This window comes from Notamacropus eugenii, chromosome 1, assembly GCF_028372415.1.
Source record: "Notamacropus eugenii isolate mMacEug1 chromosome 1, mMacEug1.pri_v2, whole genome shotgun sequence".
Taxonomy (NCBI): Eukaryota; Metazoa; Chordata; class Mammalia; order Diprotodontia; family Macropodidae; genus Notamacropus; species Notamacropus eugenii.
In genome coordinates, this window is record NC_092872.1 from 213,057,191 (window position 1) to 213,345,548 (window position 288,358).

General features: G+C 39.1%; 3 protein-coding genes across 4 annotated transcripts; all 3 read right to left on the reverse strand.

Moving 5' to 3' along the window:
* Nucleotides 1-7,657: 7,657 nt before the first annotated feature.
* OPALIN (oligodendrocytic myelin paranodal and inner loop protein) lies at nucleotides 7,658-36,043 on the reverse strand. Its single transcript, XM_072621430.1, has 7 exons — nucleotides 35,926-36,043; nucleotides 29,380-29,522; nucleotides 20,687-20,722; nucleotides 18,177-18,212; nucleotides 10,996-11,112; nucleotides 9,818-9,877; nucleotides 7,658-7,837 (listed from the first exon to the last, which is right to left on the reverse strand). The coding sequence occupies exons 1-7, from the start codon at nucleotides 36,041-36,043 to the stop codon at nucleotides 7,658-7,660; spliced, it is 690 nt and encodes a 229-aa protein (XP_072477531.1).
* A 4,381-nt stretch (nucleotides 36,044-40,424) lies between these two features.
* TLL2 (tolloid like 2) lies at nucleotides 40,425-190,743 on the reverse strand. Its single transcript, XM_072626432.1, is given in 22 exon segments — nucleotides 40,425-40,738; nucleotides 45,841-46,091; nucleotides 47,278-47,491; nucleotides 49,363-49,490; nucleotides 54,490-54,615; nucleotides 56,220-56,400; nucleotides 58,656-58,816; nucleotides 60,827-60,952; nucleotides 70,535-70,730; nucleotides 71,543-71,688; nucleotides 73,418-73,534; nucleotides 84,809-84,911; nucleotides 90,677-90,792; nucleotides 94,407-94,531; nucleotides 109,697-109,802; nucleotides 111,175-111,353; nucleotides 112,436-112,553; nucleotides 115,707-115,877; nucleotides 120,064-120,141; nucleotides 154,594-154,704; nucleotides 190,259-190,307; nucleotides 190,309-190,743. Coding segments are annotated over 22 exon segments (3,108 nt in total). The 5' UTR covers nucleotides 190,480-190,743; the 3' UTR covers nucleotides 40,425-40,603.
* Nucleotides 190,744-200,722: 9,979 nt separating this feature from the next.
* On the reverse strand, nucleotides 200,723-274,847 carry TM9SF3 (transmembrane 9 superfamily member 3). 2 transcript variants are annotated; one of them, XM_072626447.1, is made up of 15 exons: nucleotides 274,474-274,847; nucleotides 258,898-259,093; nucleotides 253,207-253,329; nucleotides 245,456-245,616; nucleotides 244,267-244,344; nucleotides 236,475-236,606; nucleotides 234,943-235,109; nucleotides 229,164-229,258; nucleotides 223,268-223,398; nucleotides 208,680-208,819; nucleotides 207,178-207,246; nucleotides 206,568-206,714; nucleotides 204,667-204,750; nucleotides 204,450-204,526; nucleotides 200,723-202,097 (listed from the first exon to the last, which is right to left on the reverse strand). In XM_072626447.1, exons 1-15 carry the CDS (start codon nucleotides 274,570-274,572, stop codon nucleotides 202,030-202,032), a joined length of 1,767 nt encoding a protein of 588 aa, XP_072482548.1. In that variant the 5' UTR covers nucleotides 274,573-274,847; the 3' UTR covers nucleotides 200,723-202,029. The 2 variants fall into 2 exon arrangements, with proteins under 2 accessions (XP_072482548.1, XP_072482539.1); XM_072626438.1 differs by having other exon boundaries at nucleotides 253,207-253,326; nucleotides 274,474-274,709.
* Between the last annotated feature and the right edge of the window lie 13,511 nt (nucleotides 274,848-288,358).

Below are 288,358 nucleotides of genomic sequence, written 5' to 3' on the forward strand. Positions count from 1 at the left end.
CCCTTCCCACCTTTCCTAACTCTGCAAAAAAAAAAAAAAATAGTAAATACTGATTCAGCCCCACTAGAAAAGGAAAAGATAAGAGCCAGGAAAGGAAGTGGAGGTGGGGTAGGGGTGGTGGTGGTTATGTGAGCAGCTGCGCTGTGTTGGAAGCAAAAAGGATTGAAATCCAGTTAGAGATACTTGCCCCACCCCTAAGTTACTTAGGAAAGAGACTGAGAACAATAATATATAAGTTACTCAACATAGGGGGATGAGAAAGCTTTGCATCCAGTCTTAAGGATGTGTTTACCATCAAAGGGGAAGAAATAAGGAAGCAAAAGTAGTATATAAGGAAAAAATGCTAAAACAAGAAAGATTTTTAAGAGAAATAAAATTCAACAAAAAAAAAACCTAACACTCAAGCAAATAAATCAACAGATAAAATTTGAAAGCTAGGAAAATGGATGAGTACTACATCCTCAAAAAGAGTATAAAGTGATTTTAATAAGGAAAGAGAACGGATGGATGATGAAATATAGAATGCTATGGAATCCCACAAGAGCTTACCACAACATCAATAAATTGCAGAATGGTTCAAGATAGAAATGAAATATGCTTGATAAAAAATTGGAATGGAACAATGATCTCAGAAAAAATAATAGAATAGAAAAAAATTGAATCCATAGTGCCAAGTTTCTCCAATAACAACAAAAAAAATCAGAAGAAAAATATTCACAACACAAAGAGACTCAACTGGAGGAAAATTTGGCAGATGAGAAGCAAAAAGGCAACAACATAAAAAGACGATAAGACAGCTGTATGAGCCCCAAATGTCAATCTTGAAAATACAATGTGCAGACAATTTAAATGTTACAAGAATTCTGGAAGAACATGCTAAATTTCAAAACCTGAGTATTATAATATAATAAGTAAAACAAGCAAATTGCCCACAACTTTTGGAAACAGAAAAAAAAGCAATAACCAAAAAGATCCACACATCACTTCTAGAAAAAACACATCCTATGCTTTAAATTCTAAGATAGATGGTAGTTAAATTAACAACTCCAATGGCAAATAACAAGTTTTGCAAGCAGATGGAAAGAAGAAAGACTTTCAAATATAAAAGACAGCAATTTCAAGTAAGTCAAGAGTATTTTGGATTCCCTAGAAACTGTAAAAGAAAATGTATATATTTTAAAACAACATATTCTGAAAAGCAAAGAAACTCAAAATGCCATCCAAAATGACATGCTCTGCAAACCTGAGCTGAAAAGTTTTTAACGAAAAAAAATCGAAGTGCAACAAAAATGGACAATCAGTTTGAGAAACACAGGAGGAGGAAGCAACTCAGTCTAATCTAGGCATACCTCAGAGAAGTGGTGGGTTTGGTTCTACACAATCACAATAAAGCAAATACCATAATAAAGTGAGTCACACAGTGTATATAAAAATATACAGTGTACATAAAATTTGTGCTACAATCTATTAAATTTGCAGTAATATTACATTTAAAAAACAATTTAAAATACCTTATTGCTAAAAGAGAATGCTAAGCATCATCTGAGCCTTGAGTATATTATAATCTTTTGGTTGGTGGAGGGTCTTGCCTCCGTGCTGTTGACTGCTGACTGATCATGGGGGTGGTTGCTGAAGGTTGGAGTGGTTGTGGCAATTTCTTAAAACAAGAGAACCATAAAGTTTGCTGCACTCACTGACTTTTCATTTGAACACTTAAGAAGCCATTGTTGAATCATCAATTGGCCTAATTTCAATATTGCTGTATCTTAGGGATAGGGAGGCCAGAGGAGAAGGAGAGAGAGTGGGAATGGTTAGTAGGTAGAACACAAACAAAACATTTATTGATTAAGTTTGCTGTCTTCATATACAGCCCCCAAAGAATTAAAACAGTAACATCAAAGATCACTGATTACAGATCACTCTAACAGTTACAATGATCAAGAAAAAGTTCCAAATATTGTCAGAATTACCAAAATGTGACATAGAGACATGATTGATGTTAGCACATGCTGTTGGGGAAATGGTGCTTGGTAGAGGTGCCGCAAACATTCAATTTGTTAAAATAAACAAATAAAAACACTAACACAACATCTACAAAGCACTAATGAGTTATGCCTGTTGAGCCCAGGTAATTCAGTGAAAAGGAAAGGACTAATTGAGATTCTTCTCCCATCTTGCCAGCAACAGATATGGGAGATGTGAGGCTGAAGACCTCCATCAGGACTAGATGCAAACAAGAGGTTCCATCTCTAACTAGTAGGAAAGAGACATATAGTTAAGCCAGTTCTGCATCTCTTTTAGGGCCTCTGTGCCATGATCCAGCTGGCCTGTTCTTTGTTGGAATCACAGTGTGGATGGAGAATGACAGCAGAGACCATACTATGAGGCTTGCTGAAATTTACCTATGGTAGTCTGAGGTAGACTTTCCTTCCTTGGAATGCATGACCGATCCAATGACTGAGAAGCTCATGAAGCATGTGGATTTTCCCAGGTATCTTGTGGGGTCCATGGTCAGACCCTATTACTGCCAGGGAGTCAGGACCCACCAAACATCTAGGAGAGGACTCATCTGACATATTCATCTTCATACCATGTATCTATCTGACCAGTACTTAGTAGAGTACCAGCTCATAGCAGATGCTTAATAATGTTTATTTGTTGACTGACTGATCCTCCATGGATGAGCTTGATCATTGATCCCTGTGAAAAATTGTCCAGTGGGAGTATCTTTGAGAGACACGGTAATAGGTTTGTGCCACAAGTCAGAGAAAACACAAAGATAAGAATTAGATCCATTGTTTATATCTTCTAAAAGAAAGGAAAGCCTCTGAAAACTTTCCCTAATTTTTCTTTTGTTTGAATAGGAAACTTCCTCATTCTTATAAGTAGAGGAACATTTACCAGAAAGTCTGGTTTTCTTTAAGTCTTTGTCATGTCCACAGTGAAGTTACTGAGCCTAGCCAAGTCTTGCAGATATTCAACAAATATTTGTTCAATGAATAAATAAAGATAAGAATTTCCCTGAGGAGAGTATTAACTCAGAAATCACATTAATAGGCAGTTTCCAGAATTTCATCCTCATGGTTTTGGTATGCCACTAATTAGAATACCTTAAGTTGAACTGATCCTTGGATTATAGAAATGTGTTTCCTTGTTTAATTCTTTGACTAGTCCACGGTATTGTTTCAGTAGTAATAATCACACTCCTCCTTTCTTAATGCCCCCCCCCCCCACAAAGGTCAATGGCTAGAGAGAATGTGGAGACACAAAAGGAGTTGGGGGAACAGTAATGGAAAATAGAGCTGGAGAAATAGCAACTTCCTGCAAATCTGAGACCTCAGAGGAAAGATCAAAACCCTTAGGACTGGTGCTTTCTCAGTCTTTACTCCACTATGCAATGACACCTTTATCTCAACCACACTCCCCTTCAGCAATGGCCAATGGCAGAGTCTTTGTCATGGCACAGGAATGGCTGCTCTATTTTACCCAGAAAAGAAGTCCATACAATTGCTCCCTGTATCCAGAAACAATCAATGCAAGTGCATCCAATCAGATGACAGAAGATTGAATTGGCGAATGTCACCAGTTGAATTGGAAACAAACTTAAAACAGTGTGTAAATGGAATTATAATCAGCTGCCCTAAATTAGCCCATCGTGGGCTCTAATAGAATTATAGACACCCACCTGTAAAGGGTGTCTCATTCCTCTGCCAAGATGTGTTACTTACGTTTGCTTATTAAAGTGGTCAGATATGTGGACTTATCTGCTGTAGTATTTTAGATGGTATTGGCATGGTATGTAACAGAAATTTAAACTTCATATATGTATCTATGTGTACATATGTATATATACACATGTATATCTACATAGATATACATGTGTAGGCATATATGTATATCTATGTGTATGGATGTATTGATATGATATTTATATTTTTGATATAAGAACTACAAGCAGCAAAAACTACAATACCTCATGAAGGAAAACTTGCTTGCTTCTCAGATAAGAAAGGTTAAAACATTTATTTTTATCACAATAAAATAAATTATGACAATTATAATTATAAGAAATAAAATTATTATCAAAATATTGGATGTTACCAATAACATAGCTACTAATCTGTAGTATACAAGTCAATGCTTTTTGCTTACTATGCACGTTAACAGTTATTCCTCACAACCACCCTGTGAACTAGGTTTGTATTGCTACCCCAAAAGGAAACAGAGGCACAGCTTAATTAATAAATTGGTTCAAAGTCATACAATGAATCACTGGCAGAACTGGGATATGAGCCCAAAGTTCCTGATTTCTCATGGAGCTAAGGCTACCTTATGGATGGGAACTTTCAGGTCATTTTCAGTCTTTCTTCTTAGCCTGATAATGGAAAACGTTTTTTTAAAGAGTCCAGTAATAAACAAACATTGCCTTTGATTTCAGCCTTAATTTTCCAGTCTGACATAATTTGCAGTTATAGCCATCCTCTGAGACTTGTTTTTGAATTTCAGTCTCAAGGGACTATTTTCCCATTTTTATCTAATTAGAGATATCTTAAAACTTGTTGCCTTTTTTTTCTCCTCCTAACCATTTTTTATTACCTTTTGTTATTTCTTTTTCATAGCCCATCCTGCCTCGGTCTGGGAACTGTAACCAAATCAATAGGCTTCTGGAAAGAGTTTATCAGTTGACTTTCCTATGACTGCTCACCATCCCTTTGCTATTCCCAGACCAAAACACCCTTCTCTGGTAACTATCCCCTATACATATGATTTCTACCTATTGGTCTGATCAGCCACAGTTGGACAGACTGTACCCTGACTCCAACATGGTGAGATATCATTATGGTCTTCTTCAAGAATGAAGGACAATAACCAACCAACCTATTTTCCCCCATTACAAAGTAATGGGGGAAATCTTTGAGGATAGGAATTCTCTCACTTTTGTATTTATATCCTCAGGCTTGTCATAGCGCTTGGCACACAGCAAGTATTTCATAAATGGTTTTCATTATCATTCATTCAACAGACACTTTCCAAAGCATTCTGGTTACACTGGAGAGGCAGCATGTTATACAGACATAGGGCGGCAAAAGAGTATTAAATGTGGGGGTCAAAAAAGCAGTTTCATTTTTCCAAAGTGTGTGAGTAGCAAGTCACTTCAACCATCCGTGTTTATTTTCTCCTGTAGAAAATGAGAATGAGATAAAGAGACTGGAGAAAACACCTCCTTCCCTTCTTGGCAGATGTCAGACTTGGTCTTGTGGTGGTTAGTTTTGCTGAACTTTGGTTTGTAAGGGATGGCTCTCTGGGAAGGGGAGGGGAAGGATACACTGATGATGTAAAAAGGAAATATAAGAATATTTTGATTTGGGGATAATATATGGCATATGATTTCCAAATTTGCAAATCACCTTAAGAATGGCTATTACTACATCGAATAAGAGATACTTCTAGGATTTGAGCTTTCCTAGTCACTTGCACCCACCATTACCAGAAATACATTCACAGCTCTGTTGTCTCACTTTGTTCTCCTACTGAATCCTACACCCCACTGCAAGGACTGCCTGAATGAAGCCTCCTTAAGACTGTTGAATTCACTTTCTTGGAAAGTCCCAGTTATGTAGGAAGGAATTTGTAATTCCTCCATCCATCGCCTTTCCTCCAGCTGCCTCCTTAACTCCCCTCAGTTCTAGGACCATGTAGCCAACTACATTACAGGCAGATAAACCCACTCATAGGCTCTGCTTGTCTCACTCCTGCTTCTGACACTTGGTTCATGTACCCCTAATTTCAATTCTTCCTGCCTTTTCTGCTGAACTGATGAAGAAGAGATGATAGTTAGCCTCTGACTTCCACCCTCACGCTATAGATCTTTGGGACAGTTTATTTGATTATTTTAATGGCATTTCTGAAAGCATTGGTTTAGGTAACGAATAGGGACAGGATAGGGACGTGAACAGAACTGATAATTTCACTGATAGGAAATTCTAGATGAGGGTACATCCTCTCTCATGCAGGTCAGTGCCTTCTCTGCAACTTATGGACTTTGAGAGTATCCTAGAGCAGAGAGGTTAAGTGACTTGTCCAAGGTCACATAGCACTTATGGGAGAGGTGAGATCTGAATCTAGGTCTTTCTGCTTCCAAGACCAGCACACTATCCCCTATAGCACATTGCCTATATACACACACAATATATATAGACCACAAAGTTAAGAACATTTCTGAGTATTTACAAAATGATCAGAATGATTAGTAATATAACAAAGTCCTATTTAAAGCACTTTTCCCTTGTCTAGAAAAATCCAGTTTTAAAAAAATGAATACTACACTCTGCTCTAAAGGTCATCAAAGGAGGGGTTGGGAAGGTCTATAAATTAACAAGTGCTGTTTGCTAAAAGAGCCACAAAGCTCTTAAACCTGGATTGGACATTTGCAGAAGCATCCTTCTATTTCTTCATCTAATGAGCATTTATTAAGCAGGGCATTGTACTAGGAGCTAGGGGTACAAAGACAAAAAACACCAACCAGTCTCTGCCTTCAAACAGTTTCCCCTCAGCATTCTAATTGTAGAAAACAATACGTACACAGATACATACAAACACAAAATACGTACAAAGCAAATTCAGGATAACCTGTGGAGAGAGGGCTCTAGCAACTGGGATAATTAGGCAAGCCTGATGTATAATGAGCTGAGCTTGAGTTTGAGCTGAGCCTTGAAGGAACTTTAGGATTCCAAGAGACAGACGGGAAGAGGGGGAATATCCCAAGCATGAGAGACAGTCTGTGCAGATACAGAGGTCAGAGGTAGCTATTAAGAGAGGCAGTTGGCCTATAAGGAAAAAAGAGACAATTAAAATTCACTTAGAGTTCAATGAAGTGTCACCAGTACCTTGAAACACATTCAGAAATAAATTTGTAGAACTCCAGGTTGTGGACAGTGGATGTTGCACATATACCCTCAGGTTCATGTTAGTAAGAAGCCCAATTGATGTTTTCTGCAGTATCTGATGTTAAGCCTTTAGCCTCTATGAGACAGGGGAAAGCTAGGCAGAAGCTGTTTTCAGTAGCATCTTGTGGGCTGACCTGAGATCAGCGTAACCGTTTACAGTGTTTACTCTCTATCTAATATTGTCTTGGCTCTCCAGAAGGTAGTGATGACTTTGCCTCATCCAGTACTTCTCCGGTCTCACGTGACTCCTCAGGAACATTGTCATTTCTTTAAACGCAAGTCCAAGCCAAATCTGCTGGCTTCTTTGTGAATAAGAATAATAATCTGAACCATGATTAAAGGGAGGTAAAGTGGGGAAGGTCAGATGTGGGGACATGAAACATTGCTCAAGGTCACCCAGAAAAACCAAGGGAAGTGATAGAGATGGAATTCAAGTGTTTAAGGTCCTAGAGTCATTATTCTTCTAAGCAATGGTCTTAGATGAGTGGCACCTTGTTACTAAGTGCTTCATTATTCAGGCAGAACCTAAGTATTACTGAATAAATCAACTCAAATGCTAATGAAATTTTTTTTCAGATCAATGAAGACAGTTTGTGTTGTCTAGGTATCATCTGGGCATTCTATTTGACTTCCAGTATAAACCCAAGTATCTCTTTTTTCTGGTCTAATTTTTTTTTTTAGTAAGTTTGAAATTAGTGGATGAGGATATTTCATTTCCTGTCCCGTTTGGGTAAAAGCCACCTTGGCAAATTCTGCTTTTTTTTCATTTCAGTTCTAGGAACGTAAGCATCATATGATATCTCTTCTATCCCTGTTATGGTCTTCACATACACGTGAGTCTCTTCCATCTCTATTGTTTCCTTCACATCCATGTCAGGACTGCTGAGATTCTGGGAAAAAAACAAATAAATAAAAGGGCTAATGAAGCTTGAGCAGCCTCATGATTTCTGTCATTAAAATCATTTATAGGTTTGTGTTCTCTCATATCTCTTGGCCTCCCAATACTAAATAATAATTAGGTTCCTCCAAAAAACCAATAATTGGTTACTTTATATTCATCACGTATCTCAGATTAGAATTTCCCAAACAGTAGATCAAGATGTCCCCAGGAATGCTTAGGGGAATTTTGAGGGTTAGATTCTTTAGTGCACCAGTTCAAGGCAATTGCTTGTTTTTCCTTCTTAGTTCCCAGGGTGTCATACTGGATTAGGCAACAGCCCAGTCTCTGGTAGAGTAGAGATGTCATACTTCTAAAGGAAGACATTAATGTCTTTCACGGCACAAAAAGAGTAAATAGTAAATGCACAAAGAAGAATTCTATTTGTAGCTTTATTTGTTATGAAGATCAGTTTGTTTCAAACTTGGTTCTAAATTTTAGTACAAGAGTTTAATTTAAACAAATGATTGTAGTTGATAACAGATCAATCAATAAGCCCCTAATAATGATAACTCAGTAAGCTAAGGTTAAGAGATCTGTTACAGTTCACAATAAAATCTATCCTTGCATCTACCCTTTTAACAAACCTTTCCAGTGTGGTTCTTAATAGTGTTGATCTCTCTGCAAAGACTTCACCAGTTCATGTGTGATAGTCCTTAGTGGAGATATCATCTCAAGAACCTGAACCTTATTCCTGAGAAGAGTACCACTATCTTTCTGGTCATTGAAATTCACAACTCCTTCAATTCCTCACTCTCACTCCACATATCTATTCACTTGACAAATCTAATTAATCCTACCTTCATGGCATCTCTCATCTATATCCGCCTTTCTCTATTCACAGTCACTAACCTAGTTCAGGTCTCCATCAGTTCTCACCTGCTTCCTAACTGGTATTCCTGCTTCAAATCTCTTCCCACTTTAATCTATCCTACACACAGCAGCCAAAGTGATTTTCCTAAACCCTAAATCTGAATTTATCAGGCCCCCTACTCAATAAACTTTAGTGCCTTAATCATAAACTCTACTGACTCCAGGGTTGAATATTGTTTCATTTTTATCTTGTCCTTTCCATTTCTATTTTGGTGTGATTTTTATAATGCCCATAATTAGTCGTATAGTATACATATATATATATAATTTATGAATAAGTAAATAAACATATACTAAGGTTACGTGCTTGAAAATTTTTACTGATAAAAGTACATGTTCAAAAATGTTTGGACACTATTGGTTGAGTATTGAAGTATTTTGGTCTCAACAGAAAAATGTTCAGATCATATCAAGGAAGGTGTATCAGAGGACAGATGCTGGGAACAACTAAATGAACATCCATCAAGAATCACAGAATCTTAACAATGGAAGACTCACAGGTCATCTAAGTCAACTTGCACCTGGATACTATTTTCTAATAAGATCCATGACTATGACCATCCAATCTCTGAAGACCTCCAGGTATAGGGAACTCATTACCTCATAAGGAAGCCCATTCATTTTGGGGTGACTAATTATTGGGAAGCTTTTCCTTACATTGAGCCAAAATCTTTATTACTAATAACTTTCACCCATTACATCTAGCTCTACCCTTTGAGTCTAAACAAAATAAGCTTAATTCCACTTCTCCATTATAGCCCTCCAAAAGTCTGAAGACATCTTTCGTGTCCCAGATAAAGTCTCTTCTCCAGACTGACCTCTAATAGTAAGAATTACTACCTCTATCTGATATTCTGACTCTCTCTCTCTTTCTCCCTCTCTCTCTCTCTTCCTCCCTCTCTCCCTCTCTCTCTCTCTCTCTCCCCATATCCCTCTGGTTTTCATTTTATATCCCTCTCCTTTTTAACCCAATCTACTTTTTTACCCTCTCCTTCTGATGACAGGATTCACAGTCCACAGATTATATGAGATATTAAGAAGTACATCTCAGAATCCTTACCTCCAATGATATTTCAGAACTGTCATAGATGTCTGGAAAATCATTTGGTCTTTGGTTCTCCTAAATTGGTAACAAAAATGTGGAATGGAAAGATATAAGCTTGGATCATGCTATAATCCCATGAGAAATGAACATAGGTGCATTAAAAAATAGAATATGGAATGGATTTTAGAGTCCATGTGACACTTTAAATAATAACAGGACAATCTTTGTGATTAACTCTACCTGACAGAATCTTTGAATGAGGGATCTGGACCCTGAAATAGTCTGATGATATTTATGTCAAAGGGAGACTCTACCTTCTTTATTATGGAAGGAAAAAAAGCATAAGTGACTATATTATTGGACGTAACTGATTGTAGACATCTTTATGCTTTATAGCCACCTCTCTTTGCCTAGATTTATCATTCACTCTCTTTCCCTGCATGTTGTCCTTTGTTTTCACAGTTACCCCATACTAAACCAGAGAGGTGGACTGCTTAGAGCTTGGTCAGACAGGGAAGACAACAAGGTCATCCACTGAATCCCCGCCATCATCAGTCATCTTGTCCTGCCACTGGAGTTTGATGACTCAGGAGAGAGAGAGTGAGGCTGACAACTTTGCCTCATTTAAATTAAATTCACAAGAACATTAGGACATCACCTGTGATGTCATTGGTCCTCTTTGAAAATAAACAACAAAAACCGCAATAACCCATCCTGGCCTCCCTGCCTCAAATCTCTCCCCACTTTAATGTATTGATCACACAGCAGACAAAGTGATTTTCCTAAAACCCAAGTCTGATGGAAAGGGAACTTGGTTTTATCATTATGTTTATTATTCAATAGACATCAAGAATTACAACCAGAAAATTTCTCTATAATTTGAGAATATTTTTACTTTAAACAAATGTCCTCTAAAGAACAAATATTCTCATTAGCCTGACAATGAAACTGAGGCAAAAGGTGAGAATGTTTTTGTCCAGCATCTACTAACAGAAATGAAATTTAAGAATTATAATGCCACAAACTGGCATTTACAGTGAAAGTTCCTTGAGGGCAGGCATTGCTTTGGTTTTATCTTTGTATCCCCAACACCTCGAATGAAGCCCAACTTAAGCACTTAAATAGTAAGTTCTTAATAAATGGTCATAGAATGAATGCCTTGGAGTCCCTGTTCAAAGGAAAGGGATAATCACCTGGGTGTGCCCATCCTTTCTTCTTTTCCGAGCACAGACCACAATTAAAGCTACAAGCAGGACCATGGCCACCAAGGTTGGGATGCCTGCTGCCAGCCTCAGAATTGTGATACAATCCTAATAGAGAGAGACAGGAAGCATAGGATCAAATGTATCAATTCTTTTGTGATGGCTCGCCATTCAATCCCACAAATGGTTGACAAAGATGTCATATGCAGCCCCAGATATGTCCAAGTCATAGTCTTTTTTCATACTGGAGGCTCAACCTCGACTGTAAGTTGCTTAAAAGCAAGGATGGTATTTTTCCCTATGGTTTTGCTTTGTTTTGTAAATAGCAAAGAAAATATGCCCAACACATGCTTAATAAGTGCCTGTTGTCTTCTCTGAATGTACAAATGATGTAATGGTGAAGAAGAATAGTTATATGGTACTTTAAGGTTAATAAAGCAGGATACATATGTTATCCCCTTTGATCACTACAGCAATGCAGTGAGATAAATACTCTTGATATTATCATCCCGGTTTTACAGATGAAGGAGCCCCTCTCAGCTCCCTATTGGACTCCTGATTCTGAGGCTGGGAACAGCTAGAATCATACCACTAACAAGTGTCTGAAATGGGCAGTTATTCCTGACTCCAATTCCAGCATTCTTTCCACTGCACTCTGCTAATGTACAACGTATATCATCCAACAGGGGGGGACAGAGGGTGCTTTTGAGTGTAAGGAGCCTCCCTGAAGCATCCATTGAAGAGGAGGGATGGGCTCTGTAGCAGTCGGAGTCACCAAGCTCTAATAGGCGCTCACATTAAGAGAGTACTTAAAGGTTTACTTGCACGGTCATCACAAGCCCGAGACAGGCACTACAGATAATATTCTCTGCACTATACAGATGAGGAAACTGAGGCTCAGAGAGGTCCATGGCTACATGGGAAACACATGTCAGAGGTAGGATTTCAACTCAGGTCTACTCATCATGAAATGCTGCCTTCCAGAAATTGAATCTGGCTCTCTTGTTTCTCTGATGAGACAGACAGAGAAGGTTTCGGTGAACGGTTCACAACATCTGCTTCACCCATACATTTTCTCTTGTCCCAAACAAGCTTGACTCAGCAGAGGCAACTCATATCAGTAAATCCTAGTGGCTGCTCTTAGGGTCCCTAGGTTTTGTTGTTTTTTAGTTATTTCAGTCATATCCAATTCTTTGTGACTCTACTTGTGGGTTTACTTGGGGTTTTTTTGGCAAAGATCCTGGAGTGGTTTGCCATTTCCTTCTCCAGCTCATTTTACAGGTAAGGAAACTGAGGCAAACAGGATGAAGTGACTTATTCAGGGTCACACAGTAAGTGTGTGAGGTCAAATTTGAACTCAAGACTTCCTGATTACAGGCTCTGTGCTCCATTCACTGCACCACTTAGCTGCCCCAGGGTCCCTATGTTTAGACTTCTAAAATGACCCAGGGGAAACTTGCCTTCCTAACATTGAAAACTCAGACTAATGTAAATACAGAGAAAGTGATCATCCACAAGAATGCAATTGTTTGAGTGACGTAAATGAAAAACAAAACAAAACACCAGCAAGGCAAGTAAGCACTCTAATCTTAATTACCAATCCTGCCTCCAAAGAAAAAGTGATGAAATTCACCTCCCTCTCTTCTTTGGAGACTATCTGCATAGAAGACTGCATGTCCTGCGAGATGGGGTCAATGTATTGGTTGGTTTTGAATAACTTCTTTCCCTGAAAGTATGTTCCCTGTGGGGGACAGGATGAGATGGAGATAGGGGGAGTGTCAGAGAAGCATAGCTGAGAATAAATGTGATGGAAAAACAAAATGGTTCGTAAACCTAGAGACAGAAGAGATGCTGGACGTCATCTAGTCCAACTACCTCATTTCACAGATAAGGATACTGAGGCAAAAAAAAGTTTTAGTGACTTGCTCGAGATCACACAGGTAGAAAGTGTCAGAGGCAGGATTCTAACTTAAGAATTTTGGCTCAAGAGCTAATGCTCTCCTCACTGTAGCACACTGCCCCCCTCCTATTTTTTAAAATCTATTATCTCATATTTTAAAAAGAAATCCAAGTGGTTGGTTAGATTGGAAGAATTTGTAAAAGTTTCTTGCCTCTTTGGGCTATACTAGGATTTCTACTCTAGGAACCAGCCTTTGGTTCTTTTTGCTGCCAGTAAGAAGAAATGAGAGACAGGGGATCAGAACAGGACAGGGCAGAGGCAGGAAACAGATGTAACCTGGTCAGCACTTACACAAAATGAGCTTTCCTGGATGACTATTTCATAAGTCAGAACACTTTCCAAAGCCTTTAAGCAATCTTTCCCCTACCCAATTAGCCCATATCTAAGGTGTTCTTTGAGTCTAGTGAGTGAACCCAGTGCAAGTTCCTCCCTCCCTCCCTCTCTCTTTCTCTCTCCCCCTCCATCCCTCCCTCCCTCTCCTTTTCCCTTCTCCCTCTCCCTTTCTTTCTCCTTTTCCCTCTCCCTCTCTTCACATGGACCCATCCAACTTGAGGACCATAGCCCTTTCCAAATGTGTAACAGCTTGGTAACATCCCACATGTGAGAGGGTGGGGTTGTTTCTGTGGTAAGGTACAGGAAGTTTATGCCTATCCATCCTTTTTTGTGTCCTCTCATAAGTACACAAGGAATCCACCCAATATGCTGGAGTTCATCCTTGTTTTCTTTTTATATCATGGGGATACCAGAAGAGCCCACAGGCTGTTGACTGGCCATTCTTTACTCTCACCACATGACCAGTCGATCTTCTTTTTTAAGGAGCTATTTCTTAGATGATAGTCATCAAGTGGGACAATAAGAGCCTCACCTTGTGGGGAGCAGTTTACTGTCTGTGTAACCTTGAACAAGTCACCTACTTGGGCTTTAGTTTCTTCATCTGTTACATGAGGGGGCTAGATTAGATGGCTTCTGAGGTCCCTTCTAGCCTTACCCTGGTATCCTGGATTCCCACAAATTCATGCTACAAACTCACAGTCTTTACTGTATCTCAGGTGGGATTTTCCCTGAGCTCTGGTAGGCAAGTTTCCTCTGGCAGCTTGTATGCTATCTCTAGACTCCAGATACCCCCAAAAGAGGGGAGAATATCCCCTATTCCTACATCACAGGAAGACTGATCCCTACCCAAAGTCTCTACATAACCAGCTCACTACCATTTGGTCACTCACTGTCACCTCTAACGCACAGCTGCCTAGTCTGTTATCCTTGTATGTCACTCTGATGTGGGACCATAAATCAGTCTCTTGGTGTTAAGTGTCCATCTAAGGCAACAATAACTTTTCCTTTACTACTGCTAAGTCATTTACCCTTCTCTCTTCTCCACTTGTGGGTTGCTACAACCAAGGTCACTCATGCTTTTTTATATACACTCCCTGACAAACTGAACAGTTTGTCTCTAGATTTCTGGACTATCTGTTAGTATCTGTTCTTGGCTATTCCTAGCATTTTTCTCAGAGCTCCAAGTACTGACAAACCAAGCTCCTTGATCATTTTCACAGTATCACCTGAGAGCTACAGTTAGTCAACAAGCATTGATTGAGTGCCTTCTATTTACTGTGCACTGAGAATCCACAGATGCGTTATCACCCCATTTTTAAGATTCTTTCACTCATCAGAGAAAGTAGCCGCCTTGGAATAATCCTAGGTTGTGAAATTTTACCCTCAAATTCGTTGAGGATCTTTGGTTTCATTTGTCGAGGAACTCCCTCCCCCAGCTGCTGTAATTTAATAAAGTCGTTGGAATCTACCCATGTTTATACAATGGTTCTTGTTGTTGTCCCTCATTTGTACTCAAAGAAGGCCAATGACATCATGATGTTGGGGTCAAGGTACAGTGAGTTCGACTGTGTGAGGATTACACAACTATTAAGTGTCAGAGTCTGGATCTGAACCCAGTTTTTCCTGATCCCAAGTCCATTGACTTGACTATTCTCTATGCCACGAAAGTCTCTTACAGGCAATAAACACTTAAGAATAGTCAGGTAATAAGTATTTATTAAGCTTTTTCTATGTGTTAAGTGCTATGCTAAATAGTAGGAATACAGATATAAGTAGAAAAAAAAGATAGTCCCTTTTCTCAGGAAAAGAAGCTCCCATTCTACTGCAGAAATATAACCTACACAAGGAAGCTAAAGCAGAGGACATGGTGGGATGAAGGTACTCAGTCATCAGGAGAAGAATGAAGACACGGCTGGCCAGGTGCCTTCCTTGCATGAAGGTCCCGGGAGGAGCCATCTAATCAGGGCAAGAAGCTGCAGGAGCTCAGAGTCCTTCCAAGGTGGGAAGTCCAGGGCAGTTTGACCTTCCAGGATGTAGAGGCTTCTTCAGCATAAAAGGTTTCTGGGGCATAAATTCTTAAAAATAATTTCGCCACTTGACATTGAAGAAACAATTGAGAGATAGTGTATAAAGTATGTTGTAGACTTTAAAGGTGACAGAAATGTAAGTCATTATCATTATTTTATTCTCATTGCTGTTTGAAGTATTTTATCCACTTATCTCTGGAATCTTCACAGCTCCAGAAAGAAGATAGTATTGAACATTTCCCATTTATTTTATAGAAAGATAAGTCAGTCAAAGTCATCTGGATGGCACAGTGGAAAGAGTTCTAGGCTCAGAGGCAGAAAGACGAGTTGAAATCTAGCCTCAGAAACTTCCTAGCTATATGACCTTGGCAAGTCCCTGCATCTGTTTGCCTATGGACTGGTGGTTCACTGAAGATGAAAATGGCAAACCAGTATCTTTGCCAAAAGAACCCTATGGACAGAGGTCCACAGGGTCACAAAGAGTCAGACACAACAGAACAACATCAAAAAAGCCAATCAATAATTAATAAACGTGCATGTACTAAGCACTGGGAATACACATAAAAAGACACTGTCTCCACCCATGACTTAAAATATGGGGAGAAGACAATATACAAAAGTCAGCTGAAAAGGGAGGCAGGCTACCAGAGTTGGGGGATGGATGGTTATAGAGTCAAAACCAAGCTGATTGCAGGTCAAAACCAACTGTAGTAAGCTGATAGTAAATAAAAAGAGGCAGAAGAGTTTAAAGAACTCATTCATAGTCACAGAAAGTTGGCTCAGAGTTTCTGAGTCAAGATGGAATATGCTTTAATGAGTACTGAATCTGGCATTAGAGGACCTGGTTCAAAGGCATTTGCTGAGGTGGCACAGTAAGTAGTAGCTACAAAACATTCCACTTATAAACCTGGGGGGCATTCTTCTACAAATATGCACAATATTTGCGGGAACGATGACCTCAAAAAGCAGATAATAGTAGTGAGGGACTACTATTACAATCTGCTAAAATTGGTTGCATGTTGCCTTACCCATACATATAAACTAGGATGCAACAAGACCTAGAAGTCCTTTTTCTCTTTGAGGAATCCTCATCCAGTTTCACCCGGACTAACATTTCTGTTGGTTAGATTGCTTGGTTGGATTTTTAGGGTTCATTCCTCTGCAAAACTCAACTCTCAATTTCCAGAGCCAGCTCTCTTCCAGCACTCATAGCCACCAGTTCTTTTCTCTGCTGCCAAGGACCCAATTTCTCAAAACTGCTCTCCCCTTTGAGTGACTTCCTTTCTACATCCAAATCTTTCTGTAGTGCTTCTCTAATTCCTCAATAGTACTTTCAACTCTCTGTAGCTGATTAACTCTCAATCTGTTATAGTTCCTATTATATTATAAACTATGTTACGGCAGGATGTATAGTATAACAGGAGAGTAGCCACTGATCTTAATCCTTATATCATGTACAGAGTTCAGCTAATGCAATTCAACACGTGAAAGAGGCTAGACAGTCTCCTTTCAAAAGAGCTGAGATAACATGAAGGAAATGCCTTGAAGAGACATTTTGTAATTAATTATCATTTGCTAATAACATTTTTTTGATGGTCTGGGGAGCATTCAAAAAGCTAATTTATTTTTGTCTTTGTATGCCCAGCAACTTGTAGACTGCCATATTCATATCAAGTGTTTAATAAATATTTGTTGGATTGAATTAAAAAGGCAGCTTTGGAGAACAAATCCAGTAGTTTATTGGAGTCAGCTCATTGTAGCTTTTAAAACCAGATTGTGAAATTTTCAGTGTGAGCATTTATTCCTTGGAAATCAGCATAGCTAAAAGTCAGGGCTTGATTTGTTGTTTTGGTTTGTTGTTTCTAGACCTAAGAAAGTGATGGAGAAAATGTTAATAATACAGATTAAAATTAACAGTCTGTCAAGAACACTTTTTTCCTTCAGAGAGCTGAATGTTAAACATTTACCATCACACCCCTAGACAAACGAGAGTAGTAACCTCAGAATTATTAAGGTTTTAGTACAAAGTGGAAAAGAAAAGACTGTGGCCACTTTATTTCAAGAAAATGATGTACAATTCCTTTCCTCTTCAATCTCCACACCTGGCCATGTAGATTTTCTCTATCATGCCATAGTACCTTGGTCATCCTGGAAGTTCACTCCTCTCCTGACTTTCTCATACAGGAAGTACCCTGAGCCCCTGCTGTCCTTTCCCCTAATTCGTTAGTTTCTCCAGAACCTCCATTAAAAGGAAAGCCTTCAGGCCAGCTGTTTCTTCATTTCTCTCTGGGCTCCACTTCTGACTCTCTGGAGTTTATCAATCATGCCTCCTTGAGGTGACCTTCTTCTCCCCCTTTCCATTTCCTTTAAGGTGTTGTCTTCTCTCATTAGAACGTAAGTTCCTTGAGGACAAGTCATGGTCCTTTTCGAAAACGAAGGACGAACACAAGCAAGTAATATTCCCAGCACTTATCACAATGTCTCGCACATAGTAAACACTTAATAAATGCTCATTGATGTAAGAAAAAAATTCCAAAAGGAATTAAAGATAAGTGATATTGTGCAAATAGAAAGAAATCTTGGAACTCTATTAAGGAGAAACTTAATATTTTGCTTTTAGATTTATATCTCTACCACTTAGCATAGTGCCCAGCACATCAAGTACATATATACTTTTTCATCTATTCATTCATTCTTTCATTCAAAAAATTGTAAATATGACGTGCTCTTCTTACATTGTTCTACTTGTGAGCAGAGTTAGTAGGAAGATGTTTTACGTAAGACAAAGACAAAGTTATATGTAATTTGGTTTTGTTTTTCCTGACAATTTTTCAATCCAATGTTGTACTTACTTCTGTGATTCCACCAGTAGCATCAGGAAAGGAAGTCTGTAGAGCAAGAAAAAAATAACATGCATCTTCAGAAAATAGAATCTGTAATAATGGATGTTATGGTTGTAAAACAGTTTGTCTGAAAATAGAATTTCTGGTTTCTGACCCTTTGCAAAATTAACTGATTTTTATAGCCATTCTTTTAAACTGAGAGTTCCCAGAAAAAAATGAAATTTGATCCTATGGATCACTATTTCTGAAATCAAATCTTAATTACCTACTTTATGCATTTATAGCATGTAAGAGACAATAAGACGGCACAGTGGGTATGGAGTTGGGGGAACCTGGTTTCAAATCCAGCCTCAGATACTTACTAGCTGTGTGACCTGTGTCACTGAGCCTCTCTGCCTCAGTTTCCTCATCTGCAAATGTTAATAGCAACACCTACCTCACAGGGTTGTTGTGAGGATTAAATGAGATAATATTTGTAAAGCACTTAACACAGTTCCTGGAACGTAGTAGTTGCTTAATAAATGCTTGTTTCCTTCCTTCATTCCAATTCATCTATAGAGATGGGGTAGCTTAGTGCTGGCTTAGGGTCATGAAGGCCTGGATTAAATTGCTGATCCTGGCAATAGTTGTGTCATATCCTGGACAAATGTCTTAAAATACTATGTATTTCAAGTGACTTCCTAAGACTTATCTATTGAGTTATAGGTGAGCTGTGATCTGCATTGGCAAAGAGAGTTCCCATACTGGGTCTTTCAAGTATTTGAATTATCCACAACAAATGTTTGATTCTGTCACCCAGGATATTTTGAGTTATGGAAAGTTTGCTTATGGAAAGAAAATTAATTTAATGAGAAACCATAGGATTTAGAGCTAGGACTGCTTCATGTTACAAATGAAAAAACTGAGGTTTACTCAAGGTTACAAAGGCAGGAAGTAGCAGAGCCAGAATACAAGTATAAGACCAAGGGTACTCTGGGGAAAGAGGGTTAAAGGAAAGAAGGAAAGGTGAGGAAAACTCCAATATTTCCACAATATTTTGGGAGATAAGAGAGGAGACATTCAGTGGTGTGTAAATTCTTTGAACTACACATCCTAAAAGGCTGTGTCCAAACACCACAGTATGGTCATGTTACTTGCCATGTATTCTGATTCAGCAGGCATGCTTTTAGAATGTCCAATTTAAAAAGACAGAAGTCTCCTCAGAAGCAATGAGAGGTGAGCTAGTAAAAAGGGGGAGGTACTGGTATAGTCAAAGAGAAGGGCAGAGAGACATGTGACATTGCAGCCACTTTCTCTGCCCTAGCATTCTGTCTAGACCTTGATGATGGGAGTAAAATTTCATTTTAAAGTTTCATAGTGCATCTGACTGCCATCCCAGGTAGCTAGTACTCTCTAGGGACTGCTGCTTTGAAATGGAAAAGAAAATGTATAAATAGAGCCCTTTAACACATCCTTGTCTTATAAACTTCTATGAGTGAACTGATGTGTCCTTCTGCTGTTTTGGGATCAACATGATCTTTGGAGACATTTGGGGAGTAGCGGCCATTTAATAATGAGTGCCAAGAATTTTTAATACCTATATTATTTTATCAAGTACATTTGCTTTGATTTCATGAATCATCAGGTTTGGTTTGCTCCAAAGTCTTCAGATGGGGGCTCAGAGTTATGAATTTTGGTAGGTGAACACCCAAACTCTACTATATTTCATGAAAAATCAAGGTTCATATGGGATGTCTAGAGCTCATTATGGGATTGCCATTCTTTTCTGTCTCTCTTTGCCATCATTTAAAATGCTTCCTGGCTATTGCTCCCTTGCTTCTTACCATTGCCACAAAACTCCCATCCCTTTTTTTTTTTTATCAGGATGCACTATAAGGATGTCTACCTAATCATAGTGTGTTCTGAGTCATATTGCCATACTACGAAAATCATTTTCTTTCTCTCCCTCTTCTTTACCTATCATTTCCTTTTCTCTTACATTTCCATTCTTGTCTTTCTTCATTCTCTCCTTCTCTCCCCTATCTCTTCTTTATTTTTCCCTTCAATTTACCTTAAATTTAACTGCTTTCTGTTAATATGGCAAGTGTGATTTCTTCCCTGTTTTTTCAGTATGGTAGAGGGTCTCTTATACATAGCACAGGAGAAAGCCTCGACATACCTTAATTCTTCCTTGTGATGTTGATTTAATTCATCTTTCTGAATCACTGGTATAATTGTCCCCAAAAAGAGAAGCAGTGAGACCCATAGAAGTAGAATTGGACCAATCAACATACTGTAATCTTGTTAAGTTGAGGATAGCTTGTGTCAGAACCAGTCAAGATGGAGAGTGAGCAAAGTGTTGAAACAGTTTGCCACCGGAAACCAGGAACCTAAATATATTTGAAAAAAACTGGGAATTCCTCCTCTGTTTAGTCTGTTCTTGCTTAATCTGAAGTCTCTGTGCTATTCTACAGAGGCTTGACTCAAAAACTATACTAACATTTGCTGACCTATCTAGTGCAAAGGATATGAATACTTACTGTGTTAGGTGGCAACGTGAGGTTTTGGATCAAACTCTGGAAGGGAAAAGGACATATTAAAATTCTTTGTCATACATAGTCTGTCTGGTTTCTCTTCCTCATGCATTTTTAACTCAGACAGATCATTTCCTATTTAATCCCCACCTGCAGGTTCAGTTCTGTCCTAACCTTAGCCCGAGGGATTCCTAGAAGTGGTGTGACTCAGGATCTATCTTGATGACCTCTCCCCTCTTCCAGTATAGGGAGTCCAATATTCCCACCTTGTATCCTATTCTTCAAGCATATAATTGCCCTATTTCCCCAGGTTCCAGTACCTGATGCCAATTGCTTAACTGATTCAACCTGAATTACCTGTTTTGCAGTTGACAGAATGATGGGCTAAGTTCATATCTGGCCTCAGACATTTACTAGCTTTGTGACTTTGGGCAAGTCATTTAACCTGTATTTCTCAGTTTCCTCAATGTTAAAATGGGGTTAATAATAGAAGTTGCTTTGCAGGATCATTGTGAGGATCAAACAAGATAATTACTGTAAAAATTACTTAGCACAGTGCCTGGCACAAAGTAGGCACTATATATGTATGGATTCCCTCCTTCTCTCCTCTTTCTCCAGCCTGGATTAAAATTGCAGTGACAGACAGGGTATCTAAGACTGGCTGGTAGTCTCACTGAGCGCACTCCACCTAGAGTACTGTGTTCAGTTCTGGGTACTACATTTGAAAGAAAGGCATCACATAAATTGGAGAAGGCGAGCTAGGTGGTGTAGTAGATAGAGTACCAGGCATGAAGTCAGGAACACTTATCTTCTTGAATTAAAATATGACCTCAGACACTTAGTAACTGTGTGACCCTAGGCAAGTCACTTAACCCTGTTTATCCCAGCTTCCTCATCTGTTAAATGAGCTGGAAAAGGAAATGGCAAACCACTCCAGTATCTCTGCCAAAAAAACCCCAAATGTGGTCATGAAGAGTCAGACATGACTGAATAAAATTGGAGAGCATCCAGAAGAGGGTGACCAGGATGATGAAGGTCCTCAAGGTCATGCTATAGAGCATGTATCCAGGTATAGTCTTGAGTCTTGATGTGAGATTTCCCATACCAAGAATTCCTAACCAGGAGTCTGCAAGTCCCCATTATATGGGAAACTTATATGGGAAAAATTTTTTTATTTTCAGTCTGTTAATTAGCATGGATTAAGCACCTATCATGTACCAGGCACTGTCCTTGGTTACCTTTTTAAGTCCGAGTATTTTATTTTATGCATTTAAAAATATTATTCTGGGAGGGAGTCTGTAGGTTTCAATGGATTGGCAAAGTGGTCCATGATCCAAAAAAAAAAAAATAATAAGACTAAGAAACTCTGCCCTATACAGAGATATAAAAGGCTTCATTGAATCCAAATGACTACTTCATTCTATTCTGTCATTGATGATATTTCTTTGATAAGCTATACACTTAAGGATGACTGATATCTAGCCACATACTTAAGCTATGAACTTGCTGTTATGAAGGGATAACAGACACAAAAATGGGGAGACTAAAAACTAACAAAACCAGAGAGGACCCAGATGGACACATACTGACTGAGTCTCTGGAAGAAGCCTGTCTCCTAGTGGACTCTCCAAGGAATCACATAGTTCCAGAAAAAGAGGGAAATGTCATCCCAAAGATGGCAGTGCATAGAAGTGTCAGTGTCAGGGAATTCCTGTACCAACAAAGAAAAAGTTGTGGAGCAAGGGAAAAGGTTTTGTATAAGTGGAGGAATTCTGGAACAAAGTGATGTGTGAGTGTGTGTGTGTGTGTGTGTGTGTGTGTGTGTGTTTGTGTATGAGACAAACAGACAAAGAGACAGAGAGAGATTCTTGGAGCAAGTGGAATAGTTTTTTGGCTCTAATTAGGAGCTAGAGTCAAGGACCATCAAGGGGCAGATCCTTAATGCAGAAGAGAAACTCAGATCTTCCCTTTCCTCAGTACTGTGAGTTATGTAGAATTTACTGACTCAAAGGAAGGGAGGAGTCAACTCTCTTCCAGTCTTGACCTCTTGTAGGGAAGTGTCAACACTGTGCTGCTCATTATAGCCAAAGATCTCATTAGCTTTTTTTTTTTTTTTTTTTTAGAGCTAGAAAGTACTTTTAAAAATTAATTAATTTTTAGTTTTCAGCATTTGCTTTTGTAAGATTTTGAGTTCTAAATTGTCCCCCATCCCTCCACTCCTTCCTCCCCCAACTCCCTCCTCCCCAAGACAGGCATATAATTTGATAAGGCTATACATGTATGGTCATATTAAACATATTTCCACATTAGTCATGTTGTGAAATAAGAGTCAGAACAAAAAGGAAAAACCATGAGAAAGAAAGGGCAAAAAAGGAAAGAGAAAATGGTATCCTTCAATCTGCAGTCAGACCTCATACTTCTGTCCCAGAATATGGATAGCCTTTTTCTTCATGAGTCTTTTGGAACTATCTTAGATCATCGTATTGCTCAGGAGAGCTAAGTTCATCAAATCAAGTTGATGTTACTTCTTCTGGTTCTGCTTACTTCACTCAGCATCAGTTCATGGAAGTCTTTCTAGATTTTTTCTGAAGTCTGCCTGCTCATTGTTTCTTATGGAACAATAGTATTCCATTACATTCATATACCACAACTTGTTCAGCCATTGCTCAATTGATGGACATCCCCTCAAATTCCAATTCCTGGCCATCACAAAAAGAGCTGCTATAAATATTTTTATACATGTGGGTCCTTTCCCCTTTTTTTGTTGTCTCTTTGGGATACAAATCCAATAGTGGTATTGCTAGATCAATGGGCATGTACAATTTTATAGCCCTTCGGGCACAGTTCCAAAATGTTCTCCAGAATGGTTGGATCAGCTCACAACTCCACCAACAACACATTAGTGTTCCAACTTTCCCACATCTTCTCCAATATCTATCATATTCCCATTTTTTCATGTTAGCCAATCTAAGATGTGATGTGGTATCTCAGAGTTGTTTTGATTTGCATCTCTCTAATCAATAGGGATTTAGAGCATTTTTTCATATAACTCTAGATATCTTTAATTTCTTCCTCTGAAAACTGCCTGTTCAGATCCTTTGACCATTTATCAATTGGGAAATGACTTGTATTCTTATATATTTGACTCAGTTCTCTATATATTTTAGAAATGAGACCTTTATCAGAGATGCTGGCTGTAAAAATTATTTCTCAGCTCTCTGCTTCCCTTCTAATCTTGGCTTCATTGACTTGTTTGTACAAAACCTTTTTAATTTGATGTGATCAAAATTATCCATTTTGCATTTCATATTGTTCTCTATCTCTTGTTTAGACACAAATTCTTCCATTCTCCATAGACCTGACAGGCAAACTATTCCTTGCTTTCCCAATTTGCTTATAGTATCAACCTTTATCTCATTAGCTTTTTAGCCTGTGATATCACACCATTGACTTGTAGAGAGCTTGGAGTCTACTAACACACAGACAGAGAATAGAAAATTGGCCCATTCTACTATTGACTTCTTACCAACAGATATAACTTTGGTGATGTTGAGGCTGTGATCTCATAGAAGGTTTTATTTTTTTTGTTTATTTGTTTGATTTAGGGTTTCCCCCTCTAATTTAAGGGACTACAGTCAACTGGTTCATTGCTTTGTTTAATATGAAGAGAGAAACCCAAGATATCTAGACTCTACAGTTTCAAGTAATGTTTGAAACGTTTCAATGGACTCTGATTTCTTTACCAATTTTGGATAGTCAAACATATTTGAAACCCAACTAGAGTATCCATTCATGTATCTAATCCTACTTTAATTGTGATTTTATTTCCAGGCCATAAAGCAAATATAATGTATGGTGTAGAGTTAAGAGTATTGAACAAAAAAAAGTATTGAACCAGGAATCATGAAATCTAGGTTCTAGTCTAGGTTCTCCTACTATCTGTCTGTGTGATTTGGGGGCAATTCATCGAACCTTACTGAACCTCTGTGCACCATCTTCAAAATGAAGGGGTTGAACTAGGTCATCATAAGACCTTTTTCCCTACTAAAGTTCTGTGTACTGTGCCTGTGATGTAAATCTTATCAGAATTATTGCTAAGAGAAAGACACCTGTATTATATCTAAAAGGGATGCCTAGGAACTGTTAGGGTTTGGGATAAATTTTGACCATACAATTTTGTCTAGAGATGTACCCTATGGATTGGTCATCAAACTATGACTTAGACAGAGACGGCAGAACTTTAACAGCAAGTAATAGAAAAAAGGGATCATAGCAGCCCCTGGTCATCTGGAAGGCTGTTTAGTATGTCCCTTCATGGGGAAATAGCATCATAGGTATGCTTTTTCTATGAGAAAGGTATGGACACAGATTCTCAAATAGCCCATTCCTATATAGTCAACTACCCCATTCCCTCTTCTTACCTCTCTCTTTTTTGTTCTTGTTTTCTTTCTCCACAATTTCTGTAATAGAGTATTTCTTGTTTTGGGTACTAGATTTGCTTCTATCAATATCATGAACCAATAAGAAAATTTATTTCTTCTGGTTAGCAAAGGCACCTCTTATTACACCTCTGTGGTCTTTGCCCCTTAGCCTCCTCTGGAATCATACTCCGGTATTTTTGCACTCATTTCCAGATTCATAGCTGAAGATGGCTAAAGGCGGCAAATACCTAATCACTGCCTATTTAAGGTGTTGCTAGGTTCCATCCAGTCTTAAATGTTACCATATTAGTCATACACTAATATGTATGTATACATACATATATGTATATATAAATGTGTGTATATGTATATACACACATATACATACACATACACACATATGATTTGGACTCTAAAAGTAATTGAGTTAATCCTGATGATTGGTTGAAGGAATTGGGGATGTTTAATCAAGATGAGAGAATACTTGGGAAGTAGATCTCTATTTCCTGGAAATCTCTAGCCATGCCACTGCCCATGATTTACTTCCATCTAGCATACAAGTACTTTCCAGTTCTTTATTATGTGTTGTCTTTACTCACTAGAATTTAAGTTTTTTGCAGAAGGGTTTCAGAAAAAATCTGAAAAGACACATAAATTAATGAAAAAGTGAAGAGAGCAGAACCAGGAAAACACTGTACATAGTAACGTCAATATTGTATGATGTTTAACTATGAATGACTTACCTATTCTCAGCAATATAATAATCCAAGACAATTCTAAAGGATTCATGTTAAAAAATGCTATCCACCTACAGAAAAAGAATTAATGGAGTTTGAATGTAGATCAAAACATTTTTTACTTTATTTTTCTTGGAAGAGTTTTTTGTCTGTGTTTTTTTCCCCACAACATGACTAATATGGAAATATGTTTTGCATGATGCACATGTACAGATGCTATAAAATTGCTTGCCTTCTTAATGAAAGGGTAGAGGAAGGAGGGAAGGAGAGAACTTGCAAATCAAAGTTATAAAAAACGAATGTTCAAAATTGTTTTTACATGTGAATGGAAAAAAATTTTTTTTAAAGAATTTCAGCTCTTTGAGGACAGAGATCGTCTAATTAGCTTTTAGCTGTAACCCCAATGATTATTGTGTGTTTGTCCTTTGTTGTCGAAGAAGACTATACCATCAGAGAAATGGTGACATGACTTGCACTTGACTTTGTTTTGAGTGAAGGAAGGCTGTGCAGCTCACCAGCCTCACTTCTCCTCCAGAGCCATCTCAATCCAGTGACCAGATATTCTTCAGAATGACTGGAGGTGACCCAGGATGCACAGGGAGAACTTGGGCCCTTTAGGCCAAGGTCTTTGCAGGCCCTCACTTAGGGTGAGGCAAGGCCCATTCATTGAATAGGACTATTTAAGAAGTTGCCGGAGCATGGCCCCTTTAATGAGGTCAAGAAAAAGGAAAGACTTCAGGCTGGGTGGAAACCAGCAACAGTTACTATGGATAATGACTCTCAAGCTAGGAGGGTCCAGAGGAGCCCTCAGGCAGGGCCCAATGGAGTCCCAATTTCAGAGTGCAGTAGGTTTAAGGTTTTGGAAGAGAACAGGGGACAGGGGACAGGAGAAAGGAGAGGAGAGGAGACGAGAAGAGAGGAGAGGATTAGCGTACTGTCTGGCCCAGTTAACTTCTCTGTCTCTATCTCTCTCTCTTTCTCTCTGTCTCTGTCTCTGTCTATCTCTGTCTGTCTGTCTGTCTGTCTGTCTCTTTCTCTGTGTTTCTGTCTCTCTCTAATACCACATGGGGAAATGATTAGACTCATTCTCTATGACTCCAAAGGGAGGAACCAGCAAAAAGGTAAACAAATTGGCATGGGGTACATTTATACCCAATTTCAGGAAAGATTTCCTAAGAATTAGAACTATTCAGAGCTCTTCAAAAGGGCTTCCTCATTGAGTTATTGGGTTTCTCTTCAAGAAAGAGTTGATGACCCCTTATTATATAATTATAGTAGAGATTATTTTTAGAATATGGGCTGGTTTAGATGATCTCTCAGGTCTCTTCCAGATCTAAGCTTCTAAGATTCTTAACATCAGTCCTGGTATGGACACATCATGATTTTAATAAAATCTGAAATGTGCTAAATGTCTCTTTCTTTAGGATACTCAAAGCAAGTGTATCAGTCTTCCAACCCTAGAAAGAACAAGGCTAGAGCCCATTGTCTATGGAATCAGTGAACTTAGATTGGATATTGTTTTCCTCTTGAAGAGAGTATTGTACTATATTTTTTCAAGTCATTAATATCTTTCTTCTATTGGCCCAAATCTCTGTCATTTTCATGGTAATAAACAGCACATGCAATGTCTTGCTCCAGGTCACTCCCTATCTCCCAGATGTTACTCAGAAAGAAGCTTTGTCTCTATCACACTGACATCAGCCCAGAGCTCACTGGCGAGACATTGTTCAGGAGCAGCTGTATCAGCCCTTGTATTGAGCATCAGCCTTTCAGACAACACCTGGAGTCTTGTTTTTTATTTATATCATAATTATTTGGCTCTCTTAAGCTAAAGGACTCTGATCCAAGTTGGCTCAAAAGAAAACTGATGAAGAGTCAGATATAACGATAAAGGAGAAATTGGCAAGGTGTAAATAAATACAGGCCCATCTGAACCACCCTGATCAGTAGATGTGTCCTCTTGTGGGGGAAATGAGTAAACCATGAATAAGCCCAGAAGCAAATTCTCCAGCTATTAAGCAAATAGATATTGGTTGATGGAAAGACAAGGTCAAAGGATTTTGAGTTAAAAGGGTATTAGTTATGTGGTCCAACCCCTTTGATTTCTGGATGAAGAAACTGAAGCCCAAAGAAGGGAAAGGGACCTTTAGAGGGTTATATAGATTGTACGCAGCAGAAATGAAATTAATTCATACCCCACATCCTCTGATTCCAAACCCAGTATTTTCTACTATTGACATCCCCTACTAAAGGGAAAGGAACTGGTAGGAAGAGCCCTGTTCTCCAGTCCCTATCTCCCCACATCAGCCTATCTCCCATTCGCCTCTTCCTCTGGGTTCAAGCCAATTTAGTCTAAAATCTACTGTCTTGTTCTTGGCAGGCCATATAGGGAGGCCCCAGCTCAGATAACCTTGGCATAGTGTCAAGGTCCTTTCTTGATGCCCACGTGCCCTGACATAATGCCAGCTAAGTACCTTCAGTTAAATAGTATTAGGAAAACACTAAAAATTCAATTGGTTTTAAAAGAAGCAATTAGAATGGTCAAGCTTAAATCCTGAAGAAGAGATAGGAGAATGCACCTTTCTTCTTGGAAGGGAATATGAAACTGTCACACTTAATCAAGATGTTAATTTTTTTGCTGGACTGTTTCTTGTTTCCATTTAATGTAAGTGATGGTTTTCTGGGTTGCCAGGGAGGGGTGGTGGTGGAAGGATCTATTGAGAAATTAAGGTGATATCAAAATAAAATGTGCCAAAACAAACTGATAACAAATTTAAATGAATTTTAAGCACTGTATGGAAAACAATTCATGCTTGGTTAGTACTTAAAGCTTAACATCTTGACCTCTTTATTTACAAAAGTGCGAAAAGCTTCTTTCAGATGAGAAACTTTGTTTCTAAACATATCCTTTCAACACATTGGAAGACTCATTAAAAACCTTTCCATTTTCTTCCTTTAAGAGAAACAAAGTTGTCGGTAGGATTAAAAAAAAAAAACACCAAAACTTTGCACTTACCATTTCTGTTGTTTCCATCTGGGATTTCATAAGCGTATTGAGCTCCCAGTGTGGAAACTTCCTCCACCAATGCAGATCAGCCACTCATTTGGAAATTAGCGTCTTGAATAGTTTCCTGAGAAACAGAGTTTAAATCACTTGCCAAAGATCACACCGCTAGTATGCATGAGTCCTCTCAGCACGACCAGAATTCACCAAATGAATCCAGACCAATCACAGGTGCCCTCCTACTGACTCTTCGTGCCAATCTGCAGGACAGTTCTACCTTCTGAGCCATCTGTGAAGGGAGGGAGCAAAAGAAAGTTGAGCTCAGTCTCTGCTTCCAGGGCACCAGACATAGATGGTCAGAAGACAATTGTCTTAGCTGCTGCTGCCTGGTCAGAGTCTAGGAAGGTGTCTGAGATCCTTCAGAAAAGGAAAACTGTTCTTTACCACCCTTTATTTGCACCATGTTGGGCACTTGCCTACTCCTCTGGCACTCGTATACGTTCCCCTTAATTTTCATTCTCCCTTTCTCTTCCTCACCTCTGCAGCCAAAGTCAAGTCAATCCATGCTTGGATGAAACTGCATCCAGCAGCAGCAGCCTCCTTAGAAAATAGTGGGTCATAGACTGAAAAGCGTGGTGGTACCATCTCCAGCTGACAGGCTTCCAAATTCAACAGCTTTCCTGGCAGCGAGAAAATGGACCCACTGCCAACATCAATACAGCGAGTAGATGTGTTCAGGGCAGTTGGTTAGAGAGTGCTTATTCCACTTTCTTATTTCCTTCAACTATCAGATTTAGGGCCACTAGGCTTTCTGGACATATTATAAAGTGAGAGGCAATTTGATAAATTAGATAGAACCCAGGACCTGGAGACAGAAAGATGAGAATTCAAGTCTTGCTTCAAATACTTACTGTGTGACTCTGAGCAAGTTACTTAGCCACTAAGTTACTTAGCCTTAGTTTTCTTATCTGTAAATTGGAGATAACAATAGCTTTTACCTCATAGGGTTTGTTATTAGGATCAAATGAAATTATACACATGCACACCTATATGTATGTATGTATGTATATAGATACACACACATATACTATAATTTTGTGGATGCTTTTTTAGTCTCTCTAGATTTAGACATTTTAAAGTTTTCTTCCCCACAGGGGAAAGTAAAAGACACAGTGGATAGAGAGATATAGTTGGAGCCAGAAGGATGTCTCAGGTTCAAGTTTTAGCTCTGATGTCTGCTAGCTGTGTGACCATTGGCAAATAATTTAAACTTCTTATTGCCCAAGAAACTATCCAAGACTCTAAGTCCCAAATGAGTTGCTGGTCTGTATTGGTAGAGGAAGTTTCCACAATGGGAGTTCTGCATATTGATGAAAACTCAGCTCCAGATTCTATCCAAACCCCTCCTCAAAGAAATTTATTTTGAAAGTCTCATAATGCAATGTATTCTAACAAAATTGAGATCTTTCATCCTGAGCTCCCTCACCTTCCATATCCTACGCTTTATACTGTTCCATATCTTCACTATCCCCTCCTTCTTTATGTTAGTCTCTGAGAGCTTCCTCTTGTCAAGAACCCTTTATTCTCTCAATCACATCGCTTCCCATATCCACGTGGAGCTCATCCCATATATAATTCTCTCCCTTTCACCTTTTGCTTCTCTCCATCTCCTAACTCCTCCCCCTGCCTATAAATATGCCCAGGTATCCTGCATCCTTTTAAAAATAAATCCATTTATGTTACCCTGCCATTCCCTCAAGCTACTGTCTTATATTTCTCCTCCCTTTTCCTGCTAAGTCCTAGAAAGTATTGCCTGTATTCACTGCATCTATTTCTTCACCAATTATTCATTTGTCAATCCTTTGCAATGACTTGGAACCCCACTGCTCTCATAAAGGTGCTCTTTCAGAGGACACGAGGGATCCCTTAATTGCTAAATTCTATGGTCTTTTCTCTGTTGGCATCTTCCTTGACCTTCCTCCAGTTTTTAACATTATCAACCAACCTCAATTCCAGGGTAACTTTTCCCTTAGTTTCCGTGACATTGCTCCTCTACCTAAGCACAGCGAGTTGGTGCAATGGTCTGGAGCAGGGAGACTTCAGTTCAAGTCTGCCCTCAAACACTTTAACTTGCTGTGCGACCTTGGGCAAGTCACTTAACCCCTGTTTGCACCTACCTCCCAGGATTATTGGGAGGATCAAATGTGATAATATAAATATAATGTAATAAATATAATATAATATAATATAATATAATATAATATAATAGCACTTAGCAGTGTCTGGCACATAGTAGCACTTAATGAATGCTTGCTCCCTTCCCTTTCCCCTTCCTCCCCTCTTTGTCAGTTTCCATTCCTAAATCATAATCCATTCTCCAACTCCTTTTTGTAGGAATCCTTCAGAGCCCTGCCCTGGGCCCTCTCCTCTTCTTTCTGCACTCTCTCCCTTGGTGATTTCATCAGTTCCCATGAATTCAATTATCATCTCTACATATATGACTCCCAAATCTATTTAGCCCACCTCCATCTCTTGGAATTCCAATCCTTCATTACCAACTGCCTCAAAGACATCTCTGCATGATATCTGACTGCCAGCCAAGACTTGGTACATCCGTAACTGAACTGATCATTCTTCCCTTTAACCATATCCCTTCAAACTCTCCTATTTCCATGGAGAGCACAATCATACACACACACATATTCATATATCTATACATACATACACACATATATACATATATAAGCCTTTGCGTATATATACTTATATGTGTGTATTTACAAACACACATTCTTTAATATATGTGTGTATATACATACATATATATACACACATATTTACACACACACACACACACACACACACACACACACACACACACTCATCTAGCCAACAGCCTCATTCAGTTCAATGACTCATCGCTTCTGGCCCAGATTATTGTGATGGCCTCCAAGTTGGTCGCCCTCTTTTCAGACTGTCCTTTCCCTAATTGATCCCCCATCCACAAAAGCTGCTAAAATAATCTTCCAAAATAGAGTTCTTACCATATCATTTCCTTGCTCAAAAATCTTCAGTGGTCCCCTCTTGTGTCTAGGTCAGCATAAGAAACCAGTTCCTCAGCTCTGTATTTAATCCTCTCTGTGAGATCTGGTTCCAACCTATTTCTCCAGTCATATTTCTTTTTCTCTCCCTTATGCGCTTTACAAGGCAGCTAGAGGGTGCAGTGGATAGAACATTGTACTTGGAATCAAGAAGACTCATTTTCATGAGTTCAAATCAGCACCAAGACACATTTGAGCTGTGTGACCCTGGGCAAGGCACTTACCTATATTTGTCTCAGTTCCTCCTCTGTAAAATGGGAACATGTTGGAGAAGGAAATAGCAAACCACTCCAGTATCTTTGCCAAGAAAACCCTGAATGTGGTCATGGAGAGTTGGATGTGACTAAAATAACTGAACAACATGTACTCTACATCCTAGCAAGAGTAGACTGTTCTCTGTTCCCTCAACTCAAACTTCCAACTCTCACCTCTCCACACTAGCCCAAACTATCCCCCAGGCTTGAAGTGTACTTCCTCTCTATTCCCATTTCTGAAAATCTTCCTTCAAGGCTCACTTCAGTCATTACTTTCTCCTCAAAACCTTCCTTGATTTCCCCCAGTGATTAATGTTTTCTACCTTTCCAGATTGCTACTGTATTCACTTAACTTTTTTCTATTTTTGATCCGTTGTTCTGACCTCATTGTTGTATGCCTGTGAAACCTGGACAGTCTACCAGTGCCATACCAGGAAACTGAATTGTTTTCATTTGAATTGTCTTAGGAAGATTCTGAAGATCACCTAGCAGGATAAGGTTCCAGACACTGAGATCCTTACTCCAACTAAACTGCCAAGCATTCAAGGTCTACTTCAGAAAGCACAACTCTGATGGGCTGATCATGTTGTTTGAATGCAAAACATATGCTTGCCAAAAAGACTGTTTTATGGAGAACCCACACAGGGCAAGTGTTCACATGGTGGTCAGAAGAAACGATACAAGGACACTCTCAAGGTCTCGCTTAAGAACTTTGGAATTGATTGTGTGACATGGGAGACACTGGCACAGGACCACTCAGCATGGTGTGCCCACATCAGAGAAGGTGCAGTGCTCTATCAGCAAAGCAGAATTGAAACCAAAAGAAATGTGGGATCCGCAAATTTAGAGTATCCACCCCAAATATTCATACAGACTATTTGTGCACAACCTCTGGTAGAGCATTCCAAGCTCATGTTGGTCTGATCAGCCACAGTGGGACACACAGAAACTTGACTCTAGCACAGTGGTGTCATTTTGGTCTTCTTCAAGGACAACAACAAACCAATTTTTGATCCAGACCTATGATTGTATCATTGCAGGAAATGCAACTGCTCTGCCATTTATAGTCCAAGAGAGTTGTTTGAGACACTGAAGGATTTAAGTGACTTATTCAGGGTCACACAGTATGTGGCCAGAGATGAGATAAGAACTCAGGTTATCCTAATTAATGGCTCTCTATTCATTGCTCTATGGGACCTTTATTTACTTAGCTATGTGTATTTTATGTTTCCTTAGTAGAATATAAGCTTGTGGATGGCAAGGATGGTTTCATTTCATCATTTGGTTATCACTGTGCAGACATTGGTTGGGCCTTGAGACAAATGGATGTTAACGCAAGACAACCTCCAGAATGTTTGTTGATATTTGCATCCTATTAAAGTGGAAGAGTTGGCCAGGGAACAGGAAACATAATCAAACACCAAGGCTCAAGTTTCTTGTGTTTCCAAGTATTATCTGTTATATAGATTGACTCTATTCCTTTGCTGATGGAAATCTTGTTAATGGATTTAACTTATTTGGTCATGTGTGATATTAACGAAGTTCTTGGGACATCCACATTTTCTGGGTAGGATCAATGAGTACAGGATGGAATTCAACTCAATCAGCATTTATTAAGCCACTTCATTTTAAGCCAGCTATCATGCTAAGCACTGGGAACCCAAAGACAAAAATGACTTGCCCTCAAGGAATTTATATTCTACTAGGGGATACGTGTGTGCAGGTAAATACAACATACATACAAAGTAAACAGAAAACAATTGAAAGGAATTGATAACTGGGGGAACCTGGAAAAAGTCTTTTATAGGAGATGACATTTGAGTTAAATCTTAAAGGGAGCTGAGGTGAGAAGAGGGAAAGTGAAGAAGGAAAATACCCAAAGCATAGAGAATATAATGTACAAAGGCATGGAGGTAGGAGATGGGTTATCACATACAAGGAAAAGCAAATAGTTGGCAACTTTGGCATGGAATGAAGAGTGTGAGGGATGTTATATGTAACTAGCCTGAAAAAATGGGCTTGGAGACACATTGTGAAGAAGTCATTGATGTTTTCCCCTGTGCTCCCTTTGGCTAGGCTGGGCTACAGTCTAAAGTCATATTGTAATGATAATGTGGTCCATGCCACAATTTAGACTTGTTAATAATTATGACCACCCTCCTTCTCACTCATTTCTGTGAAGATGATGGGAGAATCCCCAAAGTGCTCAAAGGGTATCTCCAAAAACTTTTCTGATAAGTTTCTCCCTAACTCCTTTGCCCTGGCTGTCCCTCATGCCTAGAATGGTCTTTCTCCTCCACTCTGGCCCTCTGACTTCCTTCAAGACACAATTCAAATGCTCCCCTCTGCAAGGACTTTTCCTCTTTCCTTTCACTTCTCCTCCAACCTGTCCTGAATTCCCAGCATTTCTGAGATTGAATTCCATCTACACTTACACATACATAGCTATTTCATCCTAGCACAGTGCTCAGCACATAGTAGGTACTCCAAAAAACACTTGTTGACTTGACTGGTTGACTTATTTATCTGTGGTGTCCCTTACCTGGATGTGAGCTCCTTGAGTATAGGGACCTTGTTTTTGTCTTTCTTTGTCTCTCCAGCATGTAGTACAGAGCTCGGCACCAAAAGCACTCAAATGCTCATTGACTGACTGGCCAATTAGTCTATCTTCACTCACCTTAGCCAATTCCATATTGAGGGCACTCAACACTTACCATGTGACATCCCACACTTTCAGATGTGGGGTGAATATTATGTTATATCATCATATTCCTTTTTAATATCAAATAACAAGAGAGTCAACATAAGACCACAACTAAGGATAGAATGATAGGACTGGAGTCAAGAGGACCTGAGTTCAAATTTGGCTTCAGATACTCTCTAGCTACGTGACCCTTGGCAAATCACTTAACCTCTGTATGCCTCAGCACCTACCTCTCAGGGCTGTGATGTGGATTAAGTGAGAAAATATTTGGAAAGTGCTTAGTGCAGTGCCTGAAACAGAGCAGCTATTTAATAAACACTTTTTAAAAAAAGGAAATCAAAATCACCATCATTTCTTGTATCCACAAGAACTTGTAACAGCTGAAATCCATTTTGGGTGCCCTGGGCTGGGGATGAACCACTTTATAAAACTGAAATCTTTTAGATTATAGCAAAACATAATCCAAGATTTAGGGTGATGAAACAGAGTGGCATCTAAAATGAAACTTCACAGTCAAACATAAAACCGATTTTGTCAGAAACATGGGAAGTGGAGACTAAATATTGATTGACCCCTATGCAATTTAGAAGAGTGTCCTGTGGGCACAGAAGAAATGGTGGAGCTGCCTGAGAGGCATGGGGAGTCTATACCAACAATATCAAATGACAGGGAGTCAGCTAAATTGGGATTCTGAATACAAACAGTACAAGTTTAGCTATCTGTGTTAAAGGGCTCAATCTTGAAATATTACACCTTTGTGAAAACATGGCACTTCCAGTATCTCACTGCCCACAAAAATAGGTTGAATGGGCAGGCCATTAAACTGTAGCAATGTGATTGGTTGTTGTCCTTCATCTTCGAAGAGGACCAAAATGACATCACCATGATAAAGTGAAATTTCAGTGTGTCCGACTGTGGCTGATCAGACCAATACAAGCTCGGAATGCTCTACTACAGGTTGGGCATAGATAGTCCGTGTGAATATTTGAGGTGGATATCCCAAATTTGTGCATCCTGCATTTACTTTGTAGCAATGTAGAAACTTTCAGGATGACCTGAAAGCTGAGGTCTCTGTCCTTGGTAGCTACGATGACTTCATCAATGTCTGGAAATATGATGACAACGGTAAGAACAGCCACCATCTCCTCCAAAATCGTGTTCTGAGATCTTACAGCTTGACCAGGTCAAAAAGGGATACAATTTTTGCAAGCTGCCTCTTGTCTTCTTGAACATCTATTTCTATGCAAATCTGGAGCAATTCAGTTCCCAAGAAAAGTGACCACCACCCACCTATAGAAGTCCCCCTCTCTTAATAATCTCTACCATCCCCAGGGTTTGTAGGGTTTGAAGTGAACCGTGACCAAAGAGATGCCAATCTGAAGGGAACTCATGTGTCACTCTTGTTCTTTCCCTTCTTTTCTTAGTTTATTTCTCCCAAACTCCCATTCAAACAGGAATGTTCCTCCTCCTCACCTCCACCCATGTAAGCAGTCTCTAGAATCCTTCAAGCTTGAGCTCAGATAATATCTACCAGAAGCCTCTCTTGATCATGCCACCCACTCTAAGTTTTGCTTTCCCCACCAAAAAATTATTACTTTGTATTTTTTGCACTCAGGTATTCTGTTCATGCAAGCTCATTGAGAGCAGGAGCTTTTTGTCCATATTTTCCCAGAGCCTAGCACAACACCTTGCACTTATTAAAAGCTTGTTCAACTGAATTCCTGACACACAATGAATCCACATTCTTTGATGACTCAGTTCCCCCTAGACAGATTTTTTTTAATTTCTCTGCACCTTCCTATGTTGTATCTTCAAAATGGACTCATTGTATTCTTAACATTCACATAAAACAAAAAACCCCACATTTTTCTATGAGTATATGCAAACTTTTAAACTTTGTCTTTTAAGAAAAAGAAACCCTTTAGGTATTTTGGGATTATCATAGAATTTCATTGAATTACAGAATTTCAGTCTATGATGGAAGAGACCTAAAATTTGAAGTACCCTCGTCAATTGCGTACAGTCTGAACAACGAAAGACCTAATTACTTTAGCATTCTAAAATATAGCCAGCTTTCTCAATAAACCTCACTGAAAACTTTCACAATGAATAAGAACATACCATTTATGACCATGAATAGGTGCCCCTCCAGAAGCAAGATTCGTAAGAGAAGCAAGAGACTTTTAGTCCCTTAGCAACTTCAGCACAGAGAAGTCTTGTGATTGGTAAATTATGGCCATATTCCCATTGTCCCTTTGATTGTAGAAATTCCACTTATTCAGTTGTTTTCTTTGCCTAGCCCTGCACTGGGACATGGCCTATTTGCTTCTGTTAGATTAGATAGTGACACCATGTCTACTTTGGGTTCTCCAAAAGCCAGTAAGATCACAAGGCACTCCAAGCCTTAGGACCTGGCTGGTATAAATGAAGAAAATATATGAGGGACACTGACACAACAGCAAGGCCAACTGATGAAGAGTCAGCAGGACATAAGGGTAATAAAGGCAATGCCAAGACCACAAGTCCAGGTATACTTTTGAACTGATCCAGAGATCTGATTTTATGAAAGCCCTACCTGATAAGACTAATCTGGGTTAGTCTCAGGGCAGTCCCTGTATTGTTCAGAAGATAGCTTGAAAGTCAATACCCATGTATCCCCTAGAAGGGGATACATGCCTGAGCTGTAAGAATTAGAGGTGGCCAAAGTGGGATGGGTTGTCTTGAAGGTGATAGGTTCTTCCTTGTTAGAGATCTTCAAGCAGGGGCTGAATAAATACTCATCAGGTATGTGGGGATTCTTTCTGGATATGGGTTGGAACACATGATCCATAAAGCCCCTCCAACTCCTAAATTCTGTGATTTTGTGAGTCTACATGAGAATTTTCAATGCATATTAGAATGGCAAGGGAGGAACCATGGGTAGAAGAAAGTTTCTACTCAGGAGTGATCAAGGAGATCCCAGATAGAAACTACACTGAGCAAGGACTGTCTTAAGAGCAAAATATGCTGGGAACCAAAGACCTAAATCCTCTGTCTGTCTTCAGGTGGAGCTGGAATCTGGTGGTTCTCTGGTGTCTCCTTGCTTCAAACACTAGGCCAGGAACTCAGTGACAGGACAATAACCCCATATCTGTGAACTGAAGTTATGCTCATTGCTCTTTTCAAAATATGACCTTTATGTGAGATATCTTGAGTTTCAAGTGCAACATGAGGAATTTTAATACAATTTTTTATTGTGGAAAGAGGGATGATTGTGAAATCAGAAGACTTGGGTTTGAATTCTGGCTCTACCACTTACTAGCTGGAAACTGATATGTCTCAAGTTCCTAGGCACAAACATACCCGGATGATTTCTCTGTGTCCTGCCTTTAGTTTCAGTTTTGCCCAGTGTGACTGAAGGTTGGTATGGCAGAACTCCCTTGGAAGAACAATGCTGGAATAGAAACCCAGAGTCAAAATGTACGATATATGATGATATAAAATGAAATGTATGATGAAAATTGAATTTGGACCTGTTGGCTTAGTCTCCTAGTCCAAAAGTCTAAGGTGGGTAGATTCCTCTATACAGGGTACCCCAAAAGTCTTCATGTAATTTTAATCTATTAAGAGTTTATTGAATGGAGACTTTCAGGAAATTCTATATACTATGACCTAATATTGCATAATATTCCTGGATTACAACCCAAATTGAACTTATTTAAAGCAAACACAAGGTGCAACCAACCAAATATTCCATTAGAGCATTTTGCATGGCCTACAATAAAACTATGGTCAACAAGTATCACGTTTTCATATTACATTTATTAAGGCTTGACTACTGATCCTTTACACACATACGTACATACATATATATTATTACTTAGCATTTTCCTGTTTAAAGCAAGAAAATATTTTCATGCATTCCCTTTACCTTTGTATAACCTTTTTTTAAACTCCCAACCATCATTTTGCTTGGATGACTTCTTATGGTGGGATTTTCCAATTTTTAAAATATTACTTTAACTTTCTTCACATATTATAGTTTAAATGACTTTCATTTAGTCCCCAAAGGCATGGGAGTTGTCTTTAATATTACTGAGAACAATCTACGTCTGAAACATATGTGCCATAGTCAACTTCTTACCTAATGGTACTTAAGGTTATGTAAACATCATTATAAATTATTTAATCATAAATACTTCATTAAAGCTAACACACCACAGCTCTTAGCTCATAATGCCCACATTTGGCTTAACAAAATGCCATTCAGAACTAACCTCTCCCTAAAACTATATCTTGATGCTGTACAATTGTTCAAGATTCAGCTTTTGTATTTCTCTTAAAAAAATGCCAAGCCTTCTTAATTCTGATTGCCAGTTGGTAGTCTGATCTTGAGGAACTTGGTTGAGGCCATTTTCTTAATTAGATCTGCCAGTGGAACTTGCAGACAATTAATTTGGACCACCACGTGGTGATCCTCTCTTAGCTTATGATTTTTTTCTGAGCTCTAGGTGAACAGAACTGGTCTCTTGAAGAGCATTTGTCCTTCATGCCATCTGCCAATGAAATGGACACTGGCTACTTTGGAGATGTTAGCCCCCTAAGGCATGATACGCACTCTTGCCATGGCAGTCCAATGGTTCCTTTATGCTACCAAGAGGACACCATGCTGACTATTTGGCTCAATGATCTGTTCATACAAAGAAGGGCCATCAAGAAGCAGCAAAGAGAGGTGAATGATTCCCTCCCTCCCATCCACCCTAGTTGACATAGGCAGAGGAGCATTCAGAACAGCTCCATCTCAGTTCTCTTGGATCCATGATCTCCCTACTTACACACTCAGAAATGCAAGGGACTTTCTGGTTTGGGCATCCAAGAAACATTCTAGCCTATGGCACACCACAGGTTTCTGGGAGGCAATATGGTATAGTGGAAAGACTGGGAATTAGGAGACCTGAGTTGGAGACCAAGTCTAACTAGCCATGTGACCTTGAGCAACTCACTTTACTTTTCTGGGCCTCAGTATTCTCCTCTGTAAAATGAAAATGTAGGACTAGGAGACCTCTAGGGTCCTGTCCAGCTCTAAGATCCTATATTCCTGTGGTCCAATATAGTCTGACAACAAGCCAAAAAGCAGTTCTTTTAGACTCCCCAGAAGCAGAATAGTGATGTGCTGTTGGGAATTAAATTAATGCACAGTGTACCTAAATCATCAACTATCAAGTTTGTCTCTTATTGCACAATCTAGATACAGCTGACTAGGGGGAAAGGCCCAACATGGTCACCTTGTCTCCCACCTGATCTGACTCTTTCTGAAATGGAGGGACAGTCTTGGGTGCCAACCCACATTCCTACCTACCCACCCACCCACCCATTCAAGGAGGGAGGAAGGCAGTGTATCCACTGGTGTCACTAGAATGTCCAGCTACTCCTTTCAACTGAAACCTTGATATTGCTGAAAAACAATGAAATAACTAACCCTTTTGGGCCAACGACTGAAAACATCTCAGAAAGAAGTGAAAGAACACACTTGGTCCTTGAAAATGTCAGCAAAGAGAGTATCATGTTCATTCTGTTTAAAGAAAGGCTGGAGTTTGAGTTTTGGTTAAGGAAAATACTGTGCACTGTTTGGGGTCAGGTTAACAGAGTACTGCTGTTGGGGGAAATAAAACTCAGTTGAGTGTTGGTATCAGAGATGGTGATGTATTCAAGGAGCACTGAAGCTACTTTCTCATGTGTAGAGCATCTTGAAATTTGGTGCTTGTATACTGGGCGTGAAAGCCTTTCTTGTTGATGGTATCGTCTGTGTGAAAGCGGATCATCAGTGAATCACCTGCAGAGTAGATTTCTTCTAAAGGCTGAGGAAAGAAGGAATGATAACAAGCATTTAAATAAGTTGAAGGATACCACCAGGCATTTATAGAATGGTGTCAAAGTACTTCATACACATTCTTGCAAATGATCACAACAACCTATGAGGAAGGGACTATCTCTATTATCAGCTCCATTTTACAGATGAGGAAGCTGAGAAGAGAGAGTAAGTGACTTGACCATGGCTAAGCACCTACTTTGTGTCAGAGGCAGGATTTGAATCCAGTTTCCACTTAATTTTAAGTCTAAGGCCCCATAGATAAATAGACAGACAGATGGGCAGGTAGACACATAAATATATATATATATGTATATATACATATATATATACACACACACACACACACACACATGCATGCATACATACATGGATAGATGAATGGATGGATACATTGATGGATGGATGGTTGGATGGATGGATGGATACATAGATACGTATATAGACAGAGAAATATACATACATAAATAGAGATAGATAGATGACTGAACATTAATTAAAGCTTATTATGTGCCAGACACCGTGTTAAGTGCTTGGAGTACAAATACCAACAAGCTAAACAATCCTTACCTACAAGGAGCTTATATTCTAATGGAGACAAGATAGCACATAAAAGGGGAGGGGGAAGAGACTGGGAAGTAACTTAAGGACCTGGAATTCAGCAAGATTTGGCAAAAGCTCACCTATCAGAGTTCAGAGACTCGGGGAAGAGTCTAAGTGGAAGAAGGTGGAGGTGATATGATTAAGGCTTTCAACAAGGCTTCCATTATCACCATTTTGCTAAAACTCTTTTCTCAATGGTTGTAATCACTAAATCCAATGACTTTATTTTTTTATGTAGTCTTTATTTCTCTGGGTATCTCTGCAGTATCTGACACTTTGAGATTTGCAAAGACTAGAATTATGGCAATGGGGAAAGTAAGGAGGGAAAGAGATGTGAATGAGAGTATGGAGGCAGAATGCATAGGACTTATCATAGTACAGAGATGAAGGGCAGAGAGGGTGAAGTGATGAAGGCACATATGTGCACCAGGTGAGACAATCTGTCAAAGTTTCAGAGAATGGAACAGATGGAGAAGAGATGAGGTAAGAAGACCTGTCAGGAGGTTGTTGCCTTGGTCCAGATGAGATTCCACAGGAAGAAAAGTCCAAAGGATTGAGAGGCAGGGTGGTATAGTGTTGAGTGCTAAACAAGGAGTCCAAAGGATCCAAGTTCAAATCTTGTCTCTGACACTACAGTATTAACCTCTTTATATTTCAGCTCTCTGTTTTTAAAAGGAAGGGGTTGGACCAGATGACCTCTAAGGTCCCTTCTCACTCAAAAGCTCTGATCCTATGACTGAGGGGAGGACATTCCTTGTATCTTCCCAAAGACACATATATACTTGTGTGTGTGTAGAAGGGCATGGCCAAAGCTGCTCTTGTTCAGAATGTTTCAATGAAACATGTGAGGAGCAAGCCTTGGAGTGAATGCCACATAGCAGGTTCCAACTCTGAAGGAAGAGGAACAAAGTGTAGCTTTAATTGTGAAGATGTCTGAAAACTTAACAACAAAAAATGAAAGAATTATGAGAAAACACCTCCCTTCTCTGAGGAAGGAGAGCCAATAAGGGAGTCAAAACTGCATATAATGTCAGATTTTTTTCAACATATTGATCAACTTTATTTTTTATTCTTCCTTTTTTGCTGCTTTATTTTTAAAAATTCTTTATTATAATGGATAGCTCTCTGGAAGGAGGAGAGTAGAGACACAAGAGGAAATCTAGGTGATGTAAAAACAAAAGACATTGATAAAAATCTATTTTAAACAGCTGAAAGAGTATGAATTGAGCCTGTTGCCTTCTGTACTTCTCTCTGGAGTTATAACTAGGGTGAGGCACCTGGTTTTCTCTTTTGTTTTGTTTCTTTTTTTGGACCAGATCTGTGGTTCCACTAATGTAGGGACCTCTCATTGAGAAAATTTCCTCTACCAATGCAGATCTGTACCTATTCCTTATTTCACAGTCTCAGAAGGGGTTCTTAATCTGGAGTCTCTGAACTTGTGTGTGTGTGTGGTTTTTTTTTTTTTGAGGGGGGAAAGCAAGGCAATTGGGGTTAAGTAACTTGCCCAAGATCACGCAGCTAGTAAGTGTCAAGTGTCTGAGGCCAGATTTGAACTTGGGTCCTCCTAACTCCAGGACCTACTGACTGTGCCACTTAACCGTGTGTGTGTGTGTGTGTGTGTGTGTGTGTGTGTGTGTGTGTGTGTGTGTGTGTGTGTTTTGTGGTTTGATGATCGTATTTCAATATAGTTAGCTTCCTTTAAAATCCTATGTATTTTATTTAATATAATTTTAAAACATTCTGAGAAAAGGCTTCCATGGGCTTCACCAGATTGTCCACAACAGAAAAAGGGCTATGAGAAGGAGGTTAAGAGATTTGCTCATAGCTAGCCTGTGGCAGAAGTGGGGCTCGAACCCAGTCTTCTTGACTCTAAGGCCACGTCTCTATCCACTATTCTTTTTTTTTTTTTTTGAGATCCAGCTCATTTTATTTTTGGTACTTTGAAATGTTCTACAATGTGGTAACTACCCCCTTTCAGTTTTGCATCGTTAGTAAACTAGATAAGCATAATATTCATACTATAATCCAAATCATCAATAACATAGGTAATAAATAGCACAAGATGTCTCAGTTATGATTTGAAGCCTTCTGCCCACTATTGCCAGTCAAGTAGCAAGCACCTATTTAGTGAGAAAAATTAGCTAAAATTGTAAGATAATTAAAACTAACTACCAAGTGGTGACTTCTTCACTACATTCCTCTCCCCTCAAACTGGCCCTGGCCTGTTCTTTCCCTGCAATCATCTCTCAGAGACCATCCCATAGAATGATTCTCTTCCAATTCCCCTCTACGTACGCCTGGGTCTTATGTCTCAATCTCTCTAAAGTCTCTCTTCGAGATTTTGCTTCTCTGATCCCCACTATGACTTTTTCCTTAAAAAGCTGATTTGTGTTTACCTTTTGTGCTTGCCCCTTGATTTAGGCATCAGAATTACTAACTATGACTCCACCTAGCTCTTTTTCTATGTAACTGGTCCAATTAGTTATATATGTAAATAATATTTTGCCAAGAAGGTGCTCTGAGTTGTATAAACTCATTCACCAGATTTGGATTTGTGGCTGATGCTAGAAGCAAGATCACCACTTAGTGGCAACTGGTATAAACTGCAAAGACTCATTCTCTGGAATTTTGGGTCCTAAAGGACCATAGGAACATAAATCTAGAACCAGAAAGGTTCTTAACATGACTCTTTCATTTTACAAATAAAGAAACAGAAGCCAAGAATGGTGTGGTGATTGACTCAGGGTCATTCAAAGAACTAGTGGGAAAGCTGGGCTTTGTCCCAAGTCTTCTGAGGCCAAATCCAATATTATTCCATTACACTGGATCTCTCTACTTTGTAAAAACCATATGACATAACATAATAGAGCCTGGATGTTCCCCTTGGCAAATGTCTAAAAGAAGCATGGACTGAGTTTCTATTATACAAGCAATTAACCCAACCCTGGGACACCATTTTCCCTACTGTGTGACCAAGAGCTCAAACTCTGCTATCTTAAATAACCTCTTGCTCTGACAAAGGTTTCAGTCTTACACCCCAACTATACAGAATCATAGAGTATTAGAGTTGGAAGAGACCTCAGCAGGTATCCAGTCTTACTGATATCCCCCAAAAGGATCCATAGAAGTGATTATCCAGCCTGTGCTGGAAGAATTCCCTACTGGAGGTAATCCATTCTACTCTGGGGCAGCTTTAGTTGTTAGGAAGCATAAATTTTCCTCCTTGAAATTTCTGGAGGTTCTCCTACTTCTGCCCTCTTGGTTCAACAGTTGCAAATTGCTGTCCAGCATTGCTGAACCAATTCACAGAGCCAACAGTATCATTGTAAGTCTGTTTTCCTGCAGTACTTCCAACAATTGTCATTTCTTTTTTTTCCTTTTTTTCACATCTTTGCTAACATTATTGAGCATGTGGTAGGACTTCAGACTTGTTTTCACTGGCATTTTTCAAATTATTGCTGATTTAGAGCATTTTCTTTTCATATTCTTAGGTCAAACACAAGGCTAACTCATCTTCTGCATGATAGTTCTTCAAACACTTTGAGATACTCACCATATTTCCCATCCTTGTCCCTCCCCCTTCCCCAGTTTGCTCTTTTTCATGATAAATCCTTTCTCAAAAGATTCAGTCTTCTTATGTCACAGACTCAAAGCCCTTCCCTGTTCTCACCGCTCTCTTCTGCACACTCTCTAGCTTATCAGTGTCACTCCTAAACTATGCTGCTCAGAAGTCTAACCAGAACTATTTTCTTTCACCCCAGGAATTCAAGCTTCAGACACACTAATCCCCCATCTCAGCAGTACAATAGAAAGTGCTATCACCCACATCCTGGCCTGAAGAACCCAGGAATCACCGATCTCTTACTTCCTGCTTCTCTCTTGAATAGAACTGCCTGCATTAATCATTTGTTTACACTCTTCTAATAATTTTTTTTTTTACTTATGTCTGAACAAAATCTGTTTATAATAAGGGATGTGGCCAAAGGCAGAGGTAAATAAATTTGGTCTTAGAGGCAACAAAATAGAATCGAATCCTAACCCTAACTCTAAATGCACTCATTTAACTTTAAAAAAAAAGTAAATAAAGCAACAAAAAACCGCCCTCATGTTCTCCCTAAGGATAGAGCCTACACCGATGACCATCACAATAATAATTTTCTATACTTCATGTAGTGTAGAAGGAGAAAAATTTTAATTAAAAAAAATTTTATTAAGACCACTGCACATGGTCAACATACAGTCTTAATACTCAAAACTGAACACTATTTAAATTCCTGAACTAGTTTCCATTTTAAGGCTCTAGTTTCAAGTGAATTTTGCTCCTGATAGTCTACTTCTATTTGCCAAAATTAAAAGAATTTCATTGCTATCAATCTGTACCAAATCCACCTGCCTCCTCAAATGTTAACCCAAGCTTTTCTCCAATGCTGTTACCCTGCCATTGGCCATGAGATGCTCTGGCTCAGGACTTTCACGTCTGGGACTTACCCCAGAGCCGCAGAACCTGCCCAGTCGTGGGGCTGTGCTGTCATAGCCGTCAAAGGCTTCCATGTAGTCATAGCCACAATCTGCCTCTTCTTCGACTTCAAATGTCTGGAATATTAATTCCACACCATAACCATCCTCTGCTGCAATCACCCAGTCACAATGAGACTGCCCAGAATAATTATTGTCACCAAACTGGGCATGGGAATAGAGGTCTTTGGTCTGGACATCTGCCTTCAGCCGGCCACCGCATTCTGAAGTAAAGATACAACCCATTATGGTTCAGTTGCAAAATTGAACATCTTACTCTTTTCCCTGTTTAGCCTTAACCCTTCTCCTGAGTTATGGCTAACGGTAAAGGTAAGTCAGTGAAGGAATAGGATCTGTCTCAAAGAGATCAAAAAAAGAGGAGCAGGACCCAAGTATACAAAAATATTCACAGAAGCTCTATTTGTGAGAGCAAAGTCACAGAACCCAAAACCATACTCATCAATTGGGGGATGGCTAAAGAAATTATGGCACATAAATTAAATGGAATATTAGCTTGCTCTTAAAAATTAAGAAAGGGAAAATTATGTGAAATATGGGTAAAGTTGTACAAATAGATGCAGACTGAAGTGAGCGGAACCAGGAGAGCAATTTATATAAAAACAACATTATAAAGACAAACAATCTGGAAAGATTTGGGGACTATGATCAATGCAATAAGCAACCACGACTCTGGAGGACTGATGATTGAAGCATGCCACTCACCACCCAACAGAGAGGTGACGCACTCCAGGTGCAAACTGAGATGTACATTTTGTGATGTGGCCAACGTGGAAATTAGTTTTGCTTGACTATAAATATTTTTACAAGGATTTTAAAAATATTTTTAGTGGGTTAAGAGGGTTGGGAGGGAGAGAAAATTGATTTTTGCTCATTGAAAAAGATTTAATTAAATTCTAAAAATAAATAAAGGCATGGGATCATAGACTAAAGTTGGAAGGAATCTTGGGAGGCATCAGGTTTAGCCCCTTTGCTTAACAGATGAGCAATCTGAGGCACAGAGATGTTAATTGATTTACCCAATTTCTGATGCAACATTCAAACTCCAATGCCCTATCCACTGTGTAAACTTCTCATTTTACAGCTGAGGAAACTAGACCCAGAGAGATTATGGTACTTGCCAAGGGTCACATAGTTATTAAGTGTCTGAATTTGGATTTAAACCTAGGGCTTCCTGATTCCAAGACAAGAAGATAAGTGTTCAAATGATTACTTTCTAGGATTTGTGGATGGACTACTCAGGGGAAGGTGAGACTCTGAGGCTGGCATTGAGCTGAGAAGGTAGTTGGAGAAGAAGAAGAAGGCTGAGAGATGATGGAATTGGGATGCTTTGATGCCCATCAAAAGTTTAATGTTGACTGTCCCACAAAGATGGCTGATAACCCGGTGTACCTGTACTGTGTCTTGCTTGGAAACCTTTCCTCTGCACTGAAGCATCAGAGTAGAACCTGAGAAACATCTGGTTTGTAGAAGCCACCACAGGATCCGGCTTCCTGCTGCCACAGAAGCGGCCAAGGATCGGGGACTTGCTGGTGGGTCCATCGTAGAGCTCCAGGTGATCATAAGCACATTCTTGGTGCTGTTCCATTTCAAATTCATTAAAAGTCTATGAGACAGAAAAGAAGAAGCCAGGGAAAGATCAGGTCACCTCCAGAAGCATGAGTCCAGAGGTCCAGCACTTGTTCATTTACTTTGGTAGTGTCTCAAGAATGGAAGGGAGCAGCAAAGGTCTCCCAGTCCTGGGCTCTTGGATTAGCATCGTGGGAAAAAGCCCAGCTTATGTTGTGTAAGTAGCCATTCAATTTAGACAGAGTTGTAAAGAAAGAAAGTGGAATCAATAGCCATTTATTAAACAGTTGCAGTACATCAGGTACCATGCTAGGCACTCGAGACATAAAGATAAAAATGAACAATCCCTGCTTCCAAGGAGATTGTATCACAATACAATACTACTGTGGTCTTTCAAGGGATAGTCCCCCAAAGCCCACATCCCAGAGAGATGGATTATGCCACAGAAAAAGAAAATCCCTGCTGCTCTAGACTACCTGACAAACTTAACAGGGTAGATGAGTCACTGTTTTCTCCTACTGCCTTCCCCAAGAAATATAAAAAATTCAGGTCACATAACAGACACAGACACTAGGCAAATTGCCAGAGGTTGTCCTCTAAGGTATCTTGACTAACTGTATCTGTGGGATTCACAGGAGATGGGCCATGATGAGAATAGGAAATGATAAAAGATAGGGAGTAGATAAGATTGCAGAGGGATAGGGAGGGAACTGGGAATTAGAGGTAGAAACAATGGAGTAGGGGAGCAAAGGAGTAGCCATTGACAGAGGAAAACAGATGATGATAGAGGAAGCATCCAGACCAAGGAGCAGTAGGGGACTGGTCAGTGTGGCTAGGAGAAACAACAAGGCTAGAGGATGAAGAAAGGAGCAGGTCAGGGTGGGCATTCAAGGAATGTCAAACAAAGAAACACAGGGAAGAGCCTCCAAAAAACTGTAACAATCTGTAAAATGGAGAGGATATCTGTTCTGTTACCTCCCAGGGGAATCAAATAAGATAATGAAAAGATTAAATAAGATGATGAAAATGAAAATGTTTTGAAAACTATAAAATGCTACACAGACTGGAGACAGTCTTACTACTATGCTGAGCAAGGAACTTTTAGTCTTACAGAATTATATAGCCCTTTCCATATCCCTCTTTATCTGTCTTACAAGGATAATTAATCACTGACATAAGTGTTATAGTTGTAAAGATTATCCCCCTCTATTCAATATCATTTCTTGTCCCTGTTGTTCTTTTTCCTTGAATCTCCTCCGTTTAGAGGTAGCCATGAGGTACAATGGACAGAACACTGGGTTTAGGATTAGGAAGACCTGAGTTCAGATCCAGCTTCAAACACTTACCAGCTCTGTGACCCTGGGCAAGTCACTTAACCCCTGCTTGCCTCAGTTCTCTGAACTATAAAATAGAGATAATAACACTTCCCACCTCACAGGATTGTTGAGAGGATCAAATTAGATAATATTTGTAAACTGCTTAGCACAGCACCTAGCACATGGTAAGTGCTATATAAATGTTCACTATTATTAAAATAAAACTCTCAGAGTTACCCCCATACTCTTCTCTGACATTCTGCTAATCCTGAGGATCAAAAGAGGTGGGTTTTTTTTATATTTAGAAGTACAAAACAGATGAGTTGGCAATACGATAATTATTTTACCTGCATGATTCAAGAAAATGCACAGATGTATCAATGACAAAAGAGTAGCAAAGCCAGTATTTGGTTCCAGAACTACCTTCAGTGCTAGCTTTCATACTTTTGATCACCACACTTTTTTTTTTGGTATGTTGCTTAGGGAATGTTACTTGTAGGACTTAGACCATAGGCTTGACATAAAAATTTCATTTCAAACAAAATAGTAGATTTCTTTGGTTAGTATTTTCCAATCAACAGAAGCAACTCACAATTTTTACCCGATGACCAGGAGTGGAGGAAATATTCCAGGTACAGTCCTTTCTACTGGGATATTTATCAGGCCAATTTGGACTCGCCATTGTTCCTTCTGCACTGTTGATCCAGTGCTCACAGCCAGCTAGAAAAAAAGAGATATACTCAGTTCAAGGAAAGCACCAACTGATAAAAAGATGATTTCCTGTAAGGTTTATCCTCTTTTAATTTCTTCCTCCTGGGATTTCTTATAGTACTTTTTGTTTGCCTCTCCTATGTACTTAACATACTTTGTTTTACGTTGTATTTATTTGTGAAGTAGTATCTGAAAGAGGAGTAAATTTGTATTAATGAGATCAAAATTTTATTTTCGTTCTGAACCTGTTATTTCATTGAGTAGGGGGGCTGGAAGTTGAATGAGGAAATTCTTTCTGCCAGTGCAGATTCACAATTATTCTATAAGTTATAATGGAATGTCTTGAGGGACACTGAGAGTTTCAGTCACTTGTACAGGATTGCATAGCTTGTATGAGTCAGTAGTGGGACACAACTCCAGGTTTTCCTGACTCTCAGACTGGCTTTCTACTTACTATAAAATACTAACTCTTATCTTCCAAATAATTGATAATAAATGTTTGTTGAATTGAAGTGCTCTATTAGATTATTCTTCTTAAGAATGAAAGGCAGTAAGAGGACTAAACAACATGTAAGAATTTTCCAGAGTTTTTTTATATCCATGAAGGGATAAACTTTTGAAAGTTCAGTGTGCACTTCAAAAAAAAAAAGTATTTGCTCTTTCATTCACTTATTTCTCTCCATATATAAATTAATTCTATGTTATCAAACTCTCTATAACTATTATTTGTTTTATATAATTTTGCTAGATCTATCATATTTTAATAACATTGTAGTCTCCTATTATTTTTGTATTCTTCCTCTTGTAGTGTTATTAATTTTTATTTAACTACCAAAACCTTGGGTTTGTCCAAGTTAAATATACTTATATACATTGTATTTAAAGTTTATCTCAGCATTATGATACATTTAACCTTTCTTTTGATGCTTTCTGATTTAAATTCAACTTTTTCTGATATCAATACTAGCAGTCCTACTTTTTTTGAACATGCAATTTCATGAGCTCTTTTACAGAAATCTTTTGATTTTAAGCTGTACATTTTTGTATTAAATATGCTTCTTATAAAGAATATATTGATAGATTTTGTTTTGAATTCAAGTTGTAATTCTTTTCCTTTTATTGGGTGAATTCAAGCCCTTTATTTTTAATCACTGTATTAAATTCTTCATAGAATGTAAGAGTATAATCTCTCTAAAACAAAAAAGTTATACTTTTTTGTTTGTGTCCCTGACTTTTATATAATAGGCGCTTAATAAATGTTTGTCAAATTGAATTGATCTTCCAATATTTTTTACAGTTTTGTTTCCAATATTATCTAGGTTGTAAATCTATCTCATTTTCCCATAATTATTTCTACTTTTAAATTAGCTAATTAATAATTTTGAACTAATTCATATTTCATTTTTAAGCTCTTAATTATGTGTGATTCCCTGAGACCTGACTGACTTTTAGTTAAAGTTAGGGGTTGTCCTTTGAGACTCATCCACTCTTCTCCTTTTTTCTTTTTCTTTTTTTGTTTTCTTTCCCACTTTAAATGTCTTCTAGTTTATAACTTTAAGGATATTCTAAATTTTATTTATCATTAATTACAATACACATTTAATCTCAAATTCTTACTTGTTCCTATTTAATTCACAAAAGGTTACATAGCTTTATATTCTTAAATGGAGATAATGATAAGTTTATATTATCCTATTAGTATCTTTGATAACTTCTTGACTTGATAATATGAAGCTTCCTTCAACTTCTTTAAGTTTTTTCATTTTATTCTTTTCTCAATAATTCTTTGAGGTATATTTAATATTTAAATTTTCTGCTTCAAATAAAATATTCAGATTTATGGGATTAGTAATTCTTTGTTCCATCCAATCCAATCTTTTTATGTATGTTTCCTTTTTAAAAAACAGTAAATATATTTTTTCTTGTGTAATTGCTTAAAAATATGAGGACATAGAATGGCATATGGATAGGAAGGAAGGAGAGAATTTGGAACCCTAATTTTTTGTCACTTATAAGTTCTTTTTCTTTCTTTCTTGGTCTTCTAAAGACTTGTCATTCTGAAATAATTATTTCAATTAGAGGCTTAGGTTTTGGATTTTTCTATGCTGAGGTCTTATGAACTTTTTCCACTCATGGATTAATCTCTCTTCTTGTGCATTATTCTGAAATTTTCCCCTGATTATTTTTTCCAACATGAAGTATTTTTTCTTTTACTCTCTGGGATTCCAATTAATCTGATGTTTGAGTTCCTCTATCTTTTTTTAAGTCTATAATTTTATTCTATATTGTCATCAATCGATTTTTAAAAATTCTATGATATCATGGGCTTAGTCTTTTATTGTTGTTTTCAGAAGGCAACATGGCATAGTTGAAAGAGCATTAACTTGAATCAAGAGATACTTGAGATCTAATACAGCCTCTGACATTTACTGGCTATGTGAATATAAGTAAGGGATAAGAGATTTAATTTCTCTATACCTCAGTTACCTCACTTGTAAAGTGGGGATAATAATATCTCTAGTCCTTACCTCACAGGATTGTTATAAGGATCTAACGAGACAATGTATGTAAAGCACTTTGAAAACTTTAAAGAATTATACAAATGCCAGTCATTATTACTCATTAATATTTATTCAATTACTCTCCCTCTGACCTTCATTTCTTCCACTGAAGGTTTCATTCTTTGTTTTGCCTTTTTGTAGATTGCTCCTTTTAGTCTTCCTTTATCATTTTTTTAAGCATTAGAACCTTTCCTTAAATCCTTTAATGTATTTATTATCCAATTTTAAAAAATCTTTTGATATATCTTCCATCACAGATATTGCAGACCCCTCTAATGTTGCTCTTTAGATCTTTTATAGTGCAGAATTTCCTTATGGTGGGGAACTTTTCTTTGACTTGCTCTTTTTCTTCCAGATGAGGTCTGCCTCCTTTATTGTTTCTATGGATTTTTTTTCTTTTTAAAGAATATCTCAAGAAGAACGTGATCTTTTTTTTTAAAAGGAGACTTCAAGACTTTCTTCCCCTCATGCAATGAATATGGCAATGCCAGGAAGACCATCTTGTCTATATTCTCATGCCTGATTCTAATGGGGTAAGGGAGTGAAGCTGTAGCAGATAATATCTATTAAGTGCTTTGAATGCCAGGTAAATATCAGTTACTGGTATTATCATCATTATTATCATTATTAGTTACCATAGTACAATTTATAAAAGCCAGTAATAACTAAGCAATTTTAAGTGTTAAGCCTTGAGTTTAAGCAAAGAATATGACTTAGACATATTTATGGTGCACACGCTATGTCCTTACCAACCATGTATGGGAATGAAGAATCTGTATGTTTGATCCAGTGCTTCATCTCTCTACATTAGGATTGGACTCCAACTCTAAATCTCAAAGCAGGCATTCCAACCTTGGTGGCCAAGACCCTGCTCATAGCTTTAGTAGTAGTCTGCATTTGGAAAAGAAGATGTGATGGGCATACTCATTTGACTATCCCCTTCCTTGGATTTGTCTCTGTTAATGGGAACGTAAATGCAGTCATTGGCAATGACTATAGTAATGGATGGAACAGTTATAATGTGTCTTACCCCTTTTCTGTTTCCTCTTTCTGGGTCTTCCATTGTCCCTAATCCTGGAAGAGGACTTTCTCGTAAAGATTTAATTGCTCCTTCTTGTTCTCCCCTCTCTAGATCTGTTCCATGGAGAACCTTCAGAATCTACAGTAGCTATGGCAGTTCTCAATACCTCTGTGAATCTCTATATGGCATTTAGCTTAGGTGGATAATGATCTTCATTATAAATTCCATGGCACAAGGTATTCAAACCTTCACTCTAGGTGTTTTGGCCCAGGTCCAAATGCAATATGAACATGATCCAATCCATCTAGACAAGAAGCTTAACTTGGGCCAACAGTGATTTTTTTCGAATATAGGACAGCTAATGAATGGATGTAATAACAAAGCAGATTTAAATTCAGTGTAAGAAGTTTCTATCAATGGAGCTGTCCAACAGTGAAATGGTTTCCCTTAAGTAGGCAACCCCCCTGGGAATGCTTGAAGGGCTATTAGTCAGAGATATTGAATAAGAGATTCTTGTATTGTTTAGAAGTTGAACTAGATGACCTCTTAGATCACTCTCAACTCTAAACTCTATGAACTTGAACTCGGGGAAGGAGGCTGAAGGAAGGTTCCTATGCTAATTGTACAGATAAGGAGATGAAATCAACAAACATTTATTGAATTATTACTTTTTACAAGGCACTGACTGAAAGTGCTCCCAAATTTTTCACTTATACTGTTAACAATCACTAAATTTTTAAAGATAGAAATTCAGAGTGTAGGATGTCCCAGTGAGTAGGGTACAAAGCTATAAATAATGCCCTAATATCATGACTTCTTACCTAATAAAATAACTTTCTTAAAAATGGTAAAAAAAAAAAAAACAAACAAAAAAACAAAACTTTAGGCACTCTGATCAATTAAATTACTAACCATGATTTCAGAGGCTCAGTGATAAATAATGTTATCCATCCCTTGTCAGAGAGATGACAGACTCACAATTCAGAATGCAATACATTTTTAGATATGGTAAATTGGATTTTTTTTTTTTTTGCTTAACCATGCATATTTGTTATAAAGGTTTTATTTTTGTTTTTCTTTTTGTGGTAGAGGATACTAGGGGCAGCTAGGTGGCAAGAGCACTGGGCTTGGAATCGGGAACACTTATCTTCATGAGTTCAAATCCAGCCTCAGATACTTAGTAGCTGTGTAACCCTGGGTAAGTCACTTAACCCTATTTGCTCCAGTTTCCTCATTTGTAAAAATGAGTTGGAGAAAGAAATAGCAAACCACACCAGTATTTTTTACAAGAAAATCCCAAATGGAGTTGAATGTGACTGAAATGACTCAAAAACAAAAGGGAGCTAGAAGGAGAAAATAAATGCTTGTTAAATTGAAAAAAAAATCAACAAAAATAAAAAAATATAGAAATGGTAAGAGACCTCACCTTCTTTACAGTCATGGCCATTCTCATGTAGCACAAACCCATTTTTACACCGGCAAATATAGCTTCCAAATGTGTTGATGCATTCATGTTGACATCCACCATTGTCCTTAGAGCATTCATCCTTGTCTGGAAAGGAACATGTGCATTTCCAAGAGATGAATGAGGCTGAACCATGTAGGAACCATTCCAAACGTTTCAAAACTCTGTTCAAAACTGATCTCCTCCAGAAAGTCTACCCCTGTTACTCCCAACAGGCTCTATTCATCACCTTAATTCCTTCCTGTGCTCAGTGTCTACTGAACATGCATTTGCATCATGTTCATTTGTACTTGTTTGTGTAAGGTTTTAAGAATTTCTTTTTAAAATAGACTTTTTATTGTTATCTTTTGGTTTTTTACATAGCCCGAATTTCCCCCTATATCCTTCCCCTTCTCTTTCCAAAAATACCAAATATTTTTTAAAAAAATGAAAAGAGGAACAGAAGAATAATCACAAAACTAATCAATACATAAAAAAGAAAAAGATGCACGCAGTCTTCTACACCTACACTTACGGGCTTCCATCTTCCCCACACTCATTCAAAAAATTTTTTAAACTTTTTAATAGGTTACTTAATCTGATGGTAATGAGTAGCTATGGGATTGTATCCTCCACCTCTCCTGACCTAAGATTGTTCATTGACTGGCCATCTGCCTACCAGATGCAACTCAACCCTGCCCTTCAGAAACTAGAAAGTCCATTGAAGTGCCAATACTTTCTCTCCTTCTACCCAGCTGTGCTTTTTCAGTGTAGTCAATATGTCATAAACCATTGTATAATTAAGTTTTAGAGTCTCTTATTTCATGCATGTAACTGAGAATACTTAATAAATGGGCAAGGTGGCCAAGAAGAAAACACAGAATGCCCCCAAACTCAATGCACCCAAGCCACCTCTGCCACCTCCACTTCTGTCTCTCTCCCCCCCCCCCCCCCGCAACCCCCCCACCGGAGTTCATCTTCCCTCAATGCTTCAGCTATGGCGTTTATGATTGTGACTCTCTAATTTATATCCTGAGGTCTAATTCTTTCAGAACCTTAATTCCAAATGTGCCTCCAAATTCCCTTGCATTAAAATCTTACCTCCTTCCTCATTCCCACTGCTTCCACTCTGGTTAAGGTTCTCATCACCTCATTCCTGGGTTGCTCTAACAATCTTCCAGTTAGACCAGATTCTCTCACCTCCTATCTCCCCATCACCACCTAAGTTTTCCTAAAACACTACTTTCACCACACTATTGCCCTACTCAGGAACCTATCATAGCTTACAATTATCTGTTACATAAACCTAGCTCCTTCTACCCCATGAAACTACAAATTTATGATTATATGAGTCTATAAAACATGTTTTCGCTATTAAAATGCCAACTTCTTGAGAATAGGGACTGTTTTCATTTCTTCTTTGTATCTCCAGCTTTTAGCATTGTGCTAGGCACAAAATTAGAACTTAACAATTGCTTCTAGATTGATAGGTTTCTTGAGTTTGGTATTCTAGCCTCTCATTTCCCACCTCATTTCCCACTACTTAACATAGGAGTATAACTCTCTTACTGTCCTACCAGTATAACATCCCACCCTCACGTCTTTGTTCATAAAGTTTCCCTACCTGAAATTCCTCCCCCAAGCCCTTCTTCTGATTTAAAACTTCCTGTATTCTTAGGAGTTGAATCTCCCTCTCTGAAACATCCACATACCTGAAAAGAAGTGGGCTTTGAAGCCACGTTTAGAAACAGTGTTGTCTGATTTGAACTCCACTCTCATGTTGTTGCCTTGGGAGGTAATCACTTCTGGTTTTTCAGAGCCACAAAACTTTCCATGAAGTTTGGAATCAGAGGACAACCCACTTCGGATCTCCACATAATCATATTTACAAACCTACAAGAGAGGAGAGTGACACTTCTGGCTGCTCTCACCTACTCACCACTGCTACTCCTCTTCTCAAACCTAATACCTAAAGACATAGAACTTCGTCATTGTAGATGTTCCCTCAACCAACACAGACTGCAGCCCTTCCACACCCTAGTAGACCTTTATCATGAGTTGCCACAGCAAATACAAGCAAACAAAAAACTCCATATTATTTCCTAGGGCCCAAATTCTGGAAATGAGCCTCTCTGAAATTAGCTAGGTAGATTCTTGAATTGCAAATTGGATAGGACCTGCAAGAACCCTGGCATTGTCTTTGACAATCCAGGAGGCCCTCTACCTCATAATGAAAGCTCAGGCATATCTTCAGGCAAGGTTTCCTGAAGTCAAATTACAGTCATACTCTGCCTAAAAGACCCAAACCCAGCTGCTTGATTGGGCTCTAACAGCCTCAGGCATCACAGTAATGAGTGGTGTGTGTTCTGATAAGAATTCTCTCACTAACTAAAATGCAAGTGATGGTGAAAGTCTGATCTGTTTGCCAGAAGAGTTTGTCATCATTTTATGGGGCAGGCTCATATATTTGTCCCTTCAATCCAATTCAATGCAACAGATATTAAGTGCCAAAGAATGGTAAAAATTGTGCATGGATCAGTTGATTAAGTACTGCTGCCAATCATATAATAACATACAACTACAGGAAGACTACAGTAAATTACACACAGAGTGCCAGATCACTGAACAAAAAAATCAGTGAGTCCAGAACTCAATTTCACCAACATTATATAGGTTTTGGTTACATACGCAGGATGGGTACAATGGAATTTCAAAAAACAAATAAAGAACGATAATGACTCACAGACTAAAGAACAGAAGGCAGATGGGGAAGATCTTTATCAGGTAAAACCAGAAACTAGACAGGACCTGGAGTTGATACTTCAAGCTTGATTTTGCAGACTCTAGATAACTATGTGACAGGCTTATTCTAAGTAAATGGTAGTAAGAAGTGAAGCCAGAAATCCTTCTATCACATTACTATGCACAAGATACTGTGAAGGGGTCACATGTCTGATTAGAGGTGTGCTTCAGTAGTAAATCAGCTTTCTTGATTAGATGACTTGTCACTGCCAGGGGACCAGAAAATTCAGAACTACAAAAGTTAATGATCCATTATTACGGCTTCTTCATCTGACACATAGAGATGGGCAGAAGCAGGACCATAAGATTTAGAGGCAAAAGAAACTTTAGAAATTGAATGTAATGCAGGGGAAAGAACACTGGATTCAGGAATCAGAGGACCTGGGTTTAAATCTCAATTCTGCCAATTGACATCTGTGCGACTTTGAGCAAGCTTAACCTTGCTGGGTCTCAATTCTTTCATTTGTACATTAAGAGGGTGAGTGATAGGCTAGATATGCCTAAGTTTCCCTCAAGTTCTAAATCTCTGGTCTTTTGAGCAGCAGAGCAGAAATTTGAACATGTCTGACATGATATTCAGGCTTGTAGAGAGTCCTAAAGTCATCTTGAAACACAGAAGTCTGGTCAATGCCTACTCAATATGCTTAGATCTCTGGCTACAGGACAGGTATCTAACCCCACCTTTTATTCTAGCCTGCGTCCTAAGAGGTTGAACCCTATGGGTTCTTCTTATTTGTGTCCTTCTTGTTTGATAGCAATTCAACTAGGGGGAAAAAGCAAGAGGGGTTGATTTGGAGGACCAGAGGAGACCTGAGCTTGAATCTCAAGTCTGTTAGTCTTTCTGTGACTATGGGCAAATCACTTAACTTCTCTGGATAGGATTAGATGAGCCCTGGGGTCCCTTCTGATTCAAAATCTATGATCATAAGAGGCTATTTCAGCTAAGGTAAACCTCATTCTCTCCATTCCTTCTCCCATCTGGGGAGATCCCCTCTTCTTTCACAGAACACCTACCCCAGGCAATGCTGGACCCCAATGTATTTGCTCTCTCCTTTGGGCAACCTATTGTCTCCTATATTCTTCAGCTGATCACTAGTTTTCCTGCACTAGTGGTTAGTGGGTCACTAGAAATCAGTCATGAAAATTCAAGGCAGGAGAGGATGCAGATGACAAGAGTCACACAGAGAGAATACAATGAAATCCAGATCTCAGTGTCAGAAAAACTCAACAGGGTCTCTCTGCTGGATCCCAGGGAAGAATCACTCCCCGCCTATGGTTATCTTAGGGACTTCTTTGGCTTTGGGTCTTCTCTGGATAATTCAATAACCCAAAGTGAAGGAACTTACATCATTGCCTTCTAGCTCAAACACTTCAAACTGGAGGGAGATCCTGTACTGGGTTGGAGCCACCACTTGCCACACACAGTTTTTGTTTGTGGGATATTCCTTAGGCCATCCAGGGCTGGTAATGGTCCCATTAAGCTTGGTCATGAAGCCACCGCAGGCCACTGCAGAGGTGAAAAGCAAATACATATGTCAACAAGTCTTAAGTTCGAAGTGACCACAGTGTCCTGGCACTTCTCATGTTCTTCAGGGAAAAGAAATGTTGAGTCATCTGAGCCAGGTTCATCTAAGCCCTCTGCTGACTCCTGTTTGGATGGTTACATTAAAAAACATATTTTTACCATTTTTGAAATTCCTGAAGAGAGCCCATTTTAGTGTCATTCAAACTAGACCAGGTAGATTTTTGTTATGGGCACTTCAAATTACCCTAGCTTACTATTTTGAATATGGATATTCTCTTTTCCTAGTAGATAAACATTGGAATTCTTGTAGTCTACAGTGTGTGGAGATAGGGAATAGAAAATAAGAAGGGAATTCAGTGTTGGAAAAAGGCATCAAGTTACAGAGGCAGCATCAGAATGATGGTTATTTAGGAACCTTGGGTTACAGATTTGAGCTGGGAAGGACCTTAGGAGTTATCCAGTCCAATCCCTTCATTTTACAGAAGAGAAAACTGAGGCATGAAGAGGAAAAATAATTTGTCCATGTTGATAAATTAATTAGCTAGAATGTGGACTCACTGGACCTCTGAATATTGGGGTCCAGCAAAGACAGAAGGGTTGGTTCCTTGAGTTATTGGTGCTCAGAGGAGCTTAAGAAGTAGTGAAAGGTCTAGGGGTTGAGGGCAAAGTCCCCTGGGTCAGCTATAAGAGGAGAAACTCTTGACATGGAAGCTTTACGCCCAAAACATAAACATGATTCTTCAGCATAGCCTTTTAAAATTTAAAGTTGAACTTGGTCTTCCCTTGGTTTCCTCTTCTCCTAGACTAAACGCTACCAATTATCATAACTAAGCTTCAAACTCTATGATTTCCAGATCCCCAATCATTCAGTTACTATCCAATTCTAATTTTAAAAAGTCCTCATTCTCAAATATATAGAGAACAGAGTCAAATTTATAAAAATAAGAACCATTCCTCAGTTGATAAATGGTCAGTGGATATGAACAGGCAGTTTTCTGAAGAAGAAATCAAAGCTATCTATCATCAAATGAAAAAAATGCTCTAAATTACTATTGATTAGAGAAATGCAAATTTAAACAACTCTGAAGTATCATCACAAACCTATCAGACTGGCTAAAATGACAGAAAAGGAAAATGACAAATATTGGAGGGGATATGGAAAAGTAGGGATATTAATGCCCCATTGGTAGAACAGGGAAATGGTCCAACCATTCTGAAGAACAATTTGGAACTATGCCCAAAGGGCTATAAAACCATGTAAATCCTTTGATCCAGCAGTACTACTACAACTAGGTCTGTATCCCAAGGAAATCAAATAAAAAGAAAAAGGACCTACATATACAAAAGTATTTATAGCACTTATTTTTATGGTGGCAAAGAATTAGAAATTGAAGGGATGCTTATCAGTTGGGGGATGGCTGAACAAGTTTCAGGATATAATTGTAATTGAATACTATTGCGCTGTGAAATAATGAGGGGAATGGTTTCAAGAAAATCTGGGAAGACCTATCTGACCTGAAGCATGGTAAAGTGAGCAGAACCTGGAGATCACTGTACATGGTAATAGCAATTAAAAATTTAACTTTTCTGATCAATACAATGACCCAAAGTTCCAAAGGACTCATGATGAAAAATGCTATCCACCTCTTTAGAGACATCTGATGAGCTCTGAGTACAAATTGAGGGATAATTTTTTCGCTTCATTTTTCTTGCTTTTCCTGTCTTTTGCAACATGACTAATATGGGAATGTTTTACATGGCATCACATGTATGCCTGACATATTGCTCACCTTCTCAATGGGTGCAGGAAGGGGTGGGGAAGGGACAGAATTTGGAATTCAAAAACAAAATTTTGATGTTAAAAATAATTTTTTTAAAAACCCTCCCATCAAAGAATGAACACTTCTACTAAACATCTTATCCATCTCCATCTTCTCATCACTCGTTCTTCACCCTCAACATCTTCCTATTACAGTTTTGCCAACCGCTGACCTTCACAAGTCTTCTTATCAGCCGTCAGTTCATAGCCAGGATCACAAGCACATTTGTAGCTGCCCAGTGTGTTCACACAGCGCTGTTCACACCCATTCCTGTCTGGCCAGGAACATTCATCAACTTCTGTTAGGGGAACAAGGTAATTTATCATTATGTATCCACCAGCTGAATTGACCTTGCTCCCTATATTTGCCTACACCCAGTGCAGCACAGGACCAATGGAGGCATCACCAAAATTAATTTCACTAATAAGAAAAGCTCAAGGGAAACCCTGAGAACTATGTACCAGTCTCACTTTGGCAACCAAATCCATAGGACTTATCCATTAATAGACATAGATAGATATAGATATCTTGGGCAGACAGTCCAAATGGATGAGTTGGGTCTAACAGGAGGAGAAAAGCAGGCTGCATTTTCTTTGGGAAATTCTTCTAATGATCCCAAATTTCTCCCTTTATTATCAATGTTCTTCTGTCTCTGACTTATTACCTAAGTCCCCTTTAACCATTCATTTAAAAGGACAGCAACTATCATGCAATCAGTGCTTAATAAATGCTTGTTGACTTAACTTCCCTGGGTCATAAGAGGCAGTTGGGTGGCACAGTGGATAGAGCTGGTCCTGGAGTCAGAAAGAACTGAGTTCAAATCTGGTCTCAAATAATTACTAGCTGTGTGAGCTTGGACAAGTCACTTAACCTGTGCTTGCCTCACCTCAGTTCCTCAACTGTAAAATGAAGATGATAATAATACCTACCTCTCAAGTTTGTTGTTAGCATCAAATGAGACAATATTTGTAAAGTGCTTAGCATAGTTACTGGCACACAGAAAGTTTTACACAAAAGTTAACTAATATTATCATTAGGTTTCTGAGGCCCCTTTAGCTCAAAATCTACAACCCTAATATACTATAATCTATGTTGATATCTTATGGCTTTGAGTCACAGTCTCCTAAAAGTTGAAATTGAGCAACTTCAATACATTATATATGAGAAAGGGGTTAGGGAAGTGACATAAAGAACGACATCAGAGAGCTCTATAACTAGAAAAACACGTGGGCCAATCACATAAAGATAAATGATGGACAGTCCTTGTGTCCCATTGGGATCCAAAAACAAACCAACAAACCAAGAGAAGTAGAGGAAGACCTCCAGCTCATCATCCTTTTTGGTGGATTGATGGGAACACATGAAGACAGAGAGCTCAGGCAGATGGGTTGTAAGCCTCATCACTGGAAGGGGTCCTGATTGGAAGGGGTGCTGATCAGATTACAGATCCATCAAAATATTGTTGAAGGAAACATGACCTGTGTATGTATGTGTGTGTGTGTGGGGGGGGGAGTGAGTTGTTAAACATTTATCAGGACACCACTATCTAGTCTCCATCATCTCTCTATATTTTATCTAATTTTTCAATAAAAAATTTCCATAAAAGTCATACTCCAATGCTTTTTCATAATATGGCAATGATGTCAGTTGCTAGATCAGTGGACTGTGAACCCTGACAGGTACAACCAAGCTGAGAAGACATCAAGTATTTGCCTCATTGACAGACTGCACCTGCTGCCCCAGGATCAGACAAACTAAGTACAGATGGGCTCCTTATTGGTAGGCTGGCCACTTTGTAATAAATTTATTGGTCAGGGCAATTGAAGAAAAAAATTAAGTGGCTCTCATACCAGTGGGATTTCCTTTTGCTGAAGCAGAGGGGTAGAAAAGGTACTGAAAAAAAATCACAGTATTTATACCTTTTGTAAGCACAAATTAAACTATCTGCATTCTAAATGTGAGATTCTTATTTAACCAAATGCAACTGCCATTCTATTCTGCTTAGACACCCAGGATGGCAACTTAGGTGTCATCTTCAACTGTACCGCATATTTAATACTTCGGCAAATCTGGTCATTCTCTCTTCACGTCTTCCTCTCTCCTTCTCTACACACACACACACACACACACACACACACACACACACACACACACACACACACACACATACACACACACACACACACACACACACTGTTTTTCTCCCTCACAAAACCACCCCCCTATTTCAAGCCCCCATCACCCCCCACCCTGACTACTGCAAAAGTCTTCTGAATGGTCTCCTGGCCCCAAGTCTCTTTCTCTCCACTCTATCCCCCACTCAGCTGATAAAATAAATTTTTTTTCAAAAGCGTAAATACAGTCATGTCACCCTCTTCCCATCACTTCAATAAACTTCAATGGTTCTCTATTAAAGCACAGGCTTTGGCACATAGTACGCACTTAAGAAATGATGATTGCATCCAATTGCCTATCACTAAGTTGAAATACTTAGTGATAGACATTGAAACTGAATGAAATTCATATTAGCATTCTTGCTTTTAATGAAGCTAGAGAATATGAGGAAGCTGTATCTAAATGGAAAGAAGGCTCCTGGGTTTTCCTCAGAAAAGCAAATTAAGGAGTTGAAAGAGTTGGTTTCATTGTGTACCCAACGGCAACAAGAAGCATTTCATGGAGGGCACTCAGTCATCTTGTCTTGCTGGGTTCATGGTGTGTCTAAGCAAAAACACCACCAGGAAGATAATTGCAGCTTATGTGCCAACATCTGTTGCAGAAAATGAGGCAAAATAAATAAATACATTTTAGAACAACACAGGGAAATTCTATAAAGAATCAACAGAGAGAAAATCTTTGAAGGATTCTACATGGTCATCCCAACTAAGTCAAAATATGCCTCAACATTCAGCATCCTCAGTGCAACAGCAGAGGGAAGGAATGATTAAAAATATGCTAGAAAATATGATTAGGTAATTTATATAATTACTACTGTGATATAAAGAAAAACCACTTTTAAAGACTTCAGGACTCTGACTAGTCATGACTCCAGAAGAGTCCCCTACTTCTTAGCAGAGAGGTAATGAACTAGAGGTACAAATAAGATATACATTTTCAGGTTTGGTCAATACATTAATTTGCTTTGCTTGACTAACTACATTAATTGTTAAAGGGGATAGGATTTTATTGGAGGTGGGTAGAAATTAATGAGTAGTAACAGGAATACAAAAATGAAAAGAGCATCAAAAAATTTTTAATACTCAGAAGAAATAACAAAGCTCAGAAGAGGTTATAAACCAATGGAAATTTTGCTACTACCCTGTTATATTAAATATGTATATATATGTATTAAAACTAATAGGTTCATACCTGATACTGTTACTATCCTCTGTGTGTTGAAATGTTTGTTGACTGTTAAATTCATAACAAAAAAAATTTTGAAAAGAAAATACGGTCTAGGATTAAGAAATGAAAAAGGAAAGGGACTCACATGCTAGTCAGAAACCACATGCCTCTATATCCTAAACGCTTTGTTCAAAAAGCAAGCACTGAACACGATCACAAAGAGAAAAAAATGAAATTGACTATATTTTAAGAGGAAGTGAGTGGCTACTAGTGTATGAGTCATTACTGATCAGCGACCATTCTTACATTCAGTCATTTACCAATTCTTACTTCCTTTTTACTCCTACTGCAACCATCCTCATTCAGGCCCTCATTGATTCTTACCTGGTTACAGCATAGTAGCTTTCTAACTAGTTTTCCTCATTCCAATCTCTCCTATTCTATTTACTTCTACATACTATTTCCAGATAACTTTTCCATATACACAGATCTGACTGTGTCCTTCTCAAAAATCTTGAATTTTTCCAGATCACCTCCCAATAAAGTCAAAATTATTTATACTGATACCCAAGGCCCTGCAAAATTTGACTTCCAACAAATTCTTCAGTTACATATCACACTATTATCCTTCATGAATACCATCCTGCATTCAAACTGGACTAGTTGCTGTTTGACAATGTCCCTGGGCATTATTTCTGTTGCATTCATTTATTCACACCTAGGATAGAATTCTTCCCAATCTACCCATCCTTGGAGGCCTAATTCTAATGTCGCTTCCTTCATAAAGCCTCTCCCAAACATTACTCATCACTTTTCTCTCATTTCACTTTGTTTATGTTTCTCTTAATGTATTTTTCATATTCTAACTTACAGTACATATATACCCTCATCCATAGATATCATTGCTCTACCAGGAGGTCCCATGAAGGTAGAGGAAATTTTCTTACAGTCTGAACCAGGATATCTGGAACCAGTTTTATAGAGAAAGCAGTTCAACCTGGGATGAGAGGAGAGCAAACAAGAGGTTTGTCTCAAATTTTTAAATCTGAGCTATCCCCAGCTTGTTGGGACATGTGACTCTACCGATGATATCTTCCAGCTGTAGGTAGTTAGAGGCAACCTGGAAAGACCTGAGTACCTAAGTCTCCTCATTTGTACAGTGGGAAGAATAACACCTACCCTCCCATCTTAGGATCATAGGTCATTGAACGAAACTCTAGAGCCAGAAGGGACCTTAGACACCATCTAGCTGAACTCCCTTATTTTGTGGAAACAAGGCAGTTAGTGACTTGTCCTAGGTACACAGGTAGCAAACATCAGAGGTAGGACCTCACAGTATGATAACTTTATAAACTGTGAAGTACTCTATTAAATGGCCATGGTCACTCCTTGAGCCCTGAAATTCCATGACGCTAAAGCTTAGTTGTTCTACAGCCATACTATTCTGAACATAACAGACCTTATCTGATCTTGGAAGCTAAGCAGGGTCAGGCCTGGTTATTACTTGGATGGGAGACTGCCTGGGAATACTGGGTACTGTACACTTTAAAAATTTTAGGCATCTAGATGGATCAGTGGATCAAGGTCTGAGCCTGAAGTCAAGAAGACCTGAGTTCAAATTCAGCATCAGACACTAGCTGTGTGTTTAGGCAAGTCACTTAACCTCTGTTTGCTTTAATTCACAAGGAAATGGCCAACTGCTCCAGTATCTTTGCCAAGAAAACTCCATGAATAATATTGTCCACAGGGTCATGAGGAGTGGGACATAACTGAACTGGAAAACAATAACAGCAAAGTCTAATTGTGCTCCAAAGATACAATCCTGCATTAGATGAGGTGGAGGATGGAGATACTGAAATGTTTAAAAATTGTTTTAACATGTAATTGGGGAGAATAAATAGGCATGTATATGTATATATACACACATACATGTCTGTGTATATATATACACATATGTGTATATGTGTTTATAGACATATATGTGTGGGTAGATATACATATAATATACATATATGCATATACATATACACACACATACACACATATATGAAACCACCTAGGGAAGCAGTGGGTCTCCCTCTCATTGAAGCTATGAGGGTCAGATACAAGTTGGACTAGGTGATGCCTGGTCTCATCTATCTTAGAAATTCAGTGATTTTGAGTAAGTTGGGGAAGGAAGCCAAGACTAGGGGCCCAATTCTTAATGAAAGAAATTCCTCTCTCCTTTTTATTCCCATGGTGTTGGCAGCAAAAGCAGGAAAACAAGTCCCAGCTGGTGTATAATGGAAGAAGAAACTTCCTAGTTACTTGCGCAATCCCACAACACCAGTGATAAGACAGGGAAGAAGGATGTGTTGGGTGCAGGTGAGGGATGGGCCAGCTCCTCAGAGAAAGACAAGGGAGAATCCTTAGTTTAAAGTGTAATATTAATTCACAGGATGTAAGTGATGGGGGATGGAACCTAGTGCTTTATCTATCAGTTTCCAATAGGAGCCATCAGTATGGAAATTTGGGACCATTCCCAAATCCCCCAAATCCCAATTAACCACATGGGTTGCATAGGAAAGCTGGGGATGTTTGGGGCAAGTTTCCAGCCTTTTGAAGCAGCTTGGCGAGAACTAGGCATTTTTGCAAAGTATTGTCTGCTATCACATCAGTTGCAGAACGTGAAGTTGGACAGACCTCTCTCAGTTTTAGGAGAGCAGTTGCTATTTTCTTATGTTAGCTGGTGAGGACTGCCAACGAGCAAATGTTACTACCATTTCCCAAATCGGTAAGAAATTAGAGGAGTTCTACTTGCTGGTAAGCACCCTGGCACCATCAGACAGCGCACTGAGACAACACCTGCCATCTGGCAGCAGCAAACAGACTCAAATGCCAGTTGGCACTTCATACTGGCATTCTTAGCCAGTTGGCTTGAAACACCGAGTCTCCATCCAACTGGCATAAAAGCAAGAGTGGCTTTTGTTTTGTTTTGTTTCAGCTTGGTCCTCCTCCTTTGCAGGGCGTTTGTAGTTACCCTCCCCATCCTTTTTACTTAAGGAAACCTGACACATGTTCTTGGCACCCACTGTCCAGAGAAGGGCCTGAGAACAGCCTGGAGACAACCCTGTTTAAAAAGATCCTGTCTGATAAAACCAAGGAAGTTGGCTTCCCCCAATCTATGAGCAACGGTGCTGCTAACTTCTGAACAGCGTAAGCAGACCCTATGCTGGATAGACTAGAAACTTTGAAGGCCAAACATGAAATGAGGAATTTGGTAATAATTGGGTAAAACATAGGAAAAAGTTAATTTAATACCTATTTAATGGGATGTTTGGTCATAATTATGCTGTGTTGTAATGAGGCATAAGAAGAAGAGAAGGTCTAAAGACCAACTTCCCCTCCTTCACTGAATGCCCAGGGTGAGCCTGGCTGCGAGCTCAGAACCTCAGTTCTCAAGAGGCTTAGACCTCCCAGATGGCTTTATTAGGCCTGTGTCCAACGTTCTCCTAGAAACCTGGTTTAGCGGACCAGAGACCTAGGGATAAGGTTGTCTTATAAATTACAGTACTGTCCCCAGAAGAAATTAATGGAGAGGGAGTGATGGCGAGGGAACAGAGAGCAGAAGGGATTTGGGGCTAACAGTTTGGAGCACAGAGCTTTTGTGAACTCTTTATGAAGAACCCTAGATGAGACCTACAGATCTGACTAGGTTTCTCTGTTTTGGTGACAGGGTGAGCCAGGCTCAAGTTTTCCAACATTCCTTGGCTGACAGGCCTATCCACCCCATGGTGGAACTGGGAATTAGGGAAGGCTAGACACTGGGATCCCAAGGCATGTTCAGCATAAGGGAGCATAATATCCTCCTCTCTTTCGTTCTTTATTGATTGCCAAAGTTCAGAATAGGTTAGGCTTTGGCTTTCTCACAGGAAGCTAGCTGGTGTAGAAAGAAGAAACCAAACGTGGGGCCCCCTTCTTGGCAAGTCCACTTCCTTTCTTCTCCTTTGTAGAGCTTCTCTTCCATGTATCTGTTGTAGGCTAGATCCAAGGGGCATATTTTGCTTCAAAGTATCCCCCCAATTCTGCCTGAAATTCTACTCGTTAGATATTTATATGAGCTAATAAGCCAATACCTCTGGGGTGTCAGGGGAGTGGAGAGCAGGGAAGGGGAGGATCACTCATTGATACCTCACTGTGAATTACTCAGATGTCTTTCCTGACATTTATCACTTAGCAGATGTTCTAAGGTCATAATAGCCTTGATTCATAGATGAGAACATGGTGATTTTGGAGCATAGGATGTTTCAGGGATGAACTACCATGGTGAGTAACTTTGGGCAGACCATGGGGAGTAGCTTTGGGCAGACCACAGGTTTTAAGGTGAGGTAGAGGGAACCCTATGAAGCAGGAGAAGGGGAGAGGAGGAAAAAAATAGTGGACAAGAGCTTCAAAAACTAACTTGACTTTGAAAATTAACCAGGACTTCCCAGCTCCCCTCTGCCCCATCCCCATTCCAGAGGTCAAAAGAACCTATCATTTCATTCTTCCCAAGTGCCTATTTTTTAATTCCAGATAGTCCTGAGATCATCCCTATTATCACAGAGCAAGCTCATTGAAATTGGCTTGCCATGATCCCCACTCCTCAAAAATATATCTATACCTATTGGGGGGAAAGGAGGTGGAATCAGGGACTTGGCATTACCTTGGTTTCACTTCCAGATCAGACTAGGGCCTCCTAAGTGCTGGGAGATCCCAACCAACCATGTTCTCTCTGACCTGAGAGAGAATACTACATGGATTGGGTAGCCAATCACTTTTGCAAAGGTGGTCAGGGCCTCTTTTTTCTGTCATATCCATTGGCTGGTATTCAAAATACACTGGAAATGATTTCAACTTAGCATCATAAATCAAGAACTGGAAAGTCATCTATCCCAAGTCCTGTATTTTACAGATCGAGAAACTGAGTTCTAGAGAAGTGGAATAATTTTCCCAAGCTCATATTTTCCCAAAGTGGCAAAGCTGATTTGAACTTAAGATGCTACCTCTTCCACTGTATCATGATTCCTCCTTCTGGACTTTTACTTAGGAATTTTTAATTTAAGTTTCATATTCAATTATTTAAAGTTGGATGGCTCTGGTCTCTTTTTCACCAAATGCTTTCTTTACTCAAAAAATGCTGGACATTCTCTCTCTCTCTCTCTCTCCCTCCCTCTCTCTCCATCTTTCTAGTTTTCTTTCAGTCTATCTTTGTATCTATCTATCTGCCTATCTACCTGTCCATCTATATCTCTGCCTTGGTCATTGAATGGGAGTATTGGAATTTAGGAGCAAGGGGAAACCAGAGACCTTCCTAGACTTAAGAAGTTAACAGGATAGGACTGAAGAAAAGGAATTGAGGGGCTTACAAAGTCCCCCACATACATTAGCTCATTTGATTTGCACAACAACCCGTAGGAACTGCATGTGGTACCTTCACATATCCACATAGCTGTTCCAGTGTAGGAGGCATTCCTGGAGTTGGTTAGAACACACCATATATTTAAGGGAGATGGACCAAGGCCAAAGGCAGAACTACTTGACCATTCTAGCCTTGGATTTAATGGCCTGCCCAGAATGCCAGCCCATGCCATGTTCTCTCCCTGTCAGTGTGCTGTTCTACTTTCCTGGGGCCCTGGAAATGAGTCATAAATGTAGAACTAGAAGGTACCTCAAAGGACCTCAATTCCAACCCCCTCATTTTACAGATGAAGAAACAGAATCCCCAAAAGATTTATATCACTTACCCAAGGTCACACAGGTACTAGGTTGTCACCTAGTAGAACCAAGACTTGAACCCAAGTTCTAGGCTTCTGGATTTTCTGCCATTTTGATAAGATCTTCAAGGCTTTCACAGCCTCCCCAAACAGTCCTTGCAGAGGCACAAACCCATAGGAGCAGAAATTGTGCTCAGCTCCCTAAGACAATTTTGGGGTGACCCACAGCGTTTCTCTGACCCAGAGCCTTAATCTCCTCACAGATCCATCCTCTAAATTTGACTGGAAGAACATCTACCATTGCCAAGATTCTCCCACTCCTTAGCATACATTGGTACCTCAGAGTTAGTGCTACAGATGCATGTCTCAATACTGGTTATGGTAAAAGAGAGAGGTCTGAGTAGGGATCTATCAAGGCCTAATTCCATTCCATCGTGGTTAGTTTGGTCACTGAAGACTTATTGTCTTAGGATGAGATGCAAAACCAGCCATGGATGTTGTTGAGTAGCATAATAATGTATTTTAGGTGTCAAGACTAAGTCCTAATTGTTGATCTGCCATAACTTCCAGGACTTGTTTCTCTTTGGAAAGCCCTATGTAAAAACAAGGGTCCTGGTAGGCATCACTCCTTCCCTTAAAAACCAAAGAATATTAGAATTGGAAGATGTCTCAGGGACCATCTACAGTGATGTCTTTCATTTAGCTGCTTTCAGTGTAAAAGTTCACCAAGTTCTTTGGGATCCTTAAGGAAAACAGGTCAATAAATCCTGTTGTTACTAAAAGTGATAGAGAATAATTCATACCCTTAAAAAAATTGGCAGCAAACCCTGCTTTATTGATAGAGCCATCTGATACAAACTTCATCCACATCTTATTGGAGCTGGATTTGATATCATCTGGTTTCTCATAGCCACAGAAGTGACCAATCAGGGTACTCTCTTCTGTGGCACCGTCCCGAATTTCCAGATAATCATAGGCACAGCTGTCATGTCGTTCAATCTGAAAGAAGAGACATAAGAGAAAGTAGCAGGCGACCAACTGCCACCTTAACCTCCTTGAGCTGGGGATAGAGCTGTAACTAGGGTAGGATGATCAGAGTTCCACCCAGCATACTGAAGGCACTAAGGGCATGCTGAAAGCTCTACTTCCCTGACCAGGCTTGGCTTTCCTGCCCTCTTCCCATCCTGGGTGTCATCGCAGCTGTGGTCTCTCAAGGTCTGGAGTGCCCATTTAAAAAACTGACCTGAGTGTCCCCTGCCCCAGACATACTTTATGCAGTTTCAGGTATAATGACAAATTATGGCTCTTCTTAAGAATTAGGATCTTATTGGGGGTGGGGGGAACACAACTTTCTCTGTTTTTGATTAAATCAAAGAAGGATTATGAAATCCTAGGTCTACAATGTAGCCAACCATTCTGCCATATCCAGAGGCTGCAGTTTCCCCAACTTGGAGACATTAGGTTAAAAAAAGTGATAAATAGAGAAAGAAAGATCCCCAACTTTCATCAGTTCAAGAGCTTCTCATACCAGTCATATCTATTCTAACTGTACAATAACATTCAAAAAACAGATTTCTGACGATGAAAATTTCTGACAAAAAAGACATTTCTGACAATGAAAATACAAAGTATACACATGTATGTATGCAGAGATAGACACACATACATACACTCTCTCTATACACACATACACACATACACACACATCACATCTAATAGATGTATGTCTTCTGCATATATTAAATTCTTTGTAAATGTCTGTTAAATGTACTTCATCTTTTTTTTGTCAAAAAGCTTCCAGAATGACTCACCTCAAATGCCTGGAAAGTCAGTCCCACATGAAACCCTTCAGAAACAGTGATCTTCCAAACACATTCCTTAGAAGGTCTGTAGTCATCTGGATAATTGGGAGACTGGATTTGGCCAGCATCTTTGTGAATTTCTCCCCCACATATAGCTTCAGAAACAAAGACAGCAATGGGTAAAGAACATGCCTTTCCAACAGGATCTGTGAGGGGGTGGGGGTGGGGGCTTTGGGCAATGCTCATCATGCTGTTACCCATAAAGAGGTGTTTAACACACCTGGGCTGGCCCTAAAGACCCTGCGGCTGGCTCTGACAGTATCTCACAATAGCCAGTTGTCACCACAAGGTGGAGCATCTTGCAAACATATCATAGATTCACCATTACTATCAAGGAAAATGATCATCCATGGTGTGACTTCATCCACAATAATTTATTCTTTTAAATAAAAACTAAAACTAAGGATCACCAAGATTAATAGAATTTTAGGGATAGAAAATATAAATTCTAGTTTCTGCTCTTTCACAAACATAACTTCAGACAGGTCACATCATTTCTGGCCTCAGGTCCTCATCTGTCAAATGTAGAAATTGAACTAGATGATAATAGCTAATATTTACATGGCCCTTTAAGGTTTGCAAAGTGCTTTACAAATATTATCTCATTTTATCCTCATAACAAGCCTGGGGAGGGAGTAGGTGCTATTATTATCCCCATCTTACAGATGAGGAAACTGAGGCACAGAGAAGGTCACCCAACTAATAAAGTATCTGAGTCAAGATTTGAATTCAGGAAGATGAGTCCTTGACTCCAGGTCCAGAGCTCTGTGTACTGTGAAGCCACCGAGAAAACTTTTTTTAACCAAAGAATAAATGCGGAGGTAAGGGGGGCGGGGGTGCGGAGAATCAATGAGAGGAGGTTGAAGGAATTGAAGATGTTGAGTCTGAAAAAGAGAATCCTTGATGGTAGGAGAAGGACACAAAAAGTTCTGAAGGCCTGTCATGTGGAAGATAAATGAGTCTTTTTCTACTTGGCACCAGGAGGGCAGACCTAGGAGAAATGTGTAAAAGTTGAAGAGAAGACGATTCAGGCTGTAAGAAAATACATCCCTAACAATACAAGCTTACCCAGAAGGAAAATGGGCCATTTTGGTTTCCACGTCACAAAAGTGTTGGTGCAGTTTTAAGGTTAGAATTGCACCAAGACTTTTGGGACATACTGTATAATGAGTTTGTCCTCATTAGAGATCTTTTTTAAAAAAAATTTAAATGTTGCTTTTATTATGAACTTAATACTCAGGAAAAAAACCACAAGATAGAAAAGATAGAAAGATAAAAAGAACACAGATAGAAAGAACACAGAAGATGAGATAAGTGAAGTTCGCTAGAAGTTGTCAAATGGAGGCTGAATGATTACTTGTTAGATACGTTGGTTCAGGTAGGGACTGTGTTCTCTTCCATCTCTGAGATTCTATGATACTGTGAGGTTCCTGGGCCACAATCACAGAGTTAGAGGCAAGGTCACTTTATTTGTTCCCTGTCCCTAACTGTATGTATGTAGGGTTTAAATGATTTTCTCCAAAATGAGTGGAATTGGGGCTCAGAGAGTTGATTTATGGGGGAATAATGGTCTGTCCTATAGAGATAAGACTGGCCTGTGTTGCTTAGAGGACACAGGAGATGAATTTAGGAGGGGTCTCAGGAGGCAGTGTTTATGCCACCAGCACCCTGAGCCCCACCTCCACACTCTCAAAGGCTCCCAACTGTAGCTACCCACACTTGGAAACTGGGAGGAAGTCAACATGGTTGAAGCGTGGGATCATTGGCTGATATGTAAAAGAAGGGAAGTCACCCAACAATCCCATGGTCTGAGTTACCACAGACCTTCATAAACAGCAAAGAAACCCTTGCCCAGGATGTTGCTGCTGCTTCGAAACTCGACCCAAAGGCGACTGTCTGTGGAGATGAGAGGTTCTGGTACTTTGTCACCACAGAATCTACCTAAAAGGCAAAAAGCAAACAATTAGGACACCTCATAGTACGGTGGAAAGAACGCTGGACTTGGAACCAGAGCATCTGAGCCACTCATAACTATATGACCTTAGACAAGTCACTTCCAATCTTGGGGTCTCAGGTTCCTTGTCTATAAAATGAGTGTTAGACCATGTGACCTTTAAACTCTAACTCTAAATCTCTAACATTAAGATCAGCATAGGTAGGTCCAGCCATGTCATCTCCTACTCAATAAACTCCAGTGGATCCCTATTACCTTCAGGATCATGTCCTTTGTTTGACATTTAAGACTCTTCATCACCCGGCCCCTTCCTACCTTTCTGTACTCTTATTTTACACCCCTCCACATGACCCAGCCATCTTGGTCTACTCATTGTTCCTCACCTGTGACAACCCATCTCCCAATGATGGAATCCTGTTCCTCCTCATCTCTTCCTCTTAAGATCCCTGGCTTACTTTCAGACTCAATCCAAAGCATACCTTCTGAAGGAGGTCTTTTATGGTCCACACAGCTACAAAAGGCTTACTTTCTGAGGTTACCTTCCATTTACTCTATATGTATCTTGTATCTATCTATTCATTTGTATGTTATGTGAGTCATTAGAATGTAAGCCCCTTAAAGACAGGATTCTTTTTGCCTTTCTTTGTATCCCAAGCACTCATCACAGGCCCTGGTAATTAGTAAGCCCTTATGATGTTTGTTGATTGACTGACTGATTGATTAACTAAGACCTATAACAAAACCAATGAGCTTGCTAACATTGTGCCTTACTTTTTTGCAATGTAGCTAATATGGAAATATTTTGCATGACTTCATATGTATATAATGACTGTCACTGCTTACCTTCTTAACGGGTGGGGGAAGGGGTGAAACGAGGGAAAGAATTTGGAATTCAAAATTTTAAAATGAATATTGAATAAGTAACTAAAATTTAGAAAAATATACCTGCATTGGAAGCCTAGTCCTGAGTCTGAGACTGTGTGAGAAGAGCTTCTAAGCAGCAAACCTCTGATTTCATCGGTGTATGACACTTCCCATTGAGAAAATCTCCTCTGCTAATAGAAATCAACAACTGTTCCACAATCTATAGTGTTAGAGGGATGTTTGTGGCACGAAGAGGTGGTTTGCCCAAGGTCACAGAGCCAACTAGAATTGTGATGATTCCAGTTCATCTTGATACCAAGGCAAGGGATCTCTCTACTACACCACGACCTGTCTCTCCCTTTGCATATCATGGACAACTGATAAATGCCTATTTCACTGAAATTCTGTGTTAGGTTATAGTACCCAAGGATAAAGGACAAAGATGGGACTAACCTACAAAGAAGACACATACATAGGATTCAGGTCACAAATATCAGAACCACAAACATAATTTTTAAAATACAAGTTGGATATTGCATGTACAGTGATAAATCACATATTGTCCTTTATGTATTAGTGGGACCTTAGTGATAATTTGCCTACTCTGTGAATCGTTTTCCTCTAGTAGGGATGGCTCTGCACTCTCTAGTAGGGACGTCTACACTCTCTCATGAGATGAACCGAAGTGAATGAGTATACCAATGGAACAGAAATTGTGACAAATAGAAAGTTAAATTCTGGAATGCATCAAATGGGTTGAATCCCATAAAATTCCTTGGGGACAGAGGACTGTTTTGTCTTTGTAGGCCCAGTATAAAACAGAATAACAGCATGGTAAGTTCTGAATCAATGCATAAATGTTGTCTCAATTTTTTTTGAAATATAAGTTTTTAAACATCTATGAAGCTCATGTAAAGTTTTTTCTTTATTTTTGCCTTCTTTATACTATTCATAGATTTACAGAATCTCAGAGCTGAAAGGGACCTCAGAGACTACTTCATCTAAGCTATATAATGACACAAGAATCTTCTCCACAGTATACCCAATAAACTGTCATCTAGGCAGACTGTTCTCCTTCTGTATAGCTTTAATTATTTAAGGATTTGTTCTTTCAGCTCCCCAAATATGACTCTTTAAAATTCGAATTCATTGTTCTTAATTTTACTTTCTAGGTCTAAGACCAAGCAGAACAAATCTGATCCTCCTTAAACATGACAATCTTTCAAATACTTTAAGACAGAACTGGCCCCTGAGTCATCTCTTCCCTAGGCAAAACAGCCCCAGTTTTGCAAATGGAATGAACTTGGAATGAACTCAAAGTCCAATACCATCCCATTTGCCCTACTCTGGGCATCTTCCAGTTTATCAATGGCATCCAGCATTTAATACCAGACTCAGATATGGTCTGACCAGGACATAGAGATGGTATGCTTCCCAAATCCTGAACCTGCAGCCTTGCTTTAATGGTACCCCAAATTGAAGGAGCTATATGTTTGACTACCATGTCAAGCCACTGATTCATATACAGCTTACAATCCACTAAAAATCCACCTTTTCCAGACAAACTGCTGTCTTGCTACCCCCTCCCCTAATCTGTACTTAACCACATCTCCACCCCACCCCCACCCAGTACCTCCTAAGGTCTCCCACTGCATCCAAGATCATCTCCAGGCCTCCTGATGTGTATCTGACTACTGGACTCAGATGACTCCACAGGAGAAAGTGAGGCTGGTGACTTTGCATAGCCCTCCCTCACTTAAATCCAATTCACACCAACAAGTCATGGCATCATCTTCCTGATCTCATGGTCCTCTTTGAGAATGAAAAGCAAAGAACCTCTGTGAGTAAAAATACGAGCTGGTCCACTGGGGACCCATTTGGGCAATACAGCTCCTTCCTTCCCATAGCATGGTGTCTTGTTCATAATAAGCATTTAATAAATGTTGAATTGAAATGTCTGCTGAATTCAATTCAATTTTACAAACATTTAGGTAATTAGTAGTAAGTGATCACATTTATTTGATGCATAAAAGTTTATAAATCACATTTCACACAACAACCCCATGAGATAAGTAGTGTCTTACTATCCTATATAACAAAACATTCCACCTTCCTACCCTATATAACAAACATTCCACCTCCCTATCATCTCCATGCCTTTCCACAGGCTGTTCCCTCATGCTTGAAATAAACTCCATCCTGAGCTCTACTTCTTAGACTTCCTAGTTTCCTTCCAAGCTCACCTCAAATGCCGTTACTACACGTAGGAAGCCTTCCTCACTCCCCAGCTGCAAGTAACTCAACTCTACCTTCACGTTATCCTGTGTTTATTTTGTGCATCTTTATATGTTATGTAGATAGATAGATAGATAGACAGACAGACAGACAGATAGATGATAGATAGATAGCTAGACAGACAGACAGATAGATGATAGATAGATAGATAGATAGATTGACAGACTGATAAACAGATAGATAGACAGACAGACAGACAGACAGATAGATGATAGATAGATAGACAGACAGATAGATAGATGATAGATAGATAGATAGGCAGACAGACAGATAAACAGATAGATAGATAGATGATAGATAGATAGATAGATAGATAGATAGATAGATAGATAGATCCATTAGAATGTTTGCTCCTTCCGGCAGGTACTCTCATTTTTATGCCTCTATCCCTAACACTTAGCACAGCGCCGTCTTCATAATAAGTACTTCATAAGTTCTTGTTGGTTGATTGATCCTCTTTTTATAGATGAAGAAACTTCTTGGAGAAATAAAACGACTTGACTGATCACAAAGCTAAGCGTTGGAGCTGTGACATTATAAAAAATAATATTTATGTAGTGCTGTACCTACATTAATTTATTTAATCCTTACACCTACCCTGTGATTACTCGCAGGGAGATGATTTTCATATAGACCTAAGTTATAAAGGACCTGCAACCGCTGTCATTGCAGGCAATGTTTTGACACATGGATGAAATTTCAGCTCTTTAAAGAATAGACATGGGGCAACTAGATGGTGCAGTGGATAGAGCACTGACCCTAGAGTTGGAAGGATTTGAGTTCAAATCTGGTCTCAGACATTTGACACTTCATAGTTGTGTGACCCTGAGTAAGTCATCTAGCCTCTCTGTGCCTCAATTTCCTCATCTATTAATGTGTATGATAATAACAACTACCTCCTAGGTTGGTGAAAATAAAATGAGATAATATTTGTATTATAACATTCTTTGCAAACTTTAAAGAGCTATATAAATTCTATCACCATCATCAGCATCATTATTGCTTTTCTTAACCAAACCCTTTTCTTATTTACTTAGGAAAGAAAGTCACTCCCGTAGCACATCAGTTTGGGCTTTTACTATTATCATCTGTTCAGTTTGATTCAAAATGAATCTTCTTGGTGGTTGCTCCAGTCAAATGTTCTGGAAAACAATTTGGATTGATACAAGAAGAGTCACCAACTTTTTCATGCGCACCCTTTTAACCCAGAAATCTTACTACTGGGCTCATATTCCAGGAAAGTCAGAAATGAAAAGAAAGTTCCAGTCTATGCCAAAGTATTCACAGTAACCCTTTTAGAGGTAGCAAAGAACTAGAGCCTGAGTGGGTATCTATTATTAAGGTATGGCAGAACTGGCAGATGAATACGGAGGATGATCACTGTGTAGTAAGGAACAAGATGGAGAATTCCAAAGAACGTGGGAAGGTCTGTATAAGGAAGAACCCAAAGGATGCTAACACACAGCCATATAAATGAAACGTTTACTACAAGGAGGCCAAATCCTAAGGAACTAAAAAAAATCCAATAATAGATACTTAACAGAGAGGCCAGAGACTAACAAAGCAGACACATTCACTGTGTTAGTCATTTTTCTAGGTACAGGGAGGGTTCTGTTTTAGATTGAGGGTGGAGAGGACGGTACGTCCAGAAATGACTACAATGTAAAACAAAAACAAAAAACAGGCGACAGTGTGATGTGCAGGATAGAAGGCTGAACTCAGAGCCAGTCAGAGCTGGGTTCAAGTGGGGCCCCTGACACATACTGGCTGAGGTCAGGTGCTTTACATCTTAGTAAAGACTCCAGCCAACTCTCTAAACATCTAAGTCCTTGGGCAGTTGCCCATCTACCTTTGGTAGAGAGAATTTCTTTTCTGAGAGTTCATTATATCAGTGAAATCACATGTACAGTTAAAAAATTTTAAAGCAAATTTTTAAAATGTAATAAATCATAAATAGTTCTCTGAGTGAGCTTTCCCTCCCCTCCGAGCTATTCATTGTCTAGGTGTCAGATGGATTTCCTATTGTCCTATCTCAAGGGAGCCTTCTATTTGAGGGGGTTGGTGTCTGGGCCAGGAGGGCCAGGCAGTAGAAGTCAGTAATAGACAAAGGTCAGGCTGAAGCTTCAGCCAGTGATGAGCAGAATTCTGCAGCCAAGGGTGGGGAACAGATTACCAGAAGCCAGGAGGGGCAGCTCAGGCAGGACCCAAAGCCACAGCTGATCTGTTTTTGTTTTGTTTTGAAGGGGAAGAACGTGGGGATCAAACTGTGAGAGGAGGCCTCAGCGATCAGAGTCCCAAGTCAAAGTCCGGGTCAACAGGACAGGCACAAATAAAGGAAAGGATCCAGAGTGCCAAAGCAGGAGCCTCGGGGACTGGAGGACATGGAGGCATCAGCTACCTCCTGAAAGCTCCAGGTACCACTTTGGTCATGCCTTTTAAGGTCTTTAAAGAGACCCATGAGAGCTGGGCTCAGACACAAAGGGCTTGTATCCTCAACTGGAGGAAAATGCCCCTCCTATGAGTAAGCCTGAAGCCCATCCAGCAAACAGGTCTTGATGTCCAACTATGGCAGCCTCCTCTCCCTGGAGTTTGTGTGAGAACTACAGCCTTTGTGATAACAAGCCCACATTCAGGCCAGCTGTGTTCACTTTCAAGTCCTCCTCAGAGATTTGGAGATGGAAGGAACCTTAGCTAGAGGTCATCCAGTCTAAAGCCCTCATTTATAGATGAAGGAATGGAGGACTGAAGAAGGGAGGCGACTTGTTAAAGATCACGCTGTTCATAAACAACCCAGTCTAGACTGAATCCAGATCCTCTGACTCCAAATCCACTTTAATGGTCCGTCATTCCATGGATAGGGTGTGTCCAGGGAAGTACTGGATTTGCAGTCAGAAGACAAGGGTTCAAATCTCTGCCAGTGGAAAGAACACTAAATCTGGATTCTAAGGACCTGGGATCAACTCCTACCTCTGATACTTATTACTCATGTGGCCTTGGGTAAGTTACAACCGCCTCAGTTTCCTTGCCTATAAAATGAGGAAATTGGATTAAATGGCCTCTGGAGACCTTTTCCACTCTAGATTTAGGATCCTATGATTTCCTTGCTGAGTAACTTTGGACAAATCACTTTTCGTCTTGGGCTCTCTGCTTCTTCATTTGTAAAATCAGAATCCCCTAGCAGCAAAGAAATCGCAGACACAGTACCTGCCCTGTGGTAGCTTATAAAATGCATAGGGACACAAGACAAATAGAAGTATCCACAGCCTAGTGTTAACTGGCCCTGGAAAACATACCATTAGGTAAAACAATATTACAAGAGACAGTTAGTAGACCTCTATGCCAAAAAGATCAAAGAAAAAGGATAAGGATCGATATGCACAAAAATGTTTATAGCAGCTCTTCTGTAGTGACAAAGAAATAGAAACTAAAAGAATGTCCATTAATGGAGACTGGCTGAACAAATGATGATATATGAATATGATGGAATACCATTGTACTGTAAGATGAAGGGAATGGGTTCAGAGAAACCTGAGAAGACTTGAATGAACTGATGCAAAGTGAAGGGAGAAGAGCCAAGAGAACGATTTATGCACGAACAACAAGAATATACAGGCAAACAAATTTGAAAGACTTAAGAACTCTGATTAATACAATGATGAACCACAATCTCAAAGGACCAAAGATGACACATGCTACCCATCCTCCTGACAGAAAGGTGAGGGACTCAAGATGCAGAATGAGACATTGGGGGGGGGCGGGGATTTCTTTTGTCCAAACATGTCCAAACATATTTGTTACAAGGATTTTGTTTTCCTTTTTTCTAATGGGGGAAATGGAGTTGGGAGGGAGAGAAAATAGAAGCTTATTAGTTGAAAACTTAACAATTTTTAAAAGAAAACAATTCATGCTGGGCTGACATAGCTCTTTCATATAGTTTCCCATTTTGCAGACTGGGAAATGGAGGTGCACAAGAAAGGGTGAAATACCATGTTCAAAATCAAGAAGCAAGACAGACAGGGGCACAGTCAGGAATAGATAAATTCCTCTTCTGCTCAGTTCACTCAGTTGGGATTTTCCTCATTTGTGAGGCTGTCCCCAAACCAAGGATGTGACTCACACTTTGGCTTAGGTCTGGTGTCCTTCAGTGAAAACATTGAAAGTTCTTCTAGCTACCTCTGAGTCTCCTTTTCCAAAGCAGGGTAGTAATATGGGAAGGAATTTAACCAGGGTAAGGGGTCTCACATGATCAAATTGAGCATTCCTGGACCTCTGGTCCCTGGATTCCAAGGAAGAACCCATGGAGGACACAAAGAGGGAATGCATTTGAGAAAGTAACAAGCGGATTCTGTGGTGTGTAATAAAGGGTTCATTCATAAAAAGTTATGCCCCATTGATGGCTGGATTTTCACACACTTCCCTGGGAAAATATGCAAAGCACAGTTTTTTGCAAGAGGCATACTTTTCCCAATCCGCCCTAATCCTCTCTCCCTCTGGCAAAACAGCATCAGCCTGACTCCTCCTAGAAGATTTCATGGTCCTGACCTACCCCCAACGTCCATCTCCCCTCCCCTTGCTCACCCAGTGCACTTGTTCCAAATACAAAGGTTCATGAACAACAGTATTTGGAAGCCTCAGAGTAAGCCAGATCTTAAGCAAATTAGAAATTCTACAAGTGAAACCTGATGGCCAAAGGCTTGGGGCCAGGCCTCACTCATCCACACACTCACACGCACCCTGCCACGAGCAGCTGGTAAAAGCAAGGGCCAAAATGAATCAAGAGAAGACCAGACCTATTTGTCCATGCAGTTTGGCTAGGGAAGTCAGGATCTGCAGGGAGAGGGAATCTGTATTTCTTTCAAGGGGTGGAGAAAACCACAGAAACAGCATAGCATCCAGGAATAAGAAAAGGATAGCACCACTGTACTCTGCCCTGCTCAGATACATCTAGAGAATTACGTTCAATCAGTGGGTGCCATATTTTAAGAAGGACATTGATTAGCTGGAGATAGGAGTCCATAGGAGGGCAACCAGTATGGTGAAGAGGCCCAAGCTTATGCCACATATCTGTTGAAGGAATTGGGAATGTTTAGCCTAAAGTAGAGAAAGCTTGGGATGGGAGGAGATGGGAAGAGACTTGGAAGTGGTAGGTGTTTTCAAGTTTTTGAAGATTTGTCACGTGGAGGAGGAAATGGTCTAGTCCTGTTCGTCAAGAAGACAGAGTACAAATGACCAAGGGGCAAATTTAGGCTTGATGCAAGGAAGGACTCCCTAACAACTATAGCTATTCCAAAGCAGAATGAACCCCCTCTAGGGTTATGGGCTTCCTTTTGTTTGATTTCAAGCACAGGCTAGATGACCAGTTGTTAGAGATGATACAGTTCAAATCCCCCCTTCTGTAACATGTCTCTCCCAGTCCTCCTCTCTTAGGGTCTTATTTCTGGGATTACATTCCATTTATATACATTCATCAGCTCCCAAGGACAAGGACTGAGTTTTTGCCTTTCTCTGAATTCTCCGTGCTCAGCACAGTGCCTAGCACAAAGAAAACACTTAATAAATGCTTGCTGACTGCTTGACTGTAGGCGGTACAAATTTTATTTCCATTTTACGAAATAAGAAATTAAGACCCAGGGATGATCATAAATTTATGGTGGGAAAGGACATCATCTGTCTAATTCAATAAATACCTTCCTCTGCAAATGAGCAGCCTGAGTCAGAGAGAGGTAAACCAAGTGCCAAAGTCTTGATTCGAACCCAGGCCCTCTGAGGCCAGATCCAGCAGCACCATGGTGGGTTAAGGGGCTTGCCCCAAGGATTATGATTGCCCAAATCTGTTCTCACTACATTCCCTACTCTTCTTGCATGTCATCCCATCAGAAACACGATTTTGAATTTGTTTTTGCTGTTTGGAGTTGAGGTCTAGGAATTGGGACTTGAGGTTTTTGGCCCAAGCATCTGTTTCCACACCTACTAAAATATACCTAATCAAATGAGATTAGAACCATAAGGCAACATGGAAAAGGAAAAGTTAACTAACCTCCCAGTGTCTGGGTGGAGTTGAGAATGTAGACCATTGTGGGATAAATCAATTTAATTCCTCTTTATTAATTGAGAGTAAAAGAATGTAAGTGCTTTAATTGTGTAGCAAGCACCTCTTGGGAGCATGGGCCAGGCTGTTATTAAGTTTCTTCCCTCCAAGGGAAAAGTCTTACAGACCACAGACTTGTGTGGAGGAGTTTTTTCTGCCAGTGATTAGGAGGTTGGGGGAAGGGGATGGGGATGTTGTTCTCACCCTCTCTTGATGAAAACAGTCAGGAAGGAAGCTTAGAACACTTGATGAAAGAAGAATAGAGAAGAGAGATCAGGGACCAGGGATCTGCATAGGGAGTTCATGACTAGGGGCCACACAGAGAGAAAAGCTGTGAGCAAGAGACAGGCAATCTTAGAAAGCGTCAGACCCGGGGACATGCCCAAGTACACTACAGCCAACTACAGAAGGACACTCAAAAGTCCTGAGTCCTAAGAAGCTCTTTGTTTAGGCTACTTTGGTGGTGATCAAGAATGAGGGTACTCTAGGGAATCTGTTCTGAGACAAGAAATTTTATTATTTGCTTGGGAACTCTGTCCCAATTAAACATTTCATCATTCCAATGTGGAGTTCCAGCCCGGTCTTTTAGTACAATAGCAAACTGGATAATCTAGACTCGAATTTGACTTTAGAAGTTTCCAGTTTCAAACCTGAATAAGGACTGGAGTTATGGGATAATTATAAGCATCCAAGTACTCCTACATTGAAATCAAGGTTGTACAGAAATCCAGAATAGGGCCATGTAAATGTTAAACATATATAGACAAACTGGGAGAATATTAAGAGCTAAGGAGAATCCAAAAATAAGCATTCAAAAAAATCGTTGCTATCGTCATCATCGTCATCATAGCATTCTATAGTGCTGAAAGGTTGGAAGCACTTTAGTTCATTACGTCATTTAATTATCAGGAGACACTGATACTACAAGCCTTTCACCATTTTTCGTTAAGATTACCCAATGAAATTCAAGACTGTCCTCTAGGGAATCCTTTATGTAGACTACCCTATTTTCCATGTCTCATCCTACCTTCCCAACTCATAATCCTTTCCAAGTCAGAGTCACCACCACCATGTTATCTGTCACTGTTGTCATAACCCAAGAACAAGACTATTAAGTCAGGTGTTTCTTAAACTCCAAGAAATATTTGATTACAGGTGAACTGAAAAGCCACATTCATATGTGTCAAGGAAAACTTCAGGGTAGGGGCCAACACAAGCCATACTGATGCTAGGCCTCCGGTTGCGTGTGTGAGGCTAACCACAGATCTTGGCTTCTCTTGCTCTGCCCCCATCCCACTGCTACAACCCATACTTGGCTGTGATGCTGGAGCTCACTTTTGTGGCTGAAACCTCAGGAACAGAGGCCTCTCCCTTATAACTCTTCTGACACTAGTTAAATAACATTTCTTAGGTCATCTGCAAAAGAGATGTCTTCTGGGGCCCAGTTTCTACTGAATTGATTTTCAAAAAAAACAAACAATCTTTAATTATCCACAGCTTCTCACCCAGATGTCTGGGTGTTCTTCCCATCTATTGAATCATCTAATTGATGATGATAATGCTGAAGATAATTAGCATTTACTTAGCTCTCTGAGGTTTGCAAAGTACTTTATATTATCTCATTTAATCCTCACAACCACGTGGGAGGTAAGTGGTATTACTATCTCCATTTTACAGATAAGGAAACTGAGGCAGACAGAAACTAAGTGACTTGCCCAGGGCCACACAGCTAATAAGTGTATGAGATTTGATTTAAACTGAGGTCTTCCTGTCTCCAGGCCCTGGTGCTGCATGCATTAGGACACCACTTGGACTCCCTCAATTCTTCTATTCAAAGCCATTTGACATCTCCTGAAGGAGTTAGAGAGTCATGAAAAACTGAGAATCAGAGAAATAAGTCCGGAAGTTGGCAACAGAGATTGAATTTGAATTCAGGTCTCCTGAGTCAAGGTCCAAGGACCTTTCCTCTTTCCCATGTTGTTCTGTCAATTCACATTAAACAACATTAACTCACCCAAGAGGGGGGCCTTTCTCCAGTAACCATCTCGGACTTCTACATAATCATACCAGCACAGGCGGCTTTTAAACAGGTCCATAGAGGTGAAATTCAGGATAATCTGTAAAGAAGTAGCGCAGAGTTAGGAGCAGGGGCCATACTAGCAAAAACAAACCCAGCAGAGAGTTTCTTAAACATTTCTCCCAAGTCGCAGCATAATCCCTTCATGAAAACATGACAACAAGTGGCCTCATCACCTTCATTTGGGTGCAGCAGTGTGCTCTATAAACATATTATTGCTTATATTAGTAAAATACAAGTAATGATCATAACTGTAATAATGAAAGTCAGGGTGGCATAGTGAATAAAAACTTATTTTTGTTCAGTTATTTCAGCCATGTTGGACTCTTCATGCCTCCATTTCGGTGTTTTGGGTTTTTTTTTTAAGTACTAAAGTAGTTTGCCATTTCCTTCTCTAGGTCACTTTTACAGATGAGGAACTAAGGCAAACAAGTGACTTGCCCACAGTCACATAGCTAGTAAGTGTCTGAGGCCAAATTTGAACTTAAGAAGATTCCAGGCTCAATATTCTTATCCACGGTGCCACTTAGCCAGAGAGCTAGTGTCAGAGTCAGAAAAACCCAGATTTAAAGCTCACCTAAGACACATTATAATGGTGTGATCTTGAGCAGCTTATAACCTCTCTGTGCTCTAGGTGATTCTCTTAATACTATAAATATCTGAACATTTGCTGATTTGTTTCAGTAGAAGGACTTTTCTTACTGGAAATTCCCTACAACCTACAAAATCAAAGATCCAAACCACTCCTCCACAAAGATCATTATAATGAATGTCAGGAAAGCCAGGGAAAAAATAGGAAGGAATTGGTTGCCAGTACATTTTATAATGAGGAACTTGAGCTTCATAAGTCAGTTGGGTGTTGACTGAAAGAAGAAGACATTAAAAGATTGGCAGAAAAAGAGGAGAATAGTCATTTGGCAAGAGATGAGGCATCAATGAAATGCAATTATAAGGGGAAACTGAGATCATTCCAACTGATGGAGGAAGATGGAGCACTTGCATGCATTACTTCTATCCATTTTTTGTTGGCTACTTCCATCTTTTTTTTTTTCAGGACAAGTATGTCTAACATCTTTTCTCTAGTATTCTCATGTCCAAAAAGCTCCCAAGTTGCTCTATAGGATTCTACTTAACACCCTCAAATGATCCTTATTGCATCCTCCTACCCTCCAGGCAGGTCAGGACAGAAAACCAGGTTGGAATTCTCGTTGTCTGCCTCTTTGATTGTTCTTATTCCCAGGTCATAGGAAACTGCTGTAGGAAGGCTACAAACCATAACTATTTGGCTTGACGTAAGTGGTATCCAGCTTCAATCCTGCAATCTCTGGGAACACCTTGATTCATCTCTTACTGACTCTCTAGTAGATCCCACAGGAGTTATTTTAGATGCTGTCCTTTCTCTCTGCCTGTAATGCCAGCCCTTGCCTTCAGTTTGAAGAGATGGCCTTTACTCCTCTCAGTATAAAACCCACTTGTCTTAACCTAAGCCTGAATTTGCCTCCCCTTTCTTCCCCTAGCCTTCCCTCCCCTCTTCTCTCTGCCTTTCCTTCTTGTCTGTTCTTTTGGACTGAAAGGAAACTTCTCCTCCTGACCATCATGATGACCATCACGACCATGCTGTCTATACTTTCAGCACCTTTCTCAATTCCCCCAACAGAACCTTGAACTCTACCCTTCAGACCATGGGCTCTGGTAGGCAAGCTTTTGCTGATATGCTGTTTCCAGACTATTTCCACACCACATTGCTATGGGCACCCCCAACCCTGACTCAGCTTTGGATCTCTCCTTTCTGCTTGGCCTTCCTCTGTTAGTTTCTAGCACAGTTCTTGGCACATAGTTGGCACTGTGTTGTGAACACAAGACTAATACAGATAAAAACAATGACCACAAATTGACACTGTTTATTTGGATAATGAATATGTTGCCAAGAAAGACTGTAGTAGCTGGCATTCCCTGGAGATTTTTAATTGATTTTGATAATTGTTTACTAAGCCATGTAACAAGGCACTGGGAATACAAAGACAAAAACAAAACAGAGGAGAAAGGAGGGGAAGGAATGGGAGGGAAGAGGAAGGGGAGGGGGGAGAGGAAGTATGGAGAAGAGAGCAGAGGAGAAAGGAAGGTAATTCCCAATGTGGCAAGTCCCTCCACCAAAGAAGATTTCAATAAGTCTGTGACTTACTAGCTAAGTCCTAGGGAGCAACTTGAGGCACCTAAAGGTTAAATGACTTGCCTAGGATCATGAACATTAAGAAACTTGCCAGGATCATATATTGAGTGTCAAAGGAGCAAATTAAATCTATTTTCTTGACTCCAAGTGCAACAATATTCATCCCCCCAACTGCATACACACAGAGATATATGTAGGTACATACGTATGTTTATATGTGTGTGTATACCACATATATACATACGTGTGTATTGTGGGGGCACATGTCTTGCCTGTGAGTGGCTGTAGGTATGGACTGAACCATATAACTTTGGTCTAATCACATTTGTCTACTAACGGAGGATAGGGAAAGCTTAGATAATTGAAATTCCCCAGTGTCTCATTTAAGCCAGTTATTTCACTCTCCTCTCCCAGACTTCACCAGAGTTAATAGCAAGTAGCAGAACTGACTGATTTGAGCATTGCTTCTTTTCCTTCCATTTCTTTACCTCACTAATGAGCTGTGAAAAGAAGACAAGATGCATAGGTCTCAATCAATCTCAACCTGTTACAATTAGTTCTTGAATAATTAACAGTGGTCTGTATTTTTAGAGGCTAAGGAAAAAAGTCCATCAACAAATATTTGCTGAGCACCTGTTATGTGAAGAAAGGGGGCATAGTGTCATAGAGAGAGGATAGCTTTGGAGTCAGAAGGATTTGGGTTCAAGTCTTGCCTCAGACACATGTCCCAGGGCAAATCACTTAACCTCTCAGACACCCCAGGCAATTCTCTAAATGTTAGTTACTAAGGAGATCCTAATCTGTACGAATAAAGGAAGCTTCCATACTAGGAGGTTCACATACTGATGAAATCACAGGTCTGGGGATAGAGGTTATGTATTTTACAAATTTAAATCTAAATCCTTGGCATAAATAGGACATAGGAAAAAAAACTCTCAATTCAGCAATTTGAGGATTCCCTAGATCCTGACCTGCTCTTCCTCCATCCTACCTTTCTCTCCTACCAGCACCTCCCACATCCATTGGGAAGAAAAGGAGATGAATATCAAAATCACCCATTTTAGCAGCAAATGAAGACTCAGTTCAACTGCCCCGTTCTGTGATCTTTTCTGGTCTTTCCAGCTGCTAAGGTTGTTAATATTATTCAGTCTTTTCAGTCACATCTGACTCTTCATGACCCTGTTTGAAGTTTTCCTGGAAAAGATACTGGAATGGTTTGCCATTTCCTTCTCCAACTCATTTTGCAGATGAGGAAACTGAGGCAAATAGGGTTAAGTGATTTGCCCAACGTCACACAGCCAGGAAGTGTCTGAGGCTATATTTGAACTCAGGAAGATGAATCTTCCTGACTTCAGACCCAGCCCTTTATCCACCTCTTCATCTCACTACCCCACTCCCTAAGGTTACCTTCTATCTACTCTGGATGTGTCTTGGATGCATCCAATTATCCATGTGTTGTGTTCCCTATTGGAATGAAAACCCTTGAGGGAAAAAGCTGTTTTGCTTCTGTATCTTCAATGCTTAACAGAGTTACTGGCACATAATTAGGACTTAATAAATGTTTGTTGATTGACTGGTCAGCTAACTCCTCTCTCAGTTCCATCCCCATAATGAGACTTTTCCAAGCGCTTATGGCAAAGCTGATGTACGATGATCATAAACTTAGAGCTGGAAGGAGACTTAGAGGTCATCTAGTCCAATGTATTATTAAACATCTGCTCAGGATGTTTCTTTTGTACACTAATGGTTATTCATTCTGATCTGCTAAAGAGCATCTGTAATAATTAGAGGAACTACCAGCATTGAGAGTTGGTCAAGGTCTGGAGTTCTAAATGTTGCAGACAGAAATAACAATGATAGCTAACATTTATGTGACACTTCACAATTTGAAAAAAAGTGTATACATACATACATATATATATACACACATACATACACACAAAGATATACATTTTTACGTATATGTTTTATATATATATAGTGCGTGTATTTAAATTTTCATTTGATCCTTATAACATCTCTGGGAGGTAGATATTATTATTATTTCCATTTTAATAGCAAATTGTGAAAAGAAATACCGTGAAACAAGTCAGGAAAAGTACATAGTACCTAGGCTGTGGAAGGAGGCCTCTTATTTTAACTGAGGTACAGTAGGGAGTCACTGACATTTTTAGATCTATGCTTTAAGAGAGAAGACAGCCTGGATAAGGTGGAGACTTGAAACAGGAAGACCATCCAGGAGCCCACTGCAATAGTCTAGGTAAGAAGGGATAAGAGCCCAAATGAGAGGAGAGAAGGTGTGAATGGGAAGGAGACAGAACGTAAAAGATGTGGAAAGAAATAGAAGTAACAAGATTTGGTAACTGAATGAATATGGTTCATGCGGAGGAGAAGAGTCTGATACCAAGGTTGTCATATGGGAAAACTTGAGGGATGATCACTCTTCCAACAGAAATAGGAAGTTTAGAGAAGGGATAAGTTTGGAGGTACACATGATGAGTTCCATTTTGGACATGCTGAGTTGGAGATGTCAACGAGAATTAAAATGGAGATGTACACAAAGCAGTTGGTGATATGAGACTATGGTTGAAGAAAGAGAGAGATTAGGGCAGAGTTAATAAATTTTAGAGTTGTCTCCAAAGAGATAATTGGATGTATGGGGGTTTATTACCAAGGGAGAGAGTATAGATAGAGTAAAGGGCCCAGGACAGAGTGTGGAAGGACCATGAGTGCTCTACATGGCAAGATTACCTTTCCAATGCCCAGTCTATAAGGCTCAAGGGCTAGATTTGTCTGTAGGAAAGGTATACTGGTTTGAATAGGATGAAAGATAGACTCCTTCTGGTAGTGGTGTTTATATAAGCTTGTGTGTCTCAGTACACTGACATATATATTTGTCTGGTTATCAAGTTTCCAGTGGTTATTTCTATAATGCTGTGGCATGGTTTTATCCCTATGATTGTGCAAACAGCACACGCTGACTTGTCACCATCTGTTGGCAGCTCAAAATACCACAAGGAGAAGAAACAGGAAAACAAGCCCTTTTCAATGACCAAATTCCAACCAGGTTTATTTGCTGACCAACTGTGGCCATCTCTCAGCTTTCCTTTCAGTCCTATGATTCTATGATAATTGCTTCTAACTAAGATGGACTTCAATACTAGCTCATACCTTACCCACAGAACCAACTATATCGCTGGATGCTCCAAATATACGTAAATGTGAAGGCGTGCAGCAAACACCATAGATTCTTTTGAGGAAGGTATTTTCTTATCTACTAGATTATAAGCTCCTTGGGGGAAGGAGCTTGTCTTTCATGTGTTTCCATCTCTGTGCCTAGCACAACACATTTCACACAGAAGGTGACAGCAGGGAGCAGGGAGCTTGAAGACCTGGGTTACTTTGGGCAAGGCATGAAAACAAAGATGGTGGAGGGGATGGCTTCTGAGGTCCCTTCTAGCACTCACCCTGTAAGCTGAAGAAATGTTTAATCCTTTTTTTAAAGAAATCAATTGAAAATGAAGATAGTTCTATTTAACATGTACTCAGATCATCAAGATTATGGTTCAAAGGACCCTCAAGCCTAGGCCTACTTCAAATGACAATGTTATTTCCCAAGAGAATTCCACTCCTACCTTTTCCCCGGGAGTGACAGATATCCTCCAGACACAATGGGAATAGGAAGGATAACCATTTGGGAAACCAGGTGCAGAGAAGTTCCCTGTTGTGTCCTGCAGTGTCTCTCCACAGGCTGTTGAGTCAAAACAGTAAAAACATCTGTGATTTCCAGAACATGAATTTACCCAAGCAACTTAACACAGCTCTCCCTCACAAACTGACGTTATAAACAAATAAAGACTTATAAATAAATCTCAGAAAACTTCAAAATCCCTATCAGAATACACATATACATATAATATATATACATCTACACATATACCATATATATATTATAATAGCTAAAATTTATACGCATTTACAATGTACCAGGCATTGCACTAAGTGCTTCCCACATATCATCAAACTTGATTCACACAACCCTGGGAGGTCAATGCTATTATTAACTCCATTTTACAGTAGAGGAATCCGAGGCAAATGGAGTTAAGTGACTTGCTTAAAGTCACACAGCTAGTAAGTGTTTGAAGCTGAATTTGAACTCAGGTCTTTCTGACTTCAGGGACAGTGCTCTACCCATTGTGCCAATAGCTGTTCATATATGTATATGTGTGTATATATGTATATGTGAGTGTGTATATATATATGCACAAACACATATACATATGTATGTCTATATATGTGTATGCGTATAGTGTATGTGTATTTATATATACTGTATGTAAATAAAATAATACAAGTTATGTAGTTGGGAGCAGCTAAAGGATACAGTGGATAAGAGTCAGAAATTCCTGAGTTCAAATTTAGCCTCAGAAATTTAATTGTGTATCTAACTCTGTGACCCTGGGTAAGTCACTTAACCTCTATTTGCCTCTTTTTCTCACCTTCTTCCCAGCGTTATTATGAAGATCAAATGAGATAATATTTTAAAGCACTTAGCACAGTCCCTAGCATACAGTAAATGCCATGTAAAGGTTATCATCATCATCATCATCACTTTATATGTCTAAACATACGTATGTATATAGCTCCATGCTATTTAATGTGAACAACGAATCTTCTAAAGTCACATGTATTTGAATATACACTGTTGAAATTGTTCAGTTTTCAGTTGTGTCTGATTTTTTGTGACCCCATTTGGAGTTTTCTTGGCAAAAATACTGGATTAATTTGCCATTTCCTTTTCCAGCTACTTTCCAGATGATGAAACTGAGGTAAACAGGGTGAAATGACTTGCCCAGGGTCACACAGCTATTAAGTATCTAAGGCCAGATCTGAACTCAGGAAGATGAGTTTTCCTGACTCAAAGCCCAGCACTCTAAGCACTGTGACACCACCTAGCTACACCCTATTATTGAAATTAGATACATATAAATTAGGTCAAAAAGCAATAATTTAAATTAGGTATAATGTATATAAACTGGGTAGAATTCATAACTATTTGAAATCAGGTAAAATATAGTAACTGGTTCCAGTTCACTGGAAATATGCAGGGCAAATTAGAATGATGCAACCACTTTGGGGGAGTTCATTATTTCCACTAATTGGGACCTTGCATGATATATGTATATTAATGTATAATTTGTATTTGTTACATTATATTAGTGTTATGTGATTCTTCTAAAAAGTTCAAGGTACTTTATTTTATTAATAATTATAGTTAGCCTTTTTATGGCATTTTAAGATTTGCAAAGTGCCTTCTACATGTTATCTCATTTGACCTGTTATCACACAACCCTATGAGCTAGGTGCTATTAATTGATCTAATAGTTAGGAAAGGGGTTTCATCCAATATTCTGCTCTCTCTGATCAAGAGAAACAGGGAGAACACTGACAGCTGATTTGCCCAGATACAAAAAAATACAAGCATTTCGATTTTACAAATGAGGAAAATGAGTCCCAGTGATAAATGACTTGCCCCAGGTCCCACAGAGTAAGTGGCAGAGGAAAGATTGGAACCCCAGTTCCTCTGTCTCTAAATCCAGAGCCCTTTCCATTCTATGTACAACACAACTGGTTCTATGAAAACAAAATGTTGAGTGAAACTTATTACCACGGGCAGTTGGTTCCAGAGCCATCCTGTCCAAATTGCAGCCAGGGCTGAATGTCATCATCCTCATAATGTGGTTTCCCCACATGATGGCAAGTAGGATTTTGTCATGTTAATGATGTAACTGTGAAATGACCCTGGCCAGGGCAATGTGACCCTGCCCAGGGCATCTCACGTTTTATCTTTTCAACCCAGGCTCTGTCTCCACCAAATCCTGAATTAGCCAACAAGTAGAACAGATAGGTTTTGACCATGATTCTTTTCTTTCCTCCTGCCTTCCAACATTTAGCAAAGATGCTACTGGGCTAAAAAAAAAATGACCAGAAAACAAGCAGTGGTAATAAGCCTGCCCAGAAACAGTAAAACCAAATAATCTCCCAATCCGACATGCCATCCTTGGATACTTACGGGCTATAAACACTAATACGAATGGCTTTTCCCATTGTTCCTCTGTGTTTTTATTTTTTTAAGAAATGACCTGAATACAGGTACCTGGGACCTCTAAGTAGGATGTTCCCTGGAACTTGGGAAACATACGTATTTGATGGTACAAAGCCAATGAGTGACACGGCTGAATGTTCACAACTTTCTGAATCTTTACGACAGCAGGCATTGTCATTTTCCTCTCCCCTCCCCCCATTAAAGCGACACCAAACTCTAAGAAACTCAAGAACTTTCCCCTTCTAGCCTTCAACTCAAATTAAACATGGATAAATCTCCTTGCTCACAATTACTGCGTGTAAGTTGTTCATATTTTTTGAGCACCAAGAAAGCAAAACAGACCACTCCTAGTGATCAGACTAGGGAAATCCTAGAAGAATGGGCCGTCAATATCGTTTTACCACTTGACTGCCAGGCACAGGCAGAATTCCTCGGGTCAGCAAACACCAGTGAAGGTGAAATGGAAGTTGTTTTACTGCAATTACCAGTAATATGCAAGAACATATAAATTACCGTGGGGCTGCATGGCATTTGCTAGCAATCGCGATAAGGTTACCCTTTAAATATAGCAAGGTTACATGAGATTTATGTCCTGCATTTCAACCCTAACACATTCCTAGATGACTAACAGTTGGGCTCCATGTATTGCCAAGCATTTTTCAGAATGGGACAAGTCCCAGATTGCTCTGGGCCTCTCATCCCTGCCCTTGTTCTCCCATCAGCACAGAGCCTCCTCCCACTTACAAATACCTCTTGCCTCAATCTACTCTCACTACTTAGAAAGCCAAGGTTTTCCCCAAAATCTCAAGTGCCTTCATCCAGTTGGGATAAGGGTAATGAGACATAATCATCTTTATTCCTGTCCTCAAAAAACCTAGGGTACAAATTCAGCTGTAGTCTTTCAAAGGATATAACATAGACAACGAACTAGCAAGTCTAGCAGAGCCAAAATATCATCTATTACTACTATTATGTGGACCATGGGTAGCATCTCACCTAGCATCACCTCCGTGGAAACACCTGCTAAGTGTCTTTTGAAATGATAGCATGAATTCAAAAGCAAACAAAGGAAAGACTCTTGAAAACCTCAAACCACCAGAAAGCAACTGAGTTTGCTATAGAGCCCTGGACTTGTAGCATCCTGGTATTCTCCCTAAGATTACCAAGTTCTTTCACCAAAGGAAAATGCTCCCTAATAGATAATGCTGATACAGAGCTGAGTAGAATGAATGGGAGCCACTGGAAAAGACTGTGATTACCTGGGCACTTGTACAGCTTCCTGGCTTGGGCTATGTCTCCCTGGCTGAGCCGAACTCGCTGGCCAATGGTCGGTCGGACACCATTGTCATCTCGGCGGGGGAGAATCGTGTCTAAGAAAACTCCCCTATGGGGGGAAATAAAATTTTTTTTTTAAAGTGAGCCCATGAGGCCATCTGAGCTCAAAGTTCCAGTTCCCTCTTCCCTTCCCTGTAATCCCATCAACATTCCTCCTACCCACCCTTGAGGTTCCCCAGGGAACTCCTCCCCTCACCCCATGACTAAAGAAGTTTCATTCACCCATGTGCTTATGTTTTAACATTCCAGTTTATCAGCTGCCAGCTCACTTTCCAGTGGGAAAACAGCTCTGCCAAGTTTGTCAAATCTTCTGCAGGCCTGATGGTCTAAGTGCCTCTATATTGATGTAAACTGAGTATTTCAGTGACTCATTAAAGGCTTAAGAGTGGGCGTTTTATAGACTTCGTGCCACTACTGCACCAAATAACTCAAAGGAATCAGAAATAGCATGTGGAGTGTCCCAGAGTGTGCTGCGGTGTGGGTACACAGCAGATGTTGCATAAACACTTGTCCATGGACTGATTGATACAGAGGACACATATTGGGACAGGTGTGGGAAGGCTCCATCACATGAGAACAAGGAAAATGTGTAATGTTCCTGCTATGCAGAAAGTTATCAACAAATTAATCTAAGGGGATCTCTAGGCCCCTGAATGTGAAGGATTTACAGTGAAGTTGCTCCAGCCTTGCTCTCTATAAGCTCAGGAGGATAAACAGCCTCACTAGTGATGGGTGTTCATACCCATCTCCCTCCACCTTCACATCCTTCTCCAAAAACAGTTTTCCATTATATAAGAAATCTCAGAGTTTATACCCATTGCTTTGTCATTAGAAAAATTAGCACCAAAGGAAGATCACAGAAGATCCTTCTTTGCCATGAGGCAAAGCAGATTTACAAGATCACAAGTAGGGTAGCCTTAGACCGTGAAGGGAATGTAAAGGTCATCTAGCAAAACTCTCTCATTTACAGATGAGGGAACTGAGGCCCAGGAAGGATAAATGGGTAAAGATAAGGTCCAAGATCACAAAGGCAATAAGTTTAAGAGGTAGAGTTTGAAGCTAGGTCCTCTGCTTCCAGACTTTGTGTTATTTTCAAGGTACCACTAGAAGCCTACAGCATAAGCAAAGCCATAAGAAAGGGAAAAGCTTCAAGCAATTCCTAGGAACATAAATGTTTGGAGAATGTCCCATTTTGTATACAGGGGATTTTCCTTGTTATTTCCCTTGATATTATATTTAATTAAATACCTTTTGCTCTGAATTAACGTATGACTGGGCTTTTTCTTGAATAATGAGGAGCATCAGTGGGGGCTCAAAGCTGTGAATTTAAATTCACCTAATTGTATCATAATCCTGGTTGCAGCTGATGAGGGAGATCAAACCATGATGGTGGTGATGATGATGATAGAAATGTATGTACCACTTTAAAGTTTGCAAAGCACTTGGTATAATAATACTTACACTTCCAGAGTTATTGTTAGCAAAGTTCAATGTAAATCTTAAAATGCTACATGTGTCTCTTGTTATTCCTTTTAAAAGTATATTTGTTTTAAAAGAAGAAAGGGAGAGGGGAAAAGTACAAGCAGACATATATCAACAGCAATCTACTTTTTCCCACTTTATTTTTTAAATTTTCAGTTCCAAATTCTCTGCTTTCCTCTGCTCCCTCCCTCATTCCCCATCCATTGAGAAGGCAAGAAATGTGATACCCATTATACATATGAAGTCATGCAAAACAAATTTCCACATTAGTCAAATAACAATCTACTTTTTGAAAGAAAGAAAGGACCATATAAATGTCAACTACCAATCAACAGTAGTGTTGGGAGAAAATAATCATACCATCTTAGAGCTATGATTTGTATATATTTGGACAGGAAAGTGATGATCATAATATCCTCATGAGTAAGACAAAGAGAGGGTGAATACCTGGATCTTAAAAATCAAAGACATCCCTTTTGTCCTGATTCTTCTTTCACAACCTGACTAATGTGGAAATATGTTTAATATGACTGCACATATATAACTTATATCAGATTACTTGACATCTTGGGAAAAGGGGAGGGAGAAAAAAATTTGGAACACAAAAATCTTCTAAAAGTGAATCTTGAAAACTATTTTACATGTAATTGGAAAAAATAAAATACTATTAAGTAGGGCAGGGGATCTACTACACACGAATTAGATTAGGGAAGAGAGGTTAGACAAAAGTTCATATGAAAAAGTCTTGGGGATCTTAGTGGACCATGACCTCAAAGTAAGTCATCTATGTGAAGTCCTGGCCAAAGGAAGTCCATCTAAACTCAAGCCTGCATTAAAAGAACAGAATATCTCTGATGAGGGAGATAATAGCCCAACTATTCTCTTTCTAGTCAGACCACATCTGAGTACTGTGTTCAGTTCCAGATGTTGTGACTTAGTAAAAAACATGGGCTAAATTGAGTATATCCAGAGAAGGGTGAGCAGGATGGCGAGGGGCTCAAGAAATATGGCATCCAGGGAACAGTTAAATGAATCTGGGGGTGTTTAGCCTGAAGAAAAAAAAAGCCTATCCTGTGGAAGAAGTACAGGACTTATTTGTGTGGTCCCAGACACCAATACTAAGACCAATGACTTTTGACAAAATTTCTTATGATATTCCTGAGGGCATGAATAAGAGATGATCGCTAGACAACAGTACATTAAGTTATATAGTTAGATCCAGAATTGACTGAATGACCAGGCTCAAAGAGTTGCCATTAATGGATATATGGTCCACTTGAGGGCGTTATCAGGATAGCTAGGTGGTGCAATGGATACAGAATACCCGAGTTCAAATCTGGACTCAGATACTAGCTGTGTGATCCTGGACAAGTCTCTTGAGCTGTGACTCAATTTCCACACCTGTAAAATGGAGAAAATAATAGCACCCATCTCTCAGGGTTGTTGTGAAGATATAATGAGATAATATTTACAAAGTTCTTTGCAAACCTTAAAGTACTATACAAATGCTTATGATAAAAATAAATGCTTATTATATAAAAACACTAAATATAAATGCTACATTATTATGATAGCTATTAGTACTCTAAGTATCTTTCCTTAATCCTATACTGTTTAACATTTCTGACTTGAACGAAGATAGCACGCTTATCAGATATGGAAGTGACATGAATTTGAGAGGAGAAATATAGCCAATAAAGCTAATATAGAGTTAGGATCCTCCCAAATTCCATCAGCCTAGAGCAATGAAGCAAATCTCTTAAGATTAAATTCAATAGCAATCAATGTAAAGTTCAAATAATTGATTTCACAATGAAAAGGATGGGGGAGGCACAGCTAAATGTAATTTGTGTGAAAATGCACACTCCTCCTAAATCTTTTCTTTACCATTGAGATCTTCAATCTCTCTAGTCCCTACCCCTGCATTGACTTCACTCTTCTCTCTCTCCAGTCTCAATCTAATTGCTCCATTTCAACCCTATACTGTCTCTTGTTCTTGAATCTCTTGCCCCTTTGGCCTCTCCCAGGCTATTCGTCTGTCATCAATGGATTATTCTCACCACCCAATTTCTCTTCTACTACTCACCAGCCAATGAATATTGCTGCAGGAAGTCTCAGTTGTGCTCACTGGATAGATTGATTATAAATCCATGCTATCCAACTTCAACTGGTCTCTCACTATAGCAAGGCAGTCATTTTATTTAGGTATTTTTATTTCACTTAATTCCCTATCTCACTCTCCACAGAGGCTATCCCAAACCACTCAAGCCTCCCATATTTGCCCAGCTCAACACCTTTTCAGTTGACCACCTTGCCTCTTTATTAAGAAAATTGAGGTTATTTTATGTGAGCATCTTCTCCCACTCTTTTTATCTCAAGATCCTCTGACATTCTCCCCATTTCTTACCTCCTTTCCCCAGTCTGTGATTAAAAAAATAAAAGGCCTTCCACCAAGGTCAATTTCTCCACTAGTGGACTTGATCTTATTCCTTACCATATTATCTAGTAGAATACATCCTCAATCATTTCCCACTCCCCTTCATATCTTCACCTCTTCCAATCTACTGGTTCTTTGCCAACTGCCTTCAGATATACTTTCCTTAAAAAGTCTTTACCATACCCTCAAGCTATTGTCCCATATCTCTCTTACTTTTATCAGTAAAATTACTTGAGGGAAAAAATCTAAATTCATTGTCCCCACTAATTCTCCTCTTATTTACTTATCAACCCTTAGCAATCTGCCTTATGACCTTCTTACTCAATTGAAACTGCTCTTTCCAAAGTTACCAAAGACCTCTTAATCACCTAATCTAATGATCTTTTCTCAGTTCTCATTTTTCCTGATCAGCTACACTTCACGTTACCAACAACACTCTCCTCCTGGATATACTCTCCTCTGAGGTTTTTTTGATACCTTTCTCCTGGTTCTCCTCCTACCTATAAGACCATTCCTTCTCAGTCTCCGTTGCTGCATTATTATCCATATTACTCCTCTTATCTGTGGGTGTTCCTTAAAATTCTGTCCTAAGCTCTCTTCTCTTCTTCCTCTATATTCATTCTTGGGGTAACCTCATCAGTTCTCATAGGTTTAACTAGGACTCCCAGACATACTTCTATCCCTAGTTTCATCTGAGTTTTAGACCTTTATTACCAATTGCCTAATGAACACTTCAGATCTAATAGCTCAGAAACATCTCAAACTCAACATGGCCAAAATTTAACTCATTATCTTTTCCCCAAAATTCTCTTCTCTTCCAAACTTTACTATTTTTGTTAAAGTCACCATCATCTCTCCAGTCTCCCAGGCCTATAATCTCAGCTACATTACACTCCAGTCCTCACTCACCCTCACCCAACATTTCTACCTTTACAACATCTTTCATCTCACATCTTACCCCTTCTCTCTACTCACACAAGTAGTGTTGAGCTCCTCATCACCCCTTACCTAGATAATTGCAAAAGCCTCCTACTAAATCTGCTGCCTCGAGTGTCTCATCACTCCAGTTCACCACTGATGCCAAAAGCAATTTTTCTTTAGTACATATTTGACCTCCCTATCTCCTGCATGCTATGATCCAGTCAAACAGACTGTTCCTCACACACATGAAACTTGATCTTTCATCTCCATGCCTTCACACACACCAGGAATGCAATCTCTATTTGACACCATATCGGAGTTCCTGTCTTCCTTTCAAATATATCTTAAGTACCATATTCTACATGAAGCCTTTCCTGAGCTTCCCATCCCCCAAATGCTGGTGGCCTCTCTCCCAAACTCCCTTTTATATAACTACTTTATACATGTGTTTGTATTTGTTCAATTTACATTTGTGCTATATAGGTTTAGAAATGTCCTTATCCCCCCAGTGGAATGTAAGCTCTTTGTTGGTAGGAATTCTTTCATCCCTGGCACCTGGCACACACTATGAATAAAGGCTGATTGACTGATTGATAACCTATAGACACAGAGAGTTATCTGGAGTTCTAAGAAAGTACATGACTTGCCAGGGTCATGTCTTAGCCAGTATGTGTGACGATCAGAACTGGAGCATAATGATCGGAATGAACACAGTCCTGTTAGAAGGCACTGAAGAGTACATTCATCAGATCACAATGAACTTATTGTGTTCAGTCTCGGAGGTCATTTTGGAAGATACGCTGACAGTCTGGAAGATAATCAGATGAGGATAACCAAGATGGTGAGGGGACTGGAGACCATTCCATGTAAGGACTGACTGAGTGATTGAAGAAACTGGGAATGCGTACCATGAAGAAGAGAAAACTTGGAAGTCTAGGATGGAGAGAGGAGGAAATAGGATGCCTGCCATTTTCCATCCTTGGAAGGGTCACCATGTGGAAGCAGTGTTAGATTTGTTATGTTTGGTCCAAGGAGGCAGAACAAAGAATAATGGGTGGAAGCTATAGAGAAGGAAATTTGGGCTCAATGTAGGGAGAAACTTTCAATGATAACTGCCCTGGAGTACACAGTAGTTTGGGTCACCTTGAAGGTCTAACTCTCACTGGAGGTTTTCAAATGGAGAAGAAATGATCATTGCTTACAACGTTATAGAAAATATTCTTGGTCAATTAGAAGTGAGGTTAGAAGGTTTCTGAGGTTCCTTCCTACTACTCAATGGCTCCCTATTACCTTCAGGTTCAAATACAAAATTCTCTATTTGTCTTTCACAACCTAGCCCCTTTCCTGTCTTACTGGTCTTCTTACATTTTGTTGTTTGTTGGTGTTCAGTTGTTTTTAGCCATGTCTGACTCCCAACTGGAGTTTTCTTGGCAAAGATACCAGAGTGGTTTGCCATTTTCTTATTGTTAGAAGTGAACCCATCTAACAAGCCCCCAAGAGTGACAAACATGCTCACCTTAAACAAAGAACAAAACCTGTTGTGAAATCAGGAAATTTTTTATTTATTAATAATTTTATTAATTTTTATTAACTTTATATATAACTATAACTTTATTAATCTTTATGTTCATTCCCCCTGAATGGACAGGTAACCTCCCCAGTAAGGTTACAGGAAGACATGTGCAGAAAGATGGGGCTTCTTATTCTGTTTTTCTAACTTTGGATCTCCCGCGATACCATCCCCTGGCCATGTGACTACATGTTCTCCTCTCTGATAGGCCCTTCCTCACACAGCTCCTTGAATCTGCGCATTAGTTGCTGACCTCCAACCTGTCCATGCTAGGTCACAACCCTTATCACCTAAGAATGTTGGAAACAGAACTTTTTTGCCTCTCACACTTATCTAGCTCATTTTACAGATGAAGAAACTGAGACAAATAGTTAAGTGACTTGCCCAAGGTCACACAGCTTGCAAACATCTGAGGCCAAATTTGAACTCAGGAAGATAAGTCTTCCTGACTTCAGGCCTAACACTATCCACTGCTCCACCTAGCTTCCCCCTCTCAAACTTCATTCCCTTTTATATATTCTATAATCCAGCAAAAATGAACTTTTTGCTATTCCTTATCATAATGCAGCATCTCCAACTTCAAATCTTTTCACTGGTTGTCCACCATGCCTGGAGCACTCTATCTCCTCACTTCAACCTGCTGGCTTCCCTGGCCTCTTTCAAGACTCAGCTCAGGTTCTAACTTTTGCAGCAGGCTTTTCCTGGTCCCCCAGTGCCTCCTCTTTTCACTCTCTGTCTCTTGTATGTACTTTTTTTTAATGAGAGCTCCCTGAGATCAGGGACTTTTACTGCTTTTTCACTGTACTCCAATTCCTGTGTGTCTGACACATAGGAAGCTGTTAGTAAATTGACTAAGAAATTAAAGGGAGATTTGGATTCAGTACAATTTGTTATTTTTTTCTTTTGATTGCTGCCCCACAGTGAATTGAACTGCTTTCTATCATACAGGTCCACACTTGAAAGTGGATCAGTTGCACAGTTTCATCTCCTATAAATGAACTCATGCTTCAGGTCGGGGCCGGGCGAGAGGACCTCAGAGGCCATTTCAAAATCAAAGACTCTACGTCTCTATCACATCTCTATAAGATATAGCTCCTAGGGAAAGAATGGCCAGAGGAATGGCACTCATTCTTCACACAAAAGCATCCCAACAATGTCTTCTAGAAGCTAACTACACAGAATCCTTAGAGTCTCTACTGAGCAGCAACCTAAGAGAGACCAGAAAACAAATAAGTCCTGTTTTATTGCGGCAGCTGGTGGTTCAGTGGCTAGAGTGCTAGGCCTGGAATCAGGAAGACCTGCCTGCCCTCAAATCTGACTGTAGCCTCTGCCTGTGTGACGCTGGTCAAGTCACTTAAACTCTGATTGCCTGACAAAATGAATCCACTGGATAGGGAAATGGCAAACTACTCCAGTATCTTTGCCAAGAAAACCCCAAATGGGGTTAGACATGACACTACCACCACCAGAACAACCACCACCATAACGGCAACAACCTGTTTTATTGTTAAGTAGGCTAAAATACTGTGGTTGAGTGATTGGCCCTAAATTCTACTGGGACAGACCTGGGGAAAGTGGCATAAATTTAGAAAGTCCAGACCTGAATTGGGCAAAACCGAAAGCTCAATATTGAAAGAACCCACAGCTGTGTCAGCTTGACATTCCCTTCACTAACAAAGACTGCACTTCCTCTATGCCTTAAGTAGACAGTCTTCATAAGCTGCTGTGACTGAAAAAATTCAGCATCCAGTGGCTACATCTGGTGATGAGTCTCTCCAAACCTATCTAGGCTGGTCTTCACAAAACAGACTAAAGACCGAATCAGCTAAGAAAATAAACATCAAGTGCTATTCATACCTTAGAGGGACATATAAATACTGGCTATTATTATTCCTCAGGTCCATACATAAAACCTCTCCAGCTCCCAGGACCAGGGAGAGCTTGCATTTCACAGATATAACCTTTGCTACATCAAGGTTGGTTAACTTCATGCCACATTGGAGGATTTCATTAAAGGGCAAAGTCAAAAACTCATTAAAATGAGGGCCATCGTTGGAAAATTTTCAAGTTCCTTAGACCCCATCAAACCTTTCCTTAAATGCCAACTTCCTACCTGCACTACTCTTCTTCCCTCAAAAAATAATCTGGAGTCTCCTTTCCTCAAATTTCTACTGTTGTTGGCTTATCTTGAAACAGTTGTTACATCCTATTTTATGCAGTAATTTTTTTTCCTATTGGATGGTAAACATCATAAGAACAAAAAGTATCATCCTCACCCTTGTATCCCTCCCCACCACTAGTGGGTCCCTGGTACATAGTAGGTACTCAATAAATATTGGCACGTGTCTACTTCTGGGCCTTTGTTCATCTCATGCCTACTGCCTGGAATGCTTGCCCCACCCCCTTTAACTCAATTCAATTGAACAAACATGTCTTCAGTGCCTAAAATATGCAAGGTACTGTGACAGATACTGGAGATAAAAACCACCACCACCACTACCTCTCCATCCAGGAAATCTGGATGGGATATCTAGGTGGTGCAGTGGATAGAGCACTGGCCTTGAAATGAGGAGGATCTGAGTTCAAATGTGACCCCAGACACTTACTAGTGTTGGTCTAGAGTTGATCCTGGGCAAGTCACTTAATCATAATTGCCACCCCCCCAAAAAAAACCAGACCCAGTCCAAGAAGGTAGTATAGTGGGGAAGGATGCCAGGCTTGGAGCCATAAACCAAAGGTACCTCATTATAAACTTTGGAGCCTCTGTTTCCTCATCTACGAAATAGTTGGACTGGATAATGTCTAAAGTCCCTTCTAGGTCTAAAATCCTACAATGATAATAATACTTCATATATGTATGATTTCTTTTGATCTTCACAACAACCCTACGAGGTAGGTGCTACTATTATCCCCATTTTACTGATGAGAAAACTAAGACTGAGGGTGTTTAAGTGGCTTGCCCAGAGTCACTTGAGTAGGTAAGTGTCTGAGACAGGATTTGAACCCAGGTTTTCATGATTTTACTCTACCAGCTAGCTGCCCAGATCCTATAATTCCAAGTCCCATCTCCTCCATGGAGTTTTCTCTGGCTTCTCCAGTTAAATGATTACTCTTCCTCTTATCTCCTATAGCAATCAATAAATCAAGAAATATTTAAGTAGCTGTTCTGTTCTAGGCACTGTGCTAACCCCTAGTGACACAAAGACAAACATGAAACAGTCTCTATTCTGATGGAGCTTAAATGAATTGTCTTTGCTACTATTACTACTACTACTACTACATAACACTTACATAGCACTAGGTTTGCAAAGTGCTTTCCATAAGTCGTCTCATTTGATTCTCATAACAACCCTGCGAAGTCGGTGCTATTATTGTCCTCATTTTTATAGATGAGGAAACCCAGGCACAAAGGCTGACCTGCTCAGCTTCATACAAGTGTGTGCGGCAGGATTCAAGCTGCACTCTTCCAGACCCAAAGTACAACACTGTCCACCGGGCCACGGACCTGCCTCCTGCCACTCCTTCAGCGTTTATATTCATTGTCTGATGTCCTCACTTATCTCTTTGAGTGACTATATCTGTGCCATCTCCTCCCTTAAATCTCCATAAGCCCTGTGGGGACAAGCGACCAGATCTTCAGCTTTTTTGTATATTTCCCTCAATGCATAACATAGTGCTTAAGTTTCAACAGATATTTATTTGTTCATTGACTGAAGACAATTTCTGACTTCAAGTCCCAGTTAAAATCTCACCCCTTACAGGAAGCCTTTTCTGGTCTTTCTCAATTCTAGCACCTTCTCTCTGTTGATTATTGTACATAGCTTAGAACAGGGACTGCCCTTTGTCTTTCTTTGAATTCTTAGCCCTTAGCACAGGGCTTGACACAGAATAGATGCTTAATACATGTTCATTAACTGACTGACAATTTGAGGTGTTGATAGGTAAGAACAGCATAGATCACCTCAGCCCACATATGGCTAATATGGGGGGAAATCCCTTCCATCAATTTCTGAGCAATCTGAACAGCTCTGGGTCCTAAAAAATTCATAATTCAAAGTATCCTCATAGGAAATCAATGTAATAATTCACCTCTCTTTGTGTGTCTGACAGTCCTTTCCATTTCCATTTTGCTAAACTTAGACAAAGTTCAGCAGATGCCTGGAGGAATAAACATGTAGGATTGTAGTTCTCTAAAACAAAGTGACCTCTGTGAGAGAACCCTAATGCTAACCATCTCCTCAAGATCTGTCCAGTTAAGGCCCCAAAGATACCACCAATACTATAAAACCAGTGAAGATAGAAGAGGGGCAGAAAATTTCCAAGGAACTGGAGGGAGAAAGGCTAAGGTGACTGGTCAGTATTAAAGGGGAGGAGGGGAGAATACTCTTCTCTGCCCCCACCCACCCACTCACCAAGAATAACATGTCTCCTTTCCAATTGGAAGAAATCCTGTTCTTAAGGGGTTACAAGAGGCTGTATTCTCAGGCTGTCATCAAATGAGGTATATCGCTAGGCTAATAACATGGGAAAAAGTCAGAAAAATTTTTGCTGAATATAAAGGAAGAGCCTTCACTGGTGCAAACACCCTGATTATGAAATGTACTAGGAGTACCACTAAACAAGGTCATTTAAAACCCATCTAGCAAAGCCGCTGAAGGTGCTAAAAATCATACTGAAATATCTATTCAATATTCCAAGGCTACATGGTTTCATCACAGAGGGTACTCCACTCACTGATGCAGAGCACTACAGCTCAATGCTTTAACAGATGGCCTTTATAAGCTGCAGGGACCAAAAAAAATTCATCACCTGGTGTCAGTACTCTAACGAAGAGTCTCTCTGAGTGGAGTGAGGCTGGTTTTCGGATGGCAGACACACTGTCCATTCTTGGATCTCTGTTGGAAAACTTTTTCATTCAGCAGAACCTGACTAAGCTTACGCTATTTCCTTGGCTAGGATAGTCCTTATGGGAGCCCAGGGTCACTTCTTTTATATAATTAGCCAGTCAATGGACAAGTATTTATGAAGCCCCAGCTATGTGCCAGACACTGCTCTGAGCATTGAAGATACAAAGAATGAGATAATACCTACCAGCAAGAAGTTTATAAAAGACATATGTAAGTATTAATGAGGTCCATAAACAGGACTTTAGTCAACATTTGTATAGTCTCACCAAGTTTGTGCAATTCTGTGAAGGATATAGTGAAAGAATTATCCCCATTTTACCAATGAATCATGTTAAAGAGATGCCCATCTTATGAATGAGGAAACTAAAACTCAGTGAGGTTTGAGGATCATAGGATCCTAGATTTAGAGCTATTGGAGTCTCAGAGTCCAATCCCCTCATCTTACAGAGGAGGAAACTGAGTCCCAAAGAGTGTCTTATTTAAGATCAGGCATATACTGTGTCAACACCTTAGCAAACGACCTCTATCAGGTGCTGGGGTCAAGAAAAAATCATCATCCCAACTTGGGTCTTTTGAACCCAAACCCATTGTTCTTTCCGCTCTACCACACTGACTCTCAACCTCCCACAGTTAATGAGAAACTAAGATAAGAGCTCTGGCCTTGTAATTGTAAGTCTTGTGCTTTTTCACTATACATCACTATTTCTCTTAATATACATCAAGTCCAACCCTCACACCTTACTATCTTTATGAGCCTAAGTGAATCACTGGGTTTCTGTTTCCTCATCAGTAAAATAAGGGGGCTGGATGAGCTGGCCTCAGAGGTCTCTTTCAGCTCTGTTCATCTGTTAGATCCATTTTCTGAAAGCCTTCAGAACCCTGAAGCCAGGAGAGAGCTCTGAGATGAAGCTGGTTGCTTTGCTTTAGCCTTGATCTGAGGCACCAGAAGGTGCTTCAGTTCCAAAGATCTATTCAACATTTGCTCGTCGCAGAATACACCCACACTGTATCCCAGGGCCTCAATACTAAGTGAAATCTACTGCATGCTTGAATTCCATGCTTCCCATGCCTCCTCCAGTAACAGGCATTTCACAGGGGGTCAGCTCAGCAATGCACTCTAATGTCCAAGCAGCAGTTCTGTACGTTAAGAGTAATGGATTCCAAGACAGGATACCTGGGCTTATACCCCAGCTCTGCTACTTAGCCCCTGCTTGACCTTGAGCCAGTCAATTCATGTCTTTGTATCTCAGTTTCCTGAAATGTAAAAGTGGGGTGTGTGTGTGTATGAACTAAACGATCTCTGAGTTTTCTTTCCAGGCCTTACTCCTATGGTTCTACCTTTGTAGTGAAAACATTTCGTGCTGACACCAAGTCTCAGCTTGTTGATTCAGAACTCTAAATTGGGATCAGATGTGATGAAGCCAGATCCAATAGGAAGCTTGCCTTCTGTAACATTTCCAAAATCCAGGGGTCATCTCAGTCCCTGACACTAAACATATCCTGTTTAGGATATGACCCACCTACAGCTCAGAGGCAGCAAAACCCAGGATCCTACAAAGTGGCCTTGAGATCAAGCATGTTAGACCCTTGTACTATCCCTCAAGTTTGAGTCTCTGCATGGAACTTAAAACTCTCACTGTCTCTATTTCACAGAAAGCCGACTCACAGCACTGGACAGCTAGAAGGAACTTTAGAAAACATTTGATGCAACGTTTTATTTTGCAAAAGAGTAAGTTGAGGCCCAAAGAGCTCACACCTCCAGGGCTACTACCTTTATGAATCCTTCCTTTAAAAACATTAAAAACAGTTTTGTTGATGTTTTGTTTTTACATTACAAACATTCACAGAGCAAATATAAATTTGCTCCCACTCCATGAGAGGTCTTTTGAGATAGAGTAAAAGAATTAAGCAAAACTCATAATACAGTGATCTCACCCAAACGTACAAGTAGCATTCTACATCTGTGGCACCCATCCATCCATATATACCTATTTTAATTTTTTTTTAATTAACAGAAATCTATTTCCTCTCCCACTTCCCATCCATTGGGACAAAAAAAGATTTTAAAAAATTCCTTATAACAAATACACACAATTAATGTATGTATATAAATATGTGTCTACATACACACACATATATATTTATAAAAGTAGTCAGGTGGCACAGTGGATAGAGCTCTGGGTCTGGACTCAGAGTTCAAATCTAACCTCAGCTACTTCCCAACTGTGTGACCCTGGGCAAGTTACTTATCCCTGTTTACCTCAATTTCTCATCTGTAAAATGAGCTGGAGGAGGAAATAGCAAATCACTCCAGTATTTTTGCCAAGAAAACCTCAAATGGGTTACAAAGAGTCAGACATGACTAAAATGCCTGAACAACAACATGTATGTATGTCTGCACCCTAGATCTATGGCTTCTCCATCAGAAAGGGGTAACATTGTATTATCTGTTCTCTGGGATCATGGAAAGTCATTGTATCAATCACGGCTGTTAAAACTTTCAAAGCTGTTGGGCTTTACAATATTGTTCTCATACAAATTCTTCCCCAGGCTCATTTTATTCATTGGCTTTAAAAAGTCTTCAAAATTGTCCATTTTTTATAATATTAATGTGAGAGTATGGAACCTTCCCTAGTGCCTCTAGTTGCACTGAAAATGGTCACTTCCTCCTCAAATTTTTTTTTTTAAATAGCACCTTATCTAGACCTCTCTGAAGCACTAATGACGGTCTACCTTGAATTCTTGTCATTCTAGACCTTGCTACATTCCGCTCCCCACCCCCCCACACCACCATATTAGCCATTTTGCTCAACAGGATCAATCAACAGGCATTTTTAAAGAACCTACTATGTGCTAGGCATGATGCTAGGATGCAGTTACAAAGAAACAATCCCTACTGGCAAGGAGCTACATTCTAATGGGAGATGAGGGATATAAGGCAATTTTTCAAGCATTTTTCCTTCTATATAAATTCCAAGGAAAGGTAGGAATTGAAAAGAGGGTCCAAGAGAATTGCTTCCTTCTTTGTACTAGGGCATAAGAAGCTCTTATACATCTAAGAGCAAGGAAGGCCTTGTAGCTCAAAGTGACTAGAAGTCAGGGAGATGTGGGTTCTAGTTCCAGTTCCGTTACTGTGTCACCTTGGATCTTGTCATGTTATTTCTCTGGGCTTCAGTCTTATCATCTGTAAAATGCGGACACTGAACTAGCTCAGTAGCGTACTAAGGCAAGAAAAAGTGCTGCTGGTTTGGAGTCAGGGGATATGGGTTGAGTTCCTGGCTTGGGCAATTCTTACCAATGTTATATAGAGCAAATCATTTCACCTCTCTCTGGGCTGCTATCTCTTTATTCATAAAATGGGAAGGCTGGCCTAGGTGACCTCTAAGGTCCTTTCTAGCTTTAAATCTTTGATCTCGTGGCCTTGAAGGTCCCTTCCAGCTGGCTCTGAAATCCTTTGAACTCTGAGACAAACCTAATTTCTCCAGGAGGGCTGTTAACTGCTGCCCTGGTTAAAATCAAGGACACTCCTCCAAAAGGCTTTCTCCTCCACCTTCACCACCCCCCAACAGCCCCCCCACCCCCACCCCACTCACTCACTGGAAATTTTAAACAGAAGCTCTTGATCATTTCTATTTTCCGGTTTGCTAGTTGTGACATTAAGCGATAATGGAACAGAGGCTTTCACAATGGGGTTAAATCTTATTAGCAGACTCCTGATTAGATTATATTTCACTGCAAGCCGGAGGGTGCTGAGCATCAAGGACAGGGGCACCAGTACACTCTCTGATACCCACGGAGACTCACTCCCTTCCCCCACTTGGGAAATCACTAAGGATCCTAACCCAGCCTGCCAGAGGCACAATAAAGAACTGAACAGTCAGAACCTTTGCTTCCAACCTTGAGAACGTGTTCCGGGCATAGTGCATAATGCTGTCAAAGTCGTATGTCTCTCCCAGTGAATTCACCTCTCCAGCTTCCATTTTTAGGAAATTATACTCCTGACCTGAGACAGAATACACACCATTAGAGTCCGTGGAAAAGTAAAGATGTCATTAAGAAGGGGCAGAGAAGGGATAAAACTGGGCAGAAAAGAATCATCTTCCTGGTTCACATTAAACCCACATCATATACCTGAGTTGTGTGTGTGTGTGTGTGTGTGTGTGTGTGTGTTCACATAAGTCTGAGATTTTAAACTGGAAAGAAGAACACCGATTCTTCCATCTTTCTCCTCTCTAAACTCTCAAGATCACTCCAAATTCTTCAACTGAAAAATGATGAGACTGATTGGGTTTAATCAGCTTGGCCTAAATAGCATATAAAGAAAAAGGCATCAATCATACAAATGGAAGAGAAAGAGAAAAATCCATGAAAAGATAAACCTATCTGCTGGAAAGTTGCAAATATATTGAATAGAAGCTTTTTTCATAGAAACTCTTATCATTATATATTATAATTGACACACATGTAATATATCATCATATATACTGTCATATTCAATATATATTATTTATATTCCTTTGGCTATCACATATTCAAAGAAACATTTCCCACAAGAAAAAACGTAAGCTGAATTGATATATCTCTCCACGACTTAGATGTACAAATTTCTCTGTCTTGGCCATTCAGATAAAGCCCTCTTGGAAATATTTAACCTATTGCCTCTTTATAGACAGTACAATTGCCTACATAGTTTTAGCTAAGAGGCAGCCCAGTGTAGCCAACCTCGGCATCAGGATAGCTTGGATTCAAGTCCAGCCTATAACACATATTGGCTGTGTGACTCTGGACAAGCAGTTTCATTTCTCATTGCCCAGAAGAAATCTAAAACCATAGCTCACGGAACAGTTGCTGATCTGCATGGTCTGAATGAATTTCTTCACCTAGAGATCTCTACACGATGAAATCACAAGTCTGGACTCAGAAAAAAGAGTGATTTAGCTACATATAGGATTTTTAAAAATATGCTGTCAAAACCAGAAATATGGTCATTATTCAGGGGGATGGGGAGAAACCAGATCTATTGGATGAGGTTCAAACTTTGAAATATACTAGTAACGAGACATGAATCCATCATCTTGACAGCTGGGAATCTGGGGGAGTATTTTTTTTTTTAGGCAAATCCATTGTCCCTTAAAACAGAGAAAGTCATCTTCTCCTTAGTTATAACAACAAAATTGGGGCATAATTTCTCCTGGAAAGGGTTGCTGAGTGAGAGTGGCCTCAAAGTCAACGATGTCTCACCACCACTATAACGAGTGATCTCCAGAATTAAGGTGAGTTCTTCCTTGGCTTTATGAAGCTCCTCACTTCATTTTCTTGATTAACATTGGTACTTCCCAACTATCAGATGGGGCTTGAAAGCAAGGTTTCCTTACCTTGCTGGATATTTTCTCTGATGATAGTGACATGCTGGTCTCGGTCAGGCCGAGTGTGTTCATGCCAGAACCCAACCACGTGGCCAAGTTCATGAGCCACGATACCAAACTTATCACAATTCTTCCCAATGGATATGGCCTGGGGACCTCCACCTCGGCGCCCAACATAGGAACAGCAACTAAAACAATCAGGAAAAAAAATCCAGGTCAGAGAGAAAGGGAGAAGGGTGCAAGACTCAATAAGGGCACTGAGAGATATTGAGAACAGAGAAGGAATAGGTAAAGGTGAATTCCTTCTGGAATAAAGAATCCCCACCCTCATCCCACTGTTTTTCCTAATGGGGTATACAGCCCCTTCATCTAGCTTCAATGACCAAAGACAACACTAGACACATCAGAATTCATCAAATATTTGACAAAAACAATAAAGGAATGTCATTTTCTAGCTAAAGGGAATTATATATATATGTATATATACACACACATAATATATTACATATATAATAGAAACATGGTATTTATATATGATATTTTACATATAAACACACATATATGTATACATTATATATGTGTGTTTATATATGTAACATATATGTATATATAACATTTCCCTTTATTTATAAGCTTTTCTTTCAACTTGAGAATCTTCTAGTGGTACATGTGGCATTCCTGGGGTTGAATCGACTCCAAACCCAAGGGCTAGAAATGGTGTTTGGCAGTTAAAACACCTGCTTGAAGGGATGCTGAATTGTTGTTAGTTGGGTTTTTGGGGGTGGGGAAAAGAGGGGTAGATGTTAGGGCAGTGAACCATTTATTTAAGGACACATGAGACAACTACACATTTAAGCTGGCAATAAGCATTCTAGGGCTTCAGCTGTCCATAGTCTCTCTATGTTGTTCAAACCTGTATGTCTTTCTTCACTGTTTACTTGAGAACTATCATACCCAAATACTCCTTCCTCACAGTTCCCCAAATACACACAAATCCCAAATGCCTAGAGAGCAGGCAGAGACAGAGTTTGAATCTGTGACTTAGAATGTTCACATTATGGGAAGAAACTCTTCTTCGCAGTGGCCAGGCCACATCTAGAATTCTGTGTTTAACTCTGAGAGGTGCATTTTACGAGAGACATTGACAACCTGGAGTGTGTCTAGAAAAGAAGGATGGTAAACTTTCATAAACTGGTTGGCTCTCATTTAAAGTGGTTTGATTCATCTGTAGTCAAAATGAAGCTAGATTTTTTTGATTTCTATTACTTACCCACATGTTCTGTAACTGAACACAATGAAACTTTCCTCATCTGTTCTCTCTATAAAGGTTACACAGGTGTGTTTCTCCCAATGCCTCATGGCCTGCTTAAAAATGGCCCGCTGGCTCCCTAAAACAATAATGAGAAAACCAGTACTCATTCACTTGTTACCATGTTCATATGCCTGCCTCTGGTTCATCCTGTTTTATTCCACAACCACACAAATGTAATCTCGCCTAAAATGATCCTTGAGCCCATTTCCCCAGGAGCCACCACATGGCATTGTTACTCCATAAAAGACAACATTCTTTGCTCAGACTTAAGCATGAATCCATTAGGCTGTGAGTTCCTTGAGGGCAGAGGCTGTCTTTTGCCTTTTTTCATATCCCCAGCACTCAGCACTCATGCCTAGCACATGATAGGCACTTAATAAATGGTTATTGATTGACTGACTTTCCTGAATGTACAAACCTATAAGTAAAGGTTTTATGGATTAAACATAGCCATACGTTTACCCAAACAGACAGAATTTCAGAGCTGAAAGATACTTTACTTAAACCAAAGAGGGTAAATAATTTGCCAGAGGTTAACGTTAATGAAAATGATGAGGGGAAGAGGGTTTTGAAAGAGATCTATGCTTTCTCAACTTCCAATGATAATGAAAATGCTCTTTCTAACAGATGATTTCAAATTTTACTCCAACAGGCAGAACTGTACCTGAAGATTCTGGCATCTGAGACAAATTCATTTGAGAGGAGGGTGCAGAAACAGAGTCTGGAGACCCCACCCCCCAAAGTCAGTATGAACTTCCTGGATCCTGAATCCTGGGCAACCTAAGGGGTACAAGTCTCCAGGGCTACATGCTGGTGGATCAGCTGCCCAGTGCAACAGATGAGGAAAGGGCCCCAGGAGAGGGCAGGGAACTGAATCTTTCCCTCTTAGTGGTAATTTACTCTGGGAGAAGGAAGCAAGTCTCCTGCCCAATACTGGTACCATGGGAGTGAGACAGATTTGTCCTCACTTTACTGGTGCCCTTGGGCACAATTCAGTGTTAGAAGACTACAGGGTTAACTTGGTTCTCCTCCCCTACATTATACAAAAGCATAAGGTCAATTTTATGGGGTGGGGGGGTACCTTAAGGAAAATCCTAAGAGTCCTCAGAGCTCTGGATACTCAACTTGCATTAAAAAATATAAGACATTTCTGGTTCCTTTACTTTTCTGAGGACTCCAGAATTGAAAAGTCATGAAACGTCCCAAGAAAACATCCTCTCTAATCCCAGCTTCTCAGGCTCTTCATTTATTCATTTAGGCTTCTTTCAGCAAATAGGGAAAAAATATTTGGGACAAGAACCTCGCAAAGAGTAGTGATTGCTCCTCTGTTAAAGAGGCAACTGACATCATTAATGTGAAGACTAGAGAATGAACCAAAGTATTTGAAGGAGCAGAAAAGGAAAGTAGAGGGTGACAGGAGTTGATCATTCAGAAAAGACAGCATGGAGGGGTGGGAAAAGTGCTAGGCTTGGGGACCAGAAAAATGTGAATGCAGACCCTGTCTCTGATACCTGCTAGCAAGTGATTAAAAGTAAGTGCTTCCATGTTTCTGAGCCTTAGTTTTCTCCTTTGAAAAATGGGGGTATTGATACATATAGTAACTAACTCACAGCATTACCATTATATCAAATCGTATGTTATATCTTATAACATTTTATTATATGTTACACATATAAAATATAAACATATGTTCATAAATATATATTTATAAAGATATAAATATATAAATTTAAGGATTTGTCATTATGATACGTATTATATCTTTACATCATATATCATGATATTATCATATCCAATAGTATGACATATGTAAACCAAAGATAGCTAACCAAATGTAAGTGCTAGTTTTTTTAAGTTTTATTATTCAATGATGGAAAATTAGATCTTCAGTTTCTTGGTACAAAAATTAATTTATAGAACAAGCCTTAGTTCTGCCTCATTTATTTGTTTTCTTTCCATTTGGGGAAGGATGTTAACCTAGATGAGAGACATGAAGAAGTCCCTAAAATACAAAATGCTCCCAAACACCATATGTGTGAATAGGTTAATAGCCATGATGACGCGGCACTTCCTGGGACAGGAAAGCACTCCAGATGCTGAAAAGACACAGTTAAAACACAAAACTGGTGCCTTTCAACAAAACTCTTTTTTAGATCACTCTCAGGAGGGTTCCAAATAACCCCCAAAGGTCCCTTGCAGCTCAAAGTTTGAATGAAAGTGGTGATAACATGGTTTAGTGGGAAAAGTAATTTAGTGGAGAGCGTGATAGCTCTGAAATCAAGAGAGCAGAGTTGCAGCCTAGGCTTTGCCATTTATTAGCTATGAGGCTACAGAGGATTCCTGTATGCTCCCTGAGCCACAGCTTTCTCATGTATAAAATGGGTCTAGTAATACTTGCAATATTGAATAGGGTCACTGTGACAAAACCAGTCTGTGCACCTTGAGTCACAGTGACCTTATTCAGTTTTGTAAACCTTGAAGTTCTGTATACAGGTGAGTGGTGATGATGAGGATGGGGGTAGGGATGACATTGAATAATCTAATTTCCAAAAATGTCCCAGTGGTGTGCCATTTTATTAGTAGTACAGGCTGAAGCAGTGAGCAGATTCACTGAAGTCATTTGAGAGAGGGGAGACTCTCTCGGGGAGACTCTCTCTAGGGGAGGCTAGAATTCTTTCCAATGGACCAGTCTTTTCTGGGTCATGGCAGTCTGGTGAAGCCTATGGACTCCTTCTCAAAATACATTTGTTTAAGTAACAATAATAGTTAGCATTTAAAGTGCTTTAAGGTTTGCAAAGAGCAAACATGATCTTTATAACAACTTTATGAGATAGCTGCTATGATTAGCCCTACTTTTGATATGAAGAAGGTGAGGCAGAGGGAGGTGAAGGGACTTGGCTGGGGACACACAGCCGAGAAATGTTTGGGGTAAGATTCAAACTCAAGTGTTCCTAATACCAAGTCCAATATTCTGTCCACTGAAAAGGCTAAATTGCAGTTAGAGGTGAGTGAAAATAAGGATGTAATTTTTTCTTCCCCATCCAAGTTTACAGATTCCCCAACATCTATACACAGATCCCTTGGAAGTTGTGGTACCTTGTCCTACACCATGGATGTCAGAAGACCCGTCAGCCTACTAAGAGCAAATTCAGCTTCTTATTATCTGAGTCAGTCTAAGCTACAACCCAGTCCTGACCCTGAGTTGACATTTCTTCTAGCAACAACTGACCTGTGAAATTTCCTCCAATAACATAGGGTATCACACCTCCAGGCCAGATTCTCTCAGCCCTCGAGGTTGTAGCTCTTCGGACTCGGGATGAAAACTCCACAGGTCCACTGGAAGAAGCATTTGGGTCCTTTGTCTTTAATCTCCATGGAAGCGTGGAGTTCTGCCTGCCACCTGCAAGACAGTCTCATCATTTCACAGCCTCAATGTTACTTCTGCCACTCATGAAGATGCTTAGAATGACTAGGTAACCCTATCTCTAGGAGAACCAGCAACCACCTTGGTGACTCACCTAATGAATGTTCATTGTAGACAATCACCTGAACTCTTGGGCCTTCTCATCAACAAGCTAAAATCAAAACTTCTAAGAAAATAATGTGATTGGCTGATTCTCCTATCTCCCAAAACACCAAGGATGATTGTACTTTCCGAAATACTTAGCCTATGATAAAAAAACCAGAAATGTCTCCTAACACTCATCTAAATTTGAACATTAAAATAGTTCTAATCAGTTCAAAGATAAGACTTTGTGATGATATTAGAAAAAGTGAAGTTTTTTATGTTTAGAACTGGGTTATTCAATAATCATTTCTGGTTTAGTAAATTTAGACCATGATGCTGCGGTTGGTGGCAGGTCTGGGGTTCAAGCGAGGAAGACCTGAGTGTTGGTTAATGTCTCATATTACATGCAACAATTTCCCACCTCCTTCTGTGTCCCTTTCTTCAGCAGAAAATGGGTGAAAAAATCCCTCTACATGCCAAATAAGACCTACACTGCTTCCTCTGTTTCTCAGATGATAGTACTAAATAGAAATGTAACAGGGAGTCACAGGGGCAATTTTTATACCACCTAGCCAGCATGGGAAAATCTAAAGTCTAACTGGGGAAAGACAAGGGGTATAATTTGCAGTGATGGTTAGTGAACAAGAGCTTACTACTCGACCCAGTGAAAAATTTAATTTCCTGAGGACTTAGCACAGGAAGCATTTGCAGATTAAAAATATGTCTAAACAGATGTTCTGCTTAGGCTGGGAAAAGATCGTAATGCAAATGTCATTATTGGATTTTCCTGGATTATTGTTATCTCAAAAATCAGAATCCAACGTAATTTTATTCATTATCTCAGAATGCTTTGCATTTGGATTGGCAGTAAAGGGATTCATGCAAAAAGAAACCAGTCCAGTCTACCAGCTACATCTCAAGCCCAAACATTTCCAAATGGACATGCCTCCTGAGCTAGATCCCCATAAACTCTGCCACACGACAGCTGCCATCGTAAGTCAACATTTCATTCCCAGTCTCAGTCCCAGGAGGGCCCTAAATGGTGCTGTGGCCTGGCCTTAGCTTTTCCCAGGTGAGGTCCTGAGTCTTCTATCCAGGGAAAGTCTTTTCCTCGCTGGCTGGAAATAAATACACCAGCAATCCAGCCATCTGGATAAACCATTACAAACTTGGGAGGAAAATCTCACAAATGCTTTGGCCTAATTCCCATCTCCACAGCCTGCACAGAATAGCTCTGCTATGAAAGGTGAGCTTCAGGGGAATGGAATAGAGAAGACTCTTCTTCAAAGGTGTGTGAGCAGCCAAAAATTAGTCAAAGACTCAAACGTTAGATCACCAGTGGTCCCCAAATGTTAGCTTTTTCAGAGGGGCTGAGAGACAACTGAGGCTTTGCTCCCTTTCTAACAGGCTCTACCTTTTCAATATGGGTTCACTTCTGTTATGTGGCTAAGCAATGGGAGTTCTTGGGGGACAAAATGTCCTTTAAAACTGCAGAATGCATTCTTCTTAATATGGTTATGGAAATCAGATGCTATCAAAATAGTCACAGCTTCATTTGGGAGGCTGTTTGCACACTCCATTTCGTTAATCCAATTATAAACTCAAAAATGCATGCTGAGCCCCGAACTCCAAACACAAGAGGGATCCCTCGAACTGCCAGGTGTCTCTAAGAGGATGAGGATGCTTTTTACGGCTCCCACAGAAAGCTGGGACCAGAAAAGCACCATGGTCAGGGCTGACAGGCGCTGAATAATAGAAGGAAATAAGCCCACAGCTGAGGAGGGGCAAGATGAATCTGGGAGGCTCAGATCCTTTCTCCTACTTGTGAGGTCTCCCCTTATGGGGGTGGTTGAAGGGGGTCCTTGTTGTTGTGGGAGGTTGTGATTAAAGGGGAATGTCTGAGGAACACACAACTTGTCTTCCCCTTAATTCAAATAAAACAGACTCACTCCAGCCCATTGACCCAGAGAGCAGAGGGATGAAGATGCTACCCTAGCCCATCCTGCTTTCTCTTTCACCTCTGGGTCCTCTCTCCTAATTTGCAGCAAGTACATTGGATACTTGGGAGCTCTGAATGTCCAAGGCAGATGAAACTGTCTCTGTGTTTGTTGTTTTCTCCCATTAAAATGTGAGTTTCTAGAGAGTAGAGACCATCTTACTTTTCTGTTTATATCTTCAGTGCTTTGCACACAGAAAACACTTAATAAATACTTATTCCTTCATTCATTCCTATATCACGGATGGGGACATATTTCCCTGGCTTTTTTCCCTATGCTTTTCAACCAAACCAATGTCCCTTGATGCATGCTAGTATACAGAAAGAAAGATCTTCAAGTGAGAGAACTGTCATCTCTTGCTCTCAAGGGTCTAAGTCCTGTTGTTCTGGGCTAATCTTGATTTGGGTAATCAGTTATAACTACACTAAATCCAGGGGTTTTAAGAGGCTGCAGTAGCGTTAGGTTCTTCCAGTTGCCATTAGTGGTTTGGTTCTGCAGCTGTCTGAACAGCTGTCATCTCTCTGTGCAAAGGTGGACAACTTGCTCTCAGCACCAGGTTACACAATTCCTTAGCATACCAGTATCATATATACATAGATTAGTTCATAAGTGATTGGACAGTATGTGAATGTGGAACAGGAAAGAAAAGTCATTTATAGATAGTCTTGCTTTTCCTGCATTCCAGGAAATGACATAAGAAAACCGAATGGTTAATAATTAAAACAACAATGTTAACAATAATGTTCCTTTTGCCTCTATGCTTAAATGACCAACTACCACTAGGAGCTAGATGGGTGGTCACCAGGTGAGAAGGCAAAATGTTGAATACATTTACATAAAACCAGAAGAAACTGACTAATTATTTTGATGAAGGTGGAGAAAACTGAAAAAAAGGGGGAAGATATATATGTCTCTAAGAAATGTGGAAGGTGCCTCCACTATTAAAAATTGGTTATGTTGTTGAGACATTACTTGGAAAGTTTATATAAGGACTTGGGAGAGAAGGCTGCTAACACTTTAAAAGGAATCAAGATCTACTCCTATTCCTTCTTCCAAGGAGAATAGATGTTCCTTAAGGGGAGGGGCTATTTGTTGTGATGGTGGTGGTGGCAGTCTTTGTATCCCCAGCTACTAGCAGAGTGCCTTACACAAAGTAGTCATTTAATAATAAATGTTGTTGAATTGAACTGAATTGAATCAGATGCCTCTCAGGTTTGGGGAATTAGTATTTCTTTTTCATTATTATTCTCTTTTTGATAGAAAGAATTTCATGTGAGAATTATGTGACTTTGCCCCCTGAGGCTAAATTTGTCTTTCCAGTAGAAAAGTTAAGCAGGCTTCATCATGTTATTCAGGAGAGATATGGATGGGTAAGAGAAGGGAAATGGCTTCTGAAAAGAGAAAGCCTTCTCTAAAAGTCATTTAAGATGCTAGTGGCAATTAATTTCCTTTTCACCAGCAATACTAGGGAAGGTGAAAGAGCTTATATTATTTTATATAAGGCTTTAGGCACTGACAGATAGAACATGGATTTCTTTTCATACTGAGAAAGTCTATCCCCATAGATGAGAGGCTATTAACTTGTGGTCCATGGACCACAGAATGATTCCAAAAAGGTAGCCTCTGAGCTGTGCTTTGAAGGAAACTTGGGATTCTTTCAGGGAGAGGTGAGAAGGGAATACATCCCAGAGAGACACTTGTAACAAAGATGGAGACGTGAAAAAGAAGCTTTATCCTACTTTTATGAACATCCTCTTAAACCAAAACCCAGCAATGCCCATGTGTAGTCACTGTCCACCTCCTATGCCTTCAGTGGCACCTCTCTAGGCCAGGTACTACATGGTTCAATATGAAGCAGAGCCTGTCCATTTCTTTGAGTGGTTCAGATTAACAGCCAACCTATTCCTAATCCATCAATGAACAGATTCTTTGTATCTTGCTGGCTTGCCTGGCCTAGCCACACTCCAACTAACAGAATTCTGTATTTCTAGGATTCTGCAGTTCTAAAACAGAATACATTTTTCAGTTGATAAGATATTAAATAAAAGATACCCAAATGTCTGGGTGGGGTACCACATTACCCTTTTTAAGTTTCTTGGTACTATGACTGGAGGCTGTGGCATTCGGCTCAATTTCATGAAACTGTTCTCCAAGGCCACCTGAAAAGAAAGCAGGAAAAGAAAGAAAAAGGAATATGTATAGCCACCAAACTTCTTTACAATGACATAAAACTATTATGAAACAAAGATTACTAATTGGGGATGATCGGAAACCTATAAAGATATGTCCACAATCTTTGGAATTTAGATGCCAGGAACTATGACTAATCTTTCCATTCAACCCTATCTTTTCAGGTATGGGTTGGCCCAGATACCTATTTTTTCACTGATGTTCCTTCTAAGATTCCCTGACTTTGTTCAGGGGAATTGAATATTTGAAGGATTGAAAGAGAGAAATTAATCAATTTCTGTAAGTGACAAAAGTGAAGAGTGATTATTATTTGGAGCTGATAAGGAAAGACCCACATTGGGAGGAAAGAAAGCACTAATCAGAGACACTACAACAGCTGGCTCTTGGATAAGCAGGAAAGTCTGATGCTGGGAATAAGGATTCAGGTACTAAATTAGGAAGCCAAGAGATAGGAAGTATTAGTAAATTGATAGTTTGACTTATTCAGATTGATATGCCTAAAGATTCTGACTTTTTATTGCAACTGCCTATATACCTAGTCCCTTCCATTACATACCATTGTGGTCACTGGCATGATCCACCAAGTCTCCTCCTGACATACCTGCCTTTGGGGAGCCTTGGGTTCATTTCATCATATACATTTAAAAGGGAAGAAATGAAAACTCAGACAAGCTAAGAGATTTATCCAGTGACTCAGATGGGTGCGTAGATTACTTGCCCTCTAGTAAATTCACAGATAAACCAAAACCGGAACGGAAAACTAACAGAAGGAATGATAGTATCTGAATCCAAAAACATCTTGAGAGGCTAAAGCACTGGACAAACTGGAATAAAAGGAAAGCTTTTGGTAATAAATGTACAGTCTTTGACTTAGGTATAAAAAATACATGTCAAAAGTATGAAATTGAGGAAGTATGGCTATACAACTATTTTCTGAAAAAAATCTGGGGGTTTTAAGTTTAATGGGGGCCAAAAGTTAATATGTCAACAATCTGAGGCCAAAAATCTGGGGTTTTTAAGTTTCATGGGGGTTAAAAAGTTTAATATAAGTCAACAATCTGAGGCCAAAAAAGCAAATGCAATCTTAAGTTTCATTAAAGGTAGTATAGTATCTAAAACTAAGTATTGATTCTAGGACCACATTCAATTCTGGGTGCCACATATTAGCATAATCTGTAGGTTAGAACTAAACCTTTGAGTTGACATGGACCAGGTTAAGTCTTGAACATGTCACAAATGACTATCTTTTTGGCTCATGCTCCCATAAAAGATTTTTTCCTGGGATATCACACTCTAGATTATGCCTAGATCTCAATAGAAAAGGTTAAAAAAGGTTTTTGGCTCTCAAGCAAACACTCAGACTAACAATACATTAAATAAAGGACACATTTTTTTAACATGCCCCTCCCCCCCCCAAAAAAACAAAGCTATAAAAACTCACACCTGAGCCCATGAATTGCCACAACTCTCTTTCCCTCCCTGGTAGACCCCCACCTTCCCCTGGAACCTATCTTATCCTTTAAATTTATACCCCAACCCTCAAAATACACCTGGAAAACACTGAAGGTTGCTAGAGATTCAAGCACCTCATCTTTCCAATAAGCCCAAGAACCTACATAGCCCTCTGGAATTATAGTACCATCCTGTTTGGGGCCTGTGTATTCTACAGAGCTCACCATACCAGTGCAGGACAAAGCTATGGGTTTGATCCTCCATTTTGTGACCTTGGTCCTTGAAACTCCTTATCTGGTTTAACTGGTTTGGTCCAGATAGAGCTGTAACTAGCAATTTGTGCACTCAGGGTACAAATATGCCCTCAAATCAGCTTTTAAAAAGAATAATTCAGTTTAGCAGCAGGACAGAAAAGATTACAGGGAAAGAAAAGATTACCTGGGGTACTGAGGTATGCTATAAGACAGCTTCTAACTTTAATTATTCTTGCTAAGTGCTAAGCGCTAAGCTCAATTGTTTCTAAGTGCTGAAGGACTGAAAGTATTGTCAGCAAACTCTAAATGTCAGCACTCTGGGACAAAGCTTGATTCACCCTACCCTAGGAACTATGCTTGAAGAAGACTTGGTCCAGAAACTCAGCATTGTTCAGCGATTTTTCTTCCAGTCCAGGAATTCTTGTGCTCATAAAGAAATCTGTCCTTCCCTCCATCCAACATTGTCATTCCACTGCTTCTCACATTCTTGCAAGATAGTCCAGACACTCCTAGCTACTTTGCTGTTGTAACCTTGAGGGTCATGTGGTTCCCCAGTGGGGTCTTAAATATAGGAAGGTTTCCTGTTCAGGGACCTCAGTTCGTGTGATTGTATATAAAGTTTCTGCTGTCTTTCTGATCTGTTCTCAATCTTCTTGTTAGAGGGCTAGTCCAAGAGTACAGCCTAAATGTGCTCAAATTAGGTAGAAATCAATTCCTTAAAATGATGCCAGTGGTTGAGTGAGTACCCAGGGTAAGGAAAATTCAAACCCCATCAAGGAAAGAGTGTTTGTCTCTTACATAAGGAGATGACATCATTGAACAGAGACTTTGTCCTATAGTCTTGTTAACTTGCTTATCACTGAGTTAACCTTAACCAGGATCCCCTCAGACACACCCTCAGTATTAGGAAGGGCACAGATAAGTTAGAAAGCACATTAAGAAAAGTGATTAGCAGAATGAAAGGGTTCAGCATCATGCAAGATGATGACCCCTTGAGGGTGTCATAACTGTCTTCAAGTATGTGACGGGCTGTTACAGGGAAAAGGGATGAGGCTGACTCTGCTTGGCCCCAAGGGTCGGACCTAGGAACAGACAGAACTTATGGAGAGGAAATTTAGATCTGAACTAAGGAAAAATTTCCAAATAATCAGCGCTATTCATAAGGGAAGTGGTAGGTTCCCTCTCAATGAGGATTTTGAGTCACGTCGATAATGTTGTCGAGGAGAGTCTTTCTTCAGATATGGGCTGATCTAGGTGGACTCTGAACTCCCTTTCAATCTGGACGAAAACCAAATATAGTAAAATGTAAAAACAGAAGCAAAATAAAACCAAAACACCAGGAAGCAAACTTTAGATCTAAATAATGTCTAGATTCTGACTGAACCAAAAAGATTCAAGGGTAGATTTTAGACTTTTTTTTTTTTTTAAATGAAGACAATCTGTTCATCTGCTGAGTTAAGAGATTTTCACCGGCTTCTCCATGGTCCCTCAGAAAGTCAGTGGCAGAAATAGGAACTAACTCCAAGTCTAGCATTCTTTCTGCTACATTACATATCATTATTTATTCTTAATCCACTGTTCAATCTCTCCATCTATCCTGTCACTTATCCCATCAAGTGACAGCAGGTCACCCACCAAGTCCCACGCCTTCCAGTCTTTCTTTGTTAACTACAAATCCCCATGTCTTTCTGGGATTTTCTTCAATTCAATAGTGTTTTGTTGTGGGAGATATATGTGATCTTTGGTCTGACATCAGAAAGGAGTCTTGGAGATGGTGTAGTCTAAGAGTTCTTAACCTGGGCTGCATGAACTTATTTTTGTTCTTAAATATTTTGATAATTATTTCAACATGATAGATTTCCTTTGTAATCTATGTATTTTCCTTTATGCATTTAAAAACATTATTCTGAGATGGGAGTAAATAGGTTTTAGCAGACCACCAGAAGGGCTATGATATAAAAAAATGGATTCTAGTCAGATGAGGCACAGAGAGGTTCAGTGACTTGCCTGAGGTAATACAAGTAATGAATAGCAGAGTCTGGACCTGAACCCACATCTTCTGACTCCAAAACCAGTGACTGCTGTTTCTTCTAACCTACAGACCTCATCCGTAGTCCCAAAGTCTATCAGACACTTTGTGTTGTAGGATTTGTGCTTGAATATGATGAAATACTTTGCCTCCTTTCTCAGAGGAGAAGTTGTTACTTCTGTGGGGAACCTGATCCTGCTTACTTGGCCAGCAAAAGAAATCTGAGAGTGATCACTAAGCACAGGTCACAGTGATTGCTTAAATCCTTTCCCAGACTTTAGAGAAAGAAAGATCAAGTTCTCTAAAAGCTCTGGGAACTTACAACTAAAAGGCTATCCATGTTTATTGAGGATCTATTATGCATGAGGTACTGAACTAGGCCCTTGGGAGACAAAAAAACAGCAGGCATCGTTTCTATCCTCCAGAACAGACGACAATGTTTAAACACACAAAAACTTTGTTCAAATAACCAACAGTGAAAAGTGATCAACATTCAGGAGCCGGCTTGCCAGAGATGCTTAATATATGTTAACAAACTAATATCCTCCGAAACATTGGCCCAAATACCCTGGATGTAAAAAGCAAACTGAAGTAAAAAGTAAATAAAACGTGCTGTTCCAAACCTCCCTTCTGAATAAGCCCACACTCTCTTTCTCTATGATGACAAATATGGCAGAGATTCTATGAAAGCTAGTAAACTGAAAACGTTCCATTAGGAACAGGTGAGTGAGGCAGCATCAAATCCTGAGGGAAGTGGGTTGTTGTGTTTGCTTCTATTTTGCCCGGTGCCAAAGCCACTCATGTCCTTCCTGCAGCTGCTGTGCTCCTCTCTGCCAGGTTTCCGCACTCCAGCCAGGGACCCTCTGCCAGATGTCCTTGCTTCATGGATGTGCTCCTGCCCATTTTCCCAATCCACAGCAGTCTCAGAGCTGCATTCTTTCAGCCCAGGTTAAATAGTACAAAAGGAATTGACAGGGGCACTCTATATTTAGCTGAGATATTTAAGTCAGTTTTGCACCGAATTTGGGTGTTGGTCAGACCAGTCCATCCTCTGGGGATGTCATAGGACAGTGTGTGGGGGAAAGGAAAGTAGACCAGAAGTTAGCCATATGGTACAAGTCAAAGGACTGGTGTTCAAATGCTGCTTCTGACTTGTGGGACTTTCCTGGGCCTGTTTCCTCATCTGTAAAATGAGAGGGTTGGTTTAGATGGCTTCTGAGGTCCTTTCTAGCATGGCCTGGCCAAGATATGGAGGCTCCAAGAAATTCCCAGTGGCTTGGCTGTGGAATAGTGCTCCATTTTCTCCCTCCCCTTGGTGTCTTCTTCGTATGTGACCTTGCTGCTAAATCTGGCTGAAGGGCAGGTTAAAAGCTCCTGCAGAATGCCTGGTCCCCTGGATACCAATCCAAGAGCAGATCAGAGCAGTCACTGATGCTTCCTGCAGATTTAGCCTCTCCTTGTAGACCTGAGCTTGATCTGTTATGGAGAATAATTGCTCAGAGGTGGACATCTGTGTGACGGACTGAAGGAATGTCCCAGAAAATCACAGTATGAAATCTGTTAGAAAGACATAAATTCTCTAAGGGAAATGATAAGTGCACCAAAGCTAGTCACTAGGGGTGAGATCAGACCTTGAAAGGGGGGCTCAGCATGGAGCCAAGACAAGCTTGGATCTGGCTAGATCCCCTGTGTATTTAGTGGGGGAGAGGGAAAGTGGTGCAGGTCTGAGCAATGGTGCCTCCTTCTAGTGTGGGGAAGTGAATGCTCCAGGGCATACAGTCATGCCGCCAGGGTAAAAAGGGGGACAACAAAGGCGGGGGTGATGGAGAAAGGTAAAATGAGCAAACAGCAATCAACATTCAAAGTTGATCAATTCAATTTAACCAACATTCTTTAAAGTTCCACTACTTGTATGTCTAAGGCACCTGGGATAAAATGATGAAAAACAATATGAAGATTTTATAATCTGGTAAGGGAAAAGAGATCCACACACACACTCATACACACACACAAACACACCATAGTGCAGAGCAGAATGTGTTAAGGACAAGAGAAATATCTAAAAGAATCTTTCGAGTGATTTGAGGAGGAAGGGATCTCTACTAGTTGGGAGAATGAAGGAAGACTTGCTGGAGGATTTAGCATAAGTCTGTCATCAGAAGAAAAGAGGTATTCCAACTGGTGACACAGAAAACAAGATCTGAAGATGCACAAGTGAATAGTACTTGAATGCTGAGTGCAAGAATTATATTGTATATATTTTGTATATCTGTTGCCGTTGTTCAGTTATTTTCAGTTGTGTCTGACTCTTCATGACCCCAATTTGGAATTTTCTTGGCAAAAATACAGTAGTGGCTTGCCATTTCCTTCTCCAACTCAGTTTTTACAGATGAGAAAACTGAGGCAACCAGGGTTAAGTGACTTGTCCAGGGTCACATATCTAATAAATGTCTGAGGCCATATTTGAATTCACAAAGATGAGTCTTCCTGACTCCAGTACTGGTACTCTATCTGTTGCACCATCTGGCTGCCCCCATTTATATATACTTAGATTCAAGAGAAATATTGTATATACATGTAGTCTTCCTGGCTACACTGTAAACTCCTTGATGATGAACTCTATTTAACTTTCTTCTTTGATTATCCAGCACTTAGCTCGGTACCTGGCACGTAATAAGTGTTTAATAATTATTTGCTGGTTGATTAATCTGGTAGTGCACAAAGATCACTGGAAAGTCCGCATTTTCTGTAATAATCTGACTCCTCCTGAGGTCACTAAGAATCAATTGTGGTGAAAGACCATAAGCAAGCAAGCATTCATCAAGTATTTATTTATTTATTACTATGAGCCAGGTACTGTCCTTCATGTTGAAAAATAAAACAGTCTCTCCTCTCAAGGAACTCATAATCTAGAATCATGGAAATTAAGCTGAAATACTTGGCAAATGTTCAGAAAAGATGCTTCACAAATCAGTCAATGCAAAGTGCTCTTCTATGTCAGGTAAAAGAAAACGAAAATGGCTTTCACCGATTTCACTGATACAATAATTCCCTAAGAATTGCTTTGATCGGAAATTCATCAACTAGGAGGTACCCTTCTGAGTGTGCTTCTTTCTACAAATCATCTTCACCATCATCATCATCACCATCATTGCCATCATCATGCAAAGAAGCAATGGAGATGATGCAACATATCACTGAAGATTATAAATATTTGCCACCTATTGAATATCTAGCAAGATATGACCTAGTGGCTAAAACTTTATATCAGAAGCTCATTGACTTTCATGGATAGACAGGTGTCAAATCCCTATACCACAAATAGAGACCTCAAAATATTCTGGAGAAATCAACCAGTAAATTGCATTGGGACCAAATCAATTTTCACAGATGAAACTGGGGATGATAGTTCTAGAACTGAAGAGACCTTAGCAATGACTAAGTCTAAACTCTTCATGTTATAGATGAGGGAGCTGCAGGTCCAAAGGAGTTATATAATTTGAATAGGGTCACATGTCTGAGATGGGATTGCTGTCCATTATTGCCTAGATATGACATTGATCTATAAAACTTAAAAACACTGTTTTGTTTTGTTTTTTAATATATGCTACCAAATACTCTTAATCACCAAGGCAGATGGACCAAAAGTCTTTCAGAATATATAGACCTGGCAAAGGAGACAGAAATCCTATTCAAGAAGAGGAGGCACATATCATACCCCTTGTCTCATCTGCTACTGGAGATGTATGGAGGATGCTTTCAATGAGGATACAGAGAATGAGCTTATATCTAATACTTTTATTCAACTACAAAAAGCAGTTATTTCTACACTTATGTGATGGTCTGTAAACTAAAAAGCAGGACAGTGAATTTTCTCAATCTGAATTCCATAAAAAAGGTGAAAAAGTAATAATAACACATGTTTACAGCCCTTTAAAGCTTACCAAGGACTGACTGACTCTCTCTCTCCCCATATAACATATACTCCTTTGACTCTCACAATAACTCTATGAATTGAGTCATTTTTCAATCATGTCTGACTCTTCATGAACCCACTTGGGGTTTTCTTGGCAAAGATATTGGAGTGGTTTGCCATTTCATTCTCCAGCTCATTTTACAAATGAGGAAATTGAGGCAAACAAGTTTAAGTGGTTTGCCCAGGGTCACCCGGCTAGCAAGTGTCTGAGGTCAGATTTGAACTCATGAAGAGTCTTGCTGACTCTAGATCTGGCACTCTATCCACTGAGACACCTAGCTGCCCAATAACCTTATGAGATAGGTGTAACTACTCCATTTAACAGATGAGGAAACTGAGGTCCATAGAGGTTTTGACTTGCCCACAGTCATACAAATGATAATTGTCTAAGTTTGGATTTGAATACAGGTTTCCCTGCCTCCTGGTCCAGTGCTTTGTCCTCCATACCATACTACCAGTCACATGTGGTCCACACAATATGTTCCTAACTATCAGAACTTTGGTTCCCTTGGTGTTGCCTTTATAACCAGCTATTATCTTATTGCCTGAATGAGATATTTTCAGAGAGAGAATTTAGGGTAATACTTAAGGCCCACACGTATAGAATGTCTTTTGCTTAATGACATAATTTCTCCACATCACCATGTGAATTAGATAGTACAACTGTTTCTATTTCCATTTTATAGATAAGAAAACTGGGGCACAGAAGTCAAGTGATTCGCCCATAGTCCTATAACTTGAAAGTATTAGGACTACACCACTCTTCCTTTCACCATAATATACTTTAGTATTGAGAGGCACTACAGAATAGTGTAGTAGTGTCAAACTCAAATAGAAAAAGATCCTTGCCCACTGCATATTGACTTAGAAAACCACATGTCAACATTATTTATGTTGGATTGCATTTTTTACTTATTTTGTTAAATCCTTCCTAACTATATTTTAATCTGCTTCAGAATACACTTGAGTTCCTCAAGCCACGAGTTTGACATCTCTGGTAAAGTGGATAGAGCCTAGACCTGGTGTCAGAACAATGTGAGTTTGAATCCTGCTTTATACATTTACTGTCTGTGTGACCCTGGGCAAGTTACTTAACCTCTCTGAAGTTCAGCTGCCTCATCTATAAAGAGATGATAACAACAGTACCTACTTCACACAGTTGTTGTAAGGATCAGTTTAGATCATGGACAGAAAGCTCTCTGCAAACCTTAAAGCCCCATATAAATATCAGCCATTATTGGCATTATTTGGTCTGTGTAACCTTAGCTCTGGCCTTAGTGTGAGATGCAGATTACAGACATAATAAACATATACATAGTCAGGGAAAGGATACATTCAAGATTTCCCCTAGGTGTATTTACAAGATTTAAAATGTTTGAAAAGAACTCATTATGTCCATTCTTATTTCTATATGATGGATAGTTAATTATCTCTCCAGTAAGAAAGACCATGCAAAGATCTTGTATATTTCATTAGTCACAGGGGTTTATTCAAACATCTCTTTTGCATAAGAAACCAAGGCTTACAGCTGGTCTCTGGGAAAGAATGCATTTTAAGCCCTGAGAAGAATGCTCTCCTGGCTGCTGAGGCTCTTACTGAAACACAGCAGAGGTCACCAGCCCGTGATGCATGAGGGCCCGGCTGCAAGGTTTCCATCCAGCATTTGCAATTCAATCCCACATTTTCCTTTATGGGACAATTCACTAAATTCTGAGTTGTTCTTTTTTCTAATTCACCATATAATTCACCTCCCAAGTTCAATTAAGAAGCAATCTGTTAGCAACTTTAGGAGCAAGCAGCCTTTCTTTGGGAAAATCCAATTTTCTTCCACTCACAACAAAAAGTAGATTCAGCCTATGTGCCATAGAATGCACAAATATATACACACAGCCATACAAAACTAGTCAGATATTAAGATTACAAAAATTAAAAGCACCCAGACTAGAACATACAACTTTATGCAAAGTTCTAGAGGATGCTGGCTGTCTCTCTCATTTTTCTATATGGTAATGAGCAAACTAGGTGGGGAATGTGTATCACAACAATTAATAATAATCAATAAAAAAAAGTAATTTATTTCAATTATTTCTATGGCTTCTAATAATTACTGCTTAGCATTACTGAGTCCTTGGTATTTATAATCATAAATTATTACTAGATTATAGTTTAATTCTTTAACACACTGCATTTGCTCCATCAGTACCACTATCAAAATCTTCACTGGAATTTTCTAGCATTTCAGAATTTATTGGAACACCTGATCTTATACAGAGTTACATCTGGACTAATAATCGTTTTATTGGTATGCCTTATTTGACTTAAAAACTGCCTTATAAGGAAGACACATCCTTCCTACATTTGCTTTGGTAACTACACTTCCCAGAAGCCTGGGCAGAGCTCAGCAACCTCCCAGTGCCCCCAGTTTGAAAAGATCACAGGAATCTTTCAGTGGGATAAGACATCTGATGAAAGTTGAGAGAAGGAGGAAAAATGGCAGATGGCCATAGCCCTGATATTCTATTTATTCAGTAGCTATTCCAGGAAACAACACTCTCTATAATGCTATCTGGTTCCTATGGCTGAGGGGAAACAATACCATCCTCTCTATAATCTGTACTAAAACTGCAATTATGCTCTGCTTGGAGTACCACAGCATACTATGTTGAAAAGTCCACTACTGATGCTGGTTGATATCTACTAACCTAACATCTTCCTGTGAATGACTTGGTACATGCTACTATAATTGTGTTGCAGAGACAACCTAGTCAAGTTATACAGGAGCTAATTCCTTGGGATATGTGTGGGAAAGGAGATTGGGGAAATGAGTGGTATGAATACTTGCTGCTTGATTTAAATCCCTTGTTTACCTTACATCTTCTTTGAAGCAAATGTCCCCTTTGCATTGCAATGATGTTACATGATTTAGTCAGGCATGGTTGGGGAAATTCAATAGAAATGGGGGCTCATCAGCAATGATTTGAAACAGAGTATTACTCCTTAAGTGTCATGGTCCTGGGAATAGTAGTCAACAGAAGGCTATGTTAGGGGGCCTCACTGCTACTTTATTTTGAGCAAATGGAAAATAATCTCCTTCATGTAATATTACAAAACTATAAAATTGTGATTTGTGTAGCAATGTCAAGTTAAAAATGATTAGAGAATATGAGGAATCTTCTGTAAAACCTACTTTTAAAAGAGTTCTGTTCAAATTGACTCTAAAACATCAATTAGGAAAAAAGACAGAACTCCTTTAAGAAGCAAATGTGGGGATGATCTGGATGCCACTAAAGGAGTTAGTATGTAATCTTAAGCAATTCAATATGAAATAACTTTTCTACCAATAAATCTCAATGGCCATGAGGGAAAGTTGAACAAAAAGATGGTTACCAAAGAAAGCTTTTTCCTAATTGGAAAGGATCATCTGGGGTTTTATAAAGACCCAGGGAAGCTACATATAGTCTTATATTTCTTTTTTGCTTTTCCCTTTTGGCCATGGAACAAAAAAAAGTAGAAATTCACATGAAAGAGAGGGCTGGTATCACTTGAAGAGGAAATACATAGCTAGAAAAAAATTCAGAGACTTAAGAAGTCAATGAGGGAAGATGCTGACATAGGTCTGATAATGTCCACAATTCTTCCTTACCTCCAACAACATACTTTCTGTTCCAGTCATGTTAGCCTACACACTATTGCCACAGGGTAGTTCACATGCTCCATCTAGCCTGTAGTCCTCCTAGCAGTCATGTTTTGGGTGTCGTTCCTATCTCAACAATGAGTATAAAAAGTTTATTTTTTTAAAAAAGTTTAGCAAAAAGTTTTTTGCTCAAAACAGAAGTTGCTTGTTTCAAGATTCTATTAATAATGACTCTACTTTCTTGTTTGTTTACCTGGTTTTAGCTCACTCTCCTTGCCTTGACATCTGTAACCTGAGTACTCTTTCTACCCTTGACTTCAGACCGGTCTCCTGACTCCCATCTCCATCTTGACTACTGATTTCTGGTCATTCCCTGAGTTCACTTCATTCCTCTGTCTGACCCCCACTTTCCATTCCTAGCTATTTCTTGACTCTGCCAGTCCTGAATTCCTACCACATTTCCATCTTCTACCACCTCCCATGGTCCTGCCATGACAGATAAGATACCAGGAGGTAAACAATGTTTGACATCAAAACTGTTTTGAAGATTAAATTTTTAGAAACACCCACATAAAACAAATAATAGGAAGCTATGGGGAAGATTTTTTTAATCACTTGAAAAACTGTTAAAATGAAAGAAAGTTAAAGGTTCTATTTCAGTTTAACAAACTTAGTAAACCCCTACTATATGCAAGCACTGAGCCATACACAGATGGAAACAAAGCAGTTCTCTGTCCTCAAAGAACTTCCATTCCATGAGGAAAATCAACATTTGGTTGGATAGCAATTGATAAGCTTGGTGTAAAGAAAGGCACAGGGACAAAGTCAAGATGGTGGAGTAGAAAGATGGACCTGAAAAAGCTCTCGCCCATAGCCCATAAAATATCTGACAAAAATGACTCTAAACAACAGCAGCAGAAGTCACAAAATGACAGAGTGAAAGAGATTTCTAGCCCAAGGCAGCCTGGAAGACTGACAGGAAAGGTTTATCACTCCAGGTGTGGAGTGGAGCACAGCCCAGAGTGGGCTGTCCGGTGCAGCAGGGACAGGACCCAGAACAGGCTTCAGGGAGCCACTGGCAGCAGCAGTTCCCAGACTGTTCAGCCCACAAACCTCAAAGACAGCTTCAGAGGTCAGTGAGAAAGCTCTTTCACCCAGGGTAGGATGGAGGGAAATATAGTTAGTCTTAAACAACATGACTATTATGGAAGTCTTTTGCAAAACTACACATATATAGCCTATATTGAATTGCTTACCTTCTCAGCGGGGATGGGTAGGGAGTGAGGAAGGAAGAGAAGTTGGAAATCAAAGTCTTAGGAATGAATGTTGAGAATTGTTTTTGCATACAACTGGGAAATAATAAGTACAGGTAATGGGGTATAGAAATCTATCTTACCCTACAAGAAAAGAGAGAAGATGGAGATAAGGGAAGGGAGGAGTGTGACAGAAGGGAGGGCAGATTGAGGGAAGGGGTAATCAGAATGCATGGTGTTTTGGGGTAGGGGAGGGGAGAGATGCTGAGAAAATTTGGAACTCAAAATTTTGTGGAAATGAACGTTGAAAACTAAAAATAAATAAATAAACATTAAAAAAAAGAAAGGCACCATGCTGTACTTAAGCATTCTATTTCTTTAAGCCTTACTGTAAACTGTGAATCCTTGTTTACTAAATAGTTTCGATAATTAATGCCTGCTCATAGTTTCATAGTTATTTTTAAATAAAAATATAAATGACTAAATTGCCTACACTATTCCTGTTCTCACTCAATTACTCATGCATGGGAAATGCTAAACCAGTTAGCCCACAAAACCACTATGATGCCCAGGCACAGTTATTTACTTGGTGGCAGCTATCCAAATTACTTATCAAAGCATTTAGGAAGAAATTATCTGCTTCTGTAAGGCTTTTCTTGTGAGCCAAAACCCATTAAGTGATGAAAAATGTCACAGTACCGGTTGGAAAAAACAATTACCATTTCTAAATATCAGGGCAGTCCATCAAACAAAGGATCACATTTCTAGAGGATGTCTAAGGTGGCCACTAGTCTGGTATTCATTCACAAGTCTCAGGGATCTAGGTTTCTCTCCAAATATCTGGCTTGATTGGGGCAAAGCCCAGGAATGTGATGATAGCAGTCTTATCTACAACAACAACAGTATTTGTTGGCTTGGTTTTTTGAAAGTTGTCCTCAGTCGCTCTAAATTTCTTATTCTTATTCTTATACCAACAACTGAATTGTCTGGGTAGAAGCAAGAGAGAACAGGTAATACCCCTCCCATGTCAAAACCTGAGCTAAAAGTCTCTGCCAGAACTCTACTCCTAGTTTCAGAGAAGCACAGAGTTCAAAGAAGGAAGATGCAGAGAAGGGAGAAAGCCACTAGGCATGTCTTCACTTACCCAGGGAGAAGTGTGAAGCTCCCATAGGAAAGAAAATCTACCCAGAAGATGTTACATCCCTATAGACATCAACAGCAAGTTGCTACTGAGCCAGAGAATCCAGCTTTTGAACTAAGGAATGAGATGTTAAAAGACGTCAACTCTTTTTAAAAGGAAGTAGATTGTTGGGAGGCATAGTCAAGTAGATAATTCAATCCAATAAGGATTTGTTGAGTACCTCTTACGTGAAAGGCAGTGCTACTGGTGATTCAAAAACAAAATGAAAAATAGTCCCTGCCCTCAGAGAGTTTATGTTCCACTGATGAGAGGGAATACAGCAGATACTCCATGTAAAGAGGTAAGCTTATACATGCAAATATAAGGAAGAGTGAGAGGATACTAACAGCCAAAAGGATCAAGAAAGTGTTTCTCTAGGATCAGATTGCTTCCAGAGTTTAAAATGGCATTATTTGTTTCACTTATCTTTGGAGTCATCCATGGTGCTGACCTCTGACCAGGGCTTTCAGCCTGACTCTCCTACCTCTGCTTATATCAAGCGTATCCATAGCCTGGGACGATCACATGGTTGTGGGTTTATGGTGACAGTGACCAACAGCCTGAATTGTCATAGGGAAAATCTAGCACCTAATAGGAGCAGATAGTCCAGCATGATTGTAAGAGTAAAAGGAATGGGGAAAGTTTAACAGCATGATGCCAACATCAAGATATTATAATAACCCATACTTAGCAGAGCATAGGAAGACACATATGAAGTAATGCAAGATGAAGTAAGCAGGACTAGGTAAATACAAAAGTAACAACAACAATGGAAACGGAAAGGATAACAAAAGCAAAATTCTGAAATTGAAAGTTGTAGAGTTAATTATAGTGACCAAGCTTGACCCCAGAGAAGAGATGAGAAACTGTACCTTCCTCCATTCTTTGCAGAGGTGGAGGACTATGTGTTTATAACATTGAATTTATGGTTGGACTTAATTGATGAATGGCTTTGTTTTGGCAAAAAAAAAAAATCATTTTTTATTCTTTATACAAGGGGTGGTTTGGTAGCTAGGTCAGAGAGATATAGTTGAAAACAAAGGTGAAAAAAATAACAATGGTTTTTAATTTTAAAAATTCAGATTTCTAGAGTAGTTTAAGGTTTACAAGCTTTTTCCTCATGCCAGCTCTATGAAATAAGCTTCATAATGCCAGCCTCTGTCCACAAGGACTTTTTGGTTTTCCGAGTAATGTCTTTTGAGCAGGTTAAAGATAGAAGTGCTCACCCACAGTCTACGTTCCTCAATTCCTACTTTTCAATCACCCTCTGGGTGGCTTTAAAATTAAGGTCACTTCCAAATGGAAAAATCCATTAATCCATGCAAATAAAGGTAGCTGAGGCAAGGTAGGGTAGGATAAGCAATGCTAGATCTCCAAAGGAGAACAACCTGCAAGTCCTTCCTCTAGCATTTTCTCTCTCTTTAATCATAGACAAATTACTTAACCTGTCTGGACCTGGTTCCTCATCCATAACATGAAGTTGACTGATTAGGGACATTGTTAGGATCAAATGCAAACCTTAGGATGCTATGCAAATATTAGCTATTGTTATTATTACTCACTTGGCTATGTCCCTGTGTGGACAAAGTTGGTGAAGTCATTCACTTCCCTACCCATCAAACTCCAGTGAAACTTCCCAAATAATTCTTGACAAACAATAGAATTTCTTTTATCAATAGTCTAACCTAAAACAGTGGAAAAGGGCATTGAACCTAAGGGAACTGTCTTATGGTCTCCCCTGAATAGAATGTGCTTTTGGTGGAGGGGGAAAGAATGAAAAGGAGAGAAATTGTGCATGCGTGTGCAGATGCATGCTGGGGCCAAAGGGAGCCTTAGGTAGCCAAGCAAATGGAGAACACCATAACCTTTCTTGGTTCAGAAAGTTGAGGTCAACACTGATTATTACCTGATTTTTAACTAGTTGTGAATGCAACTGAAAAGAGGGATGGTGCCCAGGATATGGAAAAATTCTCAAACTTGAAACTACACTGAAAGCAAAAATATGTGTGACAGACAGGTCCTCATTCTCTCCTCCCCATTGCCCTCAGTCAGACTGCCTAAGTGACCAGTCTGCCTCAGGGGCTCTAGTTCCCTCATTAAGTACAATTAGATCCCAAGCACAAGGAGTTCCCATCTTCTTTCCCCTCATTGCCACTTAGTTCTACTAGACATCATGGAGTCATCCTGGAGGTGTTGCTTTACCCATCTATATCTCAATTTCCCCTTCAGCTAAAAGTAGAAGATAATTCTGTCCAATCACCATGGCATCAAAATGTCATTTGTTAATCTAGACTTTCCCTTCTGCTATCACCCCTCTAATCATCTCTGTATTTATATTGCATGTACATCATTTATTTACATGTTGCCCCCACCCTAATTAAAACAAAACCTCCTTGAGAGCAGGGATTGGTTTTGTTTTTCTGTGTATCCCTATTTAGCTTCTTCTTAGTGAACTAAGTGCCTCATAAAATGCTTGTTAATTGATTGTTTCAAGCATCCTTTTAGACTGTGCAGTGGAAAGGATATCAATTTGGAAAGGATATAGAATCAAATCCTGGCTTCTCTATCACTTACTTACTGGGTGACCTTGAGTGTCCCTTTACTTCCTTTGGCCTCAGGTACCCCATCTGTAAAACGGGGGGGTGGGGAGTTGGACAAACAAACTCCAAGGCTCCTTCCAGCTCTCAGTCTACGGTGGCCCAGTGAATAACAACAACATACTGTTCTTCATTTAGAAAGATGATGCTATGGGGTTCTTGTCACTAATTTAATATCAACAGTTTACACTGTTATGGATGTGGATAGATTCCAGTGTCTTCCCTCTGTTAATTATTTCCTATTTCTCCTGTATATAACTTGCTTTGCATATATTTGCTTGCATGTTGTCTTCCCCCGCCCCATTAGATTATAAACTCCTTGATGTTAGGAACTGGCTTTTTCTTCTTTTTTGTATCCTCAGTACTTAGCATGGTACCCAGCACTACATAGATGCTTAATAAATAGTGAATTGAAGTTGAATTATTGAATTGAAATAAAGATAGACACATACATATCCACACATATATGGTACTTCATAGTTTTGTTTTGTTTTAATAACACTCACTTATCTATTATCTCATTTGATCTTCATTAAAACTCTAAGACAGGCAGTAGAAGATTATCTGTATTTTGTAGAGGGGAAACCTAACCCTTAGAGAAGTTAAGTGACTAACTTGGAGATTACATAACCAGGAAGTAACGAAGCCTGAATATAGAGCAGTGTTCTTTCTAATATACCTTGCCATGTCTGGGTTTGATGTCTTGAATTATGGTAATGAATTTACCCTGAACTCACTCTTAGCCAGCTCCCCTTGTGACCGGTAGCTTACATCTTTGCCAGATGTCTTGGCTAAGTCTTTGGCCATGGCTCAGAACAAAGCTAACTGGCCCACACAGGAACTGGACCTATAACCTTGGCCTCATTAGCACTGCACTTCAACCAAGGAAGCTAAACATGAAGGGTTGGGAAGCATTCAGCAAACATAAGGCTAAACATGACAGAAACAGCAGTGCCTCTCTCCCACTCCATGCTGGGTTCTGTGAAAGATAAAGGAAGCAGAGACCAAGAAACCAGAACCAATCAGGAAATACAAAGAAAGAAAGAGAAATGAGGGAAAAAAGCCTCTTCTTAGTAAACCCAAAGAGACCAACGCAGTCTTCAGCAGGAACAGGGAGCTCATCTGAACAGAACAGTTCTCTGTTTGAGTTATCAAAAGAGGGAGGTGTGAAAAGGACACACTCAAGAGCTGGTTCCACTTCAGCACCTTGTAAACACCTGGGCTTGCAGATTCCAAAAGAACTGGGAATCATTGGTGGGTCTTCCTCCTGACCTGAGAACTATATAAAAAGAAATCAAGATGCCAAAAAGACTGAACTATATAAATTCCCCAATTGGATTGCAATTTGGCCTTGGGGCCAAATTTAGGACCATGGGTCATAGTGGGTAGTGGGTAGGCTTTGAACCCACCCTTTCTGTCTCCAAGGTCACTACTATATCTACTAAATAATGCTCCCTCTAGTGTCTTATACTGAGTGGTTAGACAATCAACCAGCATTTTATTAAGCATCCACCGTGGGCCAGGTACTATACTAAGTGCTGAAGATACAAAAAAAAAAAAAAAAAAAGTCCTTGCTCTCAAGGAACTTACACATATCACAATGCCATGGCACATAGTAAGAGCTTGATAAATGTTTCCTTCCTTCCTTTCTCTCTTCCTTCTCTCTTACCTTCCTTTCTTCCTCCTTTTCTTCCTACTTGTCTTCCTTTCTCCCTCCCTTTCTTCTTTCCATTTTCCTACTTTCCCTCATTCCTTCCTTCCTGCTTTCCTTTCTTCCTTCCTTTCTCTCTCTCTCTTTCTTCCCACTCCCAATCCCAATGCCCAGTGGAAAGAGCACTGGATTTGGAATCAGAAGATCTGGGTTTGAATTTGACTTCACCACTTATCTCCCGTATCTTTGGGTAAATCCCTTAACCTCTCTGGGTCTCAATTTCTTCAATACAATGATGTAGTTACAAAAGTTCCACAATATCTTTTACTAAGATTTCACATGTATTTCAACTGGACTTGCCCAGCAGTCTTCTATAAGTGGGACGGATAGTATACTTGGACAATGAACTGGGCCCAAAGTTGAAAAGAAGGAAATGTAAAAAATTGCTCCAAAGCATTAATAGCAAGAGAAATTAACATCGAAACAACCCTGAGGTTTAACATGACACCCTGCATATTGGCAAAGATGATAAAAAATGAATATAGTCAATGTTGGAGGGGGTGTGAGAAGACAGGTACACTAGTATATTATTGGAAGAGCTATGAATCACTGTGACCCTATTGGAAAGCAATTCAGAATTATGCATATAATTGACTAAAATGTCAAATAAGTGTAAAAAGCAAAAATAAGTGACTAAAATTTCTATACTCCAGTTTCTGAGTCAACTGTCACTAAACATTTATTAGGTGCATACTTTGTGCCAAGCATTGTGCTAAGTGTTAGGGATGAAAAAAAAAAAGGAAAAGAAAGTCCCTGTCTTCAAGAAATTTACATTCTAAAGAGGGAAGGCAATGCACAAAGTAAAGCTGAAATGGAAAGGAGGGAAAATGAGCAAAGATCAGAGGAATACAAGGAGTGGGAAATGAAGCATCCAATTTTAGCTAAGAATACAGTGTTCTGCTTTCTTAAAATGCTTTTCCCAAAGGTACTTCAAAGGCTACCCAGTCAATCCTCCCATTCAAGAAGGTAATAATAGATATAATGCTTTTACCACTGTGAATGAATAAAATGGATGAGCCATCAGTCCCTGCTCATATCAGAGTTTCTCTAGAACAGAACTCAGTGGAGAAGTCTCAAGAGTACAGGATCTTGCTCTGGTTCTAACTACAGTGTTAAATGGTGTGTACTTAGGCAAGTCAATTAGTTTCTCTGGGACTCAATTTCTTCACTTATAAAATAAATAGGTTGGCCTAGATGATCTGAAGCAGCATGGTACAGTAGAAAAAGAACAGGATCCAAAGTCAGAGGACTTGAGTTCAGATCCTTCTTTGGATGTTTATGACTCATGTGACTTAACCTGCCTGTTTCTCATTTTTCTCATTTAGAAAAAGAAGGGTATAGAAGGCCTCTGTCTATAATCCTGCAGTGTCTAGCATTCTATGCTACCAGCTCTGGCATTCGATCATCTATAAACTGCTTAAACAATACACAAAAGTTAAGAGCCAACATGAACACAGAATTACATAAGTTTTTTAAAATAGTTAACAGATATGAAAACTGAAAGTGCTGCTGTTCAGTCTTTTCAATTGTGTCCAATTCTCTGCGACTCCATTTGGAGGTTTCCTTGGCAGAGATACTGGAGTGGTTTGCCATTTCCTTCTCCAGCTCATTTTATAGATGAGGAAACTGAGGCAAATGAGGTTAAGTGACTTGCCCAGGGTCACACATCTATATTGAGATCTGGACTTCAAAGAGCCTTCTGGTCAAAGTGCAGCCTTTATTATTATCATTAACACTTAGTACTATACTCAAATGGATCTGTGGATCCATCAATATAAGTATTCTCTCCCAGTACAGATGGCATTTCTCAGAGGCTGTCCACTTGGTGATGAATTCTCTGGCCATGGCAACCCGGGATACAAAGAAAACACAAAATGGCCCTTGGTCCTGGGCAGTCTCTTTCTGTTTCTGCAGTGACAAGAGCAAGGTAGCAGAAAAAGGGAAAGAGGGTGCTAAGAGGGATTATCATCCCTATTACTGTTATTATAAGTAATTGTAATAATTGAAGTAATTATAGTGGTAAAGCACATTTACATAACACTTTAGGGTTTACAGAATACTTTGCTCATGACAGTCTATTTCACCGATGAAGTTGAGGCTCAAAAAGTTTAAGTAATTTGCCCATAAAGCAACATGAACAGCAAGTGCCAAATCCAGAATCAGAGGATCATAGATCTGAGTTGAAAGGGACATGAAGGCCACTTAGTTCAAGAAAAATGTAAGTTCCTTGCAGGTATTTGTATCCGTAGCATCTAGAGCAGTATCTTCTACACAACAGGTGCTTGATGATAAATGTTTATTAAGTGAACTGAATTGAATCTTCTCTTACAGATGAGTAAACTGAGGCCCAGAGAATTTGAGAGACTTGACCATGGTCACAGAGCAGAATTATAGCCTTGAAGTCTAAATCTAGCCTTGTTTTCATGCAGTAAGATTGTACTGGAAGCAGGACAGGCACTGGGTTCATGCATGGCTCCATTTGAGTGCAAGTGAGACAAGAATCAACTTCCCAGCCTCTCTTCCTGTAGGCCCTGCAGCTGCTTCTGTGTTATTCAGACTGAGCCCCATTCTTAGATTTCCAGAGCAATCGATAGGCACTGAGAGGGAAAAGGAGTTGAAGATGAACCTGAGATTCAATGCATGAGAGACTTGTTGAGAAGGCTGAGGGAGCTGAAGGAGGGAAATGAGGTAGGTAAACTTGAAAACATCAACATAGATGGAACATGGCCTAGATAGAGCCCAGGAACTGGGTGACAAGAAAGAGGTGAGGGCAGAAAGGAGAGCTTGGGTGTCAGGGACATCAAGACTGAATTCCAGGCTGTGAAATCCAAGATTTCATGGGGAAGGGGTAGCAGGATTGTAAGGGGTCCTGGGGGATACCCAGTCTCTGAAAGAGAAAAAAGGAAAACTTTGAAAGCATCCCTGGAGATATAAGCAGTAATTCCCAGGAAACAATCTCCGTCTGCTTTGGAAACACACCAAATGACTGCAGATGACATCAGGGAATCTATAAAAAGCTCTGAGTGCAAATAGACTATTGGCAGCACCACCAACAAGGACCTACTCTTCTGGCACCTACAGCAAGGTGAGTCAGCTCTGAAGAGCTTTGCTTCCAGCTACCTCCCAGGTGCCCCTGCCATCCAGAGACCCAAGGTCACACAGAGCGTGTGGTAGAGCTACAATTAAGCCCAGCATCTCTGATCTCAGAGTGTGTGTGGGCACCCAAAATGCAAGAAGCTTACCATCTAGTTGGGGAGACACATCAAATCCACAAAACAGCTCACTTTCATGGAACACTGTATTGTCAGTAAGGTATTTTCTTCCCAACATCCCTGAGCTGAGCAGGACAATTATTATTGTCCTCGTCATTCTCCTGATGAAGAGAACAAAAGCTCAGAGAAAGTGACTGCTGGGTTCAAGGTCACACAGCTAGCAAGTGGTGCTACCACGACTTGAACTCAGGCCTCCTGATACCAAATCTGGTGCTCATTCCACCACAACCTGAAGAAGCAGGTACAAAATAGGACAGCAGATAAATAGGGTACTAATTGTGCTACCCAATCAATGAGCAGGAAGTAGAGTAAATCAGGTAAGAGGCTCAGCCTCTCCCACCAGTAGAATAAAAAGGCTCCACTTTTTCTTGCTCCCATAAATCTTCTGGCCTCTTTTGACTCTAGAATCAAATACAAACTCCTGTTTGACACTGAAAACCCTCCACAGTCTGGCTGCAGATCCTCTTGCCTAGCTTACTGTCCATGACTCCCCTTTCCACTATCTACATTCTTGTTGTGCTCTAGAATTGACATTTCATCCCCTGAGGCTCTGCCTCTTGGGGTCCAGCTTCTTGCTCTTCCTTGTATATGACATTGCATCTCCCATCTCCTTGCCTTTGCAGTGGTTGATCCCTACTCCTGGAACGCTCTCCCTCCTCACCTCAGATGCTTTTCAGCATTCCTAGTGCTACCATGGGGCATCTTTCCTGATCCTCCCTCTCCCAGATGCTAATACCATTCCCTACCCCAAGATTATCTGGGACTTACCCTTTGTATTCTTTTGGATTTTACATAGTGTGTGCACCTGTTGTCCTCTCCCTCTTCCTTCCCCTTTCCTTTCCCCAATAGAATGGAAATTCTTCAAGGTAGAGACCCTTTCAGGTTTTCTCTGCTTCTGAACCACCTAGCAAAGAATATGGCACATAATGGGTCCTAACTAACTCCTTGTTGAATCAAGGAATGAACGAGGGAGTCTGGGGGACATTCATTCTATAAGAGGTAATATGGGAAAACATACTTCTTAGGAACAGTGGCAGTAAGCTAAGGATGCTGCTTCTGCTCTGAGACTAGAGTCATCAGAAAGGGCAAAACCTAGGTCAGGAATCATTCATTCAACCAAAATATATTAACCTAAATGAAATGAGCCAGGGAGATCAGCCCATCAGAACCTCTTTCTGTCATGTCTGGGACTCAGTGGTTTGACCCAGCTGGACATCAAGGTCCTTATGATGGGTACCAACATGAGGAGTTCTCATTCATAAACAAGTCTGAGCCACAGTGGCTGATTATCTAGCACTTATCAAAGTCTCAGCTGAAATGACCCTTCAGAGGACTTGGCAGAGTTGTAGGTCAATTTCCAGAGGCCCAGATGTAAGCAAGATGGTATAGGCGACAGAAAAAGATGTCTAGGAAAGAAATAATGCTTTCAAAAATCCCTATTTCTTGGCAAAAGGGACAACAACTCAACAGACCTGGCAGACATCTATAGCCTGGGTCTCAGACACTCAGAGGCCTGAAAGCACAGAAAGAATCACTAATGGGGTAGCAAAGGCTGAAAGAGGGAAATAAACTCAGAAAGCCTCATTCATATGCCTAGAACAAGTGATAGACGAGCTGAACCCACAGCATAGATCCTTTGGGTAGAAAGCCAGCAGGGTGCAGATGGGTTAGCAAGGACTTCAAAGCCTTTCTATGGTAATCAGCAGAGTTGGCACTAAATCCCACACCTTTTTGACCTTAATCCAGTCTCTACCAAGACCCTCTCTTCTGACTGCTGAGTCCCTGACCCTGAACTGTCTACTATAAGGAGCCCACTTCCCTTTCAGCTCCATTTCTCACTCTTTAGATTTCTCCACCTCCTCACCAGGAACCTTGTCTCTCCAGGCAGGTATCCTTCTCCCCTCCAGTCCCCTTCATTATTACCCCCCACCTTTCCAGCTCCCCTTTATATGGCATAGTGGACAAAGCACTGAACCTAGAGTTAGAAAGATCTAAATTCAAATCTGCTCTCAGACACTTATTAGCTGTATGGTGCTGCATCACTTAACCTCTGTCTGCCTCAGTTTCCTCAACTGTAAAATGGGAATCATTGTTCTCAGGATTGTTATGGGAATCTAATGAGGTAATATTTGTAAAGTGCTTAGCACAGCGCCTGGCATACAGTAGGCACTTAATAATTTGTTGTCTTTCCCCACTTTTCTCCTCCCTACACTAGAATAGAAGCTTCTTCATAGCAGGGACTGACTTACCTGCTTGTATTTGTATCTATCAGTGCTTAGTATGAAGCCTGACACATAGTAAGTGCATAATAAATGCTCTATCTATCTACGATCTATCTTTCCACTATATTTTGCATTTCAATGAAATATTGAGCTTATAAACAGACTTATAGACAGACAAATGGCAGAAGTCTGAGCATCTATGAATTTGGAGAGCAGTTTCTCAAAAAATGATGGATGTGAACTCCCGGCACAGCAGGGAGCATCCACCCCAGGCAGGACTGATAAATAATTAAAACCATTTCCCCTTATTATGGGAATGAAGAAACTAGATCCATTACCCTGATGGAGATAGCAACTGAGTCGAGTTTCCTCTTGTAAACTCCAAACATTCCCCAAAGCTGGGAAAGTATAATCCTGGCTGCCACAGCTCTTGGTGGGAAGAAAATCTCCAAAGTATCAACTGCTCAGCTTCCTCCTCCACAGAGCCTCTGGCACTGTGGAGGAAGAGCATGGGGACAATGGAACGGGGCAGGGTCTGAAATTTTTTTGTCACTGCTCTGAAAGTCTCCTTGGTGCATACATGTGTTTGTGTGCTAGCTGGGCCTGTGTGTGTCCACGTGTGTACTAAGTACTTCCTTGCTACACAACTAATCCGATTAGGAGCCCTAAGAAACTTTGAAATGTTTGATTCAAGGGTTCCATTCATTAACTAGCTTTGGTGATGCCTGCACAGAAGTTGTATTCTTCTTCCTGCAAATCAAGCACAGAGAAAGACTTTTTCTTCCTAGAGAATGCTCTCCCCCGAGGTCTTCCTCTGTTTCTCTATCCCCTTACCCCCCCAGCCCATCCACAATGCTCATGCAGTAGAATGAGCACTGCCTTTGGAGATACAGGACACAGATTAGAACCTCAGCTCTGATACTGTAATACCTGGAGAATCTGGGGCAAGCTACTCTGCCTCTATGGGCCTGTTTTCTCATCCTGTAAGATGAGGGCGTAAGGGTGGAAGATTGGACTTGGGGGACTCAGAGGTGCTGTTCAACTCTAAATCTATGAACCCTTGAGACATGGAAGGAGTACTACTTCTGGAGAAGGAAAAAATATCCTCTCCTTTGCATCTTACCTCATCTAACAAGGTGTCCAGACTATGCTACTGAGAACTATAGTTTTTACCCATGGCCATCTCTGGATGGATGCAGCATCTCAAACCCCAAGGGTCCACCTGATTGTACCTGGGGAACAGTCTAGGCCATGGCATTCTATTCTGAACTGCATCACAGATGTGCTCAGAAGCCAGGACCCAAGGAACTCTGCTCCTTTCTCAACAAAGCAACCACCTGTACCACACACAGCTGAGGAGCACACCTTTTCCTCCTTACCTCTGCCTCTCAGGATTTGGATCATACTTCAAAGCTCAAAGCCTTCCTAGATCACCCAAATGTTAATCTCTTCCCAGTATTAACTTCTCGTTCTATGTATGACATTCCCTACCTCCATCTCAGTAAAATTCTTTGGGCCCCTGCACCTTCTCATGGCATGACTTTGCAATGGCTTCCCCAGCCCAGACCTGGGAATGTGGTCCCTCCTTAGCTCCACTTCTCAGAATCGCTGATTTCCTTCAAGATTCATTACATTAGGAGTTCTTACCCATTTTTGTGACTGCCCATTGGGAAGTCTGGGGAAGCCTATGGACCTCCTTCTCAGAATAACATTTTTAAATGCACAAAATGAAATGAAATATATAGGATTACAAAGGAAGCCAATTATATTGAAATAAAGTTATCAAAATATTTTTTAAAAAAATAACCAGTTCACACGTCCCAAGTTTAGAAGGGTAAATTACAATTCTAATTACTATATTACATGAAGTCTTTCCCAGTCCACCCAATTGTTACTACATTTCCTCCCCAAACTTTCATTTAATCTGAGTGTATACATATATATTCAGATACATGCATGTGTCTATATATGTGATGTACACGTCATCTCCCCTTTAGCTTCTTGAAGGCAGAGATCCTTTCAATTTTGACCCTATATCCCCAGGGCTTAGGAAAATGCCTTGCACATTAGAGATACTTAATAAATGTTGCAAGGAGTGGAGAATGGGGAATAGGAACTGGATCTGTGATTTTACTAGTCTAAGGAACTCCCAGCTGAAGAAAATCCCTCTCCCAAAGCAGGGCACCTTCTGTACAACTCAGAGTTTTAGAAAAATGCTAAATGAACCACCGAACCAACATATGTCAGAGGCAGACTTGAATCTAGGTCTCCCTGTTTTCAAGTTTAGCTCTCTATTATGCCATCATGAACTGAATAGTAGGATTTTAGTATCATAGAACTAGAGACTACTTAGAGGTCATCTAGTCTAATTTCCATATTTTAAAGACGAAAAATTGAGACCCAGACCATGGTCACCCAGAAAGGGAGGGAGCTAGGATGTGAAAATAGAGCCCTAGGTGCCAAATCCAGTAGGAGGGTTTTTTCCTACTCTCTCTGTCTCCTATTATAATGTATTATACATAGTAGATACCTAATAAATGTTTGTTAAATGAATTAGTGGCTGTCACTCAGTTGCTGAAGTGAAATCCCCAAGCTACAAAGATCACAAAGAAAAGCAGAATATGGAGAAGAGATAGGAACTTACTAGATACATGATATAGGACTGTAGATCTAAGATGGAAAGAACCTCAGAGGCATCTAGCCCAACACATTCATTTTACAGATGAGAAAACTGATGCCCAGCAGAGTTGTGACTTGACCAAGATCATACATATAGGAAGGTCTCGGTGGCAGGATTTGAACCCAGGTCTTCTGATCCCAGAGTTAGTGCTCTTTCCACTGTACCTTAATGCCTTGTATATAATGAGAAGAAAATGTAGCAACATAAGGTTTTGAACAGTTACAAATTTACAAGTTGTCTCATCTGATTCTCACAACAACCCTCCCTGAGAAGTAGGTACTGTAAGCATTCCTATACTCACTTTACAGATGAGGAAACTGAGGGTCATAGGAATTAAGTGACTTGCTCAAAGCTCGAAAGCTAGCAAGTGTCAAAGTTGGGATTTAGTAAGAAAGGTGGATTTTAGCGTTAAGTAAGGTAGATTTTAGTGTATGTAAACAGAATTTTTGTTATATTTGCTAGACTTCAGTTTCCCAGGATCCATAACCATAACAATCTCTTGTTCCCAGGTATTAGATATGAGTTCTTATGATTATGGATCAAAACATCTCCACCATGCTTGCACAACATTATATAATGATGAATAACGTAAACATTTGTGCTTAGACTGGAAACATCTGCTGCAACTGTGCAATGAGATACAGGGATGAGGCTATTGTGAGGTTATATGTCTTCTTTGTCTGTTGCCCTATAAAGCAGGTGGGCACTGATTAGTGAGGAGGGAACCCTTAGGGTTGAATGCACAAATGCTGTGTGTGCCTCAGCTGGCCCTGATTGAGGCTTGGAGGGAATCTTAGGGTTGAGTACACAAGCTGGAATGCTGTGCATGCCTTGACAGGCCCCCATCAAGGCTTGGGGGGACTCTGTGTTTGCCTCAATTGACCCCCATTGAGGCTTGAGATGATTTAGGGGATGCACAAGCTGTATCTGTCTCTACTGACTCCATTAAGACGAAGGGTAGTTGCCCCCACTTCTCACTGGCCCCTGTGAGAAGGGTGATTAGGGAATACTGTAGGAATTGTGTTTCCATTATCAGCAACCTTTGTAAGAAGATTAGACTAGAATAAAGTAAGATTATTAACCCCTTTGAAGCTGTCTTTCCTGTCTGATCAGATCAAGAGTGAACCTGTGCTAGCAGCCCCACTATGTGCTGTGTTTTTCTGTCTTACAGATTTGAACCCAGACCTTCCTGCTTTCAAGCCCAGCCTTCTATCCACAGTACCTGCGGAGAGTGAAGTAGCGACTCCATGGACCTGTGATGACATTGTTCCCACATCAGAAAACACATAAAGGCAAAACAACTCTTAAAAAGAACTTGTACCTTTGTTCAGGTGTTTCTCTCCCCCTAATACTTCTTGCTGTTCACCTTTCAAAGGCCAGCTCAGGTTCCAACTTCTCTGTGAATCCTTTCTTTACCCCGGGGCTCCCCCCTCCCTCACTGCTGTTGTGCTCAGAAATCATCTCTTCCTCCTCACAACTGTGATAGCACTTTGTTCTCATCTCACACAAAGACCTTGTATAATATTATATATTTATGGAAATGTCTTATCTCCTGTACTAGATGGCAAATTCCTTGAGGACAAAGTTTAAACCTCACTCATGGTCTAAACCTTCCTCTGATTTTCATGGTTCTCTACTGTCTACAAAATAGAGTGTGGTCTCCTTCACTTGGCATTGAACTCTGGGGAGTGCAATGGGACAGGTTCCTCCCCAGGTACCAAAGGCACTTAGCCTTTCTCTTCCTGGCTGAGCCTCCTCCAGTCCTGGATACCCCTAAGGGCTCCAGCTCAAGGTCCACCTCTCTAGGAAGACTTCCTAGACATTGTGGTCCACATTGGTCTCTTCTGTTTAACACATCAATAGCACACTCCATTCTTTTCTGCCATTATGCCTTTGCTGACACTGAAGTCTATGCCTAGAATGCCCTCTCCCTCATCTCTACCTATCAAAACTCTACCTGTCTATGAAATACCATCTCCATCCTCAACATTCCACCAACCAATGTTTTTATTTTTCATTCAAAGTCATTTTGATACCCTCAAGCAATCTCAGTAAGGAGTAGGCATATTTGGTTTACCCTGCTATAGACCTACAAATCTACAACCTCAGGGCAGCCCCAAAATATAAGAAAGCAAGAGTGAAAAGATAAAATACACTGGCAAATTAACTTAGGTTCATCTAAATAAACAGAGGTAAGTGAGATGCCCTATAGATTTGGGGTTCAGATGCCTGCTCTGAAAGGGAAACCTCTGGAGATATTCCCATGGCATAGAGTTCCTATCTCTTCCACATATTCTGCTTCAGGAACTGATTCTTGAGCCCTACGAATTTTCATTTTCACTTTGGGTCATATACCTCTGAATTCTACATTTTGTTCAAAGTTATTTGTACATTTGTCTTATCTCCCACTAGTTTATAAATTCCTGGAAGACCGGGTCTATTCGTTATTCATCTTTGCATTCCAGTCAATGAATGGTGAAAACAATATGATGTGAACATATGATACTTAAGTTTCCGATAAACAATAATCTGGAAACCCTCCATAATCAGTCTTTTAGATAAAACACCATGACCTACAAATAGTAAGTCATCATCTTTCAAAGAAAGCCATCAATCAAGAAGAAATGGCATTAATTACGATCATGGTTGTATAAAAATATATAAATGGAGAGAATACATAAAATTATCATCTAGATATATAATCATAAGATATCATCATAAAATAATAACAATTGTCACCCAATTCTAAATAAGATATAACCATGCCATGACTCCTTTTCACCATCAATACACATAATCAAACTGTTTGCAATGACACATTCCACATAAATGTCTTTGTTCCATTGTGGGCCACTAGTTTAGGTATCAGTTAATAATATCTCATTTCAACTGGGACAGTATGGGCTCATTGCCAGGATTCCACCCTCCCAAAGCCCCCACAGTTAATATATCACAATATATATTAAAGCCTTCTTGACTCAGATGTTGGAATACTAGCTTATATTTAGATTTTTCTTTTTTTTGACAACTCTATGTCAAAGGTAATGTGCCAATTTTCAAAAGTAACCTTTGACTGTGTTTGTCATCAGCTTTCAATTCAAAGTACCCAAGTCCAGCCAAACTGCCCAACTCTAAGCCAAGAGTTATGTGATAAACACAGATTTCAGTAAGGCAGTGTGATGGCCTTCACTAACCAGACTAGTGAGCATTATATCTAGAGGTCAGGGCATTGCTCAGATAGTGATGATGGCGACATAGTACATGAGGAACTATTTCAATCAGCACCCTGAACTGATTGTGTTTATCACCCAAGAGTCATGCACCATTTAAAGAAACAGTTGCACAGTGCAAGAATTGATATTCAGCAAAATGAATAGAAATATTCTGCCTCATTTGAAAAAAAAGTTAGAGGCCAAGTCAGGCAGTAGGGACTGACTGTGCTTTTCCTTGGTTGGGTACATTAATCCTAAGTCATCAAATTTAATTCAATTTCTTCTCCTCAAAGTGGTAATGAGTATCCATTTAGCCACCATGATTTCTTTTATTTACATGATTTCTACTCAGTTTTAGACAAAAAATTAAAAATAACACTCAGTAATGTAATGGACACTCAATAAATGTTCATTCAATTTGAACTAATTGATCATGCCCTCCCCACCTCTACACACACAATGTCTAACACAAGGCTTCATACACAGTAGATTTTCAATAATTGACACCTGAAAAAATGGATGTTATGAGCATGAGTACCTAAGGCCTTGCTTTTTCCAAGATTTTCCAAGATTTTCCAAGATTCACCTTCATACCTGGCTTGGGATCCAGAAGAATTCTAGCTTATGCAAATGTATGATTATTAGGGCAATGTGGACAGTAAAATCATTCATTGCAAATGAGATTTTACCCAAGTCCTCCAACATCTTCCCAACACTATTCCTCTCTGTATCTTTCACTCACCCTTCCTTCTTCCCTCCCTCTCTTTCTCTCTTTTCTATTGGGATTCTTTGTGCCTGTAACTTAAGTTTATTTCTGGCAGCTGCTCACATTCCTGAGAAACAATAGAAGCTACTTACCCCAACTGGATATAATCCATTTGGACACATTCTCTCTACCCCCATCTCAAAGGCGAAGAAAAAGAGGTAAATGGAAGATAAGGCAAACAGTGAAACCTCAGTGGTGGCCTCCAACCCATTTTCTACTAGGGGTGGCAACACATACAGAGAGCCAGGTCATCTTTCCCAAGAGGACGTAAGGACAGCCTTGCAATGTTTATTAATGTTTGTTTCTGTCAATGGCAAAAATGACTAATCATTGAGCCTCAAGAATTCAACCAGCCAGGATGTGAACCTATTCAGGGGCTATGAAAGGATAAGGAACAAGAATGTTCTTCCATCCTGGAAAAATCATATATAAATAAATGCCCCTTTTTAGTTTATCTACTCAGCCTTGGAACCCCATCTAGAGGTTGCAGTCACAAAAAATGAGTAGGTTGAGGAAGAGGAAAGTTGGCACTTGAGGGGATATCAATATGCCCGTTATGTTTTAGAAGGGATTCTAGATTGGATTAGAATGCCTCTGAGGTCTCTTCCAAATACTCAATGAATTTCAGTGGCTCCCTAAGTCTCCAGGATCAAATATAAAAGCCTTTAGTTTTTAAAGACCTTCATAACTTGGTCCATTCCTTACACTTTTTCAGTGGTCTTAGACTTTACCTCCTTTAAAATACTCCACAATTCCCTGATCTTCCTGGTGCTCCTCTCACATAATACTCCATCCCTTCGATCCGCAGTGTTGTCACTGGCCCCATGCTTAGAATGTTCTCCTTTCTCAACTCCAACTTCTAACTTTCTCCAACACTCAGTTCAAATCTCATCTTCTGCAAGAAGCTTTTTCTCGGCTTCCTTCCTTCCCCCAATGTCTGCTCTCTGAGATTTACTTCTCATTTACATTACATATATCTTTTATGTACAATATTGTTTGCATAACATCTCCCCCATGTGTTTGCCTTTCTTTATTTTCCAGTGCTCAGCACACTGCCTGGCACATAGCAATTACTCAAGAAATGCTTGCTGATTGACTAACTAATTGACAGTAATTCTATCTCTTCTTAGACCCTTGCTGAAGCCTTCTCTCCAGGCTAAAAAACTCTCAGTTCCTTCAACTAATTCTAGCATGATATGGCTTAAAGTTCCCTCACAACCCTGGATACTCTCCCCTGGACCTGCTCCAAATTATCAATCAATTTTCCTCCTAAGATTATAGTTCAAGACCTGATGGTCCAAATGGCCAATATTCCATCCAAAACTGGGTATTTTTCTTCTTCCTGTGAGCTGCCCCTGCCATTTCCACTGCTTCTGTCCACTCTTCTATTTCATTTTATACTCAACTACAAGGTAGTGTTCAATCTTTTATTAGCACCTCTGTATCACTTAATCTAAATTCTAAATGCCCTCAAGTGGCAGCTCTTAAATTCTTCTGGCATAAATCACCTCTCCTGCCATCTGTGTTCAATACACGGAAGCTTACTCTCAGATCTACTCTGCCATCTGGCTCCAAGCCTTGGCATCTGCTCTAGCTCTCTCTTCCTTTCTACTGATTCTGAACTGCATTGTAAAAGGGAACCTTATAAATTTTCAGAAGAAACTTCCTGGGGCTGAGAGTTGAGGGTCAGGACTTGAGAGACCATCCTTAACCAGCTTCCTAAAATACATTCATATTACAATGGAGTTTATCGGATAGCTTGCAAGGTTGAGATCCTGAAGGACCATAGTATTTATAGAAAGCAGAATGTGTCTCACTGCAGAAGTTTCTATTTATTGATAAGGAACCAAAGAGCCCTGGATGTTTAGCCATAGAAACAACAGGGCCAGGAAAAAGAATGGATCAAAACCAAAAAAAAAAAAAGAAAAATGTGTTCAAACGTAGAAACACTGAAAAGAACATTCGGGTGAGAAACTTAAAAATTGCTTAAAACTTGCTGCTTAAGTAAAGCAGTTGAAACACAAGGCTTTGGCTAACCAAGGTTTCAGAGATGGCAAGGATAACTGACTGTAAGGATAAGAATATTCAAGTTGTAAGGGAACTCAGAGGTTGGCTACTTTAAGAAGGATCTTCCAAGAAATGAATGGGCTTTCTTTGGTACTTATCTATGTTATCTAGGATCTGGGGACTGAGTGCTATGTTCTCTAAGGACTTCAGTGGAAGGTGGCCATAGCATGTTGCTGTCTATCCAGAGTAGTTCATACTGGGCCAGATTGATCCAGGGTACCAGTCCCTTGATCACTGCCCTCTTGGCTTCAGCCCCTGGCTTGGAGTCAGAGCCACACAGGTATAGGTATCAGATGCCCTTGACTGGATTCCAGTTCTGGTTTCCATTTTCTCGCCCCCAGTACACAGTTTCAGACTCAAGGCCTCCTGAGCTTACCACTGGCTCACTCACTTAGCTTCCATGACAGCCAGGGCAGGCTTTTCTGTGAGGACCCATCTCTAGTGCCTGCAGACTGTGTTTGCATGGACCTGGACTGGCAAAATGCACTTGCTACAGTTTTCTGTAGATTGTTTTTTATCGTTTCTCAGTACACAGACCCTATCTTTTTTCATCCTTGCTGGAGTGTTTGTAAAAGAAGAGCTTGGCTCTTTGGATTCTACTCACTCTGACTCCTTGAGGAACATTGTCCTCTCAATACCCTGCAACCAAATCTGACCCTAGGTAGAAAACATAGAAAGAGTCTAATCAATCTAAGAAGTTCCCTGGCTTAGAAGAGAAGTTTCTTCAGAAAAGGGACTGTCATTTCCATTTTTTGCATTGCTGATACCCAGTACAGGGCTGGGCACTTTTTTAAATAACCAAACCTGTGATTTTATTTGCACAGTGAACACCAGGTAAGGAAATTCCTTCTTTCAATGCAGATAAACTCCTGCCCCAAAATTTATAATCTCCCAGGACTGCTTGTGTCACTAAGAGACCTGATGGTAGATACTTAATAATTACTAAATGATTGGTTTATTGAATGATTAGCATTAAGTGAATCTTGCTGCTACTGGTCACATGTTGACCTTGATTCCCCAGTACCTCACCTGCTGAGCATCCTGACCTCCTGGCTTCATTTCTCAAGAGACAGGTTTTCTATCTTTGTGACCCAGTGCCTTTGAAATTGCATTTCCCCCTTGTGCTCTCTCAAGGTCTAGTTCCTGCTGATGTGGCACAGTTGTTGCAAAATATAGGTTTTAAGAGCTGACGCATTAATCATTGCAATGGTAAAATCAATGCCTCATTAACAGCTCCACAATGAATTGTGGTGGGTTGGAAAGAGCTTATCATATTAATAGAACCAGCAAGTTAAAATCTGGATTAATTCTATTGAAGAAAGTGGAAACACGGGGGCCATACAACGTGCAGTTTATGTCTGTGAGTCTGTGAAAGTTATGTATGGAAGTCACCAAGTGACCAAGTTGCCAAAAAGAGAGGATAATTGAATTTTTCACAAAATATCATCCCAGGATGAGAGCTGGTCCTGGCGTAAATCCTTGCTCCTCCTGGGACTGCAAACAGATGAATCTCTAAGATGGATTTTTTAAAAAGTCCACCAAAGGAAGGGAAAACAAAACTTTCCAATGGAAAGCACTGGCTCCCCAAGACTTAGCAAACACCAATAAGAAAAAACATAGGCTTAGCTCAGAAAAACACTTAAGAAAAATCCATTTTTATAGAACAGAATTCAACAAAATTCTACCACAATTACAGTGGAAGATATCGACCTCATTAAATAAAGTTTGTTCATGAGGTCACAAGGGTTTTGTCCCCTAACCTGCCCAGTTTCAGCCAGTTTGCTTATTCCAAGCTAATCCAACCACCACCTCCTTGACCACCATCTCCTTCAGATATTGATGGAGTCAGCTCAAGACTCTGAACCCAAGAGCCTTGGGAATAGGAATGCTACCAGCCCAATGCCAATAGCCATCGTCCTGAAAAGCAGCCTTTATGGAGATGAGGCCTCACATAGGGCAGATGCTTAATAAATGATTGTGAAACTGAATTTCTGCAGTTGGATGGGCACCATCAAATTCCCAGGCTCATTCATCTTTAGCCACCGAGGCTTCAGTTCCTCTCTATCCTGGTCTGATAAAACTGAGACTATGGTAGCAAGATGCTTTGGGGTCTTACCTGTGATGTGCCTGGTTCTCTCTAGCGAAGATCTGGATGAATTGATGGTTTTATCAACATGGAATAGCTTCAGGTCTTCTTCATCAAGTGCAATATCTCCCCAAAAGACAACTAGGAGGAAAACATATAAACCAATGAGCTTTACCCCCATCTCTGACAAAACACCAAAACAAACCAGAAAGAAAGCTTCCTCCTCCCAATAATAGGGTCATTAAAGGCACCCTTCCATCACAGATGGGACACTGGTCAGAAAGACGAGCTCACCTGGCCATTTCCTATCTTTCCAGTCTTCTTTTACTTCATTCCCATCCACATACTCAACCATTCAACTGCAGCTGACCCAGACTACTCCACTACACGTGACCTTTCACCTCCTGCCTTCTCACCTGTTTGCCTGGAATGATCTAGCTCCTCCCTTTTGCCTCTTCATTTCTCAGGGTTCCTTCAAGACCCAATTCAAATCTCATCTTCTAACGGAGACCTTTTCTGGTTCTCCAACTTCCTACAACTGCTCATTGCTTTTCATTTAACACTACGTTCATTGACTTTGTATATTTTTTTTATGTTCCCGTGTTGTCTTCCTCATTAGAATGTGAGGTGTGAGGCATATGAAGGGGCAGGGATTGGTTTTTGACTTTTTTTTTTTAATTCTCAGAGTTTAGCGCAGTATCTACTACAAAACTGGTGCTTAACAAATATTTATTGACTGAGGTACAGCTGTAACCCCCCAGGCCATTAAAGAGCTCACTCTAGACATGCGGATAGAGAACTTAATTTCAATTTCATTGGTTTTCTTTGAAATCCTACATATATTATTTTAAGCATTCAAAAACATTGTTTTGAAAAGGCATCCCACAGGCTTAACCAGACTGCCAAAGAGAACCAAGACAAAAAAACAAACAAACCAGTGTTAAGACTCCCTCTCCTAGCTAGAGTCGCTAGGGAAGCACTGACATTTTTTGTTTTGTTTTTAAAAACATGGTGAGATCAGTGCTTTAGGAATACCTATCTGACACCTGTATTTAGAGCAGAGTCATTCAGCTCAAATAGAAATGGAACTCTGTTCCTTACTAAGTTAAAAGATATGAACATTCAAAATGAACATCTATGTTGTATTCTATTTTTATTTATTTTATTCAGCATTTCCCAGTTAGTTTTTAATCTGGCTCTGGCTTCCCGCAGAGTAATCAGGGAGCTCCACACCTTTAGTGTAGATGATAAATTGGAAAGTGGAAAGGCTGAACAGAATTCAATTCCAAGACCATTGCAGTCATGTAGGCATGAAGGGATGAGAGCCTGAACTAAGGAAGGGAGAGAGGCAGGGGAAGACCAAACAAAGGTAAGAGATGGAGTTAAAATCAACAAGTCTTGGCATATGATTGGCTGGGACGGGGGAAGTAAAGGGTTGTGAACCTGGCTGACTGAAAGATGATGGTATCCTCAGTTGAAGAGAGGAAGTCAGCAAGTAAGGTGAGGTTGGAAAAAATAAAATAAGAGGAATTCTGTTTTAGTCAATTTAATCTGCCTGTAGGACAAACAAGTGAAGATGTCTAGCAGTCAGTTGGTGCTATGGGACTAAAACTCAGCAGAGATGAGGGCGGGATAAATAGATCTGAAAAGTCATCTGCAATAGGGGCTGATGAAACCACTGAGAGAGAAAATAGGAAGAGAAGGAAAAGGGTCCAGGACAGAGCTGAAGAAAATACCCCCATTAGCAGGCAGGATGGGGAAGAAGATTAAGAAGAAGTAGTCAGAGATGTAGGAGGAAACTCAGGGGAAGCAGGGTCCAAGGATCACCAAAAACCATTAGTAGAAACTCCCTACCCTTACCTCCTCCTCTGAGCACTGAACTGCATTTATTTCTTTGTGTACAGGGGATATTTCCCAGTAGATTATAAGGTCCTTGAGGGGAGGAACATTTTGTGCTTGTTCTAGTATCCCTTGCATAGTTGCTTAATTAATGTTTGCTGAAGTGACTTGAACAGAATATCATTTTGAACATTCAGCCTTCAATTCCTTACGTTAATATATTGCCTATCACAGAACCTTTCTTCCAGGATCCCAAATTCAATTCATCAAATATTTATTAAGTGCTAGGGATGAGGAAACAAAAAGACAAAGAAGTCTCTAAGCACAAAGAGTATACCTTCTACTGGGGGATGCTAGCAGACAGACAACTTGCACAATTTTGTTAATGAATGAACTGAGGGTACAAGAGTTAGATTTAGGAAACTCAAATGTGAGAAAGGAAGGAACCCCCTAGTGCAATCCCTTTCATTTTGTAAATGAGGAAACTGGGGGGCAGAGCTAAGGTGGAGTAGAAAGACACACATACTCAGGGTCTCCCCACACTGCCATAAAATACCTGTAGAGAGGGACTCTCAACAAATTCTGGAGCAGCAGAAGTGGGGAACAACAGAGCAGAGGAGATTTCCAGCCCAGGGTGACCTGAAAGGCCCACAGGAAACGTGTATTGCACAGGATGCTGAGCGGAGCCCAGCCCAGCCTGGGTCACACAAACAGCCCTTTGGGGCAGAATCTCCAGTAGAGGAATCCCCAGTCCCAGTAGCAGCGGTGCCAAAAGTCAGTGATGGGGTATTTTCAGCTGGCCAGGAAGGGAGAAGGGCCTTCCCATGGCTCTAATAGCAGGAAGCGGCCACAGAAGCTACGCAGCAGCCTGTACGGACCACTCCGTTGTTGGAGTGTAAAAACCCCTGAGGGCACTGAAGAGCTGAGTCTTACCTTAGCCCTGTGTGGAGGCCCTGGGGGAGCTGGTCTTTGTCTCACACTGAATGGTGGCCCTGCCCATCCAGCGCATCTGAAAATCAGCCCCCAGTGCTGACTTGGCAGAACTGGAGGCCAGGAGGCTGTGGAGAGGTAACTGCTAAGATTCTGGGCACAAAAATCCCTTTCTGTGTCCAGACCAGTACACGCTTGATCGTGCCTCCTTGGAGGAACTGAGATCTCACAAATTCCCAGAGTATATCCTATTCTTGGCAAAGGACCCAAAAGTCAAGTAAATGGTTGGGGAAAATGCCCAGAAAAGGGAAAAAAAATAAGACTATAGAAGGTTACTTTCTTGGTGAACAGATATCTTCTCCCATCCTTTCTGATGAGGAAGAACAATGCTTACCATCAGGGAAAGACATAAAAGTCAAGGCTTCTGTATCCCAAACATCCAAAATAAATATTCAGTGGGCTCAGGCCATGGAAGAGCTCAAAAAGGATTTTGAAAATCAAGTTAGAGAGGTGGAGGAAAAATTGGGAAGAGAAATGAGAAAGATGCAAGAAAAGCATGAAAAGCAGATCAATGCCTTACTAAAGGAGACCCCAAAAAATGCTGAAGAAGGTAACACCTTTAAAAATAGGCTAACTCAATTGGCAACAGAGGTTCAAAAAGCCAACGAGAAGAAAAATGCTTTCAAAAGCAGAATCAGCCAAATAGAAAAGGAGGTTCAAAAGCTCACTGAAGAAAATAGTTCTTTCAAAATTAGAATGGAACAGATGGAGGCTAATGACTTTATGAGAAACCAAGAAATCATAAAACAAAACCAAAAGAATGAAAAAATGGAAGATAATGTGAAATACCTCATTGGAAAAACAACTGACCTGGAAAATAGATCCAGGAGAGACAATTTAAAAATTATGGGACTACCTAAAAGCCTTGATCAAAAAAAGAGCTTGGACATCATCTTTCATGAAATTATCAAGGAAAACTGCCCTGATATTCTAGAACCACGGGGCAAAATAAATATCGAAAGAATCCACCGATCACCTCCTGAAAGAGATCCAAAAAGAGAAACTCCTAGGAACATTGTGGCCAAATTCCAGAGTTCCCTGGTTAAGGAGAAAATATTGCAAGCAAAAAAAAATATTGTAAATGAGGAAACTAAGGCCTCAAGAGATCATTTAATTATACTATTCACCAAAATTAGTAAGTGGCAGAGCTGGGATTGATCTAGACTTTCTAACTTCAAACCCAAACTCCTTACAGAACCACACTACAAGACATACCAAAACTTGTTGAAGTTTACATGTTTCTTATTAGGGAAAATATATTATAAACATTAGTTTAGGGGGCCTTGATTTGTCACCTTAGAGATCACAGATGCTAAGGTCATCCTGAGGTAAAGTCAAAACTAGGGTAGGGTAATACAAGCTTTACCCCAGGGAACCAAAATTTAGAAGGTTCTGGCAGCACTTATACTCCTTCAGCAAATAGAAATTAGTTAGTTTATTGCCAAAAATAAGTAATTAAAATAGGAATCAACTAGATGACTTGAATTCTAACATAACTGCCACTGGACAAGTCACTAAGACAGAAACTTCAGAATTACTTTCAACTACAAGGTCTCTTGCTAGACATTCCTGCTACTTCAAAGAGAGTTTTCTCTTTAAACTGTGATTTTGGGCCTCACACATAGCCAAAGTGAATCATCTTACATTTCCACCATTCACAACCCCAGAATGCTTCATTGGGAGAAATTTAGAAGAATAAATCACATAGAGGAATCTTGTTGGCTAGGCAGCCAACAAGCATTGGTTAGACACACAGCCAGGTCCTACACTAGGTACAGGAGACACAAATACAAGACAAGTGTCAGTTCTTGGTCTATGGTCCCTTGATTCTAAGAGGAATCCTCCTTGGAAAGAAAAAAAATCAACCAGACTCCAATGCTGGTGATTTTCATGAGCATATCATCTTTTGTTGTTGTTTTGTAACTTACTTCTCTAAGTCATTCCAACCTGTCTTAACCTCAGTTTCCTCATCTGTGAAAGAGCCCTGATTAATTATATGACTGCTGTGAGGATCTAATGGGATGAAAAATCTGGGAGTGTTTTGTAAACTGTAAAGGGCTATATAAATGTCATCTGTTATTTCTCTCCCACATCTGCCCACTGGAGAATGTCATTCAGTAATGGGAAGGCAGCAGAGGCTATTAACCCCTACAAAAATGACGTGCTAACCTCACCACATCCTAACATGTCATGAGTTGCCCAATCAGACCAGTCAAGATGCTCCTGCAGACTCTCCTGGAGCCTCTCCAAGCCCCTGCTCTACTTCAGAAGCCAGCTGAGCTTCTCGGTCCTCTGCTCAGTGCAATACTTACACACACCAGGCATCAGAATATAATCCACCGCAGGCCTCTCAGATAGCTTCTCCATCCGAGGCCATTGTCACTATCATAACTAAACAAGGACTATTAATTAGCTATGAATACTGCATAAGACCTTCCCAAAGTCACTCCCAGAATCACACGCATTATTCACTGGGAAAGGGTCAAATGCCAGAAAAATGGACCAGGGTCAGCTGGGCAGGCTGGCTGCCCTGCTGAGCTAAGAGGAGGCTTCGCTTCAAAATATGAGGATGGCATTTAATGCCCTGAGCAAATCCAGGTTAGATCTCACAAAATTCTCTTAGGATCAGAGGATTCTAGACTGAGTGCTGGAAAAGATCCCAGAAGTCATCTAGGCCAAACCTTTCATTTAATAGACAGAGAAACTGAGGCCTAGTGAGGTGAAGCAAGGTCAACATTGATAATCCCTAAATATTTTTTTAATGTTCATTCATTTTAAACTTAAACACAAAATGAGGGGGAGGAAGAACATTTCCATGTATACAGCAGCACATAGTAGTTTCAATATAAAACAATACATTTCCATTTTTCAAAAAAACTGTATAATAAACACTACATATTGTTTTCAAAGCTAACCAGCTTTTCTGTGCCTCCTTCTAAGTTTTCTTTTGTTCTCTGCTGTGCACTTATTTTTTTCTCCCCCCTTCCCCACCCTACCCTAGAGAAGGCTACAACCAAACACAAATATACACACATTACATATATACATACACATATACATATGCACACATATACATATATGTAAGACCACACCATATTAAGCACCTACTATGTTCCAGGGACTAAGTATACACAAGTAGTGACAGAGCAGGGATTCAATCCCAGGTTCTTTGACTTCAGAGGACACTTCTCTGCCTAACTGCTTCCCTCCAATCCATCAACAAATATGGTATTCACTGGTCTTTTCTAAAGGCACTGCAGAGGATGCTTAAAGATAGAACAGGGTTCCCGATCTTCTGTTGGTCCCATGATCTTCATGTGGTACCTTCCATGTGGCAGATACCACAGCTCTAGCTTGGGATGTTTGCGCCTAGAACACCTGAAAAAGTGTCTTCAGTCCAGTGGAGGGGAGATGGTAAGCATCACTCAGAGGCACCAGTCCTTCGTGAGTGTTGGCTTCTGGTCTATTGACTCCAGTAGAACAGCCGGAGTAAATGGGGTGGGAGAAGAAGGGAGGTCCCTCAGTTTTTCTCTAATATATTCTAGTCCCAGGTTTAGGGTCCTTAGGAAAGGTAGCCTAATATTCTCCTCCAGGGGGAGACAGAGACTCAACATAAGACTTCTGCTGAGGAGGTCACACCCAGGGAGAAGAAGCAAACCAGCTGGTATCTGTCTAATGTAACTAATCATTTCTGGATAACTAGTTGTTAAAGTCACTTGGCTCTTTACACTTAGCATTCAGAATGATGGATACTGAGAGGTGCTTTATGAAAAGGTGTTGGAAAAGGGCTTTAAAGCCAACCCTTTCCACCACTCCCAAATCTGCAAGGTATCATGATGAAATGTTAGAGCCAGAAGGGACCTTACGGACGCCCTTTCCTTCTCTCCACTCACACAATCAGGTCCTCATTCCCTCGTGCCTGAACTATTTACAGGAGACTGCTGGTGGGTCTCCCTGCCTCAAATCTCTCTCCACCAGAGTCTTTCCTTACTCAGCTAGCAAAATAAGTTTCCTAAAACAAGGTCTGACCATGTTATCCTCCTACTCAATAAATCCTAGCAGCTCCCTCTGACCTCCAGGATCCAATATAAAATCCTTTGTTTGCTTTCAAAGAGTTATTTACAGCCTTCCTTACCTTTCCAATCTCCTTACACTTTACTCCACCGCTACTCATGTGTATTTGTAAAAAATATTTTGTATACATCTTTATCTATCTTGTCATGTACATTTGTCTCCCCCAACAGAAAGTAAGCTCCTTAGGATCAGGGACTGATTTTCTTCTTTGTCTTTGTATTGTGAGCATCTAACACAGTACCTGACATATAGTAAGTGTTCAAGAAAGGCTTATTGACTACCTAGCACATATGAGACCCTTAATTAATCTTTATTGACTGTTGACTGAGATGACATTTGAACTGAATCTTAAAGGAAGCTAAGGATTCCCTAAGAGTTGGAGACAAATAAGGTGAGCATTCCAGACATGGGGAACAGTTTGTTCAAAGGTATCAAATTTCATATCTTAGGACAAGTAAGCCAGTTTGGCTGGGATTAAGAGTGCATGCGTGGGAGTAATTGGAAATCAGTCTAGAAAGTCGAGTTGGAGTTCAACTGTGAACTTTAGACGCCAACCAGAAGGAGCAGGTTGTTAAGTTGTTAAAAAACAAAAAAACCCAACTAGCTGGAAATGCATTATGGCCCTTGGGAATGCCAAGTAAATGAGCTTATATTTCATATGCCAAGAGAACTAGGTGTCAATATATGTTTTTGAGTGTGGATGTAACATCATGAAAACAGATAATATATCTGATAGTAGGAAAACAGGAAGAAGTAACAGGTAGAAGAACCAGCTGGAATAAAATTACAGCTATACTTCAAGACAAGGACTTGTGTGTGTGTGTGTTCATCCTTCGTTGTCAAAGAAGATCATGCCATCAGAAAAATAATGACATGACTTGCATTTGACTTTGTTTTGAGTGAGGGAGGGCTGTGCAGATCACCAGCCTCACTTCTCCAGAGCCATCTGAATCCAGTGACCAGATACTCATCAGGATGACTGGAGATGACCCAGGATGAAGCAACTGAGGTTAAGTGACTTGCCCAAGGTCACACAGCTAGTGAGTGTCAAGTATCTGAGGTGAAATTTGAGACCTAGACAAGGGTAGAATCACTAGGTATAGATAGATGAGGAGGGATGGGTCTTAGGACTCCACTAAAGAAGAGTCTAATGGATTTGATGACATGGTGGACATGAAGGTGCATCATTTTCCTTGGTCATGTTTTGCCCCTCCACCCTATCTTCTTCTGTCATACTTAATGACAACAGTTTATGTTGTATAAAAAGATAAAAGTGAAAAGCTGAGTCAAGCCTTGAAGAAGTCTGAAATGAGGAAAAGAAGCCAAGGAAGGAAGAGAAAAGGAATTGTCTGAGAAGTAAGAATCAGACTATAAGAGAACAGCATCACAAAAAAATCCTCCAAAAACTGAGAACCGGATTAGAAATCATTGAGTCCAACCCCCTCATTTGACAGATGACAAGATGGAAGATCACAGAGGCCGAAACTTGCTTTAAGGTCACAAAGGTATAGGGACTGAGCTGCAACCCCCAAAATGGGGGTTCTGATTTCTAGCCTCATAGTATCAGAGAGGCTAAGAAAAAAATGAATTTCAAGACAGTTATTAAATAGAACAGAGAAGGTGGTGAAGGTGAGGGCAGATAAGATCATACTAGATCTGGCCATGCAACAAATCTCAACTCTGGCAAAGTGATGCAACCTGAAGGCAAACATTGTCCTTTGCCTCCTCTTGTATGACCAGCACTTAGCACAGCGTGCTTGGCACGTATGGGGTACTTAATAAATGTTTGCTGACTTACTAATGAGTGCAAAGCAGCAGGAAGAGAGATAGCAGGATGGACAGTGTGTCCAAAGTGCACCCTGGACCATTTGCTGAGGATGGCAAATTTATATGGGGGAGGGGGAAGAAACACTGTAAGGGTGAGTCTCTATAGAGTCAATCCACCAAGTCATCCCATCCTCATACATAAATGTGAAGTCTACACTGACTTAGAGGACATGAACAGTATCTATGCCTTTTGCGCTGGTCCCAAAAAGGGAACCTTAGGTTCCCCAAATGTAGACAATAAGAAACTGGTTATGAGTAGTAATAACAGCCATAGTAATATGCCTTATCACACAGGTCAGACAATGGAAATTGGCAGCCTACTACTGCTTTTCCTGGACACATGTCCCCAATTTTTTGTTTGTTTTTAATACCTCCCCAGTCATAGAATTAAGGAACTATATTGCTTTTTGCCCTTTTGTATCCAGTAGTCTTTCACTTATAACATGAGAAGGGGGAGTAGCATGTGACACCAAATACATTTACATTCCAAGAAATGGGGCTATGGGTGCCAAGGAAGAAATGCCATAGATTCCATGATCATTTCTATGCTGATGATTGTTCCAGCCCTAACCTCTCTCCTAACACTAGCCTTGCATCTCCAAGAAATCTCTAACTGGATGTCACACAAACATCTTAAACTCACCATGTCCAAAACCGAAATCATTATCTCTCTCCTAAGGTTCTCCCTCTTTCTAGCTTTCTTATTACTGTTGATGGTACCACCATCTTCCCAGTCACTCAGGCTTGCGTCCTCCAGGTTATCCTTCACTCTCTCTCTCTTCCCTTTATCCAAGGTGCTGCAAAGTCCTGTCAATTCTACCTTCAAAACCTCTCTAATAAACACCTCCTTCTCCTCTCTGACGTTGCAGGCCCTCATCATCTCATGCTTGGACTACTGTAATAGCCTGCTGGTTGATCTTCCTGCTTCATGTTTCTTCCATACTCCAGCCTATCTTCCACTCAGCTGTCAAATCGATCTTTTTCTAAAGGTCTGATCATGTCAGACCCCACTCCCATTCAATCAAATCAATTGGCTCACTATGACCTCTAGAATCAAAATATGAAATCCTCTGGAATTCAAAGCCTTGCATAACCTGACCCCGTCCTATCTTTCCAATCTTCTTGTACCTCGTTCCCCTTACATACTCTATGATCCCTGATACTGACCTCCTTAGTATTTCTTGAACAAGATAACCTATTTACCAACTCCAAAGGTTAGATGTATACAAGGTGTTTTCTCTCATGCCTTGAGGGCATGGGATTATTTTCTTTTAGCCTTATATCCCTAGCATCTAGTAAAGTACTCCCAGTATTTAATTACTATTTATATATAGTACCTAATTAATTATTAATTAATATGAATTAATAAATATTAATTTAGTTAGTATTTCTACATAATATTTAACAAATAATTGCGGAATTGAATTAAAGAGTTAGCATGGTGTAGTAGGTAGATGGGCAACCAGACGGTGCAGTGGGCAAAGCACTGGGCTTGGAATCAGGAAATACTCAGCTCCATGAGTTCAAATCTGACACAAGCTGGGGGACCTCCTGAGCAAGTCACTTTACCTTGTTTGCCTCAGCTTCCTCATCTGGAAAAAATGAACTGGCAAAGGAAATGGCAAACCTCTCCAATATCTTTGCCAAGAAAACCCCAAATAAGGTCGGAAGAGTCAGACATAATTGAAATGATTAAACAATAACAACAGTGGGTAGAATTCTGAACTTAGAGTCAGAAACACCGGGTTCAAATCTTGCCTCAGAGATGAATTAGTTGTATAAATCTGAGCAAGTCCCTTAATTTCTGTGTGCCTGAGTTTCTTCCTATATGAAATAAGAGTACTGGACTTGATTGGCCTGCAAGGTCCCTTCCAACTCTAAATCTATCATCCTATGAATTGAACTGAGGATACTAAGATCAGAGCCTTGACTTAACCATACTAGATCAATTCTGCCACAGAATTCTCATGAAAAAATCAAATACATGAAACCTGTAATAGCATCCCAGGAAGCCTACGTAAAAGGAACAAAATCATGTACTACTCCCTCACAGCACTGTTACAAGGACCAAGTGAATCAATACTTGTCAAGCACAATTAAATGTCTACCTAATTATGGCTATTATTACTGTTAGTCAACATAGGCAGGGGCAGTCACAAAGAAGACAGATCAGACTGGTTCTCCTTGACCCTAAAAGATAGAAATAGGAGGAATAGGAGGAAATTGCAAAGAAGGAAAATTAAGCTTGAGATAAGGGAAATTGTCCTAATAACTGGAGCTATCAAAAGTGGAGTAGCCAGTCTTGAGAGGGTTTTCATCTCTGGGGTGGGGGAAGCCAAGGCCAGATGACCCCTGGTCAGCTAGGCTATAGAAGGGCTCCTTGTCCTGGTAGGAGCTGGACCAGATAGCCTCTGAGGGGGGCCTTCCAACTCTGAGGTCCTGGGATTCTGTATAAATGCAGTTCCACAGGGAGAGAGAAAGGTAGTCATTGAAGGGCTATTGGGAAAAGGATCTCTTGGGGCAGGAAGGGCCTCCTGCAGATACTGGAGACAATACAAGCCCACAAGTAACTAGACCGTCCCCAATTAAAGGAGAAAGCATGTTATCTTTGTGGGTACACAGGACATATTAAATGGCAGGTCGGAGGCTTGCCAGATCTAGTCAGCTCACCCTAACTAACCACACAGAAGCTCAAACAAGTCACTATGGTAACAGGAAAACATTCCTGCGGGCTTGTGGTTACTAAATGGGGTGGACATAAGCCACAGACATAAAGAAACTGAAAGGGTGAAAGATAAGATTCTTAGGAATCCTAAACACTGGGGGTTCAGTTTCCATGATTCACTAAGATCTGTTTGACCTTATGTCCTAAGTCTGGGGATCTAACCCTTTTAAGCTCTTGTCAATCTACCAGACTCTACAGAGAGCCACAGCTCATTTCTATGGCTCTTTAGGGTTTGCAAAATGTTTGGTGTCCCAAAAATCTTAGAACAGTCTGAAGTCATTCAAATTAATAAAACTTTTAATAGCCCTGAGACTTTTGAGACACCACGTATTTTCATCACCATGACCCTATGAGGTAGGTAGTACAAGTAACTATTACCTTCCTTTCCATTCTACAGATAAGGAAACTGAGGCTCTGGTGACTTAATGAACTTGCCCATGGTCACAAAGCCAGTATCTGAAATGAGATCTGATCGCAGGTCTCCTGACTCCAAGTCCAGAACTCTATCCACCAGGGCATGACAGAGACCCAGATAGAATGAGCATCCACAGTAATAGAGACCAAGCAATTAGAACAGAAACTGATGCTCCTCTGGTTACCTGAGGTCAGAGTAAAACAGAACAGAGAAATACAATGGAAAGAGTGATGGACATGGACAAGGGATCTTGCTTCAATCCCGGCTCTGGGACCTTGGACAAAGCCATTCATTTCTCTGGATCTCAGCTTCCTTTTTGGAAAACGGAACTGGACTAGATGACCTCTAATGACTTATTAGACTACGGTCTAAATCTATACTTCTAAGATGTGGGAGTGTCATACAGGGAGGAGAGAAACAACAATGGCCTGGAGAAGAGGTATCAGTCTTATGGCCCACAGGGCTCACAAACAGCCTACAATACTCCCAGGTGCAGCCCACACCAGATTCAATGTAATTGGGAAACATTTAACTAAAATAAATAACAATGTACCAAAACACAGATAATGTTAATATGTGGTTTTCTAAGTCAATATGCACCTGAAGAGATCCTTATACATGGTTTAGTGGGCCTCTACTTCTATTTGAGTGTGACATCCCTGGGTCCAGAGATTTCCTCTCGTGAAGAAGAAGAGGAAGAAGATCAGTTCCCCAGCAAGTCAAGTACTAATAGGACAAAGCCAAAAGAGGTAACAATTCCCTCTCATGATGAAGGAACATAGGGTCATCTATTTAGAGGTTGAAGTTGCCTTAAGAGGTCCATCTAGTCCAATTCTCTTATTTTATAGATGAGAAAACTGAAGTCCATAAAGGTTAAAAAATACAGGCTGTAAGTAAATACAAGAGTCAGAATGTGGCTAGAGTAGGGAGTCGACTGAACCAATCAACCAACCCACTGTCATTGAAGTACCTAATAACTAGATGACTTTGTCATGTGAGAATACATCTAATGAACCCCTCAGTCAAAGAGTACTGAAATAAGTGCTGGTAATAGGGGGAGGAGACAGATACTCTCTTCCTCCTCTTCTCTCCCCTACCCGCAGGCTATTATTTCTTAGAGATTTGGCTGGAGCTGATCTCTTCTGACCTGTCAATGAAATGCTGAATATGAACTGGTTTGCTATTTGAATGACTGAGTCTCTTCAATCAATCCCAACAAATGTCCTATGTAGCATCATTCCATTTTATCTAATCAGGGGAAGAAGCCTACAACCTGACTAGGTAGGTTGTCTCCTCTGTATCCACTTTATCAGGAATGCTACAGGGGGGATTCTCAATTCTAGCATAGGTTGGGTAAGTTTTGTCTTTGGCAGGGCCACAAATATCAAATTTTGTGCCTCAAGGGCCATCAATCATACTTGAGAAAGGGTACAAAGCATGTCCTCATTGGCATTTTTTCCTGTGGAGGAAGAAAGAAACCTCAGGACACTAGTGCAAGGCTACTGCTGAATGTCTGTCACTGGGAAAGTGTGTGACAGGGGAAACTGAAGGAGTTCACTCCAACCCATCATCCAGAACCTTCCTATTTTAATTTGTCACAAGATGCTGGATTTTGTTGTTTCTATGTTGTAGAATTGTTGTCAGCACCCTTTACCTTCTATATCACCCCTCTAAATTCAGCCACCTGGAGAAAAGCCCCGGTTGCTTCACCTTGGCTATGGCTCTATTGGGTTACTTATAACTGGGGGATTATGTGCAATATTTCTGAAGAGATCAATGTGGATATGCAGGAAGCTCACCAACCAACTTAGAGTTTAAAAAAGAAATATACAGAAGATGGAAACAAGACCAGGCAACAGAGTGTGACATATTCTATAAAAATTTTATCAGGAATGCTAAAGTCCAGGATATGCTAAGGTTTGTGAGAAAAACTAACCACCGTGAAAAATATTTTTTAAAATTTTGCTTTAGTTTATAGGGGATAGGGATGAACATTTAGCTGTGATTTCATTTGTAAAATACAATTTTCTTGTATGAGAATCCCCCTCAATTAATACAGGTTAGAAGCTTTTCTGTAACTTAAGAATCTTCAAGAGTGACACGGAGCATTGAGAGGTTAGGTGACTTGCCCAGGGTCACACAGTCAGTGTATGTCAAAGGCTGGACTTGAACTCAATCAATCAGTCAATATTTATTAAACACCTACTATGTACCGGGCCCTGTGCTAAGTGCTGGGGATACAAAAAGAGGCAAAAGACAGTCCCTGTCCTCAAAGAGTTTATAATCTAATGAGGAAGTCAAGAGGCAAACAAATATGTATAAACAAGATACATACAAGATAAACAGAAAATAACAGAGGTAAGGCACTGAAATTAAGAGGGCTTGGGAAAGGCTTCCTATAGAAGATGAGATTTTAGTTGACACTTAGAGGAAGCTCTCTATCCATTATTCTATACTTTTTAAAGCTACGCACTTTAAAGCTAGAAGAAAAATAAGGATGAAAGAAGAGCTAGAACCTTTGCTTGCAGTAGATAAAACAATGATAACTGACTATAAAAAGAGCACAGAGCTGCTCCACTTGGTCAGCTTCTATCTTCTCTGCCAAGGAGAAGGATCTTGTGTTGAAAATGGTAGAACATACTCAAGCTAAGAAGATGATAGAGAGGATCTAAGTGACTTTTGATGAATTCTTACCAGGTGGTTCATATTTGCTACAACCTCAAGTACTGAAACAAGGTGATTGAAAAGCTGCGGTCAACGACATCTGAATGATCAAGGAACACCAGAGAGGTAGCATAAGACTAGAGATGGGCAAATACACCTACTTTGAGAGAGACAGACAGAGAAAGAGAAATGAGAACAGAGATTACAAACTATAGGCCAATGAGCTTAACTGTAATTCCTTGGAAAAAACTACAAGATATTATTAATTAGGAGATAATTGGCAAGGAAGCTATGATGACAAAAATCCAGCATGGCTTCCCCAAGAACGAGTCATGCCAACTTAACTTTATTTCCCTTTTGACAGGAACACTGAGTCATTAGATGAGGAGAATACTGCAGATACAATATATCTATATTTCAGCAAAGCTTTTGATAAAGTATCTCATTCTATTCTTATGGAGAAGATGGAGAGATATAGATAAGGCAATATAGTCATTTAATTAGATAGGTGGCAGAAGGTCTTCAGCAGGGAAACCCCAGGGATATGTACTTGATTCTGGGCTGCTTCACATTTTTTAACAATGTCTTTAGGGCAGACGATGGCATATTTATCAAATTTGCAGATAACTAAAAGCTGGAAGATTGATTAGCAATGGGGTCAAGATACAAAAAGATCTTAACAGGTTAGGTAGAGCATTAGTTAGAGCACCAAACTTTAGAGAGAACCTAATGAGATGAAAATCAACAGAAAGCTTGAGTACAAAAAAACCCCTCAACTTCCTAATATCAGGAAAACATGGAGACAAAACAGTTGTTCTGAAAAACATGTGGGGGTTTTAGTGGACTGCCAGCTCATCATGAGACAACAGTGTGATGCTGTAGCCAAAAAAGCTCATGTGATCTTGAGCTGCATTGAGATACATAGCTATCTTCCAGGAATAGGGAAGTGATCAATCCTTTATAACTTGCCCTGCTAAAACCTCATCTGGAGGATTGTATTCAATTTGGGGGGCATCACAGTTTAAGAAGGAAATTAATAGAGAGTTTCCAAAAGAGTACAATCAGGATGAAGAAAAGGTCTTGAGTCCATTGGCACATGAGATTAGTGGAAGGAGCTCTGTGTGTTTAACCTGGAGAAGAAAAGACTCATGATAATGACCTTCAAGTATCTGAAGAGATGTGTCACACAGAGGAGGGATTTTACTTTTTCTGTTTGGCCCCAAAGGGCAGATCTTAGGAGCAATGAATGGAAGTTCCAGAGGGTCCGATTTAGGCTCAATATCAGGTAAAACTTCCTAATAAGTTGAACCATGTAACAGTGGAATGGACTGTCTGGAGAGGTGCTTGGTTCCCCTCCTTGGAGTACTTTGTGCTATAACAGGGATTCCTTTATGGAGTGGTTTGGGCTGGAAGGCCCCTGGGGTCCCTTACAACCTTCAAATAATTTGATTCATGAGGAATTGGGCCTTAAAAAGGTTTTCAAAAGATAGAGATGGGAAGGAAGTATGTTTCAGGTATGGGGAAAAACCTGGAGAAATGAGAAAAGGTGGAAGAGGATGAGACAAGACTGGAAAATGGGCAGTCCAGTTTGGCTAGAACTTAAAGTGGTGGATTAGAATAAAGGAAGACTGGAAAAAGAAGCTGACATCACACACCATGAAGAGTCTTAAATGCTTTATCCCATAGGCAGTAAAAAGGTGTTTGACTGTAACTGCACATTAGAAAAGTTGTTCTTTCAGCTGTATAAAAGACACATCAGAAGTAGGAAAGACTGCAGTCAAGGAGACATCTCTGAGAGAAGGCTATTATATAATTATCTAGTGAAAGATTCACAAATTCATAGATTTAGATATGAAAGGGACTATAGAAACCATCTAATCACCTCATTCATTTTACAGAAGAAACTAAGACCCAGGCAGGTGAAATGACTTTCTTGACCACATAGTTGAATCCAATCCAACTACCATTTATTAACAGACTTATGAGAAAGGCACTAGAGGATACAAAGACAAAAAAAGTAAAATACTTGCTGCCTTTGAGAAGCTTACATTCTTCTAGGGGTAGGGAGTGGAATGGGGAAGTGGATAACAAATGCAAGATAAATAAATACAAAATCAGCACCAGGAATATACAGTAATCGCAGGAGGTAAAGAGAGACTAATAACCGAGGAAATCAGGAAAGGTATCTTAAAGGAGGTGGTTGTTGTTCTTCAATCACTTTTAGTCATGTCTGATTCTTCCTGACCCTATTTGGGGTCTTCCTGGCAAAGATACTAGAGTGGTTTGCTATTTCCTTAACCAGTTCATTTTACAAATGAGGAAATTGAGGCAAATAGGGTGAGGCTGACTTGCCTAGGTCAGTTATCTGAGGCCAGATTTGAATTAAAGGAAGATGAGTCTTACTCTGCTTACTGAGTCATCTAGCTGCTCCTTAAAGGAGGTGGTCATCGAAAGGATCCAGAGAGACCAAGATGGAGAGAAGGAACGTTCCAGACAAGAAAGATGAACTGGGCAAAGGCTGTGCATAGGGACAGGAGATAGAATATGTCCCATATGGAGAATACAAGTAGTCTGATTTGTTTGGAACATGGAACATATGAGAAAGAATATTTCTGATTTTATTTCCTACATTCGTTATAGTATTTTTTATTCTGGTATGAAGCCATGATGGGTAATATACACTGCAATCTACTGATGGTACCCACATTGCATCTCTCCATTGGCCTTTGGGTCTCCTGCAATTTTAACCCTTTGGAGTTCTTAACCTGAGGTCCATGAACCACCCTACCACCACCACCACCAAGAGGTCTATGAACTTAAATATGGAGGGAAATTATACCTTTATTACAATATGATGGGCTTCCTTTGTACTCTTATGTATTTTATGCATTTAAGAACATTATTCTGAGAAGTCCACCATATGCTTCACTAGAGTAACAAAGGTATACATGGCACAGAAGAGGACAAGAACCCCTGCAGTGGAGGTGGTGTGATTCACAACCAGACGGCACAACCAGAACAGGATGGTAAAAAGTCTTCCTCCAAAATGGTGCTGAGTCTGACTGCCCGCAGGTACAGAAAAGCAAATCAAACAATAAAATATCCTTACCTGTGCCAGTCTAGTTGAGAGATAGCTAGGGTGGCTACCTCCTGGTAGAGGACCATGCCAGCATGAACCCAGCCCATGACCCCATTTTAATGTTTACATAGATTGTTGCTGTTGTTGAGTTGTTCAGTCATGTCTTACTCTGTATGACCCCATGCACAAAGTCTATGTGGTCTTCTTGACAAGGATACTAGTCACTTCTTGCTGTAGTGTGTGTCCCTATTTTACAGATGAGGAACTGAGGCAAATAGTGACTTGCCCAGTATCACACAGCTAGTAAATGTCTGATGCTGGATTTGAATTCAGGTCTTCCCATTTTCAGGCTGGGTACTCTACCCACTGCACCACCTAGCTGTGACCTGCTACGTTACTGAGCATCGTTTCTATGTTTTTTCACAAAATCACTGGATTTCAGACTTGAAGGGGATCTCAGTGGCCAATTAATCCAATCCCCCCCAATAACTAGCATTTAAATCATGCTTTCAGGTGTGCAAAGTGCTTTACAAATATTATCTCATTTGATCCTCATAACAATCATTTGAGGTGGGTGCTATTATTATTTCCCATTTTACAGATGAGGAAATTGAGGCAGGCAGAGGTAAAGAGATTCACCTGGGGCACACAGCTATTAAGTGCCTAGGGCAGGATTTGAACTCAAGGCTTCCAACATTTAGCACTCCATCCATTGTGCCACCTGGCAGCCTCAGAAAATTCCTATTACAACCTCCCTGATGAGCAGTCATCCATTAGTTTGAATGCCTCCAGTGATGGGAAGGAAACCCACTATCTCCTGTGGCAGTCCCCTCCACTTTTGGACACTTCTAATCATGAAGCTGTTTTTTCCTCTGATATCAAGCCCAAATTCACTTTTTTTTTGTTTGTTTTTTGTAATCACTGCTCCTGATTCTTCCCCTTGGAACTAAACAGAGCAAGTCTAGTCTGTCTTGCACATAACAGTTCTTCAAATACATCGACATCTCTATCATGACCCACCGAGTCTTTTCTCAGCTAAACATCCCTTGGTTCCTTCAGCCAGTCCTTACATGACACAAACTCAAGGCCATTTCCTTTTTTATACCTATGTAAGTGCCAATAAATGGGCAGCTGTGACATTTATCTAATTTTTTATTTGTTTTTTACATTGTGATCATTTCCAGATATACTAACCCACTTTGTGAACTTTCTCTTGTAACAAAGAAAAACACTGAAGTAAAACCAACCCAGTGGCCATGTTCTACAACATATGCCACATTCTGCATCCATGGTTCCCTACTCACTAAGAGAAAGGCGTATTCCTTAAAGCCATCTCCTTTGTCACCAAAGTATTTAGTCACATAGGTACACTCATGGGAACCTAATTCCTGTAATGTGCTTGTAATGCCTGACATTTATACAATGCTCTCCACCATTTAGTCAATCAACAAGTATTTGTTGAGAGCCTTCTATGGGAGATCAACAAGGAAGTAGGGTGGTAACCTTGGAGTTACAAGCACCCATTTGTAAATATTCCATTTATATCAAGGTTTATTTGAACTTCACTTTGCCCTCCCATTCAGGATGCTCCATACTCCCCCCGCACCTCCAAACCCCCAACCACAAAGCTGGGTGTTCTGGGGTGATGGAGCCACCTGGTGGTCAGCATTGGGAATAGATTAACTAAATAGCATTTCCTCACCACCTTTCTACCCATTACAAAGTACCGTTCCATTTGAGTATTAAAGATATAGCAAAGATATCTGTAGTCTCCATGGAAGTCTTTGGAACTAGCTATTACACCTATAATATATTCAGCGTATTGAGATCTCAAATATACACATGGTTGTTTTTTTTTTGTAATTCCTTCTCCTAAAATCTAAGAAACATGTTGGGGCAGCTAGATGGCACAGTGGATGGAGCACCAGTGCAGGAGTCACGAGAACATTAGACACTCACTAGCTGTGTAACCTTGGGCAAGTCACTTAACCTCAATTGCCTCAACCTGGGTCATCTCCAGTCATCCTGATGAATATCTGGTCCCTGGATTCAGATGGCTCTGGAGGAGAAGTGAGGCTGGTGACCTGCACAGCCCTCCCTCACCCAAAACAAAGTCAAGTGCAAGTCATGTCATTATTTCTCCAATGGCATGGTCTTCTTCGGCAACGAAGGATGAACATACACACACACACACACACACACACACACACACACACAAGAAGAAAACATTCATTGGGAAACAGCTACGCAAATTGTAGTGTGTGATTAGAAAGGCAGACTATTGTGCTGTAAGAAATGATGAGTAGGATGCTCTCAGAAAAACCTATAAAGACTTACATGAGCTGAGACAAAGTGAAATATACCGTGTACAAAGTAACAGCAATGTTGTAAGATGACTTAGCAACATTGTAAGAGGAATGACTTAGGTATTCTCAGCAATACAGTGAACTAAGACAACTTGAAGGACTTAATGATGAAAAATTCTATCCATCCCCAAAGAAAGAACTGATGGGGTCTGAACACAGACTGAAGCAGACTTTCTTTATTTTTCTTGAGGTCGCTTTTTTTTGTTGATATTTACTTTTACAACATAACTAACATGGAAATGTTAGTTATGTGTAAATGTATAATCTATATTGAATTATTTGCCTTCTCAATGGGGGGCAGGGAGGGAGGGAGGGAGGGAATTTGGAACTCACACTTTAAAAAAAAATGTGAAAATTATTTTTACATGTAACTGGGGGAAAGTAAAATACTAAATAACTTTTAAAGTACCATTCACATTTCTATGACAAATAAAGTCAACAACGCACATTTCTCACAATAATGTCATGGAATAAATAGTACAGTTATGATTATTCCCATTTTACAGCCTAGAAGAGTAAAATGGTTTGCCCATAGGCGCACAGATAAAGAGTATCAAAGCCAAGACTGGAACCCAGATTTTGCAAGTCGGATGCAGTGTTCCATCCTCAATGCCATGGTCTCCTCTTGCCCCCACCCTTGTCCCTCTTTTCCTTTTACTACTGACAGCCTATGTCAAACACCCATGTCCTCTTTAATTTCCTTCTCTCTTGCCCAAGTATTCCAGGAACATTTTTATCTCTCCTTACTCCATGCTGCATAACACACACACACACACACACACGCACACAGCCCAAGAATCCTCATCATTTTTAGTCAGTCAGGAAATATTAAGTACCTACTATGTGCTAGGCATTGTGCTAAGAGCTGGAACACAAAGAAAGATAAAAGACAGGCCCTGCTCTCGAGGAGCTCACATTCTAATGGGAAAGACAACATGTGAATAACTATAAACAAACAAGCTATGTAGAGCATAATTTAAATAATTTATAACTATATACAGTACAAAATTATATAATTTAAAATATGTGTAGTATAATTAGTACATTTAGAAATAGAAAAAGAGAATAAATTAGAATTAAGGAAGAATTGGGAAAGGCTTCCTGTGGAATATGGGATTTCAGCTCGGACCTTAAGAAAGCCAGGGAAATCAGGAGGTGGAGATGAGGAAGCATAGAATTCTAGGTCTGGGAAACAGGAAATGAAAATGATCAGAGTCTAGAAATGGAGAGTTTTGTTCAAAGAACAGCAAGGAAGCTGGTGTCACTGGATTTCAGAATATATAGAGTGTGCTAGGTATAAGAAGACTGGAAAGGTATGTGTAGGGGAAAGTCATGAAGGACTATGAATGCCAGAGGATTTTATATTTGATACTGGAGGTGAGAGTCACTGAAGTTTATTGGGGGCAAGGGGTAGGGTTTGAGGAAAATTACTTTCAAAGCCTAGTGGAGGATAGACAGGAATGAGGACAGACCTGTGGCAGAGAGATCAATTAGCAGACTATTACAATAATCCAGGCATGAGGCAATGAAGGCTTGCATCAGTGAAAATATTGATTGGATATTAGGGAATTGGGGGTGGGGTGAGAAATTGAGGATTCAAAGACAGTTGTGAGCCTGGGTGACTGCTAGCATGGCAGTGCCTTCAGTAGTAAAATGGACGTTAGTAAGAGCTTGAAGGGAAAGAGCATGAATTCAGTTTTCCACATGTTGAGTTAAAACGTCTATGGAATACCCAGTTGTGGATGTCTGATAGGCCATTGGAGATGTGAATTGAAGTTAGAAGAGAGGTTAGAGCTGCATAAGTACATGTAAGACTCATCCATCAGCATAGAGATGAGAGTTTGAATCCATGGTGGGGTGGGGTGGTGAGATCACCAAGTGAAATAGTATAGAAAGAGAAAAGAAGAGAAAAGAGACCAGGACAGACTCCTTTGGGACACTTACAGTTAGCAGGTATGACCTGGATGAAGGTCCAGCAAAAAAAGATTGAGATGGCATGAGTGGTCAGATAGGCAGAAGGAGAACCAAGAGAATGGTGTCTCAAAAAGCTGAAGAAAAGAGACCATCAACAATGACAACAGTTGTGGAGAGATCAAGAACAATGAAGACGAAGAAAAGGTTTTTAGATTTGGCAATTAAGAGGTCGCAGTTCAGATGAATGATAAGATACAAAACTAGACTGTGGAGAGTTAAGAGAATGAAAGGAAAGGAAGTAGAGGCCCCTATTAAAGACAGCCTTCTCGAGCTTTAGCCAAAAAAGGGGAGGAAAAATATGGGATGATAGCTAAAGGGAATGGATGGATCAAGTAAGTGATTTTTGAGGCTCAGAGAGACTTGGGCACATCTGTAGACAGTAGGGAAGCAGCCAGTAGATAGAGAGAGAATAAAGTGAAGTGAGAGAATTGGGGATATCAGAAGGAACACTCTGCTAAAGAAGATGGATTGGAATGGGATCACTTGTACATACAGAAGGGTTTGCCTTGATGAGAAGAAAGGTCACCTTTTTCTCAGTAACCACTGGGGAGTCACTGAGGATTCTTGAGCATGAGAATGACAAGATGGCAATAGGATGTATGCAGGATTGCAACAAAGAGAGACTGAAAGCAGGAAGATTAATAAGGATGGTACTTCAATGATACAGTTAAGAGGTAATAAGGGTCAGAAATAGGGTGGTAGCCATGGGAATGACAAGTAGTGATGAGCTTGCAAGAACTGAAGAGTCATTTGGTGATGTTGAGATGCAAGGTGCCAGATTATTTCAATCTCCCAGCAAAACATGGAGTTTTCTTCTTGGACACAGAAGAAGGGCAACATCAAACCATGTAAAGAAGCTAATAAATAGATGCTGATAAATGATGTTTAGTGGTCTTATAATGACTTAAAGGCATAGATGATATGCTCGTCAAATTTGCAGATGACTCAAAACTGGGCAGGAGGGCTAACACACTGGATGACAGAGTCAAAAGGTTAGATAGAAAATTGGACTGAATCTAATAAGATGAAATTCAACAGAAATCAGTGGAAAGTCTTGTACTTGGGCACAAAAAAATCAACTTCACAAATATTGTCAGGGAGACATGGAGGGACAACAGTTGTTCTGACAAGTATCTGGGGGCTTTTGGTAAATTGAAAGGTCAGTATGAGTCAATAGCATGATATGTCAGCCAAAAAGGTTAACTTAATCTTGGGCTGCATTAAGACACAGTTTTCTTTCAGGAATAGGGAGGCGATCATTCCATCTCTGCTCAGACCTCATCCAGAGTATTGTGTTCAATTTTGGGCACCATAGTTTAAGAAAAAAATTCATAAACTAGAGTTTCCAAAGGATGGGAACCAGGGTGGTGAAAGGCCTCAAGTCCATTGTCATGTGAGGGCTGGCTGAAGGAACTCTGCCATGTGTAGCCCGGAGACTAAAAGACTGGTGGGAGGGAGAGGGCAGGGAGAATATAACAGCTGTCTTCAAATATTTGAAGGGCTTTCATGTGGAGCAGGGATTCATCTCCTTCAGTATGGCCCCAGAGAGCAGAGCCTGGAGCAATGGGTAGAGTCACAAAGAGGCCAATTAGGTTTGATGTCAAGAAAAACATGCTAACAATTAGAGTCATCCAAAAGTGGAACAGACTGACTCAAGAGGTTGTTGATTTCCCCTTCCTTGGAGCTCTTCAAGTAGATGCTAGACAACCACTTGTCTGGTATATTATAATAGAGATTTCTTTTATGGTTTGGACTAGAGGGCCACTGAAGTCCCTCCTAACTCTTAAATTCTGAAACCTCTTGGCTTCTTCACTCCCAGATTAATTGTTTGAGATGTGAATACCCTGAGACTGTTAGAGAGAAAAAGGGCATACATGGACTGCTCAGCCTCTGACTTCTCTTATGTTCTTTTTTGAATTTAACTTTTTTTTAGATTTTTAAAAGAAATATACAGAACACTGATAGGAAATACACAATATGTACAAAGTAAAGGACAGGTAATGTTAAGAAGTTTTAATAACTGAGCAAATTTAGCTTTTTTAAATTAAAAAAAATTATCTCCCACCTACCTTCCCTGGTCAAGGGAAAAAAAGAAAAGAAGAGGAAAAAGAAAAGTCTTGAAAAAATATACATAGTTTAACAAAACAAATTCATGCACTGGCCATGTTCAAAAAGCAGCCTCCCAATCTCTACCCTGAGACCATTACTCTTCTGTGAGGAGATGGGTAGCATGATTCATCATTAGTCCTCTGGAGTTGTGGTTGGTCCTTTTATTGCAAGTTCTTAAGACTTTCAAAGTTGTTTGTCTTTATAATTTTGTTAGTGTATAAATCGTCCCCTTCATTCTGCATCACTGAGATTCTACTTCATGAAGTACTCTCAGGTTGATAAAGTTGGCAAAAAAAGGAAAATGACAAATGCTGGAGGGGTTGTGCGAAAACAGGCTCATTAATGTGCTATTGGTAGGGCTATGAACTAGTCCTGCCATTCTGGAAAGCCATTTGGAACCAACCATACCCCAAAAGTTAATAAACTGTGCAGGTCTATATCCCAAAGAGATCAAAGATAAAACAAAAGAATCCATATGTGCAAAAATATTTGTAGCCACTCTTTTTGCTGTGGCAAAGAACTAGATACTAAGGGAATACCCATAAATTGAGGAATGGTGTAGAAGTTATGGCATATGAATGGAACAGAATACAATTGTGTTCTGTCTTCTTCTAACAAGCATTATACACTACACTCACTTCCTATCATCTCTGGCATTAAAAGTTCCAAAATGGAATCAGGGAAGACTTAATGACCTAGTGGTGGGTACTGATGCATTGTTGGCCTGTATGCAAAGGCAACTCCAGAACTGTGTGCTCAGCTACAAGGAGAGCTCCTCCCAAATATTCCATTTAAGGAGGGTACCCCAGAGCAGTTCATTTCCCACTGAGCTACATCCTTCTGAACTTTGTTGTGCCCCTTGCACTGGGGACCCTCCTCTTCTCCCCTTTCAGCTCTTTTTATGTGCTGTCTTTTTCCATTATACTGAGTTCCTTGAGAGTAGGCACTATCTTTTGCCACTCCTTGTATCCCCAATACTTAGTACAGTACCTAGCACATAAATGTTTATTGACTGACAGCTGCAATCAATGCCACTACTCCATTGTAAGCCATCCAGGAGCTCACTTTAGACATGCAGATAGCGAACTTAATTTCTAGCCAGGGCACATGAATATCATCCAGGTATATACCTGGATACCTGTACCAACCTTACTTCAGGTGATATTTTTTGATAGGCACACACACACACACACACACACACACACACACACACATGCCTATAATCCCTCGTGTCAACTAAACCTTCCCTTCAAATGCATTTAGGGAAAGGGAGATCCTTCAGACACAATCTGGTTCATACTCTCAACCCAGGGAAACCTTGAGAATGTTAGTATCTGGCTCATGTTTCCTACAAAAATCTTTCTGGCTCCTGCTCCTATCCAGGCAAACTCTGTGAATATCACTATCTGGCCCATTTTGTTTTTCCCCACAAAAGAGTCCTTAGTTCCCCTGCAAGCTCCCAGACTAATAAGATATCAGATGTAAAGCAGGTTTGATTGAACCTGGAAAAAACGCAGAATGGATTCATACCTGAATCACTCAATCACCAGGAGAATTTCAAGAAATTCTCCCTAGAGAATCCCTCCTTCCCTCAGAAGCTCTACAGTTCATATGGCATCAAAAGGCTAAGTCTGGGTGGCTCTCTAGGCACTATGCTAATCCATCTCCTTCAAGGCTATGTAGGCAGGTGGTGTGCATGTCTCACTAAGTCCAAATAAAGTTAGATATTGCTGTCTCCTCTCCTGCCTTCTCTTTTCAAGGCTTTAAATTCCTTCCTCTCTGTTTCATCAAAGTTTCATGTCCTTATTGAAGTTCCATCTCTTTTCTTCTGAATAGAAGGCTTCCTCTCTCCTTCTCCATCTCCCTTTGGAGCCAGTCCCTTGATGTAGGTGGTTCTCTTCAGAGATCTCCTTCCAAGTTCATGTTCAGTACAGTATCTCCATCTATTTTCCCGACTTCCTTTAAATTCCAACTGAAATCCCATCTAATAAAAGAAAATCTTTCCCAACTCATTCTAATTCTAGTGCCTTCTCTTTACTAATTACTACCTATTTATCCTGGATATAGATTGTAAATATGTTTTTATATTGTCTCCTTCATTAGATTGTGAACTCCTTGATGGTAGGAACTATTTTTTGCTTCATTTTACATCCCTAACATCAACACAGTGTCTGGTACATAGTAAACACTAAATGGCGCAACTAGGTAGTACAGTGGATAGAGTACAGACCCTGGAGTTAGGAGGATCTGAGTTCAAATCTGACCTCAGACACTTACTAGCTGTGTGATCCCGGGCAAGTCACTTGACCCTGTTTGCCTCAGTTTCCTCATTTACAAAATGAGCTGGAAAAGGAAATGACAAGCCATTCCAGTGTCTTTCCCAAGAAAGCCCCAAATGGGGTCAGGAAGAGTCAGATGTGAGTGAACAACAACAAAGCCATTATTTTTCCCATTTTGCAGATGAAGAAACTGAGGTTCAGAAAATCTGACTTCCTCAAGGAGACAGTTAATAAGTGTTCAAATCTGGATTCAAACCCAGGTCTCCCTGACTTCACTTCTATCCACTCTACCAGAGGATACTGAACTTGATGTCAGAGAGCCAGGATTCAATTCCCAGTATAGTTCTTACTGTATAAATCTAAGCAAGTCACTTACACTGCTCAGGCCTCAGTTTCCTTATCTGTAAAATGACAAGACTAGACTAGATGATCCCAAAGACCCCTTATATATGATATCATCCTATGACATGCATTGTATGTGACATACCTTGATTGTGTGAGCATCAGTTTATGGAACATTGAAAACACTGAAATTCCACTGAAGATTCAGTCTGAGGCTGGGGTGGGGAGAAAAAGAGACATAGGAAAAACACCAAAGAAGCTCCTGATACACCCAGGATATGCTTAATTCACTTAAGGTTTCCAGCAGAGGGACTTCAGATGTTTAAAGCTGTTTTCTATGAATCTTTGTCCAGGAGTGTATGTACAAATAAACAAGAGGGTATTTTCCCCCTGTAAAAAGTTAATCGGCTTAAAGTGTGCAACTAAATAAGCAAAGCTTACATTAAAGGATGCAGAGAAAGGGTGCCCTAGAAAGAAAGTTCTAGGAAATACAATATCGTCTCTATGTTCTTTTGTGGCCCCCCTATAAATATTCATGAGTCCCTGTTAATGGGGTCCATAGCTCTATGTGGCCACAATCGGTTTTTTTGTTTATTCTCAGGACCATGAACTTGAAAACCACGAACCTAAATTTCAAGACTTAGCATTCATGCATGTTAGCAGGACGGGGGATGGGGTCGGGTATGGGAAAATTACATATGACAGGAAATGGAGGCAAAGTGGGATTCACTCCTTTCCCTCTTTTGATTGAGATTAAATATAAAATCTCTTTAGGACAGGAGGCATCCTATCCCTGGGGTTTCTAGCTGTCCCCAGACCTAGGGAATGGCCTTTCTCTGATGGAGAAAGGTAGCCATTGAATTAGGCTGAGATGTTGCATCATTTTTTTCTTTTTCTTCACATCTTATAGTTTAAACTCCTATTTGTATCACAGAACATCTGACCTAGGAGCAGCCAAAGAGATTATCTAGCCCACCCCAACCCCCATGTGACAGATGATGAAACTGAGGCACACAAAATGGAAGTAATTTGACCAAGGTCATAGAGCTTATTAGTGGCAGAGGCAGCCTATGACCATTTCATTCCTTAAATAAAGCATTTATTAAGTAACTACTATGAGAGGAAGGAAGGAAGGAAGGAAGGAAGGAAGGAAGGAAGGAAGGAAGGAAGGAAGGAAGGAAGAAAGAAAGAAAGAAAGAAAGAAAGAAAGAAAGAAAGAAAGAAAGAAAGAAAGAAAGAAAGAAAGAAAGAAAGAAAGAAAGAAAGAAAGAAAGAAAGAAAGAAAGAAAGAAAGAAAGAAAGAAAGAAAGAAAGAAAGAAAGAAGAAGAAAGAAGGAAGGAAGGAAGGAAGGAAGGAAGGAAGGAAGGAAAGAAAGAAAGAAAGAAAGAAAGAAAGAAAGAAAGAAAGAAAGAAAGAAAGAAAGAAAGAAAGAAAGAAAGATGGAAAGGGGACACATGTCCACAGATAAAACACAAGGTATTCACAAAGTACACAAGGTAATTTTGGTGAGAGGAAAGGTATTAACCAGATGGAGGTGGAGTGTCAGAAAAGGTCAGGTCTTCCAACTCTACCACACAGTTGATCCTCAGAACAACTTTTTCCTTTCCCCTCTCCTCAGTCTACTAGCTCAGCAGTTCCTAATGGAAAATGTTGTGACTTTTTTCCCTCTACTGGATTTCAGTTTACATTGCCATTTAGAGCCAAAATTTGGGGGAGGAAGTGTATACAGTGTGAAGCCAGTCACAATGTCAAAGTTGCCTATGATTCAGAGGGACCATCTGTCTGAGCTGGCTGTTCAGCACCCAGGAGAGTACCAAACACAGGTAGGCATTTCATAGAAGTCATGTGATGGTGACAGGTGGCCCCCACTCTCTCATGAATCCAGAAACTGTATAAGTAACAGAATCATCATATACCAGAGTTGGAAGAGACCTCAGAAGCATCAAATCCAACCAGCACATAAACAAGAATCCTCTCTTTGATGGTCATCCAGCCTTTGCTTGAAGGACTCTCTCCAATGATAAGGAATCCACTATTTCCTAAAGTAGCCCATTCCATTTTTGGATAGAAATTTTGACATGCTGCTGACATTTCTTTGCAAATACCATCCACTACTCCTGGCCTCTGGAGTCAAGCAGATCCAACCCAATCCCTCTTCACCTACATGAAGACTTCAGTCGTACTCAGCCTCTCCTGCCAAGTTTTGTCTTCTCCAAATTAAGCATTCTCAGTTATTTCAATTGATGCTCAGATGGCACAATCTCAAGGCCCTTCATCATCCTGGTTGCCACGCAATTTCTCCTCTCCTGGGTGATCTCCAACTTACCCATGGCCTTTCTAAAATGTGATTCCCAGAATTAAATACAACACAATAAATGCAGTTTGACCAAGGCAGAGCTATAATGGAGTATGCTCCCCTCACTTCCACCTCCACACCCTGTATATAGCCTGTACTTCTCAATGCAACCAAAGATTGCATGGGCTTTTTTTTTCAATGTCTTACCACACCGTTGACCTAGAAGACCTAGAGACACATGAACTGTGAAGACATTACAACTTAACCCAGGCCCAAACAGAATCTGTTGTACACAGCAGTGTTTTTGTCATGCAGCAACAATTTAAACAGCTCCACATAGCCAAAGTTATGAAAATTTTTCTTTTCAAATCACCATCCTCTCCATCCAGTAAAGGAGTTTAGCTGAGGTACTAGAAGCTAGGAACTGCTGAAATTTAATCCTGGGGCTTTTCATGATGGAATAGTAGGAGTATACTTAGAGTAAGAAGTCATCAGTTCAAATCCCAGCTCTCACATTTTCTAGCTGTGTGACCATGGGCATCTATTATAGTGTGCTATTGTCTATGCTCCTTGAGGGTATAGTTTGTTTAATTTCTGTCTTCATATCCCTAAAGTCTAGGTGCTGTTTGATATGCAGTAGGCATCTAATAAATGGTAGCCAAACAACTGATGGATTTCCGTGCCTATCAAGAGTGAGGGGCAGCATTAAACAGAGATGGGAGCTCCTAAGTCAGAACTCTATTCTCAGGTGCATTGTTTTGCATACTGTTTGTACTCTTAGAGTCTTAGAGTGCTCATTAACTGCCAGTAAATAATTAGAGATAATCCCATCCCTTGGAGAATGAGATGGAATGAATAGGTAATTTCAGTTTCACAAATAACCTCTTCTTATTTGACAAAAACCAGGGATGTTGATCAAAATAATGCTTTCAATTTGTATAATCTATATTGATCCTCATATCTTTATGAAATGGGGGAGGGAAAGGCAAGTATATCTCCATTTTATGAAAGAAAAAACAGGTTAAATGAACTGTCCCAAGTCACACAGTAAATGGTAGAACCAGGCACACAGATGCAGATCTGAGAGGCTTTGTCTAGTTCAACCTTCTCAATTTGCAAATGGAGATCCAGTGAGGCTAAGTGACTTGTTCTACTAAGAACTGAATTTCAGGATTTGTGCCCTGGTTCTTTGGCTCCAAATCCAGCTCTCTTTTCATGGTGCCACACTACTTCCAAAAATAAGTCTTCTGACTCTGAGCTCAGGGCTCTTTCCAATATTCTATGTTATCAGGATAACTATTATTGTAAAACATTATTAAAATATAATAATCTCAGAGCATCTTCTGAGGCAGCTAGGTGACACAGTGGATAGAGCCTGGACTTGAAATCAGGAAGGCTCATCTTCCTGAGTTCAAATTCAGCCTCAGACACTTACTAGTTGCATGACCCTAGGCAAGTCACACTTATAACTATTTGCCTCAGTTTCCTCATCTATAAAATGAGCTGGAGAAGGAATGGCAAACCACTCCAGTATCTTTGCCAAGAAACCCCCAAATGGGGTCAACAGAGAGCCAAACATGACTGAAAACGACTGAACAAAGGAGCATCTTCCATGTTTAACTTTGACATTTTCTTGCCCTGCAGAACAACTCTAATCTCTTTCCAAACACCAACTTTTCAAATACTTAATGACTGTTATTAGGTCTCTGTGAAGTCCTCTTTACTCCAGGTTCAATATTCCTGGTTCCCTCAACTGAGAGAATTTCAAATCCCACATCGAGTTTCAGATCAGTTCTGGAAAGCCAATAACAACCCTAATACCCTGAAACCTTCCTTAGGGCACTAATTAAATGCAGTAAATTCAGTTTCTGCTCAAGAGCCATTACATACACATCCCAACATGCTCTCCCTTTAAACCTCCAACACATCCCTTTTGTTCCAACCCCAGTTACCGATGCTCTAAAATGTACTAGAATGCATTCCATTTTGCAAAGCACTTTACGTATGTTATCTCATTTGATCCTCATAACAACTCTGTGAGGTAGGTGCCGTTGTTATCACTATTGAACAGATCCTTCTTTTCACGAGGCATGAACCAAGTGACAAGGCATTGTCTCTCTCCCTCTCTCTTTTTCTCTCTCTCCCCTTCTCTTTCTCTTTTAGATGAAAATCAGAACCATGCATTTTATATTCAACTATTCTTGCTTAGAATTATGTTTAAAACTTTTGAATCAATATTCATTGATGATAATTTTTTTTTTACCATAGTTTCTCTTTATTTGTTTTATCCTTCCCTGGTTTAAGCATTAGATTCATATATTTCATAAAAGGAGTTTGGTGAAGTGTTTTCTTTCTCAATTTTTCAGAATAATTTTTTACATTTTAGGCATTTAATGTTCTTTGAAACTTAAATTTAATTCACCTATAAATCCATCTCCAACTCTAACTTTCATTTTCCTCATTAGATTTTTTCAAAGATCACTTTTGGGTGTTCTGTTAACTTGGTTATTTTGTATTTTTAGGTAATCTTCTTTTAAGTTTTAAATTCCTCACTTTGTTGGCATGTAATTGTATAGTAGGTTCTAGTAATTATTTTTATTTCTTCTCTGTTGTGATTTCACCTTTTTTTTAATTCAAACATTCTTAAAAAATAAAGAATTCCCTATAAATCATCTAATCCTAAACATTAATGCTGTCAATCACTGTTTATTAAAGTTATATAAAATCACCACAAAATTTAAAGAAATAAGAACTTAGGTACAATTGGGTAGTAACTCATTCCTATCTTTAGCAATCATTTTTTGCTTTATCTAACCCTGCATTTGACTCTAGACTTGAATAAAACTAATCCCTTAATGGAGTTAAAGGACCTTCCCTGGATATAAAAATGACTTTGGAGTTTAAGACCACTTAGGATCAAAAGCCTTTCTAGCTTGGGACATGTATACTTCTGGGTAGAATCACAGAGTTCTAATACCAGATCTACTACTTACTCTGTAACCTCGGACAAGGCTCTCTAAACCTCAGTTTCCCTATCTATAAAATGAGAGTATTGAACTAGAAGATCTCTAGGAGCATTTCCGGTCTAGATTTATGATGCTATGATTTTTCCTTTGATTTTTGCTCTTCTATAACTACTGCTATTTCTATAGCTGGAAGCCTATGAAGGTGGTAAGTGGCACAACTGGGAGTTGAACCCAGGTCCTCTTTTACAAAATTTTTAATTCGTTTTTCTTCAGAGATCTTTCTCCTTCCCTGTGGCTTTGTCCCAGGTACATTACAGGGTCTGGTAACTCAACATATCCGATACCTTTGAAAGGTTGCTGATATCTCAGATCAATGAGTTATTGAATAAGCATTTGTCAAGTACCTACTATGCGCCAGGCCTTGGGAAAACAAAGACAAAAACAAAATAATACCCAGCTTCAAGGAGCTGATATTCTTTTAGGGAAGAAGACAACATGTGCATGTAAGTAGATACAAAATACTAAGTATAAGTATATATATATATGTATATGTATATATAAAAATACAAAATACTAAGTAAAAGCATATATACAAATAGAAAATACTGAGTATGTAAGTACATGAGAATATACCAAGGTCGTGAAGATGGGGAGGGAAGGCCCTAACATTTGGGGAAATAAGGAAAGGAGGCCTCACGTAGGAGATAACCCTTGGGATGAGCTTGGGGAAAAGGCTAAGGATCCTAAGAGATGGAGGAGAGGAGGAAGAACATTCAAGGGATAAGCCATTAACCCCAGAAGATAACTGTCAAAGTGCAAACATGCTACTTATAAAGGACAGCACTGGTATCTATTAAGATGGATTCATTCATAACAATAACTAGCAGAAAATTGGGGCATAGAGAGGGGAGTACAACAGGAAAAGGTCCCAACTTGCTGAGCTAACTAGGGACACAGATGACAAAAAAGAGGAGGAGGAACACAGAATCCTAAGAATGTAAGGAACAATGAAGATAAACTTTGAGCATTATTTTTGCTTAAGCATGGACATGTCCCACCCCACCACCTCCACCCCAAAGTTTTCAAGAGGACAGGGGGTTAGGGAAGAACTAAGATGAAAGGAGGATGCAACAGGCAGGGAAAAACTATAGCTCTCATCTTCTGCCCTGGCTTTCCCTCACTGTCAGCTCTAGGTGCCTTCAGAAAAAGCAAGGGAGAAACACACAGTATTTTGTGTAATCGTGGAATTCCAGAATGACAATTTACATTTCTACAGCACTTGTAGGTTTGCAAAGAATTCCTCACAACAAGTCTGTGAGATAAATTGTGGAAGTGAGAAGAAAACCCAAGGGAAAGTGGTTTACCCATGATCATACTAGTAAATGTCCAAGACAGGATTGAAACCCACATTCCCTGACTCCAAGTCCAAGAAATCCTGACTCTACTATGCATTGTCGCATTTCAGAATCTCCAGCCAAAGAGAAATGAGACCCAAGGCAGGAAAGTAAGGTGGCAGTACTGGGCCAAAGAAGGGGATAATTTCCATTCTTGCCCTTTCTCCAGGATTCAGCCTATCCTAGCCATTGACCACACTCTTCCTAGACTTCTGGTCTTTACAATAGCTATTTACAAGCAGCTTCCTTCTTCCTTGAACATGGTCAGTTTTCTAACAGTGCAGACAGCAGTCTTCCTCCCTGAAGGTAAGGTTAGTTCTCTTGAGGTTTGTGATTAACCCAGCAGTCACCACCTTAAGAGATGACACTGAATATGAAACCTACCATCCCACCCTCTTTCCTTACAGGTAAAATTTAAGGAAGAGTAACTGTATTATCAGGGTAAATGCAATGTGAGTTATTCAGCATTGGAAATTAGATGATCCACCTTCTGGTTTGATTTTGGACTCCATAGAACTATCTTAAAGCAGATCTAAAACTTTAGGAATCCTCCAGCCTAGGAGCAAACCAGGAGCACCTTTGGAGGTGAGTAGGCATCATGGCATTTGCATATACACAAATTCTTCTATGAAAAAGCTTAGAGTAACTTGCATTACCGTACTGCTTTTACATACGCACATTTACGTTCATATTTACAGAGTGCTTCCCTCATCTCAACCCTGTAAACTGTTAGGTAGTATGAATATTATTACTCCCATTTAAAGAAGAAAAAAAAAAACCTGAGCCTCAGAGATATTGCTTCTTTCTCTAGGTAAAGCATGTCCCATTCCTCCAGCTGATCCTCATGTGGCATGATTTCAGTCCTTCTGCATCCTGATGCCCTAGTTTATCAGTATCCTTTCTAAAATGAATACAACAATCCAGATGTTGTCAAACCAAGTAGAAGAGCCTTTCACTAGAGATCTTTATGCAAATGCTGGAAGAATGACGATTTGTCTAAAATGGAGTAGAGGGAATGATCTAAGCAGATTGTTCATTAACAGGTTGGACTACAAAGTCTCTGAGATCTCTGTTGAGTCTGAGATTCGGTGAAATTAAGTCAATAGCCAAAGTCACAGAAAAAGTTGTAGAGTCAAGATTTGAACTCAGGCTGCCCTCGAGATACCAACTGCCTAAGATATCTTCAGAAACCAATCTGTCTTTTTATGAAAAGACAGGGTAACTTTCCTTTAAATGATGTTCGGTTTTTTCTGTTTAATTTGTCCGTGAAGAAGACATGATTTCATCACTATAGATTGCCTAGTGGTGGATAGGAAATAATTTTTAGCACTATTGGAATCTGGCCAAAGCCAATCAGCCGGCCAGTCACTTCCTTTCCAAATCAAGTGCCCTCATTAATCGGTGCAGTCTTTCCAAGGCCGAATTTCCATAGATCCACACCACACTCTTTCCAAGTAGCCTACTTCGGACGAACAGGGACAGGGACACTCACACACACACACACACACACACACACACACACACTCCACACTCACACACACACACTTTTTTTTGCACTGTATTTCCTCCACAATTAAAATTTGAGACTTATTTCCTCCGAGACAGAAGCATCCGCTAACTGCCGGGAGAGTGAAGTAGGATTCGCACGACTGACGGACAACTAGCAGGCTGGCCGGATCCCTTGGAGATTGGCTTACCGGGGGAGATTAGCACACCTGCTGGTCTCCATCTCTGCTCCGGGGCGCTTGGGCTACGGTGCTTTTGCAGGAATGAATTGATGACTAATTAGAAACATACAGCCAACTTCATTCACTCGCCTTCTTGTCGTGCTGTGCGTGTGCGGGGAGTCTTTGGACTTTTCCAAACACCAAATAAAGATCATGGGAAAGTTTGGATGAAATGTGCAAACAGAATGAAACTGGAGCTACCAACTTCTCACCGCCCCGCCACCGAGCCACCTCCATTGTCCTACTCCAGTTTCAGCGGGCACATAAGTGCCTGGCGCTGCACACCTGGCGGTCCGTATCCGCTCTACTCGGTCACCAGCGGAGGTCCCCTCCCCCGTTTTCCACCTTCTCCCGGGTCGCACCAGCGCAGACCAGCAGCCCCTCTCCCCAAGAAGCCCTCCTAGCCAGCCGTCGCTTCAGAAGCAGCTGAGAGTGCCCCTAAGTGATAGCTAATGAGGTCCAAGCTGGGCATGGTCCCCCCGCCCCAACCCCAGAGAGATCCGCTCCGGGGAGAAGGGACATCTCCCGGGGGCACAGGAACGTTAACACCTCATCTCCATCTCAATGGCCATCCCTGCCACAGGGCAATAGGGAAGCAAACTTCGGCTCCACGTCCTGCAGTACCTACCAGCTTTGCAGGGGTCGTGATAATCCAGCGGCTCCTGGGTACCGTCCCCCTTCTTCCAGCGCCGAGTAATCGAAGGCAGCGTCCCAGGGGTAATCCAGCCCCACGTCCAGCCCCACGGCGCTGCCCGGGGAAAGCCCCAGAGGCTGCGGGGGCAGCAGTAGCAGCAGCAGGGCAGCCAGGGTCCGAAGCGCCGCGGCCCGGGGCCTGGGGGCCAGCGCCATAGGTGCGCACGGCGCGCCCAAGAGAGACAGGACGAAGCTGCCCGGCCAGGAGGCAGGAGCTAAGGTGAGCCGGGCTCGCCGCAGGCTCGCACTGCTAAGCGCGGTGGCTGTGCATGGCTCCGAGCGCACAAGTGTGCCAAGCGCTGCGCCCTCTACCCGCGCCCAGGGTACCCACCGCCGAAGCTGCCACTGAAGCTGCACTAGCAGAGGCCGCTCCGCCCCTCCTCCCCCGCCCCAGCTGGACCACACCGCCTTCTCCCCTTGGGGAGAAGGGAAAGCCAATCACACCAAAGCTCGTACGAAGGCCCCTCCTCGGCATCCTCGGGAAGAGGGGCTGCTTAGCCCCTGGCAGAGGAGCCGGGGGGCTCTCTTCTGGGGGCACCTCGGCTCTCCACCTGAGGGCCGCTGATGCCGTACAAGGAAATGTGAGCAAGTTCTGGCCCTCCCTAGTTCTGTCTGATCCCGCACTGCTCACTTTCAACTCTCAAACCCTGGTAACGGCTCCCACTCCCCTCCCACAGCAGCCTGTGTCCCGCCTCCGAAATCTCCCTAGGCTCCTCTGCATTTGGTATCCTTCAAGGCCATGGCTTTTTACGCTAGGCTTCCTCCTACACACCACCCCAATTTACTTACTATAGGCCAACTGTTGAAAATATGTATTTCCAAAGACACCTCTAGTTTGCATGAACAAATACTATAAATTTCTGAAACCTAGATACTCCAATTAAACCATTTTGTTTTTCCACACGTTAAACTCATAATACTGATGTGTATGTAACAAATAGAAAGTAGAAAAGATAGCAAAAAAAAAAAAAAAAAGAAGCTGTGCTATCTAAATCTGGACTATGTGGAATTCAGCTTGTCTTTCTCCTGGACTCCAATTTATGACAATAAAAATCACATTTTAGGCACAGTCCCTAAAAATGGGGTACCAAAGGTATTCTTAGTTGTTTTTTAATACTGAGTGCTTATCTTAAAATAAAGTAAAATACATAAAATGTGTTTTATTATTAAACCCAGTAGAACCATCTATCATTATTTCAATGGATGCTGGAAAACTTGATTAATCATCCTAATATGGTTCTAATAACCAATAACTAATGTTCCCTATGAGCTGTGGCACCCTTGGATATCTGGTCCTGTTTCCTCCCCTGTCAAGTGACTGACATTGAGATGATCACCAAGGACCTTTACAGCTCTGCCAGTGACTTCATAACATTTCCATCTTCATGTTACATCATTAAAATAAATTATTCTTTAGATGAAGTCCAAGAACCTGAGCTTTACATCTATCTTTCCTGTTTCATGATTATGAATCAGAGCTTCTCCCCTCATTCTTTGCTCCATTTATTCCACAAACACTTCTTAAGCACCTACTATACATAACGCCAAGATGCTATGCATTAAATAGCATTACTGAGACAGATAAAAACATGGTCCTGCCATGAAACTTACTATCTAGTATGGGAAATAAGTATATAAATTGCATATTAGAAGACTGAAGAGAAATATGTAATAAGTTCAAAAATGTTAAGGGACAAATCACTTCTTGCAGGCAAAATGAGCAGGTTCCTGAAAGTGGGCATAGGCTTAAAGGATAGGTGGCATTTTAACAAAGACTGGAAGGAGGAGGAACTGTGGTTAAAAAAAAAAAAAGACACTAGACATAGGGAAGGAAATGAGTAGAAATGAAAAGTCATAAAGCATGAGATGAATGTCTAAGAGCAAGTTGGTTGGCACACCCCACATGAATAGCAAAAGGCAAAAAAAAGAAAAAAAAAGAATATCCATTGCACCAGACACTGAATGCCCAGGTTATTTGCATTTAGTGATGATTTAGAGGGCAATGAGGATCCATTGGTTTCAAGTAGTCACTGAATTATGAAGATTGGTGACAAAGATGTTTTGAGGCAAAAGGGAGAGACTGGTCCAACTGAGAGGTAATAAAGGGCCTGAACTATAGTGGTAGTAAGAGCCATGATGAGAGAACAGAGACCGTGCAATTAATAGAATTTAGCAATTAGATTTGATGAAATGAGAGAATCAAAGACGACTAAGATTATCAAAATAGGTAGCAAAAAACTGTAAAACCATTAGAAGTACAGAAACATAGGAAGAATAGGAGCAGGTCAAGAGTGAAGGGCAACGAATTGGATTTTGACATACAGCTTTAGATCCTAGTGGTACATTCAGTGTTAAGTTGCAAACTGAAATCTAGAAGAAAGGCTAGCTGCACCTAATGGAGATCTAAAGTTTTAAGTACTTTTTTCTCTTCTGCAATTCATTTGCAAATGCTCATTCTATGTGGTGCTTAAGTTCAGAACAAAAACCAAAAAATATTGAAGTGAGGAAGCTGGCACTCAGTAAAGCAGTTAAGGCTGATGAGCTGAGAGTAATCTTTAGAGAGGTAAACTGAAAAGGTCCAAAAGAAATTATATAGAGGGAAACAGATAAAAGGAGAAACATTAATATCAAAGAGGGACTGGAGGAGATAATCTATTGAGGGAAACAGAGAAGCTATCAAAGGAGACAAAGAGCTATGGAAGCAAAGGGAAGAGAGTGTTAGGTGAGACATCCAACAACTGTGGAGGTCAGTCAAGAAGGATGAAGTTAAGCTCATTAGATGTGATAGATTACTGTTGACCTCTAAGAGAGTCAAGTTCAATAATCAATAATTATAATTCAATAATAATCAACATTTAATAAGACCATTAAGTGATAGAGATGGAAGTCAGAGGGCAATGAGTTGTCTCGTCTATTCTACCTAACACCTCATACACTCCACTCTTCTCTCTTCTGACAGTGCCACCGCCCTAATACATGCCCTCATCATTTTTCAACTGGACTACTGTAGTAGCCAACCGATGGGTCTGCCTGCCTCAAATCTGTCTACACTCTCGTCCATTTTCCACTGCTGTCAAAATGATCTTCCTAATGTACAGGTCTCATCATGTCCCAAACTTAAAAACTCCAGTGGTTCCCTAATACTCCAAACATCAAATATATAATCGAATTTGGCCTTGAAAGCCCTTTAGAATCTGGTCCTCTCCTACCTTTTCAGAGTTCTAACACCTTACTCTAACCTCTGCTCACCATGAACTTTGTGATCAAGCAGCAATAGCATCCTTGCTGTTCCTCCCACAAGACACTCCATCTCCCAATTCTGGGCGCCATGCCTGGAACTGTTTCATCACCTCCTAGCTCCTCTGGATTCCTTCAAGTCTCAGCTAAATTCTTAGCTTCTACAAGCCTTTCTCAGTCATAACCTCCAACTTAGCTTGCACATGTTGTTTCATACACGGGTGTTTGCAATAGTTGCCTTTAGACTGTGCACTGCTTGAGAGAAGGTTTGGGTTGCTTTGGAGGGTTTTTTTTGTTTGTTTTTTGCCTTTCTTTGAATCCTTAGCACTTAGCACACAGTGTTAGCCTAGCATAGAGGTGCTTAGGAAATGTTTGTAGACTGACTGAAGTTATGTAAAGCGAAATCAAGAATGTAGTTAGAGTTGGTTACTGGGTAAGTTTTTGCTTTAAAGATAAGGGATACATGAGGTTTTGTTTTTGGTTTTTTTTTTTGAAGGATTCAGGGAAGGAGTCAGTGGAAAAAAGAAGAGATGATCAAGGTCCCAGAAGCATTTGTAAAGAATTATTTTGGAGGAAGATATTAAAATGTAATTTTAGGAGCACAAGGTTGGCAGGGCTGGGTAAGTGAGATTAGAAAATTAGTAATAGCTAGCTTATTTATCACCTACTATGTACCAGGCACCATGCTAAGATCTTTACAAACGTTATCTCATTCAATCCTCACAAACCTGGTAGGAAAGTGCTATCATTATCCACATTTTACAGTTGAGGAAACTGAAGCAGAGGTCAGGTGATTCACTCAATACCAGACAGGTAGTACCTGATAAGTCTCTATTTGAACTCAAGTCTTTCTGACCCCAGGCCCAGGGCTCTATCCACTGCACCACCTAACACTTCTTTTGCAACACATTAAAAGGATGAGTAAACACCGCGAGAGTTGAGGGTTTACAATGGCCTTAACTTTATGAGTAAAGGAGGTAAAACTGCCTGCTCTTTGAGGGAATACTTGGGGTTGGATGTATGAAAAAAAAATTTATAACAAGTACTGTTGGAAATATAATGGTTTTAAGCATTTTCCCTCAGTGATAAGTACTATTACACAAAATAGACTTAAGTCTTATGAACTAAACCTATTAAATCTATTACACGGGAACGTCAGGTACTAGCACTCTACATAGGAAAAGGATTTCAAACTTCAAATGTGTATACACACATTAAAAACACAGTTCTACATACACATAGATTTATACTATACACATACATACATATATGTATACATGCATACACATGTATGTACACACTTTTTTTATATGTATATCCATACTCTATAGATAGGCTGTCATCACTACTGGATAAAAACATAACTAGTATTAGATGAGCGGGAGACTAGGTTTTTAGGAAAGGTTAACTGCCTTGACAATTGTCACCAGGTATAAAGGAGGATTACAGCACAACAGCAAGACACTGCTACAATTTTCTGATGTTCTTTCAGTTCCTACCTTAACACAGAAGATAATAAAATACTGCAATAATTCTCTACAACCAGCCAAATAAGGGAACTGGATGGCATTCCCACAGAATCAATACACCAGAAGGTCTAACCAAAACATGTCTCTAGGCAGCACTGTACACAAGCAGCTGGCTAGCTTCTGTTCTACCACATCTATTGAGGCAATGACCCCAGTGATACCTCAGTCATTCATCACCCTTCTCAATTCAGGCCAACCTGATGTTCCTATCTTCAACCCAGAACAAGACTAGGCCTAACCAAGAGTCCAGTATACAGTGTACAGGCTGCCCAAATTCTCCTGGTGAGTAGTTAATCATTTCTGTTTTCTCCCCCATCCCACTCCTTGGATTATTCTTTTAGGCCCTAAAGTGTTCCAAGTCCAGGGAATGGGCTACAGAATTTCTGTTACTTGGGAACATCCTCACATATTATTTTGATTCCCAATCAAAATATATCTGGGATATAAGGCAATATGTAACAGTAAAAAAGAGCATTACAGACTAGGAGTCTGGAGACCTAAATTGTATCTATGACCATGAAGATGCCACTCTTCTCATTTAAAATGGGATTTGGACGAGATAATCTTTTAGGTCAGTTACAGCTCTAAAACTCCTATGATTTTGTAGTCTATGTTTGGATCTTTTCTTAGGCTTCCTTATTCTCCCATCAGTTTTATAAATTAAATTTTAATTGCATAAAATGATCCCTAATGTGAACCCTGTGAAATAGAAATAGGCAAATTCAGAATAAAAGGCCAAATAATCTAGGAAAGCCCAAATGAAATCCATTATTACCTTCTCTAAATATATTTGTTACTATATACATGTACAAGCAAAATGGTCATGTGATCACTTACTCATCTTAGTTATTATCTGATGCTTTTTTTCCCTCTAGAATCCATTCTTCTACCTCCCTCTACACATATCTACATATATACAATAAACTCAGAAACTACTGATGTCATATTCAACTCCCAATCTATTAAGCTTCACCCTCTGCAATGGTTTATTCCAGTCTTCGTTTTTTCAAATAATTCTTTTTGGTAAGATTTCCTCTCCTAGTACTTTGAAGCCTGAAAAACTCCTTCCTTTCGCATATTTCTAAAGTGAAAATGATACTATCTCCACATTCCCCAAAACAGCAGCATCTTAATGATAGTTCTTAATAGCAAGTCAGGAAAAACATGATCTGGTCAACTAAATTTGAAGAGTACAAGTATAACCTCCTTCTACTGAACAACTATGAACACTGGTGAGTTCTAGTAACTACTGATTTATGGTCTTAATTAGAGTTATCTTCTAAACTCAATTTCTGATACTTTTTTTTAGCATATTCTTTAAGGGCCTTTACTACAGTAAGAAGTACTCACATTTAAAAAAAAATTAGCCACATTTATTCCACAAGTCCAATTTTTTTTTTCTTTTTTTAAGGTTCAGGTTAGTAGTGAAAAACTGCTTTAATCTCACACTCTTCAACTAAGATGATGAGTGCTTTACATCCCAAGTCTCCAGATAATGACAATAAAAACAATCATCACAGAATCACCAATTTTTAGAGAAGTGCAGCAACCATAAAGTGTCCAGTGAACAATGCTTAAGTAAGAGATGGTGGGAAAAGTATGATTTGGAATTCAGAGACCTAAGTACATGTTGGTGTTCTGCTACTAGCATGCTAACTTTGGGCTTAGCTGCTCAGGGCCTTTCCCGAAAGTCCCTTCCAGCTTTAAACCCTAAGATCTGGTCTACCTAGCACTTAACAGTTTGGCAAGGGCTTTCACATACATAATTAGTTCATCTATCCTCTCAACAAGCTGATGCAGTAGATAGTATAAGGGACATAACAATATCATTCTCATTTACAAAGGGGAAAACTGAGTTGCTTTAAAAAAAAGGAATGAAAGGGAGAAAAATTAAAGACAGAAAAATTCAACCACTTAAATCAATACTGTTGTGGTATAGCGCAAAGGGTGCATCCGGTGTCAAAAAATCTTGGGTTTAAATCCTGGTACTGCCACTACCTATGAAGCTTTGGGCAAGTTACTTAACTTTTCTGTCAGTTTCCCCAACTGTAAAATAAGAGTACTAGATTAATCAATTAACAAATCTTTATTAAGAGCATGACATCTAAGGTCCTTGCTTCTACCCTAAAGCTATGATCCTATATCCTTAAAAATGCTTTCACATTCATCAGCTGATTCTCACAACAACTATGAAGCAGATCACTACCTAAGTTTTATATAGTTTTCTAAAACAGAGTAAAACATGAGACCTAGACCTGGCTTTTAATCTAGATTGACCGTACTATTTCTGTGGCCTTTGCAAATCATTAGTCTCCCTCCTGCCTTATCAATAAATCAAGGTTCCACATACCCCAAAAAATTCTTCTTAGAGTAAAATAAGATGTAAGAAACTGCTTTTAGAAAGTAAATACTTCAAGAATGCAAGGTAATAAATCCTGGGTCAGAAGCTGTAGAGCAATGGGAATTGCAAAGATAGACTTTGAGGGGAAAGCCTCTAAGTCCAAGATGTCAGGAACTACTAAAAAGAAAGAGGATGAAATGAGAATTTTAAGAGGAAAAAAAATGAAAAGATAAAACGTTTAACTTTTTTCATAAACATTTAAATTTTATGTGAAAAGTTGGCCATTTCCTTATATTCATATTATTATGACAGTATTTTACTTTACCAAGGGCTACCTTAAAAATAAACTACTTTTCAGAAAGCAAAAAGAAACCAAGCATCCATGGAATCAGAAGTTTAACATTTTTTATTACTTTAAAAAAACCAACTTCAGTTAAGTACAACACACCAGAACCTCAGAGAGGTACTTGATACATCATACTGATTTGCTAGTACTCAAAAAAGCCAGGTGGCAAATTATGGCTTGCAGAGAGCAGGAGTGTGCACAAAATTAATATAATCAGCAAGCAGCAACTGTTTCCTCCCAATTTTGTCACTGATCATACTTGCCCTATGGGGATTTATAAATTCAAGTTTCAAACATTTTAAAAAGCCCAAGTACAACTGCCCTTCCATACGTGCTAATTCACAGCAGGTGGTTTTTAAGATTAACCCACTATTGTCCTTTACACAGAATCGAATGTTATTTCTGCCTTGTCTCAAGCCAAAAAGAGAGCACAAGATGAGTTTCTAGGATGAAGATACAGTATACTGCACTGTCACTAAATTATTACTTAGCCAGATGCCCCCAAACTCAATTTAACCAACCCTCTCATATAAAAACATGGAGGCAGCTTTCTCACATATTCTATTTCCTGAAATGCAGAAATAATTCTCATTTAACTTTTCTATTCTTCCTTTGTATGATTTCATCTACAATCTTCAAGGAGAATCAATAAGCTACCGCTTGGAGAAAAATGGCTCCTTATATAGGATGCATTTCTTTGTAGCATAATTACATCTTACAAATATTCTGCAGCTAAAATGTACTGTGTAAATCTCTGTATTATCTATAGCTCATATCTATTCTCTATAAACCTGTGAACTAAATTTCGAAATGACCTAAACATAAGGGAATATTTTCCCATAAACCTTTATGGACCAGTCCTCTTTTATTTCAGGTGCTGAAACAGTTTCATAATTATCTAGTTGTGAATGAAGACAAAATTTTTCAAGCACTTTGTGTATTGATTTTTTTTTACTACTCATTTCACATGTTCAAACCAATAAATGGGGTTAAATACTAAGACATGTTATTACTTTGTACTTAAATCCAGATGGAACTCCACCATATAGATCCAAAGAGGCTGTTTTCAAGAATTCATACGCAAAAAGCCCTTCCGGAGCTTTGCTTTTCCTGCATATCACAAGTTACATCTGTAAACTACTCACTTTTTATTTTTCATAATTCAGAATGCTGTCAAACATTTGCTTGCACATTTGGCATCAAATGGTTACTAAATAATTTTAAGAATTCAAGCAAGAAAAGCTGTATCAAAGTGAATACAATTTGCTTATAGTACCAAGTTAAAGAAATCTAACTAAAGTGGCTGTCATCATAAACTGCAACTTGTAGCAACCACTCCTAAGTGATTACACAGGAAACCTGAGCATATGGCCCAGCTCAGGTATCATCATACTACAATAAATTCTGGAGTCATTCAGTCTCTCTTTAAGGGTAATACTCAGAAAAGTCTAATACAATATATAAATAAGGCTTTACATCCCCTTAAACAGACCCCTCTACTTTCACCCTACCCCTTTGCTAGGATATACAAAGAGATGTCACTTCATTATGCAATTTGTTTTGATAGAAACAAGCTTACAGAAACAAAGGCAAGGTTTGTCCCTTTCAGCAATTTTTGCATTGATAATGCACTTAGAATATGGTGATGAAAATGTTAACCAATGAAAGAAAATTCATGTAACATTCTGAGGATGACAAAAACAATCTCCATTTTGATAACCAATTCTATTCACTATCCCACTTCAACATTAAGAAATATAAGTAATTCATCTGTGAATTATTTCAAACTACACAGCGATCTATCCACCTGTAACTATGGAGGCACCAAGAATCAAAAAGCCCTTCTCAAGATGAATTTTCCTTCACTCTTAGTGGATTTAGAGTTAAAAAAACCCTGATTTTTCAGTTAATATTAAAAAAGAAAAAAGAGCTGATTTTAGTATAACTATTTTTACTTAAAAAGCAACTAAATTTTAAAATGTATTTTCCTTCCATAGTCCCAATCCTGTCAAATTAATCACATTCAACATATTAAGACAAAATATCTGCTATTCAATTTATCCCTGACCAGACTGTGTGCTTTATCTTAAATGTACTATAACATTCACACATTTGGGGTTAAAATCATAAACAACTATATTTTCATAAGAGTAGCTAAAGAGCTTAGCTGTCAAAGTAGTTGAGAATAGGGAGGGGAGAAATCAAAATGTTTTAATTCTGAAATATATTTTAGTGTACTTTTTCAGCTTGGTGAAAACGATGAATATGATTTCACTTAAGATTTACTTTCTCATAGAATCCTTATTCAATGGCAAGAAAGCACTATTCTTTTTTTCAAATCATCTTATCATTCATACACTTACATACAAAATGAAAGATGCACAATATAGTCAGTTTACAGAAATATACCGTAGAAAGACTCCATCCTACTACCATATGACATGTAATGAGTTGCATGAATATTACACATTATGTAGGCTTACACCTAAAATGTAAATGTTTTGTGTCTTTAAAAATACTAACACATGACACTGTCCTATGTAGTCATGTTGTCTAACAAGAGATTATAGTCAGCAATTTTACCATGCCAAGGAAATAATTTCAAATATTCTCTGGCCAAGCATACTGCAAAACTGACCATCACTACAATTGGAAATTTGTGACCTTTATTTGCTTGTTTTAAAAAAGCCCTTATACTACACCCCTACTTTTCACACAATATGCCAACCTTAACACACCAACTTCCAAAGGTCAGCCAAGAATGGATGGTCACTAATTCTGAAACTGTACTGGATAATCAAGATGTAAGCAAGGACTTTGGACTCTAAATTGTGTGGGTTCTCTGGATGTGAAAACAACACTGTATACAAAAACTAGCATTCAGTAATAGTTGCCTTTTTGAATAGACTTTTCAAATTGCAAACACATCTATTTTCACAATCAAAACAATTTTGTCAGGAAATTTTATTTTAATTTTCTGAACACTCTAAAGCAGTAATGCTTTAGATACTGTATGTGTCCAGACAGGATTAACAAAATTAAATGTTCTAAATTACAAATTTGGCTCCAGTGAAAGCCTCAAAAAGAAAGAGAAGAAAACAACCCTCCCCTGAAAAATAAGTATGACACACACGCACACACACACTGTGAAGAAACCCCAATGTTTCATGCAATGGTAAGCAAGATGTAAAAAGCTACCCAAATTCACATATTTCTACACCAGATCATCATCAGAAAAAGTACTCTGTAGTAAATCTGTACATCCAAATGCATTTGGGATCTACAACTAAGTTACATTATTTAATGTTATATACATTTATTACCCTTTCCCCCTCCCTCCCACTTTTTCTTATAATGTCTTAAGTAAAGCCTTCATTCAAACCCAAATAAAAGATATAAGACTGGGGGGGGTGGGGGGAAGCAGGGAAGATAATCACTTTAGACATTCAATTAAAATGTTTTGTAGAACTCAAAATGTTTGATAAAAACAAATATCTCTTCATTTAACATTTTGCTTTCTAACTGTACAGTAAATTGCATTGTAGAGAATACACCTCTGTCTTCAGACTGTATCTTCTTTGGATGGAATTAAGATGTAATTGAATATTTATTTTAAAGATAAATAAATGGGAAAGTGGTCCAAATAGAACAACAGCAGATATATTACATGCAGGCTTTAATATATATATATATTTTTAATTCTCTTAAACAAATGAATGTAGGTATAGTTGATACGGCAAATGAACTGGAAAAAAAATATAGAGCCCAGATCCAAAATATAAAAACATCCCACTATCCTGGCAATGGCAGCAAAAATAAGGGAAAAGTAATCTTCTGGATGGTTTTTTTTCCCCAATATCCAAATTCCAGAAAGATTTCTATTCATGTAATTTTAGCAGCCAAGTTTCCCACTTCTTATTTAAATGGAACAAATGCCTTAAATAAACTGTTTGTCCTCTTCACTGAAGAGAGCTAGTCTATTCATCTTTAATGAGCTAGTTTTGGGAAGATTAGCCAAGTACTGTAGTGATGCCTATAGCATACAATCCAAGCATTTGCTGTGAACAGTTGGAGAAAGCAGTCAGTAAGAACCTAGGATCAATGGAAAGAGATGTTACTTTAAGCCTTCCATGAAACAGAGACCCACAAAGTACCCAGTGTTAAAGCCCAATTATCTTCTTGCGCTTTATGTTGTGCAAGTTCCACCCCTATGAAACAGTAACTGATCCAAAGTTCCCAGTTTTCTTGTTTCTCTAGTCAATTTTCACATTAGTATAGATTTTTCGGACAAAGGCACTTGTTCCCATGTAACCAATTGCTCCTGAAAAAGCAAAGAAAAATATTTCAAACAGTATTCATCCTCAACAGATATTTAAAATTACTGATTTAAAGAGTTAATGAACAACACACACACACATACATACATACATACACACACACTCTTCCTCATTTGATAATACCTTATGCATTTATAAGGCAAAGTAAATTTGGCATAAATGCAGGTAAAAATAATATGCCATTAATTACTTTTGGAATACAGCATTTGTCTACTGACATTTTATATATCAGTAGGGGATATCTTAGTAGGTGAAATTAAAGTAATTCATGGGATACTTCAGGGCTAACGTCAAGATCTAAGCTGCTCTCTTTGTTAACAGAAGCTAACAAAGCAGCATTTTCAACTGACGTTTTTATTCACAGTAATGTTCTAATAATGTTTGTTTGATTTGAATTCATTTCTAAAGGCACAGAAGGCATGGTTTCAAAAGACTTTTTTTCTGTAAGCAGGTCTGTCAGTTTTTATTGGATTTTTAAAAGAATCATACTTAGTACAAGTATGGTATAGTAGAGAGCCAGAATCAAAGTTAGGAGGAGTGACCTGGATTCAAGTTCCCCTTCAATCTCATATCTATACTATATATGTGACCCTGATCCTGGGAAAGTCCCTTCCCCTCTGTGCCCCAGGCAACTCCGTAAGACTTTAAGGTGCTGCCCTACACCGATAGGGAGTTTTCTCACCATGAAGTTTCCTTTACCAATGAAATCACAGGTCCACTCTCTATGCCTCATGCTCCATACTTAGCTACTGAAGCTCAAAATTCCTAAAGGGTCTATTTTTAACTAAGTAGTTAAAGTAAGTTAGTAAGTTAGTCAGTTTTATTTGTTTTACTAAAAATAATCTGGTGTTTTCTAATATGAAAGAGGCAGTCAACCAAGTCACAAAGACAGCTCACAGACAAATTTTCCATCTAAGTCCATAGATAAATGACATTTTAAAAATTAAACAACTTTTTACAAAAATACTAATAGAAAATTTAATAAATAATAATATATTAGACTTGCTTAAACCCAAATCCAAATTTCCAGACCTTTGATGCATAATTCATTTTTAATCAAAAAGTATAGAAAAAAAATTAATCTAGGGTATCATTTTTTTCCAAACAGTTTATTAAAAAGCTTTAAAAAAAAGATATCATTAGCTTCAAGCAGAATTCAGATGACCACTTGTCCAATGTTGTAGTGGGGGGGGGGGGGGTTCCTTCTGTGTATTGGCTGGATTAAATGTTTACATTTTACATTTTTTGTTTCTGTGAATTACACTATTACAAGTAATAGTGTCCAACGAAAATATTTTCATGATTCCAATGATCTCATGATAACCTAAAATTCTATAGTTAAACAAGTATAAAGATTAAAAAACGCATTTTTCCACCTTAAAATACTTAGTGCTTTTTCCTCAATTAAAAAAAAAGTCAAGCACACGTTTTTCCCTTCAAATTGTCAATTTCTAACACATCTTAGCAACTGAAATAAAAGTGTACAATTCCTGTATTATGGTGACATTTTAATCAGTTCCAGCATGAACAGTTAAAAAAAAAAGATTAAAACTGAAAGCCTATAAGCCTATTAGAGAATAAATGGTTGAGAGACTGCCAGAACAGCAGGGGCCCAAGGAATTTGCCAAGGATATCCAGCAGTAAAATGAAATTTCCACAGGAAAAGTACTCAAGAAATTTTGCTACATTCATTCCATTTCCTTTATAAATGTCAAGATGTTACCTCCATAGGTCTTCTCAAGATTACACAAATAAAAATCAGAGATAAATAGCTAATATGTGACTTCTTTAATGAAAGACACAGAAAACTAATCCCATGCTCAAGTAAAATAAATTCATCAAGAGAAAAGAATTTAATAATTACTCCTCTGCTTAATACCAAAAACACCTTGATTTTGGATATTTAACAAATAATTATAAGTTGGTGATAATTAGGAAAGGAACACAAGAAGTCTTGCTTCAAGAGTTCAACTGGCAATTTTCTAAGAAAAATTAACGTGAAATATACAGATGAGTTTTTTTACTTTCTGAGGGTCACGGAAGCAGGAAGAGAATGAATAAATGAAATTCATAGGAAATATATAAACTCATTTTACCCTTCTGCTTATGTTCAACTTTTTCTCCAAATATAAAAGACAAAATAAAAATTAGAACATTTAAAATTGGGTTTTACAGTCTTCACAAGACTTAAAATTGGGACTTAAAGGATTATTTTCCAACCTTCTTGATCATAAAAACTATGGCATAGAATGTAATTTCTGACTTTTCATTTACTATATTGCTGTTTGTAATTTTAACACATTTATTGATTAGCTTCCAAAAACTGCTCAACTTACCACACATTATCCCCAAGGCTGTGCTAAATACCGCCATATAACCAAAGTAAAATGCTGTTTGAAATAAGCCATACATCCTGAAATGAAATAAAAATAATTATGTAGATTTACATACACACAGAGAAACAATCAATCATATTATTTATAGTTCTGTATCCTTAGACAAAAGCAGAGGCTTAGCTTATTCTACGTACAAAAGGAAAAAGTCACCACTTACTTTGTTTTGAAAAAATAGTAGTAAAATGAATACATGTAAACATAGATTGCAGTTGATGCAGCAGAAAGAAAGCTCGTCCATTGCCTAAAAAACAAACATCTCTATTAAATGCACAGCAGTTAAAGAAAAACCTTGCAATAAAGTATTTCTTATTTTGCAAAAGTACTTCTAATATTGTAATTTTTAAATGCTATTTTGGATAAGAAAAGTGTATTTTTCAAAAAAATATACACATGCACATAATACACAGAACAAGGACATAGAATAAGAAGTAACAAATAATGTTAGAAACATAGATGTTCTGCTTTGTCTTGCTGTACTCACCATTATATAATGACCTAAGGAGAATAATTTAATTTCTCTGCCTATAGTTCCCCAGTCTATAAAATAACACAATGTTGCCTGTTTCTTATCACAAAAAGATGTATGAGGATTATGAAATTTGTAAAAATTAGCACCAGAGTAGCCTCACCTGTTTATTTCCCTTTATATTTCTATTCTTTCTTAATTAACAAAAATCTATTTTCTCTCCTTACTTCCTTTCCTCTCCATAACTGAAATACCCTAAGAAAAACAATGGCCTTGTAACAAATACACAGTCAATCAAAACAATTTCCCACATTGGTCATGTTCATGTCAGTTGGTAGCATAAGTCTGTTTCCTGTCAGAAGGTAGGTCAGTCCTCTGGAGTCACTGCTGTTTATTGCAGGGATGTGAAACTCAAACACAAATGGGAGAAATCAATAGAGAGTGCCTGGACTGTGATTTACTGCAATGATTAGAGTTCTTTTAAAGTCCTTTAAAAGGTATTTGTTTTTACAATGCTCTATTTATTATAGAAGTTATTCTCAGAGTTCTTTTTTTCACTATCCATCACTTCTTACAAATCTTCCCAGATTTCTCTGAAAACATCCCTTTCACTATTTCTTACAGCATAAGAGTACTCCATTGTATTCTTATACCACAATGTATTTGTTCAGCCATTTCACAACTCCTCCACATTTTTGCCTCCACCAAAAAGATACTATAATAATGACAATGACATAGATAATAACTAGTATTTGTATAGCACTTTTAGGTTCGTATGGTGTTTTACAAATGTTGCCTTATTTTATCCTCACAACAATCATGGGAGACAGGAACTACTAGTGTCCCCATTTTATGGATGAGGAAACTGAGGCTGGGAGAAATCAGGTGATTTGTCCATGGTCACACAATCAGTAAGCATCTGAGGGTGGATCTGAACTCAGGTCTTACTGACTCCAAGTCCAGTACTTTCTCCTGTAGGCCACAAAGATTTCTTCTAAATACTTTTGTACATATGGGTTTTTTTTTCTTTTTTTGACCTCTACGGGGTTACAGAATTAGCAGTGGTCTTTCAAAATCAAAGGGTATGGTATTAAGTTTAGTAAGCTTTTGAGGGATAGTTCCACTTTGTTTTCTATAATGGCCAGGCCATTATACAGCTCCAACAATAGTGCATTGATGAGCCTATTTTCCCAAAGCTCATCTAATATGTCATTTTTCCTTTTTGTCACCTTTGCCATTCCAATGGATGTGAGGGGAAATCTCAAAGTTGCTTTTAAATTTCATTTCTCTAATTATTAATGATTTTGAGCATACTTTCATATGGTTATTGATAGCTTGGATTTCTTCCACAAAAGGGAAGCAATATTCTTCATATCCTTTGACCTTTTATCAACCGAGCAAGTGCTCTTATTTTTGTAATTTCAATTGGTTCGTTATACTCCTTGGAAGAATTCTGTCTTAAGAATCAAAGCTTTCAACATATCCTTTTACCTATTTTCCTTATACCAAGGACTGAATTATATTTAAAATATTCTTACTATCCTGGCAATATTCATAACTAATTCAAAAAAGTTCTTGCTTTAAGTACTTACCACCTATAATCCTCTGCGTTTAGCAGAAAGTATGTGCATACAATGGTTACACAAACAGTCACAATGCAAAGGATGACAAGCACCAGCATCATGAAGCCATAGACATAGTAGATCTTGTACGCCCAGAAAGATGTAAAAATGAAGTACCTAAACAAAATGGCAGAAATAAGTATACTGCTATTCTGGCTACTGTTCTAGAAGAGGCTTGGTGAAAACCTCTTGGTCTTAATCTCTCCCACCTATTTCTGCCACCCCACAGAGGATAAGATGAAGCTCAGGAGGAAAAAAAATACAAACAGTAACTTCTAGGCATCTGCATAGGTAAAATGTGGTAGTTGAAAGCTGTGATCATAGGATAATACACCAGGCTCTGGAATTTGGGCCTAAATTTCTAAGCTTCTTATTAATTATGTGATACTCCAAAGCATAATTTAAAAAGTATGAATTTCTGAATAAAATAGGAGTGATAACCATTGAGATAAGCTAGAAGTCCTTCCCGAAAGTTGGTGGTTTAATTAGGAATCCCAGTGAAATGTCCCTGTATCTAACCAATTATCCAACTTATTCTATTCTAATTCCTCAAGAAAAGAAACCCATCATTAAAACTTACATTTCAATGAAAATTGAGCCAAAAGGCAAAATTCCTCCAAGACAAACAATAACTGCTGGTTCCATGAACCTAAAAAAATAATATAACTTCATATCATTTTCACAGAATACAAATCTTCATTAAATACTAGGTAAACTGGTTTGTTCTCCCTCCTCCCCCAAAAGTTAAAAGCCAAAATGAAATGGGCAAAATACACAACCTGGTATAAGTAGCTAAACGCTTCTCATGTTTCCAACTTCAAGAACCTCTGCTTTTGCTAGTGTGAATAGTTCCTTCACTAGTAAGTATTTCAATTACTCTGAAATATAATCATAGAGCTGCCATGGTCAATCATCACCCTAGCTCTCCAAATACAGCTAAGCTGGTCCTGAAATATAGACATAACACTTAGTCCATTACTAGACTCATATATCCAAAGCCTTCCAGTTTGGTAGGACCTGCCATAATTTGTGCTCTTTCATTTCTGATTAAAGATGGTGTTTTCTCTCAAACATTTCTCCACCCAGATAATAAAGTCAAAAGTTGGCCCCTTCTGTTTTTCAATTATAATAAAATAAGTTGACTTTAAAAGTTCAGCTCTAACAGCTTTCCTAACTGGGAATTTTTCTCCACTGAGTAATCTAAGAAAAAGGGCACAGGCAACTCTATTATTCTGAGTAACAAAAAAGACAGACTTTACTTCTGAAAATGAAGAAAGTTACTGTTTAATCACATAAAAGTTCATTCTAGGTCTTGGCCTTTCAAACTATAGGGGCAGAACTGAGAGAATAATGGATACCTACATACCTAAGAATTGCTTTCAGGACAGTATTTATAAAATGTTAAAAAAGCTTCATATAAAAACTTTTCAACAAATTTCCCTGTATGTATCCACATTCTCTTGCACCCTTTCTTCTAGTCTTATGAGTCACAAAGGGTTGAAATAGATATGCCATAACAAAATTCTTCTATTTTTGTCTGCTTTTAATATCTTGGAAAATTATGTTGTAACGACTAAATCAACGCTACAGCAGATGAAATTTGGGCATTTTTAAAAAAAAAATACGAAATTTGTGAAGAATTCTATCCATACTATACCAATAATAAAGACTATGGTTAAGATAGTAGTACTACAGTCTTTCTAATCTGAGCTCCAATAATTCAAATATAAAGGGGAAGGACCTACATGCCAAAGAAAAGAAATAAGTGCCTAGCATTTACTGCTGTTCTGACCAATAGTACGTATGAAATAAGAAATGGCAAGCTTTAATGTCCCAAGCCATCTCTCTACTCCAAGTGTATCATCACTAACTTTTATGACATCATCATGCCATTTCAAAATATTCAATTAAATATCAACTTGGATTGAAAATATAAACTGAAATAAATCAAAACTTTCAAATTCCTATAATCAAATCTAAAGTATTCAATATGCTAAAGCTATAATAATATCAAAATTACACATAGCTCTAAGAATTGTTTTATTCTGAGAAAAAATATACAAGTCATAATTTTCTCTTTACCATTTTTTCTCCGGTATAGGACGAGGCACAGCATTGACACGACAGGGAAAATTGGGCTGACCCGACAGATTTCGGCCTAGAATTGTACCAACAAGATTCAAGGGAAGAATAACAAAAAAACAGATGCAACAAACAGCAACCTGCAAATTAAAACAAAATGTCTACAGTTACATAAAATACAGTTTACATAATATCAACAAGGATAAAGTAACACGAAATTACTTTCATCACTATTTAATCATAAAATTATTACATAAAGTTCCTCAAACTTTGCAGACTAGCTTATTTGTTTTAAATAAGAAACTGAAAATGATCCAAAAAAGTCTTACTTTCAAAAGTATACATATTTAGTTACAATAACAACTTACTTAGCACTTTTACAGACATCACCTCCTTTGATTCTCAAAAAAAAATTATATTCCTAAGGTCAGACATCTAAGTAGTAGAGCCAGAAGTCTGCTTCCAAGGTCAGTGTTCTTTCCATTACACATCATCCCAACTCATGGACTATCTACTTGACTACAGACATGATATACAAGGTTTTCCCCCTACTTTTCTACACTGTTTCACTAAAGCCATCTCTCTATCTGCTTAATTTTCATGCTCTGAATAGATCTTTTATCATTAAATTTATTTATTATTTATGATCTTGGTACCAAAAACAAACTACCATCTGACTATAACCACATAGGCATTTGCCATATTTATACAAAGTCAGTCCCTGTCCACTAAATATTTATTATATGAGGGGGAGGGGAGGGAAGAGAGGGAGTTATAATAAGGAATATCCCTCTTCCAAATGCAACTCTCCCAACTGTTTTGCAACTTCAAGTCTTAAGAGAGTTGCCTATGCCCCTGAAAGTTTGAGTAGTCTGACCAGGGTTACTATCATATACATGTATGATACGCATGTATCAGGCAGTGGAACTGAGCCCCAGCCTTCCTAATTCAGAAGTCAGTTCTCTACCCACTATACTGTGTTGCCTCTCTATTTTATAACTATATCAGTCACTGAAATCTATAATAACACAAAAATATCTGTTTGGGAAAACAGAAGATTATAGTGCCTTATAATAAAATGAGACTAATGAAAGATCCATCAGGAAAACCTGGAATTCCTGAGAAATAAAGTACTATAATTTATAATCTTTAATCTATACAATCCTACCATCTAGTGTTAAAGAGGGGTAACTGCAAATAACAGCTTTACTTAGGTGTTTACTTATTGCTTAGGCGGTGTGCAGTCCAAGACATCTAGAAATATTTAAGAAACTAGATTCTATGAACAGAATTAACATGACTTTGTGTATGAGGAAGTACCTGAGAAAATGAAAGCATGATGAAATTCAAGGCTGCAAAAAGCAATAATGAGAGAAATGGTGCAAATGAAAGATAAAAATCTGAAAGAAAAAATAAATTAACTTCAAGAAGGTAGATGATTAGGAGAAAATGTATACTCCCTACAGGCCACTGATTATACACTTATAATTTGCACATAACTTATCCTCACCACCTTCTTAAATTAAGGCTCAAGTGCCTTTGGGAGGAGGGGTAAATAAGACCACTGAATTATTTTGAGGGGAAAAAATGAGATAACAGATCACTGGATCATAGACATGGTGCTGGAACACTCTTAGAGCTTATCTGGTTCAATCTCCAAATTTTATAGAAGAGAAAGCCTTCCCAATAAGGTTAAACTTACCCAAAGTGGCATGGGTACTCTGAAGCTATCACCACACCCAGGTCCCCTTGATTTTAAACCCACTACCTTTCACTGCACTTCCAAGTCCATTTTGTGTCTTGTGTGCATCTAGCTCCTTAACAGTCTCCCTCTGTCAGTCTTTTCCCCTCTCTAATACACTGTGTACACTGCAAACACAACAATCTTCCCAAAAGACCATTTCTTCCTCAAAAGCCTTCAATGCTCCCCACTTAAGTTATAGGAACGTTATAAAAAGAAATGGACCAAATGATGTTACAGTGTAATTTTTCACAATGTTACAATGAGGGTTTGTTCATAATGCATTAAAGATGCTACTGTGAAACAATGTTAGAGAATTATGCCAGCAAAATACTTTTAAATTTAAATCATGATGGAAATGAACTAAGGCAAAACTGTATAAGAAACTAAAGCCAAATTTTGATAACTTTTATTTTTACAATGGCTAAACATTGCTTTAATGGCATTAAAAGCCCTCCTTTGCTATGGTTACATACCAGTCACATCTCTCAAACCCACCCAATCTCTTCCCACTATACCACTATGACCCAACTGGTAGCACTTCCAATGATGGTGGTGCCCAGTCCCGCCTTCCCCAGTCTCACCCGTATCTCCACTGTTTGACTGAGGGACAAGGGAATAAATAGTCAAAGACATATGATATCTACTAATAATAACATGATATTTATATAAGGCTTTAAGGTTTACAATGCACTTTAAATGCATCATCTCATTTGATCCTGAAGAAAACATCATGAGGTGGGTACTGCTCAAATAAGGTGAAGTAATTTGCCCTCAATTACATTAATAAATATCAGAGGCAAGATGTGAGCTATGGTCTCTCTCAACTTCAAGTCCCACATTTCATCTCATCAAAGCCTCTCTTAAAAAGGTATAGTTTTGCCTAAAACCCACATCTGGTCAAGGTTAGAAGCACCGCTTAACGAATCCCCTCTTCTCCCAACTCCCCTCAGGAGAACAAAGGTATTGTCCAAAAGATATGCCTGCTCATATGTGCAGGAAGCTGTGCCAAGATAACCCATAGGGTCTTAGAGCCAGGTTTAACTTGAGAAAGGGAAGCATTTCCCCTTCTGCTTCATGTAAGAGTTGTTTCAAGGGATGGTTCTGGTATATGGATAGAGGGTTAGCCTTAAAGTAAAAAAAGCCTATGCAAACTATTTTTGGTCAGTCTCAGTTTTTTCATCTGTAAAATGAAGTGGATAATGTACTTTCACCAAAGGATTGTTATGAGGTTCAAATGAGATTATATACATGAAGCAGTTTGCAAACTTCAAAGCAATATAGTGTAATATTGTCTTCTCATATAGTTGTTATTGCAGATCAATCAGTCTGAGGCAGCTTGGGTGTCAGATTCTGGACAGAAAGCTGGTAGAAGAGGGGGAGCGGAAAGGAGATCAGAGAAATGATCTATCTTGCCTGGTTCTTCTCTCCAGCAGCAAATTTCCTTACCTATTCCTTCCCAATTCCCATCTAGTGTTGCCACTCTCCCTTCTTTGCAAAGAATGACTAAGGGTGTGAAACATAGACAACTCTTTCAGAATCAGGGGATGTGTTGGGTTAGTTTTGCTGAAATGTTTTCATTTATTATTTTTTGTTACAAAAGATAGCTTTCTGGGGAGAAGGAACATATTTAGAAATGAGTATCATGTAAAAACAAAATATATCAATAAGACATTTTAAAGCTGAACAATAAAGGAGGTGAGTCTGAATCAAAAAACCTGAGTTAAAGACCCTACTCCATCACCAACTAGTTAACAAGCTCTCATGTCATTTCACCTTTCTAAGGTTCAGTTTTCACATCTGTAAAACGGAAATAATAGTACCTGTAAGTACCTCTTGTTCTACCTATTTTCCAGGATTACGTTTTACAAAATTTGGAGCTCCGTGAGCTATGATGAATGAGAACAGCACATGGATCCTATGACTTCCTGATGTGAGGCCTGGTCTACAGCCTCAAGAGAGAAGAGGAGCCAGAGCTTCCTTGACTATCTTCAGCTCCACATCAACATTCTCATACCTAATCACACCCTACACATGAAAGTGATTTTGAATTCCTACAGGTCATCATCCAAACTCCATTCCTCAACCCCCCACCAGATGACTTCCTTATTTGTATCCCTCTTATCCACAAATTCCAACTAAACATCACCCTCTCCTTTCCACTATGCCCTCTGGAATAGCTGGTCCATAGACAACAAATTGCCTTTCCTCTTCCACTCTTTCCATCTTCTAGTTATTACTGAAACTTGGCTCCCCATGTGACACAGCCTCCTTGGCCACCATGTTCAGTCAACTGGCCATGTTCATTCCCTTTGGCTCACTGATCAAGGCAGGGGAATTGCAAAACTCCTTGCTCCCTACTGTTACTTTCAGGTTCTCTCTCTAACTTTACACTTGGTAATCTCTCCTCCTTTGAGGTTCACTTAATTCATATCTACTATCCAATCAAAATCCTGGCAACTGTTATCTGCAGTCCTGAATGAGTTCAGAACATGGTTCTCTATTTCTCTCACAACTCTCACCCTCTATACTTAGGGGACTTCAACATGTTTACCATTCAGTTTTTCAACCTCCTCACCCCACCTCAGCTACACACAAAAGACAATTTTTCAATTATCCACAAATGTATCATTTCCATGTTCAAGAATTCAGAAATCCCCTTATCTAACTATAATTTATTGGCTTTCCATCTCTTCCTTCCCTTAACAAACTCTACTCTTCACCCACATTATAACCTCCAACTCAACCATCAATTCTCTCATATAGGTCATCACTCTTTACTTTAGCCATTTTCTCCTCTCTCTTATCTTCACCCTAAATCAACCAATTTAATTCTGCACTGTCCTCATCTCATGAGTGCTTAGCCCCTTATCATTTCTGTATCAAGCCTCAGCCTTGGATCATGCTTACCATCTACCACCACTACCCACTTCACACGTCCTTCAACACTACACACGTTTCTGAAAGTGATCTTAATCCCTCACCCCTCCCTCTAGAAATCTTTCCCTTATCTTCTCTCTCCATCACTTTAGCCTTTTATTTCTTTCTGAATTTAGAAGACTTTTATGCCCTTCTACCCTCTTAAACCCATTCTTGATGAAAGCAGACTTCCAGAACCACCAGCTCTCCTCTTCCATCTAATTCCTTTGTCAGTTCTTCCTCTTGCACCTAATTTGTATAAAATAATTATTCTTTTCACCTGTTCTGGTTTTACTTTTTGAAATCATATCATACTCAGGTCTACCCCAATCTTTCTCACAAACTACTCAGTTACTAATAAAGAATCTTAGACATATCTTTTACATTTCCTTGTAAAAAAGGTAAGCATAAGCATTCTGTCCTTACTGAGTCCCTTATAATTAGTCTTTGAGATGTACCTTGTAATTTCTCTTGGACCTTGTATGTCAAATATTCTAAGCTCAGCTTTGGTTTAAAAAAAAAAAATCCTGAAAGCCTCACAATTCACTAAATGTTCACTTTTTAAATTCAAGATTATACTTTGTTGGGAATATTTTCAGCTGCAATCTACAGTTCTTTTGCCCTTTGATATATAGTGTTTCAAGACGTGTGGTTTTAAGTGTAGAAGCCATTAGGTCTTATGTGATAGTAACTATGGCACCACCATGTTTAAATTGCTTTTTTCATGTTCCTCATATTTTATCCTTGAGTGCGGGGTTATATTCTTGTAGGTTTTCCTTGTAGAATCTCTTTTAGGTGATGATTGGTGGATTTTTTCTATTTCTACTTTTCCTTCCTGTTTTAACACTTCAGGACAATTATCTTCAATTATTTCTTGTATTATTGTATCAAAAATCTTTTTTTGATCATAGCATTCAGGTAGTCTGATTATTCTTACATTTTATCTTCCTGATCTGTTCTCCAGATCAGTTAATTTTTCTTATAAGACGTTTCACATTCTTTTCTACTTTTTCATTCTTTATGGAACTAGCCTGGAGGTGTTTACTCATTATAGGGACAAAATCTCATATTTTCTGCATGGTTCTGCCAGAACTCGTTTATTTTTGACACTATTCCCGCTGAGGTACTATTTTTATCTTGTTTATGGGGGAAATCTAGAAAGTTTAGAATTTTCTGACCTACTCCACCATCTTCCTAAAATCCTCTCCCAATGGCCTTTTCTTGATCATCATTCTCTTCCACCTCTCTGCAACCATTAATACTATGTAAATCACAGTTTTCAAGACACCACTCTCACCTACTTCCCATCCTGCTCATCTGTTACTTCTCAGAACTCCTTTGCTGGATCCTCATGCAGATCATGCCTCTAACCATAGGTATCCCACATGCTTCTGTCCTGGGCCCTCTTCTCTTCTCCCTCTATCCTACTTCACTTGGTGATTTCATCAGCTCCCAAAGATTTAATTATCTCTATGCTGACAACATGCAAATCTAACTTTCCTGCCCTAACTTCTCTTTTGTTGTTGTTCAGTCATTCAGTTGTGCCCAACTCTTTCTGATCCCACCTGGGGTTTTCTTGGCAAAGATATTGGTGCAGTTTGCCATTTCCTTCTCCAGCTCATTTTACAGATAAGGAAACTGAGCAAACAGGCTTAACTGACTTACCCAGGGTCACACAGCTATTAAGTAAGTTTCTGATGCCAGATTTGAACTCTGGGAGATGAGTCTTCCTGACTCTAGCCCCAGGAACTCTATTAATTTTGCCACCCAGTTGCACCTCCTGCTGCCAAACATCTCTACTGACTTCTAATCTTGAACCACCAATTAAGTGACTTTTAGACATCTCAAAATGGAGGTCCAGTAGATATCTTAAATTCAATATGTCTTACTCATTACCTTTGCCCCTAAACCTTCCCCACCCCCCTAATTTCCCTCTCACCATAGAAGGCAACATCATCCTCCTAAGTCCCTCGAGGCTCTCAACCTAGGATTCATCCCAGATTCCTCATTATCCCTCGCTCCTTATATTGAATTTGCTGCCAAGGCCTGCCCAATTAACCTTTGTTACATCTCAAATACACTATCTTCTCTCTTCTGACATCTCTACTAATCTTGAGCAGGCCATCATCAATTCATACAGGGATTACCACAATAGCCTGCTAGTGTGTCTACCTCCCTCAAGTTTCTTCCCATTCTAATACATCTCCTTTCACCTATCACAGTGATTTGCCCTTAGCACAGTTCTGATCATACCATCTCCTCTACTCAGTAAACTCCAATGGTGCCCCCACTGCCTCAAGGATCAAATATAAAATTCTTTTTGATGTTCAAAAGTCCTCCATAACCCAGCTCCCTCCTATCTTTTTCCAGTTTTCTTACACCTTATTCCCTGACACATACTCTTCAAATAAGTGACACTGGCCTTTTTGCTGTTCCATGAACAAAACACTCCCTTCTCAGGGATTTTCTCTGGCTGTCCGTGATGCTTGAAATGCTCTCATTCCTCATCTCTCTGCCTCCTGGCTTCATTTAAGGCCCAATTAAAATCTCATCTTTTACAGGAACTCTTTCCCAACGTTCTTAATTCTAATGCCTTCTCTCCTTCAATTATTTCCTTTTAATGTGTGTGTGTGTGTGTGTGTGTGTGTGTGTGTGTGTGAGAGAGACTTATTTGCAGAATTTTGTCTGTTTGTCTCCTTCATTAGACTATAAGCTTCTAGAGGGCAGGCTGTCTTTGGCCGTTTTTGTATCCCTAGCACTTGGCACAGTGCCAGGCATGTCGCAAGTGCTTAATAAATGTTTTCTGAGTAACTACTGACTATGGTGGATGAGTTGAGTTCCCTGCCAAAAAATATCCCTTACAATTTTATCAATTAAAGATTTTTTTCCCTACCAAGCGAGTTGTTTATTTTTTGCTAATCAACCCCTGAGATAGCTGAGGGAATTATTAATCATTTACATGTTAACTATGAATCAGTTTGATAAGACTTTTTTCTTGATAATACTAATGGTAAGGTGGAAGTTTTGATGAAAGGAGAAAGAAAAGGGAAAAAGAGGCCATTTTGGAATACTAGAGAGACCCACCACTAGAAGATGGAGGGCTAAAGCAAAAGGAATCTAGTCGGGGGCGGAGCCAAGATGGCGAAGTAGAAAGACGCACATACACATAGCTCCGAACCCACAAACCACAGAACGGCTAGAGGGGACCAAGCCAGGGCGAATTCTGCACCCAGAGACCACGGAGTATTGGAGCGAGGGAGATTCCTGCTCCGGAGAGACCTGCGGACCTCTCGCGGGGGGTCCTTCGTGCTGCGGACTGGGCGCCGGGACGGGGAGCGGAGTGCGGCCCTGCCACGGCTGCGACACTGAGGGGAGGAGATCCGAGAGGGCTACGGGGACGGGATCTCCAGCGGCCACACGGGTCCCCCCACCCACAGAGGGACCTGCAAACCTCTCGCAAAAGGTCCGTCGCGCTGCAGACGCGGAGCCAAGCCTGGACCTGCGGCGGCGGCCGCGGCTCCGAGAGGCACAGATCTGAGAGGGCTCCGGAGGCGGGATCTTCAGCGGCGGCACGGGCCCCCCCACCAACAGGTGACTGACAGGGGTGGGTGAGAGAGTCTCTCTGGCGGGTTGAGATGGGAGTGGGGTGCCCCCATGGCTTGGGCCCCCCCGGGGAGGTGGGGGCTGAGAGGCGGCTGCAGACAGGGGCTCCCCAAACGGGCAGGAGCCTGGATCCATTGTGGAAGGTCTGTGCATAAAACCCCAGAGGGATCTGTGCCTGAGAGGCGGCCCTGCCCCTGACCACCTGAACTTAATTCTCACACTGAATAGCAGCCCTGCCCCCGCCAAAAATCCTAAGGCGGGAAGCAGCATTTGAATCTCAGTCCCCAAACGCTGGCTGGGAGGACCAGGAGGCGAGGTGGGTGTGAGGAGAACATTCAGAGGTCAGGCCACTGGTTGGAGAAAATGCCAAGAAAAGGGAAAAGAAATAAAACTATTGATGGCTACTTTATCGAAGAAAAGACACTTCCTCCCTTCCTTTCTGATGAGGAAGAACAATGCTTGCCATCAGGCAAAGACACAGAAATCGAGGATTCTGTGTCCCAGCCCACCCAATGGGCTCGGGCCATGGAAGAGCTCAAGAGGAATTTTGAAAATCAAGTTAGAGAGGTGGAGGAAAGACTGGGAAGGGAAATGAGAGGGATGAGGGAGAAGCATGAAAAGCAGATCAGCTCCCTGCTAAAGGAGAACCAAAAAAATCTTGAAGAAATTGGCACCTTGAGAACTAGCCTAACTCAGCTGGCAAGGGAGGTGCAAGGGGCCAATGAGGAGAAGAATGCTTTCAAAAGCAGAATTAACCAAATGGAAAAGGAGATTCAAAAGCTCACTGAAGAAAATAGATCTTTCAAAACTGGAATGGTACAGATGGACGCTAAGGACTTTTTGAGAAAGACAGATATCTCAGAACATACCGTGCAGATTCGAAAAATGGAAGATAATGTGAAATATCTTATTGGAAAAACAACTGACCTGGAAAATAGAATCAGGAGAGACAATGTAAAAATTCTGGGACTACCTGAAAACCATGATCAAAAGAAGAGCCTAGACATCATCTTCCATGAAATTATCAAGGAAAACTGCCCTGAGATTCTAGAACCAGAAGGCAAAATAAATATTCAAGGAATCCGCAGAACACCGCCTGAAAGAGATCCAAAAAGAGAAACTCCTAGGAGCATTGTGGCCAAATTCCAGAATTCCCAGGTGAAAGAGAAAATATTGCAAGCAGCTAGAAAGAAACAATTCAAGTATTGTGGAAATACAATCAGGATAGCACAAGATCTGGCACCCTCTACATTGAGGGATAGAAGGGAATGGAATAGGATATTCCAGAAGTCAAAGGAACTAGGACTGAAGCCAAGAATCACCTACCCAGCAAAACTGAGTATAATACTTCAGGAGAAAAAATGGTCTTTCAATGAAATAGAAGACTTTCAAATTTTCCTGATGAAAAGACCAGAGCTGGAAAGAAAATTTGACTTTCTAACACAAGAATGAAGAGAACCATGAAAAGGCGAACAGCAAAGAGAAATCATAAGGGACTTACTAAAGTTGAACTGTTTACATTCCTACATGGAAAGACAATATTTATAACTCTTGAAACATTTCAGTATCTGGGCACTGGGTGGGAGTACACACACACACATGCACAAACGCACACATACATAGAGACAGAGTACACAGAGTGAATTGAAGAGGATGGGATCATATATTAAAAAAAAAAATGAAATCAAGCAGTGAGAGAGAAATATTGGGAGGAGAAAGGAAGAAGTTATATGGGGCAAATTATCTCTCATAAAAGAGGCAAGCAAAAGACTTATTAGTGGTGGGATAAAGAGGGGAGGCAAGTGAAAAACATGAGGTCTACTCTCATCACATTCCACTAAAGGAAAGAATATAATGCACACTCATTTTGATAGGAAAACCTATCTCATAATACAGGAGAGTGGGGGACAGGGGCACAAGCAGGGTGGCGGGGAGGATGGAGGGGAGGGCATGGGGAGGAGAATGCAATCCGAGGTCAACACTCATGGGGAGGGAAAGGACCATAAGAAAATAGAAGTAAAGGGGGACAGGATAGGATGGAGGGAAATATAGTTAGTCCTATACAACACAACTAGTATGGAAATCATTTGCAAAACTAAACAGATATGGCCTATATTGAATTGCCTGTCTTTCAAGGGGAAGGGGTGGAGAGGGAGGGAGCTAAGGAGGTTGGAACTCAAAGTGTTAGGACCAAATGTAATGTTCTTACCACTGGGTAACAAGAAATACAGGTTAAGGGGTCAAGAAAGCTATCTGGTCCTACGGGACAAAAGAGAAGACGGAGACAAGGGCAGGGAGGGAGGATAGAGGAGAGAGCAGATAGGTCACAGGGGCAATTAGAAAGCTCGGGTTTGGGGGGGGAGGGGATAAAAGGGGAGAAAATTTGTAACCCAAAATTGTGTGAAAATAAATGTTAAAAAAAAAAAAAAAAGGAATCTAGTCACCCCCAAAGTAGCATGAGAACACTGAGCTCCTGATGAGCAAGTGATACAAGCAGAAGGGAGGCATGGGAATATCTAGATGCTAGAGCATTAAATAAAAGTTATTTGGAAGAGAATGGCGGGGTGGGGGAGAGACACAGAAAAAAAGAAGGAAGGAGGTGGTGATAGTGGGGGAAATGCAAATTACAGTAAGCAGGCTCATCAGTCATAAATTTGAAAACTTGAAAGATTTTTTTACAAGGACAAATCTTTAAACAAGCTGTGTAGCAAAGAGGCTTTATTATACATTAAACAATTAAAAATTCTTTTGGCATACTATCTACTAGATTTCTTTCTCACAAGTCCTCTTAAAATCCAAATCTTTTCCTACTTTCAACAGCCTATGGCTAATCTTAGGTATTTTTTTTATACTTAATTCTTTCTAAATTATCACTTAACTACAAAATTATTGCAAAGTAACCAATTACTGATCTGTGCCACTTGAGTTAGATGATCCCATGGTCTGGTTCTTCTAGCTCTAAAATTCTGATTCCCCTCCCCTCCAAAAAAGGCAAATTCAAGTACGTGAGGGTAATTCAAGAAAACTAAAAAAACCTAATTCCCTAAAACATTTAAATTACATTTTTAAAATGTTTCACTAATCACAAAGTAAAAAAAATACTGGACTACACTGATTAAACTATGTGCAAACAATAAATAGAGCTTATAACAGGGTGCAAGGAAGTATCACAGGCAAGGGGAACACAAAAACAAAATATATCTACCCTAAAAGAGTTTATGTTTGTGAAGAGAGGCCTGGAACAATGAAATTTCCTTTCATCAACATTTCAAATTATAATACAAATAAGAAACATGATATTGTAAGTACATGCTTAATTAGTACCAACATTTAGCCTTCTGTATGCTTGCTGAATCAATTTATTAAATTCTCTCTCACAATCAGGTTATTAAAGCAGGCTCAGCACAAAGAATATTATTTTCCAAATATAAAATCACCCTGAGAGTTGCTTCAAAGAGTTCCTTTTAGTATTCTAACTTCAGAACAATTTTGCTAATACAATTTTCAGTTATGTCAAAATCAAGACATAATGAGAAAAACTTTCAGGCTGAGTCATAACATGAGGGTTTAATTTTTAAAATGTCATAGGGAATAATATGACCAGCAAGGTTATCTTTAAGAAGCTGTTCAATTCCATACATGTTTTCTGGCAGACTGAGCCTAATGATTTGGAATGTAGATTCATCTCCTGTTCTGATATTTCTCTATATTTTTTATAAGCATCACTGTTTACTCTTCCCTTAAAAAACGTTTTAATACAAAAGAATTTAAGATATTTATTAAATTTAAGAAACAGTCTGATGTTTCCCTCAAAAACTTCTTAGACAAAATTCAAATATAAGCGCCCAGATACATCAGGACTACCTCTGAAGAAGCTCAATAATTAGAATATCCTATCAGTTCAGGGAACAAAAATGGGACTGATTCACCTAAGCTGTAGTACTGTCTGAAAACAGGAAATAAGTAAAATAAGATACTACAAATCTTCCCAAATCACTTTTGTCAACTCTAGCCCTCTAGTGGTTAGTAGAGGCTATGACCAGATTTCCATCAAAAGACCTAACTCCGAGGCCAAAAAAAGTGGCAAAGAGAAGGGCAAAATAGACTGGATACCAGAACCTCATGGTCTAGCTATAAAAATCTCTAATGATTTCCCAAAGACTTTTAACCACAAGGTGGGTTAATGAAGCCTTGAGAGACCTTGCCACAGGGAAACAACTAGAGCTCTTCAGTGTAGAAGCCATGGATTTTTATCAGCTCATCAGAATTCAGTGTTATGGGAGACAGTAATGGTTTACACAATCAACTACACATTTAAGAATTCAGTTTCTTGATTATTCCTGTCAGCCCCCACACTCCAAGCTTTTCTAGGTCTCTTAGTTGGGCATAAAGTAAATTGGGAATTAGTTTCTAATCAATAACTCAAACAAATCCAAGTATCTGCTTTGTTATCTCCCTGCCAGCCACATGATTCTTCATTTCTACAAAAAAGATTTGGTTAACTCTACTAATTCCCTGAATTGTCCTGAATGGAAATAATAGGGGAATTTCCTATCTATTCTGGTACAAACTGCTAGGAAAAAAATCCTCTACAGTGCCATACTTCACAATGAGCTTACCACAAATTTACCGGAATTGATGATGCCTAGCAAGTATTAGTTTGCCCTTTCTTCATCTCTTCCCAGGAAGAGGGAGGAGAGGAACACAAATACGTATATATGCAATACTTTGCACAACACTGGGCAAGTTACCAAAAACTTCCCCATAGATCATCTCATTTGAGCCCTATAAAAATATTCTAAAACAGAAAGGGCTGATACTATTCCTCAGTTCAAAGAAGAGAAAACAGATTTCAAAAATCCAAGTGATTTTCCTCATACTACAAAGCTAGTTAATGACAGACCTGGTACTTGAACTGAATTCTGTTTTCTTTTTTTACTCTATATCCAGTCATTTTTCTACTCCACCTCAACAGAAGAGACAGGAGAAACCTCTCAATCATGCATCAAAATTCTCAACTGGAGAGCTAAAAAAATTTGACTAATTAGCAACTATATTTGATAAAGGGTTCTGCTGCTCTAGAAGGAAATCCAGGGAAGGAAGCTATCAAAGGGGCTGTTACAATAAGTAAAATAGAAAGCTTGTACTATCAGGGCACTACATAAGTAAATCTTGAATGGAAGTATATCAATAACATTAAAATGAATGTCACTGAATTTGCACATTTTAAACCACAAAAAGCAGCCTTTACACAGAGAGGTGGAAAACAGAGATTATAGATTTACTTTAAGATCTACAAGTAGCCTCACTTTTCACTATTTCAAATGCTTCTGCTTGATCATATCTGATGGTCCCACAAAAAGCAAATAAAAAAGGACTTCATTTCTCATCAAGTAAAAATGATTTAGTATGTAATTTCTGTCCATCAATGAAAAAAGCTAGAATACAATAATAGATCATTAGCATTTCATCATACTCACAAAGACATAGCAAGTAGTGCCCAAAAGTAGCAACAACAAATTGGGGGAGAGGGGAGTAGATGTGGTCTTCAACTGTGATTTAATCAGTGTGGGGAACTCATGAGTGTTTTATATTTAACCCAAATTAGATTTCAACACTTCATAAATCTGAAATTTTATCATGTGAACACTCTGTATACTAACACAGATCACAACCCTTACTAACTTGGCAGATGGTCTCAAAGAGCTGCTGCAGCTGAAAATGAATCACCTGTATTCCTCAATCTAGTGATAAAAGTTCCTCTAAATTTGGTTAGACAGATTGTGAGACCATAGCTATAAAAATTCTACTTGAAGACTTTTCAGCAAGGTAAGACAAATCAGAGCTACTGCTTCTCAGGCAGAACCTTTGAAAACCTAATTACCTCCTCACTAATGTAGAGGTATCAAAATGGCAGTAACAGCTAACCAGGGGTGGGGAACCTGTAGCCTCAAGGATACGTGATCCTCTAGGTCCTCAGGTGCAGCTTTTTGACTCAGTTCAAATTTTATAGTACAAATCCTTTTATTAAGGGGACTTGTTCTGTGAAGTCTGAATTCATTCAAAGGGTCACAAGAGGACCTAGAGGGCTACATGTGACCTCGAGGCCACAGGTTTCCCACCCCTGGAATGGTCCCTTTTGCCCATTCAGCTTTCTAAGGAATGCACTTTAAGAAAAAAAAATATCCATATTTATCAAAAGATGTGAAAAAGAATTCTTTGGAGAGGAAGAAATTGGACAGGTCTAATACACATAAGAATGCTTCAGTCTTGACTTGCCAAATTAAAAATAAAATCTAAACAAGTTTTAAATCAAGCAACTTACCATTGTTCCAAATGGAATAGCTCTTGAAGCATGGTAATATATGGCTATGAAATTAATGAAGAAGGCAGTGCCACACACCATTGCAGGAACAAGGAAAGCCCCAACAAACATCTGTTTTATCCATCTCCTGCCTAAAAAAAAAAAAGACAATTTATTAACAAAATAAATAGAATATATAAATTATATACCTACTTAAGCACTAAATTACTCATTAAATTGTTAATGTCATGACCTATCAATCTTATTACCTAGCCAGTGTTCTAAAATGAAGGATTCTAGTCCCAATTCTTTCACTTAGTTAGCTATGCACCACTAGGTAAATTCACTTTAAGCTCTCAGGGCCTCAGTTTCCTCATCTGCAAAATGAAAGCCTGCAGGGTAGTAGATGTGTGGAGTACCTGACTAAATGCTAAGGTCCCTCTTGGATCTTAAAAGTCTTTGATTCTAAATACGTATTCCAAGTATCCAAAAGTATTTAAGAACAGACAGAGCACCAAACCTGAATCTAATGATTTAGATTCAACTCCCAAGTCCAAACAGTCATTAGCTATACAACTATGGTAAAGCCATTAACCTCTTAAGAGATTCGCTTTCTTCATCTGTAAAGGCAAACAACAGCACTGGAACACTCCCCCCCGATGAACTGTTATGATGGAAACACTGCAAACCTTAAGTGTCATAAATGCATGTTGCTACTACTACTATCTGTAAACAAATAGGTTACTTGGTATAACTTTAAGACTGAACTAATTTTTTTTTTAATTAGACAACCAAAATTTAATAGCTAATCATATTCATATAGTACTTGAAGGCTTACAATGGCATAAGAACCCTGTGAGGTAGGTAGTTCATGTGATATTAATTCCATTTTAGAGATTTACAACACTGAAGCATGATTGTACAGCTAGTGTCTGAGGCAGCTCTGAACCGAGATTTCCTGAGTATGGAGCCAGCTACACATCAAAATGTTTCTCAATCACATTTACGTCATATGGTTTAAAACACAAGAACCTTAGTACAATTATTAGAAAGCTGTCAATTCCATATAAGGAAGCAACAAAGAAGGAAGTGAATTATCACAGGAAAATCTCATATGCATGAAAGTGGAAGGGACAGACTCAATTTTAATATCATCATTAATTCAGTAAACTACATCTACATAGTCACATGTGGTGGCCTGAGCAGAAAAAACCCCAGGAAAGGTGACTGATGGACCTTATTTTCTTTTCATTGCTTTTTAAAAAAATTATATTTCTATTCATAGAATACAATTTGAAATCCTGACAATCCTGCATATATTAATGATTATACCTTTGAATTCTCTCCCTGCTTTATTTCTACTTTTCTAACCCAACTTTGAGAAATTACTAAAGAAGTATGGAAAAAATCTGTAAAGGGTTTCTGATAAAAGGCTCATTATCAACATAGCTGCGTGATATAAATTAAATCCACACAAATGATCAATATTGTAATCCACATAATATTATAATATATTACCAACAAAACAGAGTAGGAAGACATAGAAAGAAAAATTCCATTTAAAATTAATGCTGACAGTATAAAATATTTGGGAGTCTACCTGCCAAAAACACACACAGGACTAATATGAACATAAGTAGGAAAACTCTTCACACAAATCAAGACATCTAAATAACTGAAGAAAAGTTCATGGGTAGGTCAAGTCAATGTAACAAAAAAGATATTACTACCCAAATTAATTGATACCAACCAAATTACCAAAGAATTACCTTACAGAATTAGTAAAAATAATAGCAAAATAATCTGGAAGAAAAAAAGGTCAATAACATCAAGGCAATCAATGGAAAAAATATGAAGAAAGAGGCCTAGCAGCACCCAAACTATGCTACAAAAATGTAATTGTCAAAACAATTTGGTACTGGATAAGAAATTGAGTGGTTGATAAATGGAATAGCAAGCAAATGAACATAGTCCCCTGGTGTTTGATAAACCCAAAGATCCCAGTTTTGGGGGGGAAAACTCACTATTTGATAAAAACTGCTAGGAAAACTGCAAAGCAGTGTCGCAGAAACTAGGCACAGACCAACATCACACACTGAAAGTAACAAAAGCTCAAGATGGATGCTTGAATTAGATATAAAGGTTGAAATCATAAGCAAATTCGGGGAGCATGGAGGAAATTACCTCTAAGGTCCATGGCTAAGGGAAGAGTACATAATCAAACAAGAGACAGAATCTGCTCACAGGAGGTAAAAATGGACAATTTTGACTACATAAAAATCAGAAGTTTTTGCATAAACAAAATCAATGCAACTAAAATTATAAGAAAAGCAGAAAACTAAGGGGGGGGGGGGATCTTTACAAGTTTCTCTGATAAAGGTCTCATTTCCAAGAATACAGGGAACTGAGTCAAATTTATAAAAATACAAGCCATGCCTGATAAATATTTGACCGAAAAACAGTCAAAGCATATCAACGCGCAGTTTTACAGGAAGAAATCAAAGCAATCTATAGTCCCATGGAAAAAATGCTCTAAATCACCAATAACTAGAGAGAAATGCAATTTAAAAATACTCTGAGATACCACCTCACATCCATCAGATATGCTGGAGGGAATGTGAAAAAATACTAATTCTCTATTGGTGGAGTTGTGAAGCATTCTGGAGGACAATTTGGAACTGTGCTATGAAACTCTGCAATACTGATGTACTGGGTCTATACCCTAAGAAGATCAAAGAAAAAGGAAAAAAACCTACATGTATAAAAATATTTATAGAAGCTCTTTTTGTGGTGGCAAATAACTGGAAATTGAGAGGATGCCCATCAATTGCACAATGGCTGAACAAGTTAAGATACATGAATAAGATGAAATATTATTGTGCTGTAGAAATGATAACATAAATAGATTCAAAAAGCTTGGGAATACTTACATGAACTGAGCAGGACCAGGAGAACAATTTACATATTAGCAGCAATAATGTAAAGATAATCAACTGTGAAAAACTTGGCAGCTCTGATTTACACAATGATCCATCTCAATTCCAAAAGACTTTTAAATGAAAAATAAGAACTGATGAACCCAGAGTGCAAACTAAAAGCATCTTTCTTTCTTTTTCTTGTTTTTTTTTCCTTTTTGGAACATGGCTAATACAGAATTTTTTTTTACATAATTTCTTATTTATAATGGTTTTGTATTTCTTGCCTTCTTAATGTATGAGGGAGGGAAGGGAGATAATTTGGAACTGAGAATAAAATAAAACTGAATTTTAGAAAAAGAAGATATTAGAAAATACCTGAGAGTATACCTGCCAAAACAGACACAGGAACTACATGAACACACTTTTCATACAAATGAAGTCAAAACTAAACAAATGGAGTAATATTTATTGTTTCTGGGTAGAGAAAGTCAAGTAATTAAAAAAATGACAGTTTTAGCTAATCTATTCAATGCTATCCCAATTAAATTATAAAAAAAATTATTATATTGAGTTAGAAAAAATAGTAACAAAGTTCATTTGGAAGAACAGAAGGCCAGGAATTTCAAAGAAACTAGGTAAAAAAGATGTAAAGGAAGGAGATTCAGCAGTATCAGACCTTAAACTATATTATGAGGCAACAACATTCACTGTTGAAGAGCAAAATGGATTATTTTGATTATTTTAAATGAAATTTTTCTTATATAAATAAAACCAATGTAGCCAAGAACAGAAATGCAGAAAATTTAGAAAAAATTTTCATAGCCAATCTCTCAGACAGAATGTGATTGTGATGGAATACTACCGTGGCACATAGGAAACGATGAACTGCTTGATTTAGAAAAAACAAGGAAAGACTTGGCCCTATGAAGGAAGACGTTATGTACTTCCAGAGAAAGAGAAGAGAAGTGGAAATATGCATAATATGGTCTTACACACTGGTATGTGAGTATATATGTGTATGTTTATAAATAGCTATATACATATGCACATATATGTATGTACGTGTGTGTACACACATACGCACACAAAATTGTAGCCTTCTCTGGAGGGGTGGGGGGATAAAGTAAAAGAGCATAGCAAGAGAACAAAAAAAACTAGAAGGAAACAAAGAAAAGCTGGGTAGTTTTGAAAACAATGTATAGTATTTATTATATAGGTTCTCTTAAAATGGAAATTTATTGTTTTATAATGAATACTTTCTTATGTTCTGCTGTGTACGCGGAAATGTTCTTTTTATTCCTCTTCTCATTTTGTATTTGTTTAAAATGAATAAAAAATTTACAAAAAAAGAGGGGAGGATATATTTTTTGGACATAGCCAATATGGTAATTAATTTGGACTATGAGGGGGTTTTGTTTTCTTTATTTTTCATCAACAGAGGTAGGATGTAAGGAGAGGAGAGAAAATAATTTTTGTTTACTGAAAACAAAATTAAGCTTTAAAAAAATTCAGCACCAAAAACATTAAATGAAACAAATTATTCCCTCCCAAACTGTCACCTAACACAAAAATAAAATCTGTCGTTAAGTAATAATGGCAATCAATTCCTCTGTTCTACTTTCAATTCCTTCCTAACATTTCTCCCTCCATCTATTTCCCACACTCTTCTGATTTAACAGTATATGTTAAGCTCTATGCTCTTTCACCCCCTTTAATATACAAACTGCAATGGATATATTCAGTACAGCTTAGCAAGCAAGCCATGGCAGAGCTATACTCTAGCAAGATAGCCAAGTACTTAAGTACAAAAATCTCTTTGTAGGGTACCCCAAAAAACCTGGAACTGGTCCAATTCCAATCTAGCCCTGGGTTCAACCCTAGTAGACCAGGGAAAAGTTCTAGGATTTACCTGGAATGAGGCCGTTGGGACAATCTTTAAGTATATTCAAGCACTGGCCACTTTCTAGACTGGGTACAATACAGGGTAAGGCCAAATGTTCCAGTACCACTAGACCTAGATTGCCTAGAATAACTTTCCAAATGTCTTAAAATCCTGGGCCTGAGTCTGCTATATCAGCACTCAAAGGTGGTAGATCTAAGGAAGAAAATTCTATGTATACTTCTATTCTTAGCAAAACAAAAACAGATTCTTTTTTCCAAGTAGAAAAAGTTTCCAAACGTTCTAGGTTTGCCTTAGAGTATCCCATCAGCTAGATACTTGACAATCTGAAATTTAGATCTAAAATAAAATCTAGATTAGAAAAACTCAGGAATGTTATGGTGCTGTAACAGAGGGTTGACACAATCAGAAGTATCTAAAATGCCGCTTCTATTTTAATCATTACTCTTTCCATCATTTGGGGGAGGGATGTTGGGGGTTGGAGTGGGCAGGTCGGGCAGGAGGCTAGCAAAGGAGATACAAAAAGATTACTAACTAAATGCACATTGGAATTTAGTCCCTAATTTCTTAAGTACAGAAAAGATCCTACTATAACAAACCCAGGAAGGCTCAATTTAGTGTACAAAGGTAGATCAGTGAATGTCAGTACCTCATGAGCTGAATGATTCAGTTATCACAGACTCAGAGAAACTGAGGATTGCAAGGGACTTCTAAGACTTTTTCATCCAAGAATCCCCTCTCTAAGCTATCTTCAAAACAAGCTCACATAAAGGTCTAGCAGGAAAGTCATACAATAATTAGCTCTCTTTGATTCTTTCCTGAAGACCTCAAGTTAAGGAGAGCCCACTAGATCCAGAGGAAGCTTAATAAATTTGGCACAGTTATAATTGTTAAAAGTTCTTCCTTACACAAAGTAAAAATATGACCTTCTGAAACTTCAACCACTTATTTTGTATTTGCATATAAACTAAGATAATATGCTAGATTTCACAGTAATATAATTACTTAAATTCCAAATACCTTGTATTGAAAATGTCCATCTTTATTTAATTATACTGCTATATTTTAAAACACAAAAGTGATAGTGTATGAAAGTTACCTCCTTGTCTAGCATAAAGGCTTCCTCCAAAGTAGCCATTCACTGGGGATGTAGCAGCATAAACAAATATAGCTGTACTGAGCATTGATCCCCTCCTGAAAGTTAAGACAAATACATTTGATTTAATTATCAAAAATGTAAAGGCAACCTAATAAACTTAATTATCTTAGCCTTGATTTATGTATTAATGTATCCAATACTAATGCTAAGAAAGTAAACATCCTGAGATCTAGTCAATTTTCCTACAGCATTAAGATTACACTTTATCTAGTGAGATTCTGTCCTATTTTGAAAGATCTGTGAAGATACTACAACCGTCTCAGAAATTTATTCCAGTGTTTCAAATATGAAACATGTCACCTTATAGTCATTCAATTCAATAAATGTTTATTAAGTGATCACTATGTGCAAGACTTCACCCAGTATAAGAGGAAAGATACAACCTCAAGGCCCTTACGTTTCATACAGTAATAAGACATTTAAATGGTAAGAACATATATTTATACAAAATCATTAGTCAACCTCGTTGATAAGATTCAGGATAATTAACTACTAAGGAAATGACTGAATTACTTCTTTTCCACAACTTATTTCAAGAGATAATGAAAACTCCCGCTTGTTAACAGCCTGATTTCCTGTGACAAGTAAGTTCTACTATTAAATACAAAGCTATTATTTTAAACGTCACCAAAACATTTAAACTTCTTCATTTAACTTTGTTTTTGGAAATGAAATAAATAAAAGGGCTCAAATAATATAACAATAGCATTATAAACCCACTTTCTTTACAATATATTAATTTGAAGCTAAAAACACAAAAAGAAAAAGTATTTTAAATGATGTAAGGCAATATAATTATGTTGATTAAAGTTTTCTTAACTTTGACAAACGACAGACTTTGTCTCTAAAATGATGTATGCACTGGTGACTGCACGTAATTTGTACAAATGAATTATACCTATAACTACAGAATGTGATACACTGTTTAAACTTCTATAAAATTCTTTTTATTAAAAATATAATCACCAACAGAAACATTTTAATACACAAAAAACAAAAAAAGGATTATTTATTAAACTGTGAACTTCCATTAAGTACTATCTATTTTTAAAAGCATATATTAAATTTTGCCAAGTGGTAACAAAATTGCTATGTTTATGTCCTCTTCTGAACTTTTTTTGCTGTTGTATTTTTTGACATTATGTAACACTGAAAAGCACTCATTCCTTAGGCAGAAAAAGATGATAATCACTCTTTAGAAGTGCACATGTTAAGAAATGTGTAATCTAGCTCAAACATACAATATCATTTGTGACTCTAGTATAAAGAGATGTGCAAGTATGTGTGTATATGTATGTATGTGTGAGAGTGTGTGTGTGTGTGTGTGTATGTGTGTGTGTGAGAGAGAGTGAGAGTGAGAGAGAGAGAGAGAGAGAGAGAGAGAGAGAGAGAGAGAGAGAGAGAGAGTGTCATCAGGCTTTTCTACTTTTTTTTTAAAATTTGCTAACTAAAAATTTTTAAGTACAAAACCCAATATCACATTTTAAAAATCCTAGCCATTCCCTATCCAAAAATTTGAAGTGAATAATGAGTAATATTGAAAGCTTCCAAGCTAATTAAAGTTTGGCAAAAGGTTATTTGGTTTAAACTGAAATATGAGAACATATTGTCATTAATAACATAGTAATAACAAAAACATCTAAGAATGGGATCAAACTAAAAGGCTGGGAACAGGAATTTGTCATTGAATTTGTCAAATATAACTGAGTTTTACCAGTGGATAAATTCTGAAACACCTGTGATCTAAGAATAGATTCAAAAGGCTTTCCATGTGCAACATCTACATGAACTCAGTAATTGGTCAAAAGGAAAAATATCAAACAAATGGCTGAGTCATGCAGATTTATTTGTGGCAACAGAGGAAATTGTAATGATGCAAAGCATTATCACCAGAAATTATTGAAGGTCTATCACCCTCAACAACCTTAGACTAGAGATCAACGTAGATTACGCAAAGAAAAGGAAGAAACTGCAACACAGTTCAGGCTATAAGCATTTGGTGCCTGCCAGTATCTAGCAAGACATGACCTGGTGGCTAGAACGACATTGGAAGTTTGCTATGCTTCATGGACGGATAGATATCAAATCTCTACAGCACAAATACAGACCTCAAAAACATCCTGGAAGATCTGGTCAATCACTTGTACTGGAACCAGGTCATTATCACACATCTGATTATTGTTACAATGATCCAAACATAACAAATGATCCATGAAAATTTAGCAATATTTTTAAAAAGCTACCACCATATCAAATATATATAATCTCCAAACTACATGGAGCAAAAGCCATCAAAATATAGAAATGCAGCAGAGGAGATAAAAATCATGTGAAAACAAGATGAAGTATAGCCATGGAACTCTTTTATCCACCTGTGTAACAGGTAAAAAATGAAGTATGAAAAAATAATGGCACAATATCAATTTTTTTGCAGGACTATGTCCATCCAAAAAAAGAAAACTAGATGACAGTAACAATGGCATACATTTTATATAGTTCTTTACAATCAACAAAAACCACTTTTACATATATTATATCATTTGGTCTCTTATTATCTGAGACATTCGCAAATCCCATAACTTCTCTGGACCTAAGGTTCCTAACCTGTAAGAGATTAGATATGTCCTTAAAGGACACTTCCAGCTCTGTATCTATGATTCTCACAACCACTCTGTGAGATATATTCATTATTATCCCAATTTTTATAGTTGAGGCAACTGAGGCCTAGGGAGGTTAAATGATTCACCCTGGGCCACAAGCTAGTAAGGAAGGATTCAAAATCCACAAGCTAGTAAGGAAGGATTCAAACTCCAAGCTCTAAGTTCTGAGCTCTAGCCACTACATCACAATGTAAAACATCAAATTCAGAGATTATGTTCTGATGATATATGAAGATTACACTTTACAGAAGTAACATCAAACACATAATCAAATCCTTTTGATTCAAAAGTGATGAATTTTAAAGTGTTTCTAATTTGATACAATACCTGCTAACTTATTAAAGAAAATTCTAAGCCCAGTTTCTTCATCTAAAAATAGGTATAGAATTTACATTACCTACTTCATACATCTGCTATGGAAAAAGCACTTTATAAACAAAAAAAAAAGGTCATATTCAATTCAGTAAGTATTGAGTGGTTAATAAATTCAAGGCACTGTGCAAGGTGCTAAGAATATAAAGGCAGGAATGTTCCTGCTCTCAAGAAGCTTATAGAAGGGTACAAATTATTCACAAATATCATAGAAAATTAGGGACGGAGAGATCACCAGGAGATATAAAAAGGCAAACTACTATTATTACTTTACAGTATTCCAAGGAGAGATAATCTGAAGTGAAGTTATTTTTGAAGTGGCAAGTCACTAAAGCCCTGTAACTTAACACTTCCAAAAGCAGGCTGCATTTCTATTGTGGGGGCTCATTTACAGGTAGAATAATTGCTTTCACTGTAGAGATGCAGTACAATCTGAGTTGAAAATTCCCTAACGGCCTGAAAAGTGAAGTAGTAAACTTGAAAGGATTTCAAAATTACTCTACTAATACTACATATGGCTCTAAAACACAAAAATCATATGGTGAGCTTTGGAACAATATGAAAAAATGAGAATAATAAAACATACAAATTTACAAAATAATCATAACTGAAGCAGTAGGAACTAACACGTCTTGTGCATTTTGCTCTGCAGAGGCACCAGTTAGCAGAAGTTACTCAATCTCTCCCACTACTAAGAAAAGCTGTATATGCACAAAAAACTATACCCAGGCATAAAATTCTGCATTTAGACAAAGAAATCAGCACCCGCACAGTAGACTAAAGAAAAGCAGCTCTCTTGATATTAGACACAACCAGAACACTCACTACAGAGACAAAGACTGAGGCTCTGGTACAAAGTGCAAAGAATGGCAGGGGAAGATTAAAGAAGGTTCAGAGGATGAGGTAGAAGAGAAATGATTTCATCTTAAGGACATGACAGAAGGGATTCCATTCCTGTTCAGACTAAAGAGGTTCTGAGGTCCTTTCCAACACTAAAGTTCTATGAATTTTACGAAAGAGGAATGAAATAATGACGAAGGGAAATGATCTAAGGGTCAAATATGGTAGAAAGGTGATAACAAAAAATGAAAGGTGTGATAATAACCACATGGTGAATTTTTTCCAGTTTTGACATACAGAACCCTATCTACCTATATCTATATACCCTATAGATACAGAAAGACAAGACAGAGAGATATAAATGTTAAATACTTATGTCTGGGAATCATTTGGGTCACCTTTCATGAAGACTACAGACCTTCAAACTTAGGAAACGACTTGTGGAAGCAACTCTCTCTCCTTGACGCCTTTTCTCCTATCCTGAAAGATCTAGGAAGGCCAGAGGGAATGATATTCCCTCTACTGGGTATAAAAAGGCTTAGGTCACTTGTAAGTCACCGAAGGATTGGGGCCAGTAGGGCTGCTTCTACTCCACTCTCACTAACCTGGAAACCTAGGGGGTCAAACAATCAACAAATATTTACTAAGCACCTACGATGTACCAGACACTGTGCTAGGTGGCAACACTAAAAATACAAATGTGGAACAATACCTGTCCTCAGGGAACTTACTTATTGAACTTACTGAGGGAAACATGTAAATCTATAAGTCTGTGCATATATATGTAAATATATGTATGTGTATATATGTGTGTGTGTGTGTGTGTGTATGTATGTATGTATGTATGTAAAATACAAAGTAACTGAGGCCTGGGAGTTCAAGAAAAGTTTTACATAGAAGGTGGAGCTTAAGTTCAATTTTGAAGGAAACAAGGGATTTTAAATGGCAGAGAGGTAAGGAGAAACTTATCTTCCAACGATAAGCAATAACCAGTGAAAAGGCATAAAGAAAACAGAGGACAACAGGGACGTATGAGGAACAACAAGAAGGCCCACTGGGCTGCTGCCAGAACTCAGGAAGTGGGGCAAAGTCATCTGAGATAGCTCTAAATTGAGAAGTTGCTGTTACATAAATACCTGACATATTAACAATTAATAGAGTTTAATGGTGCTAATTTAGTGATAGTCATGCTTTCCTAACTAAATACCAGGCAGATGTTCCTTGACTCTGCTTAATCAGAGTTTACACTTCACTTTTTAACACTGTAATACTTACTTGTCCTGTTTTACATGCAAATGTACCTTGTTTTTAAGTAAGCCATAAATGTAAAATCAAGATTTAGACAAAAGAACCATTTGGCAGTAATAACATATCTTTATTATGACTCAAAAAAAATGGGAGTCATTCACAAATTTTCTGAAACAGTGTCACTGCCACAAAGTGAGATATACCATTATTTTGTTGGTAGATCCAAATGTTTAAAGTAACTGGTGACTCTGATATTAATATCTTTTATTCAGTTATTAATCTAATGATGATTACATTAGATCTTTTCACTTTTCCATAAAAGCATAATATATTAAAGACCAACACTGTTTTTAAAAAAATTATAATGCCCTTTTGTTTCCAGGAAAATGCCGACATTTAGGTTATAATAATCCTCACTAAACAGTAAAAATGAATAGCTAATAATCCTTTTTTAGGAAAAAAAACTTGAAGAAAAAATATCCTAAATAACAAGATATCAATAATGCACAGAAACACATAAAATCAGGATGTTCAAGGGGCACCACTGATTTAAAAGCTACTATAGGAACAAAAATGGTAATACATTTGAACACACTTACTCTGTATATAAATCCTCTATCATTGCAACAATAATGACAATGAAAGATACCGCAAATATCTGGCATCCAGAACCAATAAGTGAGGAAAATATCAGAGGGTGACTTGATGGTCTAAATACATCTCCATGTACCTGTTTCCAACCATACTCATCTCCAAGATCTCTGTCCTATGTATAATAGGGGGGGAAACCATAATAACAAAATTATTAGATACTTAGAAGTTAAAAAATTAAAATTTTTTCTTCAATATTAGTCATTTAATTTTTGAATTTAAATACCTCACTCCTCTCTCAGCAAAGAAGAGATTACTAGAATAGAATAGTCTATACAATGTTAGAAACAATCATCACTGTATATGGTATTTTAACTGTTTTTCTTTGTTATAAAGGTCCAATTCAATATACTTCCAAAAATGTATGTAAAACAAAAAATATCAAATTAATATTTATTCTAAAAATTAAAAGCATTAAAATGCTAGAAGTTATTATAAAACAAACCCAAACCAAATTATAAAATAGCTTTTGTTCTGATATTTCATGATGGCAAAGAGCTATACCATCTGCTCAAGTACAGTATCAATTCTGGGTATTTAGGCAGTAGATACTGAGAAAACTGAAAAAAAGGAAGGAAGATCAACCTGGGGGAAGGGCTATTGTCTGCAATTCTTAATCCTACTTTAGAAGATAAATTCACAAGTAGGTGATTAGACCTACAGCACTTGCTGTTCTACATAGAGATCATATTTGGAGACCCAGATAGTATACCACTGCCAGGTATTTGGAGTTCCCAATAATAGTCATAATCCCTTATGTCTGCATGATGCTTGAAATTTTAAAAGTGCTTTCACAAACATTCTCTTATTTGATCTTCGTAAAAACACTGTGAGGCTGGTAGAGTTAAAATAATCATCATTTTATATATGGAGAAACAACTCCATGAAATAAGCAACTTGCCCAGCATCACATGGCTAATAATTCAAAGGACGAGAACTGAATACAAGAATTCTAAGTTCCAGTTAAAGGCTATGAAATCCCTGAAAAAAAAAATCAAACAATTAAAGAATGCAGAATTGGAATGGACCTTTGAAATACTCTAAACCAAATGGGGAAAGACTCAAGAGAGGCTGTCATAGTTAAAAGCACAGTCAGCACACACAGCTCAGGGGTCCTGCCTACAAATCCCACTGATAACTCTACCACACTATGATTTAAAAATAACTATCCAAACCAGAAAAAAATTATGTATTTTCTTAAATACCACCCTCAATAAATATTTAACCCACACAAAGTATTATCAAATAAACCAAATAATTCCAATGGATTATGAAAAATGTGATAAAAAATTCTTCCCCATTCACACGTAAAACTAAATAGTTTATTTCTTATTACATATATATAATATTCTTAGATGCTAAATAATGTTTTTCAACATTAGAAAAAATTCAATATTCTATTATTTCTCTCAAAATTTCTTAATAAAATTTATGTGAATTTTTAAAATTAATCTAGGAAAATTAGGAAATGTTTACTCACCATATCATCCATTTCTTCCTCTTTACTGTATCGTGCATAATCTTTTCTTAAAGTTCTCATTAAAATCATAGAAACTAAGCCCACCAAGAAGATAACCATCATGAAAGAATTGAAAATTGAAAACCAGTGAATCTAAAAAATACAAATATTACCAACATGAATTAGAAGTCATATAATTCACAAGTTTTATAACAATTTATTAAAATATAAAAGACTTTCATTTATAAAACATTATGGGTCTAACTTGTACCTTAAAAAAATCTATAATTAGCATAGGATAAATGACTTATATTACAGACAGATTTTTAAATGGCAACTTCATCATTCTAATTTAGACATGTGATTTACATACAACTTTTCCAGAACAAACTTAATGAATGCTTAAACAGCGGTACACCAAAATTGTATGTCATATGAAAAATTAAGATTCACTACAACTGGTTATCAGTGGATCATATTTCTATTTAAAATACTAACAATCTAAAGAAAAATAATCTGAAAGCCTCCTTATAACAAAGTCTATAGTGCTCACTGCTTTCTCTATCAACTATTTCCCACTATCCCAGGCAAATTCAGTAACTTGATCAAAATTTTCACAATTCTTTTGCAAAGTCCCCAGGATATCCTATTTATTCACATTCTTGACTCTGCAGAACCCTACTGCATGCTATTCTTCATTAGCCACACACGAGCATGGTCAAGTCCTGTACTTACCTTTTCATCACAAAAATTACATCACCCTATCTTCAAAATTCTGAAATTAATGATTCCTTCTGCTAACAGTAATGATCCTTGCTTAACATCCCACTGAACCCACACTTTAATTTACTTTTACACACATTTATTATGGTTCCTGCTATCCCATCTGAATAATATAAACAAAATAAAAATACCCAAATAACAACAAACACAACTTCACAATAATAGTGCATAACAATTTCCTATATCGACCACGTCCAATAATGCATGCCCTGTTCTGGATTTTAATTCTTTCACTTCTCTGGCAAGAGGTGGGTGGCAGAATTTATCTTCAACCTTCTGGACTTAAGGTTTATGACTGTATTAATCAGTTTCAAAATCTTTCAAATTTGTTTTTTCCTATAATGTGCTATCCTCTTAATTCTACTCACTTCTATCAGACCACACCTAGTTTCCTCTGAAACTTGAACCCTCTCCTTCCTATGTCATCCCATAAACTGTATACCCTATGAGCCTGATCTTCAAACTCAACACCTCCCACCTCACCTAGTCTACTCATTCATGGATACTCAGCTTAGACTTTATTAATTACTCTGAAGCCATCCTTACTAGGACCTTAGATTTCCACATCCGTCATCTCAATATCATCTCGGATCACATTTCCACCATCTGCATTATCTACCTAATTCTAAAGGACTGACCTAAACCTTCTTCTCACATATCCTTTCACTTGCAAACGCGCTCATCTTCTATCTTGCCCAAGCAACAAATTTCCTAAAAATTAGAATGGACCAAATAGTAGCCAATGATTTCATGACACAAGAAATATTTTAAAAAGTCAAGACACTGAAAAAAACAGAAGGAAATTCAAATTATAGCACAAACAAAAATAATGACCTATAAAAAAGAAGAGAAAAAAATTAAGAATCATTGGACTATCTGAAAGCCACGAACAAAAAAAATGAGTCCAGACATATTTCAAGGTTTTTTAATTCCTCATACCCATTAAAACCAGACAGCAAATGAAAGAAACCCCAAAATGAAAACTTCCACAAACATTACAGCCAAAATCCAGAGCTTCCAAATCAAAGACAAAAATACTGCAAGTGCAGTCAGAAAGCAAGAAATCAAGTACCAAGGAGAGAGACATCTAGGATCACACACCATTTAGTAGCCACTGCTATGAAGAAGTGAAGGGGGGTTTAGAATACAACATTCCAGAAAAGAAAGGATATAGGCTTAGCCAAGAATAACTTCCTAAGCAAAACTGAATATACCCCTACGGGGGAAAAACAGACATTTAATGAAAGAGGGATTTCAAGCATTATTGATGAAAAAACTAGAGCTATGTAGAAACTTTAAAGTTTAAACACAGGAATTAAAAGTCATAAAAAAGAGGGAACATAATTATAGATAAACTGTTTACATTCTAACATAGGGAGATAACTGATATATCCCCTCTGAATTCTATCATCAGGGGTCAAAAAGGAAGTCTAAGTACAAAGGAGGCCTAGGAGTGATTCTACTATGTCTTGATGTTAAAAAACATAGGAGAGGAACAAAAGAATTCACTGGAAGGAAGGGAAAGCAAGGTTAGGGAAAATTCTCTCATATAAGTAAGAGCATATAATTCAAAGTTTGGGGGGGAGGTGAACACTGATCCCTGAACCTCACTCTTATCTGAAATGCACACATGCACACATACACAAACACACATACACAAACACACAACACAGAGTTGGGTACAGAAATACATTTCACTCAAAAGTGAAATAGGAGACACAGGGAAGGGGAAACCGGGGCAAGGGTAGAGTAAGGAAGAGATTATTTCTAATCAAAACAAACTAGGAATGTACTAAAATATTTACAGCTTTTTCTTGAAATGGCAAAGAATGGGAATTTGAGGGGGTACCCATCAAACTGGGGAAGTGCTAAACAAGCTGTCACATGGTATAAATGTGACAGAATACTGCTTTAAGAAATAATAAAGGCCAAGAACTGTATGAACTGATACAGATTAAAGTGAACAGAACCAGAACAATTTACCGTGACAGCAATATTGTAAAAACAAACAACTTGCAAAGACTTAGGAACATTGATCAGCATACTAACCAACCACAATTCCACAGGACTAACAATAACTTGCTACCCAAGCACAATTCCACAGGACTAACAATAACTTGCTACCCACCTCCTGATAGAGGGGTAAAAGACTCAGAGTGCAAAATGAAACACACACATGAAACCTACACATGTGTATGTTTGTGTGCATTTTTTTGTTTTGTTTGACTGTATGCTTTAACAGGGATTTTATTTCTCTTTCATTTCCAACTGGGGAAGAGGGGTCAAAAAGCAGAGAAGAAGAAAAGGCAGATTTTTTCTGATTTAAAAAAATTAGTTTTAAAAAATTTGTCTACTCTGGCTTTCAAAATGTTTTATAATCTGCTTAACCTAGTTACTCAAACTTCTTTTCTATTTCTCTCTGTAATCAAGTTGACCTCATTATACGATACACAGACCATGTTTATGTCTGCCACTGTGTCTGTTCACGTTGGACAGATCTTCAACTAAGGAGCCCCTTCTCTTATCCAAATCTCCCAATCTTTCAAGGCCTAACACAAATTTCAAATTCTATACAAAGTCTACCATAACTTTCCTAGGCTTTACTTATCTCCCTTCTCTCAATGCATGCATCACATATTTTAGTACTCAATCATGTATTATCCTTCATTATTACCTTATATGTGTCATTCTTGCCTCCCAAGTTGGAATATGATTCTTTTGAAGGCAAGGACCACATTTTACATTTCTGTATCTCCTCTAGCTTACAAGAGTTAAATAATAGGTACTAAATAAACTGACTATAAAATTATTCTCTACTAATTTAGTAAAATTAGTTTTGGGGTTTGGGGAAGAGGGATTTCTTGATTATTTATTAATTTCTATTCATTCAACCTACCTTCCACTCAAATTCTTCTATATTCAAAAATTAAGATTTCTTACGAATTTAATAGATATTATAAACTAAGATATAAATGCTTTGAAAACAGGTTATGTGTATATGATATGAAACTCAGAGGATACTGTCTAGCTTTACAAATATCTCTTTCATAAGGACAAATTCTTTCAATTAGTCAAGAAATACTTAATGAGCATTTAGAGTTTGTATAACACTCTCCTAAGTTCTATGGAACATATAAAGTAGTACTAATAAATGACCCCTACTCTTGAGAATATTATAGTCTCATTGAGGGAAGCAGGAATGTGAAGGGAAAAACTTGAAGACAATATAAAGGAAGTACTTAAGTGTTTTAAGTGAATTCCCAATGAGAAAACCACAGGAAATTATAAACTATTTACACGTTTTAAAAAATATTTTTTTCAGAAGTTTTTGTCAAAAGAAGGCTCTAAAACTGCCTAAAAAATGATTGAGGCATAGTATTTAATATTCTAATTCAAACTGATTTTTACTTTCAGTGGACTAATGATAGTGACAAAGCAAAACAGTCAAATAGAATGAGTATTCTCCCTACTTGGAAAAATATATTCATAAGGAAAATCATGACAGGAAGCTGATTTGTAGGAAAGATAAAAAGTTTGATTTTAGATAAAAGTTTAAGGTGACAGCAAGATATCAAAGAGGAAACTTCTAGAAGGCAGTCTGAAATGTAGGATCATGACCCCATTAAGATCACTGACACAAAAACTACACCAAAAAAAGAAACCACAACCTCAATTTTACTAGCTATCCTTTTACTCCCAACAACAAAGTCAGGATTAAGAAGACTAAAGTTTATAGTATAATAAAAACTTTTCTTCAAGAGTCAAAATAAGTGAGTTAAGGGAAAAAAAATTTTTGTAAATTAAAATCATATCTGTCAGTAAAAAATCTCTGATGGGAAGAGATCTTGTAGTACAAAAGTCAAAATGACCAACCAAGTAGTTCAATTGCTACTCCCTCATGAAGGCTAGGCCTAAGCAATGATACTAAACAAACAGGGCTAATTTATAGAAATCAAATGCGGAATAGTAGAAAAAAGACAAAGGATCTGCCATCAGAGGGCTTGAATTCAAACTCTATTTCTGCTACTTGCTACCAGTGTGACCATGGGGAAGTTGTCAGAGCACTTTGGGCTTCAATTTCTTTATCTGTAAAATGTAGGATTCAGGCCAGATGATGTCTAAGGTTCCTTTCAGTTCTAAATCTGAGATTCTATAATCCTTCAACTACAGAAAATTTTTTTCAAAGCAACAGCTATTCTTCCTCACCAAGTGGTCCTAAGAGTACAACAAGGGAAGTCTAATTTTTTTCGTAACAGGCTAAAAAGCAATCATTAAACCAATTATTATTAATAAGCAATGATGATAATAACAGCCCACTTTACTTAGTACCTCACCATCTACAAAACTGCCAGGCCTTGAGATTTCATCAGTGGAGAATTCTCAGAGAGAAAATTCCACCTATCAATAGAGACTAGCATTTGCTCTGAAACTGAAAAGTATTTAGGCCTTGGAGTGTAGACATTAAGTGACTTGCTCAGGGTCACACAGTGACTACTATTAAAGATGGAATTTAAATCAGTCTTCCTGCTAGACTAAGGCTGGCTCTCTCTCTCAATGCCATGCCACTGCCTCTCAAGGGAAATCATTATGATCTCCATTCAACAGATTAAGAAACTGAGGTTCAGTGTTTTTAAGTAAGTTAACCACAGTTACATGACTAATGTTAGCATAAATGAGACTAGCACTTTGATGTCCTGGGTTTCATGTTCAATACACTTTTCATACAACACACAGAAACTGCTTATACATTGCAACCAACATGGTGAGCTAAGTTTAAGTCCACAAAAAAACTAGTGGCTTCCTAAGTATAAAGAGACACTACATTGGTAGACCAAGCCAAAATTGCAGTCTGAGCTCACTACGAGTTCCCTACCTTTTTTCCTTTCAAAATTTTTGTGCCACCTCTTCAATTAAATAATAACAAAAAGAAAACTAATAAAATAACAAAATAAAACCTTCATCATAAACATGGACAGTACAGCAAAAATAAATTGCCCCAGTGAAATTATAAATCTGTCTGCATTTTCAGTTCATCCCTGGCAGGTCAGTGGTATGTTGGCACTTTCTTTTAAACTTTACTACCAACATGAATACAAACACATACTATTCCTACTGCAGTGCTATTACTACTGCTCCAAATTCCTCAAAGAGGTCAACATTCCCAACACCACAGCTATTATGGCTACTGTGGCTCCACCACCTCCTTCATTCGGCCAATCCCAACAAGAGAACCCTGATTCATTCTGCAAGGTAGGAGAGTTCTCTCTTGCAATGGATGGTATGCTCTGTTGAGAAAGAAAGAATATTCCCTAAAGAAAGAATATTCTAAATGATAGTATGACCATGGGAAAATCACCTTACCTCTCTGAGTCTCAAGTTTTGTCATGTCAATTGAAGAGCTGAGTTATATCAACATTCCTCAAACTAGAGGAATGCTAAAAAGTCCTCTTCAGTTCCACAATTTTATAATTCTAGTATTACATTTCATTCACATAAGTTTTATGAACCAGAATGGGAACATAAATATCAATAATAACTTATTTTTCAACAAAACACTGAGTTCTAATTAACAACACTTTCCGGAATATAACCCAGTAGCAGTTAGAGAATTCTTTATTTGTGGGAATATCAAAGGTACATCTCTACCCAAACTGACATCACAACAAGAGTATGACAGAAAGCAGAGCAGTCATAAGACTATGGTAGTGGCTTGAGTTGGCAGCTTATATCTTCCCCAAAGATCTTCCAGGACTTTGAGGGAAGAGGAAGTGGAAAGTAAGGGAGGAAGATTATTATGCTTTCTACTTCCTCTAGCAAGCACCAGCAGTGTTAATAACAAATCAGATTGTGTAGAAGCTAGAGCCAATGACTACATGTTAAAAAATACTCCACTGATTTTCTGCGTTAGCCTTCTGCTACTCCCCCAAAATATAAACAATTTAAGCCCTGCTTTCTTCTGAAGAGATATGATTAAGTCTTATAAGAAAGGAGTCACAAGAAGTTTTGATGGAACTTCAGTCTAGGACCTACATAGGAGTAGGCAAAACTCTAGGAACACCAAAAGCCCTATGTTGTGAGCAGAGTAACATCAGAAGGACAAAAAAAAAAAAAAAGAGTTCTATCCCTCAGGTTTCCAAACTATGGAAGCATCATCTATCCTCAGCTCTCAAATGTCTCCTTTAATGAAGGAGTCACACAAAGCTCCCTTCAAAGGGAAGACACTTGCATGACTTCTTCAGGACTAAGAGACTCTAAAAAAGCTGTAAAATATGCAGGACCCAAAAGACATTGTTAATACTCTAGGACTACAGCTATGGGTCACACACTCAAAGGTAGAACAGAACTGGAGGTCCTCAAATCCAGTCCACTTATTTTATGCCTGACAAAAACAAAGCATGGGAGTGGGTCTCACAGCTGGCTGTTAGGATAAGCAGTTTCCCATCTATATCTTCCTGATCCTAAGCCTATGACTGGGTGCTTTCTCTAGGGATCTTTCACCAGACATCTCAAGAACAGAATGACCGCCTTACACCCAACATGTGCTCATGCTCACTCAGACTTTCTGCCTGAGCCCTCCAGCCTGAAGACAAGGAAGCCTTCCCTTTCTCTCTTTTTTCTTTCCCCTCTCTACCTTATGTTCCTGCAGCACATACCCTCCCTTTGTCCACCTCCCCTCTAGGAACTGTCCCCATCTCAGCACCTCCTCTTTGTCTGTTCTCATAAGATGCAAGTTCCTTACAGGCAGGGACAATCTTGGTGGCAGGACATCCTTAGCACAGAAACCAGCAGTCAAGCACAGAGGAGGCTGCAGAGTCTAATGTTCTAGTACAGAAACTGAAGTTCCCAAAGAACCATGTTTTATTTTCAAAGATGCATGGTAATTAATCTATCAGTGACATCTAATGTGTTTCATTTCCAAAGAATAGTCTTACAAGTTTCACTATACTTCCTTGAAAGTCAGTTCAATGGGAAAAAAGTGAAAAAAATTAATATGCATTAAATGTCTTAAATATGCAAAATATTTACATACCCTGTGTTGAAAAAAAGATGGATCAAGATATTTGTCAAATCGGTCTTCAAATTTTATATCTGATTTTTTCCATTTCACCTGAAATAAATTTTAATTTGAAAAACTTACAAAAAACAAACTGATGACAAAACTTTTAAAGAAAATTTTTGGGAAATCTGTAAGTATTAAGAATCCAGAAAACAGACAGAGAGTGGCTGACATTATTAGGACTTCAATCCAGGAATGACAAAAAGAAGTCAGTTCAAGTTCCTCTCCATACACAACATCAACACAACTTCACTTTATCCTATAAGAAACTTCTAAGAGCGACAAAGTTGTTCAGTTTTCAAAATGTTATTGTTGGCTAATGTTTTAATCTGGAATAAGATTAATATCTAAAATCAAATCACTTTCAACCAAAATAAGAAGGAAAAGAGAACTTTACCTTTAGATTGAATTATTTCTGCTTGGTGACACCAAAAAAAAAAACAAAACCCCCAAAAAATTTCCTAAGTAAAATTATTCAAATATTATTTGTACTGGTACATATAAACAATGTTTAAAAGGCTTTAAAAATTGGCTACGACTAAGTTCATCTTTTCAGTTTTCTGAGCCATAGGGTTTAACTAGGAAAACGAGAGAGGCTCTCCCTATACAATTTACTTTCTTTGTCCTACCATTCCCAATCCCAGAAAGCAGTATGAGCAGACTATGCCATCAGGGTTGTTAAAATCCCCTCTCTGATGAACCTTTCAATGACACATTCTTATCCCACCCAGTAGAGCATGAAATTGCAATCTGGTTTGTATCTGTCCTGCCAAACAATAGTATGCTCCAAGTCTAAGGTGAGTATCTATCAGTACGCAGTGTTAGAAAAGAGATAACATAAAGCATTATGAATTATGAATACACAGTTTTTCTAGTCTGGGAGGCTAGTTTTGAGGTCAAATTTTGTTGTATCTGGGAGCAAATCTTGCAGAACAAAATTTAATTTATGTGCACTATAGAAAGCTGTACTCAAGATGTTCTTTTCTTAATCAGACCCTGATTTCAAGATGATAGAACAGGTAAATAAAAGAGACAAAAGTTATAATATTTATTTGCAACAAATTTCTTGTTCATCTACTTCAATTCTAAAACAGGCTTAATTGCTTGTAAGAGATATGATCTAAATACTGCTCCCTGAATGGCATATTATTTTAATACTTACTGAATATGACATTGAGATTTTGGTATTTGCTATCAGTTTCACCTTTCCTTCACTAGTTAAGTTAACATCCACAATTCGATTTCCATTGAAACCTATTTCCAACCTTTTGTAGGTCCAAAGATAGTAATCTTCTGCATCTTCATCTGCTTCACCAACAATACCTATAAAAGACAAAATGCTAACATTTTACAATGCAATAAAAGTCTCTTTTTTCTAGGTTTCCTAAAAGTATGTTGCTATTTTTTAATTCTCACAATATCCATTTGAAGGAAACTAAGTAACCAATGCTAACGAGGCAATGGTATAGCTTGATCCTCAGAGAAGCCAAGTAGTTTACTGAAGAGAAAAACCATCTCTTCCACAGCTCCAGACAAAAGGCCATAAAGCAGACTAGGTGTAATAATAGTCCAGTTGTAATCCATCACTCCTATTAGAAGGGAAGAGAATCTGTCAAACTGGATACCAATTTTTGCTATCCAGTCCTATGATTTCATCAGTGTGAGGAATTCACAATTATGGAATCTCTCTCTACCAACGCAGAACAGTCAATGAACACTGCTGAATGAGTTAGTTCAGTTAAAAATTCTATAAAGCCCCTTTCATATGCAGTAAATGGAAGTAAGACACAGTCCCTGTCCTCCAGGAACTTAAAAGTAAGTTAGTGTGTTCTGAGTATAATGAGAAATTTGAGGTTGGAGAGATCTTTTATATCAGTCTCCTTTAAGAAACTGAAGTATTGGCTGAGGGGTTGGAAGAAGTGTGATTGATTTTCACTTCTTCTATTAACTTCCTAGTGGTGTTTTTCATCATGTTGTCCTTTATATTTACTTGTGGTGGAGAATTCAGAAAATTTGAATTTTTATTCCAAGCTACCAAATGGCTTTATTATTTAAAAATCACTTTTGTCTTTCATTTTTTGTCAAAAAGTATGGCAATGCCTCTTCTACACCACAGGATTGCTATGTAATTTAAGATGACATAATCGATATGAAAATATTTTTAAAAGTAAAGATCCAAACAACTACGAGTTGGTAGAGAGGGTAGGCCTTGTAAACAGGAAGATTGGGGTTTAATTCCTACCTCTGAACTAACCTTGTCAAGGGATTATAACATCTCTTAAGGAGACAAAAGAGGAATTCTGGAGGTCCTAATCACATTTTCTTCCCCAGCTAAAAAATGCATAGTCCCTGCAAAATACACCAGGAAGTATATGTCCCAGATCAAATGGCCTTTGTGAAGGTCCAGATCTCCTAAAAGTGGATGGCTCCAATGCTAATACTCACAACTCAACATGTAACTGTATAATATTGCTTGTCTAGGCTGATGTTTCCTTGGTGACTGCAAGGGTTTGTCTAAATTCAGCTTTTCTCCTTTCCAGCTACAAATCCTTCACATCCTGCAAACCCTTGTCCTTCTTCAGAACTCCTAGAGAACTTGGTACCACAATATATAGCATTTATTTGGTCTCTAGTTTGTACAATCTCACACTCTCTTGCAATGGAGGTCATTCTTCACTACTTTAATGGTCTATAACTCAACACTACTTTAATGGTCTATAACTCAACTAATCTTTGATGCTGAAATAATAGCAAAAAAGTTAAGAGCCATTTCAAATACCAACTGATTTTATAAAGACTTCCTTGATTCTAGCTGAAGCCCAATCAGAATTGATGGGGCCTTAAACAATAACAACAACTCATATTTATTATATAGCATCTTAAGGCCTTCCAAGTGCATCCCTAGGAAAGAAGCAGTACAATTATTATCTCTATTTTATAAAGAAACTGAGGTTCAGAAAAGTTAAGTGAGTCTGTCCAACAGCAACAGTGATAATGGCTAAAAGTTACGTAGCATTTTTAATATATTGTCTCATTTGATTCTCCCAACATACCTAAGACAGATGTTATTATTCCCATTTTACAATTAAGAAAACTGAGGCAGAGATTAAATGACTTGCCTAGGGTCACACAGCTCCTAAATGTTTGAGGCTAGATTCAAACTAAGGACTTCAAGGACTTCCCGTTCCAAATCCAAGGCTTTATCCACTGCATTACCTAGCTGCCTAAGCTCACACAGTGATTGGCAGTATATGATGAAATAAATTTGAAAGAATACTCACTGCATTAATAATAATAAAATAACAGCTGATGTTTATGGTGATTATGCTAGAAATTGTGCTAAGTGCTTTACAATTATTATATCATATGATCCTCACAATAACCCTACAAAGCAGGTGCTGTTATCATCCCCATTTTACAGATGAGGAACCTGGGGCGAATAGAAATTAAATGACTTGGCCATGATCACACAGCTAATTAAGTGTCTGAGGCTACATTTGAACTCAGATCTTTCTGACTCTGGACCTAGTCCTATCTACTCTGCCCCCTAGTTATACATCATTAAAGCCTCTGAGGCTCGAAGGGATTAAGTGACTTGACCATTCACACAGCTTCAAAGTTCAGAAACCTGGTTGAAACCTATGTCTCTCCTGATTTGAGGCCTAACATTGCAACTACAGTGCACAAGCTCTTTCCATAAAAACCTTGTGGGGATAATAGTTTATTATCATTCTCATTTTACAGATCAGGAAAAAAGATTTAAGAAAATTCTTATCACCATTCTCCCAGCAATCCAGGCTATTCAAAAACTTGGAATCATCTTTGACCCTCTTACCTGCCAATATCCACTCAATCTAAATTTCATTAATTTTTCTTCACAGTGTAAGTCATAAGAAAGTAATGTTTTTCACATCCATTTTTCTCCTTTTTACATTCACTGCCACTACCAGAATTTAGGTCCTTAACATCTCTGCCCTGACTACTGCAATAGTCTCCTATAAAATCTCCCTACCTCAAGTCATACATATTCTCGAATGCAGCCTGGACATCCATACCACAGTGATGTCAGTAAGACACTATTTTGATCACAATACTCTGTGAGGTTGTCCTGGGCTCTCTTCTAATCTTCCTCTCCACTCTCTAACTTGATGACCAACTTTATCAGCGCCAATGTGTTTAATTGTCATCTCTATAAAGATAACTTTAAATATGTACTTGTACGTACATGTGTTTTTATGTAAGTATATATTATATATTTATTCATGCATATATTTATGTATAATTTTACATCTGTGTGTGTGTACACACACTTTTTTTTTTAAAAATTATTGTCCCTCTCTTAAGCATCCAGTCAAACTGGATGTCTTTGGAGGCATATCAAACTCAAAAAGCTCAAAACTAAACTCACCATCATTTTCTTTTTCCCAAAATTCTTTCTAAATATCCCTATTTCTCTCCAGAGTACTATCATCCTTCTAGTCACTCAGTAACACAATGCTGGTATTACCCATGATTCCTCACAATCCCTCATCCCACATATCCAATAGTCAGAATTTAACAGTCCTACCTCCACAATATCTCCAGTAAACATCCTCTTCACCTCTTACTTGGACTAATGAAATAGCTTCCGAGTTGATCTTGCATACTTCAAGCCATTCTCCTCTCCAATCTATTCTCTACACAACTGTATAAGAGATTTTCCTAAAATGTGTGAGTCTGACTATGTCAGCGCCCTCCTCAAGAAATTCCAATCACTCCCCAGTGCTTTAAGGATCCATATAAGCTCCTTTATTTAGCTTTTAAAACCCTTCATAATCTGGTTCCAAACTGTCTTTCCAACTTTGTCATACATGACTCCACTTTTGGCACTCCTGGAGTCCTGCTGTTCCTCAAACATGGCACTCTATCACCTACCTTGCTACTTTTGCACTGGTGACATTGCATGTCTGGAATTATTCCCACTTCAACTCTACTTCTAGCAACACCTTCCAAATGAAGCCTTTTGCTTTCCCTGTCAAAATCCCAGAATACGGCCTCCAGCTGCCTACAAGAAAAGGGCAAACACCTCAGCCTTGCACCCATGGCTGGAAGTTAGATCTGGAACAGATTGTAAACACATGGAAAATTCATCTCCTATTATTATTCCCTTGAATAAGACCCCCTCTCTCCAACCAAATGGCCTACATCAATGCCCCCCAAAAAGGCCATTGCTTTTCCTTCCCCATATCTCAGTTCATAATATTTCAACTAACTGATACACCCGCCTCACACATTAAAATTATGTTCACACTTAAAAGGCCCAGTCTAAATTCTACCTTCTCCAAAAAACCTGCCTTGACTATTCTAGGTAGACTTCCTGCTCTGAATTCCAACAGCATGAACTATCTGGTAATACCTATCATTTATTGTCTAGTATTGTTACATATCGCTTAACATATATGTAAACACCAACTAGACACTAAGTTTTGTGAGTGTCTCATCTGTATCTATATCAGTTTCAGAGTCTAGCACAATGCTGAACAGAGTACAAGTCCAAAAAACATTTGCTGGTCTTCTGATTAATCCTTGGTTTTCAACTCACAAAGAATTAAGAAATTCAGATAGTTTCTTAGGCCCTGTCATCATTTTGTAGAGATTTGCTTCCAAGGCATACTTCTAGAGAAGTTCTCTGCCATTAACAGCTTTTAAAAGAGAATTGGTTTGGTATATCATTCTGACACTTATTCCTCTCAATAACCAACCGCCTCATAAATCAGGAGGTCACCATTCTGTGAGAATTTAAATTATATCTTAGAACTTCAGGTTCTGGGTTTGGGTCACTTTTGAGCTTCAAGTAACAATGCTCTCTTAACCCATTACGTCCAAAAATTTTGCTTAGTGCCTAACAGTTCCCACTAAAGTACCAGAGGGCCCAGAAAAGGACTGTGTAAAATCCCTCCAAGCACTGCTATTTGTTACACACAGCTAGACCTCAGCCTATCCCTGCTAAGGTCACTGTGGAGTCAGCACTGCAACAGACCTGTCCTCCCTTGCTTAGCCATTCCAAATAAGAAAAAACAACAGAAAACACAGGCATGCATGAGTGAAATGAATCTTCATTGGCCTTCAGGAAAATAAAAGGAAGGGACAATACAGGCTCCAGTAAAACTTTGAAAATAGCTATCTCACCACAACCTATAAGTTTCAACTTCCCTTGACTGGGTTATGCCCTCAATTACTGAGACTTGAGACAGAATTAAACCAGAGGCCTGGGAAAGCTTAAGACTTGGATGGAAGCAGAGCAGTATCCCTCACTCTGCCATGGAAGATGATTAGAGTAATGACCATCTGGGCCTGAGACTCCTCCATCTATCAGACTCTTCTTTATATGTCTGCCTCCTACAGCTATTCACTCTATTTCTATCCTCTACCAGAAAAGGAGAGAGGCCTAACTCATTCCTAGAACATCAGAACCTCCAGGGACCTAGAAGCATCTTTCTACTTGACACAATTTTCCCATTCCTCACACCTGGCAGACCCCATAAATAATCACAGGATTTGGAGCCAGAAGGAACTTTAAAGATTAGAGATTAGGAAATTTAGGCTCCAAGAGGTTAAGAACTTAAAGAACATAAATATACAAAAATATGTATAGCAGTGCTTGTTGTGGTGGCCAAGAATTGGAGAATGAAGGGATGCACATCAATTGGAGAATGGCTGAACAAGTTGTGGAACAGAATTGTGACGGAGTACTATTGTGCTATAACAAATGACAAACAGGATGCCTTCAGAAAAACCTGGAAAGACTTATATGAACTGCTGCAAAGTGAAGTGAGCAGATCTAGAAGAACAGTGCACACAGTAACTGCAATATTGTACGATGATCAAATGTGAATGAATGACTTAGCTGTTCTCAGCAATATAATCATCTAGAACAATTCCAAAGGACTTATGACCAAAAATGCTAGCCATCTCCAGAGAAAGAACTGACGGGAGTCTGAAGAGAGATGGAAGCATTTTTTACTTTATTTTAGGAGTATGGGTTTCTTTGGGGTTTTTTGGTCTGTTTTCTCTCAAAACACGACTAATATGGAAATATGTTTTACATGACTGCACATGTATAATCTATGTCAAACTGCTTACCTTCTCAAAGAGAGGGGAGAGGAGGGAGGGAGAGAATTTATAATTCAAAATTTAAAAAAAAAGAATGTTAAAAATTGTTTTTACATGTAACTGGAGAAAAATATCATACACACACACACACACACACATTAAAAAGAACCTTATTTGAGAAGAACAGACTATTAGGATCTGGAAGGGACATCTGAGATCATTTAGTTCAATAATCCCATTTTACAGATGGAGAAACTGAGGTCCAGAAAGATGATTTGATTTACCTAAGGTCACACACTAAACAACATAGCTGGAAATTGAACCCAGTTGTTCTGATTCCAAATCCAAGGCTTATTCAACTGTATCTTGCTGCCCCCATAATACTTTGTATGGCCATTTACTTAATTACCATTCATACATAATCACTATTCAAAACAATAATTATGTACATTAGTAAATATATACCAAGATGATATTGAAAATGTTATATGATTACAACACAATACCAAATGCTCAGTTTTCACGCTATGTTGCTCTCATGGCCAGCTTACAGTGATTAAGAGAGAATAACAATCCCCAGATTTGTCCCTGTCCATAGTCTAAGAGAATATCACAGTCAAAGAAAGGCTGTGAAAACTCCAGATAACTGACTGTGTAGTCTGTATTTTGCACCACACTTATTTATGTTAATCTAAGCCACAAAGATTTTGCTTAAAGAAAATAAAAATTTCTCACCTTAGGGCTAAAACTAAATATTTATGTTCTTACTAAAAGGTGCACATGTTGCCTCGAAGGCTATACAAATGCTAACTTTTAATGCCTTAGTTTATAAGATGAAACCAATTCTTGAATCAACTAAAACGTAACCTGGAGCCAAAGTTAAAGTTCCTGCCCTACATTCAACTCAATTACTAGGAAAAGGCTTTTTAAACCAAAACATGCCTTCTTCACCCCTACCAAAGAAAAGGATGAACTAGACAGAACGTTTGCTTAGACTAGGAAGGTTAATTTGGATATTCTTTATTTGCCTAATAGATGATTCTATATATTCATACCCAGTATGGAGAGATAGGTAAGCAGGATATAACTGAATGAGATTGAATTGAATGAGGAAGCTAGATCACTTTCCAAATGTTCCTCAGTCAGATTTTCATGGCATGTTTTATAACCTATATATGTATATTTTTTTTTCAGGAACAGCAGATATTTAAAAATTAAAATATAAGTTCAAAAATTTTCTAAAGTTGAATAACTTTTGGATTATATATCATTATAGATTTTATATACTAAACTCCCCTGATTAGAATAACTTATCAAAGGCTAACTGTTCAAAAAGTATTAAAATCGAACACAAATTTTTGAAAAAAACATAAGAAAGAGCAAAACCAAGCATATTCACAAGACTTAACCATACCATACCAATAATAAAGAGTCAGAATTTGCCAGATCACATTTAAATCCACCTTTCTATTGTATGAAACAATCACCTCAAAACAAACTTCAAGTTTATTTTAAACCTTTGAATTTAAAACTAACTTTGCTTCACTGTGTAAAATGTGTTGCTCCCTTTGGAAGGTCTACGTTGGATTCAGTTTTCTCATTCATTTGGTTTTAGTAAGAATGATGCTTATTCAAAATTAGTAATAGGGGACTATGACAACATGGTAAAATGAATTATTTTTAAATAGAATGTAAATATGTACAGAGTAAATAAAACATTCCTTTAATCACTGTAAAGGCAGTAACCAATTCGGTGCAAAGTAATTAAATAATGCTGATTATGAAAATGCCAAAATGCACTTTAAATTACACATTACTTACCCCATATTGGTAAATCATCGATGTACATCTGGTACCAGTAGTGATTCTTGATAGCATATACAAAAGCATCTCTCTTTGCTTTGTCTAAGTCAATTTCACAGTAGTTGGTCTGCACATCATCTGCTTAAGTTAAAATAGTCTAATTAGACCACAACTTATTTGTGAGGTATACAATGAAAAACACACATGCAAAAAAGTCACTTTCCCTAAGCTTGTCATTTTCTAATTTAAAAAACTTTTCTGTAGTTTTCTGTAAGCTAGGAAGGGAGTGACATTAAAAAAGACTAGAATGATCAATATAATGCCTACTAACTCAAATACAGATCAATAGATCAGTTTATTCCTAGAAAGATTAATCTGGAGTTATTTAATGATTCTCAGAGAACAATATATTTTAAAATTATTCTTTTCAATTTTATGCATAAAAATGATTTTTATTAAAGTAATTTTTCTTTCAGTCACTAAATTATTTAACTGTGGCTGGTAAATTCTTTCTCAAACTACTAACAAAGATGAAAGCACCATGTATTTTAAAGAAACGTTCCTTAAGAAGCATATATTTTAATAAATATCACAAATACAGAGAAGCATGGAAAAGACTTATGTGAATGCATATAAAGTAAAGTAGGTAGAAACAGGGAGCCAATATTGTTGCTGCTCATCCATTTCTGCTGTGCCCAACTCTTTGTGACCTCACGTGGGGTTTTCTTGGCAAAGATATTGGAGTAGTTTGTTATTTTATTCTCCAGCTTATTTTACAAATGAGGAAACGGAGGCAAAGAGAGTTAAGTGACTTGCCAAAGAGTTAAGTGTTCAAGGCCAGATTTGGCCTCAGGGAAACGAGTCTTCCTGACTTCAGGCCTGGCACTTCATCCACTATGCCACCTACCTACCCTGGGAAACAACATATATAACTACAATATAATCAGAAAGAATAACAAAACAATCAAAACTGAATACTGTGAAATTGTAATGACCAAGCCAGGCATACGAGAAGATACCTTCCCCCATACTTTTTGCAGAGGAGGGAAATCAAGGATGTGGAAGACCAAATATAACATTAGATTTTTCTGATATTTTGGTTTTGCTAAATTTTTATAAGGGATATCTCTCAAGAAAGGGGTAAGGGAAGAATATAATGGAAAATGTAAGTGATGTAAAAACAAAAGACATCAATAGACATTTTTTTTAAAAAAGGGTGGGAAAGTGTGAGGGAATAATTAAGAAGTGCTTATGAAGATAAGTCTGCAGTAACATAAACTACTTCAAATAATGGAGTCAGGGGACCAAATGATATGACAGTGAGCAAATTTTTCTAGGCCCTTCTCCTCCACTGGTCTCTTCCCAACTTAAAAACCCATCAGCATCACAATTCCCATCTTCTAAGGTGCAAAAGGAAGAGAGGTCAATACAACATGAACTTCCATTCTGTCTTATAATATTCTCTTTGATTATGAATTAACCTTTGTAATCTTATGTAGCATGTCTCTTGACTTCATGATATGCCCTCTTATACAGATATTTATGAAGAGCTCTTCACAAAATAGAAAACTGACAGACAAACCCAAACATAAAAATAAAAAATCAATGATAAGAGCCATGACTAAATACCCCTAGGAAATGGAATCATTCCCCAAAAACTGCTGGGACCCAATAGATAAATGGTCAAAGGATACAAACAGTTCTCAAAAAAGGACAGCAAACCATTCAAAACCATATGAAAGAATGGTCCAAATCATTAATAATAAAATAAATGATTACACCAACTCTGACGGTTTACCTCATACACTGCAAGTTGGCAAAAAGGACAAAAGTGAAGAATATTCAACCCCCTTGCAGGGGTTGGGGAAAGACAGGCACACTACTGTACTGTTGGTAGAGTTATGAATCAGTTACAATCATCATGAAAAGAAATTTGGAATCACATAAATAAAGTGACTAAAATGTCCATACTCTTTGACCCAGAGATTCCACTACTTATACTCCATATACTTAGGGGCTTACACTCCAAGGATGCCACTTTAAGAAGTTCCTCACATACACCAAATTATTTATAGCAGCACTTTTTTTGATACCAAAGAATTGGAAACAAAATAGATGCACATCAATTAGAGAATGACAAAAGAAATACAATATTATATATTTATATATAAAATATTGAATAGAATATTACTGTGCTGTAAGAAATTAAGAATTTGATGAACACAGAAAAACATGAAAAGATCTACATGAACTGATGAAAAGTTAAGCAGAACTCAAGAAAAAACAACATAAGCAATGACTGATAAGTCATTTTTCAGTTGGATCCAACTGTTCGTGACCCCATTTGAGGTTTTCTTGGCAAAGATATTGGAGTGGTTTGCCATGTCCTTCTCCAGCTCGTTTTACAGATGAGAAAACTGAGGCAAACAAGGTTAAGTGATTTGCCCAGGGTCCCAAAGATAGTAAGTGTCTAAGAACAGATTTGACCTCAGGAAGATCAGTCTTTCAGATTTCAGGCCTGGCATTCTATCCACTGTGCCACTTAGCTGGCCCTTACACAATGACTTAAAACAATGTAAAAAGAAAAAAAAAACAATCAAAAGTAAATGGTGCAGAATTACATGGCTCAAAAAAAAAAATATGAGGAGATACCCCCTTCCTACTCCTCTGCAGAGGTAGGAAAGCCATGAGTATGGAACACTGCATGTATTTTCAAAATTTTTCAACGAATTAAATAGTTATGCTGATTTTCTTCTTCCTATCCTTAATAAAAATATCATTTGTTACATATGGGATGGCTATCTGAAAAGGGGAGGAGGGTCACTGAGGAAAATCATAGTGATATAAAATAGCCAAAGATATCAATAAAAACTTATTTTTCAAAAAAATTAGTAGGAAATTTGTAAAGTTGCAAGGCAAAAATTTAGTTCAGAGGCCAACCTCACACCATACATGTACTACAAAAACTTTAATTTCCTTAAGGATTTGATGTTTTTTAATTAACACACAAACTAAAAGAAAAAAGGGAATGATCTATTCACCTCAACTGTGGAGAAAAAGAAAATTTTTCATCAGTCAAAAAGTTTTAAGAAATTTTTAATGGATTTGATTTTATAGATAATTTAAAAAACTAACAAAAAGTAATATCTCTAAAATAAAAAAGAAACAGGTTAAAGAAGATATCTGTGGTAGATGTATCACATAAAGACATAACATTCGCAATCTATATGGAACTGATAACATATCTATCAGAATAATATGCACAACCTCCTAAAGGAGAAATGGGTCTTGAAATCTGTAATCCTGATACTATGAAATAAACTACTTTTAAATAAATAATAAATAAATAAATGTTAATAAATCACACAAAAAGTTGTCCAAAAATAGTTCTCGAAAAATAACAAACTATTGGCAAACCACATGAAAGACTGGTCCAAATCACTAATAATAAGAGAAATGCTCATCAAAATATCTCTGAAGTTTTTTACCCACCAAATTGGCAAAGATCACAAATGATTCAATCAGTCAATGCTGGAAGAGCTGCAAAGACAGGCATACTAACACACTGCTGGTGAAACTGTAAACTGGTCCAATCATTCTGGCAAGAAATCTGGAATTATGACTCCCAAAAAAGTAATCTAATTCAATTTCCTCATTTTACAGAGGTTTAGAAAGGCCCAGAGAAGTAAGCGACTTGCCCACAGTCACCCAGATACTTAAGTGGCAGAACTGACATTTCAGTGCAGGTTCTCTGACTCCAAATCCAATGCTCTTTCTCTTGCACTCTTTGATAAGGCAGCACAACAACAATGGATAAAAGAGAGTGCTGAATGTGAACTCAACAACACATGCTTTCACCTGTAACCCACATGAACTAGGTGACCATGGGCAAGTCGCTTCCTCTCCTAGGCTTCAGGAAACTAAGACCATGAGTTAGAGGCAGCTTATGATCTGCATCAGTGGAAGGAGTCCCTATGGTGATGAAATCACAAGTCCTTGTCATACTGATGATGTGATTTGAACAATAGGAAAATCCTAAGGAATTTGCTGAAAAATGACCAAGGATAGGTACAATGGATGACATATCTTAGGGAACACAATTCTCATTCTCATTCTGTCTGTCTGTCTGTGTGTGTCTCTCTCTCACATTTCTCCAAGGTCAGAAAGGCAATAAATAGTAATAGGAGAATGTGAACTCAAGGACTCTTGACAATCCAATGCTTCCTCCCCGCTAAAATCATACTGCCAATACTTCCTTTAACTATACGATCACAACTATTCTAGGGCACTAGGGATAAAAAGACAAAAATGAAATAGTCCATGCTCTCAAAAAACCTAAATTCAACCAACTATACAGATATAATTCAGAAACAATTAAAAGCTTCTAGGGAGATTAAAAAAAAATCAGACTTCGTATTCAGCACACAAATGAGGAGCTAAAAATGACAAAAGTGTCATCATGTCATAACTGTTCTTTCCTCCAGTTCATAAGTAAATATTCCATTCAAAGTACAAATCTACTTGTAGTTCACTTCTCAACACTTTTCAGTCTGGCTTCTGACCTCATCACTCAACTCAAATAGCTCTCTCCAACATAACCAATGATTTCTTAATCACTAAATCCTCAACTTTACTGACTTCTCTGCATCTAACACTGCTTCACCCTCCTCCCTGAGTTTTTCTGACACTATTCTTTCCAGGTCTTCTTCCCCTTGTCTGATAATTCATTATTATCATCTGCTAAATAAATCATCATCTACATCCCACCTCTTAACTGTGGGTGATCCCAAAGCACTTGTCCTGGGCCCTTTCTTGGTAATCTCATCAACTCTTATATATTTAAATATCATCCACCCCAAAGCAGACAAGAACATAGCCAACCACTACAAAGAGCAAAGGACCTTCCCTTCCCCTGCCCTAGCCTGAAGAAAGGCATCAGGACAGAGGAGCACCACCAGTAGCCAATCTTTCCCTTTTCCCAACAAAATGCCCACTATCCACTTCCCACCAGTATTGGACACCACAGCCAATTCCCATCTCTACCAGAGGTACCCCAGAGTCCAACTCTATGTCAGCACTTGGACCCAAATTTGCCCTGCTATTGTTCCCTAGAGTCCTCATGGCCCCACAATCTTGCCTGCTACTCTGTGGCCAGACCCTAAAAGTCACTGAGTCATTCTGTTTGCCAAGAAAACGCACCCTCCTTTATACTATATCTCATCCAATGAGAATGTGACCAATCTGGACACTGGCATAATCTCGCTGTCCTATTTGTATGTCCAGTGCTCAGCACAGAGCAAGAACTTATCACATGCTTCCCCTCTCATTCCATCACCTCACAAAATGACAGTCCACTACAAACAAAACAAGTCAAATGCTTCCACCATATGACAGTCCTTCAAATACCTGAAAACAGTGATTATGTGCCCCTTAAGTATTGTCTTCTCCAAGTTAATCATACCCAGTCCTCTATTAACTCAAAAAATATTTCCAGGTTGCTAGAAAAAGAATATAACTTAAACTCTATGAAAACAAAGATTTTTCTAAATTTCCTATATAGATTAAGAGTCTAGCCACAAAATTTTTTCTAAATTTTCAAAGGAAATCTTTATTAAATCATGTTAAGAATTTTCTAAATAAATATTTAACTTATAGATTAAAACATTTCTTAGTGCCTAATTTATAATTTACAAATTCTGAAATATTTACCTTTGAATTTTATATCTAGGCCACTAAACTCCAACTCAACGCCTTGAAGTGCTTCTCCCAGTGTTTCATGATAATGGCTGATGCTTTTTTTCGATCCCACACAGAAAGGAAGTGAGAAGTATTTATATGTTTCTTGGCGATTGTGGTATGGTCCTACAGTATTCATCCATAAAACAACTTCTTCTTTATCTTGGTACTAAAAAGAAAACACATTAGAATATAAAATTATGAACTTAAGTTCAAGTACAGCATTTTTCTAGATAGAAACATCTAAGCTAAAATAAAGTACCAAACACATTTCAATCTTACAAAACTCTCTCTTCCCTACAGTTATGGTGCAAATCATCTTAAAGATTTGTTAAAACTAGTAATATCAGCCCAAAGGATCTATTATTCAATTCAAGAAACATTTATTAAGAACCCACTTGTGCCAGGCTGTGCCAGGCACTGTGTCAGGTGCTGGGGATATGAACAAGAAAAAGAAAGACAGTCCTACTCTCAAAGAGTTTACAACCTAATGTTGTTGGCTGTTCAGTCATTCAGTTGTGCCTCCTCTTAGTGATCCCATGGCTAGTATCACACTAATACTATTCACAGGGTTTTCTTGGCAAACATACTAGAGTGGTTTGCTATTTCCTTCTCCAGTGGATTAAGGCAAACAGGTGAAGTGACTTGCCCAAAGTCACATAGCTACTAAGTGTCTGAGGTTGGATTTGAAATCAGGTCTTCCTGACTCCAAGGCCAGTGATCAAGCCACCTAGCTGTTAGGAAGAGAAAGACAAAACATAAAAGGAATCTGGAGGAATGAGGAGGGGACAAGGGATGGGGATGTGGGGGTGAGAGGGAGTATCATGTTGCAAGGAGAGCTAAAGATGGAAATCAACAAACTGTCCTCTATAAATGAAAGCTTTGGAAGAGGTTTACTGTTCTACCCTCCAGTCCTCCAATGAGAGGGAAAGGAGGCTAAGACAGGTGGGAAGGAGTTAAGTTAGCTGCATGGTGATGAGATCTGGAGTGATTAGATTGTCCTGGGAAGAGCATCTTGTTCAGCAGAGCTACAGATGGAAAGCTGTTATATCTTCATGGAATTTTCCACATACTAACATAGTATGTATACACACACATGCCCATTCTCATATGCATGTGTATATACTTTCCCTCCTACTAAAATGAATAAAACTTAATAGTACAGTTCTAAATCATACCTGTATTCCCAAGAGTATTCCAAGTACACATAACAGACATTTAATAAACACCATAAAAACTGAACTGGGGAAAAGGGAATATACAATGTTACAGCAATAATATTTATACTACTATAAATAGCAAACCAAGAGCCTATTTTATTATCCATATTTTCACAGGACAGGGAAAAGAGAAACAAGATTGACAGTCCAAGAACCTAATTTTAGCTATTAAATATCGTTTACTAAAAAACATGATATTAACAAGTAAAAAAAATTATGGAATTTCCTCTTTAGTCTTCTACATGCCTTCCAGTAGAGCATCTAGTTAGAGTTAATCTTTCCCAGAACTGTCTTTGCTTGATATCAGCCTTAAAAGATTTAGTCCCAGATTCAACACTTATTGTAAGGTGAAAGGCAAATCATATAAACTCTAAAAGGCTGAGTTTCCTCACTGTGTCTGCAGTATTTAATTCACACGATTATTGTGTTGTAAACAAGGCTTTATATAAGTTGTCATTATTCTTATTAGTCATATATTTCCCTCAGCATCTCATTATAAGATCTATCATCCATTAATTTATCTAATTCTGAGTACTAATTCTAGGAGAAATCAATTAATCCCTCTGAATCTTAGTTTCTTCATCTACAAAATGAGAGATATGGACTAAGACTGAGATTCCTTCTGGTTTTGAATTTCTCTAATTTCTTAGCTACCTGATTAATTCAAAAATTAACATAATTTGAGAATATAAAAATAAAGATGAGTAACAAGTTAGACCAACTTAAATAGCACAAGAAAGTTCAAAAAAGGCAGCCATTAAAACTACAAGCCTCTCTCCTACACAGAGAGTTTGTGGACTTCAATATTGGTACAAGCACCACAGAAATAAAGTCAAAAAGTACCTTATTCAAACTGTGCCTATTATTACTCTGTCCACTTGTCCATTATTTCTGGTTCAAGCTATTTTTTTCCTATCCTAGTTCTCGTACCTTTCCAGGCATTCTTTCATTATTAGTTTTATTTTGCTAGATGCTATACCTAATCCCAAACCTACTCTCTACTTCTGAATACTTCCCAGAGATCTATACTTGGCTCTTTACATTCACTGATATGCTATATAGTATCTTTACATACATAGTTATTACCTCTGTACCTTTAATACCAATTTTCTAATCAACTTCTATTCCCTGTAGAATACCTTCTGCCTAAAGCACAATCACAGCATACCAAAAAGAAAATTTAGTACCACCTTCCACTCTAGTATACTAGTTACTTTAATAGTTTCTGTTATAGAAGCCAAAAAAGAGGGAGTTCGGGGGGACAATTTACAGAACTAAATCCTTAAAATCACAAAGAGAAAGAACAATAATGTAGGAGGTTGTTAAGTACAAAAATAATAGTTCTTGATGGCAAAAAACAAAAATATACTTGTTAAAGTAAATAGGATATTTTCTCAATAAATTGATCGATTTTACAGTGTGGTTTAGTACAGAGTCAAAGTCCAAGCCAGGAAGAACTGGCTGTGTTCAACAGCCTCCTTGCTGTGTGACCAAGGACAAGTCATTTGACCTTTTAGATTAAGACTCTAAGGTGCAGGGAAGGGGCTGAATTGCATTGAAAGAAAAAATTTCCTGAAAGAACTCCATATATCCTTGAAATCATAGGTCTAGTCTCTACCCCCTATTAGAAGGTATGGCTCTCTAGGAGGGGAAGGTGAGAAGGATTCAAAAAGAAAGACAGGTTATAGAAAAATAAAAGATGACAATAAAAATGTAGTTTAAAAATAAAGTAAATTGAATTGCAAATGCACTAAATTCAGACAATTCACAAAGCACAGTGAAATGAAGGCACAAGCCATTAAAAGTGACCTCCATCAGGATATCAGCCTCTAGTTTCAGACTAGCCCTGAATCTAGCTGTATGACTGTGGATCTCAATTTCTTTATTCATAAGCTGATTTAGACCAGATGATCTCTAAGGGTCTCCTTCAACCCTAATATTCTCTAATTTTACGAATGGAATAAATTTTGGCATATAAGTCATAAACAAAAATGCAGTTTAAGAACAGTGGAGTCAAAGGATCTAGATATAAACTCAGGCTGTGAACTACTTAAATTCTGTGACCTTAAGAAAGTTATCATTTTTCTGGTGGCCAAAAACTGGAAGGAAATCAAGGGGACGCCCATCAATTGGGGAATGGCTAAACAAATTGTGGTATATGAATGTAATGGAATACTATTGTGCTATGAGAAACGATGAACAGGAAGACTTCAGAGAAGCCTGGAAAGCCTTATATGAACTGATGCTGAGTAAAAGGAGCAGAACCAGGAGAATTTTGTACATAGCAACAACCACGGTGTACAAGGAATGTTTCTGGTAGACTCAGCACTTCATCAAAATGCATGGACTTAAAAAATTTCCAATGGACTCTTGAGGCAAAACACCTTCCACATCCAGAGAAAGAACTATGGAATTGGATCACAGATAGAAACAGACCATTTTCTTTTGTATTATGTTTTGTTTTATGGTTTCTCCCATTCATTTTAATTCTTCTATGCACCATGCATTTAATAGGAATGTACGTGTAGAACCTATATAATATTGCATGCCGTCTCGGGGAGGGAGTAAGAAGGGAGGAGGGAACCAGGGAGAAGGAGGGGAAAAAAAATCTAAGATGTATGATAGTGATTGTCAAACACTGAAAACAAATAAAATAATTTTAAAAATTAAAAAAAAAAAGAAAATCATCATTTCTCTGGGCCTCAGTTAACTTATCAATGAGGTAGATGATTTCTAAGGTCCCTTCTAGCTCTGAATACTATCCCCCACAAAACCCTCCCACTCCTAAAAGTATTGCCTGAAGTATTTTCCATCTAAACACAGAATTGGTTCTGTATTAGTATCAAATACACAGTAACATCTGCAGATATATCTTAGAGGAAATAATCATATGCTTGCATACTTATTGACACTACACTGTTAACACACTGGCTTCTCTTCTGACTTGATCAATGTATAAGACAATGCTCAATTCCACTTCCTTCTGTACTATCTCCCTGAGAGAGCTGTTCCACAATTATCAACAAGCTGATGATAACTCTTTAATCTCCATCTCCAATCGTAGTATGTCATCTAAGTCTTCAGGCCTTTATATCCCAATTTATTACTCGGCATTTCAATTCAATCTGTCACAAAAAAACCTTACCATTTACCTATCTTCCCTCCCTATTATCCTATTTTTTTCCTGCCACAACAATTCTTCCATTCCCCCAGGCTTGTAGTCATCTTCAACTAAACTCTTTTTTTCATTCTATATATGGTTCATATTTGCACAGACCTTTAAGTTTACAAAAAAAGAGTAATGTCCTCACCACAATCTGCGATAATCCAAAGTACCAGTACAAGTATATTACAGATAAGGAAACTAATGCTCAGAAACACCAACTCACTAAAGTACAGTACCAGGATTTGAACCCAAGTTTCCTGACTCCAAACACAGGAGTCTGTCTATATTACAGGAATCTATATTACACTCAATGAGTAAATTCTGCTGATTCTTTTTTTTAATCTACAATAAGATCACAAATTTAAAGTAACAAGGAAACCTGGAGACTACAAGTTCAATCCCCTCATTCTAGAGATGACAAACAGAAGGCCAGGTAAGTTCTAACTTCCCTAAGGCTGCACTAACTCTCTATTCTATCCCTACCACTCTAATCTGACACTTACATATTTAATATAACTGGAAGCGTGTCAACAACAAATATTTAGGTCAAATTATGTTGTATGAGGCCTTTTAAGTCACTAGGAATACAAAACATAGTCCTTCAGTTTATAATCCAGTGGAGGAAAGAGTTCAGAAGACTTCAGAGCTAGAAAGTACCTTAGAGATTATCATTTTTTTTAAATTTAATTAATTTATTTAACTTTTAACATTCATTTTCACAAAACTTTGGGTTCCAAATTTTCTCCCCATTTGTCCCCTCCCCCCACCCCAAAACAATGAGCATTCTAATTGCCCCTATCACCAATCTGCCCTCTCTTCTATCATCCCTCCCTTCCCTTGTCCCCATCTTCTCTTTTGTCCTGTAGGGCCAGATAACTTTCTATACCCCTTTACCTGTATTTCTTATTTCCTAGTAGCAAGAATAGTACTCAACAGTTGTTCCTAAAACTTTGAGTTCCAACTTCTCTTCATCCCTCCTTCCCCACCCATTCCCTTTGGGAAGGCAGGCAATTCAATATAGGCCATATTTGTGTAGTTTTGCAAATGACTTCCATGATAGTCATGTTGTGTAAGACTAACTATATTTCCCTCCATCCTATCCTGCCCCCCATTGCTTCTATTCTCTCTTTTGATCCTGTCCCTCCCCAAGTGTTGACTTCAAATTGCTCCCTCCTCCCATTGCCCTCCCTTCCATCCTCCCTCCACCCTGATTATCCCCTTATCCCCCACTTTCCTGTATTGTAAGATAGGTTTTCATACCAAAATGAGTGTGCATTTTATTCCTTCCTTTAGTGGAATGTGATGAGAGTAAACTTCATGTTTTTCTCTCACCTCCCTTCTTTTTCCCTCCACTAAAAAGTCTTTTGCTTGCCTCTTTTATGGGAGATAATTTGCTCCATTCCATTTCTCCCCCAATATATTTCTCTCTCACCCCTTAATTTCATTTTTTTAAGATATGATCCCATCCTATTCCATTCACTCTGTGCTCTCTGTCTCTGTGTGTGTGTGCGTGTGTGTGTAATCCACCCACTACCCAGATACTGAAAAGTTTCAAGAGTTACAAATATTGTCTTTCCATGTAGGAATGTACACAGTTCAACTTTAGTAAGTCCCTTATGGCTTCCCTTTGCTGTTTACCTTTTCATGCTTCTCTTCATTCTTGTGTTTGAAAGTCAAATTTTCTTTTCAGCTCTGGTCTTTTCATCAAGAATGCTTGAAAGTTCCCAATTTCATTGAAAGACCATTTTTTTCCCCTGAAGTATTATACTCAGTTTTGCTGTGTAGGTGATTCTTGGTTTTAGTCCTAGGTTCCTTTGAATTCTGGAATATCATATTCCACACCCTTCAATCCCTTAATGTAGAAGCTGCTAGATCTTGTGTTATCCTGATTGTATTTCCACAACACTTGAATTGTTTCTTTCTAGCTGCTTGCAATATTTTCTCCTTGGCCTGGGAACTCTGGAATTTAGCCACAATGTTCCTAGGAGTTTCTCTTTTCGGATCTCTTTCAGGCGGTGATCTGTGGATTCCTTGAATACTTATTTTGCCCTCTGGTTCTAGAATCTCAGGGCAGTTTCCCTTGATAATTTCATGAAAGATGATGTCTAGGCTCTTTTTTTGATCATGGCTTTCAGGCAGGCCCATAATTTTTAAATTGTCTCTCCTGGATCTATTTTCCAGGTCAGTTGTTTTTCCAATGAGATATTTCACATTATCTTCCATTTTTTCATTCTTTTGGTTTTGTTTTGTGATTTCTTGGTTTCTCATAAAGTCATTAGCCTCCATCTGTTCCATTCTAATTTTGAAAGAACTATTTTCTTCAGTGAGCTTTTGAATCTCCTTTTCCATTTGGCTGATTCTGCTTTTGAAAGCATTCTTCTCCTCATTGGCTTTTTGAACCTCTTTTGCCAATTGAGTTAGCCTATTTTTCAAGGTGTTATTTTCTTCAGCATTTTTTTGGGTGTCCTTTAGCAAGGTGTTGACCTGCTTTTCATGCTTTTCTTTCATCTCTCTCATTTCTCTTCCCAGTTTTCCTGCACCTCTCTTACTTGATTTTCAAAATCCTTTTTGAGCTCTTCCATGGCCTGAGCCCATGGTATATTTATTTTGGATGTGTGGGAGACAGAAGCCTTGACTTCTGTGTCTTTCCCTGATGGTAAGCATTGTTCTTCCTCATCAGAAAGGAACGGAGGAAATATCTGTTCACCAAGAAAGTAACCTTCTATGGTCGTATTTTTTTTCCCTTTTCTGGGCATTTTCCCAGCCAGTGACTTGACTTCTAAGCTTTCTTTCCACACCCACCACTCCTCCAGATCTGCTCAGCCGGGGGCCTGGGGTCTGAGATTCAAATGCTGTTTCCCAGCCTCAGGGCTTTGGGTGGGGGCAGGGCTGCTATTCAGTGTCAGATTAAGTTCAGGTGCTCAGGTTGGGTCAGGGCCGCCTCAGGGAGCTCAGTTCCCTCAGGGGGTTTATGTGAAGACCTTCAACAATGGATCCGAGCTCCAGCCTTCTCTGGGAGCCTCTGACCGCTGCAGCCCCCCCCACTGCTGCCTCCTGAGGGGGCCTGAGTTATGGGGACACTCCACTCCCCTCTTGACCAGCCAAACAGACCCTTTCACCGACCCTTGTCACCTGTGGGTGGAAGGACCTGCACGGCTGCTGAAGATTCTGTCCCTGAAGCCTGCTGGGATCTGCTCCTCTCGGTGCCGCGCAGCCAACGCAGGGCTGGGCTCTGCTCCGGGTCCGGGGCTTAGCGTCAGGTTTTCAGGGCTCTCTGGAACAGCAAACTCCTCCACTCCATTGTTCTGTGGCTTCGGCTGCTCCAGAATTTGTTGGGAGTTCTTCTTTACAGATATTTTATGGGCTGTGGGTCTTTCTACTCCGCCTCCTCCTCCGATTATCATCATTTTACAGAGGAAGAAACCAGACAAATGAAGTGACTTTCTCAAAGTTACACAACTAGTCAGTGGCAAAGCAGGGTCTCCTGACTGCAAATCTAGTTCACACTCTACACTATATGCTCCTTATTAAAAAACAAAAAATTTAAGGAGTGATCCAAACAAAAAATGTTACCAAATTTAGTTAAGTATAAGATGGATAGATACATTTATGACGAAGTCAATCCTAATGATTATATGCATATACACACGTGGTCTGTACACACTGATGCCATTTACTATAAGGGGGAAGTATCAAAGCTGCAAGAGGCTTGGTCTTCTGTACCTTTTATGAGTTCACTTTCCTCACTCCACAAAGTAACTAATGACAAAAGTAAAATTATAGATCTTTTAACTGATTCATAAGACCCAAGGAAAAAAATCCTCAGGTTCTTGAGACATGGGCCCTGTCATTTATCTTCCCATCCCCCTCACCATCTATTAGTGTCTTGCATATAGTCCCCATTTAGGGACTGAATAAAAATAAATACTTGTTAAATTTTATTTCATATTTTGTCTTTGAAACTTGTAGATTTTTATAAACATGAAAACTGACTTTTCAACGAAATCCAGGTACATGATTAAAGAGAGAATACTATTTTTAAAATTTTATGGAGACAAAATTCCCACACAGAAACTCAAATTAACCCAAATCCAATTTAGCTGCATTAGAGTTTTAGGAAAACAAGCAAATCATAAAAATTTGGGCTATTTACAAATATATACAGATATGCAACTTCAAGGATATGTCTTAGCATCAGCACCAAGACACACCTCCCACAATGTATACAAGATTACTAAGAATTCATGTTCAGATTATGAATCAGTCAGTGAAGGAATCTGAAAGAAACATTTTTACAGTAAGGCAAGAAAATAGACTAAATAATTTTAGGAAGATTTTCAACAAGGGTTAAAAAAATCAATTAAGCAGAGAACTTCATTCTCTGAAAATGTCAGTTATTTAAGGAAATAGAAAAACTTTTAAAACAACAAGCAACATCAAAACTTTTTATAATACTAAGAAATTTTAATTTCTAACATAAGTTATGTCAAATATTATCCATATAAACTAAAGCTTTCTGCTTTTCTGAGGGTCCTCAATAATTTTTAATAGTGTAAAGGAGTCCCGAGACCTCTTTCAAGTTCAAGTCCCACCTGTGACATACTAGCTTGTATTCCTGGGCAACTCACTTGAACTCTTTGTGCTCCAAACAACTGTCTGAAGAGTCTAAGATGAAAAATAGCTGCTGTTACTTCATTATTAGTAGAGGGAGTTTCCACACTGAGAGTACTACACACCAATGAAATCACTGATCTGAATCTAGTAATTAATCATAATAACTAACATTTATACAGCACTTTAAAGTTTAAAAAGCGCTTTAAATGTTAACTAATTCGATCCTTTTTAATCAAATTTTCTATTTTTTTCATAGCTCATAATTACAGATTTTCAAGGAAACAAGATTTAATGGAAAGAACACCAAGGGGATTTAACAACCTGCAGTGATTTAAAGACAAATTCCTCTTGATATTAACTAGTTGATTTATCTGATCATCATATAACCCTTTGGCCCTCAACATCCTCATCTGTGAATTAAGATAATAGCATCTATCTCTGATCTTTAGAAACTTACTTTAGCTGACAAAAGACATGCATACATTAAACTAAGCAATCCAAGGCTTGAATAAGTGTTACTAGTAATTCTGTTCTTTTGTTTGTTGGTTTTTAATGCTGAGATCTTTCTGGATAAGCAATCTGATGATAATTGTTTGTAAAAGACATAGAATGGTGGGGAAAAGACTGGTAGTTCAACCATCAAGGTCTTAGTCCTGACTGACCCACTGCTGGATCTTTCAGTTTCTTTATCAGTAAAACAAAGGGATAAACTAAATAATTACTAAAATTCTTGCCAAATCTAGCATTCTGTGATTCTCACTTTATATGTGTGTATATAGAAATTTAAATATATAGACAAAGACACACACACACCTCCAAACCTACATACATAAATAATTGATGCTCTTCAGAAGAGTGGTTCCAAATAATAATTTTAAAATTAAAATCAAGTTTCACATTAAGAAAATCAAGTATCAAAAACTCCTAAAACTAGACAATATAAATTTCCTACACAAAAGAAATCTTTATAAAAAGTTGCACCAGCTTTCCCTTATATAAAAGTTCTAATAGTTTATTTAAAATGTGACAATGTCCAAAAATTTTACATAAGTCTAAAGGGTTCTTAATCTTTTTAATGTCATGGAGACCCCTTTGGTAGTGGTCTGATGAAACCTATACATATACACCCCTTGTCAGAAAGCTTTTGAAAATATAAAAATAAAATATTTAGTATTACAAAGAAACTAATTATAATGAAATACAATGATAAAAATATTTAAAACAAGTTCACAAACCCCTCAGGTTAAGAACCCCAAGTTCTAATCTCTTATCTCTCATCTAGACCATGATGATGAGGAAAAGGAGATGAGGAAAAGGAGAAGGATGATACTAGCATGAATATAGCACTTTAAAGTTTGCAAAGCATTTTGCAAATATTGTCTAATCTTATCCCCACAATAACCCTGGGAGGAAAGTACTATTATGCCCTTTTTTACAGCTAAAGAAACTGAGACAGACAGCAGTTAAATGACTTACCCAGAGTCTCCTCATTCTCACCTGGCTGCACTAGCTTGGGACTTACTTCTGACTGACTTCCATGCCCCAGGAACCTCAGTATTGGGATAACCTCATCTTCCTGTACTCCACCTGATCACTACCCTCTCTTTGCCTTTCTGACTGGAAGATGGGATTATAACTCCAGACCTCCACTGAAGGAAAGACCTCAACTCCCACAGCAAATTTCTCACCCAGCTGCACTACCATAGAGACTTCTCTGACTCCTCCACTTGGCTTGGCTCCGCTCCCCAAACCTCTCTTGCCTTTTCAGTTTCTTTCTGTGCTTTGTCTTCTCATTTGAATTGTAACCTGCTTGAAGAAGGGACTGCTTTTCTTTTTGTGTCTGGATCCCGAGTGCTTAGCACAGCACCTAGCACACAGTAGGCACTTAATAAATATTTATTGGCTGACAGAGCTAGCAAGCATCTGAGCCCAAATTTGAATTCAAGTCTTCCTGACTCCAAGTGCAGAACCTCTACCTACCCACTTTGCCATTCGGCAGATATAAAACATAGATAAAATAAAGTACAGATAAATGACTTCATAGTTCCTAGGCCCGTAAATTATTAGAGTGAGAAGGATCAACACTATCATCTTTTGGATTAAGAAAAAGGTTTTGTAAAGTGAAATGACTTAAGCTCCACTCCACCAGTGGCCTACTTTCACAGCATCCCAAGTTTTTTCAAAACAATCTGGGAATTCTCCACTGAAGTTGTGAAGCCACTCTAGCCACATTTTCATCGAAAGTAGTTCTTAACATTTTTTTTGCATCATGCACCCCATTTGATAGTCTGCTGAAGCCTATGTCTTCTCAGAATGTTTTTTTAAGTGCATAAAATACGTAGTATTACAAAGGAAACCAATTATATTTAAATACAGTTATTAAAGAAAAATTTAATAAGTGCATGGACAGAATTCCTGACCTAAAGACATCTGAAAAGATTCGTATACTTGAGAATTTAAGAAATGTCCTCCATCCAGCCCATCTAAAACTTTTAGTCTAAGTGACTTTTAAGACAGTATAACATTTGCATTCTATGGCACTAATACCAAATATATAACCAACTTGTGCAATTCTACTCAACAAATTCACGGCTGATAATCAAAATCGGTTATTTTAAACATCTGGAACTCTTTTTATCATCTCAAAGAATAATACAAATTTAAGGTTTCCCTTAATTTTACTTTTATCTTAAATTTTCTTACTAGAAAATTCTTCACATCAAAGTTGGTGACCTATTAACTTGACCTATTAAAAACTACCACCCAATTGTAAATTCAATTCATAAGTAATTCATAAGCTCTACTGGGCCCATAAAACCTGTCTCTTAACTTTCACTCTTCCTCACCACATCCTCTCCAATCCACTCTTTTTCTTCCAAGGCTTCAAAAATTCACAGGTCTTTCCTATAATGGAAAATTCCATTATAGGAAAAACTTCTAACTGATGTATCTCAATGCCCTCTCTATCTCATTTGTTCATTGTTATATTCCTGAAGTAAATATCTATTTTCAATTACTCTATAACGGTAAGAGACTTGGCAAAAGTAAAGTTTCAGGGGACATTTCTTTACATTTTAAAGCAAATACTTTATAGTTACTTAATACTTTGTAATAAGAGGTAAGTGAATTGACATGCACATGGTTCCAGTTTTACTCAGCAACTCAATAAAATATCACTTTCTTTGAGTTAAAGCAATCATTAAAATCTGTTATCTAAGATTTTCTTATATCTAAAATATGATTCTCAAATACTGTAAATTTCTGAAAAGAACATTTTTGAAATTAAAACTACATTTTAATGGGGTTCTTTTTGTTTAACTGTTTGTGATTATTTTTCCTAAGATCTTTAAACTTCTTCAACACATTTCTTCACTAAATATAAAAGTCAAAATGTTTCTTGTGTAAAGAAATGTAAATCAGAAACTGTAAATAAGAACCTTTCTCATAAACATGCATATGTGCTTGATACCACTGATTCAATGCTATAAAAATACTGAACATTGACAGTGATTTTCCTTACTCCAAGAAAATATCTAAGAACAATTTGTTCAGACCTCTCTTTTGCAATTATCTCATCCTAATTTGTAAGAAGTAGCATGTTGTGCTAGATAAAGCACCGGCCTTTTAGTCAACAGCTGAGTTTGACTTCCACCACTAGCCAAATACTGGGCAAATGAGAACCTTTCTGGGTCTCCGAATGTTCATCTGTAAAACAAAGGAACTGGACTCCGCTAAAATCTCTTCAAGTTCCAAGATTATGTGTCTACAAGTTACCTAAATGTAAACTTCATGCCTCCCCATCAGATATAAGCATCTAGAGATCAGTGAGCTAATCTTAACTTTACATACTCAGTACTTAGGAAAATATTTTTACTAGCACAAAGTGCTTAATCAACAGTTTTAACTACTATAGTAGTGGCTTCTATACAATATTCGAAGAATAAAGAGTTAGCAATTATCCTTTCAACCAGTAGAGCATCCAACAAAAATTAAAAGCAAATTAATCAAAGACAGAAAGTTCTATGTAGTCACTGAAAGTAGCCCTCTTTTACAGTTATTTAGGAAAGAGAAATGAAAATTCTAACATGAAATTTGACATTTTTATATGAAAAGTAGAATCATACAGGCACACTGTGAATTGGTCCTGAAAACAATCTGGAAACATACTAAAAAAATCACTAAAGTGTATATTAGACCCATTAACACAACTAGAGATATACAGTTAATATACCCTACCTACACCCCTCCCCTCCACCAAGATCAAATGCAGAGGTAAAGGGTTATACATACCAACATTTTAGGTAGTAACAAAGAACTAGACCAGGAAGTAAGTACCCACTGACTGGGCCTAATGCTGAGGGAGAGAATGAATGAAAAGTGACTAAAAAGGAGGTTCTATGATCACAGTAGTCGCTAATCCCTAATTTATTCCAAATTTTATTGTTTCCACCTTCATGCTGTATCTCCTATAGCATCCCTTCTCTCCACTCTAGTAACTACCACCCCAGTTCAGGTCCTTATCACCTCTCCATCGGATTATTACAATAGTCTTCTAATTGGCCTCCCAGCTTACTCCAGTCTTTCCCCAAGGGAGTTCCAACTCATTCTCCATTCAACTATCAAAGTAATTTTCCTAAAGGGCAGTTCTGACTGTGTCACCCACTACTCATAAAATTTCAGTGACTTCCTAATGTTTCCAGGATCAAGTACAAAATCTCCTTTAGACACTTAAAGCTCTCCACCACCCGGCCCTTTCCTACCTGTCTCCTTACACTCTCCTCTCCTCTACACACACTAAGATCTAATCATACTGTCCTCCTGGTTACTCCTTCAGCACAATCCATCTCTTGACTCTGTACATTTGCACTGGCTGCACCCCTACGTCTTTAGTATCCAGATCCTCCTTCCAAATTTCCACCTCTTCTCTGTTCCCTGGCTTCCTTCAAGACTCAGCTCAAATCTTTTCCAGAGAAGGCCATTCCTAGTCCTTCATCCCTCCCGAGAACCTTCCTTCAGCGACTGTCCTGTACCTAAGAGTCTAACATTTATATTCCTGCTGACTGAATGGATGAATTATGACATAAGAATTTAAAAGATTGTTAAACCAATAAAAGTGACAAATATGAAGAACTTAGAAAGCATAAGAAAAAAGTGCACGATCTAGTGGAGAGCAAATAAGTAGAACAAGCATTTATACAAAGCCCACAACTATGTTAAAGAAACTAACATTTAAAAACTTCACAACTATGGTCAATAGTGACCAGCAGGGAAGCATGCCTCCCACCTTTCAGAGAATTAGTGGAATAAGGGTGCATGATGAAGCACACAGTTAGGTCCTGGCAGTGTGTTGTTTTTTGTTTTAACTACATTTACTATACAGAGACGTTCTATTGTGGTTGAGGGAAAGTCTCTAGGCAGTAAGAGATTAAAAAAATGGAGGGGGGAGATATAAAATTCATCTATTCCCCTCACCTTCACTTTAAAAATGAAGAAACTGAGGCCCAAAGTTCATCACACTCATTCGTATGACTTGCCAAGGTCATATACTCGGACTGAGAAGGAGGACCTGAAGCTGAGCCCAGATCCTCTAACTCCAAGTCCAGGTATCCGCTGAACAAAATAAACAGGCCTTTAAAATCTACAATACTGGAATATCAGTAGGCCTCTCACGTTAGTTCCGAAAGTTTAGTGAGTGTCCTGATGAGCTCATGTGGCATTTACCAAATATAAGCTGGCACACACTGGCATCCGTGAAGCCAGAAGCTGTCAAACCCAGGGGCCAGCCCGATGCCTGGAGAAACAGGTCCCACTAAAGGTATAAAGGGATTCGCAGGATCCTCCCGGTGTTTTTTCAGTTATCAGTAACTACGGAAGACAACTGAGATCAGAATTCCAATGCCACTGCCCACTAGAACTGCCAAGAACTCCCGTGTCTGGTCCGTCCCGGAGGCCCAGGTCCAGGCCTTGACCCCCGGGCACTGAAGCACGTACAGCTCGGGCCGCGAGGGAGCCCGGGCAAGTTACTAGGGCTCCCAGGGTCCACGGGCCCCACAAAGAGCCACGAAGTGGCTTGGCTTTCCAACCTGACGATTAACCAAGCGGTCCCCAGCCCGGTGGGGCCTGGCCGCCGAGCCCTAGGGGCACAGAACCCGGGCAGGGGCCCGAGGGGGGGCAGCAAAGTTGCAGGCGCGGCCTCGGCGCGGGCCTGCGTGGGGTTGGCCGCGTGCACACGTGGAATGCCCCCGTTACTGACCCTGCTCAGGAGAACCGTCCCACTCGGAGAGGCCCGACGTGGACCGAACCCCCATGGGGCCTGGAGGCCGCCACAAGTGGTCAGCACTTTCCGCCCTCCCCAGGATGGACGGGCGCTTTGATCCCATTGTGTCGTACTGCCCAGCAGCCACGGCCACGGAGCCAGCCCGGCCCGACCGAGGACCGCCCCGGGACTGGGCCCGGCCCTCCCCTCCCCTCCCCGAGCTCGCAGGTTCCGCCGCGCCGGGCCCGCCCGGGGCCTCCGGGAAGCGAGGCCGAGGCTGCGCGGCTTCTCACCGTGTGGTCGTGCTCGTCCGCCCGGCCCCGGGGCGGCAGCAGCAGCAGCAGCAGCGCCGCCGCCACCGCCGCGCGGGCGACCCCCCGCCGCGGCTCCATGGTGCGCACTCCCCCCGCCCGGCGCCGGCCGGCCCTCCGCCCGAGGCTCCTCCGCTGCCGCTGCCGCTGCCGCTGCCGCCGCCGCCGCCGCCGCCGATTCACATCCAAGGGGCGCGCGCGCGCGGACGCACAGGGCCGGGGCCCAGCCGCTGCCGCTGCCGCCTCGGCGCTGCCCGAACCGGACCCGCCGTCGCCGTCACCGCCCGCGGCCGAGCGCAGCCCCCGCCCCGCCGAGTCCGCTCCGCCGCCGCCGCCGCCGCTGCCGCTGCCTTCGCCTCAGCTTCTTCCTCTGACTCAGCCACGTCATCCGGCCACCCAGTCGCACACCGGAAGTGCCTCCCCTAACGTGGGGCAGCAACCGCCGCGGACCGCGGCCGAGCGAGCTAGCGAAAGCGAGAGCCTTGCTCTATCCTGGCCGCGGGGAGGAGGGCGCGCGCGAGCTGGGGGGAGCGGGGAGGAGAGAGCGAAAGACGGCGTGCGCGAACCGAGGGGAGGGGGGAGGAGAGGGAGAAAGAGGGCGTGCACGAGCGGAGGGGAGGGGGGAGAGGGGAGGAGGAGGAGAAAGGACGTGCACGAGCGGAGGGGAGGAGGAGGAGAAAGGGCGTGCACGAGCGGAGGGGAGGAGGAGGAGAAAGGGCGTGCACGAGCGGAGGGGAGGGGGAGCGCACGCGCCGAGGAGAGGGGAGGGGAGGGGAGGGGCGGGGAGCGCCGGTCCGCCGGCTCGCTCGTGGGCGGAGCCGGAGCCTGGAGAGGAGAAGGGGAGAAGGGAGGAAGGCCCCCGGAAGTGGTCGCGCTAGTCCCAGGCGGCGGAGCGCGCAGCGCCGCCTCTCCGAACCTCTTAGACACCACGTGCTGACGCGGAAAACTGCCTCGGAGACCTGGGTTCGAGTTCTGCCCCTGACCCAAGCGCAGCCAGGTTTCCCCCTCTCAGAAATGAGGATAATCACGAGCTCGGAGGCGACCGAGTCCAGCCTCGTGGGTTTTACCGATGGGGACGATGAGGCCCCAGCAGACCAGGCCCACTTAAGGGGCAGAGCCCGGATTGGAGCGCCCAGGTGCTTTAATAGCAGGGCCCTCGTCCTTTCCACGGGAGTTTTGCCAGCCCTTGAACCTGAGGCAGTCTTTGGGGGGGAGGGGGGGTCTTAGAGGCTCCCCCAGGCCGGACCCGGCGGGCGGGGGGAGGGGCCCGGGAGTCCGGGATGGAGGTAGTTTATACTTCCATACCTTGATCCGTACGTGTGTGGAGGCCCACGTCTGCACATCCACATCCACGTGTACACGCACGGAGGGCAGCCCCGGGACCAAAGAGGGAGGAGCGAAGCCCCGGGGGTCTAGGGGGGGAGCCTGGGAAGGGAGCGGAGGGTCCTCCTCGGCCCTCCGTGGCCCTCCGTCCGCCTTCCAGTGCCGCATGAGCACGTGTACGCTCACATCGCGGCTCCCTGCTGGGCCCCGCAGGACCAGGCTCCCCCAGACTCTGCGCTCCCTCACCCAGATGTAGCCGGTGACTGCAGGTTCAAAGTCAGCCCCTGGATCCATCCCTGCTCAGTGCCTGCCTCAGCTCCCTCGGCTGTGCGATGCGCGTAATGGCAGAGCCCAACCTGGCCGAGTCGTGGGGATCCCGGGAGATCTTGTGCAGGGCTCAGCCCAGTGCCAGCGCATGGCAGGCGTCCTATGTGCACATGCCCTCCTTCCACTCGCGGGACCTCTTTCCTCTCCGCGTTCCGTCCTGCTTTATCGATCCGCGTGGGTTTGAGTGTCCCTTTCAGCAGGTCTGTGTATCTAGCCAGTTTCTTTCCTGAGTTCTGGACCATCATCTGGTACCAAACTGACCAGAGTGGCCATTGGATATCTCCCCAAGACAGCTCTGTCTTTCCTCCCCACAATCCCACCCCTTTTCCAAACGTCCCTTTTTTCTGTCTCCCTTTCAGTCTTCCAGGTTTGCACCCTCAGGGTTGTTCTTTATTTCCTCCTCCTCCCTCGTCCCACGCATCCATTCATTTTCCAAGTCTTGGAATTTCTCCCTCCACCATATACCTCCCATGGGGGTCACTCAGCAGCAGGCAGACTCCCCCCACTCTTCAGCTCGAACCCTTATCGCCTGTCCCCTGGGTTACTCTAGTAACCTCCTCACTGGTCTCACTGCCTCTTCTCTCACAATCTCGTCCCTCTCCAGGCTGCAAAGTGATTTTCCTACAAGTGCAGGATGGATCCTGTCACTCCCTATGAGTTAAACTCCTGTGGCTTCTATTGACCCCAGGATAAAAGAAAATCTCCTGTGGTATTTAAAGCCCTTCACAATCTGGTCCTCACATCCCTTTCCACCTTTAGTATATTATTAGTATCATTTCCCTTCACAAATTATTAGAAATATTATTTTCCTTCACAAACTCTACCCATCAATCAAAACAGGCTTTCTTGCTCTTCACACACATGGCTCTTGTCTCCTGTCCCCAGACCTTTACCCAGGCTGTCCCTCCTAGGTGGAATGTATTCTCTCCTTACCTCTGCCTCTTAAGAATCCCTTGCTTCCTTCACAAGGTCGTAGTCTCACTGAGGGCTGAGATTTTCATTTGTTGCGTCTTTGTATTCCAACCACTTACCACAATCCCTGGGATATAGTAGGTGATGGCTTAATAAATGCTTGTATATTGATTGGTGACTTCAGCTCCCATAGGTTTAAATAGATGACTATTAGTATAGTCATTGTAATAATAGTATTATTATTATTAAATAGATGACTTTTAGATCTAAATATCCAGCCCTAATTGAGTCCTGTCCTACATTACCAACTTTTCTGTTGGACATTTCAAACTGAATGATCCACAGACATCTCAAATTGAAAATTCCAAGAGGCTGAGGGGAGTGGGGTAAGATAACAGCATGAAAGCAAGATGAAGTGGTGGGAGTATAGGGAGTGATGGGTTGATACAGGTTTGATGGGACCATGACTGGCATGGGTGCCACAGGAATGGAAGGATTGAAGTAATCCAAGGAGTTATGGACTGATTCATGTATGAAGAGGGGGCACAGCAACCCAGAGCTCAAATGGATAAAACAACAGAAGGGAAGATAGCTACCAAGACATCTGAATGACCACGAATGTCTCTGAATATTGTGAGACAAAGGACTTTGAACCAACACTCAAACCCCATGGACTCCCAAAAGAGCTTGGGACTGCATCAAAATATTCAAGCTAGAAATAAGAATCTTGGAAAAAGCTAAAAGAGAAGAAATGGAGAGTTCAAGATGTGTGTAACAAATAATTATCAGAGTAGAAAAACTTGAACATGGCGATTCTTTCCAAAGAAGGGGAAGAAAGAACAACCAGTTGGAAATGCTGATACACAGAAGTGAAAAAGCCACCTGTCACATGCCCCTTCCAGTGTCATTAAAGCACTTTATAACCTGGCCCATCCTGTCTCTTTGGCCTGATTATACATTCCTCTCATTCACACACTAAATGCTCTTGTCATACTGGTCTTCTTGATGTTCCAACTCAGCACTCTATCTCTGTATCTTTGCACTGAATATCACCCAAGCGTGAAATGCCCTCTTTCCCTACCTCTGCTTTTTGGAATCCCTAGTTTCCTTGAAATCTTAGCTTCTTCATGTGGCCTTTCCTGGCTTCCCGGCTGATAATGCCTTTGCCTTTCTCCAAGGCTACCATGTAGGTGTTTTGCATATGTTTAGATATATACATGATGTCTTCCCCCATAAGATCTCAAGGGGAAGAAGAACCGATTTGCTTTTGTTTTTTTATTTCCAGTGCCTAGAACAGTGTCTGTTGCATTGTAGATATGCAAGAAATGCTTGGGGTTTTTAAAATTTTATTTTGCTTTTTTGTTAACATTTGTAACGTTTTGAGTTCCAAGCAGAAGAAATGCTTATTAGTTGATTGGTTGATTGATTGCATTTACATGGAATGCCTTTAGTTATATGTTATCCTGTCCTTATCTTATACCCAGCTCAAATCTTTCTTTCTCCATGAAGCTTTCCTTGGTTGTTCTAACCTTCATTGATCCACCCTTTCCTCTAAATCTTTATAATCTCCACCACATAATTCAGTACCATCTTGTATTCATTATTGTGTAATGTGAGGCTTATTTCTTCAATTAGAGTCTTTGAAGGCAGAAACCACATTTTATACTGCCATAGCCCCCAAAGAACTATGAAGTAGGTGGTAGTAGTCATTTGATAAATGCTTACTGATTAATTGCAATGCTACTGAAATTAAACCCCTGAAATGAAACCAACTAAACTATGAACTAAATCATTTTAGCACTGATTCCCTCTGTACAGTCAATCCAGCTGTAGGTGTACTCCTCCCAGATCTCAGTCTCTGTGGTCAATTTTTCAAGGCTTTTAATTGCTGAGATGGCTTGTGATCATAATTCACAAGGATGTATTGCAGGCTCAGATGGAGGGCACAGGGTGGCACAGGTAAAGGGAAAGTGGAAAGGGAGCACCAAGTCACAGAAGAAGGAGCCATTGATAGAAACATAAATCATGGGACTGTTATTTTAGCCCTAAGCTAAGAGCAGATCACAATCTGTTCAGTTAGACAGTTATTAAGCAAATACTACATTCAAGGCACTGTGTTAGGTTTCAGGGATATGCAAAGACTAAAAAGAAAAAAAAAACAGGCCTTGTCTGCAGGGAACTTACATTCTATGTTAAGTATACAACATATATTTGGGTAAGTATAAACACTGTAACCTGAGGGGGGAGAGAATAGTGACAACTAGGGGAGTTAGGAAAGGTCCTATGAAGTAGCACCTGAGAACAGCCTCGAACACTAAAGATTTTAAGAGCCAAAGGTAAGTATGGGGTACCTTCCAAAGATGTGGAACAAACCTTGCAAAAGCAAAAGATAGAACACCAAGTTTGGGGAATGGCAAATAGGCCAATTTAGTCAGAATGTAGAATATATAAAGGGGAATAATTTAAAGGTAGGCTGAAAGGGATAACATTATTAGAAGTGCAAAAATGTTATATTTCCCTTTAAAAAATCAAGTAGGAGTTATAGCGTCCACTTAAAGTATAGTGGCTCCACACAATTTGGAACTGTGCCAAAAGGGCTACAAAAAATGGATACACTTTGATGCAGCAATGCAGTTGGTCTGTATCCCAAATTTTTTTATAGGTGGGTGGAGAGAAGGACCTATTTGTACAAAAATATTGACAGCAGTTCTTTTTGTGGTGGCAAAGAATTGGAAATTGAAGGGATGTACATCAATTGGGGAATGACTGAACAAGTTGTGGTATATGATTGAAATGGAATACTATTGTGCTATAAGAAATAAGCAGGATGATTAAAAAAACCTGGAAAGCTTTACACTAACTGATGCAAAGTGAAGTGAGCAGGAGCAAGACACAGTAACAGCAATATTGTATGATGATCAACTGTGAATAATTCAACTGTTCTCAGGAATATGATGATTCAAGACAATTCCAAAGTATTAATCGTGAAAAATACTATCTACATCCAGACCAAAAAGGCTAATGGAGTTTAATTGAAGCAAACTTTTTTTGGTGGGGTTGTTTTATTTTTGGTCTATGTCTTCTTTCACAATGATTAATATGGAAATGTTTTACATGTTTACCTGTGTATAACCTATGTATAACCTATGTCAAATTGCTTCCCATCTGAAGAAGAGGTGAGGAAGGGAGAGAATTTGGAACTCAATTTTTTTTTTAAATGAAAGTATAAAATTGTTTTTACATGTCAGTGATGAAAAATAAGTTCTTATTAAAGTGGAAAAAAACTACAGTGACTCCATCCTGCTCCTTTAAGGCTTATGGCTCCATCACCTCAAATTTTCAACTAATAAATATTCAAGATCCTGCCTACACACATACAGCTTTTCTCATATTGTACAATACTTGTCCTTGTCCTCCTCCATAGATGATCCACCCAACACAAGGGAAGTCTTCCTCTAAGTCTTTCATCATGTACATCGCAGTGCTTTTGGGATATCCATCTGCTCTACCTCACTTTCATCATTATGTCTGGTTTTTACTACAAGACTTGTCTATCTCCTTTTCTAATAATACATTTCCACAAGAATCCTTTTTGTAACACTTCTTGCGCTCAATGGTAATGCAGAACAACCATAGACCCACCACATCTCTTTCGGTGCCCTTTGGGTCACCTGCAATTTTTATTCTTCTGCTGTGGTGTTCATAATTCATACTGTAATAAAAAATCTTGATTAACCAGCACTTTCTATTAAGATATCAACAAGATTGGAGGGGAGAGCTGACTTCTGGAAGAAAGCACATTACAAGAAAAATGTCCTATCAGTCATTAATAATAATTCTTAAAGTTCTAATGGTTTCTATACTTTCCTAAAACATTTACATGCACAGTACTGAACAATTAATTGAGGTTCAGAATGTTGACCCTGTGGTATTACAAGACCTGAATCTAGGATTAAATTAAGTTCAGCATATTCTGCTTAATAGAGAAAAAGGAGTCATGTTTGAAAGATTTTTCAGCAGCAGGAATTGAAATTAAAAAGGTTTTCTGGTTAGTTCTCGTTTTAATGTCAGAGAATGACCTAAGATGACTTTGCTGATTCAAGCAGGAAGCATTTGGGGGGTAGACGATTATTCCTTGAATTATTAGGAATTTGATTGAATACCAATTAGGCCCTAGGACCTACTTTCTGCTATACTCTCTGATATCAACCTGTGAATCCAAAGACAGCAGGAAATTGCAGAGGAGCACAGTCTTTCTTATAGGAGGGAGTTAGATCTTCAGGAACACCAGCTCTGGGAGTCAAAAGAGGAATAAAAGTTGGTGAGAACCAATTCCCGATATAAGAATAGGGTTGATTAGTGAAGAAGTACCTAAGAAATGAAACCTGGGTCCACTAATATGCCACATTAGACTAGCAATAAGTATCACGTTTTCTTGTAATGTTCCTATGTTTGTAATTTTTTCATCTCTATAGAATCTAGCACTATAACCCAGTAGATAACCTCAAAAATAAGTTTTATATATCGTACTACAAAGTACTCTACATCTGCTATCTCATTTAATAGCCTGTGAGGTAAGTGCTATTGTTATTTTCATTTTACAGATAGGGAAACTGATGCTAAAAGGTAAAGGGACTTGCCCGAGATTATAGTGCTGCTAAGAGTGGAGGTAGCATTTGAACTCAGGTCATCCTCATTCCAACTCTAATATTCTATGCACTACACTAGTGCCTTCCTTCTATCTACCTACTTTCTACAACCTATAATTTTTTTCTGTGTATTTTGTCTGTATGTAGCTGTTTGCAAGTTATCTCTTCTATTAAACTGTGAGGTTCTTGAGAACGGGAATTACCTTTGCCAGAGCTAAACATGTGTGCCTGGTACATATTAGGTGATTAATAAATGCTAGTTGACTGACTGGTTAACCATGATGCCTCCTAAAAGGATTACATGGGTGTTTAGGCACAAAGGAGAAACTGAAATCCACTCCTGAAATTGACCAGGAAAGTGTAAAAATCCAGGTGAAGGAAGGAGTGGTAGCAGTGGGCTAGTGTAGGTAGGTCAGATCTTTGAGAACCATGGGTCAGAAGGTATGAACGGAAAATCAGCCCCAACCCAGTAGCACCAGATGTTCACACCAGCAGACCTTATGTGACTCAAAACCAGGCATTTCAATTTTGGATTAATCAAAGATTTGGGATAAATAACAATAACAACTACTAGCATTTACATAGAGCTGTCAGGTTTGCAAAGGGTTTTACATAATTTAACTCATTTGGTCATTCAATCTAAGTAGTATTTGCTGAGTATTTAGGATAGAATTATTCACCAAAGTGTTGCCGTACAATACCCCAGAAAAACCAAGGCAGATCTTTGGGCTTAGCCACTTATTAAACAGACCAAGGTGGCCTTTGAGGTCTGAGTTGCTTTTGTTTGCACCCTGTCTAAATTCATTTTTCCAAATGATGAAAGAAAAGCCAGTCCAGTCACCACTGTTCTTACTTCCTACTTGAGTACTTCACAGATTCCTGATTCCTGAAGCATAGGGACCCTGTGAGCAGCAGTGTTGTGGGGGAGGAAGAACCCTGAACTCAAGCACAGGAAGCTTGGTTGGTTTCAAGCCTTCTTACTGAATAACCATGAGTAAGTTGCTTTAAGTCTCTAGGCCTTTATTTTGTCTTCAGTAAAACAGAAATAAAACTCTTCTAACTGAGATACAGGGTAGCCTGTAGTGGAAATGAGATGACTGATGTTAGGGTCATCAAAACCTGGGTGCAAGCCTGCCTTTGACATGTCATAAGTGTGTGACCCTGGTCAAGTCACTTGCCCTCTTGGTACCTAGGTAATTCTAAAGACATTAAACTACAGAGAAGTTGCTGATAGAACATTTATTAAGCAGAGGCACAGTGGAAAGAGCATGGGACTTGGAATCAGAAAGATTGTTCAAACCCTGCCTCTGACATTTGCTAGCTATCCAGTGACCCTGAGCAAGTTGCATAACCTCTCTCTTTATCTGTAAAATGAGAGTAGTACTTACCTCACAAGGGAAGGTTGTCATGAAGATCAAATGAGATAATGTAAAAAGTGCTGTGCATACCTTAAAGAGCTATATAAATGCCATCTGTTATTATAATGTGAGATAGCCTATGACGAGTGTCCTATGAATATTCCAGAAAATAAATGTTACAGGACCCTAGGGGAGAAACAGATCACTTCTGAGTGAAGAGATCAGGTATTTCATGCAAGAGAAACAACGTGTGAGGGTAGGCACAAGGGTAGGGATGATTGCAATTGGTTATTAAGACTCCAGACTTAACTGGAGTAGAAAGGATGAATTTAGCAGTCTAGGAAATGAGGTGAGCTAGATGAGGAGAAGCCAAATTAGAGAGGTTCTGGAATGTCAGACTTAGGAATATGAACTTTATCTTGTAGGTAGCAGATAGCCATTAATGATGTTTGGGTTGGGTCATTGTACGCGTGTGTGTATTTAAGCTAGATAGCGATTTAATGAAAACAGTGTTTTAAGATTACTCTGGTTGCCATGTATAAGAAAGACAGACTGAGGAACCAGAAGCAGGAGATGGATTAGGAGGCTATTAAAATAATTTAACCTGAGGGAAAATGAGCCTGGACTAGGTTGGTGGCAACGAATGTAAAATGGAAGCAAAGATCTTTAGGTAGTTTGAAAGCAAGAATGAATATGGGAGTTGAAGGGGAATGTTGAACCAAAGATGACTCCAAAGGACACAGGAATGGGATGATAGAGAGGTGGCAAAATAGGTTGTACCAGTTCCAAAAACATGTTATAAATCAGGACTGCTTCACCAAACTTTTGACTAAGACATTAATGGGGTCACACTTATGACCACTGTACTTTTCCTGTTTCCTTCCTCTTCATTAATGGTCTTGCTCAGTGGCATGGAGAAGTATAGGGAAAACATATCAAGGGGCCAGAGCTAGTGATCTCTATAACCAGATAATAGCCTCCCCTGTTTTTCGAATTGTGCCTATAAAATCAAAATTGTATAGTGCCACTAGTAGATGAGCCAAACAATTAAGACATTGTCTCTTCCTTTGTTGAGCTTGCCATATGAAAGAAGGCCATGATAATATTTACTTCAATTCAATAGGCATTTATTAAATGACTTCTGTGTGCATGGCACATTGTGCATGAATCTGGAGAAGTAGAAGTAAATAATAGTCTCTATTATAGTGACTATTGTATTATATATTATATTATAATAGTTGCAATTTAGTAGGGGGGCAAAACAAGAGCACAAGTAAATATAAGACAATATAATAGAAAAGTACATAGCCACGTATATTAGTAAAATTAGAGATTCCAAGCAACATAGACCAAGGTTCACACTAAGTTGATTTAATTCAGGGGTTCATTTGTAGCACTCTGTACCCTTTTATGTGATCCCCTTCTTAGCTACACCTAGGTTTGTGAGGATAATTTTCTATTTAAAATCAAAGCTTAGGATCTTGGGCCAGTATTCCTTTTACTCAGTCAAACTTTAAGTATAATACTAGTTTCAATAATCTCTCCCACAGAAACTCTAGATATTATTTTTCTGTCTTTAAAAGAAAATGAAATATTGGGTGAGAGTTATAGCTTAAATATTATCTGTGAAGAGTCTATAGCATCTATGGTGGCCCTTTACATATTCATAATTTACAAATCGATTTAGTTGAAACACTTAACATAAGAAGGGTAGAAAAGATATGTACCATACCACTGCCATCTTAGATGCCCATTTTGGTCTCTCTTGGGAAAATGAAGCAACACACATACTCACAACAGAGCAATCAGTCTATTTAGGCAAGAGACTTATTCTGGATGATGTCTAGAGGTTAGGTGCTATGCAATTTTATACTAAGGTAGACAAAAGTACCTAGAGTTTCTCATATGTGCGCCAGTCTTGGGGGAAATGGTCCTCAAGTACTTTTGAATGTACCAATCTTCAGGTTTCATGAGGTTAGATATGGGTTGATAAAATTCCTATGATGCAGTAATGGATATCTATCCATCACTCTAGTTGTCTTTATCTGCATATCCCTCCTCCTCTTCTGGATGAAGAGACCAGTTATAACTAACCTATATCTGAGAGGCCAAAGGGGCATGAAAGGTTGGAGAACTGCTAACTGGAGCCATCAGGGAAAGCCTCATGGAAAAAAAGGTAAGCCTTGACCTTGATCTTGAAGAAGGCAAAGAATTTCAACAGGTTACAATATAATTCTAGATATGTATTAACAAGCACAGATTTATAGAGATGGAGAGGGACAGGATTAGGGAACATCCAGTACTCCAATTGACTAGAACAGAGAATGTAACAAGAATAACAGAATAAATTAAATCTGGAACGGAAGGTTTGTGTTAGGCTATGGAAGTCCTTAAGTGTCAGAATATAGAATTTTCATAGTATCTTCTGGGTAATGGGGAGTTACAGAAGGTTAAGGAGGAAGCTAACATGAACAGACCCATGTATTAACAAGATTATTTTGATAGGAACAGTGAAGAATAGATTGGAAAAGAGATAGACCAGGGACAGGGATACCAGTTTATAATCATTTAAGATAGCCTAAAACTCCAACTGGTTTTTGGCCAACAAGTAAATCCTGTGCTCCCACACCTCGCTGTTATAATAGTTAAGGAAAAAATGGGAAAATGTCTTCTAATTTTTGGATAACAACAAGCATGACAGAAACAACAATAACAATTGATGGCAATAATAGCTAATATTTATATAGTTCCTACTATGAGCCAGCCTACTATGTGCCAAGCACTTTACAAACTTTATCTCATTAGCTACTGAAGAACTTATGCATGTGTGAGTTGAAGACTGCCTATGTAAATTGTTGGTAGTTATTTAATTTTTCTCTTCTTTATTGTATTTTGAATTCATCTTTCAAATTTTACCAATTTAATAGCTTCCCTTTCTTGGCAACAATTCTATTGCTAATTCTATCTTAGCCAGTTTATCCATATGCATTTCATGATCACCTTATCTGACCTACCATATCTCCCAGATCAGCTTTTCTAGACTTTGTACATCTTTAATGCCCCAGTGCCTACTTAGAGTCTTCTTTGTTTATTTAAAGACTCATTTTATAATCCATGCACTTAAGTACATGATGTATCATCAAAAAAGAAGGGATCTTAGAGATCATCTGAAAGAAGGATCACCTAAAAAGAATTCTGACCCAATTGGATTCAGAAGGTCTAGCTTTGAGTCCTAACTCTGATTGCCTGTGTAACCTTCTGAATTGATTTTTTTTTTGTATTACCTATCCCACAGGGTTACTATGAAGATCAAATGAAATCATTTGTAAACTATGAAATACTACATAAATGGAATCTATGTTATCAGCTTCAGCATTTTTTTATCACCTCAGCTACTACCTTATGAACAAATCAGGGGGGAGGAGCCAAGATGGCGGACAGGGGAGGAGCCAAGATGGCGGAGTAGAAAAATACACATATGCTAGCTCTGAACCCACAACCCATAAAATATCTGTAAAGAAGAACTCGCAACAAATTTGGGAGCAGCAGAAGCTACAGAACAACGAGTGGAGGAGATTTCTGTTCCAGAGAGCCCTGAAAAACTGACATGAAAGGTCCTTCATGCACCGGATCCAGAGCAGACCCCAGCCCTGCCTTGGCCATGCAGCACCAAGAGGAGCAGATCCCAGCAGGCTTCAGGGACAGAATCTCCAGCAGCAGCGCAGGTCCCTCCACCCACAGGTGCTAAAGGTCAGTGAGAGAGTCTCTTTGGCTCTTTGCTGAGAGGGGAGTGGGGTGTCCCCATAACTCGGGCCCCCTTGGGAGGCAGCAGCGGGGGCTGTGGTGGACAGGGGCTCCCCAAGCAGGCAGGAGCCTGGATCCATTGTTGAAGGTCTCCACATAAACCCCCTGAGGGAACTGAGCCCTGTGTGGCAACCCTGCCCCCACCTGAGCACCAGAACTTAATCTCACACTAAATAGCAGCCCCAACCCCACCCAAAGCCCTGAGGCTGGGAAGCAGCATTTGAATCTCAGACCTCAAGTGCTGGCTGGGCGGATCTGGAGGTGAGGTGGGTGTAGAGAGGAATCTCAGAAGTCAAGTAACCAGCTGGGAAAATGCCCAGAAAGGGGGAAAAAAAAATAAGACCATAGAAAGTTACTTTCTTGGTGAACAGATATTTCCTCCCTTCCTTTCTGATGAGGAATAACAATGCTTACCGTCAGGGAAAGACAAAGAAATCAAAGCTTCTGTATCCCAAACATCCAAAATAAATATTCAGTGGGATCAGGCCATGGAAGAGCTCAAAAAGAATTTTGAAAATCAAGTTAGAGAGGTGGAGGAAAAACTGGGAAGAGAAATGAGAGAGATGAAAGAAAAGCATGAAAAGCAGGTCAACACCTTGCTAAAGGACACCCAAAAAAATGCTGAAGAAAATAACACCTTGAAAAATAGGCTAACTCAATTGGCAAAAGAGGTTCAAAAAGCCAATGAGGAGAAGAATGCTTTCAAAAGCAGAATCAGCCAAATGGAAAAGGATGTTCAAAAGCTCACTGAGGAAAATAGTTCTTTCAAAATTAGAATGGAACAGATGGAGGCTAATGACTTTATGAGAAACCAAGAAATCACAAAACAAAACCAAAAGAATGAAAAAATGGAAGATAATGTGAAATATCTCATTGGAAAAACAACTGACCTGGAAAATAGATCCAGGAGAGACAATTTAAAAATTATGGGCCTACCTGAAAGCCATGATCAAAAAAAGAGCCTAGACATCATCTTTCATGACATTATCAAGAAAAACTGCCCTGAGATTCTAGAACCAGAGGGCAAAATAAGTATTCAAGGAATCCACAGATCACCACCTGAAAGAGATCCAAAAAGAGAAACTCCTGGGAACATTGTGGCCAAATTCCAGAGCTCCCTGTTCAAGGAGAAAATATTGCAAGCAGCTAGAAAGAAACAATTCAAATGTTGTGGAAATGCAATCAGGATAACACAAGATCTAGCAGCTTCTACATTAAGGGATCGAAGGGCATGGAATAGGATATTCCAGAATTCAAAGGAACTAGGACTAAAACCAAGAATCACCTACCCAGCAAAACTGAGTATAATACTTCAGGGGGAAAAATGGTCTTTCAATGCAATTGAGGATTTTCAAGCATTCTTGATGAAAAGACCAGAGCTGAAAAGAAAATTTGACTTTCAAACACAAGAATGAAGAGAAGCATGAAAAGGTAAACAGCAAAGAGAAGTCATAAGGGATCTTATTAAAGTTGAACTGTTTACATTCCTACATG

What these genes read in the sequence shown, in the direction of transcription:
- OPALIN (XM_072621430.1), bottom strand. Translation starts at nt 36,043, where the DNA reads ATGGTGGCTGTTCTTACCGTTGTCATCATATTTCCAGACATTGATGAA. An exon ending in ACTTGACTTTGGCTGCAGAG is followed by an intron (nt 20,723 to 29,379) that starts GTGAGGAAGAGA and finishes TTTCCCTTCCAG; the next exon opens with AGTTTGATCCAAAACCTCAC. An exon ending in TCACGTTGCCACCTAACACA is followed by an intron (nt 18,213 to 20,686) that starts GTAAGTATTCAT and finishes CTTGCTCTACAG; the next exon opens with ACTTCCTTTCCTGATGCTAC.
- TM9SF3 (XM_072626447.1), bottom strand. Translation starts at nt 274,572, where the DNA reads ATGGAGCCGCGGCGGGGGGTCGCCCGCGCGGCGGTGGCGGCGGCGCTG. An exon ending in CGGACGAGCACGACCACACG is followed by an intron (nt 259,094 to 274,473) that starts GTGAGAAGCCGC and finishes TTTTCTTTTTAG; the next exon opens with TACCAAGATAAAGAAGAAGT. An exon ending in CGATGATTTACCAATATGGG is followed by an intron (nt 245,617 to 253,206) that starts GTAAGTAATGTG and finishes TGTCTTTTATAG; the next exon opens with GTATTGTTGGTGAAGCAGAT.